The 288,358-nt window shown below is 42.6% G+C and overlaps 1 protein-coding gene and 3 long non-coding RNA genes across 26 annotated transcripts; 3 read left to right on the forward strand and 1 right to left on the reverse strand.

The window, feature by feature from the left end:
* The first annotated feature begins 1,013 nt into the window (after positions 1-1,013).
* KTN1 (kinectin 1) lies at positions 1,014-102,361 on the forward strand. Of its 23 annotated transcripts, none has more exons than XM_070594194.1 (46): positions 1,159-1,308; positions 16,315-16,416; positions 19,615-19,692; positions 33,319-33,863; positions 37,005-37,142; positions 39,118-39,288; positions 40,268-40,398; positions 45,948-46,064; positions 48,281-48,421; positions 50,981-51,087; positions 51,882-52,014; positions 53,632-53,719; positions 56,298-56,464; positions 56,889-56,957; positions 58,333-58,370; positions 59,069-59,159; positions 59,536-59,604; positions 60,138-60,175; positions 60,593-60,674; positions 61,485-61,553; positions 67,312-67,346; positions 67,767-67,857; positions 68,521-68,589; positions 69,204-69,241; positions 69,942-70,032; positions 70,181-70,249; positions 71,366-71,403; positions 72,009-72,099; positions 72,180-72,248; positions 72,731-72,768; positions 75,389-75,479; positions 76,168-76,236; positions 77,287-77,324; positions 79,074-79,164; positions 81,196-81,282; positions 84,752-84,841; positions 88,630-88,710; positions 89,502-89,591; positions 89,700-89,792; positions 90,559-90,630; positions 90,881-90,964; positions 91,124-91,207; positions 93,897-93,980; positions 95,625-95,717; positions 96,569-96,689; positions 101,880-102,361. In XM_070594194.1, the coding sequence occupies exons 4-46, from the start codon at positions 33,341-33,343 to the stop codon at positions 101,882-101,884; spliced, it is 4,074 nt and encodes a 1,357-aa protein (XP_070450295.1). In that variant the 5' UTR covers positions 1,159-1,308; positions 16,315-16,416; positions 19,615-19,692; positions 33,319-33,340; the 3' UTR covers positions 101,885-102,361. The 23 variants fall into 23 exon arrangements, with proteins under 23 accessions (XP_070450294.1, XP_070450302.1, XP_070450305.1 ...); XM_070594196.1 differs by lacking the exon at positions 1,159-1,308 and adding an exon at positions 12,666-12,886; XM_070594193.1 differs by lacking the exon at positions 19,615-19,692 and having other exon boundaries at positions 1,014-1,308.
* Positions 102,362-103,507: 1,146 nt separating this feature from the next.
* LOC139079410 (uncharacterized) lies at positions 103,508-108,370 on the forward strand. Its single transcript, XR_011533029.1, has 2 exons — positions 103,508-106,194; positions 108,278-108,370. It is a non-coding gene; the product is annotated as an uncharacterized lncRNA (long non-coding RNA).
* Positions 108,371-243,487: 135,117 nt separating this feature from the next.
* On the forward strand, positions 243,488-246,990 carry LOC139079422 (uncharacterized). The gene is made up of 2 exons (XR_011533064.1): positions 243,488-243,571; positions 246,838-246,990. It is a non-coding gene; the product is annotated as an uncharacterized lncRNA (long non-coding RNA).
* Positions 246,991-280,644: 33,654 nt separating this feature from the next.
* On the reverse strand, positions 280,645-283,677 carry LOC139079288 (uncharacterized). The gene is made up of 4 exons (XR_011532778.1): positions 283,568-283,677; positions 282,246-283,362; positions 281,619-281,738; positions 280,645-281,227 (listed from the first exon to the last, which is right to left on the reverse strand). It is a non-coding gene; the product is annotated as an uncharacterized lncRNA (long non-coding RNA).
* Positions 283,678-288,358: the final 4,681 nt, after the last annotated feature.

A 288,358-nucleotide genomic window follows, 5' to 3' on the forward strand; every position in this document is an offset into this window, starting at 1 on the left:
AGCCACTGGTTTAGAGACAGATTGCTCTGAGGACATTGGATCCGCTGAGGGTCTGAGAACCCTACTGAGAAAGGAGAAAGAGGATGCTTCCGGAGTTAAAATAAGATAATACATCTTTGAGACCATAGTGTCTCAAGACTGGCAGAATTCTTAACATTTCAGGCTACCACATACTGTTCGGTATTCACTTGTACTTTGGAGGTGCTCTAGAAAGCTTAGACAAAAATAATTAGAATACACATGTAGAGTAGGCTTTTAGGCAGCCCGTGTAAAAAGAAATTCTCTGTTGGTGTAGGAACTGTTGTTCATTCCTTCAAGATTGCTCCTGTCCCCCGTTTGTCAGGATGTAGAGGGAGGTGTTCGTGATGAGTCCTACTTTTATGTATCTCTATCCAAACTCTAATAGCATTTGAATCATTTTGAGCTCTCATAACATTTGAGGAGAGCTTGGAGTGTTTTGTGTATGTTCTGAGCAGTGCCTGGCATTCTGCAGGAGATCGATAAGCAATAAGTAATGATAATCAACACATCTCATTTGCCAGTGGACCAGGAAGATCGCTGCCATCCTTTCAGCAAAGAGCAAACCAATAAGCAGGGATTTGGCCAACCTCTCCTTTCGGCTGCAATTTCTAGTTATTTCCCGGCGTAATGAATGGCCACCGGCTGGCAGACACAACAGCTTCATAATATTTGCACACAACTTATTTGGGTCGCTTTTTCATTCCTGTTTCCATTTGAAGCCAGGGTTGCCCGAAGGAGAATTCAGAGAGAAACTCTGGAGACAGAGGAACGGAAGATTCCGTTTTCCAGTGATTTCTGGGGAGAAGTCTGGAATCTGCAGCGTGAAATTGAGTACCATTTGCTTAAGGTCAAAAAAATAAAATCCCCCAGTGTGGGGGGGCAGGTGGTGCTTTAGTGGGAAGGCCGTGTAAGACGAAGCCAGCTTTGGGGCAGGGAGGGAGAACATGGCTCCCGAACGACGGGATCCCGCGGGGCCTCCCCCTGAGCTCCCAGCTTCCCCCGGCCGCGGGGCGCGATCTCGGGAGGACGGCCCGGCGCCCCGAGCCCGCAAGACGCCGGGGCTGCCCGGAGCGCGCGGCGGCGGGCAGGCGCCTGTCGCTTTAAGGGGCCGGTCTCCGGGCTCGCCGCCCCGACGCCGGGACGTGCCGGGCCGCCCCGCCCCGAAGCCGCCCGTTTCCTGCCGGGCGGCGCGACGGCACCTGAGCGGCGGCGGCGCTGGGAGCGGCGGCCCGGGTGGTAGTGCCGGCGCCGCCGCGTCTTCCCGGTCTTCCTCCCCGGCCGCGCCAAGTAAGGGCGAGCAGGCCGCGCCGGGCCCGGGGCCGGCCGTGGGGCGCGGGGCGCGGGGCGCGGGGCCCGGGGCGGGGGGAGGGCGGCGCGGCCGCGGGGCCCGGGGCGGGGGGCCGGCCGGCGGGGGGCGCGGCCGCGGGGCCCGGACACGCCGCCGGCTAGGCCTCGGGCGCGGGGCTCCGAGGGGCGCTCGGCCTCGCCGGCCGCCCTGGCCCGACCGCGCGCTGCCGCTGCCCGGGGCGGCCTCCCGAGGGCGGGGTGGCCGGGCAGGGCCCGCGGTGACCGAGGCGCCTATTTTTAGCCGGCCCGAGGGCCCCGGGAGGGCAGGCGGATTACCGCCGCTCGCGGGCGCCGGCGGGCCGGGCCGGGCCGGGCGTGCGCCATGCTGGGATCGCGGTCCGCGCCTCCGCCGCCGGACCCTCGGGGCCGGCCTCGCCCCCTCCCGGCGCCCCGCCCGCCGCCCTGTGCGCGGCCGGTCGCGGTGGCGGGCGGTTGGGCATGGAGAGCGGCGCGCAGGGAGAGTTAGGACCGGTCCGTGGCCCGCCCGCCACCCGGGGAAGTTAGCCTTCCTCCCCTGAGGGGTGTGTCTACCTCAGCGGCCCCCCGCCCCCGGTTGGCGTTGGGATCTCGGCAGGAAGCCGAGCGGGCGGCCGAGGGCACTCGTGCTGCAGTCAGATGCCCGGTGCGGGGTGCGCAGCCCCGCGCGTCGGGAGCGAGGGAGCACGTGTGCGCCAGAGGCAGGCAGCCCCAGCCCGGAGCGGCCTCCCGACCCCCCGGCCACGCCTGGCTTAGGGCAGAGGGCGAGCGGTGGAGTCCTCGCCGCTCCTGGGAGGAGGGAGGAATCCAGATGCATGGTTGGGCCTGTACCGGAAAAGGAGCCTAGCAGGGATCTGAATAGGCACTGCTCACAAGCTACAGTTGAAGTTAACTGTTCAAAGTTGGAAGTGTTTGTTCAGATGCTTTGTAGAGAGCCTTGAGAAATCTAGATACCCGTCGCCTGCTAAAGATAAACATCTTGGGGTGAAGGAAACATTCTGAATTGTGTAAGAATTGACTTAAAGTCTGAGTTCTTGCTAAATTAGGTGACACTTGTTCTCACCACTTCACCTAGCAGGCACGTGGCAGCGCTGTCCCCAGTCTGGCGAAAGCACTTGCTGATGAGACTGGGATGATGTCCCAAGGAGAACACTGAAGTCCTCTTGAGGCCGTGTGTGTTGTGGGTAGACGCGCCTTGCTGGAGACTTTCGTATTGAATGTATTCTGCGATAAACAAGGCCCTCTCCCCTCTTTAGTTCGTGCATCTAACAAGAAATAACAGGGCTGGCTTGTTTGTCGGTTCTAAGAAAAATTCCCCTCCTTCCGCCGGCATGGAGATGGAAAAGTCTCTTACTTTTGCAGCGTCAGGGTGCCAACAGCACGTCTCTGCCTCAGGTGTGCTTAGAGACTGAGGTGTTCTGCTTACCCTTCTGAGGCTCATAGTCATGCTGAAACTTAAAATGTTACAAAGCCTAATGAAATTTTTCTTAAATGTATTAATCACTATAAAATTATAGAGGCTATTGAGTATTCTTTAACCCTTTTTTGATGACTCAGGGTCAGTTTTTTTTTTAAGATTTTATTTTTCCTTTTTCTTCCCAAAGCTCCTCCCGGTACATAGTTGTGTATTTTTAGTTGTGGATCCTTTCAGTTGTGCTATGTGGGAAGCCACCTCAGCACGTCTGCCCTGTCGGTGCCCAGGATCCGAACCAGCGAAACTCGGGGGTAAACTTTTTTTTTTTTAAGATTTTATTTTTTCCTTTTTCTCCCCAAAGCCCCCCAGTACATCGTTGCGTATTCTTCCTTGTGGATCCTTCTAGTTGTGGCATGTGGGACGCTGCCTCAGCGTGGTTTGATGAGCAGTGCCATGTCCCCGCCCAGGATTCGAGCGCGCGAACCTAACCACTCAGCCAGGGGGCCACCCCGTCGGGGTCAACTTTTTGAAGAGCCATTAATTTATGATTTTGTTTCCACTTTAGTTTTTTCTATATCCTTCCTTAATATCAGTAGTCTCCTCTGCTTGATGCAAGTGTTTTTTTGGGTCTCTCACCCCAAATCTCCTTCTAGTTTATAGCCTTTAATCTGCTTTTAGTAGGGAGAACAATTTAATAATTAGATGTTAAATAACAGTCAATATGGTTTTTCTAAAGAGTCTAAGAAGTGAAGGCTTTTTTGAGGCTTAACTTTTAAAGGACCCCTGTTAAGATTATTACTGTTAAGTTCTTCACTTGAATTTTACCTGAAATGTTTGGAAGCTGTATTTTTTTTTTTAAGATTGGCCCTGAGCTAACATCTGTTGCCAATCTTCCTCTTTTTTTTTTTTCGTTATTTTCTCCCCGAAGCCCCAGTACATAGTCGTATATCCTAGTTGTAGGTCATTCTGGTTCTCTGTGGGATGCCGCCTCAGCATGGTTTGATGAGCACTACACAGGTCCTCGCCCAGGATCCAAACCTGCAAACCTCCGGCCGCCCAAGCGGAATGCGGGAGCTTGACCACTCAGCCAGTGAGCCTGGCCCCCTGGAAGATGTATTTTTAAACTTGCATGCTTATTGTAATTTTTTTTTATAGCAAAGGAAGTTTTAATCTAAAAGATCTCACAGTACTTTGTAAAAAAATTTAAATTGTTAACAAGCTTAATGATTCCAGGAAGGTTTTGGGTTTCTCAGGAACCTGACTTAATATGTAATGAGGAAATGTAGAGAGACTATGCTTTACAAGAACATTCAAGTATTTGAGGATAACGTAACTGCTTGTTCTGTGTACTGTTTGCTTTTAGTTATTTTGAAGGTAAACTCACAGTATACTTAGAGGTTAGAAGCAAGTAGCTATTTCTTTAGAAATGACATTCATGATTACTCTTATGCATAAATAAAGTTGAGTTTTACTGCTTCCACTTTCAGTTTTTGTGAACATGACTTTGGGTGTTCTGATCTTAAAAATGTAGTTTATGTGCAAATCACAGGGAAAACATTGGTTTAGATAAGAATATAAGGTATTTTTTCTATGAACAGAAAATTAAGCTGAAAGGGGAAAAACCTTAAGTGCCATGAACTAAGGAGTTTGATTAACTTAACCTGTATCCGAGCTCTAGAAAAAGAGAAGTAATGACAGTTTATAACTGTTTGTGTGCCAGGATCTTGAGTTGGTGTTTAAATGTTTTTTCAGCCTTTGAGAGAGATGGCAGTGTAAACCATTTAAGCTTTCTTTCTTTCTTTCTTTTTTTTTAATAGTATAGGCTTTTAATTGGTTTTATGTTAAAAAGATGAAGTGGGCAAAACACACTTTTAGTACTAAGAATAGTTTTAGTAGAAACTCTAATAGGAAATACAGTATTCCTAGGAAGTGTGTAAGAAAGTTCAACTCCTTTTAAGAAAGTTATGATTCAGTATTTTATGTGTCACCTTAACTACTACAGCTGATTAAGAACTTTTAGCTTAACTTAAATCTGGTCTCAGCAAGGTGATTTGTACACTAAGTGGGACTTAATTGTTTATATTCCCCTCCTTCCAGGACATTCCTCTTTGCGTTTTTCTCTTCACCAACTGCTTTGCTCACCTTGTCTCTATGATTTGTCTTTACTCTTGAAGTTCAAGTGCTCAGTCCTTGGTTCACTTTTCTTTTTCCCTGGTGATGTCATCTAGTGTCAGGGCTTTAAATACCTCCATGCTTGTGGCTCCCATATTTATATCTCCAGCCCAGACTTCCCTCCTGCATTCCACACAGCTTGTGCTGCCTTTCCACTTGGATGTGAAGTGGTCAGCTCAAACTAAACTTGCCTGTTCTTCTTTAAACCGGCCTTAGGTGCAGTCTAATGCATCTCATTTGTAGGTAGCTCCATCCAGCATTCCGGCAAAAAAAATGTTGGCGTCATCCCTGACTTACCTCTGTCACACTTGGCATTCTCGGCTGTATCTTATCTTGAAAATATCTCCAGAATCAAGTCACTTCTTACCACCTCCCCTGCTCGCTAGGCTGGTCCAAGCCATTTGGATCTCTTGCCTAGATTTCTGCCGTTAGCCTCCTCCCTGGTCTCGCCGCTTCCGCTCTGACTCTCCACAGTCTTTCAACACAGCAACAAGATCGGATCACTCTCTTCAGGACCCTGCAGCACCTCCCCATGTGCAGAGGAAAAGCCGAAGTCCTCACGGCCGACAAGGCCTGACGGACTCTGGGTGCACTTGCTTTCCCCATGCCCTTGCCTTCTCTCAAGTTAATTGCTCCTCTGCCCCTGCTTATTTCCCTCCACCCCTGCAGAGCGCCTTTGCATGGGCTGTCGCCCCTCTGGGGAGCACTTTTTCCCTGGGATATCTGCATGGCTGACCTCCTTGTCTCCTTCAAATCTTTACTCTTCAAATGCTTTTCATAAAGGTCTGCCTGACTATTTTACTTAAAGCTGCACTCCTCTACTTACGATCCCTGTGTCCTGTTCTCTTTTCTCCATTAGCACTTGTCACCTTCTGACAAACTACATAATTTCCTTGTTGATTGTGTCTGTTGTCTCTTCTCTCTGTCCCCAAACGCACCTCTATGAGGGCAAGGCTTTTTGTCTGTTTTGTTTATTGATGGATCCTAAGGGTTTAGAGCAGTGCTTGTCACATAGGTGCTCAATAAAGAGTTATTAAAGATTTGTTTATTACAAATTAATTCTTATCCTGCAGTTCCTTCCTGTGATGGATACTTTATTCTTGGACACATGTAGTTTTCAGTTTGCTGCTTTCCTAGGAACAGAGAGCAGAAGAAAAGTGGCAGGGAGCCTTTGGGAACTCCTCGATGGAGGGAGTGATGTTAGAATGGGATGGAGATCTTTTTACTCGCCCCATGTGATTAGGACCATTGGTTAGGTAGTTCAGAAAGTTGGTTAAAGCAAGAACTCAAAATATCTGTGCACTTTAAGTGTTGTATTTTAACTTAAAACATTTACTTTTACTTACGTTTCTATTTGGATCAATCTCTTGTCTTCGAATAGGGGTTTCCTGACGTTTTTTCCTACAAGTCATACCCTAAAAGCATTGTCTGTGATTTCTAGCATTGGTTTCTTGAAAGTGGAATGAAAATGTAGGCACTGGGAAATCTTCTAGGTTCAAAATCATTCTAAATTTTTCAAATCCTTTATCAAGGCCTTTCAAAGGGTTTTAACTTAGTTTTCACAGAAATAACAGCTTTTGTCTTTATTCTCATGTTTAATAGATTAGAAATAAGTGAGTATACAGGAGAGTAAACTGCTAGCCAGAGCATGTAGCTTTCTGTAGACACCAGCCATGTATTTTTACCAAGGGGAGAAATGTCGTTTAACCCAGTGAGAGGTCCTTTAAGATAGCGTCAGTATTCACTAGGATTCATAGGGGTCATAGGATCCCAGCTACCTGCCATTGCAAGAAGAGAATGTTAGTCCACATTTCTTTATTTTGACTTTGAGCAACATCTCCAGTTAATTATCAGAACTTATATGATTTTCAGTAATTACATTGTCTATCAAGAGACCTGATGTTTTACTACATTCTTATTGGAAAATGTGGGGCAATGCTTATTTATTCTTGCACGAGTCATTTAAGTTGACAGGGAAACAGTCTGATCTGGTGTAATAAGCTGCAAGTCAATAGTTAGGAGACCTACAGGTCTTAGACCTTATGAACTCTAAGGTTTTATGCAAATTTCTTATGGTTCATTTCTTTAATTATATAGTGTGTGGTGTAGTGGAAAGAGCAGATGCTGGCGAGTCCAAAGAGCGTGAGTTTGAATTTGGCTTTGCTAGTTAGAACCACTTTCTATATGTGTGAGCTTAACTATCCTAACCTGCCTGAGGCTCACTTGCCTGGCTTGTATGATCTTAGTACGGAGTTGCTATGTAAGCGATAACTAACATTAGAGTGCTTACTTGTTGTAAGGCTCTGTAAACAGTTTATGTACTGTTATATTTAATCCTCTTGACAACCTTGTGAGATAGGTACTATTTGGTGGAAGCTAGGGAGGGAGGATAAATGATTGTCCAAAGACGCAGAACAATAAGAGGAGGAACCTGAATTTGAACTGAGATATTCTGACTCTAGAGCCCGTTCTCACTCGTTGAGCTGTTTTGTAAGAACACTTTCTGAAAAGAATAAAGCACCGTGTATGATTATCTGATGTTAGGTGTTAGAAAGCTACATTAAGATTATAAAGATTTTTTTCCACCAGAGTTAGAGGGTCATAAAGTTAGTCATTTACTTTGAGGACTAGAAGTTTTCCAAGTGGAGAAAATAGTAAAAGCTACTTAAAACCAAATGCTATAAATGTTTTACATAGAAAACAATAGGTAGACTATGGTCCCCTTAGTTTCCAAGAAACTTTTTCAGTCTTAATTCCTGTTTATGTGCTTAATGAATTACTGCCATGTGATCTTGTAGGCATTGCTCGATGGTTATCTCAGAAAGGCCAGCCCTGATCACCCTACTTCAAAATGCATATCCTCTTCTATTCTTTGTCCGAGCCTTGTTTTTCTTGATTGCACTATGTCACTGCCTAACATTGTAATGCATGCTTATTTATTTATATGATTGATATTTGTCTCACCTATAAGAACATAAGCACTATGAGGTGGGAACTTTGTCTTGTTCACCACTGTGAACTATATTTCTGGCGCTTAGGTAATGCTCAGTTTGATGAATGAGTGAATTGCCTGATGGTTGAAAGTGATTGGGACTCATTGAACTTTCTGCCTTACTTGTCATTTGTGCCATCCTCTTCCATTAGGTTGGCTAGTTGATTTACGTGGAATGCTGTGTAAAGTGAGACTTTTAAGAATAAGGGTTTCAGGCTTACTCTTGGGGGTGGAATGGAAAATAAAATTTAATACACGCGTTTCAGCAGAAATACTTCTGTGCTTAGTACCAGTTCATCTTGTTGATTAGTAATGTAAGTATTCTGAGTGAAATGTGTACATAAATAATTTAGTGAGTGCATGTGTTTAGATCTAGTTATCTTTGAAATAAATTTGAACAAACTAAGCTATACATTGAAAGTTCCCCAGCGTTCTGATGCTGTGTTGTTGAACATTTAAGATGTTTCCTTCAATCTTTAGTGTCCACACACAGGTTGAATTCATTTGTGTGCTTCTGGCCTGTACTTTCTTAGTTTATTGGGAAGACATGTTCATTTGAAATGTGCTCCATGGTTATTTTACATAATTTTTATAACCTGGGTGTCTGAGATTGGCTGAACGTCAGGATTTCTGTGAAGTGAATTTCTCAAGCTTGTCGTATCATTGGGTCCTCTCATTTCTGGGGACAGTTTTGGGTACTGTGATGTCTGATCCTTGTGGTTGGTACACTGATTGCTGATGAATAGGAACAATTTCTTAAATGGCTTCCAGTTTGACCTGGATATTAGCTGTAATTTTAAGTTTAAGTTGGATCTTTTGTAAAAGTGGCTTATTTCTTTTGCTCTTTGTTTTTCTTTTTGGGGAGGGTGAGTCCAAAAAATTGCATGTAGTTTTAACTTGAAAGAAGTATTTCTGAGCTTGAAATTTTTAGAGCATTTTTCAAATAAAATAAACATTTAAGATTAGCCTTCGAATTATGTGTAAAGTATAACACCTGCAATTACTTTGTCTCTTGGGGATGGGGGAGAAAAGAAATACTTTATAAATAGAAATTAGTTGTAAAATGAGTAAGGATGAATTCTGGTCTACTCTTCTAGCATTATTTGCCTGGCATAAATAAATGAGTAATTACATTCCATATCCTTTCAGTTTTATGTAACCTTCATTTAAGCAAAAAGTCCCAGCAGCATTTAAAGTAACATACTATGTTTGGTGTAAAGAGAAGTTTTAGTTACTACTCTTAGTTACTCTGATTCCTTAAGGTGGCTTTGTGCTAAATCAAGAAACCCTGGATACAGTCTGTAAAAATTTTAGAAGTTTCTTATTTTAAAGTATTTACTTTTATTTTCTTTTTGAGAAAATTATTGCAGAGTCTAACTTTCTAGAGATACTCAACACTGTCATGATTGTATACATTTTAGAAGCAGGGGAATATCTGCCTATTTACTTGTCTGTTTTTAATTTACATTTACCTCTTCCTACCTAGTTGTCATCTTTTTTATTCTGTTGTAAAAGGTTGAAAACAGATATTGAATCATCAGGTGTACAAGAGAACATAGAGTGTACAGTTTAAAGATTAAATATAAAATGAATATCTGTGTACCAAATACTTGTATACCTTTAACTTGGCGTTATTTAACAATTTTTTTCTTTTAAAATTAGGTACATATAAAATATAAAATATGTGTAAGATAAAGAGTAAAGACACAATGAACAGCTCTGTACTTAGTATTCAGTTCAAGAACATTATCCTTAATTTTAATTTCTTTATGTGCTCCTCCTCCCAGAAGCAATCACAATCTGTTACATTGGTGGTTGTTTTTTTTTTTTAGTTTTGGCTCATCTATTCGTATCCATAAACTATTTTCTGTTTTGTTTGTTTTTGAACTCTATAAGTGGCATCCTTCTTTATGAGTTTATTTGCAGCTTCTTTTTCCTCCTCAACTTTATGGTCCTCATGCTCTTCCACCATGTTGTGTATATAGCTCTAATTCAGTCACTTTCACTCTTGCATGGAATTTCGTTGTATGAGTATTTTCCAATTTGTTTATTACCTGTTGATGGGCATTTGGGTTGTTTCCAGTTTTCTTTTGCTATTATAAATGGTGCTGCCATGAGCACCTTGCATAATTCTGTTGGTGCCCTTGCATACATACGTGTCTCTAGGATAGTGTTTTTTAAAACTTTTTCATTACCGCTTACAGTAAGAAATAAATTTTACATTATGAGACTCAGTACCTTGTCACATATACACATATGTAACAAAAAAGTTTCTTGAAAAAAGAAACCTGTGTGATGCCAGTCCATTTTTTAAAAATAAGAATGCTAATCAAGACCCACTGATTTTTGTTACCCACTATTCAGTTGAGATTTGCAGTTTGAATAAATTGTTTTGGACCTTATATCTAGTTAGGAGTGAAATTGCTGGGTTGCAGGAGAGGTATGTTTTTAGCTTTACTAGGGAGCGCCAAATTGTTTTCCAATGTAATTGTACCAGGTTATTCCCCTTACTAGCGTATACGTGTGATAGCTTCACATTCTTGCCTATACTTGATATTGGCAAATAATAAAGTCAGACAGCCTATTTGGTATGAATTGATAATCTTGTAGGTTTTGCATTTCTGCTTACAGAGAGAAAAAAATCTTTTCAAATGTTTGCTGGCCATTTTTTCTCTCTTTCTGGAATAGATGTTCATTTCTCTGTTGGATTGTTTTTCTTTTTGATTGATAGGAGTTCTTTATATATTCTGAATACTAGTTCTTTGCTGATTATGTATTACAAATGTCTTCTTTCACTTTGTGGCTTGTCTTCTCACTTTCTTATAGTGTCTTTGTTAATAAAAGTTAAAAATTTTAATTCAGTTGAATTTATCACTATTTTCATATTGTGATTTATACTTTGTGTCTTGTTTAAGAAACCCTTCCCTATCTCAAGGTTAATAAAGATATTCTTGCATGTTGTCTTAAAAAGTTTTATGTTGCCTTTCACTGTTCTTTCTCTGGAATTGATTTTCATTTTTTCCCTTTTATGCTGCTATTTTCTTTTCTCCATAATTCCATTGCTTGGCATTTCAGGTTTTTTTTTTAAGTACTGAAATGTGTGAATTTAGTAGATGCTTTGAAATAATTCTTTGAGTTATTAGTTTTATGTACTGTCCACAATTTGCTTTTGGAGTCATAAGAACATAACTATGTAAGAATATTAAAATATGGATAGAGGTATTCAGTAAACTTTGAAGTCTCCTCTCTCTCCCAGCCCCCATATGACATTATAAGAGATCTGTAAACTTTTTCAAGTGATGCCTAAGTTTGCGTGTGGTTTTCTTAAGTTGTTGTGGACGTTTGTTGTGAAGCAGTCTGGTTAATTATTCTTAAAGCAGCGGCTGGTTATGCTTGGTGTTTTGTAGTTTCACCACAGTGCACTGTAAGCACCGGCGACCTTCTGTACATCTCATTAATGCTCAGAGTATACATATGACCTGAGGAATCAGATCTGTCTTCAGTTTGGAAAATTCTCAGCTCTTTTAAATATTGCTTCTGTTATTTTCACTTTTCTTCACTTTTGCTAGACCTAGTTGAAGTCTGTTTGTTTCTCCTTTGTGTATCTTAATTGCTCTTTGAATTTTTTTCTGTTTTTCTGTGCCTCCAGTAGGTGAATTCAGTGCTAGGTAGCAGTTTACCAGTTTCCTTCTACTTTGTCCATTCTAGAGTTTATTCTGTCTATTGAGTGTGTTTGTTGGTATCTACGATTTTCATTTCTTACATTTGGAATTGCTTTTTCATATACGCCTATCTGTTTCACTTCTGTCTGTTTTTGTTTTGTAACCTTTTTGCTACTCTATAAAAAGACTCCCTCGTCTCTCTGATATCTTCAACATGTTTAAATTTAAAAATCTTTGTCAGACTGTTTCATAAAACTAATATCATCTGGTGTGAATTCATGTTTCTGTTGATTTTTTTTCTTATCAAATTTTTTCCTTTGTTTTGGATTATTGATTTGTTAAGCTTATTTTCGGTGAAATTTTTTTTTTTTTTAACCTTTTTTCCCTCAGTGATCACTGCCTCCCTGAATTATTTATTTGTTTTTTAACTGTTTCTACCTGGCCCATTGTGCCTCTAGTTACAAACTAGGTCTGTTCTGGAACAGAAAAAAAACCAAAGTGGGGAGAAGTGTTTATAATATGCAATCATGTACTAAGAGTGAGGTGAGAATGTGTATGTATGTATATTGCTCATATTAAAAGTAGAAGAGTATGGAATAAAATCTAAAAAATGATAGTTACCTCTGGGGAGAGAAGCATAGTGTGGAAGAACACAGGGGTGCAAGCCATGCTTTGAGTTTTCCTTTTCTTTAGAGTTGACTTTGGACCCATGTAAACACGTAATTATTAAACAAAAATTTAAAAAGTCCCTAAAAATCATAAGTAAAATGAAACAAATGAATCTTACGTGTATTTCACCTGGTGCACACTGATTATGCCAAGTGACTTTAAAACATGATAACTTGACTGTGTATCACCATTGGAATACACCCTGGGAAGAGAGTGGAGGAAGGATGACAGAAAACGAAACAAATCTTGAAATAATCATAATTTCAGTGATAATGTGTATGTTGTTATTCCAGTACTGTGTAATATGTGTATTGTGGACTGAATTGAGTTGAGCGATTATGTTGTTATTGTTGAAAACTGAGATTTTTTTTTTTTACATTTTATTTTTTTTCCCCTCCCCAAATCCCCCCAGTACATAGTTGCATATTCTTCATTGTGGGTCCTCCTAGTTGTGGCATGTGGGACACTGCCTCAGCGTGGTTTGACAAGCAGTGCCATGTCCGCGCCCAGGATTCGAACCAATGAAACACTGGGCCGCTTGCAGCGGAGCGCGCGAACTTAACCACTCGGCCACGGGGCCAGCCCCTGAAAACTTAGATTTTTGGCATTGTTGAAAGCAGATGTAGTTTTAAGGTTAGTGAAATTAAGTAAAAGCCCCACCGTACTAAATTTGAGTAGAAGCATCTGTGTGCACTCATGCAGAAATTTAGCTTATTAAACATAATCTAATTCTGGTTCTGTTGACTAAAAAGGCCTAGAAACAATGACCAACCCAGTCCCGAAAGCAATCCTGGTGCCCACATTGTGGTCTTTAAGCACCTTTTCACAATAAAAGTCACTAGTGCTCAGAATGGGCATTTTCCAACTCTGAGGCAGGAAATGTATGGGAAAGCTGCATATTAATTACCTATTTCTGTGTAACAGTATTACCACAAGCTTAGGGGCTTAAATCAACGTGTGTTTATTATACCACAGTTTCCTTGGGTTAGGAGTCTGGGCACCGCTTAGCTGGGTCCTCTGCTACAGGATCTCACACAGCTGTGTTACGGTGTTGACTGGGCTGGGGGCTCACCTGGGGAAAGATCTGCTTGTAAGTTCACATGGTTGTTGGCAGCATTCAGTTCCTTGAAGGCTCCCCAACGGGAAGCCTCATTTTCTTGCTGGCTGTTGTCTGCAAGGCTGTTCTTAACAACTTGTTGACCCTCTCATTAGCAAAGCCGGTGAGAGAGAGAGTGTTCTAGTAACATGGGTTACAGTTTTATGTAACATAATCATGTACATGTGATTATTTGTATCCTGTCATCTTTGCCATATTTTATTGTTTAGAAGCAAGTCACAGGTCCCACTCACACTTAATGGGAGCAGACTGCACAAGGCTGAGAACACCAAGAGGCAGGGACTGTGGGGGCCACTCTAGAGTCTGTTTACCACAGCCCAGAACATCTCATCAGAAAGCAGTAGAGCAACCAAAAACTGTTGAGGGTAGTGTCAAAACAACCTAGGAGCCATCTGGAATAAGATCCCATTGGCCAAAAAGGGGGCAATTTGAAATCAATAACGATAATAACTAATGATTGAAACAAATCAAATATGTTTAATCTATGAGTTTGTAATGATCCTAAAACATTTTTAAAAACCCTGATTAGTTGTTATTAGACCAATTCATCATTTTGACAACTGTTAAAGAAAAATAAGCATTTATCCTATTTTTCTTTCTTTTTCCTGAGATTTGTATCTCTGGGTAATCAAATAGGTCATGAGAGAAGTTTCTTTCTATAGATGTATTCTACCTGATAAAGAGTGATAAACTTAGAATATCACCACCTTGCATCCCCTAAGGAATAATGTTTAGGCAAAGATCACCAATAACTGCTAATATCACAAAGAGAAAGACATACAGATATTAGATACATCCTTTTAGAAGTATGCCATGCTATTTGTGCCTTAGTCTTCCACTCAAGTCATAATCTTGAATCTGACCCAGCTATTAAATTTAACTGCCAATTTATAGGGAATAGAAAAGAGAAAAACTTGTTAAACGCTATGGGAACGCCATCAACAGAATTCATACTGGGAATCTACAGGACCAACTATCTAGTTTTTCCAACCCAAAATTCTAAGAATTGCAAGAAACTGAATAATAAAGAGGGATGATAAAGAAGATGAGAAATAAGTAAACAACACAGAGTAACTGAAACAATATTTACAAAGCACTTGGGGAAATGTGAATACTGGCTTGATATTTGATATTAAGGAATTACTGTTAATTTTAGATTTTCTATGAGACTGGATATTTTGTCCTCTTTCCTCTCCAATCTCAGAGCAGAAGCTATATCCCTAGGTAATAGGTTTGCACAGCCCGATTATTTTTCATGCATCTTGTTTCTTTTCCTCTCCCTTCCTCTTTCCCACTCTCTCTTCCTCTTTCCCACTCTCTCCTCTCCCCCCCACCCCGCAAGCTGTGCAAATCCTCTTCCCATCCCCACCCCTTGGTGTCCAGTGGCAAACCTTGTTCTGTTCCATTGCTGTTCCCTGTAGAAGCTGCACTTGTGGCCTTTTGCCTACTATAGAGCCAGTATCAGCCATCCTCCCCTTTCTCGCTACGCTCCATTTTAGGTATGGGTTACTATATTGAATTTTCATTGTTTCTGACTCAGGGAGATGTTTATCTTAGTTTTCAGTTCAGCTGTATCTTTTTGATAATCTTTTATATTTCGCCTATCATTTTAAGTGTTCAGAATATAAGCATCCTTATTGGATGTCTTCATCTTCATTTCTACCTATTATAATCTTACTTGTTTTTTGAAGCTTAGCTCACTGTATCCTGAGTGCTCTAGTTTAGTGATCTGTTCCCTTCCTTTGCTCAAGTCGGCCCTCTTGCGGGGTATTATTCAACTCTATAGAACAAATCTGATTTTAGTATCACACTAATTAGTTATGATTACAATCAATTAAAATCCTTAAGCCTTGAAGTGTGGTTCTTGTTCCTGCTAGCTGATCTCACCCTGTGTTTCTTTGGTCTGTTTTGGAGTACAGGTATCCCTTGCTAGTCCAACTCAGACCGAATAATTTTTTTCTTTTTCGAGATAGGACTGGTATCCCTTGCTATCTGAACTCTTGCTTGTTGTCTCAAACTTACAAACCAAATGTACCTATCTTTTGTTTAATGATTTGAATACATTCTTGAAAACTCTGCTGCTAAGTGAAAAGCCATTGCATGAAAACATATTTCCATTAATTTTAATGGGAAGTTATGCTGTGTTCCACTCAACCAACCAGTTTTCACGTATAGGAACATAGTAATCTAGCAATGGAGAGCTTATTTAAGTTTAAACAATTTGAAAGTAAATAAATACACTTTGAACATAAAATGTGATATAAAATGAAGGCATATTGTACTTGTCAAAGGAGGAAGAGAAAACTTGGTGATGGTTGGTGGGGTGTCATTTAGACAGTCTATTCTTTTTGTACCATTTTCTTCACCAATTTCAACCTTTTGGAGCTCAGGGTTATCTTGCATTCAGTCTGCACTTAAAAGTCAAATTGTTGGGGCTGGCCTGGTGGTGTAGTGGTTAAGTTCACGTGCTCTGCTTCAGTGGCCTGGGGTTCACAGGTTCGGATCTCGGGGGCAGACTTAACATCACTTGTCAAGTCATGTTGTGGAGGCCGCCGGCATACAAAATAGAGGAAGGTTGGCACAGATGTCAGCTCAGGGCTCATCTTCCTCACACACTCACACACGCAAAAGTCAAATTGTGACACAGATAAGCACCTTTAGGGGAATAAAGGCCAAACATAAGTCCTTTAAGCAATGTGAAAATAGAACACAGGCAGAAAGACTGAAGAATTGTAGGACGTGCTAGCTCTGTATCTGTCTTGCTTGGCATATGTACACAAAGCAAAATGTTCGAGGTTCATCCAGATGTATGCAGTACATCAGTGCGTCTCCTGTATTCCATCTGGAAACTATTGTGTTGAAGAAATTGTTCTGTGTCTTTGGCTGAAATTATAATGTTGAAATTTTCATCCTTTATAGAATATTTATTTTGTGTGTGTTTTAGATGAACAATCACCAATACTAAAAAAGGCCATTGTTTGAAAAGTTCTACTTTTCAAGTGCCATTTTGATGAAAACCAGTTAACTGAAGAATTCATTCTGTGAGGTAAGTCAGTAGACTGAGAGCATAGTATCCCTCGTTATCTGAACTAGCTGTTAGGATTCCTGCTTTTCCAGCTAGGGAACCGAAAGAGTTTGGTAGCAAAGGACAAAATAAAAATCTTATTTTATGAAACATTATTTAGTTGGTTTGTCCTTTGGTCTTCTCTTTTGAGATATCCTTGTGTTCAATACATCAATATAAACTGGCAAGCTTGTCTTATCATTATCCAAGTAATTGACTAAAATGTTAGTAAGGTCAGGCAAAGAACGCAGCCTCTGATACATGATTAAGATACTTTCTAAACCATTAATTGGTAACTGGGATATGATCATTTAACCTTTTAAATATTCTCTGATTTCTACTGCTGTTCACTCATGTTCAGTACTTTATCTTGTCTCCAAGGATAGCTTGTCTGCTTTATCAAGTGTTCTCCAAAATCAGACATTCCGTAATATGTCTTACGTTTTGAGTTTTCCTGATTTAGTGAGCCTTTTATAAAAAAAAAAAGAGAGGCATTGGAATGACTTGTTTATAGTGAATAACTTTTGATGCTCCTAAATTTTTCAGTTGGTGACGTTGTCTGGATTTACCCACAGTGAATTCACTAATTTTTGTTTGCCTACTTTCTGCTATTTTTAGTATATGACAGCTTTTACTTCTTTTTAAACTTTTCAGGCGTCTTCTAATAGTGAGGAGAACAGAAGCCTTTTATGCTTCTTGAAATGTAGGATCGTGGCAGCTGTATGCTGTCTGTTGAAGGCAGCATCTGTCTTTGCGTGGCTTTTGAGGTTGTTGTCTAAAGATGCTTTACAGTCTCCAGAGCAGGGTGGCCGTAGGATAGGGGCCTCTACTTGTGGCTGCATTTTATTTTTTTCCAGCTCTATTGAGATATAATTGGACATGTAACATTGTGTAAATTTAAGGTGTACAATGTGATGATTGGATTTAGATGTATGTTGCAAAGTGGTGACCACAGTAAGATTAGCTAACACATCCATCACTTTGCATAGTTACTCTTTTTTGTTTTGTGGTGAGAAGTTTTAAGATTTATTGTATTAACAGCTTTCGAGTATATAATACAGTGTTGTTAAGTGTAGTCACCATGCTGTACATCACATCCCCAGAACTTATTCATCTTATAATTGGAAGGTTGTACCTTTGACCCCCTTCACCAATTCCTCCACCTCCCCTCTGCAACCACGGATCTACTCTCGTATCTATGAGTTTGGTCTTTTTAGATTCCACATATAAATGAGATCATGTGGTATTTGTCTTTGATTTCTTTCACTTGTTGTACTGCCCCAAGGTCCATCCATGTTGTTGCAAATGGCAGGATTGCCTTCATTTTTTTGTGGCTGAATAATATTCCACTGTACATATACATACTGCATTTTCTTTATCCATTTTTCTGTTGACCGACACTTAGATTGTTTCCTTGTTACTTAGATTGTTTCCTTGTCTTGGCCATTGTAAATAATGCTGCAGTGAGCATGGGGGGGGGTGTAGATATCTCTTTGAGATAGTGATTTCATTTCCATTGGACGTATACGCAGAAGTGGGATTGCTGGATCACATGGTATTTCTATTTTTAATGTTTTGGGGAACCTCCATACTGTTTTCCACTGTGGCTGCACCAATTTACGTTTCCACCAGTAGTGTACCAGGGTTCTCTTTTCTCCGTATCCTTGTCAACACTTATCTCATCTTTTTGATAATAGCCATTCTGACAGATATAAGGTGATATCTCATTGTGGTTTTGCTTTGCATTTTCCTAATGATAGTGATATTGAGCAGCTTTTCGTATACCTGTTGCCTGTTCTCATGTCTTCTTTGGAACAACGTCCAGCCTGTTTTTTAATCAGATGATTTGTCTTTTTGCTATTGAGTTCCCTATATATTTTGGATATTAACCGCTTATCTGATAATATGGTTTCCAAATATTTTCTCCCATTCCATGGGTTTCCTTTTCATTTTGTTGATTGTTTCTTTTACTTTGCAGAAGCTTTTTAGTTTGCGGTGGACCTACTTGTTTGTTTTTGCTTTTGTTGCTGTGCTTTTGGTGTCATATCCAAAATTCGTTGCCAAGGCCAATGCCAAGGAACTTTTTCCCTATGTTTTCTTCTAGGAGTCGTATGGTTCAGGTCTTACATTTAAGTCTTTAATCCATTTTGAGTTAATTTTTGTGAGTGTTGTAAGATAGGGGTCCAGTTTCATTCCTTTGCATGTGAATATCCAGTTTTCCCAGCACCATTTATTGAAGAGACTGTCCTTTTCCCACTGAGTGTTCTTGACTCCTTTGTCAGTTATTAGTTTGACTGTATATGTGTGGGATTATTTCTGGACTCTTGATTCTGTTCCATTGGTTTATGTGTCTGTTTTTATGCCACTACCTTTGATTACTAGAGTTTTGTAGTTTAGTTTGAAATCAGGAAATGTGATGCCTCCAGCTCTGTTCTTCTTTCTCAAGATCGCTTTGGCTATTAGGGGTCTTTTGTGGTTCTATACACATTTTAAGATTGTTTTCTGTATTTCTGTAAGAAAATGCCATTGGAATTTTGATAGGGGTTGCATTGAATCTATAGCTGTATACTTTTGGGTAATATGGACATTTTAACAATATTAATTCTTCTGTTCCATGTACATGTGATATCTTTCCATTTGTTTGTGTCTTCATCAATGTCTTACAGTTTTCAGTGTACAGATCTTTCACTTCCTTGGTTATATTTCTTTCTAAGTATTTTATTGTTTTTGATGGTATTACGAGTGGGTTTTCTTGTGGCTCTATTTTAGATTTCTGATAACTGATTACCTTTGAATGTCTCAAGTCGTATTTCTGTTGTCAGGAAGGGAGTCTTTGCGATCACAGATTTTGAAGGTTCACTGTATACAGTGTTTCAGTTATGTTAACTAGATAATTTATAAACCAGCTTTAAGAATGTGGGAATTCAGTTGGTGAGATCCAGAGACTTGATTTTTTTTCTTGGAGATTGCTCTTAGTAAGATAACTTCTCTCCCTGTTTTTTGCTTATGTTGCTTATTGCGAGTGATATCAAAAGAATAGAGTTAGCAGCAGACAAATTTTTTTTTTTGGTTGTTGTGTAGGTTTAAATATTTGTTAAAATACAGAAGTTGTACTTATTTCCAATTCATGGTAATTTCATCTGGACTTTTAAAAATATTTGTTATATGTTCCTTTTGCAGCTTTAAGAAGATTGTAATAGGGCCTGGGCCCTGTGGTCAAGTGATTAGAGTTCTGCATGCTCCACTTCAGCAGCCCAGGTTTGTGGGTTTGGATCCTTGGTGCAGACCTACTCCACTCACCAGCCATGCTGTGGTGGTGTCCCATACACAAAAAAAATTGAGAAAGATTGGCACAGATGTTAGCTCAGGGCTAATCTTCCTCAAGTAAAAAAAGAGGAAGATTGGCAATGGATGTTAGCTCAGGGTGAATCTTCTTCAGCAAAAAAGAAGAAAGAACTTTATAATAAAGTCCATATCATGACAAAAAGTCCATATTTTGTGTTTCAGAGTACTGGTGGACACAAATAGGATTGATGTATACTGTATTTATGAAGGTTAATTTTGAAAGAGAATCCAAAGGGAGGAACTCTACCTCTATAAAGTTATTTATGTTTTGAAGTTACTTATGTTATGAAGTAAACCTTTTTTCTCCTTCCTAGATTTATGCTGGTTGCCCTTTAGGCAATTAAAATTTGACAGTGGCATTCGTTGAATGCTGTGTTGGGCTTGCAGAAAGTAGGTGGGAGAGACAGTAGGAGAGTCACTCATTTAGCATGTTAAACTTTCAGTGGTATAAAGTAAACCTGTATAATAGGTTAATAACAATCTTTAGTGAATGCTTTGTGAAACTATAGTTCTCAAGATTCAATTTCAGAGAAAAGTATAAGATTGTGAATATAAAAGCAAATACTGCTGAATTTCAGTGAACGGGAATATTTCTTAACTTTAAAAGATTCCTTAACTTCACTGTAGGTTAATCAATTTATTAACAGAAGTAGTGTTCCAGAAAAATATGAAAATGAAAATAATATGAATAGTTTCCTTGCCCTATGTTAGTTCCTTCATTTGTATGTACTTGCAGTTTGAATGTGTGTAAGATTTTGCTGTTTTTTCATAGTTTTGCTGTTTGTGTAGACTTCTTATGTATTTACATTTTTGCGTGTCTCTTTGCTTTCTCTTAAATAGCAGAGGTAGGAATTTGATTGTGGAATGATAATAAAATAAAAATTGATGTGTAGGCTATAAAGTGAAGAAACTGAAATGTACTGCAGAATAGACTATGGTCTTGGAAAAAATAAGCAGGCTTTTCCTGGGATTTAATTGGTGTCCTTGATTGTGAGATGCTGGGAAGTTTGCTCCTGGTTTTTATGGCTTTCTCCGTGGAAGCTCTGAACGCTGTGATTGAAGGGCCCGAAAGAGAAAATTCTTGGCTAGCGCTTTTCCCCTGGCTTCCGGAAAAGTCTGTGAGGAACAAGGTCAGCGGTTACCCCTGTTGAAAGAGTCTTGTAGTATTCTCAGTCACATTGTGGCAGGAAGCAGTATTGCCCATGTACGGGAACTGTGTTCAGATTATTAAATTTTAGGTAAAGTGTTTTGTGACAGTTAGTTTTGTTTGTTACACATCATTGACAGACTTTGTTTACAGCTTCTGAAAACTGTTTCCAGTGTTTAGCTGGGTCTGGAATTCTGTGTTCACGGTCATCGTTTCTGTGGAGACTTTATTCCATTAACCTTTGGCTTCTATTTCTGAGTAATATGTAAGTCTAATTTTATTCCTTTATAGGTAATTTTTTTAATGTTGGTGTGTCTGTATAGTCACATAAGTGTGTGGATGCTCACACACAATTTACAGTTTCTTTAATTCTTTCTAATCTCTCAGGTCTTTTATGTGAGTGTTTTTTTCTTTTTTCCGTGTGTGATTTCTTTTATCCTTCTAATAGCTGAATATATATATATATATATATATATATTTTTTTTTTTTTTTTTTTTTTTCTGGTGAGGAAGATTCTCCCTGAGCCAACATCAGTTACCAATCTTCCTCGTTTTTATTCTTTTTTTCCTTGAGGAAGACCAGCCCTGAGCTAACATCTGCTGCCAATCCTCCTCTTTTTGCTGAGGAAGACTGGCCCTGAGCTAACATCCGTGCCCATCTTCCTCTACTTTATATGTGGGACGCCTGCCACAACATGGCTTGTCAAGCAGTGCCGTGTCCGCACCCAGGATCTGAACCGGCGAAGCCTGGGCTGCCAAAGCAGAATGTGTGTACTTAACCACTGTGCCACGGGGCCGGCCTCTTCACTCATATTTCTAAAAATGAATTCCTCAAATTAGTTTTTAAAAGTCATGATTTAATTTATAAGTTAAAAATGAATTTAAATTATAAAAGCAATATGGTGGGAAGATGTAAACATTCTGAAGGATATAAGGTGCAAAGTTATCAGGAAAGGTACTCAGAAATCCCCATCGAGTTAATGGTTTATGCCACGTCTTTCCAGGAGTTTTTAAAGCATATTCGGGCATGACTGTCATGTAAAACAGAATTTTCTCTCTATACTGTTCTCCAGCTTGCTTTTTATGTATGTTTGGTTCATTTACAATATTTTTGGGTGAACGTCTTCCCATATTCTCTGTGAAGCTTGCCTGCAAGCTTATTTAGTCTTTTCCCTAATGCTAGACATATGTTTTTGTAGTTTTTATAAAGTTACATTGCTAACAGTGAACATGCTTGAGTATGTCTTTGTATTTGTGTGGTTATATCTGTAGATTAACAGAAAAGGAATTTTCTCTGGAGTATGCACTATTTCTATACTTTAAGGTTTTTCCAAATTTCTAAGGAGATTTCACTAGTTATGATTCACTAGCTGTAATCAAACTAACACTGTATGAGAATATTACATCATTTCTGGAAATAGGCAAGAATAAATATAACATTTTATCATTTTGGTACTTTCATTGTTGAATGACCTAAGGTGATGCACCTGTGAGTTATTTTATTAGCCTGTTATGTTCAACTTTTTTTTTTTTTAGAGGTTGGCCCTGAGCTAACATCTGTTGCCAATCTTCTTCCTGTTTTTTCTTCTTCTCCCCAAAGCCCTCCACTACGTAGTTGTATATTTTGGTTGTGAGTCCTTCTGGTTGTGGCATGTGGGACGCTGCCACAGTATAGCTTGATGAGCGATGCCATCTCCCCGTCTGGGATCTGAACTGGTGAAACCCTGGGCCGCCGAAGTGGAGTGTGCGAACTTAGCTACTCGGCCACAGGGCGGCCCCTATTTTATGTTCAACTTTAACATCCTAGCCAAACTTCCCTAAGGGAGGATGGATTTTGAAGTAGGTTTTCTGTTTGCTAGTAAATTTAGTTGATCCCAGATGTCGGTTGTTAAGACTAGTTTGTGGTAGTGGGATTGGACAAGATTGGAGGGGTTAGAGCAGATGTTGGGCGACAGGGAGAGTTACAGGGAGGTTTTGAATCAAAACTAGGAAGAATGTTCAAATATCTTTATGAAAGGGGCTTGTGGGAAGTGCTCATCCCTGGCTTTCAAGCACAGGCTCGCTTACTGTTCAGCCAGTCCAGTCTATGCGTGGCTAGTTGCTTGGCTAGCTCTTTGCAACTCAGAAATCTTGTGAAAATGCAAAGGTAGGTCAGGATTGTAGATTTTAGAGAGAGAAAGTCTTCTATATATGGTATAGCTGTTTTACAGTTACGTTATTGGTGTGAATTTTGTGTTCTAATGTTAACCTTTGAACAGTTTTGATAATTTATGTTCTTTGGAAATGATTTTATGTATTGATTTGAAATACTGAGTGTTTAAAATGTGTTAAGTTTTTGGTATTAAAGCTTTTAATTTGTCTAATTAAATTGTCGTAAGTTAGATTTCTTTACAGAATGAACTCCCCTCCCGCCCGCTTTTTTTTTTGGTGAGGAAGATGAGTCCTGAGCTAACATCTATGCCAGTCTTCTGTGTTTTGTATGTGGGGTGCTGCCACAGCATTGCTTGATGAGTAGTCTGTAGGTCTGTGCCCCAGATTTGAAACCCATGAACCCTGGGCTGCTGAAGTGGAGCGCACAAACTTAACCACTACGCCACCAGGCTGGCCCCTACAGAATGAACTTTTAACCAGATTATCTCCTGGGGAGGTGTTTTTAAATGAGCAATGTCTTTTCCTGAGAAAATTGGCTGGTTTGGGCTTGATGAGTAAGCAAAAGTCTGAAAGATATTGGTGTAACTTTCAGCAGCTACCAGCTATGCAGATCCTTTTCAGTTTTTTAGAGAAGCTGTTGACACTGATTTATCTATTCTTGTATTAAAGGGAAAAAAGTAAGTTTGGTTAAAAAAATAAAATAGAAGTTTCCTGTGCTGTGATGTGATACCTAGTGGAGAAAGTAAATTTTATTCTTCATCTCTGGCATTAGTTGGATTTGTTGCAGATTGGGGCAGCAGTACTTTGGAACGGGCGTTGCTGCAGTAACTTAGGGGGCGTGTTAATAAGATGTGAGTCACAGCAATAACTCGGGGCTGCAGTTCAGAAGGAGACACTGCACCACAGCTTTGAGATTTCAGTGTAGTCTGTAAAGTTAATTTAGAGAAGCTCTTGGAAGTGGAGTTCTCATATCAGGCAACTCAATGTTTGATTTACTAGATTATTTTATCTTTAGGTTACTTTGAATCTTTTTTCTCTTATTTTAAAAGATAATTTTATAATTGTATTGTGGACTCTTGGGCCATTATACTTTTGGTGTAGTGACTGACTACACAATGGAAATTTAGATGAGTTTATATTTTAATAGCTGTTTCAGGAAATGTTGAATGCTTTGTCTGTTTTTCTCATTGGTGTCTTTTTCTTACTAATTTGTAGAATCAAGTTTTTAAAATTCTTAATTGCAGATGTAGTACACTTGTAAACTTTTAAACGTATACAACTGTACGTAGAGTGAGTCTGCTTATTTTCTTGTGTTTTCAAGTACTTTATATATTTTTATGTTTAAAACTTTGTGTCTCTATTTGATTTGAATGATCCAGCCTTCTCTCTACTGATTTGAAATAACTTAAACTAGATTTTTTAATCTGTTTGGATCTATTTTAGATTTTGAGTTCCAATATTGTCTGTTTTCTGTCTTTATCATACTGCAGTAGATAGCTACCCCTCTAATTGTTAAGACTGTCTCCTGTCTCATAGAATTCTGTGAATGTGTACACAGAGAATAAGTGCTTTAGGATTTAGGAGAAGGAGAGCTAGCTGTAGACATGGTACTTAGACTGGGAGAGTAGGACCGCACTGAGGCTCGGGTTAGATTTTTATGCTCTGGTTTTTAGATACTGTGTACTTACTTACCTCCTCAGCTAGATGGTAAATTCGTTTAAAGTCAGCAAATCTATTTGTGCAATGCTGCTAAGCATCTTGCCTTCTCCATTCAAATATTTAAATTTAATTGGAGAATCAAAATGAACAGAATTTATAAAGAATAAAAAATAACTATATTAATATAATATAGTTAATATAATTTTTTTATATATATAATTTATATATAATTAATATGTTAATTATATTAACTATAATTATAATGTTTTATAGGACCTCCCACACCACATTTTCACCCTTCCTCTGAGGTAACAACATTGTTTCCCATTTCATTAAGAAAATAATAGCAGTAGGGAGAGAATTTTCACCAACTTCTACCCCATGTCTACCTCCTTGCCTGGGCCTGTTTTCTTTCCTTGTGTTTCTGTGGCTGTTTGTGCTTCCATCTAAGGCTAGTCTTCATACTTGTACAGCAAATGCTCTTCCCTCCTGCCATTTGAAACATTGCCTGTCACTCTCCCACATCATTAATCTTTCCCTTTCTACTGGGATCATCTTGTCAGCATATTACCATGCTGTCATTTCTCCTATCTTTAAAAACCAAACTGTCAACCTCATACTCCCCTCCAGCTCCTGTGTCATTTCTCTCATCCCTTCCTAGGAAATCTTCTCCAAAGAGTTGTCCATGCCTGCTGGAGTTCCTCTCATTTTTCACTTCATTTCGGGTTTTGGTTACCACCACTCTGCTCCTTTGGTTAAAGTCACCAGTAGTCTGCGTTGCTAAATCCAGCAGTCAATTCCTAGTTTTCCTTGTACTTTGTTTACCAACACCATTTGAGAAAGTTGATCTCTCTCCTTCTTGCTGTACTTTATTCATTTGGCAAGCAGGGCAACATGCTGTTGATTTTCTTTCTATGTCTCCTTTGCAAGTTCCTCTTCATCTTCCTGTTGCTGACTTGTCCAGGGGATCAGTGTTGAGACCTGGGCTCTATTTATATCCATTCCCGTGGTGATTTTATCCAAGCTTATGGCTTTAAACATAATTCGTGTACTGAATACCCCTAAATCTGTGTCTCTAGCCTGCACATCTTCCCTGTCCAAGCCATCTTTTGTTTACCTGCCTACTGGACATCTCCACCTGTCTAAAAACCAGCTCGCGGTCTTCACCCCTATGTCCTTCCCACGTTTCCCCCGTCTCAGTGAAGGGCAGCTCGATTGTTTTTGGCTTAGTCTAACAGCTTTGGAGGTGGCTTTGTCTTTGCTTGTTCTCTTACACCCTGGATTCCAATCCTCCGCGAATCATCTTGTTTCTACCTTCATAATGTATCCAGAATTTGACTACTTCTTAACTACCCACCTTTGCTACTAACTTGCTCTAATAGTCTCTTACCTAAATTATTTCAGTTGTGTCTTAACAGTTTTCCCTGCTTTCTCCTTCTCCCTACGTCCTTTTCTACTCAGAAACCCCCCACTGGGTTCCCATATTACTCAGAGTACAAGCACAATGCTTCCAATTGCCTGTCAGAAACTGTGTGATTTGTTTACGGCCCCTGCCCTCCTCAAATGATCTCTTTAACCTCATCTTCTACCATTTTGCGTCTTGTCTTGTTCATTATACTTGAACCACACTGTCCTTATTGTTCTTGCTCAAATATACTGTGTGTTTTCTTGTCTCATACTGTATATCAATTGCTGGCCTATCTTCCCTTTAGTAGAATGTTAGCCCTATCAGGGCAGGGATTGTGGCTTTTTTTTTTTTTTTTTACTGCTGTTTATTCAGAACACCCTAGAAAACAGTGCTGACGTATAAGTGGTGCTAAATAACTATATGAATGAGTGACTTATAGACTATGGTAGAAGACAGTAGTTGAAAAGAGGTATGATTTGAGCTGGACTTTGAAGGATAAGGGAAGATTTGTACAAAGAAGGAGGCAAAGTTTTTTAGATTTGATAGTAGGGAGAAGGTGAAACTGGACTTTTCAGAAAGTGGCCCCTTTGGGTTTCCTGCTTTAGCACCTATAGTAGCTTATTACTGCTGATTTTGTCTACTCAGTTGACAGCTGACCCTCTCTGGCTGGTTGTACTTACATTCTTCAGAATCATAGTGAAAACTCCCAGACATGAACCTATTCCTGTATTCGTGATTTTGGCAAGTGGTTTCATCATTCATGACTCCTCCCAGCTGGAAGCGCAGGAGTTGTGTTAGACACTCCTCCGTCACCCTCACTGTGCTCTAATACTGCCTTGTCCTGTTAGTTCACCCAAGTATCTCTCTGTCTGCATTGACTTAATCCGCTCTCATCACGTCTATTTAGCCTGTTGAAATAGTCGTTTTAATTAGTCTCCTTGCATCTGTGTTAATCTATCCATTGGATTGTAAATTTTGATTAAACTTTGTTAAAGTCCTAATTGATTCATATGTTCCCAGTCACTTTTGATAGTTTGTGTTCTTTGCTCATTTTTCTAATTCCCTCTTGTTTCTTTATGTGTGTATGTTGTAATCTATATCTATTAGTTTCAGTATCTTAAATCTTTAGGGGTCTAAATCCTTAGTTTGTTTCTGTTGCCTTGCTCATGGTGGCCTATCTCATGTTCTATTGTTTTGGGGGTTGTGGCCTCTTACCTGGACGACGGTTTTTGGAAATCTTGAGGAGCCTGGCTTGAGGGAGCATTCCACCAAAGAGAATATGTGTTTGCTTCTGCCACATGCACTGTGGGCCCCACCAGCTTGGGAACCCTTAAATATTTTGGCTTGGCATTTCTAAGATCATGCAAGTAGTTTGGACTTTAAAGCCATGTAAGAAGACAGCCCCCGCTCCCCCCCCCCCCGCCCCCCGGTAAGGCAGAACTGGGACCAAAAGTCAAGACTTTCGGCTTCATTTTAGTGCTTCATTATATTGCTATTCATCAATCTTAAAATTTATTTTTGCTCAGGACATATCTGGAATGTAACATGCATACTTTATTTGATGCTAGCAACAACACAATGCCTAATCTTAAATTTTAACGAAGAGAGTTCAGAAAATATTGTGGACAATTCTGTGGTGGAATGGAAATGTGATTAAATGATACTTGTCCACCAGTAATAGATTTTTTTTGTCACTGTAGAGTCCTTCCCATAAATAAACCATTTTTCTTAAAAAGATGAACTTGTACATTTGAAAAACAACATAGATGTTGTGAGTTTAAAGGAAGGGAAACATGATATGAACAGTGGCATGTTTGGAATGCAGACCATTTAGATTCAGTGTGATGAGGTTACAGGTAGATTTTGTTACTTATGAACACTGTTTTTACAAAGAACCTATAGTAAGAGCTTTCAGCTTAGGCTTCACAGCTGCTTGTGAGTGATATTTTAACTAGACTGTGCATCGAATAAAGCTCTTGTAGGCTACTGGGAGCCTGCATAGCTTTTAAAGGTGTATTCAATTAGTTGTCCAGACAGTATTGGTTTATACAGGAACTTTTATGAAATTAAGTGTTCTTGGGTTGAAAACCACCTTTCCCTCAAGTGATTGTTCTTTACATATGTGCCTGTTTACTTGTTTGGTGTATGTCAGTGGAAAAAAGCTGACCTTCAGTTCAGATTTTAGTCTTGAATTTTTGTTATATTTTTCCTAATGCTTCTTTTGAGTCACTCCAATTGACATAAGTTTATCAGTTGAAGAAGAGTTTATAAAATTAGGTTTTTTGGTGTCATTTGTTTAAATATTTTTTTAGTTTGAAGAAAATGATGAAAGAAGCAAGAGTAACTGAAACACAAAGGTAGTAAGAAAATAGAATTCAAAATTCTTACGTTTACTTGAAATTCAATAGTATACTGATCAAACTGCTTCAATTTTCCCTCCCTGTAATAAGTAAGCAGTTCTTTTTTATTTGTATTTATTTAAACTTTTAAAAGTGTAATATTGTGATTGTGCATTCGGGGTGGTTACTTAAATTTTCTTTTTCCCTAAAGATTGGCACTTGAGCTAATATCTGTTGCCAGTCTTCTTTTTTTTCCTTCTTCTTCACCCCAAAGTCCCCCCAGTACATAGTTGCATATTCTAGTTGTGAGTGCCTCTGGTTGTGCTGTGTGCCCCCAATCTTTGTTTTAATGTAGAAGAAATTTAAGAAGTTGAACAATTAGCTATACCTTAAAAATATTTAGGGGCCGGCCCTGTGGCTGAGTGGTTAAGTTCGTGCGCTCCGCTGCAGCAGCCCAGGGTTTCGCCGGTTCGGATCCTGGGCTGGACATGGCACCGCTCATCGAGCCATGCTGCGGCTGCGTCCCACAACTAGAAGGACCCACAACTAAAAATGCACGACTATGTACCGGGGTGCTTTGGGGAGAAAAAGGAAAAATAAAAATATTAAAAAAAATTTATAATCTCATTCTGTAAAAAATAATGATTCTCATTTATCTGTAGTCTCAGATTATGTCTGTATGTATATAATTGTGTTCAACATAAATAATTTTTAGCTTTTTGTTATATATTTTGCTACCTTACACTGTTTTAATTATTTTAAATGATGTGATGTTTAAATGTATTATGTTTCTGTAAATGTTCCACACTTAGATAATTTTATTGCTTTATCATTATAAATAGTGGGCCTATTGTTACGTATATAGTTTTATCCTTTTTGATTAAGCAGTTTGATTGAAATTGTAAGAATTGCTCTTGATTTTATTTTTATAACATTTAAAATTTCAGGTTTCATGTTATTTGTTAATATAAACAGATTGTTGAGCCTTCTGAGAAGTTTACAGAATTTAACTCAGTGATGTAGTTCAATTTTTGTAAGAACAAATGTAAGTTATAAGAAGACAAGTAAATAGAATCTTAAAAGTATTTATTAACATAATACATAGTCAGATGAAACATAGAACTTATGTATTCTTTCTCCATTCTGTTAACTGTTTTTTTTTTCCCTCCAATTTTGAGTTCTTGAAGGGGTAGGGCAAGGATGAAACTCTCATCTCTTATTCTAGAGCAGGATTTTTAACCTGGGTCCAAGCATACCCTTCAGGGAGTCTAGAAACCTCCTGGAATGATAAGTACACCTTAGTGAGTATGTACACTTTTTGTTTGTTTTGAGGATTGGTATCTTTCATCAGTTTCTTGAAGGATTTATGTCCCAGTAAAAGATAAACGCCGCTGGTATGGAATGTAGGTTGAGAATAGTTTGGGCTTAATTTCTTATGATCCCATGGATATCTTACTCCTTGTTCATGTGACAGAGAAATCTCTAGTAGCACCATTGGCCATTAATTACATTCAGATTGGAATCTATTAAAGTTTAAGATGTGATTAGATTAAAAAGGTCGTTAATATTACAAAGGGAATGTGATAATATGGGAGAGATTATTGTTGGTTTTGCTGCCATCTTGAAACCTGAGCCTCTACTTGTCTGCATGTTTTATCAACTCAACAAAGATATGTTGAATTGCATCCTGTGGACTTAGAAAATTTTAATGACCTGATTACCATTACCTTCAGCTAAATTGACTTTGTCACCTTCCCCTTCCTTTTATTTTTCCATCCCACTCCGCTTTTTAATATCTCTGCCTGTCTTTGCCCTTCCCCCTGTTTTTCTCTCTGAATTTCATTTCCAGTCCTCTGTTGCCTGCTTCTTTTTTCTCCTTATATTACTCTTAGGCTCATGGTATAATTTGAAGCTATAGTATATTAATTGATATTGTATTACTTACTCATTTTGCCTTTTTTTGAGGAAGATTGCCCCTGAGCTAACCTCTGCCCACCTTCCTCTATTTTATATGTGGGACGCCTGCCGCGGCATGGCTTGATGAGGAGTGCATAGGTGTATGCCTGGGATCTGAACCCGTGAACCCCGGGCTGCCAAAGCGGAGCACGTGAATTTAACCGCTGTGCCACTGGGCTGGCCCCTATTTTGCCTTTTTTTAAAATAAGCAAGGAATTGAACATTTTATGAGTTTCTCTTAAACTAACAAAAAGAATTTAAAATATTAAGGCAAATGAAACTCAACCTGTGATTTTGGCACAACTTTAATTTATACCTTCATCTTAATAACCTATTGTGCATAAAATGTTTTGAAGAATGTTTGATCACACAAGTAAAATTATGATTTTAACTATTTAGCAGTATTGAATTTAACAAAAAGTCTTAGTATTTATAGTTTTAATAGCAATATTTTATTGAGTTGTTATTTGTTAATTTAACCCATTCTGATGTTAGATATGTTGTCTCTTTCAGTTTTTCATATTATATGTAATGTTGCTCTGAATATCTTTGTATGTACTTTTCCTTGCAGATTTCTTGGGCTAAAAATCAGGATTATTGGGTTAAAGGAATGCAAACGTTTTCTTGACTTTAAATTTGTCTTGGTCTTCTGGTTAGGCTCTTCTAGATGCAGAAAGAGTGCTCAAGTGAAGGGAAATTGAATTGTGAGAAGGGGATCTCATGAAAATCCAAAGATGGGAATCGTGATTTCTCCAGGCTTATGTGGGACATGTAAATTTTGATTACATTTTTATTTGTAAAAGTCCTAATTGTGGGACCTGGGAAAGGAACTAGAAAACTATCAGGACGTTTGAGGGCCAAGGCTGCGTGTGGCTGCAGCTTGCTGTCCAGCAAGCCCTCTCTGACTTTGACTTGACCTTTTTCAGGGTCTATGGCTGCTGCTAAGTGCCTTAGCCTCTTTTCTTCCCCAAAGCAAAAATCCGAAGAGTTCTAACTCATTGTTTTGTCCTATTGTCTCTCCCAGCTCCCCAGAAGTTGAGCAGGCTATGTAGTCTGTGGATGGTAATGTTAAAACAAACAAAAACCAAAAGTAACACTTGGTCTCTCCTCTTTAAAAGCATTCCTGACTGACCAGTAAAATACAGTAAAATATGTCTCATTAATTAAAAACCTGGATAGTTTTATGAATTATCAAGGAAGTACAAAGTTTCTTTTAGTGTTTGTTAACATCTTTTCCCCTTCAACTTATTAAAACCTTGTCTTAGTAAGTCCAGGGTTATGTTAATACCATTTTAAAAATTGCTTATGGAAGTGCGAACTGTTAACAAGTGCTGTTTCAATCAGAAAGGTTAATAGTGGTGCACAATAAACAACTTTGTTCTCAGGTCCCATTTCTTGCTATTTTCAGACTTAGGTTATTGCTGGTATAACTTGAGTAAAGTATGTTCCATATTTTTAAATGACATATAAGTGGAAAGACAAAGTTAAATTTAATAAGCTTAAGTTTATTATGTTACCAATATAAGATTCCTAAATTTGTCTATCTTGGCAATTAACACAGACAGCTGTGAATAGCTATATTTTGTTTTGGAAAATTCATGAGTCCTTAAAATGGTTCTGGTGAAGTCTTATATTCAGTAAGTCAGATTTATCTAACTTTAAAGCAGATGTTTTCTAAGTTCTAAAATAATTCTCAGAATAATGATTCCTCTGTTTAGGTGGAATTTGGTTTCTTTATCTAATCCCTACCTGTTTTAATTTAAGACTTCAGACCAATATTTTAAAAACTAAAAATTCTCAGATTTATTCGTAAAGTGCAAAAGTTGACTTAACTTTGATTAGCTTTATCTTAAGCATGTCCTGGAGTTTGATTTCATCTGTGTTACACACTTTGCCTTTTTCCACAACAAATTTGAGAGGAGTTATAAGAATACAAGCCACATTTATGTGGCTTATACATGTTTATAGGAATATTGATATTTCGAAGCTAAACATAAGAATCATTCTTACTGTGAAGTTTAATTTTAGCTGAGACTGCCCTTCAGATGAGGGCTACAGTGCCTGTGTTCAAGGCAGATCTGGGTAGTCAGGTCACACCTTTAATTTCTGTAGCTCTTGGGTTAATCTAAAAGTAAGGCTGATAACCTGTTGCTAAAGCAAAGCCTCTTGTAGTGTTTGGGAAGGAGGGTGATGGCCAACTTTGTTTTTGCAGTATTACTTGTTTGCAGTAAGGGATACCTTGAAAAAAATTAAGAGAAGCATCTAATTTGTAATTTATGTTAATGCAAAATGATACATCCTAACATTTTGATTTTGACTTTATTGTCATTTCATGTCCTTAATGTGTCTACCAGATCATGAGGCTGTTAGTCGCTGGAATAGAGGTGCTAGAAGTTTGTGAGTCTAAATCTTTAAATGAGGGAATGAACTGCCTCTATTTTCTCTGCCATTAAGAGTGAGGTACTTTTAATGAATATCCAGTGTGTTGGTAATAGTTAATGCCTCTTTATTTCCACATAGAGTAGCATTCATCAACATTGTACGGTAGTAGGAAAAAAGCTATATACTAATAAAGTGTCAAAAGTGGATATTTGGGGAAAAAAGTAATGCATGTCTAAGTTTTTTTCCTCTTAGGATCTTTTCACATGATTTAAAAATAGAAGGCTGTGTTACACTGTTTCCAGTTAACCACATATTTTTTTGTAGTATATTTGAATTGTAGATGGCAAAGTAATCAGATATGTGATTTAAACAACTAACCTGCCTAGATTTATAGATCAGGTTAGATCTGGAATACCACTTGAAAGAGCAGAGGTTTTGTGTGTTTAATTTTTATAAGACTGACTCACTTTTTTTTTCTTGCGCATTTATGTTTTATAGGATCACATTAACAAAAAGCACCATGGAGTTTTATGAGTCAACGTATTTTATTGTCCTTATTCCTTCAGTAGTTATTACAGTAATTTTCCTCTTCTTCTGGCTTTTCATGAAAGAAACATTATACGATGAAGTTCTTGCAAAACAGAAAAGAGAACAAAAGCTTATTCCTACCAAAACAGATAAAAAGAAGGCAGAAAAGAAAAAGAGTAAAAAGAAAGAAATCCAGAATGGGAACCTCCATGAATCCGATTCTGAGAGTGTACCCCGGGACTTCAAATTATCTGATGCCTTGGCTGTAGAAGATGAGCAAGTTGTACCTGTTCCGCTGAATGTGGTGGAAACTTCAAGTAGTGTTAGAGAAAGAAAAAAGAAGGAAAAGAAACACAAACCTGTCCTAGAAGAGCCGGTCACCAAAGAAAGTGATGTATCAAAGATTCCAGGCAAAAAAGTCGAAGCTGTCCCAGTTACTAAACAGCCCACCCCGCCCTCTGACACGGCTGCCTCGAGGAAGAAACCCGCGCAGAGGAAGCCTAAGAACGGAAGCGGTATTGTAGTCTATTCAGCTTTGTCGCGTGTTTGTTTGCTTTAAAAACTTTAGAGCTTGACATTCAGATAGGTGTGTACACACAATGTTAAGTACTGAGTCTGAAACTGAGATCTTTATCCTTTTCACTGTGTGTTTGCATTCATTAACATTTATTGCTGATAGAAATATAGTATTGAACACAAAACAGCGTTTAAAACTGAGCTTCATGTTACAAACATGGAAAAGACCTTTAATAGAAATGTATAAAATCGAACTATTTGACTAAAACCACTAAGCAGTTAGAAACTTTTACACTTACTTCAACCAATACTTTCTAGTGAGTGTGGTAGAAATTAAAGATGAAAAGATATATCAGATACAGTTTTTCACCTTGATTGATTCATTTTACAAGCAGTTACTGTACATGTGTTTTATTCTAGTCATTATATTAGATACTAAGACTACAGATATGAATAGTGTGTTTTCAAGGTAGTCACATACTAGCTGTAGACACAAACATAAAATAGATTATTATTATATAAAAATTTAGTGTAATGATCATTTAGTATAATGATCTAGGTATGTCTAAACCAGTATGGGAGTTCTAAGATGGGCCTCTTAGAGCTGTAATGCCTGAAATTAATCTTAAAGGATGAATAAGTACTAGCTAGTTTTTGTGGGTGTCTGGGGAGGGATGGGTTAGGGTATTCCAAAGAGAGAGGTTAATAGGCGCAATGGAAAGGACGTGAGAAATGGCTTGGTGATGTGTGAAACTGCAAACGGTTTACTCTGTATAAAAGGACTCGTGTGTACCGTTAAGTTGTTTGTGTATCTTACCTTGTGGAGTGTTAAATTAGACATATTGGATTTTAAATATTTGCTTGCCAGCTATGAGCAAGCCATGGTACTAGAGAAATAAAAGTAAGCATGTTTCAGTAGGGGAGAAGGACGTCAGCCAGTAATATAATACGACTTATGTAAGAAATGTACAAGGTATAGAAAGAAGTACAGAGACCAAAACAGCTGCTACTCTGAGGCCTATGGGTGAAAAGCTTTACAGAGGAGGCAGTGCCTGAGCTGGGTCTTCCAGAACGAATCACTTCACCAGGCAAGTAGTGGGGTCTCATTCACATTAGCAGAATATCGTATGTGAAGGTGCAAAGGTATATGGGTGCACTGCATTGTTGAACAATGAAATGAGAGGTAGGAGTAGTAGGAAACGGAGCTGAAAAGATACAGAGGCTGGATTGTGATGGTTTTGTATACAGCACTAAGGAGCTGGGATTTCCCTATAGTTGAGCCGTTGTTGAAGATTTTCAGGCAGGTTAGCTTCCAAGGTCAGATTTATGTTTTAGAAAGCTGTCTTTGGCAGAACTTGGGAGGACGGGTTTCATGGTATAGTATTTGATGTAGGCAGGCTAGTTAAGAGGTTATTATTTTCCAAAGTTAAGTTGGAGGCCTGAACTATGGTAGTGACGGAAGAAATAGAAAGTAGATTAGAGAGGTCTATTAAGTGAAAAATGACATGACTAACCTTCTGGGATAGGGTATGGCAGATAAAGGAGAAGGCAGGATCACAGCTGATTGCCCAAGTTCTGAGTTAGATCAGGCTTGGCAAATGGCAGCCTGTGAGCCAGATGTGGCCTGCTTTCTGTTTTCTCTGGCCCATGAGCCAAGAATGGTTTTTACATTTTATGGTTTGTAAAATTAAAAGAAGAATCGGATTTTGTTAAATGTGGAAGTTACATGAAATTCAGACCTCTGTGTCCATAAATAAAGTTTTTTAAGTGCAGCTATACTCATTTGTTAACATACATCTGTGGCTGGCTTTCGCACTGCAAGAGCAGATGAATAGTTATGACAGTCTGTTAAAGCCTAAAGTATTTACTGTTTGGCCCTTTACAGAAAAAGTGCGAACCCCTGGTTGGTGGGTCATTGGTAGCATTAAGAAAGGGAATACTGGAGAGAGTGTGGACGTGGAGAGAGTGTGGACGTGTATGTCAAGAATGCTTTCAATCTGTGTTTCGAGTGCCTATGGGGGCCATTTACATAGGAAGCAATTCAGGATGTAGTAGGATATGTAAGTACACAGGCATAAGGCTAGAATGTAGATTCAGAAGCCTTAAGCATGAATAGTAGTTGAAGTCATGGGTGTAGACAGGATCATCCACGGAAAGCATTTAAATTGAAGACACAACTCTGAGGAACACAAGCGTATTAGGTGTGCAGTAGGAGCAGCTCACAAAGGGGGCTGCACTCCAAGGGTAAGAAAAGAGTTATCATGGGAGCTGATAGGAGAGAATTTTAAATTTTATTTATTTTATTGAGGCAAAATATACATAACAAACTTTACCATTTTAACCATTTCTGAGTGTATTAAGTACATTCATATTTTTGTGCAGTCATCACCACCAGCCATCTCAAGAACTTTTTCATCTTTCCCGACCGAAACTGTGTACCCATTGAACACTCTTAAACACCCATTCCTCCTTCCCCCCAGCCCCTGGCAACCAGCATTCCACTTTCTGTCACTATGAATTCCACTACTCTCGGTACCTCATATAAGTATTTGTCCTTTTGTGACTGGTTTATTTTACTTAACATAAAGGAGAGGAGAGAATTTTAAGGAGATAGAGACCAATAGTGTGAAACACTAAATAGAAGTCAAATAAAGATTAAAGGGTATTATTGGTAGAGTATGCATTTGGGACACTAGGGACCTGAGTAAATCCTTTCATGCATATAATGGAGGAGATAAAAATCAGATTGCAGTTAGTTGAGAAATGATTGATAGAAAAGGAACTACAGACTGTTCTTTTGTCAATATAAGAAGGAAATGGGTGTGGGAGGCTAGGAATTACAGTGGTGGGAAGGGTGTTTTTTAAGATGATAGAGATTTGATCATGCCTACAGGCTGAGTAAGGGCTAGGAGTGCCTGAGAAGTGGGATATAAGAGAAGGAATAAGGACTAGAAGTCTTGATGAAGTTACAGAGCAGGTATAGCAGAGTAAGAAACCTAGAATGATAAGTTATTAGTGAGAGAGTTTATATCAGTTTAAAATTTGGGTGGTAAAGCATTCTGGAATTATTCATTAATAATAATTGAATCTTTTCTGGTGTGTTCGTTGTTTGCTATGGTGATTTTTTATTTTTAATGAAGATGATCAGGATAAAAAGGTGGAAACTCTTATGGCAACTTCAAAAAAGCAAGAATCACTACCCCTCCATCAAGAGACTAAACAGGAAAGTGCATCTGGAAAGAAGAAAGTTTCGTCAAAGAAGCAAAAGACAGAAAACGGTAAACTGTGTAGCTATGTATTCTATAAGTACTCATTGGAGAGAAGTACACTAGGACAAGGACTCGAGAGACCTCGTGTGCTCTGTAATTCCCAGCCTGAGGTGTACTTGGCCAACTGGAACACTGATACCAGTCCAGGGTTCTCTTGGACCCTGTGGCTTTGTGGTGCTTTGACAGATGGGCAGGGTATGAGTTTGTCACAAGGAGGTTTATCGAAATTGAAAAAGGACAAAGCATTTATAAGTGTTCTTTACTGAGTTTTGGAAATAGTGTAAATAGCATACAATCTCTATAGAAGAAAAATATTTCTGAAATATTTGTGCTTTTTAAGTATAAATTAAGTACAAATTAAGTACCAATCTTTTTATGCTTGAGGACATTATTATCCTTGTGGTCTATCATTATCCTGCATTCCCAGTTACTTCCTAAACATAATTGCCTGTATATTTGGAAGCATCCAATTAAAAGTGATGGAGCAATTTTTATATGTTCATAATTGTCCAGGGAAGACTTAGCTATGAAAACTGTAGATTCAGCAGTGATTTTCAAGTAATCCTGGGTTGTGGTATCAACTAGTGCTGGAAAATAGTAAAATTGGAAAGGGAAAAGATGAAATTTTATTATTTGCAATAAAATTATGACATATCAAGCAATCAGGTATATAAAAATATTACCCAAAAATATTTGATAAGATTAAATGTTGTAAATTTTAATTAAAAGAACTATACATACTGAAAAGGTTTTTACAGAAGGTGGGATTATAGAGAGATTTCCAGGTGGGTGTAGAAGTTTGTATCTCTAACCAAGAGACATGAGACTTTAATGTTCAAACTCTTAGAGTTTTTCTCATTAGAATTAGGAATAACATAAGGAGGCTTCCTTTTTTTTAATTTTTTTTGTGAGGAAGACTGGCCCTGAGCAAACATCTCTTGCCTGTCTTCCTCTTTTTGCTTGCTTGAGGATGATGGTCATTGAGCTAACGTCTGTGCCAATCTTCCTCTATTTTATGTGGGATGCCTCCAGGTGTGGCTTGACGAGCAATGCTAGGTCTGCACCTGGGATCCGAACCTGTGAACCTCGGGGCGCTGAAGCGGAACATGTGAACTTGACCACTACCCCACTGGGCTGGCCCCAAGGAGGCTTCCTTACTCCACTTTTAATGTTGTTCTGGAGGTTTTAACCAGTGTGGGAAGATGTGCCATGGAGATGAGAGGCATATCTATTAGAAATGAGAAGATATTTGCAAGGAACAATGACTGATTTTTGTACCTAGCAAGTGAAAAGAACTCAATTAAAAATTATCAATTGTTGGGGCCAGCCTGGTGGCCCAGTGGTTAAGTTCGCACGCTCTGCATTGGTAGCCTGGGGTTTGCCGGTTCAGATCCCAGGTGTGGGCCTATGCACCACTTTTCAAGCTATGCTGTGGGAGGCGTCCCACATATAAAATAGGGAAAGATGGGCAGGGATGTTAGCTCAGGGCCAGTCTTTCTCAGCAAAAAGAGGACGATTGGCAGTGGATGTTAGCTCAGGGCTAATTTTCCTCAAAGAAAAAAATAAATTATCAATTACAGTAAGAATTCAGCAGCATACTAACATAAATAAAAATTAATAGTTTTCCTTGAGCACTAATTAAATGTGAATGGATTCTTAGTTAAAACAGGAGAAAAATGAGAACTAACTAAAATATAAAGGATATATAATAAGAAATTTTCCACTACTGTTAGAAGATAGATGCTACACACTTTTAGATGACTTAAATGATTTAGTATAAAATAATACTGAACTGGTACTGCTTACTTAGAAGAGTGTTTTGATTTGTTAAATGATAAAACAGGAGTTTAAAGCCAAGTTGAGCTAGTATTAGAGATTTGAAAATAACTGCATTTGTCATTAAAGTATGCGTTGCATACATGTTATTTAATTACTCTGTTGTAAAAAAAACCCTAATTAAAATTTTGTTTAACTTAACTTGCAGTCTTGGTAGACGAACCCCTTCTTCAAGCAACTCCTTACATTCCTTTGATGGATAATGCTGCCTCAAATCCTGTGGTGGATAAGAGAGAGGTTATTGATCTGGTTAAACCTGACCAAGTAGAAGGAATCCAGAAAACAGGGGCTAAAAAATTGAAGACTGAAACAGACAAAGGTAATGTGCAGAATGCCTGTTATATGGAAGAAACACATTTTTGAGTTCTGATGGAGTCAAGTACATTTTCTCATAGAAACAATGAATTGCAAAAAACTAGGAGAATCCTTGTAGTGAAAGATTTGTTGGTAGTTTTCTAGTCCAACCTCCTCAGTTTTGTATAGCTGGACACTGGAATTTGACTTGCCCAGGTCTCACAGCTGTTTGATGTCCGCTGATCTTTTCCCTTCTACTGTTATCTCCTACGACATTCTATGTTAATTCACGACTGCCTTTTATTATTATTTTTTAATAGACTTTTATTTTTTTTAAGAGCACTTTTAGGTTTATGGGAAAATTAAGTGGAAAGTACAGCGAGTTCCTGTATACCCGCTGTCCCCACTATTTAAACTGATAATGTAGCTGAAGTGTTAAAAGCCCTGGGCCCCTGTGGGTCCCCTGGGCGACAGTTGCTTTCAAGAAGAGGAAGTTGGTGCTGACATAAGGGCCCCAGGGCAGCTGAGGGGTGAGTCAGGAAGGGTTGATGCATGGATTTTTTAGATGTCAGAATCACTGGTAGGTATTTAATCTTTGTAAAATCAGCTTTCCTTCTGTAATTATCTTTGAGCTTATTTTCTCATCTGTAAAATTTGCTTTATATGTCACGAGTATTAAGGTTAAATGAGAATGTTTATGAACATCTCTAGGATAGATACTAGCATAACTGGACATTTGAGTGATTTTTTTTTTTTTAAATGAGGGCATACTGGCACTTTAGTATTCTGCAGCTGGAGCAAATTTCGGTTAATGTAATTATTCCTTATTAAAGGTGATAAACACTGTTTTCTCTCTTGACTGGTGCATTTATTATTGTTTGACTTGAAAAGTAAATCTATTTTTTCTTGGTTATTGACTTTCTGGGTCAAAAATTCTTGATGCTTACCTTTGCTGAAGTTATTACTTGTGTCTTTTAAATGCCAACTTTTTTTTCTTTTTAAAGAAAATGCTGAAGTGAAATTTAAAGATTTTCTTCTGTCCTTGAAGACTATGATGTTTTCTGAAAATGAGGCCCTTTGTGTTGTAGACCTGCTAAAGGAGAAGTCTGGTGTGATACAGGATGCTTTAAAGAAGGTGAGCATCTTTTGATTATGGGCATGTTTGGGAGCAGGGATTAGAAGTTCACCAAGCCAGACTTCTGCTAGAGCCAGAAATTATCATCTCCTCCCATTCTTCACACCTCAAAGCACACAGCCACATTAAAAGTTCTGGAATGCCTTCAGAAGTTATTTCATATTTCCATACTAATCAGTATACTTATTTAGTTTAGTCAGGTGTCTGAGTCATCTGAGGTTTTGACAAAAGTGAATTACGTATAAGTAAGATGATTTATATGATGTTAAAGTCATTTGGCACTTGGCTAAGTTGTCCCTTGCTGTGCTCTTCTTGCAAGTGTCGAAGGCAAGGTCAGGTCACTTCTGGATAGCATATATGGAATGTTTTTGGCCCTGGAGATAGCACCATTTGAAGAATCTGGGAATGTTTGTTGTTGTTGAGTGTGTGTATGCATGCATGTGTGTAATATTACCCTTCTAAAAGAAATAATTTGGGTGGTAGAATCACTGCTATGACTGACTAAAATTTGTAAAAAAACAAAAACAATCCATAGAGTTAATATTTAATTTCTCTTGAGTCATGTTCACTATATTGTCTTGTGTACTGTGTCATACTGGGAAAGGTGACAAGTTTTCAAGTGTTACTTGTGTAAGATAAGATGATGTGGTGTCTAGTATTCGATATTAGATGGTGGACTTAACTCTTCTGATTCCAAACACTCACACACACCCACCCATGTAACCACCTAACTGCTTATCTGCTTCAAAGCCTCCAGTGGCTTCTGTTTTTCTTAAAGACCACCCTACTCCAAGCCATCACCTCCCATCTCATTACCTTTGGTAGTCTCCTAGTCATTGTTTCCACTTTGCTTCTTAGCCCTCTAATTTATTTTTTCCACACAAGTGCAAGGTGACCTTTAAAGAGATAAATCAGGTTATATTACTCACTGCTTTAAGAACCCTTTGGTGTGTTTCTCATTGCATTTAGAACATAATTAAATTTCTTATGTCATAGCATTTATCTTAGCATTATAAGTCTGTTCATACTTCCAGGTATCTATTGACAACCTCGCTTACACATCTGTGGCATTGTACAATGTAGTATGCTTATGGGACAGTCTCCATGTGGTGCCACTAATGGCCCAGAGTAAACAGGGTGTTTGAGGATAATCAGAGTGAGTGTGATAACTCTGTGTGACTTTGGATACAAAGATTGTTCTGTTACAAGGAAGTTTAGTGAAATTTTTGCTTGAAGAATTTATCCTTTGACTTACTTCATTTTAATTGGGTAAGTATATTATAAATGGATTTTAGTTATTTGTGGGGATTGGGAAAAACTCCTAGCAGGGAAAAGCCTCCAGCTGAAGTTACTGTGTGACTACCTAACTGTTTGAAATTACTGCTTGTTAAAATTAAAAATAATTGCTTTAAGTATTTCTCTTGTGACTAAGGAAGGTGGTGGCGGCTTATGGGAGCGACAGTAGTCATTTTATTGTTCAGGACAGCTCGGACCTGCAGAGACTGGCCGGTAAATCAGGCTCCCCCCATAGCTATTTCTGGCAGGCCAAGGAGGAAGTTGGGGATTGTTAAAGATAGTGGTTTGAAATTGAGTAAGTATTTTGAAACTTCGCATTTTCCCCTCTTCCTTGGAACCTTTTGGCTTCTGATTAAATCTCCTTGGGGCTGGCCTGGTGGCATGGTGGTTAAGTTTGTGTGCTCTGCTGTGGCAGCCTGGGTTCGTGGATTCAGATTCTGGGCGTGGACCTACACACTGGTCATCAAGCCAGGCTCTGGTGGCGTCCCACGTACAAAATAGAGGAAGACTGACACAGGTTATTAGCTCAGCAATAGTCTTCCTCAAGCAGCAGAGAAAGATTGGCAACAGATGTTAGCTCAGGGGCAGTCTTCCTCACCAAAAACAAAACAACAAAACAAAAAAACTTCTTTTGGTTTTCTCAACAAGTGGCTCTGTTGTCACCTGCAGGGACTCAGTGCCCTTGTAGGTCCTCTGTATCTGGGAGAGACTAGGTAAGTTTAATTTCTCTCTTTTCCTGTTACAGAAACTGAGTCTTTGTCAGACCTTTTAATAGATTTCGAGGTCCCAGATGTGAATGATTCACCACACCAGAGAAAGGGGAAAAATAAATGCAGGAGCCAGCAGCACAGGCACAGAATAGAGATAGAAGAGTAGAGGACTTGCTGACCAGTTAGCTGTGGTGGCCGAGCAAGAGTCTAGAAGGAAGGCTTGGTTTTGCTTTTGAGTAACTGGACAGATGTGGTCACAGTGGTGTTTGTGAACATTTTCTAGAGGAAGAGAGAGTAGAGCATTGTGAAAGATCTGAGAAGGTTGCTTGAGGGATCCTTTGGATGATTTAAGTGGGTATCATCCTTTCACAGTTGAATATATATTTCTCTGGAGTTGAAAAAAGATTGTGATGAGAGTGACGTAGGAGAGTAATCCACTATCACTGATACGCACGGTGGACGTATGTTAGACCGGAGAGGATGTGGGGAGTGGTAACAGTTCAAGAATGAACCCTGAGGGGCCGGCCTGGTGGCACAGCGATTAAGTTCACATGCATCTTCTGCTTCGGCGGCCCGGGGTTTGCGGGTTCAGATCCCCAGTGCGGATGGACATGGCACCGCTTGGCACGCCATGCTGTGCTAGGCGTCCCACATATAAAGTGGAGGAAGATGGGCATGGATATTAGCTCAGGGACAGTCTTCCTCAGCAAAAAAGAGTATTGGCAGCAGATGTTAGCTCAGGGCTAATCTTCCTCAAAAAAAAAAAACCCACCAAGAATGAACCCTGAGAAACACCAACATGTAAAGGGCGAAGAAAGCCACCATAAAGCATACTGAAAGAGGAGCAGAAGGAGGCGAAACACCAGGAGACAGTGGAATCATAGAGGCTTCGGGAGGGTAGAGAGTTCAGGGGTGGGGAGAAAAGTCAATAGTGACATGCTTTAGAGAGATAAAGAGGGATCAGGGTTGAAAAACTGGATTTGATATCCTTAGTGAAAGCAGTTTCCTTGGAATACTGGACTGTCAATAAGTGACAAATGAGTAGGAGAGGTGCCAGTGAGCGTCTACTTTGAGTAAGCTTCGATAGGAAGGGCAAAATGGAGTAAAAGCTGGAGGGGTTGCAGAGCTGGAGGGGAGATGCTGTGTTGTGTGTGTGCACACATCCCTTTGTGTTTAAGCTACAAGACACCGCTGTTTTTTAGAGGGCAGGTTAAGATCCTGGATTCTAGAGTCAGATTTCCTGAATTCAGATCTGGGCTCTGCCACTTTGAGCTTTGTGGCCTTAGGTAAGTTGTTTAACCTTAATGCCTCAGATTCCCCATCGCTAACAAGGAAATGATAATCAGGTTTTGAGAATTGAATGAGATAATACACAGTAGGTGTTTAGAGTTCCTAGCATATAGTAATTGCTCAAAAATATTAACTGTTAATCTGATTATTAGTAAGAAAATGTTTACGATTTAATTGTTTTGGTTGATTATTAATTTCTTAGTGTTGTTCTATAAATGTACTTGCCTCCATTATGTGATTTTTCAACTTTTCATTATTAGCTATTTTGGTCCTATGCTATACAACAGGAGGAAGTCTGCCTACTTAAATCTTTTCCTACCTTCTCTCTTCCTTCCCTCTCAACTTTTGTTAATTGTAACATTTGTTTTTCATATTCTTATGATATTTAGTGTTTGTCTTGTGACTATAATTTTGTTTAGTCATAATTCTACAGTTTAATGGTGGGTTCAAAGCTTGATACCCGTTCTTTTGCTAGCTTCTGTATTCATCTCTTTGTTGGCTGAAGTTGTTTTTCTTGGTATTTTTTTGAGAAGGGCTCGTGGAAATCTTATTTCCCAAATACTGGCAAGTTAAAATGCTTCTTAGTTGTCTTTGTGCTTGAATGGTAATTTGGTAGGGTATTACTGTTCTCTACATTCATATTGCTGGATAGAGGTCCAAGACCAGCCTGAATTTTGCACGCTTTTTGTGTATTTTTGTCAAACTACACGCTCACAATAAAACCATCCTTTGGGCAGTCAACCAAGTGATTATTATTTATTGGACTGTCCCAGTGTGCACCCTTCTGTGTAGCCGTCAGAGAATGCAGCCTCTTTGAAGTTCAGCAGTGGTTTTACTGTAATATGGCTTGGGCATTGACTCCTCTATCCATATACTTTTGGATAAAGCATGTATTTTGAATCATGAGATTCAGTGTCCCTTAAAATAATTGAAACCATGGGTATCAGTTAAGCATATGTTGGATGCCTGTTGTCTTTATCTCTCATATTTTAGTTCTAAAAAAAAATAAAGCTTTTGGTTTATTTCCACTTCTTTTTATTTGCTTCTCTCCACCCTGGACTCTGTGTGTCTACTGTATTTTCAGCAGCGTATCTTTTTCTGCTTGCTGCTTCTAATTGGATTGTCTTTCTGAGATGGTCTTACTTTTACTTCTACTTCAGGTTTTGCCAGCTCATATCTCAACTCATCCTGTGTATCTTTTCTCTGAGCTCTTTTGTGTGAGCTCTGTTCTTTGCTCCTGTTTTTCTGGAAATGAGTGCTATATTAGATTTTTAAAAATCATAGTGATATTTTTTATCATGATTTTTGTCTGCTCTTCAGCAGTCTTTTTCTGGTGATTTTTCTTCACTTACCATTTGTGTTTTCTTATTATTTTCCTTTTTGCTTATATCTTACATAGACCCTGTTTTATTTTTCTTTGGTCGGTACTCCTCTTTGAGTGAGGGGTGTTCCTCTTGGATCATCTCTGTGCCTGGAGATTGATAATGAAGGGCCAGGGCTAACTGGTGTTCTCTGTGGGCTGTGTGCAAATAAGTTCTTTCAGCTTTTCTTTTTTCCCAGATAAAGACGTGTCTATAGAGAGTCTCACTGTAGAGAATCTCTCTTGACCCTGCCTCACTAGCTGCTCTCTTTGAGTAAAGTTTGTGTGACTTCTTCTTAATTCCTCCTCCTCCTGCTTCTCGAGACCTCCTTCAGGAAAATTCTTACCTTCTATCTTTGCTTGTTCATGATGTCAAGTGGAGAATTGTTGATTTTGCCTTTCCGGACATGCCTGTTAACATCAGAGGACACTGCGCCCGTGGACCGTCTGTGATCTTGGGTATATGCTGACAGGGCTGTCGCGCACCTGTGTTTGCTCTCCACTGCTGTTGGCAGTCTTTCCTCATATCATGCTTTCACATTACAGATGAGTGTTTCATTTTGGTGCAGTTCGCATTTTCACTTCATACTCCTCTTTTGGTCTTTTAGGAAGAGAAGGAGAGAATGCTGTCTTGACTCTGGAAGTCCTATGAGTCATTTAAGAATCTGTTTCTTGATTGATATGTGTCCTATCATATGCATCAGAATATATACTGATGACAGTGACTTTCCTTAATGCTATTTAACTGACTAGTATTTGGCAGTCATTCTACTTTATATGTAATAGCGGACTCTGCATTGGCCTTAGAACACTTGATATTAGAGACTTCATTTTCCTGATTTTTGTTAGCCCATGTACCTATTACTAATTCTGTATTGATTTCTTAATTGTAGTCAAGTAAAGGAGAATTGACTGCACTTGTACATCAGCTTCAAGAAAAAGACAAGTTGCTTGCTGCTGTGAAGGAAGACGCTGCTGCTATGAAGGATCGGTGTAAGCAGTTAACCCAGGTAAAGACAGTCTTGTGTTTAAGGGATATACTTTCTAAATCAGAGGCAATGAAGGACTTTAGAAATTGTCCGTAATTCCTGATTTATTTGTGTAATAAGTTTATACCCAGTAAAAGTCATTTTCTTTTAGAATTTTGGTGGTGGTGGTGGTGGTGGGGTCTCACTCTTTCAGGTTATTATGGTCTGCTGTTGAATTATGAATTTAAAATACAGTACTAAAAGATACCTTAATTTCAGAATAACGGAAGCATTTGGATTTTGGGAGAATGTTTCAATTGGATCTGACCTAGAATTATTCTCTATAGAAGCATGAAACTTGATGTGATCTTGCTTAAATCCAGCTTATAGGGTAAATGTGAAACTCTTACATGGATAATTTATTTATAAAGGTTTTTGTGATAAATATTTATAATTTTTAATCAATGAGTTCTTCAAACCCCAGAAAGTTTACTCTGAAAAGCAAAAAAAAGAAAAGACATTTTAAAAATCACGCAGAAATCATGTCAAATGATACAAACTTCCAGTTATAAAATAAATAAGTCCTGGGGATGTAATGTACAGGATAGTGACTATAATTAATACTGTATTGCATATTTGAAAATTGCTAAGAGAGTAAATCTTAAAAGTTCTCATCACAAGAAAAAGAAATTTGTAACTGTGTGGTGATGGGTGTTAACTAGACTTATTGTGGTGACCATTTTGCAGTGTATGCAAATATTGAATCACTATATTGTACACTTGGAACTAATACAAGGGGCTATGGCAATTATATCTCCAAAGCAATAAATTATGTAGGCTGAGAACGTAATTGAAATTCTGTAGAAAATGTGGTCTCATTCCTCCTGAAGTGCTTGCTTCTCCTTTCAGGAATGAAATAGAGTGGAGTAAAGGAGGTTTCTTTCTGCCTCATTCACATCATTCACGTAGCTCCTTGATGACATTATGAGAATGGCATCATTCAAATATAAAATCAAATCATCTATGTGAATTTGAAGTAAATAAAGTCAGTGGGAAAATTTGGTCAGATTAAGATTAATCAAAATTGTTATTAAAATAAGCATGTTTCCTTAAGATTGGAAACTTTAGTCTAGTTTTGTGTAGCCATACCTTAAAAATTTCTGACAGTATTTTAAAAATTTAAAAAGGTAACTGTTTACTTTGTGGTAATTTGCTGAACTGTACATTTAAGGTGGGTATGCTTTTTTCCTAAGTGCATCAGTATAACAATTTTCAGATGTAAATGAACCAATTCTTTTTTTTTTTTTTAAGATTTTATTTTTCCTTCTTCTCCCTAAATCCCCTGGTACATAGTTGTATATTTTAGCTGTAGGTCCTTCTAGTTGTGGCATGTGGGATGCCGCCTCAGCATGGCTTAACGAGTGGTGCCATGTCCGCATCCAGGATCCGAACCAGCGAAACCCCTGGCCACTGTGGCAGAGCGCGAGAGCTTAACCACTCACCACGGGGCCGCCCCTGAACCAATTCTTATGGGCAACCGTCAGTTACATAAAATCTTAAAGTTTGTCGAGCAGTTTTCTTAGAGCGGGGGGCATGGACTGCTCGTGCCTGCGGAAGACGTTGTAGTTCCTTGGCTTTCTTGTACTTCGATGATTGCTGTTTGTTCTAGGAGTTCATAATGCTTACAACAAAAATGAACTCAGTCTTTTAAGATTTGACTTGGGAAGATAATAAAACTTCGCTATCTGATTTTTATTTCCCCTCATTCCGAACTTCCATTCTGCTGTGCACATATTTTATCCTTATCTCTTCCCCTGGGAAGGAGATTTCTTTTTTTTTTTGTCTTCTAGACTATTCTTTTTTAGGCCTTTTCCTGTACCCTAATAGAGAGCTAGTGCCTGCATATAATAGACAACTGTTTTGCTTTAAAAGTGTTCTTTCTTATAATCAAGTTAGAATGTAGAATTTATTCCAGGTTCAACTCTTTAACTTTTAGACCAGGAAGTGCATTTGCAGTACGAGTAAACAGAATAGCAAAGTGTTTATGAAGGCGTAAAGAGCGGGTAAGATGCAGAAGAAACAGTGTTTTTTCCCTAAAACTTTGATCTTACTTTTTAAGCAAATACTTATTTCAGAATTATGATTAGTTTACTGACGTTATTTTTGCTGGTGTTAAAAGTCTGTTCATATTATTATAGTCTTATGGTACTTTTTTAAAATAAGTTTTTCCTAATTTCTTTTCTGGCTTACTCTTCTAGGAAATGATGACAGAGAAAGAAAGGAGCAACGTGGTTATAGCAAGGATGAAAGATCGGATTGGATCATTAGAAAAGGAACATAATGTGTTTCAGAACAAAATGCATGTCAGTTATCAAGAGACTCAACAGATGCAGATGAAGGTATCTTTTCACTCATTAAAAGCAAAGTGAAATGTTTGCATTCATTTAAGTTAGCAGGCTTTTAAGTGCCTAACATGTGCAAGGCCCTCTGCTGGGCCATGGTACAATGACTAGTTAAATTGGCTTCCTGTCCTAAAGTAAGCAACTTGTCTAGGTGGGGATGAGGTGGGGAGGCTGGAAGCTGACCAGTAAATACTCCATTACCATAGAGGTGAATGTTGGGTGCTTTGGAACCATGGAGATGGGAGGTGGAGAGGAGGAGGGTTGATAGGGAAGACTTGTTAGAAATGATAATGTGGACTGTGTTGAATCTTTTGAAACAATTAGGCTTTGTCAGGTGAATGAGAGAAGGAAGGGGCACTGAGTATGAGAGTTATTATTTGGTGTGATTCCTTAGTCCCATCTCTAGAAATGATGGTTCGCTGGGTCTGTTTTGGGGCCCAGGATTGAGCTTTTTAATGAGTTCACTCATGTATGATCCAGGTTGTCTAGTGATAACGCTTTATAAGAAATACAGTAAGAGTTGTGATATTTGGCAGTCAGGGCTGGAATGAAGCAAAGAGCCAGAGAAGTAAACAGAGGCCCTGTCTTAAAGGGCCTTGTGTGCCTGAAGACTGGGGAGCCAGTGAAGGAATTTGAGCAACCCAGCAGGGTGATTGTGTTAGTATTTACTCTGGCAGCCATTTGGAGAGTGGAACAAAGGATAGTTGGAAGGCTTTTGCAGGAATCCAAGTCAGAGAAGGAGGGCCTGAGATCAGATAGTGACAATGAGGGGATGAGTTGAGAGATTGTCTCTTGGCAATAGAGTGGAGGAGAAAGGAAGAGAGAACTGATAATGAAGGCTAACTCCTAAGGTTTTGGCCTAAGTGACCTTCTGTCTATTGTTTTTACTTTCACCTGTCTTCTTTGAACATTTTAGAAAGTTCAGTTCTTACTGTCCGTCTTTTACACATATCATCCATTTTCATGATTCCAGCTAGGTCTGGACCAGTGATTTTGTTGTTATTTTCTTTCTTTCTTTCTTTTTTTTTGAGATAAACAGGCTATTGAAGAGCCTGGTTTGGGTCTGCTTGTCAAGAGGGCTTATAATATTCCCCCTAATTGAACTTTCTAGACCAGTGACGTTTTGAAATTATTTCTGTTGCTGGGTGATGCTTCAGTTTGGAAGCTCTTGTCATCACCTCAAATTTAACATACATCTAAAATCGAACTCTTGCTTTTGATCAGGTTGTTTTCATCTTCTAATATTTTGAGGCATTATTACCCTTACGCTTGACTCCTTTGACTTGTCTTTCTCTTGCCCAGTCTACAATTTGTTCTGAAATCTTAAAGATACTTTAATTCTAAATACTCTTGAGTTCAATTCTTAGACATCATCTTAGTTTGGTATTTCATAGTAGCATAATTATAGCACCTTCTTCATTTGTCTTTCATTTCCATTCTAACATGTGATTAGTACCATATTTTTGAGTGTAAAATGTTACTTTCATCACCCTGCTAGTCTGCTGAAAAATTGTAAATTATCCTTCACCACTGTCAAAGTCTCAATGTTTTCCACAGAAATGCCTCTAATAGCAAAAAAGAAATGAATGAATCTATTTTCAGGTTCTTACCCTCGAGCTTCTGTGCTTTCATTTAGTCCAATCCTCCATCTTCCCAACCCCCAGCCGTTTGAAATGTTCTTTCCCATTAATCAGGTTATTGAAGAACTGATTTTACTAGCCTCAAGAGGTCTTTTCTTCTTGATTTCCTACTTACTATTAATTTGAAAATTAGTCAAGTCCTTGTAGCAACATCTTTTATTGAGGGTGAAAGGTGTTGGAGTGATTCATCATTTTTTTTATTTGATTGTTTATAGAGACAGGATATAGATTTCATACAGTAAGTGCTCTGAAAAATAGAAACATAATACTTTAATTTCTCTTAATTGAATAGGCTTACTAAAAATTAAGATTATTTCACATACTAAAGTAAGACATAGTCCTTATAGGAATATAAGATTCAGGGTTCTTTATCTTTTGATTCTGTAATTTTGAAAGAAAAAATTAGAGGCCAGAATATTTAGCAAGTACATTTTCGTATAACGAATTTGCCATGTATTTGGTTGTGGCTCAGTTTGTAACTTAATATATATGTATTGAACATATTTTCAGTTTTTAAATTTTTGATTTCTAAAATCTTTCATTAAAAATATTGCTAACGTAAAATTGACATATTCTAGGATCAAGACACGCTTAATTCTATGTAAGTCCCTTGGTTAGGAAAGAAGTTCTAAATCATCTTTTAGTTCTAAAACATCATCTCTCTATTTCTCTTGCATTTCACATATGATGGCAGCTAGCATCTTGCATTCTTGAATGCTGTGGCAGCTTGTATTTACTTCGTGTTCATCACTATCAAAATGTAATTTATCCTTTAAATTGTTTTTTTGAAAAGGATAGTAGAAACTTCATTCTATTGATGCTTTTTACATTCTTATCATAATAAAGTTTCTTTTAAAAGTTAGCTTTGGCAGTCATTGTTTTCTAAATCTTATGTGTGTGTGTAAAATAATTTTAGTTCCAGCAAGTTCGTGAGCAGATGGAGGCAGAGATAGCTCACTTGAAGCAGGAAAATGGCATACTGAGAGATGCTGTCAGCAACACGACAAATCAACTGGAAAGCAAGTATGTTTCCAAATGGTTTATTTCTAATTGAATGGCAGAGTATTTTCATTAAATGGCAGAGTATTTTCATGAATCATCAATATGGTATTTGATAGTAATTGATTAGACTTGTTTTTTAAATTTTTTAAAATGAATAATTTTCAAAAACAGTTCTCTTGCTGTGTGCAGAACTTCTTCCGCTAAACTGTATGATGAATGCTAGTGCTACCACTGGATTAGTCTGTACGTTTATGAGACTGAATTTACAAATTTTAAGCCATTTATTCCCTTTTATAGTATTATTCTGAAGAGCATCTGGCATGTTAGTTGAAAAAGCATATTCTTGAGTTCTACCCCCTGAAGTGGGGGCTCTGAAGTGGGGCCCAGGAAGCTGCATATTAAGACACATTTCTTATGATGGTGATGTGGTTGGCTCTGGGCCGTGCTTTGAGAAACGGTGCCCCAGAGAAGACTAGTAGCATGATTACTAGAATAAATACTGACTGGTCGATTTGAATAAAATTTCAGATACCAATTTGGGAATGACAATGTTGATTCATGCCCATGAGTGTGGTCATCCATTTTTCTTGATTATTTTCAAGTGATTTTAGAATTTGTATAATTATCAGAATGATACAGAGATTATACTCAACCAAAGTTCATTATTAGTATGTAGTCTCTATAACAGCATTCCTTTTCAGTTGGCTGTAAGTGGAATTACTAACTCAGCAAAATTAATGTAAAATGTTTTGTTTATCTCTTCTTTATATGTGTTTGTGATAATGGAAGGTTCCTAACCCAGTTGCTGTTTTCAGGCAGTCTGCTGAATTAAATAAACTGCGCCAGGATTATGCCAGGTTGGTGAATGAGCTGACTGAGAAAACAGGAAAGCTACAGCAGGAGGAAGTCCAGAAAAAGAATGCTGAGCAAGCAGTTACTCAATTAAAGGTGACGTATTCCAACCTTTATCATTTCATAAATAATGTAGATATTCAATGACCTAAATGGGGATATAAGTTTGAGAAATGTAGTTTGAGGCTTAATGGGACCTGTGGCCTAAGTGCTCTGCCTGTATAGAAGTTTGCGCACTAATGAAAGAATCGAATATTGGCTTGAGTTTGAAGTTAAAGACTGTTTGAAGATATGAAAAATGAAATTAGCTGATTGGCACGTATAAACAGAATTTCAGCTTATATATGGAGATTCCGGTCTAGATGTGTAAGGCAGAAATCATGTAGTTAAAATTACCTTCAGCATCGCTTACCATCCGTGACTTGGATTTCTCAGTAAGTTCGGTAGAGCCTATTTTTATTCCAGTATAGGAATAGATGATTTTCCTTTGCTTGAGCACGAGACCAAGGAATGGTCCAGTTGCTTTCACTTGAACCATGGTGTACACAAATCACACATTGTTTCTTTAGGCACCAAATTGGTACTGGGTACCATGAGATGCTCATACTGAGAAGAGATGCATGAGGTTGCTCAGGCTAATTGAGAGAGGATAGATTCATTTCTCTTATACTTTATAGCAGATGCACATTGGGTAGAATGTTGAGTAGAATTGTCTGTTCCTCCTTTTACTGGGGAGAGGATTTGTTGAACGTGTAGTTCAGTTGGTATAAGTTAAATGTATTAGATTCCTGCCTAGGTCATTGATAACAACCATACCTTGATTCCAGTTTCAGAACAGTAGGGGTTAAAAGGGCTTTAAGAGTAATTGAATCTGGAAAATAGTATGATTTTTGTTTTCTTGAAGTTTTCATGGATCCCCATGGGAGATTGATATAATTGTCCTTTCTTTTATTTACTGTTTGTCATGCTGGTGCGTGTATGGCTGGCATTTATAAATATAGAATTTTGTTCTTGGGGCCAGCCCAGTGGTGCAGCGGTTAAGTGTGCACGTTCTGCTTTGGCGGCCCGGGGTTCACAGGTTCGGACATGGCATTGCTTGGCACGCCATGCTGTGGTAGGCGTCCCACATATAAAGTGGAGGAAGATGGGCATGGATGTTAGCTCAGGGCCAGTCTTCCTCAGCGAAAAGTGGAGGATTGGCAGCAGTTAGTTCAGGGCTAATCTTCCTCCAAAAAAAAAAGAATTTGTTCTCTATGGGTATGGATAAGTAGATAAATGACAGTGAAGATTATAGTCATAATTGAAGTGGTGTGCTGTACCTCAAAGTATGAATTTTAGGTACTTACTGAGATTTAGCAATAAAGATACCACCCTGTCTTTTGAAAACCTATCAGCTGAAGGCAGATTAATGGAAAATAGATCATAGCTAAGTGGATTAGATATATACATAGTAGTAGCTACATTGATCCACCAGCACAGATATTGAGTTTCTGAAATAATTTGGTAAATCCTGTATATTGGAGGGTAGAATGGCTGTCGCTGATAGTATCTGCGTATTCTCAGGCCGGTCGTATCTACCTGTCTTATTAAAGCATAGGAAAGTAGTTGTTGGAATAAGCTGTTTTATGACACAACAGTAAAGGTGGAGGATGCTGCTATTTTCCTTTTTTTTACTTGAAATCTTGTGTTTTTGCTGACGTATTCTTTCTCCAGGTTCAACTACAAGAAGCTGAGAGAAGGTGGGAAGAAGTTCAGAGCTATATCAGGAAGAGAACAGCGGAGCATGAGGCAGCACAGCAAGGTAAGAGGAAGGAGGTATTCACGTAAACTTAGCATTTAATTCTGGGTAAGATTTCCCCCCCTCCATATGTGAAGAAAGCATAATTTGGCATTTTGGTTACAGCTCAATAAAAATAGCTTTTACACTTTCAGAGTATCTTTATTTCTTTAACCTTTTTTAGGGTTTTAAAAATAAGCTTTCTCCTAGTTTTCTCTGAAGCATTAAGTTGTGGATGAAATTATTGTCCGTGATAGGCTAATGGGAACCAGGTTATGTGTGTTTTCTTTCTGCAGTTATTCCCTTTGGTTCCTTGAGCAACTCTTCATTTTATTTTTTGTTTCTAAGGAAAGACTCCTTTCCTATATTGTGAAGAGAAAAACAGCAAGAGCATTACCGTTCCAAGTCATTTGCTTAACACTGTTACTTAGTACTAGCTTGCACTGCTTACTCTTAGCGTGATGAATCCATCTGGGAGATTTGTGTGTATTATTAACGTCTCCGCTACTCTCTTTCTCCTTGGGAAGAGGCGGTGAGCGAGCAAAATGGAGTTCCCCATGCTAAGAAGGAGCATACAGTGTTGGCTCTTTAGACCTTTGGTTTCCTCTGATTTCTTTTCCCCCCTAGGTATTTCCCTTTGCTTCAATATCTAAATGAACCCAAGATATTTGAAGACCTTTTTCTTTATATATAAAGTTAAGGTACATTAGCTTATTTTTAAAGTTAATATTTTGTATTTCATCCACAAAGCACACATGAATTTTGCCAAAAGAATTGTCACTAAAAACTATATATAATTATCTATAAAGTGTATAACTATAAAAAGTAAAAGCTCACTCTGACCAGAACACTTTTGCTTTTAGTGTTTTCATAATATTTCTAAATGAGCGTATTTTTTATACTTAGATTGCTGTCTCCTGATGGGCCTCTTGTTACTCTCTCTCACAGGAAATGAGGGCGTAACACTGCCACAGCATTCCTCCCACTGTCCCCCCTTCTCCCGACATGGTTATGCATGCTCTTTGACTGCATCAGTGTTTGTTGTTTACATCGTCATGACGGGGTAGCTCACTGCTGAGCTAAGATAGATAGTAAAACTACAATTCTTTTCTTGAAAAATCTTCTTTAATTTCCTGGATCTAATTATTGCTTTATGTTTTCAACTTGCTTAATCTTTAGTTTATTGTTTAAAATTTCACCAATGTTTAAACTCCCCTTAACCTTCTTCCTTCCCCTAGCCTCTCGACATAGTAGATGCTGGAGAGTCCGTCCAGTTTTCCGGGGATGGCCCTCTGAAGTCTGCAGTCTCCCTGCTCCAGTACTTGTTTCTTTCTAGTTTGGCTCCATAGCTGTCTTCCTGAGATTTTCTTTAGTCTCTTTACCCTGTTTTCTGAATCCTGTGTCACTGCCATCTTTCTTGCTTTCCTCCTTCATTTATAGCATATCTTTTAATAGCTTCATAAGAGTATGCTTTGAAGTACATTTGTTGAGCCTTTGTGTATCTGAAAATGTTTTTATTCTTTCTACCTTCATGCTTGATTGATAGTTTGACTAGATGTAGAGTTCTAGGTTGGAAATAATTTTTCCAACAGAATTTTGAAGGCATTAATTCAGTGTTTTAACTTTTATTGTTACTGGTAAAAAATATTATACTATTCTGAGTTCTAATCGTGGATATTACCATTGTATGTTTAATTTTCAGGAGTTCTTTTTTGAGTTGTGTTCCATTCTGTTATTAGTGTCTTGTTACAGAAGGAACATCTTGCTTTTCTTAAAATACATGATACACATACATGCATATTTTCTCTTTTTCTCTCTATTTGCCTTTCTATGCTTGGTGATGGTGGTCTTCCCCTTTCCCTGTTTTGGACTTGTTTATGTTATGGGGCCAGGAGGCAGCTCTCATGATACCTGGTATTTCCATTTCTTGAGCCTTTCTAGGTTTCTGGAACAATTTCCCCGTGCTCGACTCTGCCAAGTTAGTGATCATCTCTCCGTTCATTTTATCTTAATTTCTCGTGATTTGGAGTTACATTTGTTTTCTGATTTTATCAAAGATGGTTTATGTTTGTTTCTCATTTTCTGTTATTTTTGGGTCATTGCTAAGAAGAGAAGCAGACAGAAAAGTTTTACTTTCTCTTACACCAGGACATTTTCAGCTTTCGGCATCTTTCTGTTTTCTAGGTAGGAGTGTACAGGGAATTTATAAGAAATTCACTAAATAACTTACTAAAAGTATCTTTGAGGAAATAAAGAATGCTTTCAAGAAATGCTACAACAGTTTTAAATATCCATGTACCATTCATGTGACACGTTTGAGTATGTACTGTGTGCCAAGTCTTGGGCACAGCTCTGGATGTAGAGCAGAGGCAATCTCTGATCTCAGAAAGCACACTTTCTGGGAGAGGAGACAGATGAGTACAGTGTGTCTGGTGCTGTGCTAAATGTAAGCATGAGCTGCTCAGGGGGGCCACATGCAGGACAGGAAGCAGAGGAGAGGGTCAAGGAGGGTTTTCTGGAGGAGGTAATGCCTCCACTAGAGGTGAGTAGCAGTAACTAGGCAAAGGGAGCGTTCTTGGTAAAGTGCATTGTTTTATTACAGATCTGCAGAGTAAATTTGTGGCCAAAGAAAATGAAGTACAGAGTCTGCATAGTAAGCTTACAGATACCTTGGTATCAAAACAACAGTTGGAGCAAAGACTAATGCAGTTAATGGAATCGGAGCAAAAAAGGGTGAACAAAGAAGAGGCCCTGCAAATGCAAGTTCAGGTATCTAATTTTCCTTCTTTTTAAAAAATCAAGACGGGCAGTGGTTGGATGTGTCTGTAGAAGAGGAAGCATAGACCACCTTATCCTAGTTCTGGCTTGGTGATGAATGATGATCTTAATCTTCCAGCAGTACCACAGTATGGTGTGTTTGGATATGTGTTGGAAGGTGTCCTCACCCACAGTCTCGTGCTTTCTGTATTAGGTTAGGAACAGCACAGCGTGGTTCATAATTCTGTCTTATGAATTAACTCTTGGAATACAATGCCTAATCACTGTTGGTTAAAAGTATGCCTTTTGGAATCTAAGAATGCCTTTTTAAAAATAAGCAGATGTACTTGTAACTCATTTTGATCAAATACATTGCTATATTTGTTAATAGTACACTTTCCGCCCCCCCCTTCTTTTTGGTTGCTGTTTATCAAAGGATATTTTGGAGCAGAACGAAGCTTTAAAAGCTCAAATTCAACAATTCCATTCACAGATAGCAGCCCAGGTAATGGTGCTTTCTTATTGCTTATCATTACTAATAGCTTCCTAGCCATGTGAAAAATCATCTGAGTGCCTGTTGAGTGCCAAGCACTGGGTTAGTAGTTGGGAGACTAGTCAGTGAATCAGTAGTGATGATCTTGAGCACAAAGCACTCTGAAAATTATGCGCAGTGCTGTGGGAGAACACTTAAGAAAGAAATCCAAATACAACTAATAGGGAGGTGAGTTAGAGAGTTTTTACCATAGGAGGAAGAAATAGCTGCCATCCTGTCACAAAGCAAGAGGAATTGGCCAAGTGGTGTCAAGAATAGTGGTTTATGTATTAAAGGTGTTCACTAAATATTGACCAGCAATAAGGGGAACTTTTATATACCCTCTGGTGATAGCAGTATGTTAACCATAGCTCTCAGATTATATATGCAGAAGGACCATTTTAAAATTTATACTTCCATCTAGTGAATGACGAAAACTTCAAAGTTTTGCATGTGGTGTTGTTAAGACCTGCTATTAAGATAGATAGATAGCCTTTAGAATATGAATAATGTAACATTAAGAAAAAAGAGAAGAAACTTCCAACTTATTTCCATAATATGCGTACCGTGAATTTCAATTCTTCAACTTTAAAATTCTAAAAATTGCTTGTAGAAAAAGTATCAGCCTGGAAGTCACTTTTCTGTGTAAAAAGTAGTTTTAACATGAAAAACTTATTCTCAAGGTTCAGGCAAGTTCAAACTCCCCAAACTTTGAGATTGCAAACATTTTTTTTCAAAATTGCTTTCTTTGTAGAACTATAGTCTAAAAGTAATTGGGAAAGAATGATTTAATGTAGGAAAGGGTGTTTGTGTGTGTGTATGTATGTGTATATGTAAACTATCAACTCAAATTGGATTGAGGTCTTAAGTTATTAGCTGAGAAGTAGCTCTAGGAAATTTAGCAGGAATTAAGTACTTAAAGAATGCTGTAAGTACCTTTTAAAAAGGAGCTGTTACCAAACAACTGAATTATCTTCATCATGAGCTGTACCCTTCCATTATTGGAAGTTGTTATTGAGGAAAGGAAGCACTGGGATGACAATCGCCTTTGTGGCCGTTATTCCTGTGTATTTGCTTGTCAGCTATATGGTTTCCAGGCCTCTTGCCTTGTTTTATTTGAAATGTCTTGTGATATGTAATTCCCTAATGTTGGCTGTTGGTGATCAAATTTGCTTTCAGAATAATAGCTACCATTTATTGAACACGCATCATGAGCCAGATATACTGCCTTAACAACTTTATATACATTAATTTCCTTTAATTTTTAAAGCTCTGTTGTGATGATTATTGTACAACTTTTAAACTTTCTCTTAAATGCTTTTATGTTGACACTGTTTTTCTTTCTTAGACCTCTGCTTCAGTTCTAGCAGAAGAATTACATAAAGTGTAAGCCTGCCTTTCTACACTTCTCTTATAATTGCTTAGTCACCACTAACCTGAGACCTATTAGATTGAATACTTATGATTAACTTTATATTCTAACTTATTCAGAGAATACTCTTAACTAGATTTGGAGCAACTTTGGCTCTTTATTTCCCCCCTCAGGGAGTTGAGTTCCTAAACATTACACATTCTGTGCTTTTATGTCTTCATCATAAAAAGAGGGAAACTTTTTTTCATTTGGACTTCAGCAGTTATGTGGAAGAGGCCATTGTGATTTGAGATTACTGGAAGGAAGTTAGTTTTTGTGTCTAATAAGTAGTTGTGGCTACTCTGTATGTAGCTATATCGTGGTATGCCCAAAACAAAGTTCTGTTTTTTTTGTGTCCTGTATAATTTGCATAGACATGGATCACTTGTTCAGAAGACCTGGAATCTGATTTAGATATTGCCAGGCTTGTCAACTTAAACAAATTACTTAACATATTTGACTTCAAGTTTTAAAATAGGCTTATATATTTTAAGGAGTTGTAGTAATGCATATGACAGTTGTAGCTAAACTGAAGGGGGTTATAGAAATGGAAGGTACAGTTATGTGAGAAATTACTTATGTAAAAATGATCATATTCAAGGCTTTTAATCCTTTGATTTGTGACTTGACTTCCAAGTGTTTATTGAATGTACAAATGTATTTTTTGTTAAAGGATTGCAGAAAAGGATAAGCAGATAAAACAGACTGAAGATTCTTTAGCAAATGAACATGATCATTTAACAAGTAAAGAGGAGGAACTTAAGGTACAGTAATTTTTATAAACAGCTGCAGTATTTTACAGGCATCAAATTACCTTGACCTTGTAGTCAGCGTGAGTGTCTCTGAAGAATGGACAGCGCTCTAGAGTTCATTTGAAAAGTGTCTGTCTCTTTTCTAAACTACAAAATCCTCTTAGCCCTCTAAGATGAGAAGTTTAAAATACTTTTCTCACGTGAGGTAGTTCACGATAATTTGGGAAATATGCTCAATAACAGGAATTGATGGTTTCTCATCCTGATTTAAGAAATTATAATTTGAGATGTTCACTTTGAGACCTTTTCAAGACAGAAGAGTTGCTTTACAAACTTCAAAGTCAACTATATTAGATATTTCTAACACTGTTTTTCCTTCTTGTTCTAGGATATGCAGAATATGAATTTCTTATTAAAAGCTGAAGTGCAGAAATTACAGGCCTTGGCAAATGAACAGGTAGATCTTTATTTACTTTATTTATCAGGTGGATCTGGGCATTTACCTCAGAATTTCAGTTTGCACTTATTTTCATTGGCATTGCAAGCCCTAATTTTCCTCATGTAGACAGTAAATATAATGGTTACTTGTGCGTGGCTGAATGGTGTGTTGCTGAAGGCCTCTTCTGTTTGATCACAACTCTTACAACCCACCTAGATATTACTCTTTTCATGTGGAAATCAATGTTTGATCCACTGAATTGATCACTTTTGAGATATCAGAGAAATCAGTTTAAACACTCTTAATGTACTGATTTGTTTTAGCTTTCTGCCATTTAACCAATAAAGATCTTTTATTAGGATAAAAGTTGATCAGTGATCTGTATAAAATATTGGACAGCGACAAGTATTACAGAAATGTATGATATTGCTTTAACTTTGTTCACTTCGTATATATGAAAATGTAACTTTTTAATATGTAAAAATAAGTGAAAGAGTAGTTTTGAGTGCTTCCTGAGAAATGATGAAATTCTCATCTCATTCCAATCACAGGCTGCTACTGCACATGAACTGGAGAAGATGCAGAAAAGGTGATTAAAGTATTGCTGTACTCTGAGCCGTTCATACACTTATGTTCAAGTATAATCGCAGAAAATATTGCTGCTTAAAACTGAGATTTGTGAGGCTGGCCCGGTGGCCAAGTGGTTAACTTCCCGCGCTCTGCTTTGGCAGCCCAGGGTTTCGCTGGTTCGGATCCTGGGCGCAGACATGGCATCACTCGTCAGGCCATGCTGAGGCGACGTCCCACATGCCACAACTAGAAGGACCCACAACTAAAATATACAACTACGCACTGCGGGGCTTTGGAGAGAAAAAGGAAAAAAAAGATTGGCAACAGTTGTTAGCTCAGGTGCCAATCTAAAAAAAAAAACAGCTGATGGTTGTGCACATAATTAGTGTAAACTTTCTGAATATATGAAGTATTTTAATTGTTTTTTTCTTCATAGTGTTCATATTAAGGAAGATAAAATAAGATTGCTTGAAGAGCAGCTGCAATGTGAAATTTCAAACAAAATGGAAGAATTTAAGGTGTGTGATTAAGTTTGTCAACTCAGCTGTCTGAACAGCCTTGTGTAGTTTTTAGTTGAAGTGAATCTAGAAATACTACTTTTTTATGCAATCACTCTGAAATAGCGTTTTTATAGTTTATTTGAGGGCTTATACAAACAATGAATTTTATCATAGACTTTTTACCTAGATTATCTTAACATATCTGTTCTTTTAGTAGACTTTTGAAATTTGCTTTGCCCCAACCTTGTCTCTACAGTTTTCAGTTGGTACTTTGAGATGGTTTTCTCTGCCCCATTGTTAATGCAGTGCTAGTTTCTGGTCATAGCCAACCAGCTTGAGTATTGTAAAGCATTCTGATGGCCACTGTGCACCTCTGTGTGCAGTAAGATTTGCATTTGTTTTTCTTTTTTGCTTTTATTTAGTAGGAAGCCTGTAAGTACTCACTTAGGAAAGCAGGATTTCCCAGAATCCGTTGGCACAAACTGCTCAACTCTTTGAAATACACCTGAAGCAGTTCTAAACACAGTGTTAACACTGTTTTGGGATAAACCCCATGACTGAATTAGGGGGCTGAGTAGAAACTGGTTTTAAGATCATTGTACACATACTTTATACTACTACTGTATTCCTCTACTCCGGAAATCTGTTCATTGAAACTGTGAAAAATGGAGCCACGTGAGATTTGTCTTCTTATGTCAATATATAATCCAGCTGTCACTTTATGAGTACTTAAAGCAATGATATGGGTTTGCTTTTTTCAAAAACCATTCAAATGATTGCTTGTTGCCTTTTCTTAATAAAACAGTAAATTGAGATTCTTTCTTCCAGATTCTAAATGACCAAAACAAAGCATTACAATTAGAAGTTCAGAAGCTGCAGACTCTTGTTTCTGAACAGGTAAGGCTTTCTATGAATTACAAGGTAGAAATATCCAATATATAACAAGATCTGGTTCTTCTTAGATAGTAATGAACTCATTTTGAGAAGTTTTGCTTAAGTGTAGATATGTCTTTTAATTGCCTTTCTATTCCTCTTGTGCTTATCAAGTATCTAAATTAAGGAAAACAGAATTTTTCTTCCCTGAGAGGAATCTAATGTTAACTTGTTTATTAAGTACGTTCCAAAAAAAAGTGTAATAGGATATATAAAAAGATTTAGGTCTTTTTGATATATTTGGCCCTCAGGATAAAATTTGTTAGACTTTTGGAGCCTGACTTTTTTTCTGTAGGCAGCGTGGTTTCTTAAAAAGAATATGGGTTTGAAACCTACTACCAGCACTTAAAAGCAGAGTGATGTTGATCACATTACTTACCCTTTCTGAGATCTCTCATTCCAAGCTTTCACACTGAGATTTTATTTACATCATCAGTTTGTCAGGCTTACATGGGGAAGTTTATGTATAATGCTTAGCCTTGTGCTTTGCATATAGCATCTTAAACCTTAATTCTTTTCCCTTAGAATTTGTACTTTTTCCATTTCATCTCCACCCGCTGCTGCCATCAGTCTTTTTTCTATATTTATAGCAAGCCGTCAAAACTATAGCAGCCTGAATAAGCATGGCTCCATAGATGAGAGCCCCAGGTGATGTCCATTCCATGGCTAATCCTAAGAGTTGCTTTCATACTCCTCTCCTGCACAACTCTTCAAATTCCAGTTTTTAAAAATATTCTAGAACTCTTGATATTAGATGACATATTAGAAGCTTTGCATGTTTCTCTAAAACTTAAATTTTTGGAATGTAGTTTTTATTAGAAGCTGAAATGTAAGTTACTGCAAATGATACCACTTCCTTTAGCAGATGCATGCTTTCTTTTTTATTTTAAAATTAACATTTATGCAGGTACTGAATTGGTGTAAGTAGATGTGCCAAATACCTTGGAAGTATTTTGTTAACATATGTTCACTTGTTGAGAAATAATCCACTTACGATATTAAGTGCTTTGCGTAATCTTTATTACTTTTTTTGGTGAGGAAGATTGGTCCTGAGCTAATGTCTATTGCCAGTCTTCCTCTTTTTGCTTGAGGAAGATTGTCCTTGAGCTAATATCTGTGCTAGTCTTCCTCCAGTGTTTGTATGTAGGATGCTGCCACAGCATGGCTTGATGAATAGTGTGTAGGTCTGTGCCTGGGACCCAAACCCACAAACCCTGGGCTGCTGAAGTTGAGCGTACAAACTTCACCACCACGCTGCTGGGCTGGCCCCTCTTTATTACTTTTTATATGCCTTACCCTAGCTAACTAAAGGTAATAGAGGAGAAAATGCTGAACAGGTGATATTTAGTACAGAGATGTGACTTTATGCCACTGTAATCCTAAAATGGTTATTTAAGTCTTGTTCTTAAATCTCATTCTTATTTCTCTTTGTTGTGGTATAGCTTATAAGAGATATGACAGTTTATCAATTGTAAGATTTTTTTTCTCCCCCTCAATTTATCATCTCTAAAGTCTGGATGTATCTTAGAGTCTCTGGTTACAGTTTAGTTGGCAGCATTTTTAATTTTTAATGTTACATAAAATACCAATTGTGAGATGCAACATTGATGACTTGAATTAGATAAAATATGATCAATGTTTTTTGGTTGTATTAATTCTTACCCAGAAAAGCAGAATGTAGTTTTTGTGAGTTGGTTATCAGAGATTCTGGAATACCTATTTCAATATATAAAGTTCTAAACTTTCTAAAATTAACTTCATGGGAGGTAAAACAAATGACCAGAAACTGTTCTAGAATTCCAGTATTAAAGGTGCTGGTAACTCTTACCTAGGTTTAAACAGAAAACCTGAGTCTTTAAAAATCTTGTAACTTTTGTTCTGTACTAAAAATGGTATTCTCCATCATTACACAAAAGTAAAATCACTAACCTTAAATTTTTATTTTCCTTAAAGATAACATGATGCCCTAAGAATTGCCGTTCTAATATCTCATATAAAATTCCCTATCATTGGCATGGGAGATCATACTAAAAAAAATCCTGTAATTCTTGCCTTTTGAGTCAGCCTTCTAACTACTATAAGGTTTCTGTGTACTTTTAGGTATTCTGTTAAGATAATTTTTAGCATGAGATGGGTTTTTCTTATGAAGACTAGTTTAATGAAGAACTGTCCACAGAACAAAATTTCATAGCCAGATTTTTTTGATTTATTTAAAAGAATTATTTGATAAGAGGAGAAATTCATTTGGTGCTAATTTAAGATTTGCTCTTTGGTAATTCTTAGAATTTTTCTTGTTGTTCTAAAAGCTCTTTTTTTTTCTGGTAGTAGAAAACATGACTGTGATGTTATGTTTTTTTTTTTTTTAAAGATTTTATTTTTTTCCTTTTTCTCCCCAAAGCCCCCAGTACATAGTTGTGTGTTCTTTGTTGTGGGTCCCTCTAGTTGTGGCATGTGGGACGCTGCCCCAGTGTGGTTCGATGAGCAGTGCCATGTCCGCGCCCAGGATTCGAACCAACGAAACACGGGGCCGCCTGCTGCGGAGCGCACGAACTTAACCACTCGGCCACGGGGCCAGCCCCTGTGATGTTATGTTTTTGATTGTAGTTGTGACTTACCTTTCTCATCTTGACAGACCAAAGAACCATCTCCTTTGCTTTTTCTCTGGTCATTTTTATTGCTAGTGAAAGAAGACATAAAGATTAGTATAATTTTAACTTCTTTCATTTCCACCTTTTTTTAACCTCTTCCTACCCAGCAGTCAGAATTCCAAATGACAGTTGAGAGAGAAACAGTTTAGTTATGTAAAAAAAATTCAGTCCTTTTGCCCCATGGATTTTTATCCTGGAGGAAAAGATTGAGCTTATTGAAGCAGAAACCAGTAATGGTGCCAAGCTGTTGTTTCTTCAGGTGTAGAAAGCAGAAAGGCAACAGATACCAGGTAAGGATAACCTTTTTATAAATTAAAGGAGGGCAGCCTCCATTTGGAGATAGGCCTGGGGATAGATGATGTAAATAAGTCAGATACTAAGATCTCATTTATTCAGAATAAAATAAAATTTCCTTGGGGGAAGAGTTCTGAGATATCTTGTTTGTTTGAACTTCTTGACTTTTTTAGCAAAGGAGCAGCATGACTTCTTATTCTAATAGATTTTTAAAATTCAATGATCAAGATTATTAAGTAAAAACTATAGGAGTAGGAAGTTTTTTCTATTTGCCCTGTTGCCTGGTTGCATTTTATTGCAGAAGCATTCATTATTGTATAATATGTGGTTTTGAAAATCATCTAGGGAGAAAAAAATTGGATTGGATTAGACCAATAATATATAAAGTAAAAATGTTGGATAGATACTAAGCTGGGTCAGTTTTGTGCAATTTCATATTTGATGAGCAGTTGACCAAGAGTATTTGTAAACTGTGACCTTGTTAAAGGAAACTGAGTTCATTAAATATTTACTAATTGAGTATATGCTAGATACTGTGCTACATGCTGAGGCTACAGAGATGAAAAAGACTTGGTTCCTGCCCTCAAGAATATGGCTCAGTGTGGAGAGGGATGCATAACAGAGCAGGGTGATGAATAAAATTCTTGAACTGCGTGTACAGGTTTAGAGGAAGAGATAATGAATTCTATCAGGAGAGCGAAGGTCAAGAGGTGCCGCAGAAAGAGGGGTTCAGCTAAACCTGATTTTGAAACATGGCCGTAAATTTGCCAAACAGCTAAGGGGCAATCCAGGTTGAGGGGATACAGTGCTGAAAGTCATGGCAGGGGCCGGCCCTATGGCCAAGTGGTTGAGTTCGTGGGCTCTGCTTTGGCGGCCTGGGGTTTTGCCGGTTCGCATCCTGAGCGTGGACCAGGCCATGCTGAGGCAGCATCCCACATAGCAGAGCCAGAAGGACCTGCAGCTAGAATATACAACTAAGAACTCGGGGGCTTTGGCGAGAAGAAGAAGAAAAATCAAGATTGGCCTCAGATGTTAGCTCAGGTGCCAATCTTTAAAAAAAAAAAGTCATGGCAATGTGTGGCAAAATTGGCATATTTGGAGCATTTTGATATATTGCAGAAGTGCAAATTATGACGCATAAGGAGTAGGGAAAGATTTACCAGAGCCTAATCGTGAAGGACTTTCTATGCTGTATTAAGGACCATGAACTTGATCTAGCATGTGGGTAATCCACTCAGGGTATTGTAAGAATGAATAAGCATTTTGTCTAGAATTTTAGATCACTCTGGTGTCCAATGAGGTGTCTGAACTTATGTTGGGGGGTGTATGTAGGTCTAAAGATAGAATACAACTAAATGATTAAAATGCAGCTAACTTGGACTTAATAGTGTAGTCTTTTTTTATTGAGATACAGTTGACATATAACATGTTAGTTTCAGATGTACAGCATAATGATTTGACATTTGTATATATTGTGAAATGAACACCACAATAAGTCCATCACCATACATAGTTATAAATTTTGTATTAAGTTTTTGTGTGAGATGGCATTCAGCAAAAATAGAGATGGACAAAAACCATCTTGATGAAAGCTTTATAAATTATTGCGTGATTTATTTTTCACAGTTTATAAACCTGATTTAGTATACTTTTGACAGCTCTTATCTGCTTTCTGATGGTAGGAAAATTTTTTCCCATTGGAAAGGTTTTCCTCTACCCCTCACAAAATAATTCTTACGGCCTAGAGGCGCAGGGAGAATAATTAGGATATTGTGGTATTTGAGATGAGTAGAGTTGAGGACCTAACTTAAGGCATTGAAGAAAAGGGGATTAACTTTAGAAATATGTAAGAAGTGGAATTTTAGGACTTGGATTTGGAAATGGAAAAATTAATAGTATTTGTGAAAAATAGTTGTGGTAAAATTGGAAACAACTGAGAAACCAGGAAAATTAGGAAAGAGCAGGTAGGGTATAAGACGGTTGGAAGAGAATGTTCAAAGGAAAAAAACCCCACACCCGTTTTATCAGGCTGCTTAGCTGCCTGAAGGCCTGGGAATGCTGAGGAGGAGGCCCCACTTTTGAATGCAATAAATAATGACATTGGGGTCTTTTGTGTATACGGAGGGGTGTGGGAGGGAGCGATCAAAGGCAGGGCTCAGCTTACATGTGATGTTTTAATGTTTTGCAAGGGGAATGTGTTCATGTGTTGCAATTTACAGTCAGTGTTAAAGCATTCCATATATTTTGATCTGGGTGGTGGTTTCATAATATATACATGTTAAGAATCCGTTGATTTGTACACAAGATTTGTGAACTTGCCTATATAAATGTTATACCTTAGTTTTAAAAGTGAAAAAAAAAAAGAATTTATAAAAAGAAAGAACAAAGCCTTTTTCCTGGCCTGTGAGGCCTCAGAGCCTTGGATTTTTTATATTTGAAGAATTGAATTAATGTAAAGGAAGTAAGGCAGATTCTTCTTTTATCCTTAAAATTGTGTTTTATGGTAATTAAAAAATTATTCATAAGGTTCTAATTCATTTTGCCAGCCCATTTTATACTTCATCTTTTTCTGTGTCTTTTGTGTAGCTGCTTCTTTTCTATCTTATGTTTTATGAATTAAGTAATTCTGTAATTATTAGCAGTCTTCAAACATGGATCATCTTCCTAAATTTCAGATCTAATTAGAGCTAAACAATTTTTAGAATTCTATTTCTAAACTAGTTTTACCTCACGCACACTTGGTAAAATTAAACTTTATTTTTTGGTGATTTTTATTTTAGCCTAGTAAAGATGTTGTGGAACAAATGGAAAAATGGTAAGAGTTTAAAATTTTCTTTTTATATTTTAGTGACTCATTTCTACCAAATCTGAGATAACAGAGTTATTAACTACGTTAATCTAGATTCTTAAAATTCTCTTTGTACTTCATGATGGAAGAGAAGTGTTGTGCTATTGATTGATTTGATTTGGGGTTACAGTAGGTTTGTGGGTGTCGTGTGGCAGTGATTTATTTGTTTAGGCTAGCATGTAAGCATGAATTAGTTGAGCACATTTTACTTATTAGTAAAAAGGAAGTACCCCTTAGACCATGATCAGAGATCCTCAGAAACCTTTCTAGGATGAAAAGTTTATAAGGAACAATGGACACAGGAGTTGGTCCATGTAAAATATTTAGGAATGATATCATTTACCTTGAAAACTACTTCATACGTATGTTTTACGTTTACAATTTCAGCATTCAGGAAAAAGATGAGAAGTTGAAGACTGTGGAAGAATTACTTGAAACTGGACTCATTCAGGTGGCCACCAAGGAGGAGGAACTGAATGTAAAGCATTTTGTAAATTTATTTTCCTTGTGATTATTCAGTGAACAAGAAGGGATTTCACTGTAGTTTGTGTAATTTTCCCCATAGCTTTTAGACTTAATATTAGTTACCTACATTTTTTAAATTTATATAACGTTTTTCATTATATTTAAGATTAGAAATACAAAAATGCATAGTTGATTGTAGCATTCACTGCCTTAATATAGTAGATTCTCTTGTTATGGTTTGTATTGTCTGCTTCCTCACCTCCACCCATGCCCAAACGATGACTAGCAGACATGGAATCGTATTGGAAGCCAGGGAAAGGGGAGACTGCACTTCTCTCTTAGGGTTATCCTTAGCCTTAACCGGCTCGATTAGGAGAGGGTTGCTGGAAGAAATAAGCTAGAAGCTGTATATGAGCTTAGGGAGAGAAGTGGTGTACTATGTGGTTTTGATGTTGTGGAAACATACGTAGAGATACTTGTGGGAATAATTGAATTAAAAATCCGTTTGGCTAGCTCTAGAAGTTAGAAAATTGTGGACATGTGGAACAAGTGAGATTTCTGGATATTCCAGAGAGGAAAGGAAGCAGCTAAAGAAAAATGAGAAGCTAGTATATTTTGAAGCTAGTTATTTTTTCAGAATATGAAAGTATGTTGTGCTTATGTGTCTTTGAAAAAGGCAATAAGAACAGAAAATTCATCTCTGACGAAAGAAGTTCAAGAATTAAAGGCTAAGCAGAATGATCAGGTAATGTATTTAGTAGATCTTGCAACTCTTCTAAATGATGGACAAACCTGTCACATTCAAACATAGCAAGTCTGTTGTTTGTCTCTCTCTCCCTTCTCCAACGTGGAATTTGTCAATTATGGTTTTAATCTGTGAATTATTAGTGACTTGATTATCAGTAACGGAGGCTGCAATTTACTGGATGCTGGCTGTATGCCAGGCACTGGGTAGAGTACTCTTGATAGGATGTCGTTGCTTAACTACAGCGATAACAGGTTTAAGTGAAAATATAAAGTAAGACTGAAAAGTAAAAGGCTACCTGAAATTAGGCAATTTCCTAGTTGTATTTTCTCTTTATCTGGTTAGACTTATTAATTCAGTAATTTTAACACTTATCTGTTTTTTTTGGTTTTGGCCTACATTTATCGTAAGTAGCTTTAAAGCTGCTTGTTTTCAAAGAGCTTTTTATTTTCATAATTATGGCATTAAAAAAATCTAGGAAGAATTAATTCCTGCGTTTGCTTTTTCCATTTGGATTTTGGTGTAGTGGAAAATTTAAGGATAGCATACGTTTCTATTTCTGACCCATTTATATTTTCAGCCCATTGCTAAGTGGGATACCTTTCTATTTCTAGGTTTCTTTTGCATCTCTAGTTGAAGAACTTAAGAAAGTGTAAGTGATGACATTATTAAACTAGTCTTTCTCTCTTGGTCCATTTTCTTAGTGCTCATGAATCTTGTTTTATTGTGCAATCGAGATAGCTGATGTATCTTAGTTTAACCTTCACTCTAGAATTTTTCATTGATGGAATAAGGAAACTTAGCTGTGCTTTCCCAGTGCAATGTGATTGTTAAAAAATCTATTTTTCTAATTGATTCCATTTATTTTTCTTAACTTATGGCATCAAATAGTTAATTTTCCGCTTCTGCATAGGAACTGTTGAAGAACAGGTCATGTTGGCTAGAGAGAGCAGTTCCTTGCCTGCATCCTCTTCTCGAGGTGTCTCACAGTTTAATGCCATAGTCGTGTGTAAGTTCTGCCAGAGCCCTCAGAGCCCTAGAAGCCAGTGTTGTTGAGAGGAGTTCGATTCCCCCCAGTGTTCTTCAGGGTTACTCATCTTAGATTCCCTGTGCACTAACTAGCTGCTTCTCGTGTGCATGGGCTTCAGCCATCTGCTAGTTACTGATTGATTCTCATTTAGGAAGAGCTTTAAGTATTTTTTTCCCCATTGTGTCTGCAAGATAATGTTGCTGTTTTACTAAAATGAGAAGAGTTGATTTGGTGAGCCTATTCATAGATCAGTGCTTTATACCTTAGTTGGTGGATCTTGATGATTTCTATTCAAGTTTAATACTGTATTTCTTTGTCTAAGGATCCATGAAAAAGATGGAAAGATCAAGTCTGTGGAAGAGCTTCTGGAAGCTGAACTTCTCAAAGTTGCTAATAAGGAGAAAACTATTCAGGTATTGGGAGAGAGAAAACTGTGTTTTGTTTTTTTGTTTACCGACTTTAGTGAATATCATTTAATTTTGTGTGTTTGTCTGTACATTGCATTTTATGTCAATTTCTGTGTTTCCATTGTCCAATCTTGTCTGTTTTGTCATTGTCAAGGATTTGAAACAGGAAATAGAGGCTCTAAAAGAAGAAATAGGAAATATCCAGCTTGAAAAGGCTCAACAGGTAAAAATCCCAGAGCCATAGCATGACAGATTTGTTAGTGTATGTATGTGTATTTATGAGCTGTTTGGGTTTTTTTCTTGTTACTCAGAAAAAAACTTTTAAATAGTGTTCTGTAAGTATATTGGGTTATGTGCTTTTTATTTTTTTGCCTGATTTGAGAAAGTGTTCTTGATATTTTGATCAATATATCTTTTAACTGTTAAAAATTCTTTTCTAGAAAGTGTATTAATGTTTTATTTTAGTTTGCTGACTTAAAACACAAAACACTTTGGTAGATCTTTTTTTAACCTTTTCTATTCTTTTTTTAACACTGCATGGATCAGAATGTTTTGTTATAGAATATGTATTGCTGAGCCTTTGCCTGTGGAACAAAGTACAAATTTCATTGGGGGATTTCTGAGGTAGATGTGGTTACTGGAAATAGATGGGTTTTGGGGAATTTAATCTGACAAGGCTTCATTGAAAAAATGGTGAGATTGTGTGGAGGAGATGACTCATTCATCCAACAGATTCATTCGACAATACATATTGAGTTCCTCCTACTTGTCGGAATGCTATATTAGTGATTGGACATAATGTGTTGAGTGAAACAGGGTATGATGAAAAGATCAGACTCTTCTAATATAGACTAAGAGTTCAGGGAAGTCTTCTCGCGAGGCACTAACATCTGAGCCACGATCTGAAGAGGGACTGTGAGAAGACAGGAGGGGCTAGAAGGTACTATTGGACTGCATGTGATGAGGAAAGGAGATTAAAGGCAGACGGTGTAGACTAGCTGGCCTTGAAGACTGGAAAGGAGAAGAGCTCTGACATGGTAGGAGGCATGCGGACAGTTCATATTTGAATTGTCACAGTTTTAGAAGGATCACATTACTTAGACTTATTATTCATAACTACATTCCTTGCCACTCCCCTCCCCTTATCTTTTTAATTTGTTACTGTCGTTAGAGTCGAGTGAAGGTTAAATCGAAACACATCTCATTTTGGCATGAATAATTCAGCTAGGATCTTCGTAATTTGAAGTGTACTCATTTGAAAGTTTATCATAAAGCTTAATAAGGTAAATTGAAAGGATTATGAATTGCTTTTTTTCCTGCTTTTTTCTTTGTATTTCAGTTATCCATCACTTCTCAAGTTCAAGAGCTTCAGAACTTGTAAGTACCATTTCTCTCGTTTACTGTTAATGTCTCTTTTCCACAAGTTAAATACAATATAATGAAAATCATAGCTGCTTTTTATGTGATTTCAAGTAATATTTTAGAGAATATCAAATTCTGTCACCAAAAGGCCTTAAGGTTTTAAGTTTTTCATTAGGATTTAACCTATAGGTTTTTGATGGGAAGGGGATAGAGTGGAAGTTTTATTTTTCATGATTTGTAATCTGGATATGACCTTAAACTGAGATGTTGCTCTGTGCCCATTTTGATAGCCACTGTGAAACCGGCTCTGTATTTCATACCCAAACCAGTTGTGCGAAGCTGTCTGAATTTGCTGGTTGACGTAAACAGGGTGGCGTGGGGTGAGGGAGAGGCCCCTGGTTCTTCAGTGACAGAGGGGACTGTTTTCTCTGCTCACCCTACACTGCTCAATTTGATATTTCCGAAATCTTGTGTGCCTTTATACTTGACATATTTATATTTTAGTTTGTTTTAATCAGTTTGGGCTGTGAGTAGCACCTAAAAATACTTGTCCAGCTTTCAGTTTGCTTTGAATAGTCATGTAACATTTTCATTGATAGTTCTTGTTAACTTACTGTTAGGTTAAAAGGAAAGGAGGAACAGATGCATGCCATGAAGACTCTTTTAGAAGAGAAGGAGAAGGACCTAGCCAAGAAGGGAAAATGGTTACAGGTGAGAAGTTAAAAACAAAAGGAAACACCTTGTTTATACTTGAATGTCAATTTAATTCATACCTTTTTTTTTTTCCCCAGGATCTTCAAGAAGAAAATGAATCTTTAAAAGCTCATGTTCAGGAGGTAGCGCAACATAACTTGAAAGAGGTATCGTATAAATGTTATCAGCATATTACATAAAAAAAAGGGAAATCTTTATTTTACTAGAAAGTAAAGAATTAATATGTTCTTTCAGTTTCTTTTCTATAAAAATTATTATTGTACCATAGTTTTGTTGTTTTTGATAGAATAAGTTAACTTTTTTCCCTGTCAGGTCTATTACTGCCTGATTTGTCAACCTAAGCCTAAAAGCATTTCCTATCTTTACTTTTTCAGGTGGACTCTTAAGCTCATCCTTGTGTCTGTGTTTAATTGGTATATTAATCTGTAATCCTTTAAGAAATGGATATTAAAAATTAAGTTAAATAAAGAAAATTCATTGTCTTTCTTTTATAAATGGCCCAATCTTAAATTTGCCACATATAATTATGTTTTTATTGTATTGGTGAGTGATTCTATGTATATGTATATATGTTGTAGTTCCTGCTATTTTTTGATGTTAAAATTAAAACTGTGCATCTGTTTTTTAGGCATGTTCTGCATCACGATTTGAAGAACTTGAGACTGTGTAAGTTTCTAGCCAGCATTTTAAAGAGAAACTTGTCATTGTTTTCCAGAGTGAGCTTGAACATTACGATGAGTTTCTTCTGCATCGTTAGTTAGCTTTCTTGTTAAGGAGGAGTTGTGGTCCAGAGGCAGACGCGCTCCGTCTCTGTTTGCTGGAATAAACGGAGGCCATTGGAGTGCTTTCAGTGGCCTGGAGGCTCGGCCCTTTCTAAACCTCTCCAGCCCATTGTCTGAAATAGTCTTTCTGCTGAAACTGGTTTTATTTGTTTGCTTTTTAAACAAATTATGCAATTATTGTAAAGAGAGGTTAAATTTGTTTCAAATTAAAATCCTTTTAGTATTTGAAAGAATAACATCTCTGAATTAACCAGAAGATAATCTTAGCCATAATCTCGATGATGAATATTGAATCTTTCTATAAAAGTAACTTGCTTTTTGGGGAAAATAGTGTCTGTTATCATCTCAGTTATGCTGTGCTGAATAGTAAAAATATTGAATCTGATCAGCATAGGAGTTAACAGTCTTTGTAGATGTTTCTCCTAAAACATTTTTTATCCTATAAAGTCTGTTTTCTTAAGCTATATCAGTCTGCAGTGGTGAGAACAGTGTCTGGACTTCCTCTTTTTGGTCCCTATACAATTGCCTTTGAGAGATTTTGCTTTGATGTGATGCCATCAGTCTTTATTGATGTTTAAGAAGTGGCCTTTTGAAGCTGTGTTTTTAAAATTAAGATATTGAGGATATTTATTAGGTGATTGTCTTTATGAAGACAAAAGGGATGTCTGTTTTTGGCAGTAAGATTGCTCATTTGTACGACTAATTGTTTATCTAGTGGACGTTGTTTAACTGTTGAGGTGCTTTTGTCTCATTTGTTAATAGAAAGCTTAAAGACACATTTGTGGCCTATCTGTAGTAATTATATAGATCATTAAAGTATGTGATTTGACATTTATTTTACCTCATATTCTTTTCTTTTTTTAATTAATAGAATTTTTTTGGTGGGGGGATCAGTTTTAGGTTCACAGAACAAATTGAGAGAAAAGTACAGAGTTCCTCTATACCCCCTTCTTGCATTTCCCTTAGTTACATCTTGCATTAGTGTGGTAAATTTGTTACTAACTCATCAGCCAATATCGATATACTGTTATTACCTAAAGTCCAGTTTCCATTAGAGCTCACTCTTTGTGTTGTGCATTTTATGGGTTTTGATGAATGTATAATGACATGTATCCCTCATTACAGTATCATAAAAATTAGTTGCACTGTCCTAAAAATCTCCTGTGCTCCACCTATTCATGCCTCCCTGCCTCCAACCACCCCCTCTCCCAAATTCCTGGCAACCACTCATCTTTTTACTGTGTCCATAATTTCGCCTTTTCCGGAATGTCATATAGTTGGAATTATATAGTATGTGGCCTTTTCAGATTGGCTTCTTTCACTTAGCAAAATATATTTAAGGTTTGCTGGGTTTTTTCTTTTCTTTTTGAGGAAGATTAGCCCTGTTCTAACATCTGCTGCCAATCCTCCTCTTTTTGCTGAGGAAGTCTGGCCCTGAGCTAACATCCGTGCCCATCTTCCTCCACTTTATATGTGGGACGCCTGCCACAGCATGGCTTGATAAGCGGTGCCACGTCTGCTCTCAGGATCTGAACTGGTGAACCCTGGGCCGTCACATCAGAATGTGCAAAACTTAATGGCTGCACCACTGGGCCGGCCCCTGGGTTTTTTCATTTTTTAATCCCATTCTTCATGTATGCTGTTTAATGCAGACCTGTAAACATCTTGAAATTCTTTCTAGATTAAGGTAGGGTGAAAATCAGCAAATACTTGAGAGCCTGTTATCTGCCCTCTGGCACTGGGAATACTGAAATGGCTCATGGTTTCCTGCCCTGAGGAAATAGACAGTTAAACTGATCCTTTTAATAGTGTTAAGTGTTAATGCTAGAGGTCTGTTGCTTGGGATGACAAGGGCAATTGGGATTCACTTGGACTAGATATAGTAAGACTTGTGTTAGATAAGGGTGAACCAGGTTAAATAATGTATAGCATCTATTCAGCAGAAAGGATTGGGCATATTGTAGGCTCCAGGGTCAATCAAGATGGCTTTTATTTTAGATTTTTCTCTTAGATAAAACCATACTTCCTTAAGAAATGTTAAGTAGGAAATAAACTAGAACAGTTTTAGGATGTACTGGACTTTGAGTTGAATGATTCTGGAAATACTGTCTTTTAAGACAAATTTTTTTTTTTTAATTTTCTTTTTAAAGATTTTATTTTTCCTTTTTCTCCCCAAAGCCCCCCGGCACGTAGTTGTGTATTTTTAGTTGTGGGTCGTTCTAGTTGTGGCATGTGGGATGCCATCTCGGCATGGCCTGACATGCTGTGCCATGTCTGTGCCCAGGATTCGAACCAGCAAAACCCTGGGCCGCCCAAATGGAGTGTGCAAACTTAACCGCTCGGCCACAGGGCCAGCCCCTAAGACAAATTTATAAGTTGATGTGATGTGAGGAGAAAGAGCTGATAGGCGTTGGTTCTGCTGTCTTTTTTCCTTAGAGATATTGCAGTCTGGTTGTCCTTTTTTATGTATATAACTAAATATAAAGTCTTTGTAAAAATTCTAGGTTGAAAGAAAAGGAAAATGAAATGAAGAGAGTAGAAACTATGCTAAAAGAGAGGGAGAGTGATCTTTCTAGCAAAACAAAGTTGTTACAGGTGAATATGTTTACTTAAAATTAATTATTGTGTGAATTATTGTTTTTGCATGTTTTAAAACAATTTTAACTAGTATGAAAGAAAATAGAATCCAGATTGACTTTCCCTCCTACCCACATACTGGATCTCATTCCGCAGAGATAAGTACTATCAAGTGTTTATATATCTTTTTGAGAAGTGTCCATGCATAAGATGTGTGTGTGTATACTTATTTTTTTAAACATACTGTGTTTAACCATACACACTTTTGTAGTTTGCTCCCCTCTATTGATAACGTTTTTGAGATCTTTCCACATAAGCACATTTCTATCTTTAACTTTTCTTTTTCCCTTGGTGCAGAAGATTGGCCCTAACCTAACATCTGTTCCCAGTCTTCTTTTTGCTTGAGGAAGATTCTCTCTGAGCTAATGTCTGTGCCAGTCTTCCTCTACTTTCTATGTGGGTCGCTGCCACAGCATGGCTTGATGAACAGTGTGTAGATCCGTGCCCAGGATCTGAACCCGTGAACTCTGGGCCGCTGAAGTGGAGCACGCCAAATTTAACTGCTATGCCACAGGGCCGGCCCCTATACCCTTATAAAATTATCACTATTTTAGAATTCTCCTGGCTTGTGTGATATGTTTCAGAAGTTTTGTAGAAAATAAAAATCTCTGTTCGGGTATTCATGTTTAATTTGTTTTTTAAATAGGAGATACAAGATGAAAACAAATTGTTTAAATCCCAAATTGAGCAACTTAAGCAACAGAACTACCAACAGGTAGGCACTAGTAGCTGGCTTGCCTTTTATTATGTGGTAAAAAATCTGTGACTGCCTAAGTGTTCTTTACCATTTGCCTTTTCATTGAGAATAAGGTATATGTTGTTTTATTTATAAATGTTTATCAAATTTCCAAAAAACAAAGTAATTTGCTATGCCATATCCAAGATAAAATAATATACAATCTATAAAGTACCCACAAATAATATCAGTGTCTGTATTCCAGGTCTGTTACGTATTTGTGTGTATGTTTTCAGATCCTCTAAAATGCTTTTCTTAGCAAGTCAGAATCCTGTGGAGGTCAGTGTAAACACGTGTGTGTCCTCCCTCCCTTCCCAAACAGAACATCCGGCATCGAAGGGAAGCTGAGGGATGTGTAATGTTAGAAGTAGTAGTTTACCACTATTGAAAACAATTTTTAAGGGAAAACTCTGCTTGCTAAATATAAAAAAAAAAATGTGCTTTTAAAAGATGTTACCAAAATATTCTTTATTTTATGAATGTATATGGGTAAATTAGAAAGTGTTTTGAGGGGCAAAAGAATGTGAGTCCTTGTCAACAAGAAGCTCTCGGTAGTTGAGTTTGGGAGGTTGTAGTCAAGGAGTAAAGACCATATGTGAAAGGCTATGTGCTGTTACATATTATGGAAAATTAACTTTTTGTTACATGCACGTTAACTAACTTTTCGTAGTTTTTCTTTTGACTTAATTTATGATAGTTTTTTGACTTTTGAAAGCTTAATGTAGTCAGATATGAATTATACAGTATGAAAATTTAAGATATTAATTCAGTGCTTTGCACACGTAGGAAATTAGTAAATCCTTGTTAGATGAAGATTTGAAGTATGTAGTGATAGTGAAGGGTTGATTAGCACTCAGTACAGTTTATAAATTTGTCAGTGTTTTTATTAGAATTCCTTGGTGATGGGAATATAGAATATATGGTGTTTTTACCTTTGGTGTTGTCTTAATTTATATCTGAGAAGAGTTTTAATCTTTTGAAGTCCTTTGGAGAACTTTATTTTGAAATAACATTTAACTCTTTTAATAGGCATCTTCTTTTCCCCCTCATGAAGAACTATTAAAAGTGTAAGTAATAATTTTGATTCACAGTTTGGGAAGTGATAACTGTTTTTATGTGCTAAATGGTGCTCAGAAAAGCAATTTAATGTAACTGCAAATGGTCACCTAATTTTTACAGTTCTATTTAGATTTCTTGAACTGCCCCTCCATAGAGCTTAGCTGTGCCTTTGAGCTAATGTACTTTTTTATGGTATTTGGATTTCTTTGAATATTTTGTTGAGGGAGATTTTGATTTTTCAGGCATTCAGAAAACATCTAATCAAATTAAACTGTACTTTGAAGGCTTTACTAATTTATCTTAAATTATTTCAGTTCTCCTCCTGGTATTATGGAATTGAATTATGCAAATTTTGGTTTAGTGTCTGCATTTTTAAAAAATCTCATAATCTTTATGGTGATGGTTCTTTTTTTTCTTTTGATGAGGAAGATTGGCCCTAAGCTAACATCCATTGCCAGTCCTCCTCTTTTTCGCTTGAGGAAGATTATCCCTGAACTAACATCCAAGACAGTCTTCCTCTGTTTTGTATGTGGGATGCCACCACAGCATGGCTTGATGAATGACGTGTAGGGTCTGCACATGGGATCTGAACCCGTGAACCCCAGGCTGCTGAAGCAGAGCATGTGAACTTAACTACTACGCCACTGGGCCAGCCCCTGGTTGCTGCCTTTTAAGGAGACTTGTTTTTACTGAAACATTTTTCTTATATTGTTGGCCTGTATTTTTCTCTAAGAGGCTACCTTTAAGGTCATTTCAGATAAGTAGGTATGTTTTGACCTGTTAAATGTCAGCTACAGTAAGTATATTAGGTGATACAAGTAAGCTAAATGTCCTTCCATCTTGACTTGTTTCTAGAGTTAGTGATTTACTAATTTAGAATTATTTACTGTTCAATTGAGTCTTGAGTTTGACTATGTAGAACAAGGCTCAAGAAACTTTTTCTATGAATGGGCTGATAGTGAATATTTTAGGCTTTGTGAGCCACATAGGTCTCTGTTTCATACTGTTTTCTTAAACAGTCCTTTAATAGTGTAAGATTAGCTCTTGGCTAGAGGGCCGTACAAAAACTGACTGTGGGTTGGGCCCAGAGCCCTAGTTTGCCAACTCCTTATATAGGACCTGATTGTTAGGGAAGAGCTGTTTGTAATTTAACTGTCTACCCAGGCTGCTCTCAAGTGTAACGGAACTGAATTGTGAATTTTTGCCATTACTTTCTGCATTTCTGGGAAATAACTAGCTCATGAGATGGAACCAGAAAAACATGAATCCTGAGACTGTTATGAAAATGACGAGAATACCTACCTCACCTTAATATCTTACTGTTGTTGGGGGTTAGCCGCTTGAAGAAAGTCATAACTGGTTTCATTACCTTCTGGAAAAAGAAGAATGTACTTCCGGGAGAGCTTCTACATCAGTTTCCACTCTTCCAAAAATAGCTGCTTGATTGCCTCAGATAAAAATAGGAATACCTACTTACAGCAGTTCATGTATTCATGAACTGTTTCTTAGGGGAAGATTTCTCTTTAGCACGATTGTCAGCATGTCATATTGTAAAAATTTATTTAAAAAATCATTTCTGAAAATAAAAATTCATAGATGGGCTTTCGTGATAACAGTAGCTAAGCTTAAAGAGTTTGCTTGTCAAGTTAATGCGTTTTTCAAAGCATCATCTACTTGCTGTTTTTATTTTGTGGTAAAAAATATTGTATTCACTGTTTACCTAAAATACTGCTGTATGTATCCATGTTTTGGTTTAGAATTTCAGAAAGAGAGAAAGAAATAACTGGTCTCCAGAAAGAATTGGCTTCTTTGACAGACGCTGTTGAACACCAGAGGAAGAAAAACAATGTGAGCAAGTCTTTATCAGAATGAAGCTTTTCTTTTTATCGCTTCACTGAAGTAGCATGGTTCAGAATTTCTTTTTTAGCCTGCTTTTACTTTAGATTTCTTCTTAATCTTGTAAGACAGTACTGTTTTGTGTGTAGCTTTTTGGGGTAATCATTTATTGGAGAGCAGATTTTTTTAATGAATAAATGAAAAGACCAATTTGTACACTTCTGAATATCATTTTAAATGTCAATGCTATAATTATTACAGCTTCAGTTTTTTTACTAGAATACAGTTGACTTTCTGTTGAACTTTTATTTGGAAAAATTATTCTTTCATGTCAGTATGTTAAAATGGAAGGCGTTTCCTCTTATTTTGATTGGGTTAGCCATTTTGTAAACTAAAAGTATGCCAGAATTCAAACTCGGTTAAGTGTCTTTCAAAGACTTCTGGAGCCTCCCTCTTTAAACTGAGAGGTGGTTCAGATTTTGATAATTAAGCATGGTAGAGGCCTCAGAACCTGAATACATTTATGCTGGAATGGGTAGGGATAGTGCCCTAAGCAATATATTCTAGTACTTTTACTGAATAGACGAATAGTGAATTTAGGTGAATTTCTTAAATTCTCTCTGACCAGAAGGTGCCACCTGTAAATAGAATCCAAACATTCTTGCTAGAGAATGAATTTTTGACACCAAAGTGTGACTTGCTAAGACTTGAGCAAAGTTAAAAATGTTATTGATATCTAAGGGGATATTCATAGTAAATTGATAGATGTTTTCTAATGAAAGTTAAACTTTCGAAGTTTGCGTTAATTTGTTAATTTAACAAGTTGACATGTTCCTGCACCCCTGAGTTTGTCAAAATTAGGTATGTGAATTGCCCTTTGTGTGTTTGTGTAACACTACTAACAACATCGCAGTTGGCCACAAACCCTGAGGTGAATTTGCCAATATACTGCTAACGTCCTGACGGTGTTTTATTATTGGGATTCTGAGATAAAGTGGACATAATAATGCCAGTATAATGCAGGAGGCAGTGAAGTGGTGAGGAGAGCCAGGACGCTGGAGGCCCGCAGACTGCGGCGTCAATCCATTCTAGGTCTGCCACTTCATTTGCTGTGTGGACTTGGCCAGATATCTTAACCTGCTTGAGCTATGGTTTCCCATTGATAAAATGGGAATAGATACTTCTTAGGGTTGTTGGGAGGATTAATCAGAATTTATATGAGGCGCCAAGTACGGCGTTAGGCACTTAAGTAAGCATTCAATAAGTGGTTATTATTGGCTTTTTATTTTTTGTTTTTAATCCGAAGAAATCTGAAGAAAGATTGAAATATTGCAGATTGTCCTTATTTGTATTCGCTAATGAAATACTGTTAAAATAGATCTTTTCAGATCTCAGTTTCTTGTGACCTCTGTCTCTCTCCCAAGAGGACGTGTTTTATAGCCTTCCAGCCTCCCTGGGTGCCTCAGTCAAGTAGCTCACACAGCTCCTGTCAGGTTGCTTTATGGCACATACATTTGACCGTGCCAAGAAAGGTCGAGAAGCACTGTGAGTTAACTGTGTCACTCCCAGGTAGACTTGAAGTGTGTTAACTCAGTAAAACATACTTAGAGAAACCATGTTGTGCTGCACTGGGAAGTTCACAAGTGATCCTAGGCCTTGTTTAAAAATCCCCTGTGAAGCTTTTTGCAGTGCTTGTGTATTTGCTCTGTCCTCAGGCCTCTAATGATCTGTGTACTCAATCATATTTGTAATCTTAGTTTGTGTATTTACTTTTGAATGCTTTCTTCTTTGTTACATGTGCACAGTAATTACTTTAAAGCTGACTTTTTGGTGTGTATACTAAAACATGGGAAGTGGGCATCTTTATTTTCTCATTCAAACTTCTAAACATTGCTTTTTATTTTTTTGCTAATATACATATTTTCCCATTGAAATAATTTTGCAGTAACCAGCATTTAAATGCAGTGCAAAATACTGATGAAGTAAAAAGCAAAAATCTTTCAATATGGATAAACTGAAATCATTTTTTCTAAAAATGATTAGGACCTTCGGGAGAAAAACTGGGAAGCAATGGAAGCATTGGCATCAACTGAAAAAATGCTGCAGGACAAAGTGAACAAGACTTCCAAGGTTGTAATGCTAACTCCTGGAAACAATGCACTGAACAGAGAAAATCTGCAGCTTGTCTTAGAATCAGACTAAAGCGTTTAATTTTACTGCAATTTAAATATAAAATCTCCTTACCATCCACATTTATCATCTCCATCATCTCTGCTTTTTCCTCTACTCTCTGAACTTTAATTTTGGGCATGCTGGTTTGTTGTGACTACCTGATTGTTTGAGCTTCGGTGATTACTGCTTTAAGCTGCAGAGTCTTAGGAGAACTATGCTGTCCATGGAAGCTCTTCTTAGAGCCAGGGTGCCTCTTGGGGTGGTTAAGAGAGCTTCGATGAAAACTCTGAGCCAAAAACCTCTAGCTGAATTAACAAACACATTCGAATACCTAGGATGTACTTAGGATGCACAGTGAACTTGCCTAGGTTCTTTGGGGGCACACCAGGATAACTCAGACATATGTCTTAAAATATGTATGAAATGTACAGGAAATATGTCTTAAAATGTACAGGAAAAGGATCAATTCTAGTTATGTTCTTGGAGATGGTTCCTTAAAAGAGGTGGAATTAAAATTAAACTTTAGGTTTTGAATCGGCTGGAGAGTAATGATGCATGTGTTATGTTTAGTATGGAATATCAGTAGAAGGGATAATTCTCTTGACCAGAGTATGTAAAGTACTCCTGAAACATATATACCCCTCTACTTTCAAATGATAAAAGATAAGCTTCCTGTGTTCAGGTTGTTCCGTGGGTTTAAAGGTTTCTAATGAATTGTAAATTGAGAAGTTGTTTTTAATGATTAAGAGAAGTGACAGTGCCAGTTCAGTCAAACATTTTGAAAATTCCTACCAAGAATTAGTGTGGAACAGGAGTGCTGAATTTTGCAGATGGGTTAATAAAGTTCATTAATTATGTGCCTCAATCAGCATTCTGTAAGCATTTTGCATGCCAAAGTAGTAACATTTGAAGGACTTTTTTTTTTTTTAGCAAAACAGTTTTTACAAATTTTTTTAATGAAGTATATGTTTGTAGTTATATTTTCTTTAGTGTAATGGATTTGTATTTACTTAAATACCTATTCGCCTGGCTCTAATTTTCACTAAAATCTAAATTTGAGACAGCTGGCAGATACTAGGCCGGATTGGATATTATTGTTTCATTGTAAGTGGTTGCAGTCAGTTCTGTCAGCAGTGAGGGTTCTGGTATAGTTTTTGGGTGTTTCTGTAACTTCATTTTTCACTGTTAAGAGCTACGTTTTAACTTTTATTTTGTTAATGAGACTGGGTATCTAGGAAGTGCTAATCTCTTAATATTGTGCCATTCATGCAAGAAGTTATATGCCACCTGTCATAGGCATTCTTGCATATTATGATTCCAAAAGAAAGCTAGAATTTGTCCATGTTGTGTCATGTGCTTGGTGATGAGTTTAAGAATTTATCCGTATTTAAAAACTCATCACCAATGATGGCTTCTTGCGTAGCTAATAATCTACAGAGAATAGAATTTAGTCTCTCTCTGTTTTAGTGGAATTTAGATGGTCTTCAGCCTAAGTGTAAAGTGATGTTGATTGACCTAGGACCACAAGTTGTGTTGTAAGGAGTAAATATTCCTCAGGAGCTACTATAAATGACAGGTTCACACAAAATATACTTCATGTATACTACACTTAGATAAAGATAGTAAGGAAATTATAATAATTTTCAATATTAGATCTTTTCCAGGTGTTGAATTGGAATGGAAATTGCTATCCACCACCAAACTACTATGTCAAGTGAAAAACTTTTAGCTAAAATTCTTAGTATAGAATAAAAGTAACTTCTCATCTTTGTGCCTCTTGGTTACAAGTTAGACACGTTTCCTTTAGTGGGTTTCTTTTCCACTTGAGCAATTTTCAAAGAAGCTTCTGTTCCAGTGTCTCTTTTCCTACCTGATTTTATGTAAAGATTGCTTTTCCACTTCTGTGGTCAGATGATAAAGTTAACCTCGTAATTATCTCTGAATTAGCACTTAACCACCTTCCCTGAATGAGTATTCCTTATTTTATGCAGTTATATGGGTATATTCCTGAAAAGCAGTGGACTTTATTGAATTACTGAAAATATTGAATTACTGAAAATACTGCATTAAAACATCTATTTTGGGGGTGCACCCTGGTGGCCTAGTGGTAAAGTTTGGCGCACTCCACTTTGGCAGCCCAGGTTTGGTTTTCTGGGCGTGGACCTCCACCATGCGCCTGTCAGTGGCCACGCTGTAGTGACGGCCTACACACAGAAAAGGGAATTTTGGCAGCGGAATTTAGCTCAGGGTGGGAGTCTTCCTTAGCAACCCCCCCCCCCCCCCGGCAAAAGTCTATTTTTAAAATCCTGAATAAAGTAACACCTTTTTGTGTGAACAGAATGATTTGTGTAACTTTAGATTTTCATGTTATTAGGTTTTCTTAAATTGAAGTGTGTGCATCTTAAATCTGTAATAGATTTCAAAGATCACATTTAAATGGTGGGGGAAACAGGGTGGACACCTTGCTAGCTTGCTTGCCTTCTTGTCACCTGTTGAACTTCATAAGTGTTGTTTTGAGGTGATTTTCTTGGCTTGGTTTAGATGTGCATTTTTATAGGCGTCATTTTGTTTTTTATCTTGTAGAGATAGTTTGAATATTATATTTTTATTTTGCCTGTAATCCTTACCCTAATTTTGACAAACCATGGTTTTGAGTTAATAATTGACATACATTAGAGTTGGATTTAAAATCACCAAATTTAGACACGCATTTATAATACTTACCTTTAAATTTACAGCTAACAGAGTCCACACACAAGTGTCAGAATTAGTCTTGTTGCTGCTTGGCATTGGGGAAGTAACATGCCATCAGGCTGTCCTTTCACTTTCCTCTTTTTCCCATGTATACCACTCATCAAATTTTGATGGTCTGTTTTTTTTTTTTTTTTGCTTTGTTTAGCATAAGTAGCTTCACCTGACCTTGAAGCTAGAAATATGAAACTGGCCATTTTAATCCCTTGGCATTAATGGTCCATCAGTGATGCATTTTTTTTGTAGAGAGATTTGCCAGCCAGTGAGCCTCAGTTATGTTGCCCACGTACATATTTTTTGCATGTAGTTTGTTTTAGCTGTAGGAAGTGTTTTCGGATTTTTTTTGTCTTTGATTTTGTTGTTTTTTAAATTGTTTCTGGAGAGGCAAATCACTTGATTTCTAATGGTAAGGAAAATGTCCATATTGTGAGATATTGCCTTGGCTTGATTGACATAAGATATTATTTGTTATTTAGGATGCTTTAGAGATTTTGCAGATTTTTTCTTATGGATGCATTTTGATATTTTAAAATGGTAAATTTTAACATTCATCAGTATTAAGATGAATTTTTAAAATCCTATGACTTTTTCCTCCTTTAGAACTTAAAAGACCGTAGGTTTTTTTTTTTTAAATCTGTAATCTTGTAAGTTTGATTTGGTTCATCTTCTGCTTTAGGAAAGACAACAACATGTGGAAGCAGTTGAGTTGGAAGCTAAAGAAGTTCTCAAAAAATTGTTTCCAAAGGTGTCTGTCCCTTCTAATCTGGTAAGATCGATTTATTATTTTTTAGACCGTGACATCTTTGTCATTATTCAAGGACATTGTGAGTCAGCAGCCTGGGCACTCTGCACCTGGTTCCAGCAGTGTACCACTTGCTTACTCATCCCGTTTTAACCTAGGGTGCTTGTGAGTGGTGAAAATCAGTAACTTGGTGCAAAACTCATTTCTCTTTATTCAGCTGTTACTTTTGTTATATTCTACAAAATTTACATGGTAGACATTTTATTCAGAGGATTATAAACGTCATATTTGGGAAAGAAATGTCTCTTAATGGTTAATAAACTGATAATGTTCTTAATGGCTTTATTCAAAGTAGAACTTAAAGCGATGGCTTCTTAGTTTTAGGACACTTTATTTTTTAATTAAATATATTTAATAATATGAACCAGGCTTTTTTCATTTCAAAACTCAAGATTTTGGTCATCTGTTAACTTCTTCAAGCAAAGGTCTTGAAGATAAAATAGAACAACTTGCTTTACTTGGCTTGTGTGTGTTTTAAGTGGGAGAGAAAAGTTGATTTGATTCAGAGAAGAAATACAGTGAATATTTGAGGGCAGAGAAAGCCATTGAGTGTTCATGTAGTTTCCTAAAATGGGGGAGTCCGCCTTTTTTTATTTTAATGGAAAATTATATACATACTCAAAAATAGAACAGCGTATTGAGCCCAGGGTATCCAGTATCCCTCTTCAGCAGTTAGCAGTATATGGCGTGCCTTGATACACAGTCTTCTTCTGCCTCCTGTCCTGCATTTCCTAGATTATTTTGAAGGAAGTCAGACATCAGAATATTTCATCTGTAAATATTTCAGTAACTATTTCTAAAAGATAAGGATTCCTTTAAAGAAACTATTACATTAAAAAAAATCCTTAGTTTCATACACCTAGTCGATACTTGTATTTCTCCAGTTGTCATATAAATTGTCATTTTAATGGAATAAAAACTACTTACTTGGGTCCTGACTAAAACAGACTACCATAAGGTCAACATGTGATTGGTTTAAGATATCTCTTAGATCTTTTACTTTTATTTAATTTTTTTTTTTTAAAGATTGGCACCTGAGCTAACAACTGTTGCCAATCTTTTTTTTTTTCCTGCTTCTTGTCCCCAAATCCCACCCCGTACATAGACGCATATTTTAGTTGTGGGTCCTTCTAGTTGTGGCATGTGGGATGCCGCCGCACCGTGGCCTGATGACGGTACCATGTCCACGCCCAGGTTCCGAACCGGTGAAACCCTGGGCCGCCGAAGCAGAGCTGGCGAACTCAACCACTCGGCCCCGGGGCTGGCCCTCTCTTAGATCTTTTTATTCCACAGGTTCCCTTCTTTTTGTCAGCAAACCTTCCTCCCTCTTTTTTTTTTTTTAAGCCTGGTGGTTTCTTATGCAGTTTCCCAGTCTGGATTTAGCTGACTGCATCCCTGTAGTGTCAGTATGTTCCTTGGTCCTTTGTGTATCCCATAAATTGATAGTCAGTAGAGGCCTGATTAGATCCAGGCTCAATACTCGGGGTGGGGGTAAAATGGGGTGAGGGCAAGACTACTTCATGGGCAGTGTTGTGCCCTTCATCAGGAGGTCTCTAATGGCTGCTTGTCTTTCTTGGGCCCATTGGAGCTTATTTGAGCTGGCTACCAAATCCTTTTGACACAATACTGCTCAACTTTGGTAGCTTCTTTACTTTGTGGTGCGACCAGGTGTCGCTCATTTATTGTGTGCATTTCCTGCCCGAAACTTGGAATTAACTATTTTTCCAAGGAGCTCTTGCCTCTTCTTTCTGCGGTGCTAGGTGTGGTGTAAATAAACTTACTAGCTTGGTCTGTGTGTAGTCTGAGTTTAGCTGCTTGCTCTCTTAGATTATATCTACATATAGTCTACATTTAATATGCCCAAGAAGCAAAAATTCTTCTGTTTTCATTGTAATTGTTGAGGATACATTCAGCTTGATAGATTTAGTAGATATCTACCACTCTGGGTTGAACTGATGAAATAACTTGGGCTGGGCAAACATATGGATACGTTGTCAGTTCTAGGAACTGAGAGAAGGGGTTGCTATTCATATATTTCGTATTTTTCCTTTGTGACCATAACCTGTTTTTATTTCTTGATTTATTCATACTTTATATTTTATTGCTTAATGGAAATAAAATTTAGGGGTTTCTTTATTTGGCAGTATTTTATGAACCAAGAGAGTTAATGATTTATCATTTCTGTTCTTTTAAGATTGTGTCAGATCACCGCTATTAAAAATTCTTTTTAATGTAACCAGTTCATTCTTAAGAGCAATATTACCCACCCTCAACAACCAAATCTTTTTGACCTTATAAATATTTGTAAATCATCATACGACATGGATGATGGTATTTGGCCTCTGTTCATCCACTTGTTAAAAGTTGAATATTTTTGCATGTAGTCTGTATTTAAGAAATATATTAAACTTTCTATGTACTACTTAGGGTCTAGCATTTTAGGTTTGTAAAGACATGAAGGATAATCTGTTTATCTTAAGATAATAAAGCAATAATAATATAATAGTAAGACAATATAGTCAGTAGATATAAAAGGGATTTTATACGTGAAATAATTTTGTTTTTTATTGTTTTCTGTTGCTTTTTTGCTAAGCAAATCAGCATAGGAGAGATCTAAACTATATGACCTGGATGGAGTTCTACAAACTTTAAGCAACTAAATCAGTTTTTCAGCTGACTTTAATTTATATTGAATCTCAGTATTTGAAGCTAAGTAAGATTTTAATAGTATACATTTAGTCTTGGTTGAAATTTATAATGTGAAAATGTATTGTCTTTTAAATGGCGAGGCTGTTTTGACTAATGTGTACTGTGGTGTCTTGCACTATGGTATGATCTCGGCATCAGGTTTGTTTTTTATCCTTTGATAGCATACAGAGAATCCTGATTCAGCCGCATAAGTAAAGCTCTAAATTAGAGCAGTTAATAGAAATTTCATGTGCGTTCTTTTTTCTTGGATTAGACTAAACTGAAGACTTAAAAGAGGAATAAGAAGAAATTTGATTGAAAGTATCTAACGAATACTCTTTCTAAGAGGTTAAAATTCAGACAGTAAGCAGCAAAAATCTAGAATAATTTATCCTAAAATTCAGAATAGTGACTAAAACTATAAATACATGCCTTACATTTGCTAACCTGTCAGCACAAATAGAGTTTTTGTTGGTTTTAACCAAGTAAATGTTTGTATATTCTTATCATTTCTCATTATGATTTTAAAAATACTTCATATTACCTGTTTATTTTGAAGTGTCCTCAGAACCCCTGGCGCACCTTCAGAGAGTCTGAAACCCTCTGGATAGAGTGTCTTTGGTTGAGCTTCAGTTTATGAACTTAGGAGACTTAGTTTTTGGGAACTGGTTTACCTTAAAAAAAGTTTTGAAAAATTATTCATTCTTTGTTTTCTGTGTTTTAAAGATTGAATCTATTAGTCCTGGTGCTATTTAAGCGATAGAGGCTGGATTTGAGCCCAGATCTTCTACCTATAAGTTCAGAATTCAGTTGCAAATATCCTTGGTCAGGGTAAATAAGTTTTGATTTCGATTGTTGTACATAGGTATATTTTTAGTGTTTATTTTCAGGGCTGGGTTACGTACAACTCATGCAACAATTGTATTCTTCTTTGAAATTTCCAGAGGGGTGGTGTTTGTTTATGTAAGTTTCTTTGATAATCATCTAATTTGGTTATTTAAAATTTTTTGTCTATTTCATTTAGATATTTTTTGAAATTGGTTATTTTGACTTCTTCTCCTCAGAGTTATAGCGAATGGTTGCATGGATTTGAAACGAAGGCAAAAGAATGTGTGGCTGAAACTTCATGTTCAGAGGAGATAAAGGTTAGTTCAAGAGTGAAATATCTACTATATTTTAACCTATATTTAAAAAAGAAGTAAATCAGAATTTGTCTTTATGAACTTGGGAAAGAAAGGATATGTTATGAGTAGAATAATGCTCTTGAGAAAGTGTAAGGTGATTCCGTTTTCTGTAAGTGTGGGTGGGAATGCTGTAAGTCTTCCTGTAGTCGATTTGTGTACAAAGCTAATGTTTGCCGTTTCTTTGACTCTGTATCTTAATCATTTCTAAAACTGAATATTTAACTGTCTCTTACTCTCTTTTTAGCCTGGGTTTAAAAAGTAAAGATCAGTTGAGGTAGGTAGGCAGAAACTGACTGGTTTGCTAAAGCATCCCCAAATACATCATTTTAAGAGTGTTCAGAACCTGGGTGCATTTTTATCCTTGACTACTGAAATTTGAGAGATTAAACTTTCTTGAATCTCAAGTGGCATGAATAAAATCCCCTTTCCCATGTGTGTAGCATAGGCATTGTGTCCTTAGTGCACATGTGGGCCTGCTTTGATTTTACCATCCTACTTATGAGAGACAAGCCCCTTGATTATAAAGTTGTGTATTGTATTTTGTAATGAGCAGGCTTGGGGAGTTTTATTAGCAAAAAACAAATGACCAAAAAGATCATTGAACCTCTTTGGTACTTAAGAAGGTTGAAATGTAGTGTTTCATTATAAAATAGGTAGAAACCATTTGTCATACCATTAAGTACTGAAACAAATCTGAAGCACGAAACTTTCTGGTAAAACTAGAGAATTTTTCTTTATTTCCTTCTTTGCAGGTTCTAGAGCACAAGTTGAAAGAAGCCGACGAAATGCACACATTGTTACAGCTAGAGTGTGAAAAATATAAATCCGTCCTTGCAGAAACAGTAGGAAATGATTTTTAATCAACATTTTATTTTTAAATCATTAACTTATATAGTTTATGTTGGGATTAGAACATGAATTTTTCAAAACACCTGTACTTTTGTGCATAGGAAGGAATTTTACAGAAGCTACAGAGAAGTGTGGAGCAAGAAGAAAATAAATGGAAAGTTAAAGTCGATGAATCACAAAAGACTATTAAACAGGTATTTAAAAAAGATACACTGAGAGCAGCGGTTCTCAAAGTTGGGCTGTGGACCAGCAGCAGCAGCGTCGCCTGGGAACTTGTTAGTGGTGCACATTCTTGGGCCCCGCCCCAGACTTACTGAATCTGAAACTGTGGGGCCACCAGTCTGTGTTTTAAAGAGCCTCCCAAGTGATTGTGATGCCCACCCAAGTTTGAGAATCACTGTTTTAGAGTGCGACTGGAGGGTGATGATGTAAAGTGCTTTGAAAGTCATAGAGCTGCTCACTGCATGATAACATGAGGCAGAGGATTTGGGCTTCAGAGTAAGTTCTGCAGCATTGATATGTGAGCCAGGATGTAGTACTCAAGAAAAAGTCAGTCTTCCTTCTCTTCATGGGACCTGAGTGTTACTGTGCAACCTTAATTTTTGTCCTGTTTACTTGGGTACGGTAAAGAGTGCCGTCTGTTACTCACTTGTTTTCCTGGGCCAACCTGTGCAGAAGTTAGAGTTGCTGGTGGTACTCTGGGTTAATACATTTGAAGATTAATTGTTAAAAGAATGAGACACTTTTTAGCTGGGCCTAATATCATGCAAATGAGATAGATTTTGACCATAATTTAAATCAATTAAATGTGACTCTCACTTTTAAGGTCTTTTAAAAATCACTGTGGCTTTAAATGAGATTCATTTTAAAACCTCTGAAGTGTCTGATTAAAATTCTATAACATAGAAGTCTCTATATCCTTGATGGCTTACTTGGTCATATAATTGTTTCACATTTCAGATGCAATTGTCATTCACACCTTTGGAGCAAGAGCTAGAGCGATTAAGAAGAGAAAATAAAGATATTGAAAATGTATGTTATTTCATCATTTGACTTGTAACCCGGGGATTCATTTTTAGCATTAAGGGTTGTCTTAAGATCTCTCTTGTAAGATTTCTGTTATTTACTGATGCAGTTCTTATGCCTTTAAGAATATCTTGGGTAGTGTTGTAGCTGAAATAGTTTTATATTCATAAGTGTCATAACTTTCCATTGTGGGGAAGCATCATGAGAGGAAATCTTAAATGGTTTGTTAACCTTTCCTTCTTTGTTGTGTTGCTAGCTGAGAAGAGAACGAGAGCATTTGGAAATGGAACTAGAGAAGGCAGAAATTGAACGATCTACGTATGTTACAGAAGTCAGAGAGGTACTTACAATAGAATTTTTTCAACCTTGCTTCTCGGTTTAAGTTTATAACAGTGATAAAATGTTTCAGTATAAGTTCTTTGTGGCAGAGCTTCCGAGTAGCGTACAAAAACATGGGATATCATAAGGAGATCAACTTAAACTCTAAACTTCATTGCAGCTGAAAGATCTGTTGACTGAATTGCAGAAAAAACTTGATGATTCATATTCTGAAGCAGTAAGACAGAATGAAGAGCTAAATTTGGTAAGAAGCTTCTTCTCCACTGGGCATCAATTAGGCTCTGAAAACACTTGGGTTGACATGTGGAGAGACCATCCAAACTTTTTCTCCTTGCTAACATCTTTAGCTTGGCATTTTATAAGTTTAAGATAATCTTCTTATTCTGATGACTCCTAAGATGATCCTTCTTTTCTTGACTCCTAAGATGATCCTTCTTTTCTTAGCTCCTAACAATGGCATGTTTGGCTTGCAAATCTTTTTCAAAAACATCTTCCCTGTTCTATAAAACCTGATTTCTTGAACAGTATTATTTTTGGTGAATAATGAAGTGAAACAAACAGTAAAGATTGGTTGAGTTGTGAAGATTCTCTTCTCTGAGTTACCATAGTTAACGGGACCTCTCGTTTCTAATCTGGAAGGAGATTATTGAAGTTAAAGATACATACTCTTTATTCAAGGGCAATAATCCAATCCAGCTGCTTCTTTGAACTGGTCTTTCTATAGATTGTAGAAAACAAAAAGCTTGTGAAATTCTTTATCATTAACATACCGCGTAGAGCATAGTAATCTTAAAACTATAGACCTAAAGATAAGTGAAGTTAGCCAGATGTCTTATAAAGACATAGAATACACTGTATTCCCATTCCTAAACTTCCTGGAAATTTATACTGATTATGACAGACTTAGTTGTCAGATAGATATGACTATCTTGTCAGATGTTTTGAACAAGAATCGTGTCTTTCCATGATTTAAAAATCGTTACAGCATGTGATTAGATTTCCTCAAAGTATCTGAATTAACTCTGGGAAGATTACAGTAAGTTTTCTCCTTACTCATGGTTAACCCTGCAGAGTTGGGAATTTTCTTATTAGTACTGCTGTATGTACCAAAGAAAACCTCTCAACTCATTCGTTTCTGGTTAGTTTTCTGTGTTAGGGCATTGATTTATGGGAATCAGTTTGCAGAGTAGGGCTCTATGAGATGTACCACAGAGCCCTCCACATCCACATACCCCCTCTGTGCCCCCCTTTATCTTTGAAATAAAGTTTTTATTTTATTTACCTTCGTTTACCTTAGTTGACCCATTCCCACTGCAGTGTAAGACCAGTTTTATACATGTGTTTGCTACACATTGCACAGATCAGGAATGTGATACGCCGCAGCTATAAGCCTTACTCTAGAATGTGTTTTAAAAAAATCGTTTCTAACTATGATTGTTGGAGATTTTACTTGCCAAAAAATGTCAGTGCTTGGGGTCTACCTCCAACAGTAGCATCAAACCCTCAGGATTATGCTTGAGTCTCTATTCAGCTTTGTGTTTTTGCCCCTTGTCTTCTGTCAAGAGGCCATTCTGAGTGGTTTTTGTTCTGTTTTTTTGCCTTGAGTTTGTAATCTTTATTTTAGTCTTTCTGTTTGTTTGCTCAGGAAACTGTGGTCACATTTTAAGATACATTAAAATGGTTTTGTTTGCCTGGACATACTTTGTGTGTTCCTGGGCCACAGGAATAACCTCTGTGATATGTTAAATCAGAGTTAAGTAAGGAGCAAAAGCTGAAGCTTTGGGGTATTTAATTGAATTCTCAAAATAAAATTTCCAAATGGAATGTCCCCCACTAATTCTCCTGTCAGTTGGAAATGTCAGTGTGTTATGTTCCCCCTTTGGGTCTCCAGAACTCTTGGGAATGTTATGCCTATGGGTGGAAGGCAAAAATCAACTAGGTGAGTTTAATGAGAAAGTTATTTTTTGTCAGTGTAGTTCATTTTCTTTATTCATATTTAATTGGAACAGTTATCAAGAGGAGAGGCATTATGTATCGGCACTAGAGCTTTATAGAGCTTTATTATAACTATTTTCACAAGTTGGTTATTGAGAAGAAATCTTAAGACATTTCTTATTGGTATAATTAGGCCAGTGTGGTCTTGCACTGATCTCTTTAGTGAGGTCTTAAAGATTAAATTTTTTTTTTTTTTTGAGGAAGATTAGCCCTGAGCTAACATCGGCTGCCAATCCTCCTGCTTTTTTTTTTTTTTTGCTGAGGAAGACTGGCCCTGAGCTAACATCCATGCCCATCTTCCTCTACTTTATATGTGGGACGCCTACCACAGCATGGCTTGCCAAGCAGTGCCATGTCCGCACCCAGGATCCGAACCGGCGAACCCCGGGCTGCCGAAGTAGAACGTGTGAACTTAACCACTGTGCCACTGGGCCAGCCCTAGATTAAATTTTTGAAGTTTTCATTTTACTGGGTTTGTAATTTCTGTTCAGTGTCTTTTAGAATATTATACAATTGACCCTCTTAACTGAATTATATGGATCAAGAAAGCCTTTAAAAACTAATTAGTAAAATTTCTGATTACTTGCCTTTTAATTTAGAATAATTTAAATATGAATGAACTACTTTATGAATAGTGAATAGTAATACTTTAAAAAGGCATTTTACTGGAATTTGACTGATGGTTTTGTTTTTACATTTGCAGTTTTCTACTCTAAACTCTACTTCGTTTCCGTAGCTTTTCTTACAAGGTTTGGCTTTACAGACGGGACCCTCCACTGCTTAGCTTTCCTTTACATCTGGTGCAGCAAATTGGCTCATCTACTGTGTGTAATAACTGTTAGCTGTCTCATTGTTTCTCATTTATTCTTCAGTCCTAGCAGTCTTAGCATAATCAAATAAGGATGCAAGTTAATTGTAGTGTTCCTTTATTTTTACAGTTAAAGACACAGTTAAATGAAACACTCACAAAACTTAGAACTGAACAGAGTGAAAGGCAGAAGGTAGCTGGTGACTTGCATAAGGTAAGACTGCTTGTCCTGCAGATGCCATTTTTGCATGCTGTCTTGTGCCTTGAATCTTCAGCAGACACACTCCTAATTCTGGATTTGTTCTTTCTCATCATTAATTTGTTTATAAATTTAATCTGTTAAATAGTTACATTTTTGCAACTAAACCTTTCTTGGCTTGTTTTCCCATTATTCTCAATTTGCTTTATCATTTATCACGTTTATGTAATTGATTGCTTTATAAAGTATATATTAAATTTCAAATTTAATTGAAGTTATTCTTTTTTAAAAATTGGGTTACATCCATATACTTTTAAGTTGGGATTTGCTTATGTAGTCGTTTACAAAATATGTTTCTTTTGATCTTTATGGATCTAAAAGATACATAGACCTCTAATGTTTTAGGAATTTGTTTCTTTCATTTATTTCTTTGTGGACATACACTTTTCTTAATCTCATATAGAAATGGATGATCTTTAGGATTACATTTCTTATTCTTTGCGTTAGGTTGACAAGATATTTGTAATTCTGTTTGAGCTATTTTAACAGTGCAATTCACGTGCTTATGTCACAGCTGCTTTAGAGTATGATTGTTTTTACGGGAGATACAGTTATTAGCAAAGCAAATACATGACTTTTTTAAAATTGAAAGAAATTGTTCTGTATGATTAAAGTTTTAAATTGTTTATGCAAAAGGCTAGGAGTCCACAGTTGCTTCAGATTATTTTGGTGTTATCGTTACCAGTAGATAAAATGTGAACTGAGGAAGTTTGTTTTAGAACTCAAACTTAGATACATGCTACATTGTCAAGGCTGAGCAATCTAATTTACTTTGATATGTGATTTTAATTTGTGACCTCTGGATCAAAATATAAAACATGTGGTTTTAGCCTAGCGGTTTAGTTTCTCAGGAGGTAGTTCAAGGGTACTGAACAGGTGCTCAAAGGTATGGATAATGCCATGTTATTTATGGCGGCTAAAATGGCAACAGTAGGTGACAGTGAACTTCCCCATGTCTATATAATAGAAATACTGTGCAACACTTGATTGGAAATGCACATAAATATTTATTGACATGAAAAAAGTTAAAATACTTAGTAAAACAAACAGGTATAAAACAGCATGTATGTTAAAAGGCCATTTAGTTAAAATTTTCTGCCACTTTTCTGTTAGCCCATACATGTACAGAAGAGGAGTGTAGAGCAGGGGTCGCCGCAGAACCACACACTTGCATTGTGGTCACATAATGGCTTCTCTCACATGCTCTTTGTGTATTTGTTAGGTTAGCATAACCCTTTAAAAATGGAAAAGCTATTCTTAGCTTGTGAGCTGTACAAAAACAGGCCGTGGTCAGATTTGGCTGACCCCTGACCTAGACTAACCCTAACCTAAGTATCAACTGTGGGTATTTCTGTTTTTAATTTCTTTATACATTTTCTGTATTGTTTGGACTTTTTAAACAGTGAGCGTGTGTTTATAATTTGGTGGAGGAGGAAGCTGTTTTCATTTTGGAGAAAAACTTGAATAGATTGGCTTTACATTGTATTTTGAGAGGAGCTTTAATTCTGTATAAAATAAGTAAGAAAAATCACTCATTTCTTTCTTGCATGTGTCCATCAGTTGTCGTATTTAGAGGCCACCATATTGCTTTCCTTACAGGCTCAGCAGTCCCTGGATCTTATCCAGTCACAAATAGTAAAAGCTGCTGGAGACACTACTGTTATTGAGAATAGTGATGTTTCCCCAGAAACGGTATGCTTTTTCTTTAACCCCAGATCGCTCGGCTAGTTACCTTGTAAGTTATGTGAAGAATAAAAAATGTACAAGATTCATCTCTGACTAAAAAAATGCCTTCATAATGAGCTGCCATCAGTTATGTTGCATTCTTGACTTAAGGTCGTCTTTTCTTTAAGATATCCTATCTCTGAAATGCAGTGCTTTTATTAATGTTTGTTTTCACTTCAACTTAGTGAGAAGTTATATTAACTTAAAGGTTTGTTTCAGGAGATATTATGGTATACTGCTTAAGTGTAGACTCTGTTAGATGGCCTGTCTTTGAATCCTGGCCTACTACTTTGTAGCTGTGTGGTATTGGGCAGATTCCTTAGCCTCTCTGTGCTTTAGTTGCCACATCTGTAAATGGGAATGATGATAGTTGCTGTCTTGTAGGATTGTTGAAAGGAATAAATGAATCTCTCTGTAAACACTTAGAATAGTGGGTAGCACTTAACAGCAGTACCTAGCCACTGAGCCAGAGCTCAGTGTATGTTAACTGTTATTTTTGCTGTTGTTATGAATGTGCTCTCCTTTGGTGCCCGACACATTTTTTTCTGAAAGGAGAAATGGATATATATTTAATATTCATAGTCTAGATTTTTCTCTTTGTGGCCTAGTGACAATGTATATTAACAAAGCTTTCTTTGGTACAGGCTAATTTGACCACTAGGTAGCAAACGTGATTTCTCCATGTGGTTTTCGTTGTCGATTTTCATGCTATTTTTCAGCTTTGTTGTATTTAAAATAACAATAAAATGTTTTCTGTTTTGGGCTGCAAATGCCCTTTCCTTGTGTTGGAGGCCTTCATCTCTTCATCTTCTTTTTAGGAGTCTTCTGAGAAGGAGACAATGTCTGTAAGTCTCAATCAGACTGTGACACAGCTGCAGCAGTTGCTTCAGGCGGTAAACCAGCAGCTCACAAAGGACAAGGAGCAGCCCCAGGTAGCAGGTGAGGGCGCCTCGGTCACCGTCTGTCTGTGGTCACGCACGCCGTTTGTGTGCACGTGTGGCGCGCTCGTTGCCGGTGCGAGGGCTCCCTTGGTCCCTCTCAGGACCCCCACACGATGGCTTCAGCTTTCTTGGAGATAGATTTCCATCTTGCACGTCTTTTGGTTTCGTAGCTTGCAGGGGAAAAGGAAACCTTTTATCTTAGCTTCTCCTCACTTTGTTATAAAGCAGACTCTCTTGTAACTTGTTGGCCTAGGTTTTGTTCGTTTTCATAGTCTGCAACTGCTTCCTTAGTTTATCCCGATCTTAGTTCTGGTAAAGTACCTGTGGTTTATTTATTTATTTTTTTAATGACTTGGTAAAATAAAGTAAAAAAAGTAACACTTTTACTGAGGTAAGATGCTGAACTGAAAATCAGGTTATCACAATTTCTTTAAATTGGAAGCTGAGTTTTATTTAATTTTGCTTATAGGTGGTCAGAGAAATCCATTTTTAACTCTTGAAGTGAGCGTCTTAGTTGAAGATAAATAAACCCATTATTAACCAAAGCACGTTATGAAATTTTATTGCCCATATTACCTGGGAAAGCTCAGATTTGTTGGCATTTAAAAATGACTTCTGTTTCAGTGGTGAATGCGGATTAATTGATTCATTGATTCCTGGGTCTTACTTGTTTTAAAAATGACTGACTTAAGTCACACTGCTTTGGGTAATTAGGATATTCTGATATGCACTGAATATTTCAGATATTCTTCTTTTGAAGCTGTTTGCTCTAAAATAATGTTGGTATCCTGGAGGTCAGTGGAGTGGCCTGTGTGACACAAAGGGACAGCTCATCAGTGGATTGTCCTTTTCCGGATGCGTGTTTCAGACTGTTAGGCTGTAAAGGCCTCGGGACAGGTTAGGAGTCCTGGAAGAGCGGGCACGGATTGCCATTGTCATTATAGGGGCATTCTGTCTACTTTCACAGAATGATCGTCCTCTGGCCTGCCTTAGTATGCGCCCTCCTTAAAATGCTATTTCAGATCAGTTACCTCTAAGAAGGCTTCCAGATAAAGCCAGCCCATTCTTTTTACCCTTCAGCAAAAATAATTATACTTTAATCGTTTATCTTTGGAAAGCTGACTTCTCGGTTGCCTGGAGTTAAACTTATGCCACATCACCCCCATTCCCCAAATTAGAGAATAACCTTGTTTCCTGCTTTGGGGAAAATCTCCTTCCCATGTCTTCAGCCCCAGTCACTTCTTCTTTTTGGAGGAAGATTAGCCCTGAGCTAACATATGCTGTCAATCCTCCTCTTTTTGCTGAGGAAGAGTGGCCCTGAGCTCACATCCGTGCCCATCTTCCTCTGTTTTATGTGTGGGACACCTGCCACAGTGTGGCTTGACAAGCACTGCATAGGTCTGCACCTGGGATCTGAACCTGTGAACCCCAGGCCACCGAAGCGGAACGTGGGAACTTAACCACTGCGCCACTAGGCCGGCCCAGTCCCACTCACTTCTCGCATACACTTCTGTTCAGTCTTGAAAACATGCTCAAATGTCTTATTTTAACCTTGTACTTCCTTCAGGTTACCACCCTAATTTCTGTATTTCGCTGTTTAACAAAGAGTCTTAAAATAAGGAATTATTCTCCCAGTAGCTACTTCTTTACTTGCTGTTCAGCGCTCCAGAGCACTGAATACTCTCCTACTCTGGCATTACTTCTCTTCCTGCCCTTCCAGGGAAACCGTTTTTTGCTGAGGTCAGTAGTGATTTCCTAATGGCTGGATGTAATACAGGCCCCTCCTTTGCATACAGGATACTGAAGTTGTTATGACATATGGTAAATATGCTGAAGTCAGCCCATAGGCCTTTGTGTTATAAGGGAAGGGCTTCATTTCCGAGAGCTTAAAAGATTGTAAGATGGCTTATTACTGCTCGTCCTTAGACCTCCTCACTAGTATCTCTCCAGCATCTCAAAGGTGTCCTTTAAGACTTTTCTTCCCGGACACATGGTCTGCCCCTGTTAAGTCTCATGAATCATTTTTAGCTTTCCTGTTTCCACATTTGCCTTAATTGTATTAAATTTGAGATGTGTACTGATCATTGGTAACATCATTTTTATTTTTCACATTTTTTCTTTCTGATTTATAAAATTGTAGTAATTCGTTAAAATACATATACCCTGGCGACGCAGCTGAAACTGAACTGTTGTTTGCAGGCAGCTCCTCTAGGCGATCACGTAGCATTCTTTCATCAGCTGATGGACATTAGTCCCAGTTTGGCGAGTGACCAGCTGGCTGAGCGTCAGCAGTATATGGAAAGGGGTAGAGTGGACTGTGTGAAGATAGAGATTCCCCAGGCACCTGAGAACTCTTCCCTCGAGAGCTCTCCCCGCACTCGCTGAGAACCCTCCCACGGCCCCCGGGTTCCCACAGCTCTTCCTGAGGCCCTGTCGGGGTTGGTGTTGCCCTCAGGTTTTTAACTGGAGCCTTCATTTTTGCTCAATATATTCTCCCTCTTGTGAACTCTTTTAAAACTACTACTAAATGATTAAATTGGAAATTTAATTTCTTAATTGTCAGAATGTAGGTAATAGGTTATTGTCTGATGTCAGGAAACAGTTCTTTTTAGTATATATTACAAGTACGTATGGATTGTTTCAGATAACCATGTTCAGGAAGGGAAAAGCTGTTGGGAAAAGACAAAAGTGAGAGATGATGTGCAATGACTTAGTTTCCTAAATCGTGGTACATGCTACTTAGCATTGCTGAGGGGTGGGGGTGGGGGGATATCTTACATCCTCGATTTGTAAATCCTGGTACATGGTACTTAGCATTGCTGAGGTGTGGGGGTGGGGGGATGTCTTACATCCTCGATTTGTAAAACCTTAACTTTTCTTTTCTTTTGGAAGTCTTCCTACCCATCTCCTAACCTTCTTTCCCCTAAAAAAAGAAGGCTGTTGTCCGCTCTTTTTTTGAATAAAGGTGATTTTTCTGGTAGACTGGCAACACTAGTATTTTATGGGATACTTTTATGTTCCAGATATCTGCTTCTCCTTATGTTTCATACTTGCTTGGTTTCTGAGCGTTCTGAGTGTGCATATCTGACCATGTCAGAACCTTCATGACCCCAGTATCTTAGTCTGTTCGGTCTGCTGTAACAAAAGTCCTGTACACTGCGGGGCTAAAACAGCAGGCATTTATTTCCCACATTTCTGGAGGCCGGCCAAGATCAAGGCACCAGCGGATTCTGTGTCTGGTGAGACCTGCTTCTTGGTTTAAAGATGGCCATCTTCCTGCTGTGTTCTCACAGGGCAGAAGGGGCGAGGGAGCTCTCTGGGGTCCCTTAACACTGGCACTAATCCTGTTCATGATAGTGGAGTCTTCCACAGGCCCCACTTCCAAATACCATTACACTGGGGGGTAGAATCTCAACGTGGGAATTTGGAGGGAACACAAGCATTCAGACCGCAACACCCAGGTTCCCTGCTCTTGGAGCCACTGTGCAGGATCCTGTCGGGAGGATCCTGTCGGGAGGAGGAGGATTTTAATAGCTGACGCTTGGTGAGTCTGCCTCGAGCATGAGCACGCTTCCCACAGGTGCTCATTCATTTCATCTTTCCAGCAGCCCAGTGCCTGCAGTTGGTAGGTATTCTTATTCTTATTAATTTTTTTGTTCCTGTTTTACAACAGACCCAAAGAGGGTTAGCTTGCCCAACTTCCCCAGCTAGCAACTGGGTGAACTGGGAGTTAAATCCAGGTGGTCTGGGCCCAGCAGCTGTGCTCTTCCCGAGGCCTTTCCTACTCCCTAACTCAGGCGCACTCTACCCTGCCCCTTCTTGTCACTGCTTTCTTCTCATTCTGTCTGATCCTTTGTACAATTGGCCTTGTACAGTTTCTTCAGTCAATTCGGACTTTTCCCTGAAGCAGGTATTTGGTTTGCCAGTGGTAGATTGGAGAGGCTCCTGACACTGTCCAGAGAACACGGAGGGGACGTTTTCTTCATGTGTTTGTGTGTATGTGCTCTCCCTGCTCCCTTTCACAAATAGTCTTTTATGATGCAGTTGCCCCCTGTTTCTGAAAGAAAATTCTTTTGTAGCGCTATTGAAGTTATAAGAGTGAACATTCCAGATAAACGCCAGCTTTTATTTCTACACTTTATACTTGACTATTACATGGATCAGATTTTCATTTTCCGTAATGTGTGAACAGAGCACTTCATAGTTTAATGTCCCAGTGGACTATGTGGACTTTCTGGTCAGCTCTTAATCTTGCTGTAATTAGAGAACACGATAGCAAGTGATAACTTTGCTTTTTAACTTTCTAATTGCTTCCTTTCCCCTCAACTTTTTATTTTGAAAAATTTCACGTAAAGAAAACTCGAAAGAATAGTACAACACACACTTTTACTTGCTTCGTCTCTGTATATGTATACATGTTTTGTTGATGTCATACCATTTGAAAGTAACTTTTTGACTCTCGTGACGTTATCCCTGAACACTTCGGTGTGCGTGTCCTAAGAACAGAGACATTCTCTTTCAAATCCGTAGTACCGTTATCACATCCAGCAAAAGAAAGCGATAGTTGCATAATATCAGCCAGTGGGAAATGCATATTGAGGCTTCTCCAGTTGCACCCACAGTGTCTTTGTAGCTGTCTCTCCCAGCCCAGGACCCAGTGGAGACTCACGTGTTGCGTCTGGTCAAGTCTTCTTAGTCTTTCCAATGGCTTTTGAAGTTTAATTTCTTTAGTCATTTCTCTGACTTGGAAAGCTTCATATGACTTCAGAAAATCTGTCTAAAACTGAAATTATTTATCCACGGGTGTACAGTTGTAATGTTCAGTCTCTCTTCAGTGGTACTCACTCGTCTCACCAGCTTTACGTTCTCTTGAGTAGAACTAATAAAAATGGATTCCAGTGTTGTTCGTTTAAATGTTTTCTAATAGGATTTTAAAATCCCTACATTATTCTCAATTTAGTCTGGGGTTTTAGGCTCACATATTTTAAAATTCACCTAAAAGCTTCTTCCAAACCCTCAGAGTTTTCTCTTATTTTTGATTACCATTAGTATGAAGCACTTTGGTCCTGGTTGAAAGGGCCATGCTAGATCAAGAGGAATATGTGCTTTTGGTGTTGGACTGTTGTCTGCTGATTGCCTTTTGTGTCTTTGTTTTAAAATGAATATCTTTCTTTCTGATCTTTTACAGAGTGAAGCAATTGGGAAACTGTTCATTCAAGGATAACAGAAGGCATTGTATTATATTTTGCCAAATTAAAGCCTTATTTATGTTTTCACCCTTTCTACTTTGTCAGAAACACTGAACAGAGTTTTGTCTTTTCTAATCCTTGTTAGACTACTGATTTAAAGAGAGAAAAAAAGCCAACTCTGTAGACACCTTCAGAGTTTAGTTTTATAATAAAACTGTTTGAATAATTAGACCTTTACATTCCTGACGATAAAATAAACATGTAATCTTTTATCTTATTTTGCTCAATAAAATTATTCAGAAGATCAAAAGTGGTAAAGACAAGATAAAATTTAACATTTTAATACTGATGTTGTACACTGTTTTACTTAACATTTTGGGGAGTAACTGCCTCTGATTTCAACTCAAGAAAACACTTTTTTGTTGCTAATGTAATCGGATTTTGTAATGGTGTCGGTAAATAAAGGGATGCTTATTATTCAGACTTGTTCCAATTTTCATTGAGTTTGAAGAGATTTTATTAACACTACAGATCAGCATCATTTAGAACACAATTGTTCATTGCAACCTTTGCACAAGGGTAAGTATTGTTGCTTCTCCAGCTTCTCTCATTGGAGCTCTGGGTCTCCCTGTGGTTCTGTGCAGTGTAAACTGTGTCCAGGAGTGCTTGGGGCACGGAAAGGACGAAGCAGGTATTTAGCCTTTCAGACTCACCCCTCCCGCTTCAGGTAGAGGAGCTCTACTTTATTTTTACTGCTACTATTATTTTTTAAGTATAATAATTAACTTTTTAGTTTCCTTCTTATCAGGCAGTATGTTACACAGTTTACACGTGTTATCTTTTTTGTTCTTGAAAAAAGTTTGTTTTTTCCTAAATAATCGGATGAAAATACTGAGCCCTTCAGATGCTCAGAACCACTGACAGATACCTTGTGCTCTTGAGTGTTGAAGTACCTGCTGGGCCATACTGAGCCTCCTTGCTGTTTCAGTCATGCTTCTACCCTGGGGCCTCTCCACAGCCTGTTCTCTCTGCTTAAAACTCTCTTCGCTTGGATGTCAGCTTGGCTTGCTCTCTCACCATCTTGAATCTGCTTAAATGTCACCTTTCTCATCAGATCTTTCTTGACCATCCTGTATCCCACCTATCTCCCCATCCCCATACCTGTTTTTTTGTTTTGTTTTTGGTGAGGAAGGTGGGCCCTGAGCTAACATCTGTGCCCGTCTTTCTCTGTTTTATATGTGGGATGCTGCCACAGCATGGCTTGATGAGCGGTGTTATGTCTGTGCCTGGGATCTGAACCCATGAACCCCGGCCGCATGCACACTTCACTACATCTCTGGGCTGGCCCCTCCCCGCTACCTATTTTTGTCTGTAACATTTATAGTCTTCCAATATATATACTTGGTTACTCCCCATCCCCCCCAAGAAAGTAAGTTCCATGAGGGCAAGAATTCTCTCTTTTGTTCTTTGCTTTATCCCCAACCCTGAGAAAGTGCCTGACACTTAATTGTGCTCAAATATTTAAATGAATGAATGGATGAAATTTATTTTTATAGCTTGAAAATTATCTAAAGTCGTGCCTCCCAAACTTTTTACCTCACAACATAGGCACCAAATAGTATTTCTAGGGTATGCTGAGATAAACTGAAGAGGCTGCTCACGCCAGTGACGGCTGGCCTGGGTGTTTGAGCCATCCCAGGCCTTAACCACTGGGAAATTGATCTGAATGCCGGATACTGTATCATCATCTTCTCTCTCGTTTTCCTTTGCTATTGCCTGTAAAGATACTCATGTCTCTGCCACCTGAAAAAAGCAAACAGAAATTCCACCTTCTATCTTACAGCCTCTTCTTGCTACTCTCTTCTCCCTTCAGAGCTGAGTTTCTCAGAAGAGTTGTGTCATTGTGGTGTTTTTCAGCCTCCTTGTATGAATCTTAAAAAAATAGAATAATTGCAAGAGACTTTGAGGACTCAGTCCAGTCTCTTATGAATTTGTGCCCCCTCCCTCAACATCCCAACCAAATACACATTCGTCTTTTTGCCTCTGAAGTGGCAGCAAGTTCACGACTGACTGTTCCAATTTGGGACAGTTGTAATGGTTGATGGTTACTAAATTATATTAAAAGTTCTAGTCCTGTTCTTTGCATCAGTTTGTTCTACTTCTTTACTCTAGAATCACATAGGAAAAGCTGATCTCACTGCCGTTCAGTTATTCTTCAGATATGCCAGGATAGCTCCGTGCTCTCAAGTCCATTTCCCTCTGGGTTAAGTATTCTCAGGTCCTTAGTTGGCCCGAATGATGAAAGGCCAAACTAGCCCACTCGTCTCATCCATCCCCAGCTCTCTGCCTTTGCTCACTGGGAGCACTGGGAGAGGAAGGGAGCATCAAAAGAGAGAAGGAGTCCCGTGTCCTCAGTCTCTGTTGGTTCCCCTCATCACTGCTGCAGCCAGTTGAGGCAGAAAGCCGCACGAATATTACTCAGATTAGGGAGAGCCTAAAAGGAGGGGAGAATGACTAGTGTAGTTGGGAGCAATTTTGTTGGTCCCCAAAAAGAGAGGGGAGAGATGTGGAAGGGAGGAGTGAGGGGTGCCTGTGAGGCAGGCTGTACCTGGAGGTCAGTGACTGCATGAAGCATCCAGGCTTGAGCGCCTTGCCGGTGTTCCCCCCAACAGGAAGAGGTGGTGGGGTGTGTGCCTATGGGCAGTAGCTGTCTTGCCCACAGAGAGTTCGAGCCAGGCCAGAGTTTCCACATCTTGCATCCCAGTGCAGACTGCTTTTGAGCACCTGTCACTTGTGGCCCTGCCCTAGCTAGCACGTATAGGAGAAGCCGTGACCACAGAAGAGGGCTGCTGCTGCTCCCTCAGTCGGGTAAAGAGGTGTTTGTCCTTTGACCTCATTTGTCATCTGGGTCCTGAAGAAGGGAGGGCAAAGGAGGAGTTAAAGAACAGACTCCTTGTTGCTGCCACCATGGCCAGTAGTCAAGCCTGAGCTGTGGGGAGGTTGGAGATGGGTTATTAAACCAAGCCGGACTGGACTCGTTAATCTAGTTACAGGTCAGCTATGAGAGCTGCTTAGGGTGTGCTGAGGAGAAGAGGGAGGTGACGGCATGGTTGAAGACCATGGTCAGGAAAGTGGGACCACATCCAGGCTGTTCTACCGACTGGTTGATAGGTTTTTCTATTTCTTCTTGACTCTATTTTCCTCATTTACGCTTTCCTCGAACATTGGGCCATTTCATATTCATCGATGGAATTCTAGAAGACAGGTAACACTGCTTTTATAACATCACAGGCCAGAAGTTTTTTTAAGCGATTTACTTATTTAATCCTCATCAGAATTTATTGAGGGAGTTCTTTTATCATCTCCATTTTATAGAGAAGGAAACTGAGGCACAAGGAGGATCATTACATTGTCCAAGGTCTCAGCTGCTAAGTGGAGGAATCAGGATTCCAACCTCCAGCTTAAGCTTTCTGGCTTGATTCCCTTATTTAGATTCGTTCATATATATATTCACATATACATGTGTGTGTACTTATAAATATATATTTTTATAATTTTAAAAATTACTGTATAGTTTTTTTTACCCTCATTTGTTCCTGATGTTAATGTGCCTTTTCATTTTCTCCTGGTTGTACTTTCCGAAGGATTGTCAACCTCTGGTTCTCAAAAGTGTGGTCTGCAGAGCCCTTGGGCATCCCCAAGACCCTTCCAGGAGTCTGCAAGGTCCAAACTGTACTTTGGTGGTACGAGGATGTTACTCTCCTTTCTCGGTGCTGGTGCTTCGCTCCAGAGCGGTTAGGAGTTACGGTGTTCATCACTGCTCACTCCCAGTAGAAACACTGTCAGAGACACTTAAGAAAGTCTTTTCTGGTGAGATTGGTAGTGATACTGGTGAATGTGAGTTTTTGGTGTGTATAGTGAAATGTGTCAATATCTGGAAGATCTGGATTAACTCAGTGAACCAGTATTTTCCAAACGACCAGTGCACAATGTTACAAAATCATGCCTCAGGTACGAGAGCAAGAGCAAGATAAGCTAAAGGATTTTAATGTATCAGAGTGCAAAAAGTTTATTGATCGGCTTTCAGGCTCCACACTGCAATTAATCTTTAAGAAATTACCTCGTGTTGAGCTTTGCTATAGTATCAAAGAATATCCAGTTGTCTGAAACGGCTACTGCTCTCTGTTTTCCAACAACATGTCTGTGTGAGGCCAGATGTTCTTCGTACACTTCAACCAAAACAATGTATCACAACAGGTGGAACGCAGGAGCCAATCTTCTACAAAGCCCGATAGTTAAAAGATTTGCAAACAGGTAAAGCAATGCCAGTCTTCTCACCACTCCTTTTTGGTCCATTTGTTTTGGAAAATGACAGAGTATTTTGTGAAAACATGTTTGTTGTGTTGATATTTTAAAATAAAAAAATGAACATTTACAATTTTTCTTGATTTTAATTTCTAGTACATCGAATATTGATAGAAATAAAAACGAAAGCTTTTAAAAGTGTAAACGACTTCTGAGACCAAAAATTTGAGTGCTACTGGTCTAGCATGTTGTTTTTCAACAGTTTTTAATTATACTGGACAACTCCATCAGCACTTTTTTGTTGTATTTTGTTTAATTCATTTATGTTTTTATTTTCCTTCTCTTTCTTTGGATGTATTTTGTTGCACTTTGCCAACTTCTTTTCTTTGCGTTTAAATCATTAATTTTCAGTTCTTCTTGTTTTCTAATAAATTTATTTTAGGCTGTAAGTTTTCCTCTGGACTTCTTTGTATCGCACAGATTTGATACGTAGGGATTTTGTTGTCTTTCACTTCTTAATTTAAAAAAATCATAAATATTTCAACCATAAAGACAAATCATGGAAAAAGTAGAAAAAAACGTGTGTATCCCACTCATTATCAAGTATTAACATTTTGTTATATTGAGGTTTTTTTAATAAAAGAAAGAAAACATTGGGTACAGTTGAAGCGTCTTGCATATGCCTCACTGCTCCGGTCCCTCCCTCCAGAGGAAGCCTCTGCACTGGAATGATGTGTACTGTTTAACTGTGTTGCTCTGCAATTAATACATATGCATGTATCCAGAAACAACATCTAAGCGTGTTTTGCATGTTTTCAAACGTTACATAAATCATTCTGCCTTTTGCTGTATTTGTTCATATTAGCTTTAAAGTCTATACATGCAGCTTTTACTCATTCATTTTTAACTGGATATGCCACAGTTTATTTGTCCATTCCTCTGCTAAGGGACATTTAAGTCGTCACCAATTCGTAAATATTTTATGTAACTTTCATTTTGAATTCCTTTAAGCTAAGAAACTTTTTGGTGTTCGTTTTGTATTTACATCATGGACTTGTAAATATTGTTTTCTACTATTATTGCATTTGGGTCAGTAAACATGATCTGTATGACATGAATTTCTTGACTTTGTGGAGACTTAAGAAGAAAGAAAAAATTATAAACCAAAAAAGAAAAAAAATTTAGTCTCAGTTTAGAATAAAAGAGATTATCAACAAGAACGCTAAGCTTTGGCAGGAAATGATTTATTATGTGAAGTAGTTTGAATTTTCAAACTACTTCGCCAGGCTGGTTATTCCCCTCTTGAGTTAGTGAGAAGGAGTTGGGGGCTGTTCACTCTCCTGTGACCTCAGGCGCACCAAGCAGAGGCAGACAGGTCGGGAGGGCTCCTGCTTGTGCTGTGCAGTCAGGCAGCTAGGAGTTTCTGAGTTAGGAGCCGGTTCTTCCTGAGCTGTTCAGTCCAGAGCTCTTGGGATTTCATTCAGTGCCAAGTACAAAGTTTCTGTTTCTCTGCTGAATGCAGTCTTATCTTGAAATATCTAAAATATGGGTTGCTGATTTAACCCATGGGCCATAGTTGTAGGAAATGGAATTCACTTGTTTGTGTTGATAAGTTCCCTCCCACCTCTTCAGCCGTGTGCATCTAGGTTTTCTCCTTGGTAGCTGTGCAAGTAAAGTAGAAATGTGGCTCTAGTAAATTCTAACCAAATGCAGCAGTGAGTTTTCGTCAAAAATTCCTTTATTGCCAAGTATATGCTCCATATTTGTAAATATTCCAAGGGATTGAAAAGAATGGATATTTTCTATTTGTAAATTCAAATTTGTTTATTGATACATTTCCATGGTTCCCAAACTCTGCTTCTGGTTCACTGGGTCTGAGGTGAGGCTCAAGATTTTGCATATTTCAGCAAGTTCCAAGTGTTGCTGATGTTGCTGGCTTGGGGACCACACTTGGAAAATTATGCATTATGGTATTCAGTTTGCTTTTCATCCTTTGCAGTTTTTTCGCAGTTTCTCGTTAAATGAGAATTCTTGTTTCAAACATTGCTAAATATTTACTAATTATTTTATATCATTTCTATAATTTTTGCAGATCTGGGGATGAAGAGAAAGATTGCAGCAGCACCTTGAAAACTGAATTCTGCCAAAATAAGCCTAAAAAAAGTAAAGTGCTGATTGGTGGTTTTCTTCGTGTTCTTTGTGTTTCTTGATATTTCCTGGTTATGCCATATGAGTATTTTTCTTGAGTTTCCTCTTTGCTGAGTTTCTTTACGTTCCCCCCACACCCACCCCGCCAAGCCTGAACCTGCAGGAATGCTATTCTCCCACTGACAATGGTAGGAGTTTTATTCCCGTGATGGAAGAATCAGTTGGAATAAAATGAGATGAGAAAAACATAAGTTTTTCTCCATTTTGTTACCAAGAACAGGATGATTTATGCACTCAGCAGTGTGGGGACAGTATGGAGACACGGGTGTGGAGGTTCAGACTCTGCCTTGATGTTCCCTCAGGACGTCTGTACGGACGTGGTCTTCTGTTAGACAAACATGTCCAGTCGGATGGAGCCGAGTTTTTTTCTGACAACCGATCTGGGTGACTTTTTGACTATAACTTGACCTATTTTGAATAAACTAACAGCATTTCCTACCTGCATTTGCATAGAAAATGTAAAACTTTCTCATCTGTTCCGAGTGCCTGGTGTTAACTTTGAGAGTAGCCTTAACAGACAACTGGCCCACCCTCTGGTCCTCTCAGGGCGGCTCAGGGGGACCGCTCTGTCTCACCGCCTTTGGACAGGTCCCCCTGCACCCTGAATATGTGCTTGGCTTCTCACCCAACTCAACTGCATGATGGCTGATGTCCCACAAAGCAACTAATTAATCATTTACTTGGGGGCATTTTATGAATGATAGTAACAATAAACAAATAATAGGAGTCATAATAATTACGGACATTTATTGAGTGCTCTTTTCTAGATACCACGCTGTGTGTTAGATGCACGGCTCATTTTGCTACTGATTTACCTTGCAAGGTTATTACTGTGACAGTCTCTGGAGTCCTTAGAGAGCTTTCCAATGCCTAAGTGGAGTATTTGGTAACACGAGGACTAGACTTTCTAGAAACTGACAAGGCAAGGAAAAGGATCCTCTGCTAGAACCTCCGGGAGGAACCCAGTCCTCCCAACACCTTGCTTTGTATACCACAGGGACCCACGTTGGATTTCTGACCTCCAGGACTGTGAGAGAATAAGTTGGTGTTGTTTTAAACCACGAGGTTTGTAGTAGTTTGTTACAGCAGCACTAGGAAATGGATACAACCACTCCTGGCTGCGGGATCCTGCCTTCTCTCGGGATGGGGGTTCCTGCTTGTTCGGTGACTGTAGACCAGCTGTGGGCCGGCCAGCCCAGTGACCTTCTCTGCCGTCACTGGGCAGCACCCACACCTTCTCCAGTGAGGCCTGACCTCCAGTCCCCTCCAACTCTGTCCTCTTCCAGGTTCTCTCTCAGCCCCAAGGTATTCTCCAGAGTGGTTTGCCTCATTAAAGGTCATCCCTGTTACAACGAATCTCTCTTGATAGTGAACTTTCCCTTCTCAAGTTTTGTTCAAACTTCCCTGTTCAAATTAGATTAAGCTTTCGCTGTCCAAAGCCGAGACTCTCATCCTCACCCTGCCCTGTGCCTTCTCACGACTGACCAGCTCTGCCCTTGCTGTCTCCTCCCCTGCGCCTTCCCGCTCCTCCCTCCGGAAGGCCCTTCCCTCAGAAGGCCAGTGCCCTCCGTCTTTAACCCTGCTCCCTTCACTCTGGTGCCACCTGCAAATACTGCCTGTCCTCCTCGCTGTCGGCCCCACGCCTCCTAGTCGCTCCTCATTAGCTTTTTCTCTGGTGCCAGTTCCACAGCCTCACAGGCGATTTGAACTTCCATGTGGCTCTCCACCTGGCGTTCTGGGCTCACGGGTTTTGGACCTTGACTTCTGTAGAGTTTCTTATGGCTGCTGTAACAAATGACCGCAGCTTCAGTGGCTTAAAACAACCCAGATTTATTCCCTCACAGTTCTGGGAGTCGGACGTCCGGAGTCCGCTTCACTGGACTAAAGTCAAGGTGTTGGCACGGCTGGTCCTTCCGGAGGCTCTGGGGGGGACCTGTTCCCTTGTCTTTTCTAGCTTCTGGCGGCCCTGCCTCACTCCAGCCTCTTGCTTCTGCTGTCACATCTCCTGACTCCTCCTTTGGCCTTCTTGCCTCCTCGTATAGGGACCCTGCGATTCTATTTGGGGGCCACCTGGGTAATCTGGATGATCTTCCCATCTCAAGAGCCTCAACTTAATCACGTCTGCAAGGCCCTCTTTCCATGTAATGTAACATATTCACGGGTTCCAGGGATCAGGACTAGCTTGCGGGGGCATTATTCAGGCGACTGCAGCTCCAGAGACCTTGGTCTCTTGCACTCCTGTGAGCGCCCCTTGGAGCCTGTCGCCATTCCCCAGGACTCCACCCTCTGATGCCTCTGATGTGTCCTCCCATCCTTGCAGATCCCTTGCTCTCCAAACCCCGCTGTCCTGTCATTTGCCCTCATGGAGGCTTCAGCCTCTTGACAGTCGGTTTTTCTTCCATTTATAATACGTCTTGATTTTATTCCTTTCTCTATGGTCCATCATATCTACATCTCTTTTGTGAACATATTAAATTCTGTTACCCTTATCCTTCACAGATGCTTGGTAAAGAGCTGCAGTATGTGTGATACGATATTAAAGTGGAAGCTTAGGGACATAGAGACCAACTGCAAAGCAGGATGGGACTCTGAAATGTGCAGGCCCTGAAAACGGAGACGGGGACGTGGTGCTGCTGCTCGAAATTCCTGCACCCACACTGACAGCGTGCAGGCCTGGGAGTTAGAGGTCAGTCGAGGAGAGGGGAAATTTTCAGAGACTGCTGTTACTGTGCCGTGAGCCCCACCCCGACCCAGGGGAGATCCGGGGCATCCTTCATCTCCAGGCAACAGGGGGAGCCTTCAGTGGGACTGTCTCGAGAGCCTGTAACATACCTCTGCATTTGGAAAACAGAGTGGACTGGTGACTGACCCCTCCCGGGAAATCCAAAGGCTGAGAGATGCTGCTTCGATGGCAGATTAGGGTGAAGGGGACCATGCGGGATGGCCTGCATTACTCAAATTTTTCAGAACAAAGGATATGAGGATGTCTGCCATGGACAGATATGAGCCATGTGAGGGAGAAAGCCAGTGGGATTGGCTTGGATTCTGTCCCAAAGGACCATCTTGAGGGTGAAAAGCCCCAGCAGACAAAAGCTGAAGAAGGCACCACCAGATGCCTATGAGTTGAGGGGACCAAGCGGCAAATTGGGCTAGAGATGTTCTTGCCCTCAATGAGGTGCAGGCGAGAAGTCTCCATCTCTGGGAATGAAGGACTCAGGGCGGTGGAGTCACATCCAGGAGCTCAGATCCCAGAGCCCGTGCTTAGAGGAGAGCCGTGCAGGAGGGCGCCCAACCCACAGCACACTGGGCGAGGTCTGCCCGCTGAGGCTCGTAGTTCCCACAGGGCGTTCCAGCCCATTAGCAAGTCCCCTCCTATAGCCTAGTCAGAGGGTGGTGGGGAGAAAAACGAGATGACGCGGGAAGTGCCTGGCACTTTGTGGGCCCTCGGGAGTGTCAGTGTCCTCCCAGGGTGAGCTAGAGCAGCCCTCGTGTGGTGACACTCGAAAGGGGCCAGCACGTGCACCGAGGGGTGTCAGTGGCAGGAGACTGGCCCTTGCCGCCAGGAAGACAGGTTAGGTTCTCCAAGCCTCATCTAAGGGTTTGTCTTTCCTGTTCTTTCTAATTTGGGTTCCAGTGTTAGGATTATCTGCAGATCTCAACAGGAAGCCACGTCTTGGTGTTGGGCCATGTCAAGGCTGAGCCCGTTCCTTCTTGGCTCCCCTCCCAGGGTGCTTTCTGTTTGTTTGCTTTCTGGCTTGCTTTTTGGCTAGGAATAAAGGCACTTCCCTAAAAATACGGGTGTGCTACAATGTGCTTATGGAGGAGGTGTGTCTTTCATTCACTCAATAGATTTGTATTGTACGTCTTCTAGGAACCAGGCAGGTGGTCTGGGGCTGGGACCCAGCAGAGAACAAGAGATGTGATGGTGTTTCCGCAGATCTCAAGGGGCCCATGGGGGTCACAGAGCATGGGAGAAGCACTGAGTCAGGTCAGGGACGGCTTTCAGGAGGTCACACTGTCAGCCATGGCCTGAAGTGGGAGGTACAGGCAAAGAAGGGGATGCAGGTGGGGGGTGGCAGCATGAGGAGCGGGTGGAGCAGGAGGTACCGGAGAGGGTGATGGATAATGTTAGGTGTGTTTCCACCTTTCTCTAAATGGTTCTCCCCTCCTGTGTCAAGCAGGTGCATGATAATGGTGACATGACAGTCCTGTACATAGAATTTAATTCTTAAAGCATTTCTGAATGAGAACCAGCACATCAATCATGATGCTCATTTATGGATTGTGAACAAGTAGTTAAGTCCCAAGTAAGTGTGTCTTAGCAGCTCCAGCTGCTATAACAAAATTCCAGAGACTGGGTGGCTTATAAACAAGACATTTATTTCCCACAGTTCTGGAGGCTGGAAGTCTGAGATCAGGGTGCCAGCGTGGTAGCTGAGGCCCACTTTGGGTCGCAGACTTCTGGTTGTGTCCTCACATGGGGAAGTGGCAAGGGAGCTCCCTTGGGCCTCTTTTTTAAGGGCACTAGTCCCATTAATGAGGGCTCCTCCCTCAGGACCTAATCACCTCTCAAAGGCCACATCCTAATGCCATCATCTTGGGGGTTAGCTTTCAACATATGAACTGGGGGGACACGTGCAGATCACAGCAAGCATCGTATTTGCTGTGAACCTTCCTGACCATGTGACCCCAAAGCCATACCCCACCTCCTTCTCCTTTGCTGGCTGAAAAGCCAAATACTCACTTTTCCAGCTTCCTTGCCGCTAAGGGTGGCATGTAACCCAGATCTAGGCTCTGAACTCTAAGGTGAAGTTTACAGGAGAGGCTTCTGGGAAAAGTAAAAGCTTTCTTGATTAAAACAAAGGAAAAAAAGCAAAGAAAAGAAAAGCAAAGAAAAGGAGCATGTGAGCTGGTCTAGCCCTTTTGCTTTTCCTTTTTTTCCCACCTTGAACACAGACAAAATGGTGGGAGATGTAGCAGCCATCTTGTGACCTTGAAAGGTAAACCAAAGGAATTACAGAATAGGCCCTGAAATCAGTGAAACGCTGACGCACCCCTGCAACTTCTCACCTCCCAAAAAACAAAAAAATGAAAACCAGTTTTGTTTAAACCACTATGGTGATTTGCAGCCAAAACGCACCTCCTGACTGCTACAGCGCTCTGGGCAGAGTCGAGCAGGGCTTCCCCGGAACTTCTGTCATGTGTCACACAGTCTTCCATTTCATTATCACTGAGTATTTATTACTTCTGATTTGCCCATCTGATTTTCCCAATACCGTGACCTCTTTGGGGTGAGGGACTATGTTCCAATTTTGGTGACCCCCAAGCTACTACCGTGCCTGCTACAGAGGAGTTGCTTGGTGACGCTGCGTTGAGCGCGCGGAGCGCAGGCGGAGTCCCGCGGTTGTGCGGGGCACGGCGGGCGGAGCAGACGGCGGCAGCGAGACCAGCGAGGGGACTGCAGCCGCGAGGCCGGGCGAGAGGCTGGGTTACCGCAGGGCCGTCGGGACTGAGGAGGGGACGGATCCGCGCCATTGAGGAGGCGGAAGGGACAGGACCGGGACGGGCTTGGGGACAGAGGGAGGGAGAAGGCGGGCTCTAGGCTGAGAGCGCCTTAAGGCGCGTGGGGGTGGGCGTCCACCGCTTCCGCGGTCTGGGCTTAGTTGCTCAGGCGTGTGCGTGCCTCAGTCGCCTCATCGGACACACAGGGCGAACAGTAACAGCCCTCTTGGCTTTGGGGCGGTAAGTAGATGAGTCAGCGCGTGTGAACGCGTGCCACCTGCCTGGGACACTGTAAGTCTTCACCACAGGTTATCAGTTGTCATGATCAGCATCACTGTTGGGGCAGGAGCTTGAGGAGAGAGCAGAGTGAGACTGGCGGGGAGGAAGAGGAGGAGGAGCCAGGGGTTTTGCCTCTGTATTACAGGAGGTGTTCACTTGCCACCAGAAAGAGCAGAGTATGAGTCCTTTTTTACCCCACTTTTTTTAGGTGAGGAAGATTGTCTCTGAGCCAACATCTGTTGCCAAACTTCCTCTTTTTGCTTGAGGAAGATTGTCCCTGAGCTAACCTCTGTGCCAATCTTCCTCTATTTTTGATGTGGGACGCCTGCAACAGCATGGCTTGATGAGCAGTGTGTAGGTCCACACCTGGGATCCAAATCCACGAACCCTGGGCTGCCAAAGAGGAGCATGCAAACTTAACCATGATGCCAGTGGGCCAGCCCCATATGAGCCCTTTATGATGGCTAAACCATGGGCAGAAGATGGAGGAGCCAGGGAGAGACACAGCTACACCTCAGAGAGGAAAAACCTCATGCCATGGTTAATTTGGTGTCACCTTCATTGAACCATGGAATGCACAGATATTTGATCAAACATTATTCTGAGTGTGTCTGTGAGGGTGTTTTTGGATGAGATTAACATTGGAATCAGCAGACTACCCTTCCCAATGTAGGTGGGCCACATCTAATCAGTTGAAGGCCTGACTAGAACAAAAAGGCTGACCCTCCCGAGAATGGGATGGAACTCCTCCTGCCTGACTGCCTTTCAGCTGGGACATTGGTTTTTCCTGCCTTCTGAAGCGAACTGAAACATCAGCTCTTCCTGGGTCTCAAGCCTGCTGGAGACAGGAACTACACCATCGGTTCTTCTGGGTATCCTGCTGCCTGACTCACTCTGCAGCTCTTGGGGCCTATCAGCTTCCATAATCATGCGAGCCAATTCCTTGCAATAAATCTTTCTCGTTCCTGCTCTCTCTCTCTTGCACACACACACACACACACGCACACACACTCCCTGTTGGTTCTGTGTCTCTGAGAACCCTAAGGCATACATTGCAGTACAAGTGGTGGGGAAGCTAGAAAGAACCCTCCCCTTCAAATTGCAGTAGAAGGAGACCATATTTACAGTCATATGTGGACTGGGAGCCAATATTCGTTACTCCTCGCGTTTAGTATTAAGGACTCTGATTCCAGGAAAGGGAGAAGTCACAGTGGTGAGGCACTGGCGAGCAGGGCAGCTGATGGCTCTCTTGCTTGGACCCCAGGGGTACGACCACCAGACCTCCACTGCAGCCTCTGTGAATGCTCCAATGATCACGCTGGCATCTGCTGACGGGTCTGGCAGCTCTCCCTTCCCCCAGGCACAGGGTGAAGAGGGAAAGGAGGAGGACGCGTGTCACACGAACAGATCCGCATTAAACGCAAAACCAAAGAAAAGGAAGACGTTTCCATTAATTCCTGGCAAGGGGAGACTGGAAGTTAATACGTGTCAGAGCCCACCCCACTGTAGATTGTCTTTTGTCGTGTATAGTTCTGATTGCTAACTGTAATGATAGTAATGATCATGGCGAACATTTATTGAATGACTGATATGTTGCAGCCACTGTGCTAAGTGCTTTAAGAATATCATGTCACTCAACTCTCACGCTAAATGAAGTCGGCTCTATTATTATCTTACTGTACAGATGAGAAAAGTGAGACTCAGTGAGATTCGTGGACTTGGCCTAGATCACACAGCTACTGAGGGGTCCCACCCAGGTTTCGCCCAGGGAGTGGCTGTGGGGCCTCCGTTGTCAGCTCCCTTCCCTCGGTTAGTGCGGTTTGTCAGGCCCTTTGGGCTGGCTTCAGAAAGCGAAAGATCCCCTCCAAGTTCTGGAAGAGGATGGGCTCCCGCCTGACAACCGCAGTCAAGACTTTTGTGTCCAGACTGGGCTGAGCAGATGCGCACCCTGCCTGACAGCTTCTGCGCTAGCCAGCTTGTCCTGCCCGGGTGTGCCGTCTGTGACGGTTCTCACCAACGGCGACATTTGCTGCCTCTTAGGATGAGCGTTGTCATTAGATCACTTCCAAGTAACCAGGCTTTGGTCCTAAATCCTTGTTCTGTCCTTCAAGCTGTGAAGCCATGGGTAAGTGATCTAAACTTCAGAGCCCGTCTTTGCATCTGTCAAGCAGGGATTCTAGCACCTTCTTCAGAGGATCATTGTGAGGACTAAAGGATAAATGGGTGTCAAGCCTATGACACCGTGCCTGGCCCTTAGAAGGTGCTCAGTGAATGTCTCCCAGAGCAAAAGCTGTCACCTCTCGTCTGTCATCAGCTAGCATGTGGAGGATCTTAGGGTTTTCAATACACCTGAATAGAACCCTTTAGTTCAATCTAACAAATGTGTTTTGAGTGCAAACATCAGGACTCTGATCTCCAAGTGTCCCTGGCTCCTGGGGTGGGTCTCAGAGTGGACCCTGGGTTCGCACTGGTCCAGCGCCTTTGGCCGGGGCTCTCAGGGCCGCCTGGCTCAGGGGCTCTGAGGGAACCGAGACCACCGTGGAGCCTCCGCTTGCCTTTTCAGGGCCTGCAGCGCAGAATCTCTACCCTCGCTGCAGAGATGCATGCACAGGCCTGGTCATGCGGCCGACATCTCGCATCCCAGAGTACAAATTTTGGAAAGTATCTTCCTATTGTGCAGTAAAAAGGACTCCAGTCCTCAGCACCTTGGAGGCGGCATGGGTGGTGTTGTTTTCAGCAGCGGGAAGGAGGCATCGGGATCCAGAAATTTCTGTAGTCCCTGATTTCCCTTTTACTTTCTCTCCCATTTGTTATCTCTTAAGACCTCAAAGGACCTGGCAGAGTCTTTGATTCTTGACTGGTCCATGAAGCGGACACAGGGCCCAGGGTCTGTCTTGTGGGCTGCCTGGTGACTCCTGTTGTGTCAGATGGGCTTGCTCAGCAACAAGCTGTTTGCTCTTTATCCTGACATCTGCTCGGTCCAGGCGCAGGAGCTATTTTTGGTAGCGGTCAGCAGGAATTACCTCCCACCATCCCCAAGCAGATCTCATGAGCCTGTTATTGCTCTGAGCCTCTGTGTGTGTGTGTGTGTGTGTGTGTGTGTGTGTGTGTGTGCGCGCGCGCGCGCGCGCGCGCTTCACAAGCTAGCTCAGTGATAAGAAGTCTGATTTAGAGTCTTAAAGGGCTCCCTGAGGATTTTTCTGCCCTTCTCCATGACCACTGCTTCCTTCTTGTCCACCAGGGGATCAAGTCTTCAAGAAAGAGAACCCATTCCGAGCAAAGCCTGGTCTGAACGTGCTCTTGTGCTCTGCCCCCTGGCTGTCCGCGGTGGACACAGACTCTCCTAGGAGCCGAGGGAGCACCAGGAAGGGACTTCCTATGGGTCTGCCTGTGGCTCTGGGCTTGAGACCAAAGCTAATGGATGGTGGGAGGGAGACTCGTAATCTCAAGGTTCTTCTGCTTTAGAAGTGAACTGTATGACGTGCCATAAGCCAGGCCAAAAAGGAGAAATAACTGGAAGATAAGGAAAATGGAAGAAAAGAAAGTAGATTTAAGTAGTTATAGAACATGTTTTCAGTTATGTGCAAGGAAGAAATGCATCCTAGCAGGTTCAGAAACTGTAAATGGGTTTCTAAGGGAGTGGAACTTCCTTCTCAAAGATGCCATTCACAGCAGCTGCCGCCGTGGCGACCGTCTCGCTTTACGGGCCTTGCCTCACACCAGGATCCAGTCTTAAGCCGGTCTAAACAGGACTCCTTGGGTCCTTATTGCCTCTCCTGATACACGCAGTCTCAGCCCCATCTCACACACATGGAGGTGGAGGCACAGAGTTTAAGCCACTGGCTAGAAATCACCCAGGGATGCCCGGTTTCTGACGCAGGTGGGACTCCAAACCCCTAGGTCGTCCTTTCTCTGGTTTTGACTAATGGGCTTCAAAGCCTCGTCAGCTGAGGCAGTTTGGTGGTCCAGCGCCCCTGCTTGTTTCACAGGCTGCCGCCAGGAGACGCATGGAAGCCCTTGGAGGACCGGGCGATACCACACACCTGTAAAGAGACACTGTTATTATTATCATTGGGCCATTGAATTCTCCAACTCTCCCAATGGATTCTCAGTGTACCTCACATATGCAATCACTAGGGGGAGGCAAGAGACAGCGCAGAGAAGCAAATTTTGTCTTGGAAGGCAAGTGTATTTTTCCTGTAAATGATGCTCAGGGATTTAAAATAGAAAAGCCAAGGTTTGTACTGGGGCCTGGCTGCCCTTCTCATCAAGGTTTGTTCTTGTGCTTGGAGACGGGTGAACCGTCTCCACGAAGGCATCTTAGTCTATCACGAGTCCTTCTGAATAGTGGGTATTGTCCAGCAAACGAACAGAAGACACCAAAGACTAAGCATAGGCTCTTCCTCCTTGTTGTCTGGCTTCTCGCCTTCTGTCTCTTTGTCGCCAGTCCTGGTTTCAACAAGGTTCAGTTTCTCCTCCATTCTCTCCGTTTCATTCAGCTGCAGACCACATTTGTTGGTCATGTGAGGCAGCTAGTAAGGCATGTTCCTGGCCCTCCCATCCCCTAATGGTGCTCTCCCGGCTGGGCCTGTTCGACTATTGCAGGAACCATTCTATGGCTACTTCTAGCTCATTCTTGTCCGCATTTTCCTTTCCTTAGTGACTTGATCTCTTCTCTTTCCACTCTTCTAGAATTCTTCATATCTCTCCTCCTAGGTGGAAAGAATGTTGGATTAGAAGTTCAAGCCCTGTGGATACTACTTACTAGCTGGTTGACTTTGAGACATAGCAGAATCTCACTGAGCCTTTGTTTCAGGGGTAATTACAATTTCCATGTTTACCATCCAGGTATAATAGCACTATTTATTTTGTAACCCATATTAATTTCCACCAGTGGTGTCTGCTCTGCTCTGCTAGGTGCAGGCGATCCCCCAGCCAGAGGAGATTCTTCTGTGGCTTCCCTGGAACCAAGGCTACATGGGGCTCTGTTGCCAAAGGGAAGGTGGCTCTCTTGCCTTCATGTCACCACCTGCTAGAGGGGTCTCTAAGCAGTGTTGCTTGAGCTCCCATGTGTATTGGAGTTCACAGTCATCTCGGTTGCCTCTCTGTCATGTTGAGGACTGGCTGGAGATGGGTGCATATAATAGCCCCACACTTCATCTTGAGAACCTCTACTCTCCTTTAACAACCAAGGGCCAACCAATCGTGCCCTCCCGTTAGGATGGTCCTACCTTTCCGCACCTTCTGAAAACAGGCTGTTGGCCAGACGTAAAATTTTTGAACCCATCAGAGGACAAATCTTGAGTTCTTCCTAAGAGACTTACCATGCAGTCTGTGGACTGTTGTCAGGTCTGTCCCGACGGCTCCGGAACGTGTCTGAACCCAAGTGGTGGATTCAGGGAAGCTCTGGCTGAAGATGAGACCCCTGTTTTAGTTGAAAAGCATCACCATTGTCACCATAACTCTTGTCTTGTCCAGTCCTTTATGGTTCCTTTGCCTTCTTCCACATTTCCCTCAATCTCTTTCTTTCATTTTAAATACCACTTGAGTGTGTTCAAAACCTAAGGGGACATGTCAAGAGGGCACAGGATTTACTTCGAAAGACGCCCCTAACCAAATCTGGGACAACTTGAGCGTCAAAATTAATAATAATAGTAATGGATAATAAGGTACTGCATTAAAAAAGAATCTACCAGTCTACGTTTATACTAAATAAAAGGAGAAGGGGCAAAGGAAAAGCCCTTCTTTGTAGAAGAATGCCAATTCATAAAACAGAAGAATGATAGGATTACAAAACCATCATTTTTCGACCACTATAGTAGTAATAGTTAATTCAGGTAAGAATGATTAATGGATGCTAAAACCATCGGGTGAGGGGTCATTGGGGAAGAGCACATTCATACAGAATGTCAACCCCTAGATTACTTACTACTTACAAAGGGACAAAGCACTTTTGTGATGGAGAAATCTGGTGGACACCACCTTAACTAAGTGACCAAACAACGTCACCAATAATGGACAAGTCGACATCGCGGCCTCTGGTGTGACACGCGGGATTCTCGCCGAAAATGTTGAGCCTGAATCTAATCAAGAAGAAACAATCAAACAAATCCAAATTTGAGGATATTCTGTGAAACAACTGGTCTGGATTTTTAAAAAATTCAATGTCATAAAAGATAAAATGTCTGGGAACTATCCCAGATTAAAGGAGAGTCACAAGACATTTCAACTAAATGCAATGTGTGATCCCTCTAGTTGGAGGGATTGCACAGAGAGTAGGGACAGTAATCCAGAAATGGCAGTCTGATGGGCACCATTATTAGTGGGTGTGTCCCTTCGGGACAATGGTAGCAGAGCCACAGCCTCTGAGGGCAGGGCCATTTCTGTTTTGTTGGACAAGTGCTTCTACAGCACTGGTTTGGGGTAAGACATGTTTACTTCCTTTGGGTTCTAAACAGTTGCTTATTTGAAAAGCACAGCATTTCCTTTCTTTGCTCTTTCTAGCTCAATAGCCGGGGCAGCCGCCTGGGACAAAGGAGGCTCCAGAAATGGGTCACGTGGACCACGTGGCTCCTTGGGCTCCACCATGGGCAATGAAGCCTGCAGTTCCTTGCCAAGAGGAGAAAAGTTGTTGCTATTTAAAAATTAGTATCATTATTATTATTGTTATTATTACTGTTATTGGTATTTGAGTTCTAAAAGTCAAAAATCCTGAAGGAGCATAAAGTTCACTTCATAAACAGTGGATGTGGAAAAAATGGATAATTATGTAAGGAGAATCTTTCCTGCCAAATATAAACCTTTTCTTGGCTTTGGAGAAGTTTCTTTGGTTTTGTTTTTTGAGTTAGAAGAGGAGATAAATTGAATCTGATGCCAGGAGATTTCAGAGAAAGGTTCACACCATCAGAACCCAGCCCCGGGTTGAGGATGTGGATAGAAACCCCCAAGCACAGATGGCTTGTGCTTCCCTCCCCATGGTGTAGTCCAAGGACCACAGAGGTGGAGGGGCCGCAGGTGACCAGGAACAGCCAGGGGCTCTGAGGAACCTCATGGAGCCCTGGGGCCCCATCTTAGTGCAAGGAGAATACCGGAGGACTCGTGCCCCCTGGAAGGGCAAGGACGGGCTGAGAGAGGCCCACAGTGGGGCTGTGGAGACACGCTGTGCAAGGACATTTATTTCAATTTGACAAGACTAAGTTTGCTACCATCAGCAGAATGGGGGCTCAGATACAGAAATTAAATTGATTTATCTAAAATTAATGTGATACCTTGACAGCCTGAGTCAGGCTCTGAAATTTAAATGGCTATACCTAGTCTGTTGGGTTTAGCTGGGGCCTGAACAGATGAACAGATGCTGTTCCGGTGTTACCAAGGGCGGACGGGATCTGAATTTTCTTTGCTTGTTTTGGTTTGGGTTGCGAGGTTCTGTGAGGACAGGCCCTTTATCTTAGCCCAGTTCTGCTGATCCGTCTGGGATTCCCGACACAGACAAGGGGGGCTCCAGGTGATTCGCAGGGCAGCTTCCTCCACCTTTCCAGGGCTCACTCCCCATCCTCACCCGCACTCAGTGGCCTGCCTTGGTGGAGATGACTGTAAGGGCCCTGGGACACAGGGACCCAAGGGTGCCCACAGGAGAAGCCCGGCACAGTTCCTAAGAAGCGGGATGTTCTCTTCCACCAGACGTCAGGAGCAGTGCCGCACTGTTTCTTTCAGCCGCCCCAATAGATAACTCTCCTGGCCGGCGGGGTGCTCAGACTTGAAAGCAGCTGGGACGAGGGGTTGCAGCGAGCATGGAGCCCCCAGGGCTGAGAGGGACCCGCCACAGCTGCGAGCTCCCGCCCTCCTCTCCAGCACCTTGTACAGTCTCTCTCTACAGCATGAAGGGCCTCGCTGGGAGGCCGCCAGCTCAGGAAAGCCACTGGCCCTTTGGGGACTTAAAGAAATTACACAGCAATCTGTAGCTTTAGGAAGCCTCAAGGAAGCTTTAGTTCTGTTTGTATCCTGAGGCTTTGAGTTTTAAATCTGGGTAGTAAAACTGCTTTCCCGAAAGACTCACTGTCCCAGGAAGCAGAATGCGCGTTCGGGGAGGGGAAAACGGGGTGAGGCGCCTCCTCCATGCCCGGAAGAGTGCTGGCTCGGTCCTGGCGGGAGCTGCCCTGGGAGGCTGCAGGGACTGAGGAGTGATTTGTCTAGCTTTGAGGATGCTTACTCCAGCTCCTTCTCCTCAACACTCCATTGCCCCCAGCATTCCAGATGGCGACAGCTGGATCCTGCCTGGCTGGGCTCACCTTTCAGTGGAGGGAGCACCCCTGTCCAGACACAAAATATTGAGGGTCAGTGCCAGGCACCTACAGTAGAAAGGGCATGGGGTGTGGGACAGAAGCCAGCTGCCGGCTTCTTTATTCAGAAAATTGGGTATGGGATGGGGCTGGTTAAAGGAGGAAAGCATGATGGGAAAGGAGGTGAAGGATGCAGCTTATTATGAAGGACATTCACATGACAATGCAAAGACAATGGAGCAGGAAATCAGGAATAAGCAAGTTTGTAGACTGTGAGGTCAGATGCATTTGCAATTTACCTTCCAACTTTTTGGCAGCCATGTTTGTGGATGGAGAGTAGAAAGCCTGTCTCAGGGAACAGGTGCAAAGAAAGCACTAGGCATCTTCCGTTCCAGAAGGTCCCTTAGGGAGGAGGAAGGGCAGGGAGCCCCTTGCTTCACAGCAGGCTTCCTAACCTCCAGACTTTGCCAATTCAGTGATGATTTCAGAATCGATGAGAGCTATGCTGAAAATTAGGAGCAAGGGGTAATAACTTCCTTGAATGAAATATCGTGTCATTTTATTTGACCCATCTCAGGTGCCCCTTCATTCCCTTGGCCTTACCCGCCTCTTAGATGCAGCTGCTTACTCCATGCCGGCTGTTGCCTTGGGGATCGACTCCGGCAAGGCCCTGGCACGGCTCTCACGCCCAGAGTCTCTGCTCTTCTGGTGTGAATGAGCCTTAAGCCCAGGTGGAGGATCTGGCTTCCTCTGGGGCCGGGGCCATTCGATGCAACTCGGAAAGGCAGGGAAGTTAAATGGGCCACATTTTGGCCAATGAGACTGGATATGGGTGGATAAATCCCCGCCCCATTCTCCCCTTTGATGGACAGTCCTGAGGCACACGTTCTCTCTTTATAGCCTGACTAGAGACGTCCGTGTGGCTGAGCAGGTATGCCCATTGGGCAATGGCTGCACTGCTGAGGACTTCTTGGGAAGCAGTGGACAGCACAGTAAGACATCAACCTGCGTCTACTTCCCATGCTCCCCTGACTCACCCCCCTTTCCCCTCGTTTTCCCTGCCCTGGCGTTGCACTCCCGACTGCAGCCTCACCTTTAATCCTCGCGGAAGGAATCTAGGCTGAGAGTAATCTAGCACGGGCTTTAGAGTTCAAAGTGAAGTTCCTTCTGAACTTTTCCTCTAGCTCATTGCCCTATACCTTTCCATTTTAAGGGAAGATGACTCTGTCTATGGACCAGACTGTCCAAGAAGCAGAGCCCCGTGGCTGTGGGGGAGATGTGAGCTCTGCTCAGGGAGTCTGATCTCCACTATCTGCTCGGCAAGTTTGATGGCGATGGGAAGTTCAGAACCAGAGGACTATGACATCTGCCACCACCTTTCGCTTCCTTGCTGTTTACCTGGTCCTGCCTCGCTGGCCCATCCTTTCCCCTCTGTCTGTGCACTGGTAGGTGTGCTTTCAGCCTTCCCACCTTATTGTACTGAGATGGCCCAAATCCCTCCGACTGAGCCTGATGTCTTTCCTTCCTAAAAAGCTATATGACGGCTCAGCGCCCAAGGCCTGCCAAGCTCTGTTGCGAATTTGTGATATTAGAAGGTTTCTACTGTAACTTTCCACTTGAAGCTCTGAACGAATTCCCTTGCTCTGACGTGGCCGCCAAGTTCCTGTGGACTCTTCATGGATGAATTCCAGACAGCTGAGAACCTCACTGGCAAACAGAGAAATAAGAACTGGACCTGTTTCCCCACTGGAGTAAGAAAATGCTGTGTGGAAGTCCTGGTCTCCTATGACGCCCCGCGTCCTCCAGCTTGTCACTTGGTCGTCTGCTGGCTCCTGGCTGCAGAGAATGCTCACTGTGAGGAGCCATGTGGCCACCAGGGACACATATTTCAGATCCCCTTCCATTTGCTCTCCCACAACGATGGCATAACCTAAGACTTCAAGAGCTAGCGAATCTCTCAAAATCCAATTTAAGTCTTTAGGGCTTCTAAAGTGTCCCCCAGTGCTTCTGCAGTATCCTAAGGAAAATACCTGAGCGAAGCCAGCGTTCGGATAGCAAAGCTGCTGAAGCTCCATTGCAAGCTAATAATGAGGGCTGCCATGGTAGTTTCAGTACAAAACACGCAGCCTTATTTGGAGACAGGAGGATTAGTTCACGACTCGAGAATGCCTTAGGCTGGGTCAGATTGGACGTAAGCTAGAGGAACGTCTTGGAGGATCAGAGAAAGCAGCCTAGCAGTACACAAGCCACACAGCTCTGTCCTTTGCCACCTCAAAAATCTTCATGTAGACAGCTCTGAGGCAGAGAGGTGTGTTGTAGGAACTATGCCCCTCAAACTGAGACGGAGCTTCTCCTGGAGCCCCTGCTGGGAGGGAAAGTCACTTACACTGACCCTCCCTGGTTCTATGCCCAAGAAGCTTCACTTGGGCATTTAGTTTCTTGGGACTATTGCCTCAGAAGCCGTCGTCGCTCGAGTCTGCTGTGAAAGGAGCTCATCCGTGGAAAAATGTCAAGGGTCATGAAAGTCGGGAACTTCAGACATCCAAAGAGGAGCGTCAGTTTCTGCACGGAGAGGCTGCTCTGGTCCAAGAGCCAGGAGCAGACTGAGAGTGCTGAGACCCCATTGCCCAGGCCGTGGGTCTCTTCTCCATCCACCATCAACTCTGTCTCCCTTTCTCCTCCCTGGCTAGTGAGATCCCCTCCCCTTGTCTGGTCCCCAGGAGACAGAATAGGTAAGGAGGCCTCTTAGACAGAAGGGTCCCCACACAAGGGCTTGTAGCATCAACACGAGCCCTTTAGACCCTGGAGTTTGGGTTCTTCTGTGAAGAGCTGCCTGCTCTTCCATTTGTTGCTTAACGGATGACCATCAGAACAGCACAGTCCCATTTCACTTCAGGCTGTGTGTGTTCCAGGGACAACCAGGATGAAAACAGTCTGACGCATTTGGAGTCAAAGACTTTTTGCTATAGGGTTTGTTTGGGGATCACCGATCTGTAAGCAGAGATCTTTTCCCAGTGTTTTCTTTGTTGTATCTTTGGTGCCAGGGAGTCTGACTGCTGTTTTGTCTGGAGATGCATCCAGAATTGACTACAGATGCTTCAGCCTGGGGTCTGGTTTCTCTCTCTCTGTAGACTCAGCAGGACTGTGCGTTGATGGGTCACCACGGGCCCTCTGAATGCAGACACAGCCTCTACTCAGCTTCTTTTGTCTCTCAACTTCCTTCAGCCTGCGTGGACCTTTCAATAGCTGGCTCTGACCCTTACCATAAAGACGGCCATGTAAATTCCCATGAAGCAAGGCAACAAGATAGCATTTCCATGGTGGCATAGTTCTGCTGTTTTCCTACTTGTTTTGTTCATGTCTCTTCCTTCCCCTCCGTGGTTTTGTTTTCAGGTGGGTCGAGTGGAGCCCCATCAGGCTGTTGAGGCACTCAGGGTCGAGGGCTCTTCCTGGAGTGCTGAGGGGTAACTGACGCTCACTGTTGAGAAAGGAAAATAGCTTACTCTGGAAACCCAGGACACAGCCCTACACATAGCTGCTTCTCTTTGATGAGGCACATTAAATACCGATTTCATTTTTCTGATAATTTGGGCATCCCCTAGAATGGTGTTTTTCAAGCTTTTTAAAGAACCAGACTCCTCCTCTAGTGAAAAGCATAGCCCTGAAGCATTAAACAGATAAAGCAAAGCCCTTGTTGTGGAGGTGGGACAGATGCTCCAGCCTCTTGACCTTCTCCTCCCCTTCCTGTCTTGGCAGCAGTCCATGAGCCCCTCCATGAAGCCCTGGAACTCTGAGGAACAGTGACAACTACTATGCAGGAAGTGTGAGGTAATATATTTGGGTCCTATGGCAAGAGCATGTAGCCTTAAAGACTATGTGTGTCATAGGTTTGATGAAAGTATTTTTGGGTATTGATGGTACAGGTGCTATGGCTCCTGCACAAACCATTTGATAGTTAGAGTTAGTTCCTGCCTAGAGGGAAGTAACAACATAAGTCCTATGACAGGCACATAGATATGTGTATAGTGGTGGTGTTGAGTGCCCACCACCACACTGGCCACCATGACCTAGCCCAGAAAAATACAAAGGTGTGAGGAAGACCACTTGTAGTCTTGTGAGCTACAAGTTTGCTCAGGACTCAAGCAGAAGAGGTTCTTCCATCATTTCTGAATCACAGCTCCTTGACAGTAAAAAATCCAAAGGACTTCCTTTTGGGTTACCTTGACTCTTGATTGGTGCAGTGAAGCTGGTCTGTTTCATGTGACTTGCAGGTCATTGATAACGTTGGTGACTGTTACATGGTTGTTTTAGGGCTTATGAGCTGGGATTGACCTTCACCTCCCCGACAAGTTTCCAATTCCCCGTATGTTTCTGATCTGCATTGCTAGAGCATACCACAGACCACTCGCCAGCTTGCTGGGGCTGAGTCTTTCTCAGCAAGCACAGCTAGGGAAATGTGGACAGCAGGTGGAAGTGTGTGATCTGAGGATCGCTGACTGACAAGATCTTGCCACGATACTAACCCACCCTGGCCAACCGCTGTTACCCCGGCAGCCTCCACTTAGCAACCTTGATCACAGAAATTGTTAGTTGCAGCCCACTTTGTTGTGTGAAAGAAATAAGGAACAAGGACTTGGAAATAACTTATGGGGTTAGTCTGATAAATCACGTCCCATTAATTTCCAAACATTTCTGAGAAAATAGTTCTATTAGTTCATGACTTAGTGATTGCTAATTGGGTATGCATTTTAAAACACACAGAATTATGTTGAATGTTGTTGTCTTCATCTGGAGAGAGGTTTGTTTTGTTTGACAGAGCACTAGCTGTAACATCTTGGGGTTAGCACAAACCACTTGGTCCTCCATGAAAATTTGTAGATATGGAATTTAAAAATTTCCTTTAGGTGAGTATTAGGGTAATAGGTACTAAATTTTCTCTCCAATGTGTTGGTCCCATCACACTGAAATAGTACCTGTCAGGCCTGGTGGAGCTTGCCTGCCCCATCTGTGGGCTCCCCCCCTCTCCCTGGAGAATGGCATGAGTTCCCGCTCCTGCCTCTACCCTATGACACTTCCCTAAAACGCTTTGCTCCGTAAACTATCTTCCTTGGTTTATGAAAAGGCGGTGCTGCAACAATTCAATATTCAGAGTCTAGCATGCATATCTCGCATTTTGGGGCTGATGAAGTGGAAATAATGGACTGCATTTATGACAGGGATGCTGTTGGTCCCACAGGAAGAGCCCCAGTTTGAGCTGTCTTCAATTAGTGATGATGATTCATTCACTTAGCAAATATCAGTCGATCACCTTCTGTCTGCTCTGATCTGCCCCTTTTCTTTTGCTCCTTCTTTGCATGTTCAAGAACTTGTCTGTTGGTTAATTGTCTGGTGCTAGGGAGATGCTGTGTAATCACAGACAAGAGTAAAACAACATGACTGAGTGAAGAAAGCCCTTGAAAACCTGGAGCAACCGCCTCAACCGCCATTCCCCTTTTCTGTAAGCAGGATTTCAAAATAATGACTCTGTATTAATTAGAGCCATCATGAGGAGGCTAAGAACATGGGCTTCAGCATAAAATTGCCGGGGCTTGACTCCTGACTCTGCCACTCACTGTTTAGGACGCCTTCGGCAAGATTCCTCACCTCCCGGTGCCCCAGTTCTCTCACCTGCAAACTAGGGTGCCTCCTAGTGTTAGTGTGAAGGTTAATGATAGAATCCTCTCACAGCTTATAGAATAAGACCTGGCATAGGGTCAGTTCTTAGTAAATGTTCACATTATTATGGTTATTACAATTGTAATCAATTGTTGATCTCTCCTTTTCCTTAGTTATGGGAAATACAGTTGTGAAGAGCAATCGCTGCATATGAAAGGTGATAATAACATTTTCACCTATCTGATCCCTGTCTAAAAGCTTGCTGCCAAAGATGCCATGCTGGGGTGCAGTATCTTGTTCTCCCTTCTCGTCCCCATGCACAAAAGGTAGGGCATGGCAAGCTGCTGGAGGACTGCGCAAGTCAGAGACACAAAGTAGGATGTTATTTCTTCCTGACTATGAAACAGCTTTGGCTCAATTCTGCAGTCAGCTTCAGGTAATCTTTCCCCCTCTACAAAACGCACTGTTAGAGACCGTGGCAGGTGGCACCAAGAGCCTTGAGACATGTATGCATTGTGGTTTAATATGCATTTTAAAGTATTTTGTATGATGTCGTACAAGTAAGCAAAAGCACACATCCGTGTAAACCCACTGGGCTCCTTGGAAGTCTGTTGACATGGTAGAAAAGAGAAGCCTAGCATTTATTGAGCTCAAGTCTGTGCTAGGCTCTACATATTTAGCTCGTTTATTCTTCATAGAGACTTCATGAGTAAATTGTATTATTCCCAGTTTTCAGATAATGAATCTGAGCCTCTAAGAGTTAAGTGACATGTTTAAGTTCACATGGTTAGTGAGAAGCAAAGAAGGGGTTCAAAGCCAGACCTGCCTTAAGCCTGGCCTGTGTGGTAGTATTAGTGCTGCTTATTTCCAGGCCAGGACATTTAATTGGCAATGCCACATTCTCCTTATGAAAGAGCGATTGTCTTGTGTCCTTTGGTGACTGTGATGAGCAGAATGCCCTGGCAGCCTGAAATGGACGTGTAGTGTGAGCATGAAATAAACCATCATGCTTTTCAGTCAGTAAGACTTTGGGGTTCTTTGTTACTGCAGCATAACCTGGCATATCTTGACTAACACATGCTCTAATAAGGTGATTTACACTGACAGTTAAAGTATCTCTGTAATTTTCATATTTGTCAGGTAGAGGCAGCAGGCTGAATCATCTTGAGGGAGGAATAATGATTAAATGTTTCTAAGTGCTAACGAGGTAGGTCATGGGTTGAAAAGGACATTTTATCACAATTTTTTTTTTTGAGGAATATTAGCCCTGAGCTAACATCTGCTGCCAATCCTCCTCTTTTTGCTGAGGAAGACGCCCTGATCTAACATCTGCACCCATCTTCCTCTACTTTATATGTGGATGCCTGCCACAGCATGGCTTGCTCAGTGGTGCCATGTCCACATCCAGGGTGTGAACCGGTGAACCCTGGGCCGCTGAAGAGGAAAGTTCAGACTTAACCGCCGCGCCGTGGGGCTGGCCCCATCACAATTTTTTCAGTTTTCTTTCTGCTCAGTTCCTTTTTCCTCGCCTTTCTTTCTCCAGCTCCCACCTCTTCCATTGCTTGCCTTGGGCTTCCTCTTAAGTCTCTATGAAGATCGAATGCCTGTTGCCCAGAAACACTCAAATATTTTTTGAAATTGGAGGGAAAATTCAGAATCCAAAGTGTTGAATTCCAAATTCTCTTCTCTTTGTTGACAATTTGGTCAAAAACAATGATGTTTAAGGAGTTTACCCATAAACATTCTTTGGACTCAGTTTCCTGGTTTTCACATATCTTCCAGATTCTTTTCACCCCCATTTCTCTTGGTACTCCATCTGTGAGGCCTGAGGAGGCTTGTTGGCCAGGATGCTTGTGCAAGCAGATTGAGTTTATTTCTGGCTGAGCCCATCCCTGTCTGTCACCCAATTATCATCAATAAGTATTTAAATATCAGGCTAGCAGCCCCCAGTGGAGCCCTGGGTATTAGGCTCTGCTGGTCCCAGCTGACGTTAATGCAATCACTGTAGTTGTAAATTGGCTAAGAACGCACAATGGAAGCAATTACAAGTGCTCTTGTCAATGTGGGCTCACTCCATTGAAAGATGTTTCGGATTTGCTTTTTCTTCATTCCAAGAAAGTATGAGATGCAATTTGCTTCACACTAAATGCTCCTTTAGTTTCTTGTCCAAATATTAAACAAGAATAAGGCAGGTTGGAAGAGCCGTCTTGGGAATATATTGTTCCGAATGATTTGCAGGTTTGCAGGGTCACTTTTCGAGCTAATGTGAATTGGCAGGCAAAATGCTTTCCACTGAGATGAATTATGTGCTTGGGGTTACCTGGCTTTTTATCCGAGTTAGACAGAGAAGTCAGAAGTAGATAGAAATGAAATGACCCATTATCAAATAATCAATGAAAAAGCTGCACTCCTGCAATGTTTCTGGATCAATGTACAAGTTGCCTTTCAGATAGATGAGTTATTCTTGTGTAGTTCAGAGCAGAACAAAGCCTATTTGAGCCAGACTCCCCAAATGCATTGTGTGTGAACACAGAGAGAAGGCATGAACCCACCAGGGACAAAAGAGAAGGGCGCTGTCTGCGCAGCAGCCTTTCCTAAATGGCGCCCAGTGAGGCTGTGCCTGGGAACGTGTTTGGTAAACACTGGTCCAGAGGCACAAGCTGCGGGAGGTTGGGGGATAGTGTAGACAAGGCCCTGGGCAGAGGGCATGTTCAGACCCCGAGGGCAGGAGTATAAATCGGCAAGGCCTTTCTGAAGGGCAATTTCACAGTGTCTATCAGAATTTAAATTTCTATACTCTTTGACCTGGCAACCCAATTCTAAGAATTTATCCCACAAGCCTAGTGACATATGTATAAAAAGGTGTTTGTATAAGAATGTTTCTTTGTTGTGATGGTGGACACAACTTGAAAGTGTCCATCAAAAAGGGAATGGTTAAGTAAATTCTCATGTATCAAGACTGTTGAATATTGTCAGCCATTAAAAAAAAATGAGGTAAATATGTATGTTCGGACATATTACCGTGGGAAAATTATTCAATCTCTCACTGTTTCAGGTTTGTCATTCATAAAACGGGGATAATAACAGTATTTAATAAGTATTAGTTGAGTGACAGATTAAATGAATATATTTCCGTGTGTGTGTTTGTGTGTGTGCATGTATTGTATATATACAATTTTTTATTTTTGGAAAGACCAAAATTTAGAAAAGTAACTGAGAAACCCAGTAGATAGAGCTAAGCTTAGAAACCCTTGATCCTCATCTGGGAGTGGGATTGGGAGATGGGGAGAAAAAAGAGGAAGGAAAGTAGTCTTTACTGAAGACATACACGAGGCTATGCTGTCTGCTCTATATTCACATAATCATATCGCTTAATTCTCACAATCATCTGAGGTAAGGATTATTATCCCGATTTTATAGATGAGAATAATACGTCTCAGAGAAACTTGCCCAAAGTCACGCAGTTGTGAACAGTAGAACTAGGCTTCCAATCTGGCTCTAGTGTCAAGGCCATGCTCCCCACCACTCCTTCCATGCTGAGACCATGTCTTACTCATCCCTGAATAGTCGTTATCCGGCATGGGGCCTGAGGCTTGTAACATTTAATTAAATATTTGCTGATAAAATTGAGGATGCTGAAATAAATCACTCTTTGCTTTATATTTTTTAATATGTGAGAATAATTATTATAGTAGTTTCTTTAATGTGTAAACTTTTCTGTATTTATCTTATCCCATCTGTATCAGTTACCGTGGGCTAAGTTATGCTACAGTAACAAACAACTCCAAAAAAACTCAGTGGACTACTACATTGTCACATGTGCTTCATGGATTGACTGTCACTCTGCTCCATGTTGCCTTCGTTTCAGGACCCAAGCTGAAGAAGCAGCCCCTTCCTGGGACATTGTGTGTCTTGTGGGAGAGGAGAAGATGGATGGAGGAGTCATGCAATGGCCCATAAAGCTTCTGCACGGCAGTAGCGCATGTCACTTCCACTCACATTTCTTTGGCCAAAGTGAGTCACGTGCTCCAACGTGAACACAGAAGGGTGGGAAGGGTACAGTCTCCTCATGGGGAGAGTCTCTGTTGGGAGGGCCAGTTTAGGAGAAGCTGGCAAGAGGGGCAGCAGATATTTTGAATAGTAATGCAACATATGCCACTACTCTACTGCAAGATACATTTTAAGCTCCTTAAAGTAGACTGTTTTCTACTTCTGTTTAGCTTATATATATATATATATATACATACACACACACACACACATATATATATACACATATATATAAAATAAGCTTATATATATAGAATGGAATCTATATCTATATCTATCTATACACATCTATCTATCTATATATATACACACATCTCTCTATATATATATAGAATGGAACTTATGCTTTGAATTCTGGTGCTTTATTCACTGAATAGTAAATTTAAAACTTTTGCTTTTTTGGGAATCAGTCTTATTGAAAACCAGCAGTAATGAAAATGTGTTGAGGGAACCCCAATAGTCCTGGAGATGCTCTCAGGGGGGTCGGTGAGGTCAAAACCATCTGAATAATGCTACAAAGTTGTTATTTGTCTTTTTCACTCTCCTTCTCTCCTGAGTGTACAGTAGGGTTTTCCAGAGGCGACGTGATCTGTAGTATTGGAGCAGATTGAATACAGAAGCAGATAGAAGGAACCAGTTATCTTCCATGAAGCCAGGCATCCAGAGATTTGCAAAAATGTAAAACAATACCACCCCTTGCTAACATTTGTGTTTTGGAAAATATAGTTGTGTTTCATAAAAGCATTAACATGTAATAGATTTTTAAAATAGGATTAACAAATACATATTTAAATTTTTTTCAGTTTTAATTTCTAATATGGCAAATATAGTTACTTATAATATATCTAAACAATAGCTCTTTAGGGTACTTGATAATTTTGGTAAGAGTGTAAAGGGATTCTGAGAACAAAATGTTTGACAACTTCCTCCCTAAAACGATGTGGCAGGCCTTGCCGGACTCCATGAGAATAGTAGTGGAAAGATCACTAAACACAGTTAAACTTCCCTTAGCTATACTGAAGAGAGCGTGGAGCCCAGTGGGTTCTAACAAATACTCTTATTTTTCATAATCATCACCAGTGTTCCATATCTTATACTTCCTGAAGGAGAGATGATTAGTTTGTTAAAGAAGATTGGTTGCATGAATTGTTTCCAGCCTCGCAGAAGTTCACAGCCTGATGTTGCTTCAGTAATGAGTAAGAAAAATGGCGGTACGTCACCCTGAAAAGAAAAATGCTGCTTTCCAATAAGAGGCACCAGCAGTCTAACATTGTCCTGGAGCTTTCTCATCATGTCTCACCAGCTTCAAGACAGAAGAATTGAAAACAAGCCACATGTTTACACTGATGAATACTACTAATGAAGAATACTTTGTGGAAAGCCTTTATTCAGGCCTTATAGTGTTTTTTACGTATGAACTAATTAAGCCCGCTTTCACATTTGCAACCAAACTCAGCTAGTTTTTTAATCTTTCCCCTGCTTTTGCCTTTGCACTATGCCAGTACCCTCCTCCCCAAAGAGGTGTCTCCCAAGAAAATGAATTACCTCTATGGGAGGAGTCTTTTATCTCTGTTGCAGAATTCTCATCAAATAATTTTGTTCTGAAAGTTAGTTCTTAAAGGATAGTTCTGAAGGAGCATCTGGACGTGCATGCTTGTGTGCATGTGTGTGAGTGTGTGTGTTTTGGAATTTAATGCCAGAAAGAACGTTTCTTCTTCTGAGAAGCCGACAGTACTGTTTACCGAGCAGTGGGAGGTATGCTATATTTTGTTTTCTGTCTTGGCTTCCAGGAAACTCAGTCTTCACATGATATTTACTTTTGGCGATTTTTATTCTTTTTATTGCAAGTTACTTCCATTTTGGAAGCAGGCACAAGATGTAATATTAATAAATGAAAAACACAACAAAAACCAGTCAGATGCAGGGCAGCCTTTAAACACAAGTAGAAGCAGTAACCACAACACTTTGAGAGGCTCAGCTGGACGGACACTCCTTTTGAGTACCATGTGTCTGTCACTGTCACCTGAAATTGCCTCCATCAGGGTCCCTCCTGTCAGGTAAGATATTTGGTCCTTAGAAAGCCACTATATTACAAAGAAAGCACTCTACTGGGGAGAGTCATTCCTCAGCATGTTGGTCCTTATTAAGGCCACGGCAGGCATATGTTTATCTGCCTGGCCAGACTGAGAGCTTAGTCCTGCGGAGACAGGGCACGGACTTGGAGTTATTGCAAAGGACTGGCGGCTCACGTGGGGCTATCAGATATCCCAAGAAAACAGGAAGAACTGGTATTGGGGTATATCCAGTGGGGAAAGGTTGGGTTAGCAGTGTAGAAAGAGAATGAGTATCAACATTCTTTGTTTCCTGGTCGTACTGGTTAAGAGGCTATGGCTGGTGTGGCCAGGGCTGAGAGTGTAGAGCAAGCCTTGGTCATTTAAGAGTTTGGTCGGCATTATGCTGATCCTATAGAGAGGTCTATGAGAGCAACGGCTGACACCTGTAGACAGCTATGTAGTTGTTAAAGCTGATATTTATCTTCTTATCTGATTGCCTTAACCACCAGAATATTGCTAGACAATCGAGAGACGCTGGATAACGTTCCTTCTTTCTGCTTTTAACAAATATTTCTACAGTTATTTACCATTGAGTGTTGAGCCAGCTCTTTGGAGATCTACATGTTAATCCATTTGTCCGCCCCTTTCTAAATATCCATAAAGTACATTTCAAATATCCATATTGTCCTACCTTATTATTTTTATTTATTTATTTATTTATTTATTTTTTGAGGAAGATTAGCCCTGAGCTAACTGCTGCCAATCCTCCTCTTTTTGCTGAGGAGGACTGGCCCTGAGCTAACATCCATGCCCCTCTTCCTCTACTTTTTTATACGTGGGACGCCTACTACAGCATGACTTTTGCCAAGCAGTGCCATGTCCACACCCGGGATCCAAACCAGCAAACCCCGGGCCGCTGAAGCGGAACGTGCGCACTTAACCGCTGCACCACTGGGCTGGCCCCTTGTCCTACCTTATTAAGAGTTTTCATGAGGAAAGAGTTTTAAATTTTACTAGTTCCTTTTTTAGGCATGTGTGTATATGATCATGTGGTTTTCTCCTTTGACCCCTTAATGTGGGGTCTCAAATGAACAGCTTTCTTAATACTGAATCATTTTTGTATTTTTGGAATAAAACTTGCCTGATATATTACTCCTTTAATGTATTGCTGGATTCTTCTTGTTAAGGTTTTTTCAGTTTTTGAAGTCAGTAGTATTCAGACTTTTTGAAAAGAATTGGAAAGCTTTACTTTCCCTGTGCTCTGGAGCAGGTTTGGGTAACCTTGGAAGTATGAGTTCCTTGAAAATTTAAGAGAATTCATCCATGGAGCTGTGAAGGGCAGGTGTTTTTTTTGTCAGGGGATATTATTTGCAAATTTTACAATTGCTATCAAGGTTATTGGTCATTTTTTTCCTATATCACTTCTTTGGTGAATTTTGAGAAAGCTTTTCCAAAAATTGGCCATTTCATCGAGGTTTTTGAATTTGTTCACACAGAGCTGTCCATCATATTCTTTTGTTATTGCTTTACACAACATTATATTTAAAGTCCATGTAATATTCCATCACATGTATATGCAGTAATTCATGTAAACAGTTCCTATTATTGGATATTGGGGTCGTTTCTGAATATTTTCTATTTTAAGTAATAGTCTGAAAAACAAACTTGTAGGTTAATCTTTGCATATGTTTTGCTAGTAGTTTTAAGCAGTTGACTGACAAGTGCAGCCAGTTTTATTTCTTGAGTTCTACCGGCAATTCTGCCTCCCCCCCCCCACTCCCGTGTGATCTTGCTGAGAGGGATTAACAAGGAGATCTGGCCTTTGAATTCAAATCTTGTTGCTGCCACTTAATAGATTGGGATCTTAGGGAATTGATCTTTCTACACCTTAGTTTTCTCTTCTGGAGAGTCAAGATCATGAAAGTAATTTTTGTATTTAGCACAAGAAATAGAAACCCTTCCCAGTAGTTTAAACAGAAGGGATTTAATACAGGGAGTTACCTACTTACAAGATTGTGGCGGGCTGGAGGAGCACTGATCACCTGGACCTCCTGGAATGATTCCTTTCACAAAACTAACCAACCGGGGGAGCTGGTACCTCTGAAGCCGCCACGGGAACCGTTGAGTTCAGGAACCTACAACTGAAGTGTTGCCACTGCTTCGGCTTCAAGTGCCCAGGAGGCTGGAAAAGGACCTCAGGGCCGCTGCAGAAGAACCTCACACATCTGCACCCCTGCTTGCCGGACTGGAACTTCCAAAGGGGCAGGAAGTGGCCTCTGCCTCGTTTCTACCTTCCCAAACTCAGGCAAACACTTACAACCAGTAAAACCCAATTCACATACAAAACCCGAGTGAGCTCCACGGGAATCTAAAAACACAATTTTCAGCTTTGCAGCCTAGAGGTTGAGCAAACCAATCCACAGTATCCTCCACGACAGCCTTAAGGAGATTGTTGTGAAGATTAAATAAAATAATTCATATGAGGGCTGGCCCGGTGGCGCAGTGGTTAAGTGCACACGTTCTGCTTCAGTGGCCTGGGGTTCACCAGTTCGGATCCTGGCTGTGGACATGGCACCACTCGGCACGCCATGCTGTGGCAGGAGTCCCATATATAAAGTAGAGGAAGATGGCACGGATGTTAGCTCAGGACCAGTCTTCCTCAGCAAAAAGAGGAGGAATGGCAGTGGTTAGCTCAGGGCTAATCTTTCTTAAAAAAATGAATAAATAAAAGGAATCTTTAAAAAAAAATAATTCACATGAGTGTCTGGTATAGAGTATGATGCAATCACAACTATTATTTATTATTGTTTATTAAGAACAAAATTGTGTGCAGAGACTGCACTCATTTACTGGGGATGGAAAAACTAATAATGTTTCTTTGCTGTCCTCAAAATATTCCCAGTATAAATAGGAAGTAGATATTAAAGAAATGATTGTGTCATAACAAAAAAAGTGCTATGAGAAGGTAGGGGCCTGAGTAGCTCTGTCAGCAGTATGTATTACTTCATTTATTGATGTATTAAAAAGTAAACTCATCGACACCCTCATTCCATGGGCAGGGCCTAGAGCCAGGGAGGCAGAACTGAACCAGACAGGTGTTGTCCCTGCTCTGTGCTGTGTGTCTGTGTGTGTTGGGTGGGGAGACGGGGGACCGCTTCACAGGGGAGGGCACATTGGGGCTAGATCTTTAAGGATAAAGGAGATTTTTGGCAGAGAAGGGAAAGAAGGCAAGTACAAAAATCACAGAATCCAGATTCACAACGCATTTTAGATATCAGCTTAGGGCACCCTCTCCCAAAGTGTTTTCCAGCGAACCAGTGTCCAGAGAGTTTCCTTGAACGACTTAGCCCCTGGAGCAGCCTGATGCGTGTGAAGAAAAGGGGAAGACAAATTTGTAAGTAATAAGGCTGGTTAGACTTCTCAGAGGAGGCGCACGCTGTTCCATACCCCAAGCCGGGTTTATGTTTCCGAAAGGTGATACTTCCAACCATAAAATTTCTGGAGCTTGGACCAGGTGACTCCTTAATTTTGTGGAGTGCAGACCTTGTAGATCACAAATTATTGTGATTTTAAAGCCCTTTTGCTCCCCATCCATCTTTGTCCTGCTCACAAAGATGCACTGAGACCTCTCACAAAGTATTCATTATGACTTTGCCAGGAGGATCTTGACCTTAAGACAATTACATAATTAAAAAGAGCCGTTAAAAAAACAAACCCCAAACCTCCTCTGCTCTTTTCGCTGTGAGTGGCTTAGGCTGTGCACTTTGCTTTCATCCTCAGGTCGGTGTGAAATATATGTGCTTTTGCACACCCGAACTTAAAAAACCCATAAGTCTCTAGGCAGCTGTTTGCATGGCTCCCCTATGTGCATGATTTCTCACGACTGTGGTGATTCTGCTTCCGCAGAGGAGGGAACGGCTTGCTTAAAGGATTGATTAGTCGCACTTTGATGCAGCGGTTTGCTCTTCACAAACATTTAAGACAATACATACTGTGTGCCAGGAACTGTGTGCAGGGCACAGGCAGAACAGCCATAAATGAGCACAGTCCAAGCCCTCAGGGAGAGGACAGGTCAAACACGTATTTGCAATTCAGTGTGGTAAGTCAACAGAGGAGCTGCGAAGACGGGCTGAGCCATCGGCTTTGCCTATGGGAGGTGGAAGGAGAAGGAAGAGCTGAGCAGATGAGATTTATGAGCTGAATCCTGAGGAATAAATAGGCGTTTTCTAAGTGTAGAGAAGGTGGAACAGGAACAGCACGTGCAAAGGCAAAGAAAGATGAAGTGTTATCACTTGTTCAGTGAGAGGCCTACGAAAGGCTACAGATGATCCAGTGGGATCCGGGAAGAAAACAGCATAACGTCTTACCTTTATTTATTTTTATGTGGAAATAAATTTTGCTAATATTCAGTATGTATGTTTATCAGTGAGTGTACATCTTTGGTGGTTACATGCTCAAAAGTGCTTTGCCAAAAGGGGGCGCTCACGATCAAACGAATTTGGCTCCCTCTGCTGCTGTGGTTGAACTAGGGACTCAGTTCATGGCCCCCAACTTGGGCTGCAACAGCACCAACAGGAGTCTAGATGATTGTGTTTCTTTTAGTCCAGGGTACCTTGAAGTGTGGTTCATGGAGATAGAATGCCTAGAGTGCTGGTTAAAAAAGGGCAAATTTCCAAGCCTACTGCAGATCAACAGAATCAGCAGCTTTCAGCAACGGGACCCAAGAAACTGTTTCCACCGATCTCCCCAGTTGATGCTTCTAGTCTTAATCAGCTTAAGCTGCCATAACAAAATACCTCAGACTGGGGGCTTAAACTACAGAAATGTATTTTCTCATAGTTCTGGAGTCTGGAAAGTCCCGGATCATCCAGGTCCAGCCTCTGGTGAGGGCTGTCTTCCTGGCTTGCAGATGGCCAGCTTCTCCACGTGACCTTGTATGGCAGAGAGGGGGCTCTGGGGTTTCTCCTTCTGAGGGCACCAGTTCTATCGGATAAGGTCCCCACCCTTATGACCCCACTCAATCTTCGTCATCTCCTTAAAGACCTTGTCTTTAATACGGTCACGTGGTGGGTTTGGGCTTCAACACATGAATCTGGGGGACACAGTTCAGTCCATAGGACTTAGGCCCACTGAAGTTTGAGGACCGCTGCTCCAGTCCAACCAATAAAGACATGGTTAAGACAGTGATAGCTTCTGGTGTAGGCCCCTTTGTTCCTGAGCCTGAACCCAGAGGAAGAGCCAGAGAAATGTGGGATTTCCAGCTCCCCCTTGCAGACTAGTGCTATTCAATAGAAACGTCATGGGGGCCACAAATGCTAATGACATGTAATTTTAAATTCCCTAGTAGCCACATTAAAAGAAAGTAAAAAGAAGGAGGTAAAACTAAGTTTAATAATTGATTAGTCTAATTAATATATCCAAAATGTTACCATTTCAACCTAAAATCAATATGAAAGGTTATCAATAAGATACTTTACAATTTTTTGTACTACATCTTTGAAATCCTGTGTGTATTATTTGCACTTACAGCACATTTGCATTCAACCTAACCAGATTTCAAATGCATAGGTGGCTAGTGGCTACCGTATTGAAGAGTAGGTGCTAGATTATTACAACCTTCAAGTCAGTGCTTGAGGAGGCCGCACAGAAAAGGCGTGTTGTGAACATGCTCAACAAGTAGCATCATTTCTAAGAGAGGCTTTATGATTGTGATTAGTCCTGAAATGCTTCTGTTAACATGACTCTCCTCTAACTAGCAGCTTAAGACGTCAAGTTGAAGCAGAGAACAGAAGCTGACAGCTCCTCCTAGCAGTTGAAGAAATGGTCACCATTCCATGTTCTGTTTCATTTACATAAGAAATCACAAGCCGCCAGAGCTGGCTGCTGACCGAGTCGGCTGACGGCATGAGAGGTTGCCCCTAAATGAAAACTGAGCTGCATCCGATTAATCACCCTCAGCTGTCACTTCTCACCTCTGTTGGAACTTTCCCAAGACCACAATAAATGTCACTTCAAAGGTTCAGAACTGGATTTCAACTGTGAAGAGCCTATTAATCCTAAATGGCCTCCTTCAAACAAAACAGAATCTGCAGTCAGTGCTGGGGGTGGGGAGAGGATGTGGAAGAAGTTCCTAGAATTTTATATAATGAAGAAAGCATTAGGCTAACGGTGAGGTTAACTTTATCTACATGTCACGAGACCAAGTTTGGGGTCCTCGGGGGCTGCGGGCCTATCCCTGGTGCGGAGGTGTGTCTTGGGATCCACAAGAGCCCAGATGCCTAGTTACTGTGAAGACAAGTCCTTGTTGGATGAAATTGGGGGTATTTGGCCAGAAAAGAGAAAGTTTGGTGAGGAGGGCAGGGGCGGTCCTCCTCATATATTTGAGGGCTTTTGGGAAGAGGAATTAGACTCATTCTGTATAGCCAAAAAGGGCAGAATTAGGACACATTTTTAGTTCAATATAAAGAAGATGCTTTTAGTGAGATTGTGGCATCATTAATATGACACAGACGTCAGATTGTTTCCCCGAGGAAACATTTATTGAGCACCTATTTTGGGTCAAGCACTGTCATGTGCATTGTTTCAACGAAATTTCACTGTAGGTACTAATACAGTAGGTACTGTATTAGTGCCTCCTTCCAGATGCGGCATTCCCGGCTCCGAGGCTGTGATGACGGCAGTCAGCGGGGGAAGGCATCTCCCCACGGCTGGAACTCGCTGAGAGCTCCGCTTTCCTGAACAAACTGTAAGCTCCAGACAGGAAATCACATGGAGATTCCACTTGCCTTCTTCGCTGGATTAGAAAAGAGAGAACTTGTGTTTTCTGTGCAGTGGAACTTGAACTTAACAGATGAGAGAAATGCGTTAAAGCACCTGTACAAATTTGCAGAAGGCTTTTAATTAAACCAGCACTTCCCACCCTCACCGATGATAATGTGCGCCATGGCACAGTCTAAATTTCCTTCCCTATATGCATTTAAAAGACTTCTCTAGCCTGTACTGTACAATGGGCATGTCCATAATCAGTCTCTTTTGCTAGCATTTATCTTTCAGTGTCTAGAAAGAATATGCCCAGAATGCAGTTTTAAAATGGTATTAGTTTTTCTTTTGTCTTCCCAGCAGAATGTGTTGTGACTAGAGCGACCTCCATCTCTTGTGGCAGAAGTGGAGCATAAATACCTGCACATGGTATAACCCATATAATAAAATATTAAATGGCTAGTATTATCAGGTACTTACTATGCAACAGGCCTTGTTCTAAGGGTTTTCTAGGTCTTATCTCCTTGTTCCTGACATATCTCTCATAATGTAGATACTGTTATTACCCCCACTTTATAGAAGAGAAAACCGAGGCACAGAGAGATTACGTAACCTGCCCAAGGTTGCACAAGCAGTAAGTGGTAGGGTCAGGATTTGAACCAGGCAGTCTACCGCAGGAGACCATGAGCATAACGGCTATATGGGCTCTTGGTGGAGCACAGCATAATTTTCCTCCTGCTTACCAGAAAACAAGCACACTGGTAAGGCCCTAGTGCAGCCTTGACTTGCACGGTCCCGTATGGTAACCATGTGTGGCTCCTGAGCCCTTGACTGAGGCTAGTCCCAGCTGACACAGGCTGTAAGAGTAAAATGCATACTGGATTTTGAGGACTCGGTGTGAGAAAAAGGATACAAATATCTCTTTTGTAATTATTTCATATTAATTAAAAGTTGAAGTGATATGTTAGATACATTGGTTACATAAAATATATTGCTAAAATTAATGTCACCTGTTTCTTTTTACTTTTTAAAATATGGGTTCTAGAAAATTTCCAGTTACAGGTGTGGCTTGCCTTTGTGCCCAGCATTTCTACGGAATGGTGCTGGCCTTGACAGTCTGCTCATTCGTTGGTTCCCTCATTCGCTCGATCTGTGCTGGCCCTGCAGGCCCCGACGGTGGCGTGTAGCCGTTCACAGGACAGATGTGGCTCCTGTTCTCGTGTAGCTCAATATTCTGGAAAAGTGGTGGGTTAGGGGTAGGAACAGACCCTGAGAAATAATTATGTAAGTAGTTAATTAATTATCATCATCATTGTTAAATAGGAGAAGGGCTTCACTATGCAAGATTACACGAAGGGCACCGAACCCTTGGGGTCCACTCAGTAAATATTATTCATTCAGTAGAAGTTTGTTGAGTGAAAGAATAAATCTGGGGGATTAGAGGAGGCTTCCCTGGGGAGATAACTTGCAGAAAGAGTTCTGAAGAACAAGGAATAAGAATATTCAACTTTCGGGTAAAATATTCAGAGCTGCTTCTGGGGTCACAGGCCCTGCCCTACAAGCAGCCTTGGCCGGCTCTCCCCTTGTAAGAGGGACAGTTGTCTCTGATCAGTTTCAGTCACACAGCCATGCCCAGGAGTTCTGTGGCGGGGGCAGAGCTGCGAGGAGCTGATCCCGCTGAAAGGAGCGATCCGCAGGTGCTGGGGGCATCTTGGGGAGACGGGCAGCAGGGGAGGCCCCTTCGCACGCATCCTTCAGCATCACACAGCACCCCGCATCCCAGTGCTCGGACCTCAGTTTCTTCCTTGGGCGGCTTTGTGTTGCTGCCTCTCCTGTTCCTCGTCGGCCCCACTGGGTTTGCCTCCGCAGCATTTCCCTTCATCGCACAATCTATTCAGCAGGTTTTTATTTTGTTGTTGTTTCTGCCCAGTGTAAATGAGACCTCCAGTGGGGAGAATGACTTTTAAATCTTTTGTGACCCTGGAGTACAAAACGTTCCCAATTTCTCCTCCTGAGTGGTTTCCATTTCTGTGGCAAGTTACAATGGAGTGCTTATTCTTGTCCATAACAGAGCGGCAGCTCAGGGAGGAGGTGGGGGGAAGGGAGGGACCTGTGCTGGGTGGCTGGTAGTCTGCCGCCTGTCACTTGCCCCAAGTGGAGGGAGCTGGGAGCAGGGCTGGGCTGGGGGCAGAGGCAGTGCTGGGCAGCCTGGGAGGAATGCTGGGCGTCTGCCTGGGGCTTCAGCCTGTGAGCAGCCCCCAGGAGCTGATTCTTAGATGGGTCTCCTTTGATTCTTTGCACACCTGCTCCTAGATTGCCAAGTTACCCAATGAGCCGGAAAACAAGAAAGCCACCATAAACCCAGCTGTGGGCAATTCTGTGGGGTTCTAAGCCTGTAGATCTTGCCTGGATCTTATACTGGGCTTGAACACAAAGAGGGCCATCCCAGGATGGGTAGCAGTTTTGGCAGGGATATTAGGCACTGCGCCCTGAACACACTGTGCACCGACAAGTATTTGTTAACCGACAAGTATTTGTTAAGTCAACGAAGAAGAATTTGCAGTAGGAAATTTATTTTTAGTTAATTTGCTACACATGTACAACCTGGGGGGGAAGTCAAGCCAGCGAAGCACTATAATGTGGTTTGGTAAACACTGTAACTTTGTTCTAGGATTGTCCTAAAAACCCAACTGGGCCTCAGCTGGGCTTGTTGCTCCGGAAGTCTCTTCCCGCTCTAACACTGTGATTCTTTGAAACATGCCTGGTCAGTGAGAAGCTTCTGACCTGCGGAGAGCTGTATTCAAGGCTCAGTGTCTACTTAGCGGTGACTATTGCTTCTTTACAGCAGGGGCTTTCAACTTCAGCACTAGTGTCATTTGGGGCTGGATGATTCTTTGTGGCACGGGGCCAGCCTGTGCATTGTAAGATGTTTAGCAGCACAGCTCGCCTCCTCCCGCCAGATGCCGGGAGCACCTCCTTATCCTGCCCTAGTGGTGAGAAACAAAATTGCTTCCAGACATTGCCCGGCATCCCCTGGGGGGCAAAACTGCCTCTCGAGAACCGCTGCTCTATAGGAATAAAGAGAGAAGGCAGTGCAGACTATCTGAAGAAGCCTGTCTTGCAAAAGCACTTTCTACTGGAATGTGTCGTGCAACCTGCAGAGTTTGTGGATTTATCTCCCCAAGGTATTCTCTTTAGCACACATTAAAATGGCCTGACCTCTCCCAGTGCTCACTCACTGAGGTGGGGGCCGTCGGGGGAGAACCCCTCACAGCGCAGCACCGTTCTGGGGAGGGTGACCGGACACGGATAACACTGTCCTTCTGTCCACACCTCCCTCCTCTGTTCCTATGGGGCAGTGGTTCTAGCCCCTGGACGTGCACTAAAATCACCTGAAGGCTTTCCCAAAAACAACATGCCAGGCTTTACTGCCAGGAGTTAGACTTAACTGGCAGAGCCTGGGGGCTCGGCATGGTGTTCTTCTAAAGTGTTTCAGGTGATTTAACTGTGCAGCCAGGGCTGGCAGCCCCGGGGGTAGCCACAAACATGGGCTTTGAGCGGGCAGCCCGGCTGTAGTCTCAGCTGGCCAAACTTCTCTGAGATTATTGCTGATGACACTGGGGAGAATAATGGCTCCCTGCTGTGGTGACCTGTCAGGAGGTTCCGTCTGAAGGAAGGTCTTATTGGAAGGTGGTGAGAAGTGTGCAGGCCATGGCCCCTCTCCGCCTCCTGCCTGACCTCCTTCCCGGCCCCGGTCCCACTCTCAGGGTGCTCGTGGGGATGTGCGCGTGGCCGAGTCGGGTTGCTGGTCTCTACTCGCTGTGGAGTCGCTGTAGTTCCCAGCGCCTGGAAAGAACCAGTTTCTGCACATTTTTGAGGCACTAGGCCGCGGCAGCGCCTCCGAGTTCTCCCAGTGGGTTCCTGGAGAAGGCCACCTGAGGGGCCAACAGTGAGCTGCCAGGGGGACCGAGGAAACAGGTCCTGGCCAGGGGTGTGTCTCAGTCACAGCCTGCTCTCTATGGAGGTGTATTTTTATGGGGGAGGGGCAGAGCCTATGTATTTAGTGAGTTGGAATCTCAGGGCACAACAGAAGGTGACCTGAAAAGGAGGTTCCATTCATTCTTTCACTAGTTTGTCCTTCTAAGCTATTTTCCTTTTAAAGGGCCCCCCTGTGGATGCCTTGGTTATGTCGAGGTGGGAAGGGATAAATAATACCCTTGGAAAAGTGCCCTTGTGTACGTCTGCTGGCCCTCACGGAGGCTACTGACGGGCCACAATGTTTAACCAGGGGCAGGGGGCTCCTGTGAACATGTGCTCTGTGCCTGAGGTTTAGAAGACCCCTCACTTTATCAAGCAGAGATGAGTGGCCACAGATGCGTTAGTGTGAAGCAGCCTGGTAAATAAGCACAAATGTTACACACTCGCCAAATTATTTCCCCAGTTCATTCTCTTCCCTTGGAAAGCAGTGCTTGTGAAATATATGAGATGAATGTTCTTCAGAGGTTTACCAGAAAAACATAACCCTGGGCAGGTGATTTGTAACCATAAACTCTGGGTAGGTTCTTTGACCTTGCCTGAGAAACCCATTATGGACATTTCCCTAAACCAGGGGTACCAGCCAGGGATAATCTGCCCCTCAGGGCACATTCGGCTATGCCTAGAAAGACTTTTAGTTGTTACCACTAGGGAAGGATGCTACTGGCATCCAGTGAGTAGAGGCCAGGGATCCTGTTAGCCATCCTACAAGGCACAGGACAGGCCTGTCAACAAAGAGTTCTGTAGTCCAAAACGTCAATAGCATTGAGGTGGAGAAACCCTGTTTTAGACAAACCAGCGTCCAGTGCCGGCGCTGTGCTGGCCCTGGGGTGCAAAGTCCAGACAGCTCTGTCCAACCACAGCCTGGCTTTCCCCTGCTGAGACAGCTCATCCAGGGCGGTGAGGGTCATGGTTAGATCTGGGCACACCGCGGCTGAACAACGCTGGTAACTGCGCTCATGACTGTTTCATTAGCACCTACTCTGCGCTGGTCCAGAGCTGGGTCCCTTACAGACATTATCTCACTAACTTCTCACAGCATCCCAGATCATGTAGATGGGGGAGTGGAGCCTCAGACAGTGACCACACAGCTAGCAAGCAAAGGGATCAGGGTTTGTGTCTAGATCTCTTCCCTCCAGAACCGGGGCTGCCTGTTCCAGAGAAAACCAAGGGGAAGGGCCAGGGCTAAGCGTCTAGGTTCTGTCATTCAGCTCTGGGACAGATTTCGCCCAGGAATTGGTCTTCAGGGGATTAAATCTTCCCTTTTGTAACTTTTTAACCTAACTTGATTCATTTTTCATGACTAGTGATTTTGGCTGGTACGCTTTCATAAGTAGCAGCAATATCACATCATACGACGGGCGGAGTGACTTGCTTGAATTTCTCAATTGCAGGCTGGCTAACAAAGTGCGCCGCTCGCTCCTCTCTTCCTCTGATGCCCCGAGATGTTCCTCATGGGGCCAGGTCGCTGCTGCTCCCATCTAGACCAGCTGTGAGGACATGGACGCTCAGGGGCCCTCCAGGCTGCCCATGTCTGGTGTCACGGAAGACTCCTGTCACCCACATGGCCAGTGTGACTCTGAGACCCATCTGGGCAGCTATGGAGAGGTCCCACAGATACCAGGATACATGGGTAGCAGGCCAGACACTTAATTCCAAGAGAAGTTCTAGCAAATAGGTACGTCACACGGCTTCTTTGGGTCTTGGTTCTGCACTGAAATGAGGAAATGTGCTCTTTGCAACTCTTTGCCTTTTTCTATTTCCATAATGCTATGGCTCAAGAGAAGTTTGAGTTCCAGTCTAAGGAATAAAGGTGGAGGGAAAAAGTCCAGGGAGATTTCCATTTGCCAAATCAGCAGGGAGACAGAAACTTCAGACTAGGGCTCCCGTGGTGAGACCTCAGTAAGCTGCTGTGACCTCTGCAACCTCCCACCTTCGTTATTTTGTTTGCTCTTTGTTGATTAGCAGAAAATCCCGAAAGTGGGGTGTGAACAAGGAGGAAGGAGGCAGACCGATTCTGGAACCCTCAGAAACACTGTCCCTTGGATCTAAGTTCATGCCTGCTGTCCCCAGAGTGTCTCGGTCTCAGAGAAGGCCAGAGGGACCTTGGAGCCTTTCTCTGGTGCCCTGGCTGAACACCCTGAGTAAATCCCCACCCCCGCCCGCCTCCCCTCCCCCACTCCCGCCCACTTCTATGTTCTTTGGTCTGACTTCCTCTCCCCTTCCCCCATATCCCCTTCACAGAGAGGGTGAATCTGTCCCTAATCACAGGCCCCGTCACACAGGCAAGCACAAGCTCGGCATGACCCTGCACTGCCCGAATCCCGCCGACAGGTTGGGGGCCACACCTCACCTGAGGGGGAGGCCTTCATTCCTAGACTGGGCCAGTGAGCAAGGTCAATCAGATTCCTTCTCTGGGGAAAGTATGAGTTGGGAGTCACAGGGGAGCAGAGAACACCGAGGCTAAAATATCTGTCGGCTCAGGAGCTGAGATGAGCAGTGAGGTTAACACTCCGTTTCCCAGGTGAAGAAATTGAAAGATGAAAGGTGCTTGCTCAGGGTCAGGATTTGCATTCCTGACAGAACCCGGGGAAGTCTGGATGGGCCAGTTCCTGTCCTGATCCTCTGCTGTGCTGGCTGCTGATGCGGGGTCGGTGAGCCGAGGAGTCGAAAGAAAGATTTCTTAGACTCTCAAGATCTGGCAGTAGTGCTCTTTTATTTAGAGAATAGTGTGGAATAGCATGGGGACAGGACCCATGGGCAGGCAGAGCTCCTGCTGCTGCCGCTGCTGCTGCCCCCGCTGGCATGGGGATAGGACCCATGGGCAGGCGGAGCTGGTGTGTGGGGACAGGACCCACGGGCAGTCAGAGCTCCTGCTGCTGCCCCCGCTGGCATGGGGACAGGACCCATGGGCAGGCAGAGCTGGTGCGTGGGGACAGGACCCATGGGCAGTCAGAGCTTCTGCTGCTGCCGCTTCTGCTGCCCCCACTGGCATGGGGACAGGGCCCATGGGCAGGCAGAGCAGCTGCTGCTGCCCCCGCTGGCATGGGGACAGGACCCATGGGCAGGCAGAGCTGGTGCATGGGGACAGGACCCACGGGCAGTCAGAGCTCCTGCTGCTGCCGCATGGGGACAGGACCCAAGGGCAGTCAGAGCTCCTGCTCCTGCCCCCGCTGGCATGGGGACAGGACCCATGGGCAGGCAGAACTGGTGTGTGGGGACAAGACCCATGGGCAGTCAGAGCTCCTGCTGCTGCCGCTGCTGCTGCCTCCACTGGCATGGGGACAGGACCCATGGGCAGGCAGAGCTCCTGCTGCTGCCCTGAGTTGAGGGTTAGGGCTAATTTTATAAGGCATGGGTACGTGACTTATTTTTACTGGAGAAAAGAAAAGATGATGTAAAAAGTCATTAAATGATTTCAGTGCAGATGGGGTCTGGTTATTGTGCAGTCATATAACTTTAGATACGAATCTGGCCATATAGATCGGCATGTAGATGAGGATGCCCTGGGCTTCTCTCCCTGGGGTGGTCCTAATTCATACCATAAAAAAAGTCCACTGGGTCGTATAGTTTGGCATGTAGGCCAGGTCACCTTGGGCTTCTCTAGCTGGGGCAGCCTTAATCCACATGAGCTGCTTCAGGGCAGACCAGGCGGGTCAGATGGCCCCTGCCCTGGCAAGGCGCCCTGGAGGCACAGCTCTTAGAAGAGGCTCCAACAGGATTTGTTTTCTGACTTGCTGTTTGCTTGAAAGTCTGTCTGTACAAGTGGAATCTGGATTTCATGAGGAGCTGTGCGAGTGTAAAGTCCACCCTTTAAAGCCTGGCTTGGAGCAGGCCCTCGGCCAAAGTGGGACGTCTGTGAGGTGTGTGCTTTCTAATTCCACGGGCCCTTCTTTCTCTAACCTTCCATGTATTCCCGGCTCCACAGCCACCCTTCCCCTTTACAAGATCTTCGTATATAGTAAAGTGAAAAGTGACTGTTAACGTGTTACTAAGTGAAAGAAGCTGATCTGAAAAGGCTGCAGACCGTATGATCCAACTATATGAAGCTCTGGAAAAGGCAGAACCATGGAGACAGAAAGAGATGAGTGGTTGCCAAGGGTCGGGGGGCAGAGAGGAGCGAATAGGTGGAGCCAGAGAGTTTTTAGGGCAGTGAAAATACTCTGTGTGAAACTATAATGGTGGATACACATTATATACATTTGTCCAAACTCACAGCATGTACCCCGCCAAGAGTGGTCATAATGTAGACTACGGCCTGTGGGTGAGAAGGACCTGTCAATGCAGGTTCATCTTTGGTAACAAATGTGCGCTCTGATGGGTGATGCTGATCATGGGGAGGCTGTGCATGTGTGAGGAAAGGGTATAAGGGAAATCTCTGTACCTTCCTCTCAATTGTGCCATGAACCTGAAACTGCTCTAAAATAATAGTCTTAAAAAAAAGCCAAAACAAACAAAATGATCAGTAACACACAGTTACTTATTCTCCTAGATAATTTTATGTTTTGAGGACAAATAGCTTTAAGCCAAAGAGAGAGTTGCAATCGTATAATAGAAAGAACTGTGCATCACAATAAATCTGTTAGCATTTATTCGGCATCTTCTGTTTACCCAGCAATTGTGGTCAGCATTGTAGCTTCCTAACCCGTCAGTCATTCCACGCCATCCCCTCCTTCTTGCTGGCAGAGCACTGTTGTCTGGTTGGCCCCTCCCCCTCGTGTGATCCAGCAAGGTGACTGTACCCTGTTACCAGGAGGTGCAAGTTGCTTTGGTCTAAACCAATCAGGCTACCTGGATTCCTGTTGCCAGGGGATGTGATGCAAACTTGGCCAATGAGAGATAAGGGGCTTCGGGAAAGGTTTTCTTCTTTGATATAAAGAGTCTTTCAGGGCAGAACCTGCACTCCGCTGGTCGTTGTTCCAGAAGGTGATACTCTTGGAGCATCTCCCGTCATCTCGCATCCATCAGGGAGACACACTGCAGATGCAGAATGATGCAGAGGATGAGTCCTTGATGACGTAAAAAACCTCGGAACAGCCTCAATTCTGAACTTCTTATTATAATTCTGTAGTTTTAAAATGATGCTTTCAGTGGAGACCTCTGTTATTTAGAGCCGAAAGCATCCTAATGGATGCCTTGCTAAATGCTTTATATAGATCATCTCACTTGATCCTCACAACTTTATGTTGATGAGAAAATAGTGGCTTAGAGAGCTTAAATAACTTTCTCAAAATCACACAAGTGGTAGCTGGGACCTCACACCCAGACACCTGCCTTCAAAGAGCCTGGCTGTCACCCATCATGGTAAAAAAACTGTCTCTCTTGCCTCTACCTCCCTTGGGGATCTTAAGTAAGTCCCTTAACCTTGCTGGGCCTCAATTTCTCATCTGTGAAGAGAAAGTACTGAGTGGCCTCAAATGTCCTTCCCAACTCTAAAATTCCGGGAATGAAATTCCAACTCTAAAATTCTTGGTTCCCTATGGGGACCAAGTCAAGGCACCATTGCACAAGAATCAAGGTCTGTATTTAGTTGGCTCCTTGCATGCAGATAGAATAATCCAACTCTGGATACATAAGCAGAAAATAAACTTGTTGTGACATATCAGGTGGATCACAAGGTTGTGTCCTGGGAACAGTCCTGGGAGGAAATCACCACTGCCCCCATGGCTGCCCGCGGTCTGCAGACAGCACCAGTGCTGCCAAGGTACCTTGCTGGACACAACATGGGAGGCCCTCACTGGTGGCCTCGGGGGATTCTAGATTTCCCCCAACTCTTCATTTGCTCCAGGGTAAAAGTCTCAGGTGGAAGCATTGAGGTCACATGGACTTAAGTTGTATGCCCTGGTTGCCAAGGGCTGGGAGTCCAAGTCCAGGTGGGGATCCCCCAGAAGCAGCCCCAAAACAAGGATTTGAGTGCAAGTGGTTTATTTGGGAGATGATCCAAGGAAACCTTGGTAAGGGAATGGGAAAACCAGACAGGGAGGGAGTGAAGCAAAAAGGGTGTGTTATCAAGTGAGTTACCCTTGTGAGTAACTAGAGCTTGGGGAGTTCTGGGAGACAGTGTGGACCCGGCGTCTCAGAGCTATGCTGCTGACAGGCAAGCGAGTTACCCGGCCACTCTGGACAGTTGGTTGAGGGCTGCTGCGTGGGAGGCAAAGTGTGCGTTCCCCAGGACTCCCTGCTCGCCCTGTGTCCTGCCTTTGCACAGTGTGCTCTGGGGCCGCCCTCGGGCAGCACACCTCAGGAGCTGGCAGCTGGAGGTGTGCCCGTGCACAAGCACCTGGCATTTGCTGCCTCTCACCAATGTTTGCACAAACATAGGGAGAAAGTTCTGAAGCTAGACAGCCAACATGATCAGCATCCATGGCAGGGTCCTTGTGAACTCGTGTCAGGCAGGCAGCCACACTGTGCACGGGGCCCCTACAGCCCACACAGACCTGGGTCCTTTGGGTATCCCAGCAGCTGGGGCCTGGCCACCTGTTAGAAATGCAGCCAGGCAGGCTCCGAAGTCTCCTGGCTTCCTCACTGTCACCTCGACTCTCATGGGACCACATGCTTCTCGCAGGCAGATGGCATCTTTGGTGGTTTGTACTTCCCCATCTCTTACCAGTTGCATTCTTGACAGTCTTAGGCACATCGCAGCCAGTAATATGTCTAAAAATTGAATTCAAATTTTATAAATGCTATTATTAGTACTCTATATAGGTTGATGGAAAACTAGAGTCATAACTATTTGGAAGGACCCTGTAAGTCAAATACAAGACCTTTTCTACACCAAAACCCCTTGTACAGCATCCCTGTCATGACCGGTAGTCACAGCTATTGTCCAGTGACGTCCAGGGAGCCAGTGTGGCGGCCTGGGGAGGAGTGGCACTCTGCAGTCAGCCTGCCTTTGAGTCCCGGCTGAGCCTTCCCCTGTATGCGGCTTTGGGCAGGTTATGGAAGATTCCAGAGCCTTAGTTTTCTTATCTATAAAACGGGGATAATGATAGTATCCCTTACATAGGAGTGTGAAGATGAAATTAAAAAGCGGGTGTAAACTAAATGTAAATTCACACACACATAACATACATTCGTGTATATTGGATATACCTCTGTCAGTGTAGCCATCTGCCTAGTATTTATATGGATAATGACAGTTAGCGTAGTCAGTGAAGAGCCAACGCTGCATCTGGGGTGGCTGTTATCATTGTTCCAGAGGCAGGCCACTCAGCCTCCCTGAAGACAGGCGTCTGTGTGGGAACAGCGGCTATTGTTAGCAATGCTTCACTGGATCAAGCCCGGATCTTTTGTCCCCCAACTTCCCTGCAAAGGTTCAACATTGAAACTAAATTCTAAATTCCACTCTCCCAAAGGAGTAATTTGTAAACACGGGTTGATCTTGTTTTGCCTTCTGAAACTAGAGGGGATATATATTTTTTTATTTGCATGATTTGCTTTCAAATAAGAGAAGTGAGTTATCACTCTAAGCCAGTGTTTCCCAATGTCTTCTGGAAACTCTACTCTCCAGAGGAAAAAGTCTCTCTTTCAAGTCACAATGCCCATTCATACATTTAAGGCTCTGAGAAGTCCTGCAATAAATCATTCCCCAAGCTAATTTGAGCGTGGAACCCTTTGTTAAATGACATTTATTAATATCCCTGCAATTTTCTGGTATAGATTTTGATTTGTTTGCCCTCTTTTCAACAGGTTTTTGGTGTTGACCACAAATACTACAGATACCGGAAATAAGTGCTTTATTTTCACAAAAAATTTTTTTTTCACTTAAAAACTTCTTTTCCCACCTCTTCCTTGTGCTCTTTCAGAAGGACATTTTTCACTGTCTGCAAAACTGGGAAGACACAGAGGGAGAGGCAAAAGAGCCTGCTCCCTCCGGACCTGCTCTCCCCTCCCCCTCCTCCTCCTCCTCCCTCACCAGGAAAGCGACGGTGCCTCTGGGTCCTAGCTGCTCCCACTGCAGCGGCAGACCACGGAGAGCTGCCCCAGACACCTGCTGCCCTTTTCTCTCCGTGAACCTGGAGAGGAGGTTCCCCGTTGCAGTGAGCATGAAAAACCCAGACCTGAAAGGGAGGGCGTGTTTTCACAGCACCTTCTCCTCGTCAGCCTCTTTCCAACGCTCCTGAAAACCGGCTCTGAGAAGACCTGCTCTGTTCAGACAACGACTAACCGGGCTCCTCACCCAGAGCCCGAGGGTGAGGAAGAGGTCAGTTCCATGATTTGAATGACAATGGCTCCTCCAGGTTGTTTCTGCCTGATAACAGCAGGCTGCACTCCTTTTGCAGGAAAACCGTGTCATTAAGTTTGAGGGACAGGCCTTGGAGAGGCACAGAGACACAGGACCTCAGTGCGGGATCACGAAGTCCAGACTTTCTGGTTTACAAGGGAAGCTGTTATGGCCCAGAGAGGGTAAGAGTTTTGACTGAAGTCACAAAGCAGAGATGGTTTCTTCCTACTGCTCTAATGATACCTGATGCGGGGTCGGTGAGCCGAGGAGTCGAAAGAAAGATTTCTTTAGACTCTTAAGATCTGGCAGTAGTGCTCTTTTATTTAGAGAATAGTATAGAATAGCATGGGGACAGGACCCATGGGCAGTCAGAGCTTCTGCTGCCCCCGCTGGCATGGGGACAGAGCCCATGGGCAGGCAGAGCCGCTGCTGCCCCCGCTGGCATGGGGACAGGACCCATGGGCAGGCAGAGCTGGTGCGTGGGGACAGGACCCACGGGCAGTCAGAGCTCCTGCTGCTGCCCCGAGTTGAGGGTTAGGGCTAAATTTAAGGCATAGGTATGTGAGTTATCTCTTTACAAGACAAAGAATATGTAAAAAAGTTAAAATGGTATCAGTGACCATATGGTCTGGCCATTTGGCGGTCCCACAACTTTTAGATAAGAATCAAACCGGATTGAGTAAATGGCAGAAGTCACCGCTTGAATTTTATCCTTGGCTAAAGACAAAGGAGGATTTGGCGGGGGGGGGGGGGGGGGGGGGGGTGGTCAGTGACATGAGGTTGCCAGACAGTAACCAACTTAAGTTCTTGCCTCTGGCATTGATTAAGAGCTTCTAGAGATAAGACCATCCCCCCTTCTTCCTGGCACAGAGAGGGAGGCATCTTCACAGATAGAGGTTTCCCTTAGAAATGTAAATGTTTCCCAACAAAGGGACAAGCAAATTCCACTCCTTGGAGCCTGAATCTCATCTGTAGTTTTAAAACTAACCAGCCTAAAAATCCTCATCATAAACCATTTTAAAATTAAGCAGCCTAAAAATCCTCATCAATACCTTTCTTGGCTTCCCTTTCTGCTCTTTTCTGTGTGGGGGTTGTGGGGACGTGAAGGGGCACATGGCTCCAAAAATCTGATTTTTACCTTTCCTCATTTGCAGCCAAGAATTATATTGCTGGGCTTAAGATCTTTCTCAATCATTCAATAAATATTTATTAAGTGCTTACTGAGTGTCAGGCATTGTGCCAGGACCTTCTTTCATTGTCCCAATTAAATAAACATGATTTATGTCCTTCTGAAGCTGGTAGGATGAGGCCCTAGGCCAGTTGCTATATGCACAAAAAATGCCATTTTATATTTTCTGGTGCCTGGCACCCCACACTTTGGCCCCAGTCACAAAGACCCCCACTGGTGTCCCTTGAACCAAGACGGTCTATGTCTGAGACCTCGGCCTTGGAGCCCTGCAGAGGCGGTCTGCAGAGTCTCGCATCCCTGTACCCTTGCAGTGGACGGGGGCAGTCCTCTTCCCTGAGCACGGTGGAGGACGGAATGGTCCGAGATTGGCGTACTTGCGCCAGCCCCATCTCCACAGTGTGAGGGACCTGGCTAAGCTCATTGGGGGTGTCCCCTAAATTCTTCCGACTTCTAGAGGTGAGCAGCCTGATGCTTAAAGGAGGGGAAGGGAAGGGAAGATGGATGCTCTGGCCTATAGGGGGTCAATACCCTTGGGTCCCACCTGGAGGTATTAAAACTTAAATTCAACAAATGTCTACAGAGTGTCTTCCACAAGCCGGTCACAGGTCTAGGTGCCTGTACATAGCAGTGAGCGAAACAGGCGAAGATCTCTGCCCTTGTGGAGTGTTCATATGAACGTGGAATGTACGTATAAATGTGGAACATACCTATGGACATGGAATATACGTATGAACATGGAACGTATGTGATGCAAGAACTTAAGTTGTTTACTGTCTGGCAACCTCATGTAACTGACCCTCCCCCCCACAAATCCTCCTTTGTCTTTAGCCAAGGATAAAATTCAAGCGGTGACTTCTGCCGTTTACTCAATCCGGTTTGATTCTTATCTAAAAGTTGTGGGACCGCCAAATGGCCAGACCATATGGTCACTGATACCATTTTACCTTTTTTACATATTCTTTGTCTTGTAAAGAGATGACTCACATACCTATGCCTTAAATTTAGTCCTAACCCTCAACTCGGGGCAGCAGCAGGAGCTCTGACTGCCCGTGGGTCCTGTCCCCACACACCAGCTCTGCCTGCCCATGGGTCCTGTCCCCATGCCAGCGGGGGCAGCAGCAGCGGCTCTGCCTGCCCATGGGCTCTGTCCCCATGCCAGCGGGGGCAGCAGAAGCGGCGGCAGCAGAAGCTCTGACTGCCCATGGGTCCTGTCCCCATGCTATTCCACACTATTCTCTAAATAAAAGAGCACTACTGCCAGATCTTGAGAGTCTAAGAAATCTTTCTTTCGACTCCTCAGCTCACCGACCCCGCATCAGTATGTATGAACGCGGAATGTACACTTGAATGTGAAAGGTACATATGGTGGCTTCCAGTGGATTCACTGATAACTCAGTCCAGAGAAAGAATGAGGCGCAGGACGGGCCCCTGAGGCTGCTCACCAGGATGGAGTAAGGGAGAGGTAATGTGGGTTTCCAAAGGAATACTTTATTTACCTTCCCAACTTTTCTGGGACTCTGATTTTTGCTGTGCTCTTAACATTAGCAGGAATTGCCAGTGTCTTTCCTTGAAATTGAGAACTCTGACCTCCTGACAATCTCCCGTAGCTATGGGCAGCAGGAGGGAGGACCAGCCCACCCATGGCACCTTACTTTCATCCTTCCAGAAGGTGGGGCCTCTTGGTGACTGGGGCCAATGTATCAAACTGGTTTCTGCCATCAGTCTTTTGAAAAGAGTATGGAAGGATGCTCCTATAACATTCTAGAACTCAGAAATGTTAAGGAACAGCATTTCCCTGACTAATCAAGTCAGAAGGCTGGAGCAGAAGCTGTTCCATTATAGCCAAGGCTTTCAACGTATGTATGGTCTTTAAACCAGCAGCCTCAGCATCAACTGGTGTGTTAGTTACATATTGTTGCTTAACAAATTATCCAAAAACTTAGTGGCTTAAAATAAGAAAAATGTATTATAGTTTCTGTGGGTCAGGAATGTGGGTGTGCTTAGCTGGGAGCCTTAGGCTCAAGATCTCTCATGAGGTTACAGTCAAGCCATCAGCAGGGGCGGTGGTCTCATCTGATGGCTTGACTCCATTGAGGGAGAAATCGACTTCCAATCTCACTCATGTTGCTGTTGTTGGGCCTCAGCCTCTCACCACATGAGCCTCCTCATAGAACTGTTTCATAACATGACAGCTGGCTTCTCCCTGGACAAACGATCCAAGAGAGAGTGACAGATCACCCAATATGGAAGCCAAAGTCTTTGTATAACCTAGAGTTGGAATTGACATCCCATCACTTCTACCAGAATCTATGTGTTAGAAGGAAATCAGTAAGTCCAGCCGACACTCAGGGGAGGCAATTACACAAGGCCTGCCACGAGGAGGTGGGGATGATGACACGCCATTGAAGAGGCTGCCCACTACACCTGGACCCTTGTTAGAAGTGCAAATTGCCAGGCCCCATCCGAGACCTATTGAATCAGGAACTCTGAGCACTGGGCCCATCTTACAAGCTTCATCACCTTCTAGGTGATTCCGATCCACACTGAAGTTTGATAACCATTGTCTTAGAGTCAGCGTTGGCAAACTGCAATTAGGCTTTGTGGGTGCTACTCTCTCTGTCCTAACAACTGAATTCTGCCATATAATGGGAAAGTAGTCATAAGAAATATGTAAACAAATGGATGGGGCTGTGTTCCAATAAAACTTTATTTAAAAAAACAGGCTGTCTTAGTTTGGGCTGCTATAACAAAATACCATAGACTAGGGGGCTGAAACAGCAAATATGTATTTTTCACAGTTCTGCTGGCTGGGAAGTCCAAGATCAAGATGCTGGCCCATTTGGGTCCCAGTGAGGATTCCCTTCCTGGTTTGCAGACGGCTGCCTTCTCATTGTATCCTTACACGAGGCAGGGAGAGAGAGCTCACAGCCCTTCCTCTTTTTATACAGCCCCACCCTCCTGATCTCATCTAACCCTGAGCACCTCCCAAAGGCCCCGCCTCCTGATACCATCACATCAGGGTTAGGGTTTCAGCATTTGAACTTGGGGGGATGCAGCCATTCAGTCCAGAGCACAGGCAGTGGGTGGGATTTGGCTCCCCGGCCGCAGTTTTTCCACCAATGTCTTAGAGTAGCGGGGAAGTTTGGTGTGATCAGAGTTGGAGGGGGTTAACTCCATGTTTCTTTTTTTAACTAGGAAAAACTGTTTTCTCTCTTTCCTTCCAGGCTGGTCTGAGATGATACAGACTCCCCAGGTCCTGAGTGAGTACCACGACACCACGAAGGGTTGTGCATGTGCTTGAGTCTTCTAATTTTACTTTTTGTGGCTCTCCAGTGAATCACAAGCTCTTTGAGATAGTATAAGATGGAGGTTAGGGACGTGGGCTTTGGAATCAGACAGATGTGAGTTCGAAACCTGACTCTACCAGCACTGGGAACATGGTAAGTCACTTTGCCTCTCTGTGCCTCAGTTTTCCCATCTGTGAAATAGGATAATAACAGCGTGTAACCTGTACTGTTATCACAAGGAGTTGTTCCAATTACCTACTATAAATGACCTCCAAATTTAGCAAGTTAAAACAACAGCCGGGCAGGTCTTTTGCTCCAGTGGTGTGATCTGGGGCTGCAGTCATCTGTAGGCTGGACGGGGCTACATCCAAGATGGTTTCCTCTGTCACTCAATGCGGCTGCCAGTTGTTGCTGGCTGTCAGATGGAAGCTCATCCGGGCTGTCACTGGAGCACGCCGGTTGTCTTCCATGTGACCCCTCCATGTGGCTTGGTGTTCTCACAACATGGCCTGGTGGCTGGGTTCCAAGAGGGAACATTCCGGTGCATACAAGTCTCAGAAGCTCCCCAGTGTCACTTCTGCAGCAAATCCTGAGACTAGCTCTGTTTCAGGAGTAGGAGGGCAAAAAATTCACTGGCCTCTTTAAGCCACTGTAAGAGTAAATGAAATTAATCACAAGAAATGCTCATCATGGAGCCTGGGCTATGGCAGATGATAAATATTAAGTTCTTGTATTAGGAAGCAGCAACTCTCTTGCCTGGCTGTGTCCTGCACAAGGGTTTACTGCTTGCCGCTCGTCTTTTGTCAGTCAACCAGTGTTTCTCCAGGCCTGCTGGATGTTTTTGGAAGGTCAGAAGCAGGAAGCCTCTCCTCTCTAAACTGTTCATGACCTGGTCAGTTTCCTACATCAGTTCTCAAAAAGCTCATTTCCCGAGACCTCTGCAGGCCAAGTGCTCCTCCCCCACGAGCCATGTGCTTTTCAAAAGCCAGAGAGAAAAGAGGGGAGACGCTGCCGGAGGGTGTTCTGAGGGATTTGATTGATTCCAGGGTCTTGGCCCCTCTCAGCTGCTGAGATACGGATTCTCAGCCTGTGGGTAGATGGAGGGCCAGAGAAGACTTCAAAGAGAGGAAGCGCCCCTCATGCCAATCCTCCTTATTGGAGATGCTGGGAGGTTCATCTCTCCGTTTAGAGCCGCGGGCAGGGGGCATGGGGCCATGCTGATTATTCAGTTCCCATTAGGATACATCCTTTTGAGATTAAGCAACCCCCAAATTTTGCAGCCAAAGAAAAAGAGGGTTGTATTTGGAAAATTGATTTCAACTGGGTGTATAGGTTTATCCCAAGTTAGAATAAAGTACTAGTTGTAAAAAAGGGGCCAGGCATGTAACATGAGTTAAGTGGCAGCATGTAATGCAATAGGGACTGGTAAAGACTAGGGAAAAATGGAGAGTGAAGGCCTCATTAAAGGGGCAACCACTGTGTATTTTTACTTGTGGCCATATAGGCAATTATTGCTAAATCTTCACATTTTTAAAGAATAGCCTGAAATCCAGACTTTTAATTCAAATTTCCCATTTACAAAATGTTGCAACTAATTTAAAAATGTTAAATGGCCTGTGTTGGCCCATTAAATACACACACACACACACACACACACACACACACACACACATCTGGCAGATAACCTGCAAGAGAGAGACACAGGAGACCGCACACTTTTCCTGAGCAACATTTCTCCTTATTGTTTTACTTGAGGGTCACATTACAGAAGAACTAGAACAAGGGCAGGGAGACATTGGGTATTTCTGGAATGTTATGGGACCAAATAGTTCTGAAAAAATAATACAAACTTTTATCCTTCCTTATTTAATCACAAGAAGAATGATGTCGCCTTGTGTGAGTGCTGACCTCTCAGGAAATGGTTAAACTAGTTCTGATGAGCTTCGTACAGACAGCAAAGCAGTGTCCGTGTCTTCTCAACCGGCTGTTTGAGGGCAAGGGGTCTTCTTTTTATTTTAAAGAGGAGAAAATAGTGATTCACTGAGGTTCCTTTAGGAAAGGACCGGAAGTCCCACAGAAATCCAGTTCTTGACCTGAGATAGTACTAAGAATGTCTGTGCTTGCATCCAGGTGAGTCCCTACGTGAATAAAAGAAATAATTATATGAACTGGTAAAGCTGGAAAAGCAGGATGTTTTGTGGTGGTTGCACATAAGGAAGGACTTCAAGGCGCCGAAACAATGGAGAGAAGCTCAAAGTTTTGTATGGTTTTAGCCTAGAGTTTCTAAAAGCAAGAATTAACAGCTTTCTTGCTCATACCCTCTGCGAGCAATGCTGCTCAGAAGGGGGGTTGGCAAAGGAGATGCCCTCTGGATCCTTTTCCATCCTGTGATTTTTTGGGGGGCCTAGCCAACAAAGGCCCCCCAATTTACTAACTCAACAAAATGATTTACCAGCTGTCTCTTCCCCCGGGAGGTAAACATCCAGTAAAATACATTAAATTCCTATTCTTCATTACTTGGCCTCCAGGATCATCACCCACTCCGGGCGAGCACTTATCTCAGAGGCGTGACAGCACGTTTAACGTGGCGTCTCCTTTATTACAAACGGAGCAGAAGACAGGAGCACAACCCGATGGTGATGTGTCTTAGTGTGAGGAAAATTCCACCAGCAAGAACTTGAATTTTGGACAAAGGGAGACTCGGGGTGTGTGTGGGAGCGGGGACAGTGAGATTCTTAGAGGCCTCTCAGTTTCTTCCATTCGACTCCGAGCCTTTCCCAGCATTAGACTCACTTTTGGAACTTTAGGTCCTCATAGAGCGACGGATCTTATGGGACAGTACTTCCCATATTTGATTACTTATAGTCTATCTTGAATTAAAAGCTTATTGTACCAAAATAGGGGGCTTTTGCATGGTGCTGGTGAACAGGGGGTGCTATCCTGTCACCATGACAACAGTCATTTGCATTAGAGCTCCTCAGGCCACAGTCCAATCACGTGGCCCGGAGGGACCCCTTTGAAGCCCTTGTAGTCTTTTCCCCGAGTGTGATTGCTAACATCTTCTGAACATAATCATTAACCATGTTCGTAACAGATAATTAGCTACCGTACTTAGCGTTTTCCATCCCTGAGTGCTCTGTGGAATTCCGAATGCAAGACCTAGTCTGGTGTTACTTTACCTAACCAAGTGAAATAAAGCAGTTTGGCTTCTTGAAACCTAGGAAAAGTTTGCATTTCACACAAAAATATGGTGCTGACCCCAGGGTCAAGCATGTGTGTCTGTCACGTGCTCTGGGCCGTTCTGGGCCTCTGTCTTTGACCACCTCCCCAGGTTGCGCCGGCGATGCTGGGGGCTCCCTTCTCCTGTATGTGTCTCCTCTTTCCCCGCGGTGTCTGCTCACTTAGTGAACTTCCAGTGCCAGCTTGTGCTTCGGGTTTCTTGCACTCACTTGCCAGGATACATAGGGATTTTTTTGTTTTTCTGTTTATAGAAGTTTTCCCTGTAGATTTCTGTTTATCACCTAACATCATTCCTTAAGACTCCCAAGGCTGTGTCGTGACCCCGGGAAGCCAGGTTTCTCTCTGGGCGCAGCCAGCCGGCCCAGGAGAGTCTCAGTGCCGGGAAAAGCCTCCTCCTCTGGGTCCCCTGACTCCGTTTGATCTTTCAGGGCACACTCAGATCAGGGCAGCCAGACAAAACAGATGTTAAAAAGAGAGCGTGTGAGAGGAAAAGGACGGCAAAGAGAACACTCCAACCTCCAAGCCACGATAGAGATTGATCTTTACTAACATTTTCCCAAGGCCTTGATTAAAGCATTGCACTATTCGTATTACCATGTTATTATACAAATAGGACGCAGAATCATTAGAATGATCCAGTGTGCTGAGATGCTTTAAACGTTACCTTGCCAGGGCACCTGGATTCTAAAGATGAAGCTATAACCTTTAATAGCCTGGGCATCTCTTGGGACAAGGGTGTGGGCATGAAGAAGAAGAATATGAATCACACATCACGTCTGCTCCTTGCCCTACTAATCTTTCTTTGCCAACAAAATTGACTAAAATGAGCTTCCAGAGCTATGTGAGTGCCATATGTTCAGGACTCCAAATCAGGACCCACGGCAAAGCCATCATATGCACAGGTGGCAGACTCAATGTCTCCAAAGTCACGTGACTGAAGGAAGCCATCAAAATTCTATTCCAAAAGGGAAAAAGGCCCAGGAGAGGACGCAGAAGGTCAGCCTGCTGGATGAGGGGTTGGGGGTGCCTTGGGGAGGGGCTGTTCCATGCTGAGTACATATATATATATATATATTATGTATACGTATGTGTAATGCATATATGTAATATATATGGGTGTACATACTTTTATATATATATAGTTTTAAAAAATGAGCCACTCAGGTCTTTAAAACAGCAGCTGGCTAGGCCACCTTTATCTCCTCAATTTGCTTTTGGATCCAGGTGCCTGGTCTCTACAACATTACAGCCCCCACCCCCATGCCTAAAAGCCCAGGAAATGGGGCCAGTCCCCTATTTGTGCTGTACTCCAGGCAAAGCTTCTATTATAATGAGCTCCCTTGTGATTCAGAAGCCAATAAACCTCTGCCATGAATACCCCCTAGTGAACCAAATTATACGTTTCTTTCTCCCAATTGATCATTGTTTTATTTAATATGCTCATACCTATCTAATGGGTGGCATAAAATTGTCATGTGTATGGGAAAAACATACTGGGCTCTGATTGTGTGTGTGCATGTGTACTTGTGTGTCAAAACTTTTCTAACGAACACTGCCACAAGTAAAGGTCCTTCTGGGATGAGGCCTTGAGAGTGGGGGCACTAAGACCCCATCCAGTCATGTTTCTGAAGGCACAAGGCAGAGGAAGTCCTTGACGTGCAGAATATGATTCCCCAAAGTGGAAGGCAGCTATGGTGCCGGAGTTAAGATCTCCTGTTCTTACACACAGTGGGGTATTTCAAGAACCTCCTTGTCATAACCTATTGGACACAGCTTCCAGGGATGAATGACAATGTGCTGGGGCAGGAATACAGCAGCTGACTGTTTGGCCAATGCATTGTTCTGCATTAATTTGACTTGTTTTTGTCCAAGCCCTGGTGGTGATGAACTCATTTAGAGTCTCTCTGCCTGCCACATGTCAGTTCAGAAATATTCCAATGTGATGCGGGGTTAGTCATGCAGTGTGGAGTCCGGGCCAGCCAATTGGATCCAATGAATTTCCATAAGCTTTATTCATTGGCAAAACTTATAAGTAGTCACTGTGACTTGAGCCAGTCAGAAGGCAGCTCATTCCTAACAGTTCGGTACCTGTGGGATGAACCGGCCCAGTCCTTGATTGGCTTCAGTCACACGAGTGTTCTGTTGCGTACAGCAATCAGTATGTTGGGGTCCGTAGGGGCACTGTCACAGCTCTGCACTGATATCCATCAGATAAACCGATTAAATCTGCATTAATCACAGGGCCCCATGCAAGTGCTGTCTGTACCCTCGAATATTGCCAGGAGGATCAATTGCTTTGTCTTAGAAAAATAAATACGTTTCTAGTATTGCTGGAAGCTATGACCTGGTGACAGCATTCTAGGATATGGGTATTATCTTTTAATTAACGAGCACTGAGGAGAAACTTCTGACCACAGCCACATGTGTGTAGGATTCAGAGGGGAGCAGGTGGAAGGAGAGACTGAGGAATATGCAGAGTCGTTTGGACGGCCTACAAGACTCCACGTTATTGGCTGTCTGAGAAGCCCTTCCCCCCTCTGTCTGCGCTAGTTCCCTTGATGCTCCTTCTTTCTCGCCTTGGGACTTTGCACTTGATGTCCTCTGCCTGGAATGTTTTGCCACCCAGATATTTGCATGACTGGCTCTTTCCCGTGTTCACATCTCAGTTTCAATGCCGCCTCCACAGGGAGACCTTCCCTGATTGCTGCATAGCAACGCCCCATTCCTTTACTCAGGACATCACACCCTCCTGTTTTCCTTCCTTCATGTACTTACTGCCATCTCAAACTCTTGTCGATAGGTTATTTGTCTGTGATGTGACTCCACTGAGTTCACCAGTGTATCCCCAGCTCTGGCACAGAGTCTGGCACACAGCAGGTGCTGAACAAGCATTGTGGAGTGAATGAGTTTCTCTGGCTCTGTAACTGTTTCTGGAGAAGTCAGTAGACTGTGGGTCAGAGGAAACGGCCCTTCACCAGAGGCTTGAAGGCCTCGAGGCTAAGCCCTGCCCCTAGCCTATGGGGTGGCTGTGGGCAAGTCAGTCAAGCTAATTGACCACATGAGGGCTCCTTAGCTCTAAGACAGTATTTCCAAATGCTGGTGTTTGGTTGAAAGGGGAGCAAATGGGTAATGGATATTTTCTGTTTTAATCGTGAGAGGTTTAACTTTGAAGGGGCTGGAGTGGGCCATGCTCTTGAAGTTCATCCTAGAATGAGATGGTAAGGGCGTGCCTGTTAGGGAACCAGCATGCAAATCGTTTAATAGTTCCCACACATTTAACAGACATCCTGTCAAGATTCTCATCTGGGAGGTTGGTTTTCTCTCTTTGGTGACCTGTGGCCCAATGAATATTTAACAGGCAGTAAAATTAGATTATTAGTAAATGAAAGAATGAACACTCACCATGGACTAGTTTCTGCTAGATGCCCCACGTCCGGTTCCTCTCACGGAGCTTGTGAAGGTTGCTCAGACAAAGCTACAGGGAGAAACTAAGCTCTGAGCTGTGAGTAAAAAGGTCCCTGTGCTCCTCTCCCTGTGAGGGCAGAGCCCGCTCTTGCGTCCTGTGCTGATGTCAGCTGTCAAGCTGTCACCACCACCCCCACCCCACCCCCCCACCGCCCAGGTCTTACCAAACATCAAACATGCACAGGTTCAGGACACCTAGAAAGCAGATCCATGAGGTCAGATGGCTACATTGTTCCTGGCTTTTAAAAGGCACTGCACCTTCAGGTGTTTTAAAAGGGCCCCAGCAACTTGCAAAGCAGTGGATACAAGTGGCAGAGCGCTGGGGTGCAAGCAGAGGTGTTACTCCCAAGGCTGGAGAGGGAATGTCTTGGAGGAAAACAAAACTGAGGCTGTTAACTGAGAACAAGAACAGGAAAATCAGCCCCATGTAAATTCTTCAGAGAAAAGAAGATGCGATTTTCCATAGAAGTTTTGGAGCGGTAGTTTTGTTTCAATAGACATGAGTTGTTCTGAAGCAATTTTCGGATATTATAGCTCATTTCTCACGTAGCAACCCTCCAACCTGCTCCACCACATACCTCTGCCAGTCAGGAGTTTTCCTGTGTTTTACAAGAAAAATACATTTTTTAAAAAAATATCCAGTCAGCCTATGTTCCTTAGGAAATTATTTTATTGGAGGGTAAAACATGATACTTTTACTGAAAACTGTTTTGTTTTTTAAAATTGATTTTTCATGCACGTGTATTAAGTTTCTGGCTATGATAAGCCTTTCACTTGTACTAGACCATTGCTCCTGCAAGGAACACCTAGAAAATGTGGACAAAGTACAAAACAATGTTTATTTGAAAGCATCAGAGAGATGCCAAGCTTGCTGTGATTTGAAGGGCCAGATTCTGGAAAGAAGAAAGGCTCATTGAAATAAGCCCATTTTTCGCATGCTACTTTCTCCCTGGGATATTTTACGAGTATAGACATGGACAAGATGCTGAGAACCTGGGCAAAGGTTTGGCTTCTAAGCATCAGAGAAGACTTCTGAGCTTTTAGTAATCCCATAAAGCTGGAGAGACAAAAATTAGAGTCCAGGTTTGCAAGAAAACCAGGAGTTAAGTGTCCAAGAACCTGGAGAGAAGTGGATCAGATACTGCACTGGCTTTTCCTTTAAGACATTTGCTGATTATTATCTGTAGGGTAAACAAACAGAAAGCTGCTGAACCAGAACAGAATCTTAATCAGTGCTGTGGAGACAAAGCGTGAGTTCAGGGCCAATTAGGAAGGAGGAAGCATAGGAAACATCCCAGATTCTCAGCTGGGACTCTTGGGAGGGTTAATCCCCAGGAGTGGGGAGGAACTAGAAATACAGAGAGCCTAATAAAGACTGAAAACAACTCCTGAGCAAGATCAGATCCTGACTGGGTTGAGGTTATGTGCCTCTACGGTGTCTAGCAGAGAATAGGAAGCATCTTCTCTGGCAGGATATAACGTAGAGACAGTATAGGTTTTCATGCTCAATCTTCAGCATTCAGTAAAGAAGGATATGTCATACCAAGAGAAAAAAATAGACTCTAGAAAAATAGACCAAGAAGTGACCCAGACATAGGAATTATCACACATTGACTTTTAAATAACTCATTAATTCTTCAAGAAAATAGATAACAAAATGAAGAATTTCACTGAGAATAGAATCTATATAGAAAAGCACCAAACGGAAATTTTAGAAATGAAAAAAACCATACACCCGAAATTAAGGGCTGAGTAGATGAGTGTAACAGTAAGTAAGACACAGATAAAGAGAGGGATTAGTGAGCTGTGCAGTAGGTGAGTAGAAATATCCATTCTGGAGTGTGGAGGAAAACAGATGGAAAATATATGAACAAGTGTAAGAGACATGTGGAACATGGTGAACGGACCTAACACCTGAATTCCATCAGCAGAGAGAGAATCAGGTAGAAGAATATTTGAAGAGATAATAGTCAAGAATTTTCCAAAACTGATGAAGGACATTAAGCCATAAATTTAAAAAATTGCTGTAAATCCAAATAGGATAAATATAATGAAAACCACGCTTAGGCATATTATGACAAAACTGATGGAAACCAAAAACAAAGAGAAAAATCTTTAAAGTAGTTGGAGAAAAAAAGACACATTTCCTCTACAGGAACAAGCATAAGACAGTCAGTGGAATTCTCAACAGAAACAACGGGATCCAGAAAACAATGTCATGAGATACGTAAAGTGCTAAAAGAAAATAATTGCTGAGATAGAATTTTACATTAAATTTTTTTTCGTAAGTTCAGGCCAGAAAAAGATATTATAGACAAGTAAAGAACTGTATTTCAGTATCAGAAAGACACCTAATGACATTTAAAAGAACAGTCGAAAGGCATGAACAGATATTTCACAGGAGAAGAAATGCAAACGGTGAGTTAACATATGAAAAGAAGAAGAAAGTAAAGGGTCAAAATAAAACTATTCTCAGCTCCAGAGCATATTTTCATAATTCATGAGATCTGGGGGATGGATGAAATAATAATAGATGCTGCACCAGACCTTGAATTATGAAGCCAGGAAGACAGAGCTTTATTGTTTCATATCGGGAAGAACATTTTATCCCGTTTGCCTTACTATGAGGAAGCACAGGGCCAGAGGTTCAGCCACTTGCCCAAATTTAAGAAGGTGAAGGTGGTAATAAAACTCATACTTTACGGGCCCTGTGGTCTCGGACCATTCATCCCTTTGACTCTTCTACTGTTACTGGGAAAAGGCAGAGTTCGACATTGATCCCCGTCCTCGCGGGAGTTACGTGCCAATCGTAGGAAACAGACGACAAACAAACAAGTGATAAGTATTTTGAAGGAAAATGAAGCAGTTAAGAGGATAGGAAGACAAGAAATTACCTTTTTAGATAAACTGATCAGGGGCCTCCTTTCAAAGGAGGTGGTGTTTGAGCAGAGATCTAAGCGAAGTGAGGGAGCAAGCTGTTTTTTAAATATATTTGGGAGAAGAGCATGGTAGGCTTCAAGCGACGAGGCTAGCATGAGTGGAGCAGAAAGGGCGAAGGGAGAGTGCGGTCGGGACAGTCCTGCGAAGCCACGGTCAGGACTTCCAAGTTCACTTTCAGGGTGGGGCACTTTGGAGGACTTTGAGCAGAGAAGTAACAGGATTTGACCTAAGTTTTAAAATAATTACTCTGACTGCTATGGGGAGAATAGAGAGGGCTAAGAGTGGCTTCAGGGACACCATTTAACAGGGTGCTGTATCAGTTCAGGTAAGGCAGTGACTTGGACTAGGATGTAGTGGTGAGTTAGTGAGAAACAGTTGTATTTGGAACAGATATTTAAAATAAAGCCAGTAGGATGTATTAATGGATTATTTGTGTGCGATGAGGGAAAGAGAGGGGTCAATGAAGAGTCTAAGGTCCTTAGGAACTGAAGGAATGGAGGAGAAATTCTGCATTTACAAAACACTGGGTAAATACTGATACAAATGAAGACACTAGGAATCCAGGACTTAACAGTGGTGTGAGTGGGGTGTGGCCGGGAAAGCTCCTGCGCTCCCTCCATATGCTAGTTTCATTGCCTTTTTGGCGTTGGCTGATCTTGTCTTTCTACTTTGTGAGGCGGTTGGGTTTTTTGGGAGGGATTTAGTATTTCTTTCCTTTTTTCAACTGAGACATAGTTGACGTATGACGTTGTGTAAGTTTAAGGTGTGCAACGTGTTGATTTGATACATTCATATACTGCAATATGGTCACCCGTAGCGTTAGCTCACACCTCTGTCACGTCACGTAATTATCACTTCTTTTTTGCGGTGAGAGCAATTAAGATCTAGTCTCTTAGCAACCTTGAAATATAGAATACTGTATTGTTGACTATAATCACTATGCTGTGCCTTAGATCTCCAGAACTTACTTATCCGCTAGTTGCAAGCTTGCACCCTTAAAAAATATCTCCCTAGTTCCCCCACCTCCCAGCCCCTGGTACCCACCATTCTATTCTCTGTTCCAATGAGTCCAGCTTTTTTTAGATTCCACATATAAGTGGTATCACACAGTATTTGTCTTTCTCTGGCTGAGCATAAAGTCCTCAAATTCCATCCATGTTGTCACAAATGGCAGGATTTCCTTCTTTCTCATGGCTGAATAATATTCCGTTGTATGTATACACCACATCTTCTTTATCCATTCACCCGTTGGCAGACATTTAGGTTGTTTGCATATCTTGGCTACTGTGAATAATGTTGCAGTGACATGGGAGTGCAGATATCTTTTCGATATCCTGTACTCATTTCCTTTAGATATATACCCAGAAGTGGGGTTGGTGGATCATATGGTGGTTCTATTTTTAATGTTTTGAGGACCCTCCTTACTTGTTTTCCATAGTGACTGGGCCAATTTACATTCCCACCAACAGCGCACAAGAGTTCTCTTTTCTCCACATCCTCAATATTTTCTCCCATTCTATAGGTTACCTTCTCATTTTGCTGATTGTCTCTTTTGCTGGGCAGAAGCTTTTTAATTTGATGGCGTCCCACTTGTTGATTTTTGCTTTTGTTGCTGTGCTTTGGCGTCATATCATTGCCAAGACCAATGTCGAGGAGCTTCTTCCCTACATTTTCTTCTAGGAGTTTTCAGTATCAGGTCTTATGTTTAAGTCTTGAATCCATTTTGAGTTAATTTTTATGAGTGGTGTAAGATAGGGGTGTTTTTTTGTTCTCTTCTAGGAATTGTCACTGCCTGATCTTGGCCCACAGACCTTGAGACTAGGTCCAGATTTTACCACCAAACTGACCATCCAGGGGTTCCAGGACTGGTCTCTGGACCTTTGCTTTGAATGCTGCAGAATTCCCAGAAGAACCCACAACTGAGATCTGGCTGACAGGGATGGAGCTCCAGTAACTCACCAGGGAAGACACCTGCTCCTCTTACTGCAACTGCAGGATGATATAGACAGGAGTGTCCCCAGCCACTCTGAGCACACCTAACAGGTCTGCGGTTTAAGCCAGTCAAGGTTCGTCCATGGAGCTGGGAGTAGGGTCAGTTTTTCCCAATGCATATGGTGAAGGTAGATACTTGAATGAAAATCAAACTTCTCTTTCCAAGAGGTAGGGGAAATGTATGCTGAGTTGCCTGAACAGAAAATGCACCCTTAAAAAACATCTTCCAGGTTCCCCAACCCTCAGCCCATGGTAGCCATCACTCTACTCTCTGTTTCAGTGAGTTCTTTATATCTTTTGGATATTAAACTTTTACCTGATATATGGTTTGCAAATATTTTTTCCCATTCTATAGGTTACTACAAGTGGGGAGAGAGGCTGCATACTCAGGGGACAGGTAGAGAGAAAAGAACTTTGGGGCATCTGTGGTCCGAGAACAATGACCCATCCAAGGACAGTTATTGGGAGAATATGATGTCGACAATCAATTCTGAGCTCACTCATAGTTGCACATCTCCAGGGACACAGACTTAAGCAGAACCACATCCTGCCTTTAGATATTAGAAGGAAGTGCTGTGTATGTCTAAGTCAAAGCTAGTCCCACCAAGGAACAGAAGCTTCTCAGAAAGAATGCCCTGGTTGATCTGTTTCCAGCCATCTTAGAAACAAGCCATTCCTCTTTCTGACTGATGGCAGTACTACTCCTGCTTCTGGTTTAGAGAACAGAGCTCAGAGATGGGAAATGGACTGGTCTCTCCAAATGCGCATCATAGGTCATGCCGTGTTAGAGCTGAGATGGATCTCAGAGGCTACTCAGTCCGATCCTTTAATGAGACGAAAAGGAGGAAAAGGCCTAAGTAGAGTCTAGATACAAAATTACATATACATTTGAAGACTTATTTAACCTCTCTGGGCATACTATATGACTATTCGTCTTCATCATTTGTTATTTCTGCTGGATCCATACCTGAATGAAGGGAAACTAGACCCTTATGGTCTACATGCTTTGTCCTTTCCTGTCAGTCATTTACCAATTAGAAAAATGTTCATTGAATACCTATCACACATCTGGAACTGTCCTCAGCTGAGAATACGGCAGTGAACATGACAGATGTGGAGCCTGCCATCAGGGTCTGGAGGGAAAGGATGGAAAAAACTCAAGTGAATAGTCATACATATTATTTAGAAATGATGATAAGTACTATACAGGAAACCAAACAAGGGTGGTATAAACTAGCGAAAAACAGAGGGAGTTACTTTAGACAGGAAGGGCAAGGAAGAATTCTCAGAAGAATGGAGTAATTCAAATAATTTCACTCAAGTAATCGGAGAAAATTTCAACAGGCCTAGTTGAGCTCCAGCCCCTGAGGACAGCTCAGAGCTGGACATCTGAGGTGTCCCAGAGCTATTCTTCTCTGACTTCCCTCAGGCTGAGGGATTCCTAAGCTGCTGGGAGCTCACCAGCTCTGCAGAGCTCAAGGTATGGAGACCGTAACCAGGAATGGCATGAGAACCAGCTGGCTATTTTTGGGGATGCATGTACAGTTGCCAGGTTGTGCCCTGCACAGCTCTACTGTCGCCATTCACATAGACTAAATTGAACACAACTGTACATGGTGGCTTTGACCAAGACAAGGTCCCATATTTGTGTGGTTTTCCCCTTTAAGTTATTGCATGAAAAGCTCTGGGTTGGGGCAGGGGTGGGACCAGGGGAATAATGGCAGAGGAGGTAGATTTGAAGAAGACAGTGAGTTCCCTGTCGTCTAATCTATTGCCCCCTGCATTCAACTCCACAGTGGTGGTCTGGGGGGGAGCAGCGGGACATTCAAGTCTCGTGAACTTTATCTGTGGATGTTTCCAAACAGAATTATCACCTCAGAATATGAAATCCGGAAGCCTGGAGAGGCTCGTAACTAGCTCTTGTTCTGGGAAAGAAGTCCAGAAATGTCATACCGTTGACAAAGCTCCCAAAAATAATGAACAACTTGGAAAGCTCGAGTGTCATCAATGCCACCTTCCCCATCAACCTAATGATAACATGCATTTATTCACATGTCCTCTGCCCTCCCGCCCCTCATACCCCAAACTTAAGCTTCCTGAGAACAGAATCTTTGATTCATTCATGTCTCTCAGGGTCCTAGAACAGCGCTGCCTTACCTATAGTAGATGCTCAGTAACTGTTCATTCTATCAATTAACCTGGCAATCCGCAGAGCTGATGTGATCATGAGTCAGGACCTTTTCAGCTGGGCTCTCCCAGAAAGGTTTGGCTCCTGTCTTTGGGAGTTGGGAACCATCTGCATGCTCCCAGCTGGGGAAGATGGAAAATCCAGCATCAGGGTCAAGATAGGCTGGAAACAAGATGCCCCAGAGCTCGAATCCCAGTGAGATCCCAAAGCCCTTTGCCTGAGCGGGGTGGTAGACAGGGCTGGGGCTTCCCAGGACCCCTTTTGACCCTCAGTGGCAGCAGGCTGAGTGCCCCACCAGCAACATCCATGCAACATGTCCCGGATTCTATCCCAGAACTTGTATCTAAAGGGAACTCTACTTCCTCTTGCTTTTCATTTTCAGCCTTTGAATCAAAAGGAAAGCCTACTTCATTCTAACTCAAGAACGTACTTAAAGACCATTCCCAAAGGGAAGGCAAGGTGCCCGGAGCCCACAGAGTTAATCCAAATCAATTCCTTTCCTAGCATGAAAAACAAATGGAAATAACTTCCCCGGAAGGTGAGCACCAGAGGGGACTCTGAAGGGCGCTCCGGGTACTTCCGATGTTCAGTAGTTGACCTTCTGTGACGCTCAGTGGGACCCACCTTGCTGGTTTCCGAGCAGCTCGTGGGGCGACGTGTACCAGGCTTCAGCAAAACACCGCTGTGAGGCCATGTGAGAGGTGCTCTGCGTGAAGGGCAAACTGGTGCTGGTGTAGGGTGTGTGGCCACGTAAGGCTCAGACGCCTGCGGTTTGGAAGGAATTGCAGTGCAATTAAAAGACTTTTTGAGACTTGGCAATATTGTTCATTCCTTTGCCATTTCATATGAGCGGGAGGATTAATTAGCGTTGGCTTTATAGAGTTATATCTAAGTGATATGCTTTGGGTTAGATATTTCCTTTTCCTGAATTAGTCAGACTTATTCCCAACTGTGCGGGCCACCTCACGGGACTCGTTTGTGCCTGCTGAATGCAGCTTGTTTGCTCGAGCGCGTTACCCTAGGCTCACACCAGAACCATTTACAGCGCGGCCGACTCCGTCCTGGCCTGGCAATATCGCTTTTGAGGAAGAAGTCAGAGGGAAAGTGGGTAAGGATTTAGAATACGCGGGCAGATTCAGTCACAGAGTTTCTGTTGTTTTTGTTCATTTCTGCAAACAAGTTTATAAATGTCTTATTTTCCCAATTGTATTTCCTTGGTATTTCTTTGTTTTCCTACTTTTGTAGAAGAGAAAAAGACAAAACTCTTTGCAGCGGGTGCATCTTTCAATGCCGCTTAGAATAGCTCTCCAGATCTGCTTATTCAGACCTCTTCAGCGTTCAAATCTGAGCCCGTGAGGTTCCTAAGCCATGGTTAGAATAGTTTTTCTTGGATACTTTGGTGACCTTGGAAATACAGGATGTTCCAGAAATAGATGTATTCCTGATTCTCTTTCTTATTGCTCATGGTAATGAGGGTAGTTTGTCTTACTCATCTCCCAGCTTGGGGCTCCCAGCACATGGAGGTATACAATAAATGTTTGTGGACTGAATAAATGTTTGGCTTGGTACTTGGGCCATTATCTGGGCAGTGGTTCTGAATTTGGTCTGCATGAGGTTTGCCAATATGCCTTATTAACAGAGTCATTCTAGGCTCCAGCCTCCCAAGTTATGATTTGGTAGGTCAGAGAAAGGATGTAAGAACCCATATTTTTAACAAATATCCTGATGGAGTTAGGTGCAGTGCCCTTTGACCTCACATTTGGGGAAAGAAACTGCTCTAGGGGAGATGGCATTTCAGAACTTAAGAGGAAAACTTCTCCAAACCAGCTTAGGCTCCTTCCCCTTCCATCCATGCCCATGGCCTCCTCTGAGGACCCCCACGACGGCTCCCTCCCTCGCTGGTGCTCAGGCCCTCTCTCTGGGTGCCACTCCCTAGCCTTCCGCTTTCTGACCATTGTGGAGTCTGCTTTGCTGCAGATCAGATTCTTACTGTTCCTCTGGAGCCACCTGAGAACGGCATGACTGGACCACACCACTGGGTCTTGCTCTGAAATTGTACAAATTTACTGAGTGGCCAGGGTGCCTTGTGCTCGTTAGTCTGGTTTAGTGACCTTTCTAGGCACCCGTGGTGTGTGTCTGACACCAGGCATCGAATGAGGTCAGTCACATGGGCTTAGGTGTATAGATGAGGTGAAGTATTTAAACTTCTTAGCACAGTTCAGGGTGTATGACATATGCTCCATATGTTGTAGATGTTTTTCCTCTGTGGATTATAAACTCCTTGAGGAGTGCGACTGTGCTCCGTTCCAGGGAGGCCCTGAACCAGACCAGATTTTCCAAGGGCTGGAGCCAGAGCTGACATTCACCTGAAAGTTAGACATCAGACTGACACCGTCATAAAATAACTGAATAGCAAAACCCCAGGGATGCATCAAGCGGGCAGTTTTTAGCAACAGCTGATGCCTGCCACGGAGAGGGGTGTTGACAAAGCGATACAGGAAGTAAGCACGCACAAAAGCCTCCTAAGCAGATTCTGCAGGAAGGACAATGTGGTCTTCATGCTCAAAAGCTGGGGATGCTTAAACACACCCCTCTCGCCTCCCCCTGCCGCTGAGGAACATAGAAGGCATTTCGTAGCTGGCAGATTTTGTTGGGTCTCTTTAAGAGTTATACTTTCTAGGGGCTGGCCCCGTGGCCCAGTGGTTAAGTTTGCGTGCTCCGCTGCAGGCGGCCCAGTGTTTCGTCGGTTCGAATCCTGGGCGCGGACATGGCACTGCTCGTCAGGCCACGCTGAGGCAGCGTCCCACATGCCACAACTAGAGGAACCCACAACGAAGAATACACAACTATGTACCGGGGGGCTTTGGGGAGAAAAAGGAAAAAATAAAATCTTTAAAAAAAAAAAAAGAGTTATACTTTCTATAAGAGCATAAACATGTGCTGGAATGAATAGGAGCGAAAGTGGCAAGAGTCATAACGTGGCTACAGAAGAATAGATTTTAAAGTCAAGGCTAATCTACGAGCCTGTGATTCTCTCCCGTTTCACCAGCTCTAGTTCTGTTGCTCCTTAGGGCACGCGGCAGGCGGCTTGAAGAGAAACCCCGGGATGCTCTTTCAAAGCCTGTGGGATACACGGCATCCAGGCTGTCTTCCTCCGCAAAGCCCTAGTCAACTGGACAGAGAGTGGCTTAAAGCACAGGGCAGTGTGCGCTTCACGAGGGGCTGGCGTCAGCTGCTTCAGTTTGTTCAGCAGGGCCGCCCTCTGGGTTGGGGGTTCTTTAATTCTTTTGGCCTTTGTGTCAAGACCACAAGATGGTCATGACAGCTCTGAGGCTCCAACAGTGCTCCCAGAAGGAAGGAAAGGGTCCTCTCCCTCCCCGCCTCTGCCCCCTCCCTCCTCCCTCTCTCTCCTTCCCTCAAGACTCTTATGAGTCTATGGTTAATGGTGTTAGCTTATGGTTCTCTGCCTAAAAAAGGAAGTAAACAAAGAAAACAGCCTTAAAAACAAAGTCATAGCAATATCAAAAGAGGGAAACAACCCAAACGTTCATCAACAGATGAATGGTAATGTAATGGGAGTTAATAAATCATTAACCAGGGACTCATAAGAGACTCATAAGGGTCTCCTGCCTTCCCTGTTGCTCTCGCTTCCCTCTCTCCCTTTCTTTTCCTTTTCCCCCCTTCTCCCTCTTTCATCTAGGAGAAAATCCTTCTCAGAATCTTTTGAAAGGTTTATCTCATCTCTCTTTGACTAGAACCAAGTCGCATGCTCACCTCAAACCAATCACTAGCCAATGCCTATGGGGTTACCATTTTGCTTTAGACCTAGCGCGGCTCCTTTCCTGGGTCTAGAGAAGGGTTCCCTTTTCTGAGCCTGTAGCTGCATGTATGATATCGAAATTCAATAAACTAAGAAAGAAGAGAGAAATGACTGTGGCGTGGGCAGTTGTAATACGTTTCTAGGGCTGTCGTAATAAAGTATTACAAACTGCGTGGCTTAAATAGTAAGAATTGATTGTCTCACAGTTCTGGAGGCTAGAAGTCTGAGATCGGGGTGTCGGCAGGGTTGGCTCCTTCTGAGGTCTGTGAGGAAGAATCTGTTCCAGGCCTCTCCCCTGAGTTCTGGGAGTCTGCCGGCCATGTTTGGGGTTCCTTGGCATGTAGGAGCATCACCCTGATCTCTGCCTTCATCTTCACCCTGACTTCTCCCTGTGTACGTGTCTGCGTCCAAATCTCCCTCGTCTATACGGACACCAGCCATTATGGCTTCGGGGCCCGCTGTACTCCAATATGGCCTCATTTTAACTAATTACATCTGCAATGGCTCTATTCCCAAATAAGGTCACATTCTGACATACCGACTTATAATTTAACATATAATTTGGGGGGACACAATTCAACCATAACAGCAGTCAGTGGTGTCTGCCACTTGAGGTAAAGTGGCTGGGTTGACCTGACCGTGACAACCTCAGCTGCTCTACTTTCTTGTGTCAATTTAGCATTTAATTCAGTCTAAAGAGAACTTGTGTTCTTTAAATGTTAGAGAATTTAAAAAAAGCAGTTGAAAAAGGGCAAGGACTAGAAACTTTAGAGAGCAAAAGAACCTAAAAATATCATCCTTGTCATCATCATCATCACGCTCCAGCCATTTATGCATCCACTGCCTGCCTTGCTGTAACAGCAGTGGAAACCCCAGCCGCTCCATTGGCGAGTGTGTGGCGGCCCTGAGACGGCGTCTAACAAGCAGTAACAAGCAGTAACGCTGGGTCGTTACTGACCTCCAGACTCGGGAAGGTCGTTAAGTGACTCTAGTCATTTACGAAGTTTAGTCTAGTGGAGTCATAAAATTGATTTTTCAAACATTTTTAGTCATTATTTAAACATGTTTTCCCCCAGCCTCGGCCATGGAGAACATAGAAAAGTCAGTTTATTCATTTCAGACATTTTGGAACGACATATATGTCAAAATTTATAAATATTTAAAATACTTTTTAGCACTATAAATGTTGTTATGCAACATTCTTATCTTAAAGAAACTTCTCTTAAAGAAAATTCCCTTAAAGGAAATTTCACGTAAATGTTTACTCCAACTGTTATTTCAATGGAAAGCTCACTTCCTAGAAGACGAGTATGTCATTTTCTACCTAAAGTCTTTTTTTAAAAAAGTGATTGAAGTATCAAACAAAGATCATAAAGCACCCCGAGATAGGATTAATTTGAGCTTATTGTCATCATTTTTCAGTCACCGTTGCTGCTCTCTGGTACTTTCCAATGGGTGCTCATGGCTTGTGGGCAGACAGGAGGAGGTGCCTGACCCGTGGCCTGTTCTGACTGGATGAGAGAAGCTGTGTGGTGGGCTGGGAGGGGGCTGGCTCTGCTGACTTGTCAGCTGCGTAAACAGGAGGTCCACTTCAGGCATTGCCGCACTCCCCACATCGTGAATTTGATGGGGGGCTGGAGCCTCATTTGAAGCTGCTCGGCTCTATTACACTGCGGTCTTTCTTTTTCTTCAGTGATGTGATGTGAATAAGGTAAGCAAAGCTGTCCTAGGTAACTGAGAGCCAGGGCCACCCGTTCTTTGGCTGGGCTGCCAAGAAAGGTTCTGGACTTTGGTAAAAATATGTTTTCTCAAGCCCTTCCCCAGCAAGGGCAGACCTGCTAAAAACCTTTTCATGGGATGTGTCCAGGGTGCTCTTCTGGACTGCAGAGCCTGGGAAATATGTACTGAGCTCCCTCCTTCCCCACGGCCTGCCTTCTGATGCACTTAAGTGTCATCAGTTACTTTAATGCTCCTGCTTCGGTCACCCCTCCTTCATCTGCTCTAGAAGTTACACGAGCATGGAGAGCATCCATTTGAGTGATGCTATAAATTTTTAAAAATTAACACATAGCACACAATTAACCATTTCAAAGTCTGCACTTCGGTGACATTTATACATTTACAAGGTTGTGCAACCATTACCTCCATCTGGTTCCAGAACATTTTCATCACCCCAAACAGAAGCCTTGTACCCAGTAAGCAGTCACTCTCCATTCTCCCCTCCACCTCTGACCTCATGGCCCTGGGCAATCACTGGTTTCTATCTCTATGGATTTATCTAATGTGGATATTTCATGTAAATGGAATGATACAACATGTGGCCTTTTGTATTTGGTTTCTTACACTTAGCATAATTTTTTCAAGGTTCATCCATACTGTAGCATGTATCAGTACTTCATTCCTTTTTATTGCTGAATAATATTCTATTGTATGGATATACCACAACTGGTTTATCCATTCATCTGTTGATGAACATTTGGGTTGTTTCCCTCTTTTGGCCATTGACCCTGAGCTAAAATCATTAACCGTGGACTCCTAAGAGTCTTGAAAAGGTGGCATGCACAGTTTCTAGACTCTGGGGTTCTGAGCTTCAACTGCTCCAGAAAGTGTTTGCCTTCTCTTTCTCAAGGACTTGCTGATTCTGTCGGCCACCCGCTTGGGACTAGCAGCCTTGCCACAGGGCATTCTTCCTCGTGTTGGTGGCACTTGTACATCCCCTGGACGAGTTAGTCTCATCTTCCTTCCATCACCATTCAACATCTCTTCTGCAGGTTGTCTTTCCTGTCCCATAAGCTCGCCCTTCGCTTCTCTTCATTGCTCTTAGAGTTTTCCAAGGACTCAGAGCTTCCCGTACTGCAGGCACAGAACCAGGATTCAGAGGCTATGACGTAAGCCCAGCAAAGTGGCTCCCTCTTTTTGGCATTTAACTTTCCCTCACTTGAAAGTGGGGCCCGTAGGAATGTTAAGCTGCCTCATGGTTTTATAAATGCCAAGTGCTAAAAAAATTATGTGCAAAATGCAAGGCCTAGGTGAGTGTGATTTTTAAAAACCTCAGCAGTTGGGCTCCCCATGGCTAAGGGCGATAACAGACTACGGCCCTGCTGGGCTTTGAATGATGGGGCATAATTCTCCTCGGCTCAGCTACTGACTCCACAAGCCAATGGAGCCCATCTTAAGTTTTACATGTCACCAGGACCCCCGTTGGTGTTACAGCGCACATCTGCCTAAGAATTCTCCTTGTCAGTTACATCAAGTGTGCTCCAATACGGCTGTCCCCTGGATGGCCAGTCCTTAGGGCTAACGTGTTTTGGCTTATTTTCCATGTCCAGAGAGTTTAGGATCGTCCAGAAGTGACCCTACACATGTATAAAGCCCCAATCTGCTGACATGATTAAGTGATAATTCTTTCAATGTGCAGAATGTTTTTCTACCATGCAGCCCAGACGGGCCTTGATGACAAATGGGAAAACCACCTCCAGCTGCACAGCGTCTTTGGGGGCCTTGTCAGCCTCCTGTTCCCCACGCCACAGAGGCCCTGTCTAGTTTGTACTTGTAGCATTACAAGAATCAGAAGATCACATCACAAAAGAAAAAAATCTTAGGTCTATTCCAGATGAAGGCAAAACTTATCCTACCCCTCCCCAACTGAACATGCCTAATGGGTTGGAAACAAATACCTACAAAGCTTTCCTGTCCCCTTGTGCTCGAGTCACCTGTTTATTCAGGCTTTTCCTGAAGCTGGGCTGACTGACATGGTTGGGGGGATGGAAGGGCCTCATGGGTGATGTCTGGGACGCCACATTTTCGGACAACGCCTGTTGGCTCAAAGCTGGGGAGAAAGGAGAATGTCTTCATTCCAAGGTTTCGTGCAGCTTTATGAGGAAAGGAACCCAGGAAACCTTCCGACTCCCAAATGACACTGCCGGCACAGGACCAGAGGCGGCATCTGTCTCCTCCGTTCCTTCCTGCCCACCCTCCCCCATCACATGGCCCCCATCTGCTTACAAGCAAAATCCAGCAGAAACTCTTCCCTACTACCTCCCGCCACGCCATTACTAGGGGACCTTCTGGAAAGAACTTGAGGGCCAGTTCCGAGAATTCCAGGGCAACGTGCTTTCCAGGGCCTTGTGACCTGCAGTGGAAGGAATTTTGGGCCTTGTGCCCACAGGCTGACGGCAAAAAGGGTAACTAGTGTTGACAACAGAGTGGGGGACCCCATCAATAAACAGGAGGAGGTAAGACTAGTGACTGCTTTTGCGGCATGATTAAATGGGGAGATCTATGCTGGGAAGTTGTCCACCCTTGTGGGGCTCACCCTGGGTCCATAGGGCCGGCATTAGCCTCCCCTCCCGCCCCTCCCCGTCTCCCACGGTGTACCCGTCTTTCGTGCAGGCTGGCCCAGTATTGTCCAACAAGCTCACATCCTAACGGCCTGTTCTGGACAAAAGCAATCACTCAGAAATGTTTCTCCATGGAACGCCATCGGAGTCCCTGAGGTCCTCGGCCTGGGCGTGGAAGGAGGAAGGTTGGTGAGGGAGAGAGCCAGCACCTGCGAACCCCTCCCTGCCCTGCTCCAGGCCCTCCGCTGGGCGGCCTGAGCCGACTTTATCCTCCCCACGATTCTGGGAAGCGGGAATTACCACCATCATCTTTCCTACTTGAGGAAACATAGTCTCAGATAAGCTACGTTTCTTTATTGTTCCCCCTGCTCTTCTTTGAAAGATTTGAGGTAGTTAGCAAAAGTGCTTACGATTTGAAAGGAAAACAATAAACACTTGATGCAGAAGGGTGGAGGGAGGCGAAGCCTGGGAGGGGTAGTAAGGTGCCTGGAAATACTCAGCACGCTGTGGAGTTCTTAGAGGTGCTGTAAATCTGGCTGGGGTTTCCTAGAGGCCAAAACAGAAGGAATAACAATTTATGGCTGGAAAAGTTTAGTAACTTACACAGTAGTTAGAGGAGCCAGGATTTGAACCCAGTTTTGTCTGACGCCAAAGCTCATTCTCTCATTTACAGGCTGGAACCTGTGCTGTGGTCAGGAATGGTGGATGAGGCCCAAGTCTGAAACAAGAAGCTAAGCACCAAGTCCTGAGGATTTGGCCCAGACACCCCATGCCAGCCTTATCAGGAAGCGCAGGACTGGGCCTGCCACCACCCACCGCCTTGTCCGGGCCCCTCCCCGCGATGTTGGGGGAGCACTGGGACGCAAGGGAAGGGGGTCTTCCTAGCACTCAGGCCGCGTGCGTGCATGCGTGGTCAGGAGCTGGTATCTCACCATGGGGATGGGGATGCCTTCCCTTCTCCCGTGACAAGTGCAAAGACTGGTGACCCATGAGAAGGGAACCAGTTGCTGGAAGTTTGCAGAGGCACAGAACCCACAGGCTCGCCCTGCATTGTCACAAAAATTCAGCATGGTGGAGGAGCTCTTGGGGAGGCCAACCTGGGCCCCCTGAAGGTGAGGGAATGTGGACATAAAGACTGGTTCCCACACTGGCCTAGAGAGTTCTGAAGACACATGGCTCACTGGAGCTGCTGGTGCCAGTGAGACTTATGGGATTGTGGGGCAGTGTCCCTGGGATGAGGAGGCAGCAGCTGCCACCCTGTTTTGTTCTCCACAGCCCTTGGAGGATAGTAAAAGTACCCCTAAAGCTTGTCTTCGTCTGCATTCATTCTTAAAAGTGTTACCTGGGCAGGTAAAAATAAAAATCCCAAACCAAAAACTGTTAACTTAGAGACTTTGAGCAAGTTGCTGAAATCCAGCATGCTCAGTTTTGTCATCTATAGAATGGGCACAGGACTTCCCCTCATCCCCCAAGATTTTGTGAGTCTTCGGGGAGACCAGCATGGGTGCATCTCACAGGCCTGGCTCGTGTGGGTGCTCAAAACGTGATGTGGACTCACTGTCTTTGCTTCCTTTCTCTGAATCTCTTCTATTCTGAGGAATCCCCAGGAGGTCCTCTCCCTGTGATTGCAGCCCTCTCTGTTTAGGCCTATTGATTAGAATCTTTAGGAGAATTGTAAAAACACAGATTTCTGAGCCCACTCAAGGCACTTCTGACTCAGTAGCCTGGAGTGGCGCTTAGGAATCGGAAGTTTTAAAAGCTCCCAGGTGATTCTGTTTTATAGCCAGGTGTGAGCACTTCTGCCTTAGGCTGTACTTAAAAATTATGATTTTTGTGGCCTTTTGTATAGTTTGAACAGGGTGTCACCTACCCCTTGGTCAAATATCAGTCCTCTGGTTCTGCAAAATGTGTGAAGTTCCCACGAGGTTTTCACCTTCACCTGAAAGGCAGTTATTTCAAAAGGTGGGTGCAGAGGGCCTCCCCCTCAGATCAGCGCCCTCAACCTCACAGGTCCCTGAGGGAAAGGGACTTGGCATAGATTCCTTTTGATGAGCAAGAGGGCGAGGATGGTTCTAAGCCAGGGAATCCTGCTTGGAGACCAGAACGCGGCCCTGAGAAGTCAGGGGATAGCCAGCAACCGGTGGTACCTTGAAGAAGGGAGGAAGAGGGATGGAGAAGGAAGATTGTCATCCCTCACTTAATAAATACTTACATCGTTAGTATTTTTTAACTTTTTGCTTTGAAATAATTTCAGGTTTACAAAAGGAGTTGCAAAGATCGTACAAAGATTCCCTATACCCTCCACTCTGCTTCTTCAGATATTGAACACAAAACCACCGTCCAATGGTCAAAAGCAGGAGATTAACATTCAGAAGAGACTAGTAATTAATCTATAAAGTAGTCTGTAGAATTAAATCCAAATTAATTTCAAATTAAATCATTCGACTTTCTCCAACTGTCCCACTAACGTCCTTTTTCTGGTCTGGGATCCAATCCAGGGTCCCATAGTGCGTCTAGCCGTCACGTTTCCTTAGCCTCCTCGAGCCTGTGACACTTCCTCAGTCTGTCTGTGTCTTTTGTGACTGATGCTTTTGAAGAGTCCCAGCTAGTTATTTTGTGGACTGTCCACCAGTTTGAGTTTGTCTGATGTCTCCTCCTGATGAAATTCAGGTTATTCATGTTTGGCAAGAATGCCACAAGAGACGATGTTGTTCTCAGGGCGTTGTAGGCGGTGGCACAAGATTAAAAGTTTGCTTTTCTTCCCCCCAGGAAAACTCCTTAGAAGGACATACTCATTTTAACAATTAACAAGCAATTTTTAGCAATAACAAAGAAGAAGTGAAGTCTCTCCTAAACGGATGCCACGTGGGAACCTGCAGCATCTGTCAACCTGAGGACCACCTCTCCTGTCCCCGTTCCCCGCCCCCCCCCAACCCCCGCTGCCCTCCTCAAGCTTGTCTGCCTGGTGCGGGAGGACTTCTCTTTGGGAGGGGAAGCACTTGGGGAAAGAGCTGTACAATCTTTCATGAAAACAGGTCCAAAGAGTATAAAAATGTGACTACTGCCTTTACTTAAGCCTGATTTTCTTTGTAAGAAAGTTGGAAGTAATAAAAAGAGTTGAATATAGTTGAAGAAACAAAGATATTTATGCTTGTGTGTGTGCAAGATTTTCCAGTAGGGAAAAAATTAAACAAACCTCAGAAAATATAGTTGTTGGTACAAAATTAGCTCATGTTCCAAGGGGCTGGGAGAGAAATACTTCCAAATCGTATAGAGAGAGAGCAGGCCAAGTGGAATTGTGAGTGAGAGCGTGAGACGGGACTTTTTTTGCCTGCCCTGCACAGTTAGAGGTCATGTAATTTTAGGATGACCTTTGTTAGAGTGACAACATCCAGAATGTGCTTGTGTTACGGGGGTATGCCTTTTGCCTTGCTTGGGTCCTTTTGGAATAAATTAAGAGCTTTAACAGAGGAAAATATTAAGAGCATCAAAGAGGAACGTCAATTCCTATACTTGTTTGTCTGTTTGGTGCTGTTGACTCAGGTGGAGAAAGAAGCAACCAGACAACAGGAGGTCTTTATTCTTAGGCTTGAATGCCAATGACCTTATTTTTGGAGAAAATCATATTTGCTCAATTTAATAGAGTGAAACAAAAGAGAAAAGGACAACATATACAGAAAAAAGGAAGTAAAAATTTCTGGGATTGAATAGTTGTAGTATTTGGGCATCTTTTAAGATCTCTTTCTATCCTTATCCCCACAGAGAGGTAAGTCGTATTGTGCAGACAAGATACTGCACATGCTGGTTTGTCTTCTGTTCCTTCTTTGAGTCTTTATCTTTTTCTGATTAAAATTAATAAATACTTATTGAACAAAAGGAAATATTTCAGAATATGTGACGCAGAATGTGAAAGTCCCCCCAGTGATCAGCATTTTAATGAATAGTTTGGTGTATATTCAATCTGGTTTTTTCTATACTGTCTTGGAACTTAATTTTTTCACTTAATGTGTCTTGGAATCAATGGCTTCAGTATTCAAAGTGTTTTTTGTTTGGATTACGGTGGTTAAAACTGTTTATTGATCACTCGCCTTGTAAGAGTTCCTTTTCTCATCTTGTTCAATGTTTTGAGAGCATCTGTCCCCACTGACTGCCACGACCCCCTTCAAAGCTTTCCTGCTCTGCCTTCGTGACGCTGCGCTCCATCTCGCCGCCGACCCTGGCGTCTCCCTTCCCGTCTCTGCACACGTTCTCCTCTCTTCAAACCCAAAGCTCCTGCCCATTTCCTGATCCCTTGTCCAGTGCTCACTCTGGCTTCTCACGTTCTCTTTGCCCTCATTCTGGTTTGCTCCTCCCTCCCCTCTCCGAATCTTCATGAAGGAGACTACACACCGCCTGCGACTTCAGCTCTTAAACTGATCCCTGGTGAGGAAACTGCCTACAGTGGTTTCCTAGGGCTGCTGTAAAAAAGTGCTACAAACTGGGTGGATTAAAATAACAGAAAGTTACTCTTTACCAGTTCCAGGGGCCAGAAGTCTGAAATCAAGGTGTTGGCAGAACCACGCTCCCTCTGAAGGCTGTAGGCGAGAAATCCTTCCATGCCTATTCTGGCCGCTGGTGGTTGCCGGTAATCCCTGGCGTTTCTTGGTTTGTAGGTGCATCACTCCAGTCTCTGCCTCTGTCTTCACATGGCCTTCTCCTTCCGTGTGTCTGTGTCAAAATTTCTCTCTTTCTGTAGGGACACCAGTCATTGTATTCAGGCCCACCTCAATCCAGTATGACCTCACCTTAACTTGACTAATTATATCTACAAAGAGACTATTTTCAAATAAGGTCACATTTCGAGGTTCCAGGCGAACAAGAAACTTTGGGGACACTCTTCAGCCCAGTACACTGCTCTAGATCCATATTACCACTTTTCCTTTAGATGTTTCCTTGTGGAAACTGGTGTCTCCAAGTCAACATGTCAAAAAATGAAGTCATTATCTTACAAGTCCTGTAAGGAGCTCTGGCAAGAAGTCGGCTAAAGAAATTCAAAGTTATCAAGAAGACTCTGAAATGTAAATTTTACATACAATTTTTGTTACGTAAATGTACATTGTACTTTGAGAATGTGCTTCTGCAAGAAGCCATCATGATCAGCAAGACATTTAAATATTACAATCTCATCCTTTTTAGTTTATATTTTCCTATATCTTTCATAATATATATATGTATATAGTATGATACACTAATATAGTAGGTCAGGTACGTAATTTATAAGTTAATAAATGCGTATACCTGTATTAGGGTGTGTACTGAGAGATTTTCTTAATGAATAGGGTGTATGGTCAAAGGTTTGGAGAACAATTGTCTACAGAGTCAGGGTCATGTTCCTTAGCACTGCGTGGCAAGGCCTTTAGTTTCAGACTCCAACCTTTTCATTTTTTTTAAAGATTTAATTTTTTTAGAGTAGTTTTAGGTTCACAGCAAGATTGAGAGGAAGGTACAGAGATTTCCCCATACCCCCTGCCCCCACACAGGCACAGCCTTCCCCATTATCAACTCCCCCACCAGAGGGGTACACTTGTTACAATTGATGAACCTGCACTCACACGTCATGATCACCCAAAGTCCATGGTTTCCCTTGGAGTTCACTCTTGGTGTTCTGCATTCTGTGGGATTAGACAAATGCAGAATTGCGTGTATCTACCATTTTAGTATCGTACAGCGTAATTTCACTGCCCAGAAAGCCTCTGTGCTCTGCTTACTCATCCCTCTCTCCTCCTAACCCCTGGCCATCACCGATCTTTTTATTGTCTCCATAGTTTTGCTTTTTCCAGAATGTCACGTAGTTGGAATCATGCAACATGTAGCTTTCAACCTTGTCTCTGCTGTGTCCCTATGCCCCAGGCCTGTGCCCCATGCATCCGTTGACACACTCCGTTCGTCGCCTTTGGCTGTTTTCTCCAGCTATCAGAGCTCCTTCTCATGGTCCCCTCGCCTCCTTCTACAGCCCTTCTCTTCTCTCCCAGGTGGGGTCAGTCCGCCTCCTGCCTGGGTCTGTCTCTATTCTCAGTCACTCTGTCATTCCCCTCTGCTCTCTCTCACATGGTTTCTCACACTTCTATTCAGCTTCTCCACTAGGGCAGGGTTGTTGTTGGCTGTGTGTGTGTGTGTGCACGCACGCGCGTGAGTTGACCTTGCACTAGGTGGGAAGGTCCTGAGGATAGAGCCAGTGACTGTTCCTCATTCTTGGTCCCCCTGATCTCCCCTCTCTAGTCCAACAGGGCACTTGATATTCATTCAATACATTTGCAGAACTGATTTGTTATTTAAAGGTTCTCAAATTAACGACTTTTTACATTTGAGCACTGTCCTCATTTCCTATACAAAGAATGAGGATCATTAGTAAATGAGGAAATGAGAAAATCCAGCAGTTTGACACTGTTTCTTATCTGGGACCTCCCTCTTTTCCTCCCCAGAGCTGCTAACTGGGTAAGCTTTTACAGTGATTGAACATGGGGAAAGAGCTGTGGACACAGTCTCAGATGGGACAAGGAGATAAAACTGGAACATTTCCATTTTGGTTCTTTGGTTACAAAAGCCTTGTTTTAAAAACTGTTTTTCTACTTGCAGTAGCAGTAGTCACTCCCCCTAGGTAGAAAAACATTTTCTTTCCTTTTTTCACTTCTCTAAGACTTATATATGTTTCATCCATTTTTAGCATTCTTTTTTTGGCAAAATAAAAATTTTTTTAACCAGGTATGAATAAGTTGCAAATATGAAATGCAGAAGAAGAGATCTTTTGTTGTCAATATAACCTGTGTTTGTACCCATCTCAGAGACGGCTACTGAGGTGAGCAGTATGTGACAAGGAGCTGCCGGGAGGTGGCCGTCCCGTTTGCCTGCCCTCGTAGTACTGAGGGCTGCCTAGAATGACATTCATTGTTTATACTTGGGCTGCACATAAGAACCAGACAAAAGGGTAGTTTTCAACCATATCTCTCTTATAGTGTGTTCAAGCAAGTGTAAGAACATGCAGGTATATCATGCTATACAAATCGTAAAAAGATAATATCTAGTTTTGGCTAAGTGGTGGAGCAAAGTACACTGTCAGCTCCCGTTGGCAGGAGTTGAGTATAACTTTTTGGAAAGCAATTTGGAAAAAGGCATCAAAAACTGATAAAATGTGTGCATTTCCTTGGATCTAACAATTCCATTACTAGCAATGTATTCTAAAGATATCATTGTAGTTTTGAACAGCGATTTAGTACAAAGATGTTCATTGAAGCATTGTTTATAATAGTGATGAAAATTTGGAAATGACTTACATGTTCAATAATAGGAAATTGGTAAAAGAAATTATGTTTTTCCCATAGGATGGAATACTTAGCAGCCAGTACAAATTGCACTGTAGAAAAATTTAAAATACAATATATTGCTAAGAGACTAAAGCAGGCTATAAACAGTAAGTTCAGTTTGATTTCAATTTGTTACTAAAAAAAATGTGTTTAACTTTGACTTTCCAGCTTCCTCTAGCCTCCAGAGACTACATTTGCCTTTGCTATTCACATCCTGTGGCTCTAGCCACGTCCAACTTAATTTTGCAAGAGGTTCTTTCTTCTAGAAGATTCTCCTCCCCTCTCTTTGTCACCTTAGCCTGGAGCTTTGCTCCTTTGCAGATCACCTCTTGTGCTCTGGAAGCCAGCTTCTCCAGGCTCTTTCCCCATGAAGCTTTGCAGAAACATGGACAACAACTGGTTCCCTTAATTGCCCTAGCACGGGTAAGACTGAGCTGTGATGCTTAACAAAACTTTCCTGAGTGCTTGCGTTTAATAGATGGGAATGGCAGAGCCAAGAAAGGAGAACTTAGATATGTTTGCTCCCAGAAAACAGATGCTTGGTCAGTCTCACCCAGCTGTCCAATATTGGTTGTTTCTCTCCTTCTGTGCCTGCTGGTTGCCATTTTGTAAGGACTAGTTTATTATTTCCCTCTCAGGAGTGTCCTTAAGCTCATCCCCCGACCCAGGAGACCTTGCTGGCAATCCCTCTGGAGAGAGGAAAACTGCTTTCCTAAAAGGAAACATAATTTGTAGAAATTAACTCCACCCATTTTGGAATGCAAAAATTTCTTGTAGTAACAAAAGGAAATATTGTACCTCTGCTCTGTGCCTTTGCTTTTTATAGAGTGTTTCGAAAAATACAAAGGAATTTAGTTTCAACTAAAACACTTATTCTGCATATATATGGGTGTGAGAAAACCCTTGAGGCGATATACCCTAAAATATAAACCATAATGATCTCTAGGTGAAGGGTATATTAGTTCTCTATTGCTGTGTTAGAAATTACCCTGAAACTTAGCAGCGTAAAGCAGCAGATGTTTATTATCACACCGTTTCTGTGGGTCAGGAATCTGGATGCAGCTTAGTTGGGTGTCCTCTGGCTCAGGGTCTCTCTCAGGCTTCAGTCAGGGGGGTGGCTGGGCCTTAGTCTTCTCAAGGCTCAACTGGGGAAAGATGTGCGAGAGACAGAGAGAGAGAGATTGAGAGAGAGAAAGAGAGAGCGGGGGAGAGAGAGAGAGAGAGAGAGATTGAGAAAGGGAGATAGAGAGAGAAAGAGAGAGAGGGAGAGAGAGATTGAGAAAGGGAGACAGAGAGAGAGAGAGATTGAGAAAGGGAGAGAGAGAGAGATCGAGAAAGGGAGACAGAGAGAGAGAGAGAGAGATTGAGAAAGGGAGAGAGAGAGAGATCGAGAAAGGGAGACAGAGAGAGAGAGAGAGAGAGATTGAGAAAGGGAGACAGAGAGCGAGAGAGAGGGAGAGAGAGAGAGGAAGAGAGAGATTGAGAAAGGGAGAGAGAGAGAGGGAAGTCATAGGCTTTTGGTAGCCTAATGTTTCAGGGGGCCCTAAGACCCACCCCCAGGTTTTATGATTCTCTAGGGAGGCCCACAGGACTCAGAACATAGTCATAGTCTATATAATCACAGCACACAGACTTTGATTGATGACTATGAAAGGACACAAGGCAAAATCAGCAAAGGGAAAATGTGCACGAGGTGAAGTCTGGACACCAGGCGCAGGCCTCCAGGAGTCTTCTCCCAGTGGGGGCACGCAGGACACACTGAACTCCCCCAGCAGCGAGTTGTGACTACATGTATGAAATATTGTCTGCCAGGGACCCTCATTAAAGACTCAGGGTTTTTACTGGGGGCTGGTCATGTAGGCACCCTCTGCCTAGCATGTATCAAAATTCCAGACTCCAGAAGGAAGGCTGGGGTTCAGCATAAGCCGTACTGTTTGCACAAACAGTTTAGGCAAATGAGCCCTTCTTATCAGGGAACAGCAGGAACCTTTCCTCCTGAAATCTGAGTTTCCAGAAAAAGTCATGGATGTCACATCAGAGATTTAGTATCTGTTCACTAGGAGTGAGTCACTAGGTCCAGCCACAGGCAAGGGGTGGGGCTTTCATGAGGAATGAACGCCAGGAGGAAGGGCCGCCGGGCCATCCTGGAGCCCACCCGACAGGGGGTGACTGCTTTTCCTGTCTGTATTTTCTGTCTTCTCTCTGAGACATGTAGAGCTTTCGTAATAGGAAAAAGCTGTTTGAAGGTCACGATTAACCATATGCACAGTGGTATGTACTGCTGGTGGAGGAAGCGGTATATTTCTTGGTGGGAGAAAACTGGGATTTCTGTAGATACCATTCACACTCGTAGGTGTGGATGCTTGTTGGTGTTTGAGATGGTGAAGTTACATGGGAAGAAAAGTTGGAATGTTTCTAGTTATATCCATTTGTCTGCAGAGGGTCAGCATTGTTGTGTGCATTAGTTGCCATGGAAGATCACTGTCCCTTGGTCTCCTTTCTCATCAAATCCAGAACAAAGGCCCTACAAATGTCACTGAACAGACCCAACAGGGCCTTCTCACTGCTCTGGAGATTGGAGACTGGTTTGTGTCCCTGTCCTTTCAGAGAAGGAAAGACGTAGCCAGACATACGTCATTCCACCGGGTCTTGTTTGCTGGGCAGCTCTGCAGCCTTCCCCTTCACACAGGGGGGTGTGGGTAAGTGTTCAACATCGGTTCCCTGAGACATAAAGAAGCTCTGATTTGTGGTATGTGCCAGCTTCAGTGGTGTAAGTACTTTCACCAGGGCTGACTTCAAGCTATCAATGTGATATCGCTGAACGTGGAGTTGGGAAGAGGTGAACCCAGTCAGTTCGTTCAAGATGTGGGAATGAGGCTGGCACAGTGGCGTAGTGGTTAAGTTTGCGTGCTCCGCTTTGGTGGCCCGGGGCTCACGGGTTTGGATACAGAGCGTGGACCTATGCATTGCTCATCAAGCCATGCACACAAACCAAAGGAAGGTTGGCAACAGATGTTAACTCAGGGCGAATCTTACTCACTTAAAAAAAATGAAAAGATGTGAGCATGGGCTCTGGCATATCACTGCCTTTATGGGGCAATTACACCATCACTGCTCAGCAGAGCTTCTAGGCAGGACTGCTTAGGAAGGAAGGGGTTTTCTCTCATGAATTCGCTCAGCATGACCTCTCTGCTGAGATGTCTGCCTCCTGAGAACGCAGCATGTAAGGCCAAAGTTGTGAGCTTGAACCTACGGTTGGGAATCTACACAGGAATTTATTGGAGAGTCGGGGAAAGGATGGTTAAGAGCCCAAGCTAAGCCTGTCTGGTGATGTACTTTGTGACCATATGTGAAGTTGTATTGAAGACAGTACCTTCAGGCAACTCGGACACTATCACTTGTAGCCTGATGGAGCTGAGTACATGCACATTTGACGAGATCAGAGTCAAATAACTAGTGTCTAAGGATGGAAAGATGCATGTTAAGGAGAAAGGCAAAGGGGTCTGGCAAGTTGGCAGCCTTACAAACAGAAGCTACGAAATCAAAACTAGCGAAGCTCCCTCTCCTCTGGTGGGCTGACCCATCTCATTCTGAGTGGCAGGTTGCAGATAGAATACATTCCTGGAAGCCAAAGCAAATACTGATCAAGGTGATTGTGAAAATAATCTTGAATTCTGGGCCTGTTTAGAGCTTGCAGGATGGAATGTGGTGAGGGAGTGTGCTGCCAGAGTGATGACTGCGCTCATTCTCCTCTAACCAAGGACGGTGGGTTAGTTAGAACGACCTAGCTGCTAGAACAAACAAACTCCAGTGATGTAACACAACAGTGTTACTTCTTAGGTCCTTCTTCCGGTCGGCTGGAAGTGGGGTGGCTCCACTTCCCATAGGGATTCAGGGATCCAGGCTGACAGAGGCTCTGCTGTCTTCAATGTGTGGCTCCCAGTATTTCCCGCCATCAATATCCAGGCAGCAAATGGGGGAAAAAGAAGTAAGTAGAGAGGGCATGGCTGCTTTTCTACCACATCCACTCCACCCACAGTCCTTGATGGGCCCTCTTTTGCAAGAGGAACAATTTCTTGAACTGGATGAGCATCAATTGAAGACTCTCTACATTTATGACAAGTTCTTTGATTTTTAGATGCCTGAGTAGCCCTGAGTGGGCAGTCGCTTCCCAAAAACAACTTTACACTCTAGAGGGGAGCAAATCTTTGGTGGGCAGTCAGCTCTTCTTCCAGACAGGAGCAATTCTGTGGTCAAATTGGTGCTGACAGAATTTTCTTTTGCTAAGAGCATCTTTACTTAAACAGATTGGGCAAGGTAGTGTTTTGTCTCCTGTTTCCTTTCCAGAGGAACCTTGCATTTGTCAAGAAAGCACGGTTCTATGTTAAGCTGTTGGGCACCAAGAATTGCTTCCCTGGGGGAAGTTCTTGAGGGTGTGGCCTTTCAGCACTGGGGGAGCCATTAACTGAAGTCCCCCTGCCCTTCCTTCCATAGCAACTTCTCTGATTCTTAGATCCCTAGGCTCTTGTTAACTCCACCAATTTACTAATTTGCTGTCCTGGGGATATTAATTGAAGCCAGCATGAGTAACAGTTAAGGTCTCCTGGCGATTATTGGGGCAAATAAAGGAACTACCACCCCAACTAAAGCCACTAGCTAAGCATTCAACCTCATCCATTTGTTTTCATGCTCAGAGATTTCTAGAAGATTTATTTCTCCAGGTTCAAGCCTTGAGAGACGAGGAACAGTAGGTGCATACGTTGAAAACTGACTTTCTGGCCGGAGGGAATACTGTGCCTCAATGCTTTGCACATGTAGAAGGAAAGTGACTCACTTCATTTCTTCCCATTTCACAGAAAAGCAGATAGTTAATTTAGCATGTGACAATCGATGTCGATTTCAGGTCTACACTGCAGCCAGGCAAGAGTGCAATGCCAATGGCAACTGGCAATGGTAGAGACAGGCCATGGTCTATGCAGGAGAGTTCTGGTCTTCAGTTACCCCCAAGAAGGTCAGCAGCTCTGTGTTGAAACGTGAAGATCAGCAACTTCACACCCTTGGGGTTCTTTTCGTGATGTTCCAAAAGGCTTTTGGTGAGCTTTAATCTTTGTGCCTGGGACAAAGTCTTCCAGGCTTCCCCAAACGGATCATAGATTAGTGTTTCGAAGTATTTCGAGGTAGCTCAGGCAGAAGGGCTAGAAACGTTGACAGTTCCTGTACTGAAAATCTACTCCCCATCTCACTCTCTGTTGTCTTTCTGTGACTTTTTTTTCTCTTTCCCTGCTGTCCTTGATATTTGAGATAGTTAATTTTAATGTGTCGACTTGATTAGATCACAAGATGCCCAGATATCTGGTTATACATTATTTCTGGGTGTGTCTGTGAGGGTGTTTCTGGAAGAGGTTGACATTTGAACTGGTAGACTGAGTGAAGCAGATAGCCCTCCCCAGTGTGGGTGAGCATCATCCAATCCATTGAGGGCCTGAATAGAACAAAAAGGTGGAGAAAGGGACAATTTGCTCTCTCTGCCTTACTGTTGAACTGGAACAATAATCTTTTTCCTTTTTTCGGTGCTCCTTGTTCTCAGGCCTTCAACGTTTGACTGAAATCTACACCACCAGCTCTCCAGCTCTCAGGCTTTTAAACTGCACAACTGGCTTTCCTGGGTCTCCAGCCTCCATAGTCACGTGAGCCAGTTCCATATAATAAATCTCTCTTTATATATAATCTCCTTTTGGCTCGTTTTCTCTGGAGAACACTGTCTAATACAATACTTCACATATATGAAGTTGATGGGAGAGCATGACACCCAGATGATGAACCAGATCCTAGACACCAGGCACTCTAGATTTAGCACTGATCAGATGTGTCTAATTGCCGGGGTGGGAATATGTCTCAGAGTTGGATTTCTTCTACGTGGTTGGGATGAGAAATTTGATGGCTTTCACAGGATCTAGAAATGTGTGTTTGCCTGCCTGGACTCCAAGTGGCCTGATCTTAGGGAGTCTTCACTGAGCAAACGCCTTTCCTGCCCTAGTCAGGATGATCAAAATCCAGATTCTTACACAGACAAGATTAAAATAATCAGTCATGTTTAGATTTACCTGCTATGGATGATAAATAGTCCACCTTTTAGTATTTCCCTTACTACAAAAGTTACATGTGGAAAGATCCTAGAGTTTGTGTGGGTATGGCAAATAGGTATTATTTCACATGTGAGTGCCAACAGATTGACGTGCCGGTCTGGAGAGTCATGATGAGAAGCGTTTTGATACTGCATCCAGTTTTAGTATGAAAAACTGTCACAATTGATTAGCACTGTCTTCCAGGAGTGCAGAAGTCAAGAGCAGTGACACGTTTGCCACTTCCATTCATTCACCCACCAAATACTGAGTCCACTGTGTGCATGGCACTGTCCTAGTGGCAAGGGCACTGTTTTAGTTGCCAAGTCTCAATTCTAGGTGCAGGGGCACTGTTCTAGGACCTGACTATTTGCTATCCCTGACTGATCCATCATTTTATAGGTCTAGTTGGGTCAAATGACTCAGCTGAGTCCACAAAATTACTTAGAAGAGAGTCAGTCAGAACACAGAACAACTTCTTGGTTGTCCATCCTGTAAGAGCTGATTGTAGGCATTTTTATTCTAGGCTGTAAGTTGTAGAAAAATCCTTGACCTTCTTGCATCTCTTTGATAAAGGGTTGAGCCTCCATTGGGCTGCAGCCCAGGAGTAAGGAGACTTTTCCTTCATTCTTGAACCCTTCTGTGCTGACTTGCCTGCCACTTTTGAGAATGTAACAGAGGCAGCAATGCCTGTGGAAAATTCTTCTTTGTTGGCAAAGATCAATGTGGTATTCAGTTGAAACAGAATAGTATCTAGACCCTATAGGAGTTACAGAGGGCCTGAGTGGGTGGGAGCTCCATGGATCAAGGTATCAAATGGTAGTTGGGTGAATTTTTCCATGGCTGGATTCCAGGAAACTTTTCCCTGATATGGTTCTGTTGTTGAGTCTGCCTGTTGCTGCCCAGGGCCTGTGAGAGTGGCATGTCCCGATGGTGGGTGGAGGGGCACGTGGGAGGAGAGATTATTCTTTCTCATTAGGTTCCAGTTTATTCCACCAGTTCCTGAGCTCCCTCTACGCTGTGCTTGGGGGAAGGGTGTGTGTCTCCCTGCTGTGCTTTTAATCTGAACTTCAAAGCTTTGCCAAGCAGGCTGCTCTATCTCTTTTCCTGCTTGGTTTCCATGGAAAACTGGTGAGATCTGACCTCCTCCCATAGGGTCCGAAGCAAAGTGTCTGCTCAGAACTCTGCAGGCCCTGATTCCAATTCCAGGAAGGACGGAACTCAGGCCACCAGTGGGGAAGGCTTTGCTTCGTGCTCCTGAATCTTTCTTTCAAAGAAATCATAGAAAGGCTGATTTATATAACCATGTCTACTTAAGGGTCGTTGAAAGGATTTCTAGGAAGTTAAGACAAATCTGAAACAGATGTTCTAAAACGCCGCTATCCATGGGCATTGTTCTAAGAAGCTCATTACTGGTCACTAGAAAGCTTGATGGAGCAGGAGTTGTCCAGCCCAGCTCAAATCCCCTTGCCCCACCCTGAACATCACCCACAGACAGAGCGCGTGCAGGCCCAACAACTTGCTGGGCTCCCTGCCTGAGAACCTTCTCCAGCAGAGCTTCCTGGTGTGAGTGCTGGGGAGCTAACACCCCAGGAGCAGCCCTTGGCAGTGAGAGAGAAGAGTTGTGGGGGTAGATCCCCCAGCTTCTTCACTCACAGTGATTGGTTCTGAGATGGTTCTACACAACCTCTTGGAGGTGCCAGTGGGATGGACCCCAGTATCTGTAGCCGTGAGTTTCTTATTTATGCCCCTTAACTGGCTTGCCTCCTTTCCCTGTCACAATTTCCAGCTCTGTCACTATGTGTTGGTCACCTCTGAATATATCGTTGCACCCAAACCCTGGCCGCAGGCTTATGAAGAAACCCAAATAAGACCTGACAAACCTCTGCGTCTTTTCCTGCCGGAGCTAGTGTCTGGAAGGGGGCGGGGCAGCGGCTCACGGCACCTTGGGTTGTCATGGCTGAGCTGCAGGAACTGGCCGAGGGTCGCAGCTCCTCCTCGCTCCTGTGTTGGTAGGTAGGTAGAAGGATGTTTGCCCAACTTGGGGTTTATCTTCTCTGGGGTGGGAGAGGACAGCACCTCAGTGTGAACAAAGTAAGAATCACAACTTGGGTGCCAGCCGCATGGCCAGGTGGTTGGGTTGGCGCTCCGCTTAGGTGGCCCAGGGTTTCCCAGTTCGGATCCTGGGTGCCGACATAGCACCGCTCATCAGGCCATGTTGAGGCAGCGTCCCACATGCCGCAACTAGAAGGACCCACAACTAAAAATATACAGCTATGTGCTGGGGGGCTTTGGGGAGAAAAAGGAAAAATAAAATCTTTAAAAAAAAAAAAGAATCACAGCTTGATGGGGAAATCAGATTGACCCGGAGAAGTTATATCATTACTAAACACAGTGTTTGCCTTGGCGGAAATAAAGGACGAGTGCTGGGCCTCAGGGGCCACCAGGACGCCCCCCAATGTTCCCTGAAATACCAGGTGGTGTCTGTGGATCAGAGCTCAGAGCACCTGCGGGGTGTGAGAGGAGGTTCAGGGCAGCTGGCGGGTTTGGGAAGTTGAGGCCCTCTCTGCTGGGGTAGGGCATGGGGAGCGGGGATGACAGAGACCCTCTCTGGTCCTGTTTCCTTGTGAAAATTAGTGTCCCCCTTCCTTTTGGGGAGCCAGAAAAACTATCTCCCAGGAAATGCCAAAGCCCAGGGCACAGTGGCCGTGTTTCCTTGGTGTGTAGAGTATTAACGGTGTCATGGCCTTGAGCCCATACTCAACAGGAAACTGACTTTTCTTCTCTTTTTGTCACATCTGAGATTAAATAATATGACTTACTGGACATTTTTGCCTGCCCTGTTTTTAGGTAGCACAGCTAGGAGGAAACCGTCGCTTGTAACCCAGCGTCAGGCAAGGGGGCGGAGTGGCGGGTTGGAGCACTAAGCTGCCCTGTCTACAGAGCATCCCTCTGCCGTCTGGCCCCTGCTGCTTGGTGACAGGTAGAGGGCCTGGCTCAGTCCTGGGCTTGGCAAGGATGGAGGAGTGGAAGGGGGAAGGAAAGAACCCTCCTGGAAGGGGTAGCTCTTATTTAAGAAAGAGAAGGTGCTACTTTCCTGTCCTGATTCCATGGGATTGACTGTGACATTTCTTCCTTCTGTCACTTTCCCATGGTGGCTCCCCTATACCTGTCCTTCTCCGTGGTCTTGACCTTTCTCCATTCTTTCAGGACCTGGCTAAGCTGGGAAACTGGTGCCTATTGGGAGGAGACCGAGTGCTAGTGGGTTAACATGTTGATAACAGTTCATGTTTGTGGGGTGCCCACTCTGGGCTAGGCCCTCTGCTCAGGACCATACAAGGATTATCTTGTCTAATCCTTTAACCACCCCAGAAATTAGACACTAGAATTATTCCTATTTTTAAGACAAGAAACCGAGGCACAGAAAGGTTAAGTAACTTTCCCAAGGTCACACAACTAATAAGGAGCGGGGCTCGTACACGAACTCCATGTTTTCCACAAAGATTTATTCAGCAGCTCCGATGTGCCAGGCACTTGTTTTAGGTGAACGAGGAGGGCAACGTCCCTGCTCCCCTTCCAGCAGGTAAAGATCCAAGGAGCAAATCTATGAACAACTCTCAGACCGTGATTAGTGCTGTGCAGAGGACGAACAAGGCTGATATGGTGGAGCCACTGGGTGGCCACTTGAACCTGGGAGAAGGTCCTTGGAGGAGGTGACATTTAAGGTGCAGTCTGAAGGACAAGGAACCAGACTCCAAAGGTGATGGAGAAAAGTTCTGCAGATGAAGAGCCGAAGAAGTAAAACAGCAGAAGCAAGAGCAGAAAGGAGGGGACAGAGAGTCCACAAGAGGAGGGAGGGGCAGGAGGGCCCCTTCCAGAGCCCCCCAGTTACTGTTCGCCATGTGATCAGGGTCTTTCGAGACTCAAAGGGGCCCTGAGGTGGCCCTGTGGGAATTAGGGGGCAGAGGGGCCTTTGCACCATGTAATCTCAGCCAAATGGGTAACAATGTGACTAGGACCAGGGTGGGAGCTGGTGCACACCCAGCCTGCTCCCAGCTCAGCGCGCTCTACCTTATCCGGAAAGCAGGGCGGTGCTGTAGGGTGGGAGCCCCAGAGATGGGGAGAGAGGGCTTTGTATCAGGCCCGCACTATCTCCAGTCCCTGGCAGGACAAGGCCTGTTCAGCCGCCTCTGGGCTTGGGGCCAGTGCCTCTCATTGAAAAACAGCGGGGCTGATTGCAATGATGTTTTGCAAAGGAAACAGGGCAGAGAACGTGACGTGGGCTGAGATTACAGCTCACAACATTTCAGGCCCAGGCCAGTTCCAGGAGCGAAGGTTCAGACTCCTCCCTGAGAGCGTTTCCAGGAAACCCCAGGGTATGAAACTACAGTGCCAGATGTTCCAGTGAAGGGAAAACCTCCCAGAACAAGTAATAACAACAGCAGAAGGGCAAATTAATCCTGAGGTAGGCGAGGGAGAGAGAGCTCCGGAACCATAAGTAGTAGGCATCTAGGTGGTGTTGGACGAGTCCCATATGCCACATGCCTTGTTTCTTCTCTAACTCCTCCCTGTGATTAATGGGTCCAGCCCTCCTAAACTGAGGTCCCTGTCACAGAGAGGCAAGCAGTGGAGAAAGGGAATTTGCAGCCATCCACAAGCAACACATTTCATACACTAAGAAAGATACTCCTGATGTCGTGTGTAGATGGCATGGCCAAGGCAAAGCTCCCTCTCTAGATCCTGAGTTAGAATTCTGTGCTATGAGGGTGGCGATGTGTGGCATGCCAAGTGAACGATGTCCCATGGCGCTCAGATGGGACAGCGTCCCAGAAGAGAGGTATGTGAGTTGCTTTGAAGAACAAATGCCCTGAGAAAAGTGAAGGACATATACAGGGGTAGAGGGGATGTGAAGAGCATTAAGCAAACCTCATCTACCTTAGGTACTTAGAGGCAGGTCCAGAAAACTGTTATGTTCACTCTCATCCCAGTATAAGCCTGGATTTTCCCTTATGCTCAAGTCTTAAGATGTTCTGACAAAACCATTGCAATCTGGGCAGGGGTCAGAGTTTCAATGGGATGGGATCTCCTAGTCTTCATGTTTTTTGGCCATGGGAAGGACGGGACTGTGTCATGGATTGGTATAGGGTCAAGTGGGATCTCCACGCACGGTGGTGCAGATTGTATCCTGCACAAGGATGTTTGGCCAAGTGGGTACATGTGGAGGACAAAATCCAGCCAGCTCCATTGGCAAAGTTATTTGCCCTGGTGCAGAGCTGTATCAGCTCAAAGTAGGGACACATTTTTAAAACTGGTTCTTCTAGCAGGATACCTGTCTCTAATTCCCAGAAATGTTGTCACGTGAGTCCTTGTCACGAAGAAAAATTCTTCTCATATCTCCCTTCTGTGTTCCTTCACTCCTTTTTTTTTTTTTCTTAAAACACTTCCTCAAAGCCCTCTGAGAAATCCATAGGTGATATGTAAAACCAGGATTCAGTGGTAAAATAAGTTTGGGAAATTCTGGGTTAATCACAGACAGATTTCTTTTAATTGTAGGATTTCTCAGTGCATTTAGTATATGACCTGCATGATGAATCTCCCAGAGGTGGTTGCAACGAGCAGAATTTCCCAGATGTCTCTTGGAGGACTAGTGTTCTCTGAACACTTATAACATTTTTTTACGGAGGAATAGATGCTTCATTCCTTAGATTTCCAATCAGGAGAAGGTTGCCCGGGAGCTTGTCATTGTTTTATCAGATGGGAGTCTAGCACAAATGTCAATCAACCATGTTGACTTCCCAGTAGAGTCATGGCCTCCTCAGCGAAGGAGACAGCATGCTTCTCTGAAAACACTGATGGAATATTTGAGGATGCACAGAGCCTTTAGCACATGGGAGGGCATCTCCTGGAATAGATGCTTGTGGTTTGACAGCCCCGTATCCTTCTAATCCTCCCTATAGGATTCTTCCAGCAGCAACAACCAAAATGGTCCCTCGGGCACTAAGAATTTTTGGTGCTCTTTCAAGAAAGAATAAGAGAAGGTAGAAGAAGGAATTCATTCTGGAAACCCTCATGTTTTAATCTTTCTAGCAATAAGAACCTTCTAGACAATATCTTTGACACGAGTCTTCCAAATATGGAGAAATGTCTGTGCCCCCCACAAACAAACAAACAAATAAGATCAGGATGTTGCATGCTCCCCTACTTCTTTCTTGCATACCTCACTAGACTCTCTATAGGATTGAGAGAAGTTTGTGGAGGACTAAAGAGTTTCTAACCGGACCCATGGACCGCAGCTCTCCCTGTGGCCCTGAAGGACACAAAGGGCTTGGCTGCCGAGTGGGTCCTGTCCTCATTAGCACAAGCTCTCTGCTCCACTGCGGTTGGCTGGGGCCCAGCCTAGGCTGCAGCACAGAGTGGAATTTGAAGACGTGCTCTGTAAGGATAGTTACTGCACCTGGGGAACTGAAGAAGCGCAGGCTTTCATTTCAAGGCCTCCGAGAGCCGGGCAGCTGAGATAAGCCTCCGCTCACCCCCACGTGAGGTCCTGTGGATTATCCTTTCTAAATTCAGACAGACTTGCTTGTTATTTTATTTTGCTCATTCAACTGTGTGATTCATGCCATCTGGAAGCATATTGACCCAGAAAATCACCAAATATATAGCAGCTACCACTGTATTTTTTGCTAAAAATATTCATTTTGGTTTGTTCTATATGGATTTGGAACTAGACAAAAAAATTGAAGGACATTACAGAATCGTAATAATTACAGCACACCAGTGAGCCGTATTTCTGCTTCTGTGCTTGGAGAAGGGAAGCTTTCTTATGCCGATTGGGAAAGCAGATGGATTCAAATGCAAACCCCCTTGCCTACATTGGGGTTAGAGAATGTGTACATTATAATAATTTAAATTTGGCTGTATTTGTCTTCTGAGATTTTTACTCACATCTATCCTCTGTGTGTTTGCCAACCAGATAATGAAGAACTTGGTGCGTTTTAAAAGTAATTTCCCCTTTTGGACCCTGAGATAGCCCCATGGAAGAAGTTCTACAGATTTATGAGTAGAATGACCATACATTTTGGTTTGCCCAGATAGACCTGGTTAATGCTTGTTGATTGATTAGTGATTGTTAATTATTTTTAGCTCCCAACTTCACTCTCCTAAGTGTCCCATTTGGATGATAAATTATATGGTCTCCTTACTCATGAGTGGGAGAAGTGTGTAGGTAGAAGAAATGCCACAGTTGATAAATCTCTGACTATAAATGGATACTTTTCAAAGGAGTTACAGGGTATCAGCTGTTTGGAAAGAGTGTAATTAAGGGCAAAATGACTGAAGATTCATGTGCCAACAACCCATGTGGAATGGCACATTTTAGGACAGTCAAAGAGAAATACCCTCCAAATGAAGTGAGCAGATTGTAGAGAGAGAATTGGAGGAGGTAGCTATGATGACTGTGCAGGTATGGCTGTATCAGAGGCTACAACATAGCAAAGCTCATGATCATGTTTCTTGCAATTCCTATATTTTGTTGCCCATCAAATTCTACACATAGAAATAATATTGAGAGAGGCCCAGGAGGCAGGAGATAGTTGACTCTGTATGCCACCCTACTGTTATAGGAAATCTGTTCTCTGCCATTCCTGATTTGAACCTCAAAGTCCTCTCTCAGAGTTCCACATCATCCTCACAGGCAGCCTTCTTAGCTGGGAGCTGAGCAGAGTTATTTGCAGGCATCTGTATGCCAATCACTGCTCCATCTATTCCAATGTGACTTGCCTCTGCCATGAAGGTCATTATGCCAGTTTTCAATTTATTGCCTAACAACTCCAATTTCACCTTTCAATACCTGTTCTGCAATAGTGGATGGAATTCCTTTATTTATTTCTCCTTACAGTAAGCACACTGTTAAGCTTTCTTATTAGAGGGCACTGTCAGGACACTGCAGAAAGAAGGATCTTCTGGCTGGTTCTGGCGGCTGCACAGTTGACCATGGGGTGGGTGTGAGGACATCTAGTGGTGCCCCAACTATGAGCTCAGAACAGGTGGTCCCTTGGTAACCTTGTAGCCTGGCTCACCCTCGTGTCCACCTTCCCACAGCCCTTTCAATGTGGACACTGTGCACTCCAGCCTCCCATCCACATGGCACCTTGCCTATTCTCTTCAGGCAATCCAGTGAACTCCCCTGCCATCTAACAGACTGCAGCTCTACCCCTTCCATTGTGGTCTGAAGCTCAGCCTCTCCCAAGATCATCCTTTCTTGGTACTCTCCCTCAGCCCTTCAGAGTTCTCTTTCTATCTTACAGTCATTCTCTTATTGTGGCTTAGTAATTTTTCATATTAAACATTCCATCTTTTTATGTGATTTATTAGGTATATATTGCTAAAATCAAAAAATGTATTAAAAACTCTAAAAAATATGTAATACATACTCACGCTGAAAAATGCAAACACTATAGCAGGGTGTAAATTGATAATTGAAAATCTCTTTCCTCTCCACTCTCTCCACTTTTCTTTTACAATCATTTTCACTTCCCAACTGTAAAAATCATTAGTAGCTTATAATGCACTCTTCTACAAACTTTCTGTGCATAAATAAGCATATATGTGCTAACCTTTAGAAAACATCCTTATGCTCTAAACACTTTTGAGTCTTACTTTTTCTTTGGTTAATATCTTTTGGCCATCTTCCCTCTCAGCACATCTCATAGTTGTGTAGGAAAGTTTTCCCCATAGATCCTTTCCTTGAATGGGATGGTGGATTTTAGGATTTGTTTAAGTAGGTGAGCTGTGTCAAAAGCCAGTCTGCTGTATCCCCAGCTGCAGACGATATGGATTGAGTCCTCTGAGATGAGGGGCAAGTGGTGTTCATCCCCACCCTTAGCAGGAGATGAGACTCCACAGAGCAACAGCTCTTTCCTGAAATCATTAAATGGAATCTTCCAATTTTAAACCCCTTTTATATTTTCAATGTGCATGAAGGGCTTATGAGTTGATTAGCTGATTATCAGCCACCTACATTGAAAACTACTTTATCTTGTTTAGTATTCTATTTTGGAAAGCAATGTCTAATTGAATCTTGTTGTCTCTGCCAAAATTTTCATTTTAACATTTTGTTTTCATATCTTTGAGTATTTACGATAACACACATGTAGGGTCATATTCCTGGAAGTGCCAGAGGGTGTTCAGTCTTAACTTGGGGAATCACTGGCTTAGCTGATGGGTGTGGTTGGGGCTGACTCCAATAGTAGCCATCTCAGGGCTCTTTAAACAATTGCAGACATTGCTTCTCCCCACCTATACCTCCTTGAGTCACTGCCTGGAAGTATCTATATGGCCAGGGGAGGGGGAAAAGCCCTACTTGGGAGGGGAATCTCAGGCTACTGTCAGCTTCCCTCTGATTTGCTGTGTGACCCTAGGTAATAGCCGTGAGTGCTCCTCCCGGCCAAGAGCTTCCTGTTGGTCAGGCCCTGTGCAAGCCTTCTGTAAGTGTATTCCTAACTCTTCTCATCCAGCTCCACAAGGGCAGTATCATAATCACCCCCAGGCTTACTGAGGTTCGTAAAACTGTACTATGATGGCTGCACAACTCTGTGAATATCCTAAAAAACCCTGAATTACCTACTTCAGTCTCCACATGTTTGTCACTTTCCCAGACTTTTTCTTGTAGTTGATTTCTAGTTTCAGAAAAGATGCTTAGTATGATTTCAATCTTCTTAAATTTATTGAGACTTGCCTGGTTTCCCAACAGATGGTCTATCTTTGAGAATGTTCCATGTGCACTTGAGAAGAGTGTGTATTCTGCTGATTTTGGATGGAGTGTTCTGTATATATCTATTAAATCCGTCTTGTCTAGTTTTTCATTTAGTTCCACTGCTTTCTTGTTGACTTTCTGTCTGGTTGATCTATCCATTGATGAAAGGTCCCCTACTATTATTGTGTTGCTGTTGATGTCTCCTTTTAGGTCAATTAAGAGTTGCTTTATGTGCTTTGGCGCTCCTGTGTTAGATGCATATGTATTTATAAGTGTTGTGTCCTTTTGGTAGAATGTCCCTTTTATCGTTATGTACTGCCCCTCTTTCTCTCTCATTGTCTTTTTTTTATCTTGAAGTCAACTTTATCTGATGTAAGTATGGCAACACCTGCTTTCTTTTGTTTGCCGTTAGCTTGGAGTATCATCTTCCATCCCTTCACTCTGAGCCTATGTTGCTCTTTAGAGCTTAGATGTGTTTCCTGGAGGCAGCAAATTGTTGGGTCTTGTTTTTTAATCTATCCAGCCACTCTGTGTCTTTCAATTGGAGAATTCAATCCATTTACATTTAGAGTGATTATTGATGGGTGAGGGCTTACTGCTGGGATTTTATTGCTTGTTTTCTGGTTCTTTTGTATTTCCCTGGTTTCTCGTCCCGTGTATTTCAGACTGCCAATTCAGTTTGGTGGCTCTCTGTGATGGTTTTCTCAGTTTTCTCTGTATTTATCATTTGTTTCTCTGTTCTGATTTTTGTTTAGTGGTTGCTGTGAGGTTTGTACAAAAGATCTCATAGATGAGAGAGTCCATTTTCTGATAGTCTCTTATTCCCGTAGTCTAAGCAGGTTCTATCCCTTTCCTTTTCCCCTTCAAAACTGTCACAACTTATTCCGTTTTGTGATTAAAATGAAGTGATTATAGTTATTTTTGATGTTTTCCTTCCCTTTAACTTTAGAGTTATAATTAAGTGTTTGCTAACCTGTTCTGATAGAGAGCTGCAATTTTCTGATTTTGTCTGCCTATTTATCTCCTTGCTCAAGGCTTTGTAACCTCTTTCTTCTTTTCTTCAGGTATGAGGGCCTTCTTGATCATATCTTGTAGGGGGGATCTTGTGGGGGCGAACTCCCTCAGCTTTTGTTTATCTGGGAGAGTTTTTATTTCTCCCTCATATCTGAAAGATATTTTCACTGGATGGAGTATTGTTGGCTGAATCATTCAGGATTTTGAATATATCTTTCCACTCTCTTCTAGCCTGTAAGGTTTCTGCTGAGAAATCTGCTGAAAGTCTGATAGGAGTTCCTTTGTAGGTTATTTTCTCCCACTTTTCTGCCCTTAATATTTTTTCTTTGTCATTGACTTTTACCAGTTTTACTAATATGTGCCTTGGAGAAGGTCTTTTTGCATTGATATGGCTAGAAGGTCTATTGACTTCATTTACATGTAACTCCAGCTCCTTCTCCAGGTTAGGGAAATTCTCAGCTATTATTTCTTTGAACAAGCTTTCTGCTCCATTCTCCCCTTCTCCCTCTGGAATTCCTATAATCCTTATGTTGCATTTCCTAATTGAGTTGGATATTTGTAGGAGAATTTCTTCATTTCCTTTTAGTCTTAGTTCTCTCTCCTCCTCCATCTGAAGCATTTCTATATTCCTATCTTCTAGATTGCTAATTCTATCCTCCATAATATCAGCTCTGTTATTTAAGGACTCCAGATTTTTCTTTATCTCATCCATTGTGTTTTCATCTTCAACCTTTCTAATTGCTTTTTCTGTATAGTTTCAATCTCTTTCGTGAAAAATTCCCTCTGTTCATTAATTTTGTTCCTGATTTCATTGAACTGTCTTTCTGAGTTTTCTTGTAACTCACTGAGTTTTTTTATGATAGCTATTTTGAATTCTCTGTCATTTAGATTGTAGATTGCTGTGCCTTCAGGATTGATTTCTGGGTGTTTTCTTTTTCTTTCTGGTCTGGAGTATTAATGTACTTCTTCATACTACTTGATGGAGTGGTTTTGTGCCATTGCATAGTGATAGTGTCTGAACTCAGGGTCCACCTACTACCACTAGGTGGGGGCAGGAGCTGTGTATTTTGAGCCCGCTATGATCCCTGTCAGCTGTTCCTGAGCTTGGGCCACTCCTTGGGACCATGGTGGCCCTGTGGGCTCTCCCACCAAATTGGGAAAGCAATTACACGGGGGCTCAGAGCTGCTGCTGCCTGCTCCCACAGTCCTGCTGAGATGCACTCTCCCCTTTGGGGCTGCAGTGGCACTGTGGGTGTTCGTGGCAGCCAGGGGTTCACCCATGTGTGCAGATTCGCTGCTATCTGCTCCTATGTCTGCTCCTAGGTTGCACCAGCTGTTATGCTTGGTGGGCGGGGCCTCCCCATGGAGTCCCAGCCAGAGCCATTCCCCAGGATGGCGGTAGGACTGTGGGCTCTCCCACTGGTCCAGAGAGCAATCACACAGGGGCTCAGGGCTGCTGCCATCTGCTCCCACAGTCCCACTGAGATGTGCCCCCCACTTTGGGGCCACAGGGTACTATGGGTGTTCGTGACAGCTGGGAGCTCATTTGCCTGGGCATGCAGATCCACCACTGTCTGCTCCTAGGTCACACCAGCCATTCTACTTGGCAGGTGGGGCCTCCCCATTGGGTCCGAGCCTGAGCCACTCCCTGTGGACTGTGCTGCACTGTGGGCTCTCCTATCTATCTCCACTACCTCCTCGGGGGTTAGCTCCCACCTTCAGATGTATAGCTGTGTGGGTCTGTCAGGCATTCTGATGTGCTGTATGGGTATCCTCCACTGATCAATGAATGTCCATTTAGCTGTAGTTCGAATGGAGAGAGACAAAGGGAACAGCTCACTCTGCCATGTTGCTGACATCACTCCCAGCTTTTCCAGAGCCTCAAGGATCCCCTGGCGGCTGCCTCGAACCTGAGTTCCTACACCTGCTGAGCAGGTCACCCATCGTCTCTTGCATGTCCCCCAGGCCCTCTCCTGAATTACCCAAATTAAATGGGGGAATTCTGTGGTACATGAATTATATCTCAATAATGATCTTATTAGTTCTTTTTTTTTTTTCACCAATCTGAGGTGTAAGGTTAAGCAGCTTTTCTTATGCATAGTGGTAATTTTTCTTTTTCTTTTTATATCTTTCATTCACTTAAAAAATGGTCTTTTGCTTACTGGTTCATAAGAGCTCAGTGGTGGTCTATCATACATGTTGCAAATATTTCTCCATGTTACTTTATTCGTGTTCCTTTTGCCAAGCAGAAAATGCTGATTTTAATTGAGATAAATTTATCCATATGTCCTCTGTGGGTTTGGGGCTTTATGTAGTGGTTGTAAAGGCCCGTCAGAGGCATTTTCTCCTTTAATCTTCAAAATAGCCTAGCAAAATAGGTTTTTCCCTTCCCATTTTACAGTTAAGGAAGCTGAGATTGGAAGAGATTGAATAACTTTTCTTAAGGAGCAGTAGTTGGTAAGTGGATTAGGACCAGCTCCATTTGACTCCAGAAGTCATAGTTTTCCCTCTCTTTCTAAGTTTATTTGGTGGTGGCTTTTCCCTCCTAATGGTTTTTGGGGAGCATGTCTCTTTCTCACAATGCCTGACCTCTTTTTCTCTCCCCTCCTTATCCATTTACCCAGAGGCTGGTTCTGAGCAGTCCACTGCTAGGGCCTACCCTCTCTGGTCCATGACCCCCATTGTCCCCAGCACCCGCAGGCCTTTGAAGAGTCACCTCTTACTTCCATCCAAGGTGAGGATGAACTGTCTGAGAAGGAAACCAGCTCCTATGTGCCAATGGGAGGGGCCAGCCCAGGCTGGCAGCACTCCTGCCTGTCTCCAAAGCAGCAAGTGGGCATTCAGCAGGGGCCTCCAGGACACTGCTGTGTTTGTGTTCACTCCAGAGGGAATAAGATGAATGGTGGGAATTGGGGTCAGGGGGAAAGGCTACAAGAGAGCTGCTGCTCAGAGAGATGCTTGGGGTTCAGACCACGGTGTCAGAGGCTGCCTGCTTGGCTTATGGGCAGAGCAGGTTCAGTTCATAATCCTATTTAAATTTTGTTATAATCTTGCCATGGTGTATGCTCTTTCAAATGTTTTTCTACACATGCACCTCTCCTCTATACACATATACCTACCCTTTTCCTTTTATAAAAATAAGATGGTACTCAGTATCAGTTTTGATATACATGTCTCGTGGTATTGAAGAGTCTTCCTCCACATCATTTTGGATGCATTCACAAGAGTCATGTGAACGCTTGTCAGATGTTGTTTTGGCATGGCCTATGGCTTAGAAATGAGGGAGTGGGCAAGCTGGGGATGAGAGGCACATGGTGGCACCAAGGTTTAAGTGACTGACCCGAGACTACCTCGTCAACCTATGCTATCTGCTCAGACATAACTGTAAGTTAGGACAGGAAGGAATGCCAGCCATGACTTCATTGGCCGCCTCCTTTTGCATTTGGGGGCACTGAACCGAGGTGGAGGCTCTTGGCCGTGGTCACTGAGGCTGACACTGGCAGCTCGGGCCCAGAGCCCAGGATTCCGGAATCTTTGTCCAGAGCTTTTTCTGCTCTTTGACTAACCACTGTCTGTCATTCTTAGAAGAGTGTGAGGAATTTGGAAACTTTTTACTTACCATGGTCATGTAGAGGTTGGAAAGTGAGCGCTTTGAGGAGAGACAAAGGAGAAATTATTTAGAGAACAGAAAAACAAATTGTGAGTGATCATGATCATCATTAAGAGTTTGAAATAACAGCATAAAGTGAGCATGACCTCTTAGGCATTCCAATTGATTATAAGGAAGAATTGAATCGAAGGATCTATTTACTTATTGTTGGCAAGTAGGTTATAAAGGGTTACAGCTGATATTCACAATAGCTAACCGAGTGTCAGGTAGGGGGTTTTAAAGTAGATCTTCAAGGTTAGTAATAGTATTTACCGTTTACTATAATAATAATTACTTACTATTAGTAAACACTCCATTTTTTGAAGGAACAGTAGAGGCCTAGAGATGTTCAGTAACTTCCCCAAGATCACAGAGCTATGACTGGCTACTGCGAGGGGTGACTGGGTGTTCGCTTTCACAGGACCATCAGAGATGTCAGAACCATCTACCTGGAGAAAGAAGGGAGGAAGCATCTGTCCATTGGCTTATCTCCCCTGGGGTCGAGATGTTTCCATTGGTGTTAATTCTCCTGCCCTTCTGGGTTGTTCTTGTCTGAGGCCATGCTTCCTGGTCAGACAAGCCCCAGAGGGGATGTGAACAGCTTGTGTAGGGTGCTGCTGTCAGGTTGTACCTGCATGAGTTATTTGAACCTCTGCAGAACTGGTCGCAGCATCTATGGATGAATAAGGGTGAGGCGGAGATGTGGAGCTGTGTACAAGAAGTATTCTGTGCATTCAGACTAGAACTCTAAACTGGCTGGTTCCAGATAGAACATCCTGGACACTGGAGACTTCTTTTATTTCTAAAGACCTTTCTGAAATATGATGCCTCAAAGCTTATACTCTTTCCTTTATGGCTGGTGGGGTGCCATGATTGTTCTTGCTGGGGTCAGGTGCCGTTTCTAGACAATCACTGTGGCCAGGGAGCAGGGTCAGTAAAGTGACAGCTGCCTTCATTCAATCATGTTTAGAGTTGGATTAAAGGTACATTCCTCAGAAGAAAAAATGGTAGGTGTCCGTTAAGCCAGCAACTAATCATAATGCGCTTATCAAAACTTCTTTGATCCAAAGCTCGAAGTGCTTTAAGTTTTATTTAAAGCTCAGTCTTCACAGGAACTCAATGGGGTCATTAGGTAGGAAATGTTTCATATAGGAAATAAAGAAAATCAGTGCCCCTTGGGAAGGAAGTCTCTAAAACATTTGCAGAGTCTCTCGTTTCACCCCTCCACCAAGTGCACCAAAAGAATACCTTGAATATTGCATCCAGACAACTGGGCAGAGTTGGTTCTGTTTGAACCCAATTGGAAAGGAATTTCAGAGACAAAGACTTAAGAATACTTTTAATAGCTATATCCTACAATAGCCTTCCAAGACAGATTCAATTCAGCGTTGCCTGGTGGATACAAAGTTGAATGAATCTCAAAGGGATTATTCCACCAAACTGACCAGGACAGTCTAGACAAAGGATGTGAGTCTATTCCAGAGTCCCCTGCTGGCGGGTTAAATGGCAAAGCACACCTGTCTGCAGCTCTGAGCCTCCCGTCGCTGGCACCTGTGTTCATACTCGGAACTTCTTTGGGCGGGGGCAGGGGCAGACTCAAAATCCTCTTGCTTGTTTTGATTGGACCTTTAATCTCATCCTTTGTCCTGGTTGATTTTGCTGAAGAAACCAAGAGGAGCAGGAGACTTCATGTAGCATAGCTGGCTTTGTTACTGTGAAAGGCTGTGATTAAAACGCATTTCCCAACCTAGTTCTAAACTCAGACCTACCTTTCTTTCCTAATCCCACCCCAGATCCTTTTCAAAGATTTGTTTTGTTTTTGTTTTTTTTTTGTTTTGGTAACCAGCTCAGGAGGGACATCTGCACTCACATTTCCATTTTGCATAGAGCCACATCATTTCCTCCAGTAAAAAGTAGATTTGCTTTCAAATGCATTTTCTTGTTTTTTCTCCTATTTATTTTTCTCTCATTCTGCAGCTCCCAGGCTTCCAGATAAGTTCTTGGTATTTCAGCCACTTGAGCTCTGTGTTGGGGGTTGGTTTCCCTCTCCCCTGATCTCAGCATTTGCCTCAACTCCTTGTTTTGCGTCTCTGTCTCCCTCGATTTTTCTTTACCCATTTAGGCCTTTCTCCAGAAATCTTCCTATAAAGCAGAAAGGAAAAGAGATGTTCTTGATTTGACTTTTGGTGCTGGGTGTGAGGGTAGGAGAAAGAAAGAAAGAATATTTCTTTATCCTGAGAATGAAGGAAGGGATGCGCGATGGGCAATCCTGGAACACTGGGTGTAGTTTAGTTTGGGGCCTTTTCCCTAGAAGAGGAGCAGTGTGCTGGAGCCAGCTCAGACTCTGAGTTCAGGGGTCTCATTTTGGTAGCTTGAAATCAGTCATGGTGAACGAATTTAGACATTTACACACTGACGCACATCACAGGTCTTTCTGGAGTGCTGGTTGTTAAACCTTTACCAGCGAATCGTAGGTGTTCCCACAGACAGCCTGCTTTATTACAGCTGGGAGGCCATAACGTCTTCGTAATGGATTTTCTGAAAAGGCCCATTTGTTCCGTTTCCCCTCCCCACGTCAGATCCCACTGGGTGAAGTGCCTAAGGCTCTGTGCCAGATGTTAGGAGAACAGGTTCCCATCGAAGCTGTCGTGTCTGCCTGGAGCTCTTCCCCAGATAGCAGCATGGCTCATGTCCCTCTTCCAATCTTTGCTCGAAACTCCCCATCTCAACAAGGCCTTTTCTGACTACCCATTTACCCCTGCAAATGCTCCTGTCCCTCTTACTCTGTGCTTCACTTTCATTTTCCATGTCCCTTATCATCTTCTAACACACTACCCATCTGCTTATTTATCATGTCTGTTGTGTGTCTCCCTTGTATTCTTCTGGAATACAAGCTCCTCCACCTCAGAGATCTCTGTCTGTTTTGTTCATGGATATGTCCCAAGCACATAGAATAGTGTCTGGCATATAGTAGGTGCTGAATAAATATTTGTTGAGCAAATTGAACGAGTGAATAATCCTGTTTCTAAACAAATTGGCAGAGGCTAATTTATAGAAAGGCAACAATACCCTGGCCCCCAGGTCCCTGGCCCTCTCTGAAGAAGGCCTCCCCGGGGAGTCCCCTGAAGGCCTCATGGCTGGAAAAGGTTGCCCAAAGGATGACGGTGGAGACAGACAGATTACTGTCTGCTGCTGGCACTGCCCTGTGACCAAGAGGATGTTGTGAGCCAGACCAAGTCCCTCAAGGCTGCCTTCATCACCTGTTTGCAGGCCAAGCAGGCAGCAGAAATCACTGAACTCCCCAGCGCTGACTCTGATCAGCCCCCCTACATGCAGCACATCTGCCCCGTGAGCTCTGAGAGTCACGGGTTCTCTCTCGCCCCTGACCTTCTTGTCAGCATCTCCAACATTTCTCCCAACCTCATGACTGTCATTGCCTCTGCGTGAGGCAATGGTCACGACCTTGGTGTATTTGCTTGAGGCTCTGCAGAAAAAATAAACACAGGACAACCCCACCAAGCAGAGGAAGAAGCTGCTGAAGGGGACAGACTCTGCTGCCAGACAGTCAGCCTCTAGCTCTCCTGCCTGCCTGGGTCAGTGGGACCAGTCTCCTTTGGGCAGTGTGCTGCTACCCGTATATTTACGTGACACTTCAGCCCAAGGAGAGACCACCAACTGATGGACTCAAAGACACCTAGGGACTGGGTTTCTCCTCTTTTTGGAGAAAAGGAATAGGGAAGTGGAATTCTTTTTTGGGGGGTGGGGGCAGAAGGCATAGAATGCAGCTGCAGTCTTCTAATCTGCAAAATTATGAGATATTCGGTTTTATTTCATGGGATTTTCACTAGGCTCAAATGGGATAATAGACAGGAAAGTTGTTCTTTAAAAGGACAAGGCATTTTGCTAAAGGAAAAGGCATTTGTATTGAGCGCAATAAATTCCTTATAAAAAAACCAAACACATTATCTGAACTCGAACTAATTTTTCTCCCCCAGGAATTACCTTCAGAAGGAAGGAAGGACCGAATGAAGGAAAGAACGATGTGGAAACAAAGGGAAAAAGAGAATAACAAGGAACAGAACCGCTGCCCCAGACTGAGTCTGCTCTGGTTAGTGTACCGCGTGAATGCACTTCCATTATTAAAGTAAGGGGCGAAACTGCCCCTCAGGCTTGGCTAATGGCCTGGTTAGGCCATAAAGAAGTCATTGCTCTCTGGGAATAAACTGCTGCTCTTTTGAAGACAGGAGATTCTTAGAGCACCAGGAATAATCAGTAGTCACTGGTACCTGAAAAATGAGATTCACCTCACATGGGAGGAAATGATGACTTCCTTAAGAGCCGCTTCTGTGACCGGAGATAAAGTCTAGTGATTGTAGAGTTTTATGTATTTATGAAATACCTGTGGCACAAAATGCGCAGTTATAGTGTGGTTTTACAGAGAAAACTATAAAATAAGTTGCCAAGGAGAATCCACATCCATCCATCCATCCATCCATCCATCCATTCATCCAACCAACCATCCATTCATGCAACCATCCATCCATCCATAACGGTTAAGAGCAGGGACTCTGACCCAGACTTTTGGGTATGAATTTCACCTCCACTGCTTAATAGCTGCACGACCTTGAGCATGTCCCTTAGCCTCTTCATGAAGTTTCCTCGTCTATAAAATTGGAATAATATTAGTTTCCACCTCATAGCATTGGTCTGAGGATTAAATAAATTAATATATGTAAGGCTCTCAAATAAAGCCTAGCAGATATAAGGATTATATGTGTTAACTATTATTCATTTAACTTGTATTTATAGAACCCCCACTATGTACTGGGCACAGTTTTTCCTGTCATTAAATATTCATCTACAACAACAATTTTAATGGTTGCATAGTATTCTATGAAATATGTATGGATATCCCTTAGTACAGTGGTTCTCAAATTTTAGCCTGCATCAGAATCACCTGGAGGGCGTGTTCAAGCAGATTACTGGACCCACCCCTAGAGTCTCTGACTGAGTAGGCCTGAGGCGCTTCCTAAGAATTTGCATCCCTAACAAGTTCCCAGGTGCTGCTGATGCTGTGAATAGGGGACCAAACTTTGTCCCCTCAAATATACTAAGACCAATACCTTAGTATATGTAATTAATTTAGTAGTTTTGAATATTTAGATTGTTTCAGGAAGTTTCTGGGCAACCAGAATTCTTATCAGTCACTGACAGATAAGTGTGAGTTAGCTTATCAGATAAATGAAAAAGATGATTTAGACCATCTCTAAGATCCCTATATCAGATACCTCCTATGTATAGCTGCAGAGCCTTTTAGCCACACCTGTGTGTTATCCCGGCCTCTGCTGTGGGGATCAGCTCAGGGAGAGCTCAGACCAGCTTCATGCAGGTACAACAGCTGCGCCTCATCGCAGGCTGCCGTCCTGCATCTCTCAACACTCACCGCAGAGCTTCTTTGCTGATGTCTCAGCTTGGGATTCCTCAGATATCTGCAGGGCTCGCAGGTTGTGCCATCCAGGCCGGTGCATGCCCCACCTCCTATAGGCTGGCACACTCCATAATGCATCCTTCACGCCACCGGCCTCCGTCTCCGTGGGACCACACTTCCCAATCAAGCTCTTGCTGTAAAGCCTTTGTCTCAGGCTTTGCTTTGTGGGGAATCCGGGTTGGCAATCCTTTTCAGTGCAAAACTTAAACTTTCTGACTGCTTTCCCCCATGACTGCTTGGTGGGAGAAAGGCAGAAAACAAGAGTTCTTAAATTGGGAGAGGTGCATCAGGCTTCTGGCGGTCCGAAAACTGTCTTCAATTTAATGCAAAGTTGTGTGCGTGCATGTATTGTTTTCTGAGAGAGTTCACTGCCTTCAACAGATCATCAAAGTAAACAATTAATAACAGAAAGAAGAGGGAGAAGGAAGGAAAGGAGAAGTTTGGGTTCTAAGGCAGTGTTTCAGAGAGTAGATATAGATGGGACACCGTGGTGTAGATTTCCAGGTAGCTGGGTGGTGATGGCACCAGGGAGAGGAAAAGGGTGGAGAAAAAATCATTTCTCTGATATTACAGCTGGACCTAGGTCAGAAGCTGCCTTGGGGCCGGCCCCGTGGCCGAGTGGTTAAGTTCGCGCTCCGCTTCGGCGGCCCAGGGTTTCGCCGGTTCGGATCCTGGGCGAGGACATGGCACCACTGGTCAGGCCATGCTGAGGCGGCATCCCACATGCCACAACTAGAAGAAAGGACCCACAACTAGAATACACAACTATGTTCTGGGGGACTTTGGGAGAAGAAGGGAAAAAAAAGCTGCCCTGACACAGACTCCAGGCTTTCACCTACTGTTCAGAGAGCACACGCTGAACATCCACATCGGAGAACCCTCCCATCTCTGTAGCTGGAGCCTCCGTTTCCTGATTTGTCAAAGAAGAGGGTTGGCATTAGCGATTTCTAAAGAACTTCCAGCAAGGAAATACTTGCATCTTCTGGTTCATGTCCCTGTGGTGTGATTTCTAGTGGCTTTTCCCTTAGGAATACCTGGCATTTTCTGGTTCCGCCAGGAGTAGAGGACCCCAGCTGGGTGCTCAGCTCTCACCACAAGAAGTGTCACACTGGAAGAGAATTATGTTAATTGCATTTGGGGGGTGCTGTGCCTTTGGAACAGGTGGCCAGAGAGTCAAAATCTAATTTGCATACTGAGAGGAGTTGAAAAATGATGCCTTCTAATGAACAAAATGCCTGCAATGGGTCTGGCTTGATTAGCATAAAAGTGTTTATCACGTTGACATACAGTCAGAAGGCTGGGTAAATTTGCCTCTAAAAATCACCGAAGCAGAGGTCTCTCCACTTTTGATTTCTATACAGCCTGTAAGTATCATGACAGGCCTGAAAGCAGGACCACAATCTGATTAAAGACGAGTGTCTGACGCTATCCTGCTGATTGGTTTGTGTTCATTTGATGGGTGAGAGCCCTGAAGAGTGAGAAGGGAAACCCCCGACGTCTGTGCAGTGGCAGCTCATAAGGGTTTTGGATGGAAGATCCTGGTTTGGGGAGGGCTAAGCTTCTCCCCTCCCTCTCTGTTGAAATGAGGAGGCTGAACAGCTCTAGGCTGGCCAAACTTCTATCTGTTTCACTGACCTGTTTAGAAACTCAAAGTTTCTTTTCATAATGCCACCCAGCTGCTTGAGTTGACTTCCGCCCATCACCAGAATTGACAGGCTGTTTCAGCCTCAGGTCTCTTTCGCCCTTACAAGGTTTTCCCCATCCTCTGTTAAGGTAGAAGGTCGTGATCAGATGTGCATTGTGTGTGTGTGTGTGTGTGTGTGTGTAAGATTACTCTGAATCTGTACATGAGTGTTCATAGCAGCTCTATTCACACTAGCCCAAAGTACAAACCAACCAAATGTCCATCAACAGATGAATGGATAAACAAATTATGGCACATACACACAATGGAATTTTACTCAGCCGTAAACAGGAATGAGGTACTGATCCACGCTACAGTGTGGATGAATCTTGAAAACATTATGCTAAGTGAAAGAAGTAGACACAAAAAGTAGACACCAAAATATTTCATGATTCCACTTACATGAAATGTCCTGAATAGGTAAATCCATAGAGACAGAAAGCAGCTTGGTGGTTACTGGGAGCTGGGGAGGGAAGGCGGATTGGGAATGACTGCTTGATGGGCGTGGAGTTTCCTTTTGGGATGATGAAAAGGTTTTGGAACTTGATGTAGGCAGTGCATACACAATATTGTGAATAAACTAAATGCCAATATATTGTAGACTTTAAAATGGTTAAATTTATGTTATGCAAATTTCATCTCAGTAAAAAAGAAAACCAGATTGTTCTGAATACAACGTGGAGGCTGCTAGAAGGGCAGGTTTCAAGGCCATTGCAATAGTCCAGGAGAGAAGTTATGATAGGTTGGACTAAGATGGTGGCTATGAAGATGAAGAGGAGCAGATGGACCCCTGAAATGTTTAGAGGTAATTGTAAAGGACCAATAACCAACTCTCATCTCACAGGAGCCCCAATATGATGTCAAAATAAAGAGAAAAGGGAACTGGGAGAAATTCTTCCCTGGGGTGTTCCAGCTGAATTCCTTGCTTTCTGCACCTAGAACTCATTGATTTTACAGGTGCATGTACAGTGAAATAGATTCTACTGGCAGCCATCGTGCAGTGATGCCATCGTGGAGAATTTGAGGCTTCCTGTGGGAGAAAATATATGGGAGCTTGTGTATTGGTCACTTTTCTGCCACCTTACTGTGTCTGAGAGGCCTCTCTGGAAGTGAAAAGCAGCTGTGTTAGAGGCACCCATCAGCCCTGGACGAGTGCGTCCCCCCCACGCACATCACACATCCCCTAGGAGGCCAACAGCATGTGCTGTGTGTGCAAATGGCACAGGTGAGTCAATAAGCTTGTTGAAACCAGGGGGAAAAACCCATGATGTGTTTTCCCTGAACACTCTCAAGAAAGTGCAAAGAACAGGGAAATTGTTCGACCTGACCATGTGTAATTAGACCACGTGAATTCCCTGCCGCCCTCATCCCCATGATGAGCCTCTCCAAAATTAGCTTTTTGGATATGTATTCAGGTAGTTTCCACAGCAGGAGAAACTAGTCTGGAGTATCTTCTGTTTTTCTTGTAAAAATAGTCAGATTAACGGGGCATTGAGTGGCAGTGGGACCGTCTAGCAGAGCCCGTTAATCTGAATGCATCACACCTGAAATGGTTCAAAAGTCCTCTTCCCCTCCCTATCTTATCATCTTTCTTCATGATAAATATTGTTATTTAAAAAAAAATTCCAGGGCAAGGAAGTTCCCAGTGAGTATTTTTATCATGAATTAATCTCCTTTCTGGGACACTGAAGGCCCTCTGGGTGGGCCTTCGTGCTAATGCCATCCTGAGTGTACAGTTACCTTCTAACAAGCATAGCCTCCATCATTATTGCTTAATAGCTTAGTTGTATTACGGAGGATGAAGGCTGTCCCAGGCCTAGTCAAAGAGTTCCGAGAGTGTACTCTGGTCTGAGGTTTCCCGTCAGAAGCGCTGGCCACCCAGCGCAGGATGACACTCCTGGGAATGGAATGTTGAACGCACGTGTGTCTCCAGCTCCCTGGGCCAGGCCTGCCCTGCCTGTAAAGCACTCAGCTCTTGGCCCTAGGGCTGGCCCAAAGGACCCTGGCCCCTGCCTTGGGTGGTCTGAAATGTAAGCGGTGGGGTGCTCCTGAGTTCAGGCCTTTCATGTATTTAAAAAGTGGTGTGAGGTGTGGTAAGGGTTACACGACGAAACAAACCCGAAACCAGCAGTGAAATCTAAATAGATTTAAGAAAAAAATGATAGGAGAGAGATTTTGAAAGTACATCTTTGGAAAATTTCTGAGGAAATACATTTTTTCTTTCTTTAAGTTTTTTTAATTACCAAAGACATGCTTGAATGCATCATGGTTATAAAAATTTTAGTCACCACAGATGTAGCTAATTATTTGCCCCCACTGCCAATACAGAGGTCACCCTGCACTCCTGCTTGTGCCATGCCAGCGCAATAATTTCACTAAGAATAGAATTCCTGAGCAAAAGTGAAATTGTTTGTATATTACACATGCACTGAAGCAATTTGGGTCTGGTTTGAACTCGCCACATGCTGAATATTTTTTTTGAAAATTTCATGTTATTCTGCTTTAAAGAACCCCTGACTTAATGCTGGCATAGAATTTTACAAGAACTTGAAGCTTTTAAAAGAATAGTAATGTTGTGAGAAATCCAATGGCCCGGTTAGACCACTGAAGTGATTAAAGTTTAAACGGGGAAAGCAGTCCAACTCTTAGATCAAAAAGACACAAACAATAGCATCCCGGCTGTGAGAAGTGGAGTAGACCTTTGGGGTCGTGTGCCCTATTTTGTGGACGACGAAACTGAGGTCTTTACAAGATGAAGATTTTCTCAACATTGACCCTCCTGCTACATTTATTGTCCTTGATATTTAAAGTGGTGCTTTTTGCCAGTCAAATCTAATTTTCTTTCATCTTCTGATTGACTCACTTTTGTTATCCCACTGACCTCAACACATTCTGCTAATTCATTCAACAAACGTTACTTGGGAACCCATTGTTGCCAGGCCCTGGGGGGACCAAGTTGGGGAGCCCAGATTTTTCCCCTCAAGGAACCCACCAAGTACACAGTGATGACATTGAGTTCTATTACAAAGACAAAAATAGCTACATTCTTATTTTTATGCTTCTGTGTTTTTTTCCTGTCTTTATTTCCCCCCCACTCCTTTCTATCCCTCGCATTACCCTTTATGACATAGCTATCTTTCCAGTCTATGCTAGTCCACACTGATTCTCCCGTCTTGTGTCCCTGTTATGCTTACAGTTAAGGTGCCCAAATTTGAGAAGTTGATTATTGTATCAGTCGGGATAGGCAAAGCTACTCTTGAGTAATAAACAACCTCCAAATCTCTGTGGTCTTTCATAATAAAATGTATTTCTCATTTCTACGAAATCTCCCATGTAGGTCAACAGGGAGCCTTTATATGTCACAGTCACTGAGGAATCCAGGCAGAGGCTGTATCCTGACATGTCTTTCTGTGATGAATGCCACGGGGGAGGGAGGTTGGAGTTGAGCACCAGTAATTAAATGCCTTCACTGGGAAAAGCAATACCCATCACTTTCCATTGCCCAAACAAGTGACACGGCTGCACCTCCGTCCCAGGGAGGACAATCCTTCCTTGTGTGTGGAGGGAGGAGAATCTGGATGCTTCTGAACACATAAATGATTACCACAATTGTATGGTCCTTATTAATATGCTAGTATTTCCAGTATGTTCATCTCACTTCACCAAATTATAAGAATTTTGTAGGTGGAGGACTGTGTCCCTCTTATTTTGTAAAACCATAGTGTCCAGCAGAGGGCACAAAACCAGGCACCCAGTACGTTGATGTTTGACTTGAGACTGTGAAATCCTGCTGAATTAAATCCAGTTTATGTTTTCTTCAGATTCTGACCTTAACATGTGGATTAAAGTTTTAGAGAAATCTAAGGTCTGCCCTGGCTTGTGTGACTTGCTAGCAGAGCCAAGTGAGGGGGTTCCAGGCAGGAACCTCAACTTGCCAAGCCCTTTTCTAATTCTCAGGCCTGTCTAATTGTCCCCAGTGATTGCCAGTCATTTAACACCACTCCCAAACACAGTCATTTGTCCCACTTGTGACAAACCGGGCAGCCGACAACTCACATTTATCAGGTATCAGAGGAGTGCACAGACCAGATGAGCTTTGAGATGCCTTCTGAGATCCTTTAAAGTTTCCTTTGGGGAAGATAGTGATGAGATAGAGCCAGCACCCTTACGCTTGCTGAGCCCCAGGGCCAGCCAACAGTTGGGCACCCAGCTTTACGATGAGTCGGTGTTTTGGGCTCTTGAGTCCCATCTGTCCTTGTGCCCATCCCCCAGCCCTGTTCACAAGCACCCCACTCCAGAGCTCTCACTCCACCTGTTGTCTGTGATGCCTTCCAAAACTGTGTGTGCCTTGGACAGACTAATCGTTCAGTGCTCTTTCAAACTGAGTCTTTAAGTTTTATTCAATGTGTATTTGAAGGAAAGGCTGTGTGGGGAAGAATAAAGAAGCAGGATGACTGATGGTAGCACTCAAATTCTCCTCTGTTGCCCTAAAAAATTTCAGCTCTGGCCCTGTATCAGTCACCCATGGCCAACATAGCACTGTGTAACAAGACACCCCAGAATTACTGCCTTAAAACAACAGCCATTAGTTATTTCCCATGAATCTATGGGTTAGCTGGGCTCATTCATGCATCCGTTCAGCTGGTGAGTCAGAAGAACACCTGGGCTAGGTGGCCACAGCTGGGATTGCTGAGGTCTTTTCCACGGGTCTGTCACATGCACTTGTCCCATGTATCTCTGGGGCAGGCTAGCTCAGGCATGTCCCCAGGCTAGCCTGCACGTGTCCTCACGTCAATCACAGAGAAACAAGAGAGGAAGCAGAAATGCTCACTGTGTAAAACCTCTGAAAGTGTCAGGCTTGCTACTGTCCCATTGGCCAAAGGAAGTCACATGGTACAGCCTAGAGTCACAGTGGACAGGGCCGAAGTTACAGGACAAAGAGCATGGATATAAGGAGGGCATTAATTGGGGTCTTTAAAGCAACCGATCTACTACAGGCCCCAAACATGCATATCCCACACTGCAAAACCAAAGCCCTGCAGTGAGCAGGGCCCACTCTCTCAGAAGCCAGTTTATTGTTGAAAGAAATCTATACGCTGTCGCTGCACAGTCAGGAAACTGCCAGGATTTCACTGCTGGGGACTGAGAGCTGGCCGGGAGAGGTAAGACTCAGGGCAGGGCATGGGACCACTGGACACTTCTTTCATTTGAAATAAGCAGACCCCGGCTCCTCTGAATCAGTAGGGCACTCTTGTTGAGTGATGAGGAACTGGTCGTTGTCATTATCACAGTGATGCATTTGCAGATGGATGGCAAGGCTGACGACTCTCCTGTTGCTAGGACTTGAATTTACAAGGGAAGAGCAGGGAGGGCAAAGTTTTCCATATTATGGCTTTATCCCCTAAGGAGATGCTATCAGTTTTGGAGAGCCAAATAACGTCCTCAGTCAGAATTCAAGAGCCACTGAAATGGTGTAATGCAAGCAGTTTTTTTTTACCAAAGGCTACAGAGACCAATTTACAGGCTGTAACTTTTTGACCCTCCCTACCTTTCCAACAGCAGGAGGTAAGTGATAAATAATACTAAGGTATTATACAGCTCCGGAGGAAGCCCATAACCTCTTCAACACTGCTCTTGTATCGTGTTATAAAACTTCTCTTTAATTTGGCAGGAAACGTGTTTTATTTTATACATAGTTTTTGGAGTCCATGAAGAAATGCCTTGTTTAAAGTGAGTTCCTTATCTCATCTGAGCAGGGACCTGCCTGACAGCTAGGCGCGGCCACACTAACTGCATGTCACACGCGGCGCCAGGGGCAAACAAGCTGTTGCTCAACAAGGATGCACAATAGCTAATTGCATTTTAGACCATTGGTTTGTACTGTGACAGTGCCAAGTAACGGTTTCAAAAGCAAAGCAATGAGGTCAAATCTGATTCACTTATGAGCCTGAAAATCATAAAGCAGCCGCTCCCCAGGAATACGATGTTCTCAAGGATTTTGGCTTGTACTGTAGTGTATCCTGTCCACTGCTGGACTTGACTGGAATCTGTGTCTGGAATATATTCTGGCTCTTTGATGTCAATCATCAGCTGTCATAATCCTCTAATGCACTTGCTTAGTCTTTTCTCACTTTCTGCTTCAACAGCCCGTAGAAACAAAGCCTGCATACGAGGAGGCAGTGTTTAACCTCCCTAATTAATGGCTTTGGATGAAAGAACATCTCCAAGGTGCTCAGGAGGAAGAGATTCTGAGAGATTTACGCATCGCTCTTTTGAGATGCTTTGCATGCTGCTGTGTAATTTGCAAGAACATAAGGAAGTGAATGCTCAGAATGTAATATTCAGAGCTCATCTATTTATGTTTGTATTTATTAAGTTCTTTGTAAATCTCAATTTAGCAGATGTCTTCTGACTCAAAATAAAGCTCTTCATGAGGGAGTCAGTGTGGCTGTACAACAAGTCAGATTATCATTTGAGTACAAATATTTGCAAAATAGAACAAACTGGAAATTAAGGGAAAAAATACCCACTAGAATTTGTGACTCATTAAATTGTCATGTGCATGACATATTGTGAAAAACTTTGTTCAGCCCCTGCTTCAAAGGATCCTTTCTCTCCTCCTTTCTTGGCTTTTGGCGCTAATAGAAACTTTATGGGAATGTGCAGTGTGTGTGTGTATCCTCTCATGCCCCACTCCACTCTTTGTACTAGAATATGTTTCTAGAGGATGTTATAATGTGTGCATGTGTGTTATATTTCATATTCCAAGGTCCAAAAAATACATGGAAAAGTCACTGGTCCATTGGCAGGTGCTGTCTCTGAAGGAATATATCTTGGCTTTGTGCCCATAACAGCCTGCTCCTCGCCCATGGTCAAGTTCTTACGCCTAGACAAGCTCCTATGTTTGTGCCTTGAGACATCTCTCCAGTCTCCACCTCCTTCTTCTCTCCTGAACTTGCTTGTTTTGTTTTGCCACTAAATGCCATTCTGTTATTGCCTATGTGCCATTCGGGTTATCTCAGTTCTGGTTTTAGTCCAAGAGGTTGATATTCAGATCTCTATCAGCTCCATGTTCTGTAAGCTGTGGGCAGACTTGTCTTACCTCTGCATTTATCTGAGGATTGGGAGGTCCTGGCTTTTCTGGGAGGTGACTTTAGGCAGAAAGTGACACCAAGATTTACAAATCTCTCCAGGGCTTCAGGCTTACAAAGCTGGTTATGTTCCCCCCAAATAAAAGTCCCTTGCTAATCTCCATGGCGTCTCCACTGAGGAGTGGATCCAAATAATTCTCAACCTGATTTACGTTTTTGGCCTCTGTGACCTCTAGAGCTAAGAATTTCACAAGTTTACTACCCACTGTGTAAAGTAATATTTACTTTTCCGTCCTCTAAGGAAGGATATCGTCCTCCAAGCCCTGGTTCTGGAATTCTGAGGCTCTGGACCCTGATGGCTCCACCATTACTTTTTCTGGATTTATGAGTATATGTGGGTTTCCTTCAGCGTTGGAGTTTCTGGATTTGAGAATCTTATTTATTATCATTGTTGGACAATGTTCCTATTCACAGGTGCAGATAAGACTCGGAAGAAAGATGCCTGGCCAACAATTCTTTCTTCAGGTATTCAGAAAATAATTACTTTTATTTGTCGTTGCCATGGTTCAGTCTCCTCAATCACTATCTCTGAATAAGTCCCCCATGTCTCACGTTCAAGTTTCCTACTACCAGTTAGATTTTCCCCTTTGTCATGATTGTTGGTGTATGGTTTACACTGTCTGATACTGTATTTATCCTATTGAAGCATTTTTCTCTGTACTGCCAATTGTTCTCTCCCCATGGGTGTGTTGATAGGGTGATTCACATCTTATGAATCATCCAAGTAGAGATAGGAAGTAGGCAGTTAAATATTAAGTTTTGGAGCTCAAAGGAGAGATCACAGGTGGACATACAAAGTTGGAATCACCAGAATTAGATAGTATTGAAGCCATGAGAATGGATAACATCCCCCAAGGAGGTAACATAGAGGGATGAAATGAGAATGTTGGTATAGCTCAAGGCACAATGCCATTGCAATTCTACCCAGCGGATGTTCTGCTTATCTCCTGATCGTTCTCATTTGTTCATGTCTTCCCTTGCATAGCTTTCATCTTCTGGCACAATATTTCTTAGTCGCCCTCAAATGTTTGATTTTTAAGTATGGTTGGTGGTTTCTTTCTCGGTAATTACAATTATTTGAAAATATTGTCCAGAAAGTATTTTTTTCTCCCTGGGGATCAGTTAATGATTATGCCTCTCCAAGAGCCTCTGTTCCTCTCTCTCTCTTGCCTCCCTCCATTCTCTCCCACTACCACTTCTTTCCTCACCTGGTTCAGAAGTCCTGAAGAGAGTTGTACAAGTCACCAGTATCTCAGGATTAGGAGAAGCAAAGGGCCCCAGCAGGCAAATATTTCTCAGGACCATGGTCAGCAGCACACGTGTCCTGATTTCCACTCCTCTCCTTAAATTTTAATCATTGCTTTGCGATGACCTGTGAGTCTTCTTCCTCAGCTCCTGGTCTCAGTCTGGTTTCTGCCTTTCTAGGGGAAATGACCAGTGGATAAAGTGTTTCTCAAAGTTTTCACTCCTGCTTTTATCCAATCATCATATCTTCCTTCACCCGCATCAAAACTCTAGGGAAAGTTGAACATGAGTTGCGCCTGAAATGTTAAAATGCCGGGTGAAATTGAGAAAACTTTACTTAAGGACACATATGTAATCCATGTGATTAAGTTCACGATTTAGCCAAGAGAAAATGGTTCTTCTTTATCTCTCAGTAGGTCTTCAGTTTGTGTGAGAGAGAAATGGACAAGGACTCTTGGAGAGGAATAGCCATTGAGAGATTGCCAGGGAGGGGAAAAAAAGCTTTTGGGACACCATTCCAAATAAGCGATTTATTATGAAAGAAGCATATACCAACCACTAATGAAATATGAAAATGACCCTAAGGAGAGTTGAGAAAACACTCAAGAAGGAAAATGTGAGATCTGTAGCAGGTTCTTCAAACAGAAAGAGTTGTTGTTAGCCCCCACTCCGTTAGAGATGGACCTTGATGTCACACTGAGGTCCCTAAGAACATTTAGAATCTCTTGAGCAGGAATCGTGTGGTGGCTTAGAGGACACGTTCAGTGATAGCCTCAGCCCTGAAGCCAGTGGAAGATGTTCAGCTGCTCTTAGGATTGCCTGGATGCGGAGCAGTGTCTCATCTTGGATGTCGTGTTTGTGTTCATAGAGGCTGACTCTGCTAAGTGATTCGTAATTGCGTGCATGCCATCATGGCTGTCCTCTGGAGGCACCCTCATGTGATTACAGAAATTTCTTAATGACTCTTTCTAAGAGATCTGGTAAGGTTTATGTGTCAAAAGATTTGATTACATGATACTTCCTGCTCTATTGCTGCACCCTAAATTAGAATAAGTCTGGCCTATTTTTAGGACATTTCCCTAAATGGACATTTGGGACACTGTGTGTGTGTGTGTTTATAAATTATTATGGTAAAGTAAGAATGCGTATTTTCAGTTTGGTAGAAAAGGCCACCCAGGTCTCCAAAAAAACGCCCTCAATTCACATAGTAAAAATGTATTCTTGTTAGAGTTTAACTATGGCTGAAGGGTGAGGAATAAAGAGCAGTCTCTGGCGTCAGCAGGATTGCCCACAAGCTTGTATTGCCGGTATTCATTGCCCAGATCTCACAGGCTTTGATGGAGTGATTGGTTCCTGTAGCCCTGGCTGTGGGCACCTGTGCTCTCAGCTTATTTCAGTTCCTGCCTGCTGCACTCCTGCTCAGCCGAGGACACTGCGGTTTGCATCCTGTGGGTGCAGTCCCGCTCCGGAATGGAGCACAGGCAACGAGAGCTGGCTTGGCATTCTGTCAGAGCGAATGCCCACCAGGAGGTGATGCCTGCATTTAACCTGCTACCTGAAGGGATAATCCTTTAATTATCTGAAGGGCGCTGGGTGCCCAGGAAGCTGTGGCCTTTTTTCCTAGTTATCCTGTCTGTGTAGGGAAGCTTCTGTCCTGCTTTCAGTTTGTCCACCATAGTGGTGTCAGTGTACCTCACCGCCAAGCCAGCCCACGGTATACCACCAACATATTTGAAACAGGGCATTCTTACTCTCACAAGTCTTCTTGTATTATGGATAGATTTCATTGGTAGGGTAGGTTACAGGCTAAATTGTGGCCTCCTGTAAGTTTGCATGAACAATTTTAGGTTGAGAGAAAATAACTCTGATATCATTATATTATTAATAACATAAAATCAGTTTATTCATCCATTGCACAAAACAGAATACACAGTGGGACAGCAACCATTACAGATTTCCTTGACTGTGGCTTCCCTCCTCACCTGGTTCCCTTTGGGGGAGGCATGCTGGGCTGGTTGGGCCAGCTGCCCTTGTGATCGCACGATGGCAGGGGAGTCATGAGATGGATCTCACACACGATCTTTAATCTGGGGAGCCAGGTTATGGGCACTGCATGCTAATGATTACCTTGCAAGGATTAACTAGGCACGTGTGCCCATCTCTGCCTTCCCTCCTATCAGAGATCACCTGCTTCTTTCTCCACAACTCTGCTCCTTCCTTTGCATCTACTCTCTCCTACATCATCAGCTTCTCTTGGTTGACAATGTCTATCAGCATATAAACATTCTCTAAGATCTCTCATATTGAAAACCTTTCCCTTGGCCCCACTCATCTGTCCCCTGAATGACTGAACTTTTAGAATACATTACCTGTGTTCACTGCTTCTCTGCCTTTACTTCTCATTTGTTCTTTAACTCTAGTCAAGTTTCTGCCCCAGCACTCCACTAAAACTGCTCTCCTTAAGGGAGCGTGTTCCCAGTCTTAAGGGCTGTTCTCTGCATCATCCGATTTGACCTCAGAGCAGCATCAGCCACTCCAGTTGCTGGCTGGTCGACCACGCTCTCCATCCACCACACTGTCATCTCTCAACTTCCAAAGCACTGAACTCTCCTGGGTTTCCTCCAATGTCACTGCCCGTTCTTTCTCAGCCTCCTTTCCTGGTTACTCCTGTTCTACCTAATTTCCAAGTGTTGGCACATCTTGGAGTTCAGTCCTGAGCTCTTCTCCAAGATTTTAATATATTTCCTGGCTAAGTCTAACTTGGACCCATCCCCTGAGCTCCTTACTCACATATCCAGTTATCTACCTTCTTTTCCCTTTTGAATTTCTCACTGAATTCTCTAACTTAATGTGTTCAAAATAGTTTGTGTTCTCTCACAAACCTAATCTTCCTCCAGCATTACTCTCTCAATAAATGGCACCACCAAACTCTCTGCTGCTCAAGCCAAATGTGTAGGAGTTACGCTGGATTTCCCCCTTTGCTTCAACCCTCTTCACGTCCAATCAATCAGCAAATCTTGTTGATTCTATGTCCAAAATAGGTTTAAAGTCTCTTCACTTCTCCCCTTCTCCATTATTACCACCTAGGTCCAAGTCATCTTTATCCTTTATCTGAATTTCCACAGTTGCCTCTTAACTGGTGTCTTAGGGTCCACTCTTCCCTTTTCAACCCACTTCCCCTTCCTTTCAACTCATTCTTTAGGTAACAACTAGAGAGATTTAAAAAAATAACAAATCATTTATGTCACTTCTCTGCTTAAAATTCTTTAGTAGCTTTCTATTTCTCTTAGAAGAAAACTTAAAGTCTTACCCTTGACCTATAGGGTTGCGCCTGATTTGGCTACTGCCCTTCTCCAACATCATTCCACACCTCGTTTCCCTCTCACTCGCTGCTCCTGACTACACTGGCCTTTCTGTTGCTCAGGTACACTGAAGCCTACCCTACCTTCAGGCATTTCTTTCACCAGTTAGGAATCCCATTCCTTCATTTTCTCACAGCCACCTCATTCTCATCCTTCAGGTCTTGGCTCAAATCTTCCCTTACTAGTGGGCCTTTTCTGACTACCCCTTCTTGGGTGGCCTCTCCAAATTATTCTCTATCACCTCACCTGAACTTTCCTTCCTGCTGCCTATTATAATCTGTGAATACCTTATTTATTTAGTTATTTGCTTGATTATTTTGTCCCCTCTCCCCTCATGGGATTGTAAGCTCTATGAGCAGGGACCTTGTGTGTTGCGATCATCAGCATAGTGCCTATCACACAGTCGGTACTCTGTGAATATTTGTTGAGTAAATGAATGAGTGAATGTCTCTGGAAATGACACTATTATAGAGCCTCTTCAATAGCAATTTGCTTTTACTCTGCTCCAAGATTTCCCCCCTACACCTGTCACTGATTTTCAAGGAAGAAAAAGCAAAGTGTCCAATTATCATATTCTGCATAGAGGTTGAAAGCACTATAAAGGAAAAACTGGCAAACATAAGCTCTCAAGTGCCATTAAATTCTTGCATCGTAAAAGGACTCATGGAGACAGTGGGCCCTAGTTGATATCTGGACAGGGGATTTCTGACCATTTGTATTATAGATGTCTATTCATAAACAGGGAGTTCTTGGAGAATAAGACACAGCAAATAAAATTTAGTTGATTGAGGAAGACTGACTCTTTTAGCCAACCTGGCTTCAGTCTCTTTATTATGAATAACATTGATCATAAAATCCAATTTGATTTGGCCAGTCATATCATCGAAGAGTAGCCTTGTAAATGACTCTAGACAACCAATCTTACTTATGATAAATTAGACTTCTGCTGTAAAATTCTCTAAGGTAAACAAATATCAAGTAAAGATCATAATTTGTTTTTTTATGCTAGCCTAGTGTATACGACTCAGTCAAGTTTATGTCGACATTATCATGTTGCATACAAATCTGCATTTTGATTCTAGACACTCACAGCATTGCCATTGTAATACAGTTATCAAACCCAAAGGGATTTGGTCAAAATGATGCTAACACTTTAATGTTCTTACTTCTGTTTTTTTTTTTTTATTGAGTTAATGATAGGTTACAATTTTGTGAAATTTCAGTTGTACATTAATGTTTGTCATTCGTGTTGTAGGTGCACCACTTCACCCTTTGTGCCCACCCCTCACCCCACCTTTCCCCTGGTAGCCACTAATCTGTTCTCTTTGTCCACATTTTTAAATTCCTCATATGAGTGGAGTCATACAGAGATTATCCTTCTCTAACTGGCTTATTTCACTTAACGTAATTCCCTCAAGGTCCATCCATGTTGTTGCAAATGGGATGATTTTGTTCTGTTTTGCAGCTGAGTAGTATTCCATTGTATATATATGCCACAACTTCTTTATCCATTCATTTGTTGCTGGGCACTTAGGTTGCTTCCATGTCTTGGCTATTGTAAATAATGCTGCAATGAACATTGGGGTGCATAGGACTTTTGGAATTGCAGACTTCAAGCTCTTTGGATAGTTACCCAGTAGTGGGATGGCTGGATTGTATGGTAGTTCTATTTTTAATTTTTTGAGGAATCTCCATACCGTTTTCCATAGTGGCTGCACTAGTTTGCATTCCCACCAGCAGTGTATGAGGGTTCCATTCTCTCCACAACCTCTCCAACATTTGTTACTATTAGATTTAGATATTTTTGTCATTCTAATGGGTGTAAGGTGATATCTTAGTGTAGTTTTGATTTGCATTTCCCTGATGATCAGCGATGATGAGCATCTTTTCATGTGCCTATTGGCCATCCGTATATCTTCTTTGGAGAAATGTCTGTTCATGTCTCCAGCCCATTTTTTGATTGGGTTGTTTGACTTTTTGTTGTTGAGTTGTGAGAGTTCTTTATATATTATGGATATTAAACCTTTGTCAGATATATGACTTGCAAATATTTTTCCCAGTTAGTGGGTTGTTTTTTTATTTCAGTCCTGTTTTCATTTGCCTTGAAGAAGCTCTTTAGTCTGATGAAGTCCCATTTGTTTATTCTTTCTATTGTTTCCCTTCTCTGAGAAGACACGGTGTCTGAAAGGTTCTTTTAATACTGATGTCAAAGAGTGTACTGCCTAAGTTTTCTTCTAGAGGCCTTATGGTCTCAGGTCTCACCTTTAGGTTTTTGATCCATTTTGAGTTTATTTTGGTGAATGGTGAAAAAGAACGGTCAATTTTCATTCTTTTACATGTGGCTGTCCAGTTTTCCCAGCACCATTTGTTGCAAAGACTTTCTTTTCTCCATTGTATGCTCTCAGCTCCTTTGTTGAAGATAAGCTGTCCATAGATGTGTGGTTTTATTTCTGGGCTTTCAATTCTGTTCCATTGATCTGTGCACCTGTTTTTGTACCACTACCATGCTGTTTTGATTACTGTAGCTTTGTAGTAAGTTTTGAAGTCAGGGATTGTGATGCCTCCCGTTTTGTTCTTTTTTCTCAGGATTGCTTTAAAAATTTGGGGTCTTTTGTTGCCCCATGTGAATTTTAGGATTCTTTGTTCTAATTCTGTAAAAAATGTCATTGGGATTCTGATTGGGATGGCATTGAATCTGTAGATTGCTTTAGGTAGAATGGACATTTTAACTATGTTTATTCTTCCAATCCACGTACATGGAATGTCTTTCCATCTCCTTATGTCGTCATCCAATTCTCTCAGAAAGGCCTTGTAATTTTCATTATATAGGTCCTTCACTTCCTTAGTTAAATTTACCCTGAGGTATTTTATTCTTTTTGTTGCGATTGTGAATAGTATTGTGTTCTTGAGTTCTTTTTCTGTTAGTTCGTTATTAGAATATAGAAATGCTACTGATTTATGCAATTGATTTTGTACCCTGCAACTTTGCTGTAGTTGTTGATTACTTCTAAGAGTTTTCCAATGGATTCTTCGGGGTTTTCTATATGTAAGACCATGTTGTCTGCAAACAGCGAGAGTTTCACTTCTTCCCTCCCTATTTGGATTCCTTTTATTCCTTTTTCTTGCCTGATTGCTCTGGCCAGGACCTCCAGTACTATGTTAAATGAGAGTGGTGATAGAGGGCATCCTTGTCTCATTCCTGTTTTCAGGGGGATGGTGCTCAGTTTTTGCCCATTGAGTATGATGTTGGCTGTGGGTTTGTCATATACGGCCTTTATTATGTTGAGGTAGTTCCCTTCTATGCCCATTTTGTTCAGAGTTTTTATCATAAATGGCTGTTGGATCTTGTCAAATGCTTTCTCTGCATCTATTGAGATGATCATGTGGTTTTTATTCCTCAGTTTGTTGATGTGGTGTATCATGTTGATTGATTTGCAGATGTTGAACCATCCCTGTGTCCCTGGTATGAATCCCACTTGATCCTGATGTATGATCCTTTTGATGAATTGCTGAATTCTGGTTGCCAAAATTTTGTTTAGAATTTTTGCGTCTATGTTCATCAGTGATATTGGCCTGTAGTTCTCTTTTTTCGTGGTGTCCTTGTCAGGCTTTGGTATCAGCATGATGCTGGCCTCATAGAATGTGTTAGGAACAGTTCCATCCTTTCTAATTTTTTGGAATAGCTTGAAAAGGATAGGTATTAAATCCTCTCTGAATGTTTGGTAGAATTCCCCAGGAAAGCCATCTGGTCCTGGGGTTTTATTCTTTGGGATGTTTTTGATTGCTGTTTCAATCTCTTTCCTTGTGATTGGTCTGTTCAAATTGTCTGCTTCTTCTTGAGTGAGCTTTGGAAGATTGTAGGAGTCCAAGAATTTATCCATTTCCTCTAGGTTATCCATTCTGTTAGCACAGAGTTTTTCGTAGTATTCTCTTATAATCCATTGTATTTCTGCAGAGTCTGTTGTTATTTCTCCTCTTTCATTTCTGATTTTGTTTATTTGAGTTTTCTCCCTTTTTTTTCTTTGTAAGTCTGGCTAGGGGTTTGTCAATTTTATTTATCTTCTCAAAGAACCAGCTCTTTGTTTCATTGATCCTTTCTACTGCCTTTTTTGTTTCAACATTATTTATTTCTGCTCTGATTTTTATTATTTCTCTCCTTCTGCTGACTTTGGCCTTTATTTCTTCTTCTTTCTCTAGTTCAGTTAGGTGTAGTTTAAGATTGCTTATTTGGGACTTTTCTTGTTTGTTAAGATGTGCCTGTATTGCGATGAATTTTCCTCTTAATACAGCTTTTGCTGTATCCCATATGAGTTGGTATGGCATGTTATCATTTTCATTTGTTTCCAGGTATTTTTTGATTTCTTCTTTAATTTCTTCAATGATCCATTGCTTGTTTAGTAGTGTATTCTTTAGTCTCCATATCTTTGTGCCTTTCTCAGCCTTTTTCTTGTAATTAATTTCTAGCCTTATAGCATTATGATCAGAGAAGATGCTTGTTATTATTTCAATTTTTTTAAATTTGTAGAGGCTTGCCTTGTTTCCCAACATATGGTCTATCCTTGAGAATGTTCCATGTGTACTTGAGAAGAATGTGTATTCTGCTTTTTTAGGATGAAGTGATATATACATGTCTATTAAGTCCAATTGTTTTAGTTTTTCATTTAGCTCCACTATTTCTTTGTTGATTTTCTGTCTGGAAGATCTGTCCATTGATGTTTGTGGGGTGTTGAGGTCCCCTACTATTATTGTGTTGTTTTTAACATATTCCTTTAGGTCTGTTAATAGTTGCTTTATGAACCTTGGTGCTCCTATGTTGGGTGCATAGATATTTAAAAGCGTTATTTCTTCTTGACGAAGTGTCCCTTTGATCATTATATATTGTCCCTGTGTGTCTCTCTTCTCCTGTCTTATTTTGAAATCCACTTTGTCTGATATAAGAATTGCAACACCTGCTTTTTTTCCTTGCTGTTAGCTTGAAGTATTGTCCTCCACCCCTTCACTCTGAGCCTGTGTTTGTCCTTGGGGCTGAGGTGTGTTTCCTGGAGGCAACAAATTGTTGGATCTTGTTCTTTAATCCATTTTGCCACTCTGTGTCTTTTTATTGGAGGGTTCAATCTGTTTACATTGAGGGTGATTATTGATGCATGTGGACTTAAAGCTGTCAATCTGTTGCTCATTATCTGGCTTTCCTGCTTTTCTCTTCCTGTGTGCTTTATCCTACCATTTGATACTGCAATTTCTTATGATGGGGTTCTTAGATTTTTCCTTATTTATGATTTGTGACTCTGTTCTGTTTTTTAGTTTAGTGGCTACCCTGAAGTTTGTATTTAGAATCTCGTGTATAATATAGTTTATTCTCTGGTGGTCTCTTACTTACTTGGCCTAGGCTAATTTAGTCCCTTTGCTCTTCCCCTCCTAAATTATTATTTTCATTTCTTGTTCCAAGTTGTGTTATGAGTTTGTAGTTAGCGTGATAAGATTGTCTTTGCTTTGGTAGTTTCCTTACCTTTATCCTAATGCTATAGTTGAATATTTGCTATCCTATTCTGGTTCTATCCATCGGCCTCCCTAGTCTGTGGTTTGTGACCCCTTTCTCTCTTTTTTCTTTTTTCAGGTATGAGAGTCTTCTTGAGGATTTCTTGTAGTGGAGGACTTTTGGTTACAAATTCCCTTAACTTTTGTTTGTCTGGAAAAGATTTAATTTCTCCCTCACATCTGAAGGATATTCTTGCTGGATAGAGTTTTCTTGGCTGAAGATTTTTATCTTTTAAAGCTTTGAATATGTCACTCCATTCTCTCCTAGCTTGTAAGCTTTCTGCAGAAAAATCCGCTGACAGTCTGATAGGGGCTCCTTTGTAGGTTATTCTCTTTTGTCTTGCAACCCTGAGTATTCTTTCTTTGTCATTCATTTTTGCCATTTGTACTACTATATGCCTTGCAGTAGGTCTTTTTACGTTGACAAATCTAGGAGATCTGAAAGCTTCCTCTACACATATTTCTCCCTCAATCCCTAGATTTGGGAAGTTCTCTTCTATAATTTCATTAAGCACACTTTCTGCTCCATTTTCCTTTTCCACGTTCTCGAGAATTCCTATGATCCTTAAATTCTTTCTCCTCATTGAATCTGCTATCTCTCTAATACTTTCCTGATTCCTTTTAATCCTTAGCTCTCTTTCTTCCTCTGTCTGGAGCCATTCAGCCTGTCTATCTTTGATTATGCTAATTTGCTCTTCTGTGGAGTCTACCCGGGCATTCAGGGAATCCGTATTCTGTTTTATCTGGTTCATTGTGTTTTTCATCTCTAGTAATTCTGTTTGATTCTTCTTTATAATTTCAATCTCTTTTGTGAAGTAACTCCAGAACTCGGCTTATTTCTCTATCTTTCTCTCTACCTCATTGAGTTTTTTGATTATAGCTGCTCTGAACTCATTTTCACTTAATTTACCTATTTCCAAGTCCTCAGGACTTAATTCTGTGTTTTTATTGTTTTCCTTCTGGTCTGGGGCTTTTACAAATTGCTGGATAGTAGAGGAGCGGTTTTTTCACATGGTGGTAGAATTTGGTTGCAGTAACAGGCTGTTGCCACTAGATGGGGGTCGAGTGCCACGCGTTCTGAGCTCTCTGCCTTCGGGCAAGATGGCTGCGCCCAGTGCGGTTGCTGGGGCGGGGGCGGTTTCTCTTGTGCACTGGTCTGGATTTGATCAGTTCTGTTCTCTGGTCTCCTGGGGCCCTGGGTTTATGGGGTCCCCGCACACGGAAGCTTTCCCCTGTCAGTGGGTTTCCACTGCACTGGTCCTGGGACTCCTAGAGGATCCCCTGGTCACGTGGCCTCTCCCCCGCTCCTTCCTGGACCTGAGCAGCGATCCCGGTTTCTAGGGGAGTGAGTGATGTTCTCTCCTACCCCGTTCCCGCTCCTCCGAGGTGGGCAGCAGGGGCTCCATCCTCTGTCTTTTGATACTGTAGGTCTCTGAGTCCTGGCATTAGGTTCATTAGCTGAAATTCAGGGTTTTTTTCAGTCCTTTGTTGTACTTTGGAGGGGAGAGAGTCCCGGGTCAGCTTACCCTGCCGTTTTGCTCTGCCTCCTTCCCCTTACTTCTGTTTTCAAAAAATTATTTCTTAAATCAATATGCAGTAAAATGGACTTTCTTTATATGTATAGTTCTATGGATTTTAACGTGTGACATTTGTGTATCTGCCCTCACAGCCAGGGTACAGATGGTTGCACCACCAGAAACATTTCGTGGTGCTACTTCTCCGTCATCCCCTCCCCTCACCCAGGCCCTGGCAGCCTCTGATGTGTTCTCCATCCCTATAGTTTCGTCTTTCTGAGAATGTCATTTAAATGGAGTCATACAGAACACAACCTTGTGACACCGGCTTCTTTCACTTAGCATAATGCCTTTGAGATTCATCCAGTTTGTTGCATGCGTCAGTAGTTTGTTCCTTCTTATTGCTGAGTAGTATTCTATTGGGTAGATTTATCACAGTTCACCCTTTCACCTATTGAGGGACTGTTGGGTTGTTTCCGGTTTTGAGTGATTAAGAATAGAGTTAATATTAACATTTGTGTACAGGTTTTTGTGCGAACATAAGTTTCATTTCACTACAGTGAATTACTAGGGCTGGGATTTCTGGATCATATGGTAAGTATATCTTCAACTTTATAAGAAACTGCCAAAATGTTTTCTAGAAAAGTTGTGCCATTTTGCATTCTCACAGAAACATATGAGAGCTTTTGTACAAGGATCCACATCCTTGTCACCACTTAGTATTGCCAGTATTTTTAATTTTAGTCATATGTGTGTAGAGATATCTAATTGTGGCATTAATTTGCATTTTTGTGATGCTTAATGATGTTGAACATCTTTTGGTTTGATATCCATGTATCCTCTTAAGTGAAGTGTTTGTTCAAGTCTTTTGCCCATTTTTAAATTGTTTCATTGTCTCACTGTTGAATTTTGAGAGTTCCTTATACATTCACGATATAAGTCTTCCATTGCATATGTGACTTGCCAATATTTTCTCCCAATATGCAGCTTATCTTTTAATTTTTTAAATAGTATCTTTCATACAGCAAAAGGTGATACTTTTGATGAAGTCCAATTTATTAGTGTTTTCTTTTGTGGGTTGTGCTTTTGGTTCATGTCTAACAGCTCTTTGTTTAACCCCAGGTCACAAAAGTTTTCTTCTAAAAGTTTGAGAGTTTTATTTTTACATTTAAAACTGTGATCCATTATAATTTTTTAATAAGTTATGAGGTTTAGGTCAAGATTTGTATTTTTACATAAGGATATCCAATTGTTCCAACCTCATTGTCAAAAAGAATATTCCTTTTCCATTGAATTGCCTTTACCTTTGTCAAAAATCAGTTGACTATATTTGTATGAATTTATTTATGGACCATCTATTTTGTTCCATTGGTCTATGTGTCTACTCTTTGACCAATAATACTATATTATCTTGATTATTGTAGCTTTTAGTAAGTCTTAAGTTTAGGTAGTGTGGTTATTCTAACTTTATTCTCATTTTTAACAATTGTTTTGGCTATTCTAGTTGCTTTGCCTTTCCATATATGTTTGAGAATTAGCTTTTCTATAAAAAATCGTGTTGGTATATTGTTTGTAATGGTATTAAATCTCCAGAGCAATCTGGGTGGGATTAAAATATTTACTTTGTTGAGTCTTTGAATCCATTAACATGGTGCATTAGTCCACTCAGGCTGCTGTAACAAAATACCATAGACTGGACAGCTTAAGCAACAGAAATTTAATTTCTCACAGTTCTGGAGACCAGAAGTCCAAGATGAAGGTGCCAGCAGGGTCATTGTCTGGTGAGGGCTCTTTCTTTGAATTGTAGACAGGCTGCCTTCTCACTGTGTGCTCACATGACCTCTTTGTATATGTGGAAGAAGAGAGAGAGAGAAAGCTCTCTGAGTCTCTTCTTATCAAGATACTTATCCTGTTAGATTAGGGCCCCACCCTTACAACCTCATTTAACTTGACTTCCTCAGAGGCGCTATCTCCAAATACAGCCACACTGGTGGTTAAGGCTTCAGCATATGAATTTTGGGGGACACAAACCTTCTATCCATAAACACATGGTTTGTCTCATATTTAGGTCTTTAATTTTTTCATCAGTGTTTGTAGTTTTCAACATATAGATCTTGTACATTTTGCTAGATTTATACCTACATATTTCATTTTCAGAGCTATTGTAAATGCTACTGTAATGTAAATGGTACTGTATTTTTAAATTTTGGTTTTCAATGTTCATTGTAGTATGAGAAATATGATTGATTTTTGTGAGGTGACCTGGTATGCTGAGGCCTTGCTAGCTTATTTATTAATTTTTTTTCAGATTACTTAGGTTTTTCTATGTAAACAATTGTGTCATCTATGAATAGGGGCAGTTTTATTTCTTCTTTTCTATTTGGTATGTCTTTTATTTCTATTTCTTGCTAATTGCACTGGCTGAGACTTCCTGACATTGATTAGGACTGATGAGAGTGGACATCTTTGCCTTGTTTCCAGTATTAGGGATAAAACCTTCAGCTTACCCTAAGTGTGATGTTGGCTGTAGATTTTTTGTAGATGTCTTATCAGGTTGAGGAAGTTTCCTTGTGTTAATTTGCTGAGAGTTTTTGTTATAATGGATTTGGATTTTTTCAAATGCTTTTTCTGCATTAATTGATATGAGCATGTGCTATTTCTTCTTTAGGATGTTAAGATGGGAGATTACATGATAGAGTTTTAAACATGAACCAGCCTTACATTTCCCTCATAAACCTCACTTGATTGAGGTGTATTATTCTTTTTAGGTATTGTTGGGTTCAGTTTACTGATTTTTTTTGAGGACTTTTGCACATATGTACATGGGGGATATTGGTCTTTAATTTTCTTGCTTGGATTTTCATTGGTTTTGTCTGGTTTTGGTATCAGGGTAATGACCTCTGGACTCATAACATGAGTTGAGGAGTGTTCTCTACTCTTCTATTTTCTGAAAGAGATTTATAGAATCTGCATGATTTCTGTTTTAAACGTTTGGTAGAATTCACAAGGGAAGACACCTAAAGGTTTTTTGTTTTTGAAAATGTTTAACTATCAGTTCAATTCCTTAAGACTTATAGAACTGTTCAGATTATTTATTTCATCTTGAGTGAGTCTGGTTAGTTTGTGTTTTTTGAGGAATTTGGCCATTTCACCTCCATTGTCAATTTTGTTAGTAGAGTTGTTTGTAGTATCCCCTTATTATCCTTTGGATGTCTGTGTAGTCTGTACTGAGACCCCCTCTTTCATTCTTGGTGTTGGTAATTTGTGTTTTCTCTCTTCTTTTCTTTGTCAGTCTTGCTAGAATTCTATTGATCTTTTCAACGAATCAGTTACTTGTCTCACTGATTTTCTCTATTTTTTTTTGTTTCAATTTCATGGATTATTGCTCTTTATTATTTCCTTCCTTTGGCTTGCTTTGGCTTTATTTTGCTATTCTTTTCCAGTTACTTAAGGTGGAACCTCAGGCGGTCTATTTGAAACCTTTCTTTTCTTCTAATATAAGCATTTAATGCTATAAATTTCCCTCTAGCACTGCTTTAGAGGCATCTTACAAATTTTGATGTGTTTTATTTTCATTTTCATTGAGCTTAAATGTAAAAAAATATTTCCCTTGAAATTTCCTCTTTGAACCATGGATTATTTATGTGTGTTGTTTAATTTCCAAGAGTTTGGGGGATTTTTCATTATCTTTCTGTTACTGGTTTCTAGTTTAATTCTATTATGATGAGAGAACTTATGTCCATGATTTCAATTCTTTTAAGTTTGTTAAGGCTTAGTTCTAAGTAAATGGTGAATATTCTATGTGCACTTGAAAAACAATGTGCGTTTTGCTGTTACCAAGAGGAGTGTTTTCTAAACATCACTAGAGCCAGTTGGTTGGTTGGAGTTGCTCAGGGCCTCTTTGTCTTCCCTGATTTTCCATCTACTAATTTTATCTGTTACCTAGAGGGGCGTGTTAAAGTCTCCAAACATAATTTTGTTTTTTCTATTTCTTCTTTCAGTTTTGTCGGTTTCTGCTTCAAATATTTTGACGCTGTGTTGTTAACTGCGTACACATTAGGGAAGGTGTGTCTTCGTGGTGAATTGACCCTTTTATCATTATACAGGCATGCACTGTAAAAGAACATTTTGGTCAATCATGGATTGCATATACAATGGTGGTGCCATAAGATTAGTACCATAGGGCCTAGGTATGTGGCAGGCTATACCATCCAAGTTTGTGTGAGTACACTCCACGATGTTCACACAGCGATGGAATTGCCTAACAACACATTTCTCAGAATCTATCATTGTTAAGCAATGCATGACTGTGTAACGTCCCTCCTTGTCTCTGGTAATTTTCTTTGCTCTAAAGTTACTTCATATGATATTAATATTGCCAGTTCATCTTTTTTTTCCATTAGTGTAATGTCCCTCTTTTTCTCTGGTCATTTTCTCTGAAGTTACCTCGTATGATATTAATAAAGCCATTTCATCTTTTTTTTCTCTTTTATTAGTGTTCACATGGTATATCATTTTTCATCCTTTTACTTTTAACCTAACTATAATGTTACGTTTGAAGTGAGTTTCTTACAGACAGTATATATAGTCATGCATCACTTCACGACAGGGATATGTTCTGAGAAAGACGCTATTAGGGGATTTCATTGTTTTTTGAACATAATAGAGTGTACTTTCACAAACCTAGATGGTATAGCCTGCTACATACTTAGGTTTGTATGGTACTAATCTTATGGGACCACCAATGTGTATGTGGTCTGTCATTGACGGAAACGTCACTATGCAGTACATGACTGTAGTTGGGTAGTTTTGTTTTTCCCCTTCTAAGAGATTATTACTCCATTTTTCATTTGGTATGTTTAGGCCATTTACAATTAGTATAATTGTTGATATGTTTGGATTTAGCTACACCATTTTATTGTTTGTTTTTTGTTTGTTCTCCATATCTTTTATTCCTTTGTTTCTCCTTTCCTGCTTCTTCTGGGTTACTTGAATATCTTCAGCATTCCATTTTAATTCTGATGTTTGTTTTTGAAGATGGTGATCTTGGTGACATTTTTTGAAATTTTGCCATGAAGAAATATTGTTTATTAATGTTTAAAGAGTTTCCATTTCTTTTAACTCAATAATAATAATAGCAGTTATGATTTAGTGGGCACCTGATATGTGCCCTTTCCATATTTCAACTATAATCGTCATAACAATGCTGCAAAGTTGGGTAATTTTTTTTTCATTTTATAGCTGAATAAAACTGAGAATTAAAGGGACTTAAATGCCTTGCTCAAAGTCACTTTAGTGTATGGAAAGGAGTCAGGGAGTCAACCCCTATTTAGCTCCAAAGCTTGTGTTCTTTTTACGGCAACTTTCACAAATTTGGCACATATGACTTCAAGATATAGAATTTTACTAATTGTCATGGTTATGAAATTACCTGACTGTTAAAATGATCAATGCAAAACACATTTTGTACTATGGCAGATAATCCATTTTCCCTCAGGTTTATGCCTCATGTGGTAAAGACTTTTTTTCCCCCTGTGACCAGGAAACTCACCGATCGCCAACGCCTTAGTTAAGCTTCCCTGATGATCTGTCCCCAGCTATAAGCAATACCACACTACTAGTTTGGCTCTACTAAAGATAGTTTAGTTACACTTGGTCATTCTCTTTTTCTTTTGCTCCAGATGGTATCCCAGTGTCTCTTGTACCTCATTGTTATGTTGGGATTGTATGTTGATGCAGTGGTCTCTTTCCATTTTTATTGGATCACAAAACTCCATAAAGAGTGGATGGTGTATATTTTCTTTTGATGTTAAGTCCTAGGACTCTGCCAGTGGATATTTTATAATGTCTGCTGTATTTATCAAGTAAACAGTTTTACCAAGAATCTCCCACTTGCTGTTTATGCTGGGTATTTAGGCTCCAAGAGATGCTACAACTACACAACCTGTAAGTTCCGCGTTTTCCAGAAGCTTTGGGTTATGTAGTGGAGATGGTCCATTAAGCCACTTAGATACCATGCATCAATTTTATTTTGCTGGTGATAATCAGGAGATGGTCCATTTATCAGGAGGCATATATTTTGATGTGATCATCTGAATGTGTTCTGCCCAATTTAAAAACAGTGTTTTAGATGTTAACAAGGAGAAAAGAAACTAGCATTTGTTGAGTGGGCATCATATAGAGTTACTTTGCATGTATTATCTTCAATAATTCTTTCATTGAGTCTGAAATGTAAGTATCGTTACTATCTTATTTCACAAATTGTGTAATTTATGCCTGGAAGGATTAAATAATTCATGCAAGGCCATATAGATTAGAACTGGGGGAGCTGATATCTAGTTTAAACTATATGACTCTAAATTCCATAAATACTTCTAGTAATGTATCTGCTCTGCCATTCCCCATGCTGGTTGTCATCAATCATATATCTCTAGAAAAATTCTGCATTTTCTGTTATTTTTGCATCTGACTCTTAGTTTTACTTCTGCTCCATAATAATAATAACTGGTAATGGTAAACTGTGTAATGACTAATAGCACAGACTTTGGAGCCAGACTATCTGGGTTCAAACTCCAGCTTACTATTTATTAGCTGTATAACTTTGGGCAAATTGTTTAATTTCTCTGTGCCTCAGTTTCCTCATTCAGTAATAATAGTACTTAATTCAGAGTCTTGTTATGAAGCCTAAATGAGTTAATATTTGGAAAGTTCTTAGAATAGTGCCTGGTACGTTCTAAGTGCTATTCATACATGCTTGTCAAATAAGTAACATTTGTTTGTCATTTATTGTCTGTTGGATAGTTTGCTAAGCCCTATAGACATAATACCAAATATAAGGAAAGAACTATTATTATCTCCATATGAACGAGGACACTGAGGCTTAGAATGGACAGGAACTAGTCCCAGATCATACCAGCAGTAAGCTCATTGTGGAAAACCAAAAAGAATATGAGAGGAGACTAAAATTCCCCACAATCTGTCACCTGGAGACTATTATTGCTAACATTAGGAGTATTTCTCTCATTCTAGCCACATCATGTAGATTCTTGAAATCATTGAATGTGCAATTTTCCGTCTTCATTTTGTCCTTTAACATTATATTAAAAATTTTTATCTTATCATGTCATTGAATTATTTTTTGTTAACATTGTCTTTTGTGGTTGTGGAATATTTCATTGTTTGGATATAACATTTTATTTAATCCCTCACATTTTGGACATAAAGTTGATTTCAGGCTTTTTGGGTAATAAATAATGTTACAACGAACATCTTTGTTTGCATTTTGGACTTTTTCTCAGGATATATTTCTGGGCTTAGAATTACTGTGTGAAATGATCAAACATTTTTAAAGTCTCTTAAATATACAAATAAGCTAATATTTTCAGAGAAACTTACATAAACTTATAAGCAAAAAATGCAGATAAAATGTAAAAAAAAAACAACTAAGTTCTCGAGATATATGTTTTAAAAAAATTAGATTTTTTCAGTTTGAGATAATTGTATACTCACATACATTGGTAAGAAATAATACAGAGAGATCCTGTGTACTATTTACTCCATTTCTTCCAACGGCAACATCTTGCAAAACTGTAGGACATTATCATGACCAGGATACCTTCATTGATACAGTCAAGATAGAAAACATTTCCATCACCACAAGGATCCCTCATGTTGCCTTTTTACAGCCATACACACCTCCCCCCAGGTCCCATCCTGATTCTTGACAGTCACTAATCTGGTCTCCATGTCTATAATTTTGTTATTTCAAGAATGTTATATAAATAAAATAATAAAGTGTGTGGCTTTTAGGATTGGCCTCTTTCGCTCAGCATGATTCCCTGGAGATTCCTCCAAGCTGTGTGTGCGGATAGTTTGCCCTTTTCGTTGCTGAGTACCATTCCACTTTATGGATGTACCACGGTTGGTTTAACCATTCACCCACTGAAAGACATTTGGTTTGTTCCCAGGTTTTGGCTCTTATAACGAAGCTGTTATGAACATTTGTGTACAGCTTTTGATGTAAACACAAATTTTTATTCTCTGGGAAAAGCCCGAGTGCCATTGGTCGGTTGTATGGTAGTTGCATGTTTAGTTTTGTATGAAACTGCTGAACTGTTTTCCAGAGTGACTGTTTTATTTTTCATTCTTAGCAGCAATCTACGGAAGATCCAGCTTTTTGGCTCCTTGGCAGTATTTGGTACTGTTACTCTTTTTCGTTTTAGCCATTCTGAAAGGTGTGTAGCGATAGCTCACTGTGTTTTTGATTTGCGTTCCCCTAATGGCTCACGTTGTTTAACATCTTGTCATGTGCTTATTTGCCATCTGGATATCCTCTTCGCTGACATGTTGTTCGTGTCTTTCGCTCATTTCCTAGTTAGACTGTTTGTTTTTTAATGTTGAGTTTTTATATATTCTAAATTCTAGTCCTTTGTTTATATGTAGTTTGCAAGTATTTTCTCCTAGTCTGTGACTAGTCTTTTCATCTTCTTAAGAGAGTCTTTTGCAGAGCAAATTTTAATTTTTTCCTGAGTTCTAATTTATCACTTTTTCCTTGTACGGGTTATGCTTTTGTAGTCAAGGCTAAGAATTCTTTGCTCAGCCCCAGGTCCCAAAATTTTGGTAGGGATTGCATTAAAGCTATATATCAGTTTGGGGAGAATTAGCATCTTTACTATGTTGAGTCTTTCAATCAATGAACATTGTATGTCTTTCAATTATTTAGGTCTTCTTTGATTTCTTTCACCAATATTTTGTAATTTTCAGCATACAGATTCTGTATATATTTTGTTACATTTACATCTAAGCATCCGTTTTCTTTGGTGTGATTGTAAATGATTTAGTGTTTTTAATTTCATTTTCCATTATTATTCCATATCATTATTATAGAAATGTGATTGATTTTTTTATATTGATGTTGTATCATAGAACCTTGCTGTTCTTACCCTTACTAGTTCTAGGAGGTTTTTTTTGTTTTCTTTTTTGCCAATTCTTTGGGATTTTCTACATAGACAGTCATATTATTTGCAAGGAGAGACACTTTTGTTTTCTCCTTTCCAATCTGTATTCTTTTTATTTCTTTGTCTTACTTTATTGTAATATAAACTTCCAGAACTATGTTGAATAAGAGTTGTGAGAGTCATATGTTGAATAAGAGAGAGGAAAACAACCTTGCCTTTTCCTGATCTTAGGGGAGAGACATTCAGTATTTCTTCATTAGATATGAGAGTTGTAGAGTTGGGTTTTTTGTAGAAACTTTGTATCGAGTTAAGGAAATTCCCCTTTATTCCTAGTTTGCCGAGAGTTTTTAGCATGGACAGGTGTTGCATTTTGTCAAATGATTTTTAAGACATAGGCTTTTTATCATTAAAAATTTTTGTAAGGTACTCAGGCAACGATTTTTGCAGGCTGTGCATCTCCTTCCCTCAAGATGGATACAAGGCACCAGACCTGGCCCAGGACTTTTCCTCTTCAGTGACCTGTCTCACTGTGTGAGGTACCATTTTATTTTCCCAGGCTCTCAGGAACTGGTCTATTTTTCATGTTCTGTGAAAAATGTGAAATCTTTGTTTATTAAAATGCAAATATTTTCCTTATTCAGACCTCCCAGCTTTTTCCACTCAAGTTTTATTTCTGGTTTGGGAAATGTATCTTCTTCAGAACTGACTGTCAGGGTGGTGATACAGTGAGGGATATAGAAGCTGATTTAGACCTCTCTGTCTTGGATTATTCCCACCATTCACCTGTGGAGCCTTCTAGAATAACTTACTCAGGTGACTTACCCACAGTGGTGTGCTGATCAGCTCTCAGAAGTGGTGGCGACCTCTGATTTGTTGATTTCCATGATGTAAATACACCCACCATGGCTGATTGTAAGCTACCATTGTGACTTCACTGAACATGGGTTGGGAAGAGATGTGCCCACTTAGCCCTCATGAACCATACAAGCCAGCTCCACCACACAACCACTTATACATAACTTCATGCAACACCAGTGACAGCCACCCCTAACACAGACTGCCCAGGTACTTAATTTCCCAGACTATTATGGGATTGCTGCATTCTTTTTTCTTAGCGTCCTTAAGAGTATTTGAAAGAAAGTACAGGTGGTCAGCCCTATAGGAAGGGAATTTCATGAGCAGCAAGTACAATGTTTTTGGCGTATATCAATAGTTCATTCTTTGATATGGATGAGTAGTAGTCCATGTATGGATGGACCAGTTTGTTTAACTCTTCACTGACTGAAGGACATCTAAGTTGTTTCCAGTTTTTGGCTATTTAGGATAGAGCTACTACGAACATTCACGTACAGGTTTTTGCATGAACATAAACCATTTTTTTAATTTCCCTTTATTATCGTCCTTCTTTCCTCTTCCCTCCACCCAAAACGACTGAAATCCAGGAGTTACATTTTATTTTCCTTGTCTTTTAACTCCAAAACAAGATGTAAAAGAATTACTGGAAAAGTCTACCCTTAGCAATGAGATATTCGAATTTTAAGAGAAGTTGGCTACTGGAAGCTCCTGCTCTGGATATGGACAGGTCTTGAGCCACACATTAACTGTAGCGAAATGTCTGTCAGCGTTCACACAGCATCACGGGAGTGGTTTGACGCTTACCCTGCTCTCCCACTGGCTTTTAGGACCTGCTGACATCTGCACACCCACAGCATGAGCTTCTCCTGCTCTGCGTCCAGGTCAGAGAGAATGAAGACTTTCTAAGCAAATAAACTGCTGGGAACCCAAAGCCAGATCCCGCATTATGTGGCTGAGCTCTCCCAATCATACACTCTCGAAATGCATCTTAGATGCCTGTGTTGACTGATGTTGGGCTGGGATCCTGACTGAGCAGATTTTCATTTCTCTGAAGCATGGCCTTCATAAGGGGGCACAATGGCTGAGTGACTAGAAATGTGGGTCCAGGGCAGGCAGCCTGGGTGTGAAATCTAGCTGTGCTGGGGATTAGCAGTGAGACCTTGGGGAGTGTCTCTCACCTGTCTTGTGCTCAGGTTTATCATTTGTCAAACAGTATTTGCCTCCTACAGTTGTTATGAAGGTTAAATGAGGTAAGATGTGTAAAGCACCTAGAAAAATGTTTGGCACATTGTAAGCACTCAGTACATTATTATAACCATCATCCTTATTCTCCTTATGCATGTCTTGGGAGTGCAGGAGAATCACAGGGCCCATTCTCTCCCTTGAGGGCTGTTCGCCTCACAATCTTGGCCCTCCCTTCTCTGTGCAGACGTATAAGCCTTGAGGTGGATGGCTTCTTGGCTCAGCCCCACAGCTCCCACTGCCCTGGAGCTCTGCCGAATACACGAACTTTCGGCCCCTCCGCCCTCTGCACTGGATCCTGGAGGTGCTGCTCGCTCCTCTCTCAGAGCTGGCCTGGCACATGGCTCACACAACATCTTGGAGGCAAACAGAAGCCAGCTGACCAACCCGGGAGGTGTGCCCTTGGTAACAGCTCTCCTAGGCTGCCTGCCACCCGTCAGCTCCACCTCCTTGCACAGCAGCCAGTCCTCACAGGCCACCCAGCCTGGGCTCAGCTCTCAACTGGCATGTCTCTAAATCCCTGGTGGTTTCTCCAGCGGGTAGGGGAGCTGTGTCCTGCCACCAGCATCCACCGCCTTGTTCTCTTTCAGCATCCTCTGCAGGTCTTTTCTCTCTAACCGATCCAGACTCACTGCCCTTTGGCACCTCCTTCAACTCCGGGACTTGCATTTTCTCCACATGTAGCTCGGGGGCAGTCTGCATGTACATGGGGTGGCAGTGCTTCGCCCAGATCCTATCAGGTCCTTTCATTGCCACTGGCCTGCAACTCCTTGAGGCTGAAGTGCATTAATGTTTGTGGCCTGCCAAGACCCAGCAGAGTGCCTCTATACAGTAGATCAGTATTTATTAAATGAATGCTTGAACAAACGATGAGTTTTTTAAAGCATTGGGGGAAGAATCCTGCTAACACGGATCCCTGCCACCTCCCAGGGACCCGCTTTCCACGGGAAAGTTGGCCCATAATCCCGGCAGCACTCCTTGGCGGCTGACTTTCCAACTGTGGCTTTACACCTGTTTCGTTTTATGAAATTTATTGGGGAAGCATTTTAGCTGCTATTAAAGTCAGATATCATCCATGACAAGCCATTTTCCTCGAATTAGCCCAGTGAGAAATATTTCTAAAGGCGTTAAATGAAATGATCCAGATGCTTCCCATGGCCAGCTGGACTAGCAGCCCCGTTCGGTCCCCAGGCTTGAATACGAGTGGGTTATGTTTTCAGTCTACTCCAAGCAGCAAAGCTGCTGGTAATTCTCACACTAATAAACGAGTCTTTAACAAATTCTACCAAGCAGAAGTAACAGGAGAATTTACAATTGTGTTTTCAGTAACTTAAATGAGATAATACAGTGCCTGGCATATAGTAAGTGGCCAGTAAATGCTAGCTGTTGTGATACTGGACACCACTACCAAGAATTGTTGCAGAAAAATAACATCAAAGAAAGATGGGGGCTGGTAGGGTAATATATTTTCAAGGTTTAGTAGAAAATAAAGTCATCTAAATAATTTGTTTGAAGTGAGGAATAAGGAAAGTAATGCTGAAAAAACAAAATCACTTTAATAAAAATAAAAGCCATGAAAATATAGGAGTTAGGAGAATTGATATAAAGCCAAATAGGCAATGTGCATTTCATAACCTGTGTTTAAAAACATGAATTACATGCTTATGCACTCACCCTAGAACATTTCACACACTTAATCAAATCACAGTCTCAAACTGCTGTTCCAGAAAACTTGAGATCCACCAAAACCACATCTCCAACAATGCCGGAAGTGGAAAATTGTGATTACATCCTTGCATAGTTAGTTCAAAGGTTTTTGGGTAAATGCAGAAATCTCCATTGAAACCTGAAGCTGTGAGACACGTCCTACACAGCTCTGTGATTCCACTGTGGCTGTGAAAGGCCACCTGCGATGTCATCAGAATGCCTGAACTCGTGGACTTGGGGAGGGCAGCTTTCAAGACTCCAAGATTTGGACCCTTTCCCCAAAATACCTTTTTTTGGCTTCCTGATGGCACTATTTCTTTGCTTTTGTTATTAGTATGAAGAGATGATCTTGATCAGCTTTAAAGTAAGTTATCAGCTTTTGTTTTAGTAAGGCCTTTTCAAGGTACTACTTCAACCGTGTTAATTTTAGGTGTACCTGTCTCTCACAACTTGAGTTTATAAGCCTGGAGACAGAATTTTATAGCCTGATGCCTGTTGATGATTATCTTTCATTCTTGGGTGAATAGAATGCTGACTCGTACACAGCCTGCGAGCAGGAGTGGTGATCTTGGTGGAAGAAAATGGAGCATGCTGTCAGCAGCCAGCCATACTGGGTCATCAGCCAAGAGACAGACACGGACCAGGTCTTTTTCTTAATTAAAAAAATTGTTTTTAACCACTTTATTGAGGCCTGATTAACATGTAAAAAGCTATACATAGTTAATGAATACAATTTGATGAATTTGGGGATAAGTATACACCCATGAAACAATCCCCACCTTCAAGGCCACAGACACATCTATCACCTCCCAAAGTTGTCTCTGGCCCCCTTTATTATTGTTATTATTATTATTATTATTATTTCATGTTTATATGTGTTGTTAGAACACTTACAAGATTTATCCTCTTAGAAAGTTTTAAGTATACAGTACAGTGTTAGCAATGGACACCGTGCTGGAGAGTAGATCTCTAGGATGAGGTTTTATCAGAGCAATACTGTTGGACAATCTAAATGGAAGAGAAGATGTACCGCAGCCCAGACTTTCTGATGGGGACCGCTTTAAAGACGGTGGCCATGACGCAGTGCAGGGCCGACACTGTGGGGACCAGACCAGAGATGACGTGGTGCTATCAGCTCAGAGGAACGAGGCCCACGAGGGACAGTGGGCATGGAGCTGATTTTGCCCTGGGTGGGAGAGCACAGCCTGGCACGATGGGGCCTCCCCACCTCATCCAGCAAAAGGGTGGCAGGATTTTACTCCAGCAAAAAGCTAGAAATGGATAATATTTTTGCTTCAGAAGTATACCTGTGAGGTAGTTTCAGGGTTTTCTCAATAAGTACACCCTGAGCAGAGGCAGTTGTCATAAAGCAAGACAATTAGTGAACTTTCCTAGGTAACTTATTCATAGTACAAGGAAAATCCTCATTTCCTCCTGAATTTATTGGTTGGTCAGTCAATTATATTTACATTTTCAACTCACAGGAAAATATCAGTAACTTTTTTTTAATCAGGGAAACAAATAAACAATGACAACAAAAAATAGAAATTTTTTTTCAGAACTTGGCAAAAAGGCAGTATTTTTAAATAAAAATACAAGACTTTTATGGTTTATCTCAGGGGATTAAAATGAATGGGAACTCACCTTCTGGACGCTTGCCCTGTCACAGCAGCATCTTATTTAGCACAGACAACTTTCTTCCTTTGGATTTAGAAGCAGAGCTTAAACCGAACTGCTAATTGACATTTAGTGAAAAACAGTGTACGGTACATTTTATTTCCTCATTGCTATAAAACTGGTTTAAAAGAATGAGCCTCATGAAAGGATATGACCCAGACCATAAAATGTACGTATTAGAGTTCTTTGATAACTCACGAAGGGGAAGTTCTCGCCTCTTAGTAAGTGCAAGATCCTGCGATGCGGCGCGGCCGGCGGCGCCGGCCTCCGTCTCCGCCGCCGCCGCCGGGGCTCAGGAAGCCGCGCGTCTCCGAGGGGCCCGCCTCCTCCCAGCGCCTGCTCTTCAGCATCCAACCTGGGGTCCAGACACCGCGAAGCTCACGGCAGGGCAGGAGGGAGATCCTGGCCAGGCATCCTATCTAGGTCCTGGCAGACCCAGAAGATAGAAACGGCATTCCCAGGATTACAGAAGTCAAATTCGAGGCTAGCAATGCCCCTCCTGGGGCTGCACTGGTGCAGGAACCTCATTTACATATTCATTCCTTCATCCATTCTTGTGTGTGCGTGTGTGTGTGTGTGTGTGTGTGTGTGTGTGTGTGTGTGTGTGAGGAAGCTTGGCCCTGAGCTAAAGTCTGTCGCCAATCTTCCTCCTTTTCCTTGAGGGAGGTTGGCCCTCAGCTAACATCTCTGCCAATCTCCCTGTATTTTGTATGTGGGACCCGGCACAGTAGGCTTGACGAGTGGTGCTAAGTGTGCACCGGGATTGGAGCCTGCGAACTGCGGGCCACTGAAGCGGCGCCCGCGGGCCCTCCTTCATTCATTCTTCTGTTTGTCCTTTCCCCAAATGTGCGTTGAGCATCTGTAACGTCTCAGGCCCTGTGTGGGGAACACTGCAGACGTGGTCTCCACCCTCGTGGACTTGCAGTGAGAAGAGGAAGCGTGCTCAGCGCTTTGATGGGGGAATATAGAGAACAGTAGGGACTCAGAGCAGAGAGGAAGACTCCAAGGACGGGAGGCTCTGGACTCCACAGAGGCGGGGGAGGCAGGTAATGGGCACCTGAATGTCCTAAGGGATTGTGTACCCAACTGGGTGGTGTTTTACTGGTCACACGCACTGCTGTCAAGAGGATTCTGGGCCAAAGAAGTACCAACCGCTGCAACCTCAAGGAGGTAGGGAGGTGCTGAGGGCCCCAGCGAATGAGCAGGGACTTGGGGCGGGTGGAAGAGGTGGCCAGAGTGGGGACCTTTGAGACCAGGGTCAATCAGCTGAGACCACAGCAGGCCTATCCTTCGGATGGGATAACTGGGCAGCCTAGGTTTAGAAAATTTCTGTCTTTAACAGTATCCCACGGGTGCAATGGAAGATGTCAACAGCATAGCCTCCTTTCAAGTGTGTTACCTTGGGTGACCCTAACACTGGTTGAATTGCCTGGGAGCCCCACACCTTTCTGGGGACGGCCCTGACCATAGCGGTATACAGTGGGTGCTATCGTGGGTGGATTTTGCTCATTGCACCTCAGCATCCTCAGTTGGGGGGCATGTCAGACCTGCCGCAACACTGGAAGTCCCAGATAGGGTCCAGAAGTCCCCACGGGAGACGCATCTGAGCACCGCTCTCCTTGGTCACCATAATGCTATATAATCTGTACTCTTTCCTGCCAGACAGCCAGACGCCTTCTTAGAAGTTGTGGGAGAGAGATGAATATGAGATGGAGCATTTTGCCTAGAAAAGAATATTATCTTTCAGGAATGGTTCACACTATGGGATTGTACCGAGATTATGGAATTGGACTAAATTATTTTTTCTCCACCAGCTGGCAAATGGGTCCACTCATGACCCATAAAGAAGCCATGTTTAGGGCCGGCTCCGTGGCCAAGTGGTTAAGTCCGCGCACTCTGCTGCGGTGGCCCAGGGTTCGGATCCTGGGCGCGGACATGGCACCGCTCATCAGGCCACGTTGAGGCTGCATCCCACATCCCACAACTAGAAGGACCAGCAACTAAGATATACAACTGTGTACAGGGGGGGTTTGGGGAGATAAAGCAGAAAAAAAAAAAAAGATTGGCAACAGTTGTTAGCCCAGGTGCCAATCCTTAAAAAAAAGAAAAAGGGAAGATTGGCAACAGTTGTTAGCCCAGGTGCCAATCCTTAAAACAAAAAAAGGAAGATTGGCAACAGTTGTTAGCCCAGGTGCCAATCTTTAAAAAAAAAAGTCATGTTTATTCGTATGTGTGAGTGTAGCTAAGCAATTTTGTGACCTCTGCAATTTGTATAATGGAATATTATAGGTCTGCTTAAAATAATGATTTAGGTCTATATTTAATAACCTAGAAAGCTGTCCATGACATGTGAGAGTGAAAAAAGCAGGTCCCAAATCTTTAAGTCTGCTTTGATTCTGTTTATGTAAAATTGTGTGTGTGTGTGTGTGTGTGTACTCATGCATAAAAACAAGTCTCAAAAAGTGTCCACCAAAATGTTCACATGGGTTCTCTCTGAGTGGTGATATCAGGTGACTTTTTTTGTTTTTCATGTTCTCCTCCATGCTTTTCTGGATTGCCTTAATATATCTCTACAGTGAGAATGTTTTGTTTTTTATAGAAGCTATTTTCATTTTAAAAAACAAAATAAAAACTTCGTAGCTTTTGGGAGCTGGATCATTATTTACTAAATTCGTGTCAGACTATCTAAAGGCTTGGATAGGACGCTAAAATCCTTTTGAGAGATGGATGGCCTGGTTGAGCGCGATTTCTGTGAGCAGTCTTTATCCCTTCTGAGACGCTGCCTCATGACTGCCTACAGACCAGCCTGCTCCATGACCTGTACCTTTCTCATATAGGAAGCAATCTTTCTTTGACGTCACTGTGGCAGACGCTGAATCCTGCGACACTGGCTCTTCTCATATACTAGTGACTGAATTCCTCAGAGATGTGAAGAGGGAAAATAGCTCATGAAAGTTGTTGATATTATTTTAATTTCCTTAAGTGCGGGATAAAGTCTGAGTAAGTCATCAGAGGAAGAGGTAAGAATTCAAATAGGGCTCTGGCTCTTCGGGTAAGGAGTGGCTCCAGGCTGGGTTTAATTTGCGTCCTAGCCCATTCACATTTCTTAGGGGTTTGTCTATGAGTTCACTAATTGTTTCTTCTGCTTAGCTGTGTCTGATGTTGAAGCTCTCTGTTGATTTCTTCAGTTCAGTAATTGTAGTATTGAACTCTAGGATTTCTGCTTGACTTTTCAAAACTGTTTTTATTTCTTTGTTGCTTCTTCTTTTGCTCATTTATCATTTTCCCTGGAGGTCAGCCTTTCTAATGAATACTGCATACCAGGCTGTCAGCAGCTGGTGTATCAGAGAGCCTTCTGGGAGCTGGTGGTGAACACCAGACCTGATCAAAAGCAGAGCGGAATTCAGTGTGTGAGAGCACTGTCCTTTCCTCTCCCGGCCCGTGGAGCCCATCGCACATCAGTTCAGTGAGGAGTCACTGTGTACCGTGTCCAGCTTGCCATGGATATCCTGGTGTAAAGTTACAGGATATTGGAGGGAAATTGTTTTTTAATCTAAAATGTGTTTAGAGTTCCTAAACTTGGCTTAGCATTCTAGGAGTGAATTTTCTAGATGAGTCAGGGAGATGCTGGGTCCTGACAACATGCTGGCCATATCGAGAGCTATTTAAGAACCAATGCCCGCTTCAGGCAGTTCAGACATAAGTCCTGCTCGCTCTCCAGCCCCACACCCTTGTAGGCTCGTCTGCAGCCGCCCCCAGGCCCAGCCACGCCAGCCTCCTCTGCTGTTCCTCAGACACACCAGGCCCACTCTGACTTCAAGGCATTTCCCCTTTCCTTTCCTCTGCCCAGATCTTCTCAGCTCAAACATCACCTAGCAAAGTGGACTTCCCTATAAAGGTAGCCGCCCACTCCCTACCCAGTTACGCCTACACCCTGTGACTCTGCTTGATTTTCTATACAGCCCTTATCCCCACCTAACATACTGTGTATTTGCTTATTTGTTTACCCCACAGAATGTCAGCCCCGTGAAAATAACTATCATCTGTTTTGTTCACTACTGTGTCCCTAGCACCTAGAACAGTGCTTGGCACATAGTAGATACTCAATAAGAGTTTGCTGAATGAATGAATGCTTGAACTCGATTTACCCACTGGACATGTTCCTGAGCAATTGTGTATAAATTAATTATCACCAATGGAAACACGTTTTATTTATTTATTTTTTTTTGAGGAAGATTAGCCCTGAGCTAACCACTGCCAATCCTCCTCTTTTTGCTGAGGAAGACTGGCCCTGAGCTAACATCCATGCCCATCTTCCTCTACTTTATACGTGGGATGCCTACCACAGCATGGCTTGCCAAGCGGTGCCATGTCCACACCTGGGATCCGAACTGGCGAACCCTGGGCCGCTGAGAAGCGGACCGTGCAAACTTAACCGCTGCGCCGCCAGGCAGGCCCCCTGGAAACAAATTTTAAGTGCACTAGGAGAGAGCTGTTGTTCAAACGGACCTTATATCTCATCAATCCCTTAATAGGAATTAGGATTCCTAGTTGGGCTTTTGTTTTGACCCAAGTTTTAGAGGTAGATTTTCCTTCAAGCAAGATCTGCCTGCATCTGACTACATGCATGGTGGAGAACATTTGGTGGGTCATCCAGACTCATCTGAGCTTTCTGTATAGATGGCATCATGAACAGAATGATCGCTACTTCTGGGTCTATCGGCCCCTAATGAAGACCAGCCAAACTGAAGGGCTTCGTGGAAAATACTAGTTGGAAGGAGGGATGACATTAAGACATTAACAGCCAGGCTGGCCCCATCTGCTGTGTCAGGTCAGCCCTTCAGTTGACGGTCCTGGGGCGCTGACACAGCAGGGTGGCTGTCTCCCCTGGGGAGGGGTTTGCAGACTGCTCAGGCAGTGTGCCGGTTGGTTTCATCAACAAGTGTCAAAGCCATGTAGCCCCTTTGGCTGTGAGGTCCTCCCGGCATGCACTGGGAGTGCCTGGCCCGGAGCCTGCACTTGGTGGGTGCTTAATTAATGTTCGATCAATGATTTCATTATCCGAGAGACCGTGGGGAGCAAATCTACCTTGAAAGTGCTTTTTCACCTGTGGAGGTGCTTTCATCCCTGGCAGGTTAGGGCTTTCTCACATCAGCAGCCCATGAGGCCCCGTTCTTTCTTTCAATCACCAGGAGAGGGTAAGAATAAGGGCTGGGTGGGGCAGATCCAGATTTCGTGGAGCCAGAACTGTTTACAATTTGAGAGAAAGAGTACGAAATTAGGCACAGGGTCTGGGGAGCCGCCTGGAAGCTTACGTTTCAGTAGTTTGACAGTCAATCTCCTTCTGGGGCTGGCCCTTAACACCCTCTGGGACCGGCTTTGTCAGGGGCCTCCTGGGTGGGCTCCCGGAGGCCTGTTTGCAGGCAGGATGGGCACTCCCTGGGAATGAACCTGTGCTAAGGAAGAGTCAGGCTTGCTAATAATAATAATAATTAATAATAATAATAGTAATAACGACGGCCCCGTTGTCAGAGGACGAGTTCTGAGAAGAGTGTGAGGACTTTTTCTCAGAGCTGGTCTCTCTCTGGCTCTCCAAGATATTGCAGCCCAGAGCAGCACCCAGGCGCCCAGGGATAAAGTCCAGAATGAGACAGGAAAGGCGTCTTCCTGCCTCTGTCAGGAGTGGGCTCCAGTGCCCAGAGAGTACTGGTGTCACGCTAAGGTGGGGACAGCTGGACACTGGCCCCAGAGACTCCAGTCCCGGCATCTTCTCATGGCCTCACGGGCAGCAGTGAAGGCTGACAGACTTGATAATAACAGTAACAGTTGCCCTTGGCGGGGTGCACACGTGTGGGTGACTTCGTGTCCACTCTCCCTAATCCTTACAGGAACTCTGCAAGGCAAATCTCATCGCCCCGTTTACCGGCGTCTAGCATGGCGGACTTGCTCACACACACTCAGGGCAAAAGGCAATGTGGACGATTCTCTCCAGCTGACCTGCACCTCCCGATGAGTCCCCAGCCTGCTGGGTAGCACAAAACTGCGTCTTGCCAGTTAACAACCCCTAAGCCTTCTTCTGGTTTTAAACCCTTTCCTGTCTAAATAGTCAGGCCTTCTAAGGTAAATCGCTGTCAGGGCTGTGTAATGGTCTCCGTTGGATGCCTCCCTCTCCCTTGGTGACCACACACTCCTGCCTCTGCTCTTCACTTCTCCTTCTCCCTGGAGACCTTCCTGGGTGTTGGCAGGACCCACGGGGCCTCCACAGTCAGGGGACGGGATCTGGACACTCACTGCTCTACTCCACGGGCCAGCCATCAGGGAGGGTGAATGGACTCGTTTGTTCTTCCTGGGTGACACGTGTCTCACGCTGGCGGAGTCTGGTCATCTGTGCTCTTGCACAGTCTGTATGAGGCAATCACTGAGCACCTTCCTGTCTGTGCTGGGGCCCACGGAAACTTCTGGAATCCCAGATCCCATGCACAGGCCATGGGAGCCTGAGGAGCAGCCTCGGCCCACTTGTTTGGGGGGACACTGCACTGACTCCCCACTCTCTCTGGCTCTCGCTGACCCTGATCCCCAGGGCTGGAAAGGGCCACAGCTGCCACCTGTGTCACCTCTGCATGCTCTCCCGCTTAGCATGTAGTATAACCCTCTGACATAGCCCAGGGTCTATCTTCAAACTCTTTCTGTGTGACCCCTCAAAAACTTCTGGAAAGCTATGACCTCTTTTTCAAGTTGATATCAGATGTTCTTCATCTAAATTAAATAGTCACAAAGGATGTAATTTCTGTCATAGTGTAAATATTGACATTTTAGAATAAAGCTGTTATAGCACTCTTTTAAATTTACCCAATGAAATCTAAATACCGCAGTGATTTAATACCCACAGTTCAAAAACCACACAAACTCCTTTTTTTTTTTTTGAGGAAAATTAGCCCTGAGCTAACATCTGCCACCAATCCTCCTCTTTTTGCTGAGGAAGACTGACCCTGAGCTAACATCCATGCTCATCTTCCTCCACTTTGTATGTGGGACGCCTACCACAGCATGGCTTGATAAGTGGTGCCATGTCTGCACCAAGGATCCGAACCGGTGAACCCTGGGCCACCGAAGCAGAACATATGAACTTAACCACTGTGCCACTGGGCCGGCCCCAAAAGAATTCTTTTTTAACAGTGGGAAGTTTTAAGATGTTTCTTTTTCTTCCTGAAATTGTATTTCCATTGCACTTGTCCTGCAGAACTTTATCCTAATGTGATATATTTTTATGCTTGAAAGTCTTTTATTAATCATCCTATCATTCTTCACTTCAACAAAAATATGAATGTACATTGAAAGTTTTAAATTGTTAATTTTTTTGGTCACCACAGCGCTCTGTTAGAAAATGTATTATGGATTAAATTCTCATTAGAATTATTATTAGTACACACTTGATCAAGGCAATATATACACACACACATGACATATTTTTATGGTTAACTATTAGACATAAAAACCATTGTGCTGGAAATGTCTGTCCAGGAAATGGGTGGGAGCCCGTCACGGGGATTCAGGTGGGCTCAGCAGACACCGATATTTCAGTGCCCTTTCATGTGTGCTTAGAGGGTTTTGCACCTCAGGAAAATGCGTCTTAGTAAGACTTCAGGTGGCTTCCTTTCTCTGTGGCATGAGGCAGGAGAGAGGGAAGGAAGTGTGGCACACATCACACTGATTTCCTTGTAACTCTCCAGATCTGGGCTGCCTTGGAATGTGAGAAGCTTCTGGAAGTTTGAAGACCATTATCCCCAGCTCTGGCTTCTTGGAATAAAAGGGGAGCGATCCCACAGGTCCCACCCTCTTCTTCTCTGGGTCACTAAAGCTCATGCAAAATGCTCGGGCTTAGAAGGCAGCAAGAAAGTACAAATAACAACCACTGCTTTAAACATGTCAGTGGATTACCTATACAGTAGAGATGAGGAAATTAAGGCCTGGGGATGTTAGGAGAGCTTGTCTAAATATGGAGTCAGTTGGTGGCACAGTAGGAATTTGAATTCAGGTCTGGAATCCTTCCTCTTTACAGGACTGTGATTTCAAAGCTAGCCTGAGGTGGCTGCATCAGAGTCGCCTGAGTCCCCTTGTAAATGGTCTAAAATTCCTGGGCACCACCTTCAGCGGGTCTGGAGCTGGGCCTAGACGTTTCTTGCTGTAAGAGTTCCCCAGATGATTCTGAAGCGGGTCAAGGTTGAGCCATGGAGCACACCCGAGGAGAGTCTGCACCGTTCATGAGCAGAGAACGTCCCCTCCCTGACTCACAATCGAGGCCCAAGAGGGAGGGACTCGGCAGGCGGTCTCCGAGCACGGAGTCAGGCGAGCCCGGAGGCACCTTCTTGGTCTGTGGGTACCATTCAAAGGGCTCCGTTTGGAAGCCCAGGCTCCTGGGACCTGGGAATCCTGGGTCTCCTGGGTCACGGGGAAAGCAGGACGGAGCACCTTTCTTCTGGCAGCTTCCGCTTTTAAGGCACCTGCCCAGGACTCTGGGGCCCTCCTTCTGATCTGTGAGAATCCCTGTGGCCCTTGAAAGTCAGTCTGGAGTGAATTCAATATCTTGGGAGAAGGGTTGCCAGCTATCTCCAGTGTGGAGCACTGGAACGGCTTGCTGTGAACCCATTTCTTTGCTAGATTCAGCTCGAGGACGGCCCTCAGCACCTGCTGGCAAGGCAGCATCTTCCTCTGCGCTCCTCGCTGGGTCCCTCCTCACGTCCTGTTTCCTGGGCTGTTCTGACGCTGGCAGTCCTCCAGACTAATTACCAACCTCGAAGGGCAGCTGAGAGGGAGGGTGAAATTGGATGCTGAGAGTCTTTGAGTTTTCTTCTGGGGTGGAAAGACCTTGAGGAAAATCTAGTATCATTAACGGTCGCCAGGCTCCGAATCCAGCTCCGTCCCTACCCTCTGCTTTAAGCTCGGCTGGCAGAACAGTGGCAATACATGCCTCTCCCTAGCACAGTGCTCCTCGAAACGGTTTTCATACCCAGCAGGGCCAGAGGCTGGGAATTACAGCACAGGCAGACACAGGAGATCAGTTTATCACCGGGTTGTCACTTTAAGGGAAAACAAGCTTTATTCCCTCTTGCCTTGGGGCTCAGGTGGATGCCAATTGAGTTGCTAAATCTCTACCTGAAAAATTGTGCCCAGTAGTAGAGCCTTCAGGGGCCTCGACATCCATAATGGGAAAGAGCAGCAGAGCAATGAAAACCGGGCTGCCCTTCTTGCTGGGCGTGCTGACTCCAGGCCCCGTGCACACACTCGTTTACTCATCTTCTTCTGGAGACATGCTCTGGACCTGGGAACCTGAGGGGTCCTCCCAACAGGACTTCAAGATTTCCATTAGGTCCGCGCTGCCAGGCACTAATGAGGCCAGAGTCCTAGAGCAAAGCGCCACCCCTCCCTTCTCATCAACTCAGTTTCACTCTGTCTCTGCCAACTCTGGCAATTGGCTCATGAGAAGTCCCATTACAAGATTTGTTTTCCTCTCTCCACACCTCATAAAGGTTGCAGAAAGGTGCCGTAATGGTCTGGCAGACATTTACCCAGTGAGACGAATTTTCCGTTGTGAAGGCTGCTATTCCTCAAGTCAGCCCGAATGTAGACGGCACGGAATTCCTCACCTAACTTCCCGAAAGTTGCTGAGACAGAAATAGAACATGAGGGGCCCAGGGGATTTGGGACTGGGTCACTAAGGGCCCTGAAATTTATGGTATATCAGCATTTTAGTGGGAGGTTGAAGAGGAATCGTAAGAAGATTCAAATTGGGACTCTTAAAGCTATAATTTCCTTAAAAGCATGAGACAGTGGGTATAATGGACATTCTTGTCCATGCAGCAAAAATTCCCCATCCTCAATGGGAAAGGGAGGATAAATACTTAAGGATGTACTCTCAACAAGAAATAGTTTAATTTCAGCTCTTTTGCCTAAAGACAGGGACGTGACCTCTGGTCACAGAGAATAATTACTGTCCCTAACATCACAGGGAACTGAAGACATAACAGTTGAGGCCTTCCACTCCTCCAGGAGAACAGCTGTCACCAGTGTCTTCCAGAATGCCTAAAGCAAAGAATAGGTTTCTCGATTTCTTTACCACATGGCAGTGCCACATTCATTCGTTTGATCATCCACTCTTTCAATAAGCTACTGTTGTGCTGAACAAAACAGGCAGGTTCTCTGGATTATGGCTGGGCAAGAGGGGCATTAGGGATGAATGGGGAGGCGATTGCATCGTCCAACAGAGAGCAGGAGGTGGCTTGAGCTAGGAGCCAGATGCTACCAGTGGTGTAGAGAGTAGCACACAGATTTGTGGTATATTTTGAAGATTAATAGAACTCCAGGAAGAATTGGAAGCGGAAGAATGGTCCTCTAACTCCCACAAAAGCGACTTGGAGGATGCAGGTTCATGAGATGAGACAGAGAACACAGATTTTCTTCCTCCTGTAGTTCTAACTATCTGTTCCCAGTTTTCTTTGTGTTTCTTTTATTCTGCAAGTCCTTTGAGTTTGAGATTTTCAAGTGATTTATCCTTGCCCTCCTTCTCTCCTCCCTGTGTGATTTCTTGCACATCTATGGCTTCACTATAAAGCACATAACTCCCAGCACCACGTAGACAGCTCAGGTCTGTCTCCTGAGCTCCATATCCATATTTCCCACCAAACACTGGCCTTTTCACCTGGATGCTTCTTAGGCATTTGAAATCCAGTGGTTTAAAAACTGAACCCCTTTTCTTCCCCAGACATCTCCCATTGCTCTGCCACCTGTCCCTGAACTTCCCCTGCTCCTGTATTTCCCCACCTTGGTCGTTGGACCACTGCCCTGCTGGTCATCCAAGTCAGCGTCCTGGGAATCATTCTCGATCTTTCTTCTGCTCTCTCTGTAATCCTCTCCTCACTGAATTTTATTGCCTCTCTAGCTTATATATTTCTCATCCCTCCCTCTGCTCTTCATTTCCCCCTCCAGTTGCAAGTTTGGGTCCTTGTCATTCCTCATCTAGGTACCACAATGTCTTCCACTGGCCCCCCTGTCTCAGTCTTCATCCCTTCTGATACGCCCTCCTTGATGCTCCCAGAATTACCTATTCTTTCCTCTAAAGCTGGTGGGTGGGTCACTTCCTTCAGAATAAAGACTTTTTCAAGTATTTAAATCCTTCCATGACCCCACTCCTGTTAACAACCTTGTGTCATCTCATTTTGTCCTTCGTGGAAGCCATTCCTGCACCTTCCTCACTCCTGTCTCTTGACCCTCCCCTGCTACATGCCCGAGGCTCGAAGGCCTCTCCTCCTCCTCCCTTCTTCACTTCACTTGTGTGCACCCTTCAGACTCATCTAAAGCCTCACTTCTCTTGGAACCTTCCCTGAGCCCTGACTAGCAACAAGCGTATTAAATGTATCTCCGTTCACTAGTAAGAGATGCATTTAAAATAAGAAGGACATGGTGCCCTTCCCAGTGTTCTTATCCCATTACTGGGCACTTTGCACCTCAGGCCTCCTCTGCCAGGCTACAAGCTCCTCGAGAACAGCCACTCTTTCTTGTTTTCTTCTGTGTTCTCAGCACCAAGCACCAACACACTGCTAACCATCAATAAGTTTAGTTGAATCAGTGAACAAACTGGTTTTTATGCATTTTTCAGGGAACGTCTATGAGAAAAATCTATATAGGTCTGTCATTTTTTTTGTTTTGACAAAGCCTATTATTTATTAATACCTCTCAAACTGATTACACTGAAAATGCAGAAAGCTTTCACTGAATCCAAGTCTCACCTGTGAAGGATAAGACCGTGAAATGCAAACATACTTCTGGAAATCACACACACCCATTAACTACTATCCTCTCTTAATCTTGGACGGCTTCCTCTCTGACGATTTACAGTCACTGTGGAAGTGTAAAGAGCATTCTAAAGCGTGAATGTTCAGTAGCATCTGTACGTCATCTGTAAGTAAGGGAATTACTATCCTGGGAAAGTTGGGAAAGGGAAAGCAAAACCAAAAACAAACGCAAGAAAAGGAAAGAATTAGGGAGAGCTCAAAATGTCTGTTTACCTTAACTTCTGCCGCATTGTGACCCTCATGGGGTAGGAACACGGTCTGGGTCACTCTGCATCCCCAATGCCAAGCACACTGCTTAGCACATAATAAGTGGAGAAGGAAGGAAGGAAAGAAAATAGGAATAAAGGACGATGGAGATTGGCAGACGTGGGGGCAGCAAAGGCTGCATTTTTAAATACGTGTGCCGGTGCTCTTGCACAAGAAATGCAAAGGATTTTCGATCGGTGAGTGTGCCAGATACCGTCTGGCCGCTCAGGTCCATCCTTACCCTTCCTTACCCATCTCTACCTCTGGGGTAGGGAGCCTGTAAACTATGTTTCCCAGACGTTTTTGCCAGCTGCTTATTAGATTCTGCCGATGGGAGGCACTGACAGGAGACTACAAAGTGGGGAGTGGGAGAAACGATTTTATCTTTCAGCTCTGGGCAGCAGTAGTGGCACTGAAAGCAGCGTCAGCGGCAGCAAGGGCCTCTCCTGGTTCTTGCTCAGCAGCCAGATTGCGACCGTGACAGTGAACATGCGCATGTCTCCTTTCTCCTGTAGGGGCTTTTTACAGTTTCTTATCTCTGAATATTTTGCGTTTTGGACTCGCTAATTTCTCCACCACCTTTGTGGCCAATTACCTGTATTAAATCCCCTCTGAAATATCTGTAATACTTTTTTTTTCTGGCTAGACACTGGCTGCTGCACAGCCACTGACCATTACACATTGACAAATGAACAAATCAATACACAATCACATCCTTATTTGCTTAAAAGTATATGTACAAAACCTCTTTGAACTATGAATTGCATTTGAAATCAAATAATACAAGAAATAAAGAGAAAAGTGACTAGCAACAGGTATACTGAATGTATCTCCATTCAATAGTAGGAGATACATTTAAAATCAGAAGAATATAATTGTAAGAAATTCAGTGAGTCATAGGGGAATCAGAAGGCCTCCAAACCAGCGCATCTGCTAGCCAGCTCCCTGCCTTTGGCAACCAACATCAACTCCTCTGCCTCATTTTCACCCTCTGTGAAATGAAAGGGTCAGATTCGGTCAACTCTCAGTGTGCTTCTCAGGCTGGAATTTTAGGGACGTATGCTTTTGAGTAAAATCGTCTTTGGACAGCTGGATGGGAAAATCCTCCATTTGTGTGGGGAGGCTGGGCTTGGCTGGAGTTTCCAATTAGCCTGACCCTGAAATGCACGTCTGTGAGCAGCCCCTGTTAGCACATCCCGGGCCCCGTCCATTGCCAGATGTTTGTCTTTGCTGTGTGCACAGAAACTATTTCAAAAGCTGTGGATGCCAAGCCATTGCCATGGCAGTGACCTCTAATGACCCTTCACATTATACTCACAAATGCAGCAGCGCAAGTTCATGCAAGGTGCATATGATGAAATTAATAGCCCTATAATGAATAGGAGGATTGTGCCAGGAATCTGTCACATTATTAAATACAAGAGAACAGTTTTAGGCATTGCAAGTCTGTTTTTCACTGTAAGTTTGCTCTGCTATTTATCTTTGATTTATGTCCCTTAATGTGTTTCCCCATCACCATATATATTTTGTTGATATTAATGTATTCATGCATCTTGAAATTGTCTAATTAATTCTTGCTTTCCCAATGAGTTATGTAAGTTGGTGGATTATTTTGATAAATATTATAATGAAGAAAACAGAAGAATGGAGCTAAAATACTAACTTAATTTACCATACACATGGCAAAGAAGTTTAGGCTATGATTTCCCCTCTGAAATTAACTAATATTTCTTACTGCTTTTCCTAATTAAAACTTATCCCTTTCCTACATCCTAAGGGTACCATTTTTATTCCTACAAATATTTAGGAGCTACCACGTATCAAGTCACTGTGTTGGATGTTTTGGAGGATATTAAATTAAACATAAACAGACCTCCCTCCCCAAGGTGATTTTTAAACAGGATCTCTCAACCTCATCACTACTGACATTTGGGCCCAGATGATTCTTTGTTGTGGGGGGCTGCTGTATGCCTCGTAGGCTGTTTAGCAGCATCCCTGGCCTCAATACCCTAGGATGTCGATGACACTCCTCTCCCCCAAGTTGTTACAACCAAAAATATCTCTAGACATTGCCAAATATCCCCTGGAAGGAGGCAAAATTTCCCCTCACCCTGTTTTGGTCACTTTGGTGTACTCAGCACCTAGCACCGTGCTTGGCACATAGTAGGTCCTAAATAATACTTGTGGAGCGTTGAACTATACTGCCAAACAGCCTAAAGAGAGGTACAGATAAGATACTAGAGGAGTCTAGAAGAGGACTTGCGCCTGGAGGGCTGGGGGTCCAGGAAGAAGGATTCCTGGAGGAGATACCATGGGGAAATGGGGTTGTGGAGGACATCTTAAGCAGGAGTGCTCTGAGTGGACAGGCAGCTGGGACACCAGTTGAACTGGACTGCAGGTGGGCAGAGGGGCGGGTTCAGGCCAGGGTAGAAGGGACTTGGATTCAGATCATGGAGGGTCTGGAATGGCAGATTTGAGTAAAAGCGGGTTCACAAAACCATGGGAAATCATAGCAGTAAATGAGTAGGGACCAGCATGTGTCCTGCTGATGGTGTGTAGGGTGGAGAGACCGTAGAGATGGAGAAACCAGTTAGGATATTTTTATCAAAGGGCATGAACCAGGCTTGCACAGGCCCGAGAGCTTCCAGGGAGGTGGAGCCAAGTAGGGGGACTTGAGGGAGGCCCCTTCCCTTGTGAGTATGACGTCTGCACTCCTTAGCAGGACGTTTGCAGCCCTTCCGTACTCCCCAGCCTCTTCTCTTGCCATATCCTCTGTTAATCACCCCCTCTCTCCTACTCCCATCCTCTTCTTTTTTTCCTTTAAGATTTTATTTTTCCTTTTTCTCCCCAAAGCCCCCTGGTACATAGTTGTATATTTTTAGGTGTAGGTCCTTCTAGTTGCGGCATGTGGGATGCCACCTCAGCGTGGCTTGATGAGCGGTGCCATGTCCGCGCCCAGGATCCGAACCCGTGAAACCCTGGGCTGCTACGCAGTGGAGTGCACGAACTTAACCACTCAGCCACGGGGCCAGCCCCCCATCCTCTTCTCAGACTCAGCTGACCCTTATTCCCCACAGCGTTAAACCAGAATCTTTCAAACAGCATCTGTCCTTTACACTATTTCTGGAACACTCTCTCTACCTTCATCTGCTTGGAAAACTCTTATTCACCCTTCAAAATGCTGTTCAGGCCCCATCTCCTTCACAAAGCATGCTTGGGTCAGTCAGGGTGGAGTAGACACTCCTCTGAGTCCTGTGCATATACCTTTTTACACAGACCACATTGTATCATGATTACCTTCTGCATCTTCTACTAAGCTGTTAGCTCCTTGAGTGTAAGAATTGTGTCTTGTTCCCTTTGTATTTTTTTATTTGCTTGGCACAATGACTAGAAAATAACATTTGTAAAATAAGATCCTTTAGGTTTGGTGCTTAGGAAGTCCCTGGTAGCTTTCCAGGAGAGTGTCAGTGGATAGCACAGGTGGGAGTTGGTTAAAGGAGACTGGAGGGTTAAGGAGCAAGTCAGAGGTGAGAAGCAGAGACACTGTGGAGACGGCTCTGTTGAGAAGTGTGGGGCGAAGGGCAAATATAGTGATCAAGCTGTGTTCAAACCCTGGCTCCACCATGTACTTGTTGTGTAAACTTGAGCAAGTCGCTTAACTCCTCCTGGAGTGTTTATTTCCTCATTTGCAAAAAATGGGCAAGATAACCCAAATCTTCCTTATAAGGTTGTCAGGGATTAAATTAGTTAATCCACGTAAAGAGCTTAGGATAGTGTTTGACACATAAGGAGCGCTCTTTTAAAAAGCAGACCAGACAAGAATGAGATAACTGCCAGGGATGTGTTGGTTGAGCGCTTGGGTTTCGGCTTGGCAGGCTTGGCATATCTGTGGGCTGAGGGGAAGGAGCGAGTCCGGAGGGATGGAGGCAGCAAGCCAAAGGGGGAGGATACCTGGTGGAAGAAGGCATCGCTGAGGCAGCCAGCCTTCCCTGAGGTTGAAGAGAAGCCGGAGACGCATGGAGAAGCTGGCCAGAGGACCGAGATGAGGGAGCACACTCGGATGTCATTTCTCTTTTGTGAGATGTGAGAGACGTGCTATGTCTTATTTAGCTTTGCAGGCAGGTTCTGTTCCCCCTTGTAGCACTTCTCTTATGATTTTTTTTTGTCAAAATCCATTTTCCCTTGCACATATGTGAGATGATGTATGCGTAAGTTATTGCACTCTAGCTTATAATAGCAGAACGTTGGAACCAACCTAAATGACCCCTGTTTTGGGACTGGTTATATACATTATGAAACTCGAGAGAATACTATGCAGCTGTAACAAAGAACTCTATGTACTGATGTGGAATGACCACCAAGAGCTGTGGTTGAGTGAGAAAAGCAAAATGCCCAGCAGTGACATGGCATGCCACCATTTTGCCACCATTTTCAACCATTGTAATAAAAAGAGGAAGGGTGAAATCTAAAGAGATGGATTTGTAGAGGCCTAAAATATTCCTGAAATATATACAAAATATTGATAAAATTTGTTGCCCTCAAGGGGAGGAAACTCAATGGCTGGGGGACCAGGGTGGAAGGGAGATGTCTCACTCTATATGTCTTTTTGAACTCTTTGAAGTTAGAACATGAAAATGCACTTTCTATGCAAAACAACTCAATTAAAAATATTGAAAGTGTCTACAAATGGTTCCAGTTCTGTTCTCGATGTTTGGTGTGGTTTCTTGGGGGTTACAGGTATAACAACAACAAGGAGAACCGCAACAGCAGTGTCAACCACATCTGCTGTTCATAACACCAGCTGTCTTCTAAGGAAAGTCCTTGCTGAGCACTGCAGGTTGCCTTGTTCTACTGGGCACTGCCATCGTTTCGTACACGTGAATTTGGGAGTAGGTGCTCTGGAGAAGCAGAATTTCCCTGCATAGGAAAGATGTTCCTAGACAAATCCCAGACAAAATAAGTGAGAAGGAAATTTGGGATGGGAGACAACAGAAGCAAATAAGATGGAGGTGCAGATGGGGTTGCTGCTGGGGATAGAAACATGAGAAACGGAAGGCCAGGGCAGCCCGACTGACTGGCACAATTTTATGTTGTTCTTCTTTTGTGCAGAATGTGACGTCATTTCCCTGTGATCCCCAAATCTTAATTCTGCTACAGACAACAGTTATAGATATTTTTCAAAGGGTTGTTGTGAAAATCAAATGAGCTAATACACATAGGTGCTTTGAATAGTGTTTGATACATAGTGAGCACTCAATAAATCTTAGTTGTTAATAATAAGGCTAATTATTTGAACTCATTTTGAAGGTGGGGACTTTGGAGAGTGAGTACCAAGTTTGGGTCAGTTCTGGAGTGGAGATAAAGGGATGCAGAGTGGACAAAATTTCAGCAGACACAGGGAATTGGGGGTCAAGGACAGTATAAATGTGGAAGCCTGTGGGGAGCTGAGGAGTTTTGGGGAGAGGGCTGTGGGCTTTGGTAAAAGGGTGTAAATCCATCTTATCTTGATTTAAGTGGCTATGAACCCCCAGCTAACATCTGAGTTACAGAGCCAGCTGGTGCCCCAAGTTCATTTGACTCCAGTAATTACAGAGGGACAGCAAAAACATCCCCATACGCGTGACTGGAACTCAGCACCTGCAGTGTCCCTGGGGGTGGACGTGGAGGAGGCTGCTGGGGAAGAGTCTGTCCTTTTGCTGTTCATTTAACACTTTATAGCTAGTTTTGTAATGTGAGCCTAATGAAAAACCAATAGCAAGTTTATACACTGGAATTATCCAAATTTTTTTTTTTGCACTGAGGAAGGAAGCCCTGAGCTAACATCTGTGCCAATCTTCCTCTGCTTTATATGCAGGTCACTGCGGCTGACAAGTGGTGTAGGTTCACACCTGGGATCCGATCCCATGAACCTGGGCCGCCAAAGCAGAAGGCACTGAACTCAACCCCTGTGTCACGGGGCGGCCCCTGGAATTATCCAAATTTTATAGAAATTGTTGCTATGGTTTGGTAGCTTAAAAATGAATGTAGCTTCAGGAGGAGCCCATTCAAACATATCTAGCACTTCGGGGTGTCTGTTACATGTAGAAAATGGAGGTCTGATTAGCCTCAAGGTCATTGTTGATGGCCAAAGACCCCCAGGATTTGACGCCGTTCCTTAAAGGTCTGTCTTCAGGAGGACGTGCATCTAGGGATGCACATACCACCACCAGCCACTGTTGTGCAGATTTAAACTGAATTTGAGTTATAGGAAAATGGCTTTATGAGTCAAAAAATGTAGTATCACCTCCTATGTCAATTGCCTGAATGTGTCCTCATTGCCCCCAGATTATTTAACTCAATTTTGGTTCTACAGCCGGTTTTCTGTCTTGGAAGGAACTTTTTAGAGAAGGAGTAACTGAGTATCCATATTTATTTCCCTAAGGCTATAATTCAGGTACAAGTGCAACCTGGGATGATGATTGGGGGTCAGACAACCTGTGTTTGAGGGCTGGCTCTGTCACTTGGCTGGCAAATTTGAGCTGTCTCACGGATTTCCACGTAGAGGCTTTTCCTTTGTAAAGGTTTATATTCTTTTTTTAAATGCTCATACTTCTTGGGAAGTGTCATGCCTTAAACCTCTCTCTCTCTTTCTCTCTTTCTTTCTCTCCCCATCCATCCATCCATCCATTTATCTGTCTATGTATCCAATCTATCCCTTACTGCTAATTAAATCTTTTTCTAAAAGCAACTTCTGGGTAAGGAGGGCAAGTAGAAGAAGTGGCTGGTGCTTAACAACACACCTCAGGGTGTCTCTGCCCTTGTCCTGGGGTGGTGCTGACCTCCTGGGTTTTATGTGCAGGCCCTGACCCTCCTTTTTAAACTAGGCATATCCTGGCAGCAGCAGGCCATGGTAAGGAGATCTCAGCAGCGCTGGTTGCTTACTCCAGACAAAGACACACCCTTTTTATTCTGGGCAAGCTCCTCCTGGATAGATCCCTGGTCTGTCCTGGAACATGTCCTCCAGGGCAGCCTCATCTCATTCCAGTTCAGATTCCAGGCATTTGTCAGGATGAATTTATATGCCCAAAGATGGATCGGTGCCTCTGCTAGAGCTATGAAATCTGCCAGTTGGCAGCCTCCTGGCAGAGTGGGTCTCAGAAAGTCTGCTTAAGCTGGGTGATTAAGCTCTGGTTGCTCCCAGATTTGAGGTAGGCTTGTATGCAATGGGTGGCCTGCATTTCAGATTCATGCATTTGTACATTCCACGTGTATTAAGCACTCTCCAAGAACCAGGCACTCTGAGCCACTGAATATTGGAAAGTGCCCAGGACACCTCCCATCACCTCTGTTCAGTTGCTGGAGCTCTGCACTCACTGGGAGGTGGGCCTAAAAACTCTGCGACCCTTCCAGGGCTAAGTGGCACTTATTCGGTGGGAGCAAGCTGGTGGGGGACCTCAACGGCTGACCTTGAGTTGGCTGACCAAAGGGTTATACTTCCTGCCCACGGCTGGAGCACGAGGGTCTGCAGAGCTGTGTCTGCTTCCTGATGGGAAGGACCATCAGGTAAGGAGTAAGGAGGGGAGGGAGTGAATTTCCATTCTCTCTGTCAGGGTGACAACAGTCTGACCTGAGCCTCTACATGGGCTTTATGGGTCTTGCCTCAGCAGGCCTAAACAGGGGTTCTGATGGGCAGTAGAGGTCAGGACCTGGTAGTTTGTGGAGAGGAGGGACGAATGTGGCCAGAGAGATATATTCAGGACTAGAGAACTGACCAGAGCCCAGAACGGAGTAGAGACAAAGTCGTAGGTGGGATGAGGACCAGTAGCATGGGCAGACAGTGTGGGTACAGGGCCCAGGCAAGGGGAGGAGGTTTGACCCTCCTGGCAGGAGGAGTTCGATCTTTTTCCTTATATTCCCTGCACCCAGCACAGCACTTAGTACAAATGGTAGTTAGTTTGAATTAAGTTCCATAGACAATTCCTTAAATCCACTGTCTCTCTATCAGGTGCACTAAATTCAGCTGAAGCTCACAGATCACTGTCACCCATGATGCGAAGGATGGGGGAAGAGGCAGTCTTTGGGCACTGCCTTCTGCCAAGCACAGGGCTAAGTAGTTTACATTATTGATCCATAGGAACCTTTAATGAACCTCACAAAGTAGATAAGATCATCTCCATGTAGATGAGCAAGCTGAGCCTCAGAGAAGTTATTTGCCCAAGTTCACATGGCTATGCTGTGGTGAGGATGGGGCTGTGCCGTATGGGAGTCCAGGATAGGACAATTTCCAAAGCCCAGATCTACGCACACCTCCCCCAAGAGCCCCTTGGGGGCAGAGGTCATGCCTTGGTCATCTTTGTGCTCCTGCCATGGGGCCTGAACATGGAAAACAATCAATATGCTTTTGAAGAATGAATGAATGAGTAAATGACAAGTGAATGATGGATGGAGTTGCATCTTTGTGGACAGACATGTGTTTGATGAGTCCTTGGCCATGAAGTTCACACACATGGGATGGATGGAGACTCAGTTTTCGAAGTCCTATCCATAAAAGGCAGGGACCACCGTTTCGGTTTCTTTGACGTCCTGTGTTCAGTAGGTGCTATGTTAATACCCTATTGATAGTAATGCTCCTGCCACCTGAACTTTATCAGGAACAGCTGAGGTGTCCGAAAGACAGCATCACATATGTTCGAAACCAGTGGAAGTTTTGAGCATTTGTTCAGCTATGGGAGGAACACTTGGAACTTTTTCTTCCTTTATCTGAGCCATTTTTATTGCCTCACGAAACCAAAAGATGACAAGCACATTTCCAACTGTTTCTGGGACTTAACGGCTGCTCCCTTCTTGAAAGCAATTCAAAATCTGTCTATGCAAACACACGTTTTCTACAAACGAAAGTTTATCAGCTACATATAGAAAAATGTCACCAGAGGACTAATTTGGCAGCTTTGTTGATTACCCATTGTAATGAGCCTTATTACATAATTAAAAGAATTTTTTTTCCTAACTGCATTTCACTACTAATTAACATTTTACACATTCTTCAGTGGACACTTTGGGTTGAATCAGAGACATAATTATGTCATTTCTATGCAAAGAGCAGCTTATGAATTATTAATTAATATTAAATCTCTTGATTAAAGACTAATTCATAAGTAAACATATTACAGCTCCCCACATATTGCTCTCTAGAAGCCGTCCTTTGCGATTTCTGAAGTTCCTTGTCTCCTGCTAAATATCAAGGACTGAAGAATGACAGAAGCTGGCCACACAAATTCCAAGGAGCAAAAGTCATCCATTTCAAACTCTACTTAAATGTTTAACTATGACTAAGCTTTTTGTCTTTCAGTTGCTTTTGAAGTTATGAAGCACGTGCAGGGGGCAAGCAGGCTATGGAAAGCAAGACACTCACTCCCTTCGTATATTCTTCAACTCCGCAATGGAGAATTGTCCTCTCAGGTGCACAAGCTGCTCTGCTGCCTGAGGCCACACCACCTGGATGCACTGGGAATGACAGTCTCTGTGGTGCCCGGGGCAGCCCCTCCCAGGGAAATCCCTGGGACCCAGTCAGCCCCCAGTTGGGGAGGAGAAAACTCATGGGTCCTCCTGCAGGAAAGTTTCTTCCCAGCCACCTCGGGGCGTCTCAGCTGTCTCCTCCCTTCAGGTCCATCCTCCAGCCCGGGCCCTGGCTGGCGATGCTCTGAGCTGGCACTGACCACACCCGTGCAGGCTTTGAATGCTGCTCATATCACACCACGGGTGGCACAGCTGTGGCCATTCTCTCCCCAGTAGACAGCTGGCGAAGCTGACGAGGGACCTCTTCCTTAAGTACACTTTATTTCGGTTCACAGAACTGTTTGCTTCCTATTCCTGGTTTCCATCACACCTCCACCAGGCTGTCTGCTCTGGAATTAGGGCATTGGCTAATATTTGTAGATGATTCCTAATTTCTGCTTTCTCAAGTTTACTGTAAGTAGCAAGCTTTTGTAAGTTATTTCTGTGGGAGGGTATTTTTTAAAAATCACCAACATAAATTCTAGAAATCCCTGACTATTTTACTCATTTACCATGGGTGAACTTTGACCTGCGCCTTGGCCTGGCTGTTCTGTGTGTGTTTTGTTTCCTTGGTGGGAAGAGTTACTTTAGGCTGCTTGGAGGGTCCAAGCTGAGAATTATTGGGTGATATTGTGTTACTTTCCACATTGTTTAACAAACTCATACACACACATACATGCTCTCACTGCTGGCAACATTAGCACAACAATGTTTTGTATTTATATGTATTTAGTAAAACTGTCCACATCTATCACCTCATTTGATCTTCATAATTCCCATGTAACCGTAGAAAGCATTGTTACTCTGATTTTATCCAAAAGGAAGTGGTATGTCACAAAAGGCTAAATGGCAGGGCCCTTGTCCTATAGCTACTTCCTCTTGAAGGTAGGAGCAGACCTTTGTCCTTAACGTCAACTTCACTGCTCTTCTCAATACCCAAAATCCCATTAACCCTCTCCGCAGCCCCTCCTTACATATGTCCACCTGGTGAAAGAGGAACCTGGGGGGAAGCCCAGTTAATAGGTTTCTCTTCTCCATATCCCCGTACTTCTCCAACCTGGTTGATCTGTTATTTGGGCTAAAGACTTCTCATGACTGGTTAAAGAATAAACATCCCTGGAATGAACTAATATATCCCTATTATATCATCAAAGTCACTTCCCACTAGCATGCCAGAGTTTAATGATTTCTTTCCCGAGAGCACGCTTTTCTAGAAGTGAAGAAAGCATCATCGACTTTGATCATGCAAAATTGGAGGTCCAGGATGCACTTCACAGTGGATACAGAGCTTCAGACTTTAGCGTGGGCCATAAAGTCCTAAGCTGACATAGCTGGTTACAGAGCTGAACGACTGGATCTCGCAGGAACATTGCTGGCAAAGAAGGCTTCACTTGAGACCCAGGGACAGAAGGAGGGAGTCAGACACCTCTTTGTGTTGGCTCTGGTCACATGTGATGGCCCCTCTTCATTTCATCCCTTAGCTTTCAAACAAAATGTCTCCCTATCTCCTGACTTGGAGGGCCCAGGCCTTGTCATTAAAACTGGAATTCCAGCTTTGCTCTGAGGACACAAGACCTCCTGGCCTTTTGACCAGGAAATGATGCTGTCCCTCAGCCTAGTCTGGATTTCATGTTGCTGATCAAGTTGCTGCAGTAACAAGACACTTCCTTGAAGAGCAAGACTCAGCTCTCTGACCTGCTGCCCTACCAGCCGCCACATTAGAAACTCTTATGCTGATAACTACACCTGGACATCTGGTTGAGCATGTCCCTTGCCCATAGATCATGGCTTTTACCTGTACTTCTTCCTTCCCCCACCTCCATGCCCTTCCCAGCCATGGACTGTTCAAGGTGGGGAACTCTAAGTGGCCCAGTCCAAACACTCGTATGAAATTTCAACAATTTCAACAAGAGAAGATCTTGTGGTGGGGAAATATAGCCATATACCCTGCTCTTGATTTCCATTTGACTTAAAAAAAAAGAGTATACTGCTTCTTTAGGCTCTTATGTAGCATCAAAATTCTACATGCATAGTTCCTGGAACTTAATAGGTGTTCTATAATTATCTAATGAATGAACGAATTTCAGCTCCTGACTGCCCTGAAGACCCATCCTACCTCCAATAGCTTTCTCCCCCGCCTTGGCACACTCAGTGCCAAAATGCTTCTCTGAACCAGCCCCACTCCCTCAGCCTCTGAGATCTTCCTGTGCAAACTCAATCTCCTGGAAGGGGGTCTAATCCAGAAGTCCAGGACAGAGTTTCTTCAGCCTTCTGCCACTTAGCCTGGCCTGAGCTGTCCTTGGCAATGGGGATGGAGTTTAGGTCCTGGTCAAAAGCCTGGCTGTCAAGACTCCAGCCCATCCTGGGGCTGAGGGGAGAGAACTGCGGAAGGTTATTGCAAGGACTCAGGAGACTCTACTTCAACCCACCCTTGTGTTGTCCCTGGGAGATGACACGGATAAGGGAGTAACCAGGAAGCTGCAGAAATAAGACTCCCAAAGGTTTACCAGGTAAGGTTAGAAAGAAAGCCTCAGCTCGTCTAGAACAGAGCCCAATGTTCCTCCCAGACTTAGCAATAGAACCAAACCCATGAGAGTGATCCCAGTGAGGTTTTAATACAGTTTCCCAGCTTCTACCTCATCAGCCCCCGCCATGACCACACATTAGCTCTCCAAAAGTGTCTTCGTCCTGGTCCGTGATTCAACCTGCATCCACATTCATGATGACTCCCAGAGCTCAGCTTAGCCCACCTTCCTAGGCACCTTCTGCTGAATTGCCTAGTCCTGCCTGAGGCATTTCTGCTGCTCTGTTTCATATAGGTGCTGTCCTGACCACTCACACCACTGCTGTTATTCAAGGCACTGGTGATCCAGTTGAGGAGCAAACTATTTAGGGAAAGCTGAGCTGCTGTAACAAGATCCAGCAAAAATTCAGTGGCCCCAGAAATTCAGAAGTTTGTTTCTCTTTCATATCCTCATCCAGGGAAACGTTCCAGGTGAGTAGCCGACTCTCCTTATTATTTAGGGTTTCAGGCTGGTGGTGCCTCTTCCATCTTCGACACCTGACTCCCACGGTCACTTGTTCTTTGCCTTTCCCCACCCCAAGGGAAACAGAAAAGAAAGCATGGAAGAGGTACAGCCTGGTCTTAAGCTTCCACATCCTGGAAGTGGCCTGCATCACTTCCATCCACATTCCATTGTCCATTAGTTCCATGGCCAGAGTTAAGTAACAGCAAAGGAGGCTGGGAAACACAGTCCAGTTGCATGCCCAGCTACATACTGGAAGAAGTGGGTTTGGTGAACAGCTAGCAATCTCTGCCACAAGGAAAGAGGACACACACATGTGACACTGTAGGTCACACATCTGAGACATGAACCCAGGGAAGAATAACACCAATTCTGAGTAGCAGGAAGCTGTGAAGGAGATCAATTTCTAAAGACTTTATGAAGATATTTTGCTTTGATTATGGTGGTAAGGGACAGTGTTAGCAGAGGAGAGTTAAGATGTGGACATATGCACCTGTTCACTGTATCCATCCACTCATTCATTCAGCTAATCCTTTGGAATGCCAATGATAGGAATAAGAAGGCAACGTCTAGGAGCCAGAACACAAATGAGCTTGAACGGATGACGGGGACTGTGTTGGGGCGTAACATGCAGAAGAAGCTTGTGAGGCTGATGAATTAGGGAGACCAGATGAAAGGTCAATGTCCCCTAATGGAAATCAGAGCTCACTACCAGACAAGAGAAAAGTTCTGTTTGATTGAGCTAGCAGCTGTATGTGGAATAATAGTAGAGAGAAATCAGATGAATCAGGATAAGATGGAAGGCAATTGTCAAAAAATTAGAGATAAGGCAATGAGTCCTGGATTAAGAGTGCAACTAAAGAAATAAAAAGGAAGATATCAAAAGCAAAGAAAATGAGCAAGACATGGTGACTGATCTGATGTGGGAAGCGAAGAAGAATGAATTTCTGAGCCTGAAGAATGTAGGAACATTGACACAAGGAAAAATTGGGAGAGGAGGGTGATCAAGCAGTGCTTGGCTCGTTAACTTTTTATATCCAAGTAGAGACATCTTATGGATAAGTGGAGATACAAAACTCCGGAGAGAATGAGAAATTAGGGCTAGAAATTGGAGGCTTGGGAGAGATGCATGTGAGCAATGTTGAAATGTTTATATACCTCAGGAATGGGTAAAGAGACAGAGAGAATGTCTCAGGATGGAGCCAGGTGTGACAGGCACACCAGCGACACTTTGTGTCTGGTGAGATATTACTAAGATGGCTTTGCCTAGGGAATCCTGACCCGGGAAACCAGCCACAAGCACAGGAAGCAGTTACACATTCCATTTTTATCGTCTCTTTCATATGTGGACACAAAATGTTTTCTTAATTGAATGTCCTCATTTTTTCTAAATTCTGCGAGAAAGCTTCCAGGGAGATAAGGCACGAGGAGGTGAAGTCATTGCTTTTAGTCTCGTGAGTTACTGGCTGTAGTAGTAATACAACTCGAGACCATATCCATTAGGACAGTGTTCCCCGAGCCTGAGAATCGATCAGCCATGGTTTCATTAAGCGAAGGCATGATGCTTGAAGACACAGCGGTCACTGTATTTCCTGGCATCACAAAAGTCATTGCAGTATTGAGATCTTATCCCTATTGTTCAGACAGTCACACTTTCTATGTATTATTGAGTGTTTGAATCCTGAAAGCTAGCCTCAAGGAATCTTCCAGCAGCTGGACTGGGCTATTTGAGTCTCTCATCAGGCTTCCATTCATTTCATCTCTGAAATCTAACCATCTAATCTAATAAAATTATAAAAGATTCTAAACTGCTCAGCAGTTAATCAGCTTAGGCCAGAGAATTAAATCAAAGCCCTAGGTGTGCACATTTCATCGCTCAGATGAAATCTCACCCTGGGAGACAATCTCATTATTTGGTTACTTATTATTTGGGAGGCTGGAAGGTTGGGAGGGGATTGCATGCGTTTTAAAACACGTGCCAAGAACCCAACAGGATGGAGGCAGCTCTGTGGCTTGACTGGTGAAGGCGGCGTAAAGAGTAGGGGCCTGGGCTATAGACAGATCTGAGATCCGATCCACGTGCCACCACTTGTTCGTTATATGACATTGGGAGTTCCTGAAACTCAGACTCACCGCCAGTTGAATTGAACCGGATAACAGAACTACCATGTTAGAGTTATCGTCAGGATGCATGGAGATTTTATACATATATATAAAAAGCTTTCTTAGCATAGATATGTACATATGCACACATATGCATATACGTAGTCTAGCAGTGTGTGCATGTTATTCCAGCAGTGTCTGTCACAAAAATATAGGTTGTCATTGTGGTTATTATAATTACTAATTATTATATTTAAAAATATTTTTATTATATATTTTTTAAAAATAGCAGTGGGTCCACAGAGTGGGGGAAAGGCTACTGAACACAGTGTGGGGATCCCCGTGTTCTGCCTGCATCGTGACAGACTTCAGGAAGCCAGAACACGATGAACGTTGGGTTCTTACGGTCCCTTCTTAGAAGAGACCCAACTGGGAGAACAGCTCCGGTGATGGTTCTGAAAGGTAACTGCCGCTGAGTGCAGTCCTCAGAAACTTCTGGGGGCAGTTCACTTGGTGCCCTATTCCAAGTTTGGAACAGAGCCGGCCTCCTTGGCCTGGGCTGGGAGAATCCCGGAGTCTCAGCGGAATCTCCCCCAGGGCCTGGCGGGCTTGTGCAGCCTGTGGTGTGGGGCAAAACGCTGTCAGCATCAGCCCTGGGACAGGCACGTTACTCTGATTCCTTTTCGACAAAAATTCAGTTTCTCAACTTAACACTCTGCAAAAACGGGATCTGCTAATAACCAGAGAGGCCCCCTCAGGAAGTGATAAATTCATCCGCTCCTGGACACGTATGGATGCCGGGCTCCGTGCAGGCCCCGGGTGTGCCGCGCCGGGACACGCCATCCTCCTCTTCTCGGCAGCCTCCCAGCGAGCCGAGGCGCCAGGACACGGCCAGCCGCGCGGCCCTGCAGGAAACACGGTGGTGACGCGGAGCCTTGGCCGACAGCCCCCGGCCTGCAGGCTAGGGAACAGCGATGACTGGCATGTTGCTTCCTGGAAGGAGTCCTTAAATCATCTCACTACTCACAGCATTTCTTTTATGCCTCAGGATCCTATGGCAGGCTTTGGGCCCAGGAGCTATTTTAAACTTTTAATAGTGGATCCCGTCGTGAGTAAGGACTGCCAAAGTAACAACTGGTATTGTGGGGCTGTTTATAAAAGTGCTTTGTCTTCTCCAAAGGGAGGAGTGTTTAACACTGCAAAAAGAGGAGGTAATGGCACTGAGTACTGTGCCCTGTGCTTCTGCAGACCCTAGTTTCGGTTCTATCTACATGCATTCCGGATAATACACAGCTTCTGACATTTAGCTCCTCATTCCCGGTGACCTCTCAGTCCCAGTGCATGATGATGGCTCTGCAGCTCAGGAGTCAGGTACCCTTAAAGCTTCTGTCTATGTGAAAGGCACCCTCTAGAGTCACGCAGCGCACAAGTTGCCCGACGGCATCTGACTGTCTTTAATTCAGGCAGTTTCAAATTCCAAAGGAGAAACTTCTCTTGCCTTCCCTACTGTGGGTCAGGATTGATTAGAAATACTGCATAAATGAGAATGCATTTGAGTCTCTTTCCAATAACACGCAACTTCTTACTGTCTTTTCTCTCATTATCTATGAGCCATATATGAGGAGCCAAGTCACTTGGATTTGCATCCATGTTCTGTCTCTGGGACTTTGGGCAAATTACTTCACCTTTTTCAGCTTCATCTGTAAAATGGGATAATATGGCTAACACTTAACGAGCTTCACTGTATGTCAGACAAGGTTCCATGTGCTTTGTCTGAGTTATCTAATTTAATGCAAAATGCCACAGCAAGGTGGTGTTGTTATCACTTTTTCTACAGTAGAGGTAAGCAAGGTTTAAACCTTGGGATTGAGGTCTACCCAAGGTCACCCAGCAACTAAGTGCAGGGGTCAGGACTTGAACCCAGCTCTGTCTGGCTCAGGTGCCCCTGCATTTCACATGGATTGATGTATTACAGTCCCCATACAAAATGGATTTCTCACTTAAGTTAGCACATTGTCATTCTGGCTCATCATCGTTTTAAAGCAGACATTGTTGATGCTCACCTTTGCCTTGAGGGGTCTGCTTCTGTGAACACGTAGCAACACTTCCTCCTGGTACTATTTTGACTTCATACACTCTGCAGGATTCAAGAGCTGTAATAAAAATTTTACTTTATTTTTACATTACACTTTGTGTTAATGCTAATACATATTTAGTTCTCCGTCCTTCAAATGAGATTTGATTCTCTACTGCTTGGCATTGTCAACAACAAATTTCATGAACTTAAAATGCTATCCCTCTGTCTGAGTAATTAATATATTCTAGCAACATCAATTACTGAAACTTTTGGCTACACACTTTGATTGTGTTCATCCAGTTGGACAGATCACCAGTTGTAGCAACTTGGGGTTTTCTAAATGAGCCCAGTTGTCTGGGCTGCTTTCCCACGAAGAACAGGTGTTACAAAGTGATGGAGTCCCTGACACTGTCCCTGGAATAAAAGAGAAGACAAGCGAGCCGGGTTCCCACACGCCCACGGAGCCTCGTGCTGAGGGCTCCAAGTTCAAGGCCCTCCCCAGGCCCTGTCCAGCACGCTGTGCTGACTGAATCATGTTAGGGTTTGTTTCTCATCTTCATGTTTTCTTCACTTAATTTTTTGAGTAACTTTTCCTGATTATAAAAGTAGTACATATTTGTTATGCAAACTTTTGAAAAATAACAGCACAAAGAGAAACATAAAGAGACTCAATGCAGTGTCTAAAGATGACTGCTATTAACATTTCCGTGCATTTTCCAGTATATATATGTAGTTTCCTAACTGTCATACTTTCCTGTTGCTCCGCAAACTTAGCTTGTTACAACCTCACGGTTATGATCCTGTAGTTCTAGAAGCCAGGCAGTGTGAGTCTCACAGGGCTGAACTCGAGGTGTCGGCAGGGGGTTCATTCTGGAGACTCCAGGGGAGAACCCATTTCCTTGCTCATTCAGGTCATCAGCAGGATTCGGTGCTTTGCGGTCGTAGGACTGAGGTTCTCATTTCTCGCTGGCTATACGCCGAGGTTCCATGCCCGGCTCCTCACGTGTCTCAGTGCGTGGCACCCTTCCCCACCTTCAAACTAGCAGCCATCGAGGCCTTCTCACATTGCACCTCTCTGACTGCAGCTGGGAATGTTTCTCCATTTTAAGAACTCCTGTCATTATTTGGGGTACACCCAGTTAATGCAGGCTCTGCGCCCCATCTCAAGGTCCACAACCTTAATCATATCTGCAAAGTCCCTTCTGCCATGTAAGGTAATTAGGACACATACATCTTTGGGGGCCACTATTCCAGCTACCAAAATACCTTGGGAACATCTATTTACTGAAGTGGTTCCTGACCTTCAGTGTGCATGAGATTCACCTGCGGAACCAGAGGTCTGCAGTGGGGCTCAGGAATCTTCATTTTGGCACGCTCTTCCTGTGATTCTGGAACGTGTGGGCCGTGAATCCCACTTAAGAGAGCTTGGCCATGGCATCAACTATCTGTCTACCATGTATCTTTTAATGAATGTGTGGCATACATGTATCATTTTTTCTTTAATAAGTAAGTCTTTCATCCTTTTGGTTATTATATAGTTGTACCATCCGTGTTATTTCCTTATCACACCTTCCTTTAAATGAAAAAAACTTTTCATATTTATGAACAATTCTGTGCCTGGGTGTGTACTGTTTTTGCGGTTGAGGTGTTTGTGTTTGTTCACATACTGGAGTGTTGAGGAGGCCTGGGCCTCTATCCCTCCAAACCTTAAGAAGATGCTGACAGCATCATTGAGCACGTGCCTGTCACGGTGACTGGCCACTTCCTGCTCCTGCAGCATCTGACCACTGCATTTCCATAGCCAGAAGCTGCACCAACCCCTGGGGATGGCAGTGGATGCATTTTGCCAACTTCATAACTCACCCAAACCTCCTGGGTTCAGCGTTTCCACCTAGAACTAGAAACTTCAGATGTTCAAGTCAATCTACTCTTAAAATAAAAATGTCATGTTTCTAAGAAAAAGAGCTCAGAAAAGCCCTCTCAAACGGTTTCCAAAGGCATCAAAGGGTTGGTGGCACACAGCATTAATGACTTAAGTAGAAAGGAATAGTGGCACAAACATCTTCCTTAGATTACTTAGGTTTGAAACTGGAAAAGTACTGGGCAAAAAAGGGTTTACGTTTTCTTATACTTGGGGCTTGGAAAATAATTGTGAGCTACCCAAGGAATATAATCTGACATTCAAACCCGTTCAGAAACCTCAAAGTCTGATAGGCTCCATTGCTCACCTTTCTCCATAAATCATTTACACAGCTTTAAAAAGATCTTGGCATTTCTATCACAAAGATTTATTGTTTGTTTAATTGTTTTTATCCTAGAAAGAGATTGGTTATGTTGAAATTTTGGAAATTTAAAGTACATGAGGTTTTTTTTCTTCCTGAGTCAAAATCTTTGCAATGAAATACCTCGTGTGCTTTCTTCATTCTGCTACAGATTGAAATTTTATTTTCTGAGACAGGAATTGATAGCATTAAATGAAACATAGCCGAGACAATTTACATTTTATAAAGCAATGGATCTGTTTACCGGTGCAGTGGCCAGCGGCTGTGAAATTGGTGACTGGCTTACGAAGGGAGGCCAAACGGCGCTCGAGAGTGACTAGAAACAAGCCCAGAGGGAAGAACTCCAGAAGACGAGCCAGACAGTTCCACCTTCTGAGCACTTGTTGAAAAGAAAGTCCTGGAAACTAATACTTTAGTGTCTAAAGGAAGCTGCTGGGTTTTTTTTTCCTTTCCTTTGTCTGTTGTAAATAAATTATTCCAAAGCCACATTTGTCCAAAGAGAAGGAGATTTTAAGTGTCTATATTTGCATGTGTGGGTTGTGGGGAACTAAACAAGAGGAATCCCGATGTAGAAGAACTTTCTCTGGCAGACAAGCTCCTGACATCTTTTGAGCACTTTTGATTTTATTTTAACTGAGGTATAATTGACATATAACATTGTGTATGTTTAATGTGTGCGACGTGTTGATTTGTTACATTTATATATTGCAATATGATTATCATCAGAGTGTTAGCTAACACCTCCATCACATAATGATCATTTCTTTTTTGTGGTGAGAACATTTAAAATCTAGTCTCTTAGCAACTTTGAAGTATATAATACGGTGTTGTTGACTATAATCACTATGCTGTGCATTAGATCTCCAGAAGTTACTCATCTTCTAGTTGCAAGTTTGTACCCTTTGGCCAACACCTTCCCAATCCCTTCCCCCCCGCCCTCCAACCGCTGGCAACTACCATTCTACTCTCTGTTGCTATGAGTTTGGCTTTTTTAGATTTCACATATAAGTGAGATCATACAGTATTTGTCTTTCTCTGTCTGACTTGCCCTCAAGATCCATCCATGTTGTCACAAATGGCAGGATTTCCTCCTTTCTCCTGGCTGAATAACATTCCATTGTATATATGTACCACATCTTTATCCATTCACCCTTTGATGGACACTTACGTTGTTTCTACATGAGCACTTTGAAAATGTATTTAAAACAAGTTCTGGAATTTAATAATAAACACTTTAACCTTACTTCTGCCCTTCAGAGACACTACATGGGAGGGTAGTTCCTAAAACTTGGAGGCAGAGGGTGAGAGAAGAAGAAATTCTAGAAAGGTCCAAGTAAAATAGAAATGACTTATTTAAAATGAAAATGTAAAACATAGTTACATTTAAAACAACTCCAAGTTGTCAGAGAATATATGGAGCCTCAGGAACTCTTACTGCTGGTGGAACAGTTGGTCAGTTTCTTAGAAAGTTGAAAATTCACTTGTCCTATGACCGAGCAATACCATTCCCAGGTATTTACCTAAGAGAAATGACAATGTGTCAATATTCATAGCAACTTTATTCGTAATAGTAAAAAATGGGAAACAACCCAAAATGTTCATCAATAGGTGAATGGGTTTTTAAAAAGGTTTTATATTCCTTCAATGGAATACTGCTGAGCAATAGAAAGGAATGAGTAACTGATACATGCAACAAAATGGATGAATATCAAAAATTTTGTTGATCTAAAGAGGCCAGAACAAAGACTACATGTGGTATGTTTCCATTTAAATAAAACTCCAGAAAAAGCAAATCTAATCCTGAGCAGGTGTGACTATGGTTGTCTGGGGCTGGAGGTGGAGGTACGGTTGACTTCGAAGGGGCACAAAGGAGTCTGGAAAGTTTCTACATCTTGATTCAGGTGGTAGATATACGAGTATAGACAATTATCGAAATTCAGTAGGGCCCGGTCCCGTGGCCGAGTGGTTAAGTTCTTGCGCTCCACTTCAGTGGCCCAGGGTTTCGTCGTTTTGGATCCTGGGCGTGGACATGGCACCTCGCATCAGGCCTTGCTCAGGTGGTGTCCCACATGCCACAACTAGAGGGACCCACAATTAGAATATGTGACTATGTACTCGGGCGACTTGGACAGAAAAAGCAAAAAAAAAAAAAAAAAAAAAGGAGATTAGCAACAGTTGTTAGCTCAGGTGCCAATCTTTAAAAAAAAAAACCCCAGTAAACTGATAAAGTGTGTCTATTTTATTATATGTAAATTGTGCCTCAATAAAATTGATTTTAAACATATAGTTACGGGAATTAACAAAGTGATGACAGTGTGGTTCAGAACCACTTTACTGTGTTGCAAATAATTATGGCAAGAAGTAAAAACACTTCAGGGTGGTTTTAAGATGTGCTAATACAAGGCTAATTGCTCTGTCATCTGTGAGTGAGCTGTTAGACACTTCAAATCCCGGGAAGGGAACCCCCTCCATGTTTCAGGTGAATCATGCACGTGCGCGCGCACACACACTCACACACACTGAGATGGTCAAGGGAGAAGATGAAAGTGAGAAACGCCTTGGCCTCATTTCTATGTTTTATTTCAACAGCCTTGTTGAGCCGACATCTATTGGTTCTGCCAGGTACAGGGTGTTCTAGGAAGAAAACACAGTTCTTGACTGCCAAGGGCAAACAGTCCAGCAAAAGATGCGGGGTTTTAACCAGGACTCAGCACAGTGGGATTAGTTAATAATAATGACAACAATAACAACTGCTGTTTATTGAGTGTGTTCACCCTGTGGCAGGCACTGAGCGCCGTGATCAATGTGTTATCTCATTTAATCTTCACAACGGCTTTACGACATGGCTGCTGTTAGCTCCCTATTTTATAGAAGACACACAGAGGCTCAGAGACGTTAAGTAACCTACCCAAGATTACACAGTTAATGAGTAGTAAATGGCAGAGTTGAAGTCTGCTCATCACCATTACATTGTTGTCCCAGCTGTAGAATATGTGTAACACTAATGAAGGGCGTTTATTTGACATGAAGTTTCAAAAAGCATTACAGTCTGCCCAACCTGATCAGTTCCCCCATCAAATTCCAAGCTGGCCAGAGAAGCACAGGTTTCTTCCCAAATAGACACTGAGACACTATTGTTACCTCTGTCTGGGTTCTCTCAGAGATTGTCTTTCTGGACGACAGGCTGGCCTGTCTGTAATTCCTCACGCTGACTTCTTCCACCAGGGCGCCTGCAGAGCTGAGCAATGTTCTTGGGTTTGTCTCTCTCATCTTGTCACTGATTAGCCCTAACTCTTCCTGGCAAGGCTCCTGCCAGGCTATTTCAGGAAACAAAAATTCATTATACACATCCTTATTGATTTTCCCTCTCCTTTGCTTATTGCTGAAATGCTTTTCCCTCTCCTCTTGAAGAAACAGCACTGCAATTACTGGAAGCTCTGTGGTCCCCGGTAGCCTGCCCCCAGGACCAGAGGGCCCTGCTCTTGCTCCTGAGAGGTGGGGGGAGGGGGTGTCTCTGCTCTGTGACTGTGGTGGGGGGGGGGGGCGGGGAGCTGCTTGATGGCTTCATTCCAAAGTGGCTCCTTAGATAAACATCAGAATGTTTCCAGGGGTGGCCTGAATTCACTCGTTTCCACAAGTTCCTTCTTCAGTAGTTTTGGGTGTAAATGCAGCAATGAATATCCCAGGAAAACCACTCAGCTTTGCTTGCTAGCTCAGGAATGCGTGACTTACCATTGGGGTCAGGCAAGAAACTAATTTTTATCACATAAAAATGTTAATTGGAAATACTCTTATTGAGCACCTACTACGTGCTATGTCCTGGGGACACATGTGAGCAAGACACCTATGGTCTGTGCTCTCATAGCTGTTATAGTCTGGTGAGAGACATCAACAACAGCAAAAACAATAATAATAATGAAGTCAAAACACAAAATAATTACAAGCTGAGATAAGTACAGTGCCAGAAAGGCAGGTGGCTGAGACAGAAAAAACAGCTAAGTCTTGTTTTAGACTCTGTGTCATGCAATCTACATTCTCCCTGATCTTGGACACACATGAAGTAGGTTGCTCCCGGTGACACAGTGGGAGCTGAGCAAGGCCAGGTCTGTCTGACTCCAAGGCCAGTGCTCTTTCCCCAGGTCTGTGTTCTAAGGCGCAGAGACACCCGCCCCTTCCCGACCCCCCGGCCCCGGGAGATGGTTGAGTTTCCAGGCGACTGTCAGCTCTTGGTTCCATGTCCCGTCTGCGAGCTCCCTGCCTGCCGGAAGAAAAGAGAAACCCAAGTCCTCCAAACAAATAAATGGTGAACTGGCCCCGGGGAGGCGCAGATGTCAGCGCCCGGCCAGGCTCGGCCGGTGAGATCCGCACGGGCGCCCGGCGGCTGGAGACAGCGCCCTGCCCGGGGCCGCCCTCCTGGATCCGGAGCGCTGCGCGCTCGGGGCGTCTGCCCCGCCTCTGCTCACCCTACGAGGCCCTCGTGTCTCCTTCCAGCGCTGCCATTTCCGCCCAGGCGCCAGCGTCAGCGCCGCCGGCCTGGAAGAGCTCGGCGAGCGGGTGGGCGCGCGGGGGAGGGCTGCGGGCGGGCCCCTGGGAGAGTCGGGGGAGGGCTGCGGGCGCGCGGGGGAGGGCTGCGGGCGCGCGGGGGAGGGCTGCGGGCGGGCCCCTGGGAGAGCCGGGGGAGGGCTGCGGGCGCGCGGGGGACGGCTGCGGCCGGGCCCCTGGGAGAACGGGGGCGGGGGGAAGGCTGAGAACGGGCCCCTGGGAGAGCCGGAGGGCGCGCGGGGGAGGGCGCCAGGCTCGGCGTGTCCGGGAGAGGAGGAGGCCCGGGCAGCGCGCGCTCGGAGGCCAGAACGCCCGGGGCTGGAGGGCGCGTCCCGCTGGCCCCGCCGGCCGCTGGCGCCTCCCGTGTAGACGGCCTTTCGCCACGGGCATTCCGCGGGTTAAGGTCCTGGGTGCAAGGCAGACGCCAACCCTCACTCCCCACGGCCACAACAAGCCCGCTTCAAGCCCAGGGGAAATCTGGACTCCGTTCCAAGCGGGCTTGGTCACCGCAGTGCTTTCAGTACTTTCACGTTCAACCCCAGTGAATCCAGGATAACTACCGCCACCCCTTTCCCCTCAGGGGCCCCAAGAGCCCTGGTCTCACAGGATGGCAGGGGGGGGGGGGGGAGAGGTGGAGGGGTGAGAGCGTGCTCTGGCCTTTGGCTGGCATTTACCGGGTGCAGATCCTCTTGTCCGGTTTTGTTGACGGGCTTCTGTCCCATAAGTGACTCCTGAGATGCTCACACCTCTCATTTGCTGTTGGCCAAGAGACTCTCACAGGTCCCTTGACTGTTATAGCTGTTATTATATACGCATATATTATATACAGATACATGACATACATACATACAGATCACTTGACTCTTACAATAGTAACTATTAGTATCTAATTTTGGAGTTGTGGAAGAGCAGTGTGGACTTGTAAATCCATTGCCTGTCCAGTCTGTTTTGGGGACTCTCTTCCCCCATCCTTTGCCTGGCCAACTCTTGCTCATTCCTTAGGCTCCGGCTAAAATGTTATATCTCCCTCAATCTGGGTTGGTGGCTGCCTTCTGTGAACTGCGTACTTTCCTTTCATGATGTTTGTCAGAGTCTGTAAACATCTGGCACACATTGTCATTCTCTGTGTAAGGTCGGTCTCTCCTCACACGTCCACCCGCCTCCATCGTAAACCTCATAAAGGCAGGGATTTTTGATTTGTATTGTTTTTTGCTCCTGAATTCTCAGCACCTTGACAAATGCTTGGTATGTAGAAGGCACACACACACACACACACACACACACACACACACGCAAAAGAAAAGAAAAAGGATAAAACTGGCCCAAGATCCTGTGGCTAATTAGTAGAATGGCAGCGCTTTGACCCGAGCCTCTGGTGGCTGCTAACAGGGCTCTTTCCAATACACCATGCCAAGTGGGGTTGCCTTTGACAAGGTGTTAAAAATCTGGCTAATGCCTTTCAGATTCTAAAGCCCTGTTTTTCTTTCTTTCTTTTTTTTTTTTTGAGGAAGATTAGCCCTGAGCTAACTACTACCAGTCCTCCTCTTTTTGCTGAGGAAGCCTGGCCCTGAGCTAACATCCGTGCCCATCTTCCTCTACTTTATATGTGGGATGTCTACCACAGCATGGCATGCCAAGCGGTGCCATGTCCGCACCCGGGATCTGAACTGGCGAACCCCAGGCCGTTGAGAAGCGGAACGTGTGCACTGAACTGCTGAGCCACCGGGCCAGCCCTAAAGCCCTGTTTTTAATTAAGCAATGACAGAGTGTACGATTGAGGTACGAAAGGGGGTGCCCAGTGAAAAGTGGCCTGGACTGCTTGGATTTCACTCCTGGGTCACAGTGCTCCCAAGAAATCCTTGATGTAGGACCCGCTGTGCTCATGTCTGAGAGCCAAAAGCATCAGGAGGGAGAGGCAGAGCCTCTCTCTGCTGACCTTGTCGGGAGACCTGTCCTGTCTGCGCCTCTGGACAAGGGCTCTCAGAGTCTCTCTGGAAGGGCTAAAGTCAGAGGCGACTGGGCAGGGCCGATTCCAGACGAGAGATTGGCCTGAGTCTCTGATTGTGGGGTTGCTACCTTGAGCCCTGCTTGACCCAATGGAATGTTGAGACCATGGTGGAGGGGGGACGTGCCACTGGTAAAAATGTGACCTCCGTCCCCTCATCTGCTTATCGTCCTGGTCGTTGGGATGGGCCTCTCCCTGGGGTTTGGTGGAGATGTGCATGGACATCTAGATGGGCTGGGAAGGGCAGAAAGTAACTTGTTTTCCTCACTAAATGAGGCTTATTCCCTCTTCCAGGCTTGATCTGTGAGGGGATTTGTCACCGGCTTCCTAAGAAGGCGACTGGGGCAGAGTTGGTTTGCTTGAAGCTAACTTGGGTCATGTAGCTTAAATCTGATCCACTCTAATGCAGGCTGTGGAGCCTGAGCATCCTGGCGCTGAATTCAGGCCTGGGGCAAAGCAATTAAGCAGCAAGATCAAGAACTTTAGCTACTAGGGCATTTGAACTTCATCAGGCCATGCTACTGACCTGCAACCCCGCATTTACTTCCTTTGTCCCGCTGTCACTGCTGCACAGCAACATGCCCACAGTAGTGCTGAGAACAGGAAAGGCTGATGTTTAATTGTTATCACACTCCCCCAACAGCTGTAGGTCTCTCTCAAGCTTTAACTGCTGACACTCCAGTTAACTCCTAATTATTAGCTGTTACAACTAACTCCTTATTATTTAACGTATTGGTAACGATTAGGTTCTGTCGTATTAGAGACCTGCATATAGTAGCTTAAGTACACAGTGGCTTAAATTCTTTCACTTAAAAGAAGTTTGGAAGAAAGCAGCCAGGGTTTGTATGGCAGCTTCATGAAATCATTAGAGAGCCAGGCTCCTCTCTCTTCAGCACATGGTTTTTACTCCCAAGGTCTTCTTAGAAGAAGGCTGCTGAAGCTCTAGCCATCATGTCTGTACCCCAGACAACAGAAAGGGGGCGGGAGGGGGAGAATAAAGGGCTCTTTTCCCAGCAGCATCAGACAGGCTTCTTGGAAATCCCATATGGTATTGCCAATCACATCTCGCTGAGCAGAATGTAGTCACGTGGCTGCAGGTAACAGCAGCCTTTCAGTTGTGGGTTTCTGGACCAAATAAAATCAAGGTTCTGGATTAAAGACTAAGGAAAAAGAGGAGGGTGGATACTGGGAGACAAGTAATGGTTTCTGCCACACAGCACTTGGGTTTCTTGGGGCTCTTTGTTTTTCTGTCTTCCTGATACTGGGACTTTGCAAGGAGAAAAGGAAATAGAAAAAAATGAAGGTTAGACTAATGTGCTTTGTTACTTGCTGTCAGATCTGATTTCAAAAACATTGTTGGAGGGTGACATCAGCAAAATGGTGGAGTGAGAAGTTTTCTTTGTCCTTCCCCCTTTGAACTACAACTATTAGACATTCATTGATCAACAGAGGATACTCACACAGCACCTCAGGATGCTTGAGAGACCCGCGCTGCTATACATCGGAAGGTGGATGGAGTACCCCTGGGAAGGAGGTGGAGATAAGTAAAAACTCTGCAGGCCCCCGGAGAGCCTAATACTTGCAAGCCACTCTCTCTTGGCTGGCATGGTCATAGCACTGCCATGGCCCCAAGGGTAGGCGTGCACATCAGCGGTGTGACTGTGGAAATGGGTGACTATAGCCCTAAGCCCCTTGTGATTGCTCCTTAGTCCAGTGGGAAAATCCATGGTCCCACAGCGGCCACAGGGAAAGTCTCTGGTCGGCCCTAGTGGAGAGGCCCTGCCCACCAAACGCAAAGGCTGGGAGGCCCTGGGGCAGAAGTGGCTCGGCCGGGTGAGCTACCTGCTGGCTGCATTAAACACACACAGCCCTGCTGTGGCCCCGAGGGGGCAAGTGAGATCCAGCGGGACTGTGCAAGTGGGCTGTGATAGTCTGGAGCCCCAGTGTGACTGCTCCTTGGTCTAGAGGGAAAATCCACCGTCCCATAGTGATCACAGGGAGAGCCTCTGGTCAGCCCTAGTGGAGAGGCCCTGCCCACCAAGCACAAAGGTTGGGTGACCTAAAAGCAGAAGTGCGCGGCTGGGTGAGCTAACCACTGGCTGCATTCGATGCCCATAGCTCTGTTGTGGCCCACAGTAGGCAAGTGAGATCCTGCGGGAGCAGATGGTGGCAGAGCTGTGAGTCTAGGGGAATCAGCTCCTGGCTGCTGCAAAAGCCCATAACACAGCTGCAGACCCTAAGGAGGGAGCGTGTCTAGGTGGGTCTGTGAGAGCAGGCACCAGCAACCCGAAGGCCCCATGTGATTGTTCCCAGAGCTGACGGGAGACCTCACAGGGCCACTATGATCCTGAGCAGGGGCTCAGGCTTGGTCAGTAGCAGCTGATGGGGATCCTAGTTGAAGCAGATTCCACAGCTGCTGCCTCCTCTCCCCCAGTGACAGCAAGTGGAAGCAGTAACCAAACTCTATCTCTATGAGGAGGCACAAATCCATCCCAGCAAGCACTATGAAAAAATATATTAAATCTCCAGAACAGAAGGAAAATGACAAATGCCCAGAAAACAATCCTAAAAACACAGAAATCTATAACCTAAATGACAAAGAATTCAAAATAGCTATCATTAAAAAACTCAATGAGTTAAAAGAGAATACAGACAGAAAACTCAATGAGTTCAGGGGCTATGTCACAAAAGAGCTTGATACTATAAA

This window comes from Equus przewalskii, chromosome 25, assembly GCF_037783145.1.
Source record: "Equus przewalskii isolate Varuska chromosome 25, EquPr2, whole genome shotgun sequence".
In the NCBI taxonomy this organism is placed as follows: domain Eukaryota; kingdom Metazoa; phylum Chordata; class Mammalia; order Perissodactyla; family Equidae; genus Equus; species Equus przewalskii.

Coding starts and splice junctions, on each gene's coding strand:
- KTN1 (XM_070594193.1), top strand. CDS start 33,341: ATGGAGTTTTATGAGTCAACGTATTTTATTGTCCTTATTCCTTCAGTA. Junction 40,399..45,947: donor TACAGGATGCTTTAAAGAAG/GTGAGCATCTTT, acceptor TCTTAATTGTAG/TCAAGTAAAGGAGAATTGAC. Junction 72,249..72,730: donor CGCAACATAACTTGAAAGAG/GTATCGTATAAA, acceptor TCTGTTTTTTAG/GCATGTTCTGCATCACGATT.